General features: G+C 39.4%; 5 protein-coding genes across 6 annotated transcripts; 3 read left to right on the top strand and 2 right to left on the bottom strand.

Moving 5' to 3' along the window:
* Positions 1-40,222: 40,222 nt before the first annotated feature.
* On the bottom strand, positions 40,223-44,431 carry adcyap1b (adenylate cyclase activating polypeptide 1b). 2 transcript variants are annotated; one of them, XM_036597085.1, is made up of 5 exons: positions 44,027-44,431; positions 43,521-43,625; positions 41,999-42,133; positions 41,502-41,618; positions 40,223-40,466 (listed from the first exon to the last, which is right to left on the bottom strand). In XM_036597085.1, exons 2-5 carry the CDS (start codon positions 43,622-43,624, stop codon positions 40,295-40,297), a joined length of 528 nt encoding a protein of 175 aa, XP_036452978.1. In that variant the 5' UTR covers position 43,625; positions 44,027-44,431; the 3' UTR covers positions 40,223-40,294. The 2 variants fall into 2 exon arrangements, with proteins under 2 accessions (XP_036452978.1, XP_036452979.1); XM_036597086.1 differs by lacking the exon at positions 41,502-41,618 and having other exon boundaries at positions 44,027-44,430.
* A 17,624-nt stretch (positions 44,432-62,055) lies between these two features.
* On the top strand, positions 62,056-107,435 carry yes1 (YES proto-oncogene 1, Src family tyrosine kinase). Its single transcript, XM_036596974.1, has 12 exons — positions 62,056-62,591; positions 80,984-81,274; positions 86,604-86,703; positions 88,148-88,246; positions 88,837-88,940; positions 90,324-90,473; positions 91,543-91,698; positions 95,225-95,404; positions 97,497-97,573; positions 99,788-99,941; positions 102,274-102,405; positions 104,858-107,435. The coding sequence occupies exons 2-12, from the start codon at positions 80,992-80,994 to the stop codon at positions 105,064-105,066; spliced, it is 1,644 nt and encodes a 547-aa protein (XP_036452867.1). The 5' UTR covers positions 62,056-62,591; positions 80,984-80,991; the 3' UTR covers positions 105,067-107,435.
* Positions 107,436-109,204: 1,769 nt separating this feature from the next.
* On the bottom strand, positions 109,205-124,904 carry clul1 (clusterin-like 1 (retinal)). Its single transcript, XM_036596975.1, has 9 exons — positions 124,689-124,904; positions 118,104-118,243; positions 117,624-117,772; positions 116,246-116,416; positions 114,574-115,009; positions 112,178-112,300; positions 110,729-110,943; positions 110,229-110,401; positions 109,205-109,567 (listed from the first exon to the last, which is right to left on the bottom strand). Exons 2-9 carry the CDS (start codon positions 118,204-118,206, stop codon positions 109,552-109,554), a joined length of 1,386 nt encoding a protein of 461 aa, XP_036452868.1. The 5' UTR covers positions 118,207-118,243; positions 124,689-124,904; the 3' UTR covers positions 109,205-109,551.
* A 5,199-nt stretch (positions 124,905-130,103) lies between these two features.
* On the top strand, positions 130,104-205,252 carry colec12 (collectin sub-family member 12). The gene is given in 25 exon segments (XM_036596976.1): positions 130,104-130,579; positions 139,080-139,130; positions 168,828-168,950; positions 179,827-179,913; positions 180,014-181,057; positions 181,391-181,903; positions 183,116-183,258; positions 183,415-183,524; positions 184,878-184,943; positions 189,747-189,751; positions 192,207-192,302; positions 194,795-194,879; positions 195,007-195,082; positions 196,154-196,249; positions 196,327-196,473; positions 197,430-197,520; positions 197,613-197,765; positions 197,768-197,807; positions 198,631-198,725; positions 198,942-199,030; positions 199,315-199,402; positions 199,523-199,577; positions 200,149-200,299; positions 200,476-200,606; positions 201,573-205,252. Coding segments are annotated over 25 exon segments (3,747 nt in total). The 5' UTR covers positions 130,104-130,572; the 3' UTR covers positions 201,778-205,252.
* Positions 205,253-207,460: 2,208 nt separating this feature from the next.
* On the top strand, positions 207,461-214,239 carry si:dkey-32m20.1 (transmembrane protein 236). The gene is made up of 4 exons (XM_036596562.1): positions 207,461-207,848; positions 209,958-210,030; positions 210,602-210,725; positions 213,319-214,239. Exons 1-4 carry the CDS (start codon positions 207,595-207,597, stop codon positions 213,927-213,929), a joined length of 1,062 nt encoding a protein of 353 aa, XP_036452455.1. The 5' UTR covers positions 207,461-207,594; the 3' UTR covers positions 213,930-214,239.
* Positions 214,240-241,248: the final 27,009 nt, after the last annotated feature.

Raw genomic sequence — 241,248 nt, forward strand, 5'->3', positions numbered from 1 at the left:
AATCTCACTCCTGATACTATCACAGAATCTTTGTAGAATGTAAGCATGTTTGAAACAGATGTAGTGACGGTTAATTTTTTTCATTTTGGCCAGATTGCCCCTTCGAATACACGTGCGTCTGTGGTTTCTGACAATGAACGATGTACTTTCATCTATAAAAATGGACTAAAGTACATCACATTATTAGAAGCCTGAAATATATCTGTACTGCACGTTTTTATAGATAAGTATGTTGAAAACCAAATAAACAAGTCTATGTAGGATTAGTTTACTCAGCACTGTTTGAGGCAACTGGTTTGGCATCCTAGGGATCCCATGGCGTGGCATAAAGAGGAGAAAAAACTCTGTCATCATAGGAGGGGTAAGGTGCCATCAGCTAATTAACACAGATGTGAACAATGCTAGCCTTTGGATAACTTTTGCTAATGTTAACAGCTGAGGGGTAAACAGTTGAGCCCCTAACGGAGCTGCACACAGCCGGGTATAACTTTACTTCTCTGTTTCTGGAGATTGAAATGATGTTTGAATGGAGAAACATAAATGCTAATTATAAGACTGAATGCTCCGCCCAATGACAGCTGGGATAGGCTCCAGCACCCCACCGCGACCCAGAAGGATAAGCGGTTTAGATGATGTATGTATGTATGTATAAGACTGAATGCCGTTTGGGTCAGAAAACTAAGTCGTGTTTGGATAGGCATGATTTTGTAAGTTTGCTAGTGCAGGTAGTGCAGATTTCCCCAGCTCCAGTCCTGCAACCCCTGCACTGCATAATTGTGGTTTCCCTGGTTAAAATACCTGATATTATTAGCTAATTAATCCCTTCTTGAGCTGAACGAGGGGTGTTCAGCAGAGAAAAACACCAAACTGCAGCGTGCAGGCATGCAACGTCACACGAAACGCCAGAATAAGCTTCCATTGCTTGTTAGTAACATTAGCCTCGTAGCTCCAGTACAAAGCTAAAGAAGCAAATTTTGAACACCAAACGTGTCTTGGGTGACTACATTTGGGGTAAATGTCCAATTTTGATTTGAACCCATATTTTTCTGTAAGAGTTTGGCTTTGAGTGGAGTCATTTGCCTGGACCATTACGTCTTAATGCTTATGAATGTATCACACAACTTACTGTTTAGCATCATGTACATGTTTTTGCCATTAGCACCACTTTGATCATTGCTGCCATTATCACCATGTTGTTACATCCTTGCAGGCCTCAGGAGCTGCCTGTGAGGGTTTTTAACCATTTATTAATTGTGCCTTTATCAGGCCTTTCCTTAATGAGGATTTGGGCCTCTATGTTAAAGAAGTATCTCGGTTGTTCTGCATCCCTGCTATGGAGCGTCAGAGCTTTCCATGGCCTTCAAAGCCGCGGCGCCACGGGTTGCTTCGCATGAAGGGATTTCTTAAGCTGAATTCTTTTACCCTGCAAGCTTAAGCACACACGCCAGGTCTCCACAGGCTTGGCCTGTGTTTGGCATGCTGTCTTCATTTTCAGTCCTCACTCCAGCACATGGAAGTGCCTGCAGCCCAGCTGCCCTCCTGCCTCCTATTCTCTGCATGGGGCTTAGTAACACTGGGCTCTATTATGTGGTACTTGAATTTTTAAAAAAAAAGAAAAGAAAAAAACACTCTGTTATGCTTTTTCAGAAGCCCAGTGTCTTTCAAGATTACTCACCCTCGCTGTTTTTTGCCCCGCGTGCTGCCTTCACATCAGAGGCGAAGTGAATTTACTCTCGACGTATGCCCCCTTTCATGTGTTTATTTGTTTCTTGCCTGACACAACCCCTCCCTCCCCCCTCCACATAAATGTATTATGTGTTTATTAATAGGGTTAGGGATTATTTGTCACTGTCATGGTTGTTTTTCCTGAGGACAGGAGGTGTCGTAGGGCTGCTGGTGTGTTACCTTGTTTGATGTCTCCGAGGGGAACGTCTTGACATACGTGTGTTTGACAGTTCGTGGAGTTTAATGGTGTGTAAAGACGTGCAGAAGAAAGAATGCTCGCTCTTTCTGGTTGTGCAGTCTCAGGGACGACTGAAGACTGAGCCCAATACCCACGGGGTCCCTCTGTTCTCCGTCCTCAGACACCTCACGTCAACTTTAATGACCAAAAGAAGGAATCATTAAACTGTTTAGTCATTCGGGGTGTCAAGCGGGGACATGGCGGGCTTCATTTAAGTACGTCATGCGAGCACAGAACATGTTTGAGTTTTCTCGTCTCAGCACAGCTCATGTCTACCCCCTGCCCCAGGCTGGTCGCCCTGCTAAAATTTTTCTTGTCAATTATTTTACCACCCAGCTGTGTGTAGCATTATCTTGGGATGTTGGTAGTGGTGGTCCTAGGAGACTTCCAATCAAAGCTCTGTTCCCTTTATTGCTAATAAAATCTCCCTTTGTTTATTTGTTTGTTCGTTTTTATTTATTTACTGTATTGTGCAAAACTCAGAAACCACTCTTCATTTATTTTGTCTCCAGTCAAAAAGTGCATGTTATTCATTTTTTAATGTCAGGATAAAAAACTATAAACATTTAACAGAAAATTACACAGAACCCTCAATAACTTAATATATATATATATATATATATTTATATATATATATATATATATATATATATATATATATTTATTTTCAGTATTTCATGTCTCCTGACTTGCTTTCAGTTTTTTAAAAAAAACATCTAGGGATATTTTTCCACATCTCTAAAGTTCAGTCTTAGAAGTTGGTTGCATTTTCTGCTTCTCACGATCCAAATATCATGTTATTGAGGTCTGGACTCTGGGGTGGTCAGTCCATTCTTCTGAGAACACCAGCAGCTTCTTTTTTTCATTCTTTCAGACTCTTGGGCCCAATTCCATTTCTTATTTTTACCGCTTCCCCTTGTTTTTGACTGTCACCATGGCCCTTGGAACTGAGTTACATGGGACAGTGGTTGAAATTGTCCCCTACAAAATTTGACAACCCTCAAATAAAAAAGAACACTACTTCAACAACAGGCTACCAGCAGTGCTTTGTAGGCGAGCCTGCCAGTCTTCAGTGATAACAGAAGAAGGGTGAAATGTGCTTAAATGGTGGAACGGGAAATTTAGCTAGCTAGCTATCAAGACATTTGCATACTACTAGCGATTTTTCATGCTTGTTATGAAGAAAAGGACCATAATCCATTGAAACAACAATGAAGGAAGATAATACAAAGGTTATCGTAATTTTTTAACAGAGAAAATATTTGTGCGTTTTTTGGTCGCTTGTGCAGCCATCTTGCTGGTTTTTCTTTCATTCCTCATAAGACTCAGTTTGGAGTGTGCCTCTTAAAAACCCTACATTTGGAGGGCCGTGAAGTCCTAACATTTCGCCCTACCCCTCCATCTCAACAGGGGACACCCTACCCATTGGCGTGAAAACACAAAACGGAGGGTCATGGGCTAAGTGGTAGGTGTAAGGCATGAACTGGGATTGGGCCATAGTGTTGAGTTGTCTTCTCACAGTGGATGGATGGACAGAAACACTTGCGGATTTTTTCAGATCTGAAGCAAAAGTGGAGCTTGATTTTCTCCTCTGTCTCAAAGACGAAATCTTGACCAGTGAGGTTTTCATTTCAACAAAGCAGGAGCGCATGTGATCAGGTGTTAGAAGACTGAACTGATTTAACTGATTTAATAATTAGAATCAGGTGTGCTCCTGTTTGCTTTGGACATCCTTGCTTTAAGTACTGCTTATCTAAAGGAGAGAGGTTTAGGCCTTGTCTACACAGATATTTTTTAAAATGTAGATTTTTTTTGTTCTTTGTCCACACAAACTGCATTTCAGGTCACTGAAAACTTTTGTAAAACTCCGTCCAGGGTGAACATATTCAGAAACTCTGTTTTCAGTGTTGCCGTGTGCACAGGGAAAACAGGGTTTTTGGCTCGTAACTTCAAGAATGTACACCATTATCTCATTTGTTTAAATGAGGTGATATTGCTGGTTTTAACATTGCTAACAGGACTTGTTACATGTTTACACGTGATGTACAGTAACTCTTACACTATGTTGAAGAACAGAGGCATCACTTTGTGCTGTGGAGGTCACTGCTATATCTAGCACTTCCATGACACAGACCCCAATGCCCACATCACCTGTTTTGGACGAGACATAGTCCGACCTCAAGTTGGTGGGACATCTTTGAAAATGAAGGAGTTGATGCAGAAGATAGGTGAGAGAACTTTATTTTGTTCGTTTACATGCACTCAATAATCTGACAACTGCGGAAGATCAGTTTTTGTCAGTAAATTCGAACAATGAGTTTACATGCACTTGAGTAATCAGATAATGGGGAAACTCCAGGTTACATGGGTCAGACAGTAATCAGATTTCTGCCTTGCAACCAGCCAATAAACTCACAGAAGACATGATGTAAACGTAAAGTTACTCAAACTTCATGCCTCAAATAAACATCATGCCACTTCACCTGAAAATATGAATATACATCATCCAGAAGATGAAGAAAATTGAAATCTGTCATTTTGTCATGCATGTAGTTTGTTTCAGAGTCACTCCAAAAGTGTTTCGCTGCCATCTTATGGCAACGCTGCTTGCTTATTTCTGGTACGCCAGTCTGTTTTGCACATGCGCAGACTGAGAAATATGAAAGAAATCAGAGTAAGAGTTTACATGCACTGAGAAATCTGATTACTGAGCTAAAATCCAGCTCTCTTTATTGGATTTCTCAGTCAGATTTCTAGACCACACTCTAAGAAATGGGAGCATGCTGTTTACATAGCCATTTGAAAAATCACATAATTGCAGATATCCAATTAAGATCACTAGCAAGGATGGAATGAGATTTTTTTTTAAACCCTGCTTGTGAGGATGGAATTTTTTTCAAACAAAGAAGGAAAACCCCCATTTAAGGAAAAAATACCTGTGTATGTGTGGACTAGGCCTTAGTGGTCAACCAGCTCTTCCACAGTTGTTAGAAGTATCTTTTAATCAGTTTTTGAGCTCCAGTTTTGGAAGCTTCTGTTTTTTCACCATTTTTCCTCTTCCTTATGCAAGTGGATTATCTTATATCAGATCTCCTCAGAAATACCTCCTGAAAAAATGAACTTGTACTTAATTGCTTTGACTAGAGCGGAATTAAATGAAGGGCAGTCTCTGACTATTGCACAGCACTGTGTTTATTTCTTGCATGGTCTGTGAAAGCTTGTCACTTTCTTTCCCTCTCATACTCTGAGCTCTGAGCTCTCTGGAAGTTTGTCCATCTGCTTATGTTTGAATAAGTGTCTGCCGGAGGATCATCCGAGAGCATCTCAGTGAAACCATATGCAAATGTGTTTGTGAGTGGATGAGAGGGTTCGTCTTTGTGTTCGCGTGTAAGTGTGCATCTCTCTGAAAGTCTGCCATTAAAAAGTCTAGTAGGTCCACCTCCTCAGAGCGAATCTTCTGTCCGCTGCATTTGCAGGATATGAGAAGTGAGGAGAGAAATCAGAAACGCATTTTTATGTTTATTTTTAGATGAAAGTGCTACTCCCCCCTCCTTCCCCCCTAGCACACACTGATTTGCACATACTTGCCTTTCTTCCCTGCCCATTTTTGAACTCACCGTAGGGAGTGTTTCGCTCAGTTCCTGATAAAGCAAGGACGTGGGACCATTTTAAGCTTCCTCGGCTTTGGTATTTGGAAAAGCTGCTTTGAATCGTGTCTGTTTTCCCCCCCTTCTGATATCTGAGAAGCACTCTTATGTGAAGAAGCAATGCTTTCATTCTCTCAGCTGATGGTGGAAATGGGGTGGGAGTGTCAATTTTCTGTTTCAGCCTGCATTCATCTGATTGAGGAACAGATTCTACTCTGTGCCAGTGATTTCAGGTTAGGCTGGACTGGTCAGCCTTCAAGAAGCCAAGGTTGAAGATACCATTCTTCCCAGGCAAGACATACGAAGAGATTTTAGAATAGCAACTGTTCACACAGGAGCAGGTTTTTAGTGGAGGAATAGTTCATTTAAATGTAATTAGGGTCTAATTGTGTATTGATTGTAGCCTTAACTTGATCAGTAGTGGTAATTATCACTGAGATGGACCAAACTGTTGTAGATCTTTCTTAATGTGTCTCAAATTGACTCCATGTTGATCTCCTGTGAAGATAATAACCATCTTTGTTCTGCTCTGTCTTTTTTGTCATTTTTTTGTTGTCACTGTTCATTTTCTACAAGGTCCCATTGTAGAAGAAAATGATCCTGCTGCACTAGAATGTTTGCCCCTCATGACAGTCCACACCTCAAACCCAGCCCCCCCCCATTGATGGCTCTCAACAAAGACTTTCCTGTCTAACAGTGATTGTTACGTTTGACCTCAATTCTGTCTATAGAGAAAAACCTCGTAAATAATTTTAGGCACTTCATACTGGCTCATTCACCATAAAAGTTTGACTTTTTGTGAAGGTCGGCTGGTATTTTCAAATTATGTGTAAAAGTATAAAACAACCAAAAATGGGCATACAAGGTTTTATTGTGACAGTGACAATATATGTGTTTTATGTACATGATTTTTTCTTCCATATGGGCACGATTCAACAACAATAATAATATAAACTTGAGGGGTCTGAGAACAGATAACATTTCTTAATTTATTTCATATATTTGTACATATTTAATGGTTGTTTATTCATCTAATATTTATCTGCAGCAATGAGGCAGGCAGAAATACCTTTTCAGGGGGGCCTGTAAAAAGTAGGTAGGCCAACTTGGTAGATGCAATTTCCAAACATGCTAATGTCTCACAATGTCATTGCATCAGGCTATAGTCCGTTCCTGACAGCAGTGCGGTCATAACCCTACCTATTCTGACCCTTCTATGGTAACACAAAACAATAATAATCAATCAGAATACTAACACTGCAGCACCTTTACTGTAAAACATGCATCTGCTCACCACAGACACATTGGCCCAGTGAAAATGACATAAAATCAGACAGCTGAAATGTGCAAGAATGAGGACACAGCAAACCAAAAAACCGGAACCTGATCATGGTAGACCTAAAGTGTACCTCCACGCTGGGAATGAAAAATGTTTTTATGTCTTACATTTGGTGACTCAATGCACTAAAGTATCATTTGATGTTTGCTCTGGCCTTTTTTACAAAGGCCGTTTCAGCCACTGCAGTAAAAGCATTGTACATAACAAATTTGCAGCAAACTGATGGTTTGGAGATACTGGTGACATTTTTTTACATTTGTTTTTGGCTTTGGATGGGTAGAAAACAACATCTTTTATTCTCAACTGGAGAACAAACCGAAGACCTGAGGCAATGTCGGGTAGCAACAGTTGCTGTTCAGTGATTGGAGGGCTGAGAAAAAGAAAGCAAAGCTTTGCATAGAGCATAATAATTTGATTGGCAATTATACAATGACAGCAGTCACAGAAAACAAATCACATTTCATTGTCTTAAACATATCACTTTAATAAATATTCTTTCCGCATTTGATTGGGTAGGTCTGTGATCAGTCTGGGCAGGCTCAGGTCCATGCTAATCCACACCTGGCTATGCCACTGATCTGCAGTCTTCTGTCCCAAGTATTTGAGCCCCCTCAAGGCTTGTGGTATGAGGCCCCCTGAGGCCCCTGGCAGTCAGAGGCCTTGGGCCTTCTGGCCCTAGTCAATAATCCATCCCTGCAGACATAACAACAACTGTCCACACAGAAACTGAATCCTGGGGCGTCTTTATAGAAGAAGAACTCCTCAGTGTCACCCTAAACTGATAAGATGGGATTTCAGACTCAGGAACGGCCACCTCGGTTAGCCACGCCAGTATTAATTCACTGTGAGTGCTGCAGTCCGTCTGCTCGGCAGGTTTTCTCTGCTCTAACGGGAAGGAGGTTACGGCAGTAAACAAGTTTGCAAGATCGCAGCAGGATTGGTTGACGGGTGGTTGCCTAGCAACGCTACCTCGCGGCCATCTGTTGAGCGCGCACCCCTCTCGGGAGCGCGCTGGGGGAATTCCTTGGGAGCACGACTCTCTCTCATTCTCTCTCTCTCTCTCTCTCTCTCTAGTAAAATGGGAATGGGACAAAGCTATGAGGCCAGTTTCCAAGTGACCTGGCATACTTCAAACGTTCCCATGGCAATGACGGAGATTGTGCTCAGAGATCAAACGTGTTTGTGTTTGTGTTGTTTTGGCGACCGCGTCCTTTCTTCTTCTTGCATCGCCAGACAAAAACCTTTGTGGGGTCTGAAGGACACCGCAGCGGGCTGGATCTGAGAGAGCGGCTTCCTGAGTGCATCCTGATCAATTATTTACTGTGGAGCAGAAGGACAGAAAAATGTTACATTCATGTAAACAAATGTCCCTTTTTAATGCTGTTCAGCAATCTGAGGGCTGTCGGAAAAAAAAATACAGTTCCGCAAACAATGGCCCACAGTCTTAAATCAACTCACAAGAGCACTGACCAAGACTGTTTCAGGCCCAGCCTCCCAGAATGTGAAGATGATCTTAACTGGTAGAGAGAGTGTTCAGTGAGATGCTCACTCTACCATTTCAGAATCATCTTTGTGCAGATTGGGAAACCCAACCCTGTTAGCATAGGGATGCACAATGATAACGGAATCATATCAGCATCTATGGAATCATATTAGTATCAAAATTAAAATTAATATGCAGTATGTATTTGTATGTTTGCATTTAAATTTCCCACTCGTATATGCAGTGTTGAGCACAAAATGAAACTTAAAATTCAACACTGTGATTTTAATGTGCCATTAGGTATACTGGAGTTGACATTTCATATACACAACGATTAAGATGCTTTATGAGTAGCTTTTCTACTTCATCTATGTAGACTTCCCAGCCTGTCAATCATCCCACCAGGGCAGGGCCAACAGCAGGGCCGGCAAAAAAAGGCTTATGAGGACAGCCAATTCATCAGGAGTCTGGCCTCTTCCTATTTCCACCATTATATCAAAATCAGGACTGCAAAACACCAGAGGGTGCCCATGAGCAAGTCTTCAGTGAACAGGGGTGAATGGAGCTAAACAGCTAAAAATGAAAAGTTAAAATAGTTACTAATCAGCCCTAATTGCCCAGAACTTTCCTTTAAGTTTAGAAAGTAGAAGGATGTATTTCACTAAAACTGCAAGGAAAACTTACCCATATTTTTCCTTTTTTCTACAGTAAATGGGTTTTGGGCAGCAGGATGTAGCATTAGTCCAGCTCATTGGCTGTTCGCGCTCACTGACATCATGGACGTAAATGAGGCACTGTTTTAAACTCCTATACTTGGAGTTCAAAAGTGCTCAAAAATATAACAGCAGGGTTGAAATCTTTTATGCTATTTGGTGTTCAGGAAATGAATGTATTCTTTTACATTAAAAAATGTTTAAGCATTTTTAAACTATGATTTTGCTCAAATGCTCCATATTAACTCATTCATTTTGGACTCGCTCGGGAGCGCCCTCTAGTGTTTGAGAAACCCGGAAGACATTACAGAGTGGTGACTTTCCTCATAACAAGTTCTTTGATTATAGCCACTCTTATGTTAGCAGATGAGGTGAAGAAATATAGCCACTCATGATGCTTAATGTCTTTATATATCGCTGCTGTCGGAACAAAATCTCATATCTCCATTTTTGTCATTTTTCAGTTTTTGAGATAATTTGAAAATACCTGTTGCTCTTTACATTGTTTTCTAAATTTTGTGATGAATGGACTAAAAGAAACGGCCCAAAATTGCTTGGAAAAATGTCTGGCTCCACTGACTTACATTAAAAGTAAAGTAGGCTTTTTGAGTCTCCTGTAAAGTTACCATTTTGGAGATTTGAGGTTTTCCTCTGACAACAGCGATATGAAGGTGGTTGTGTGATTTACACCTATATGTACCAGTACAATTGCAACAAATTCATTTTACGAGCGTTTTGGTAACAGATTAAATGGAAGACAGCAATATTGCTATGTCTGACGTTCACTATGTTAGTTAGAAAATAGACCTCAACGCTGAATTCTATATCTGCTCCATCTGTAGCCTACAGTTCACTCTGCTGTTGGCCCCGCCCTAATGGTATGCTTGACAGGTTGGTATGTCTGTGAAAATGTAAAAAGGCATTTTGACACAGAATGAGTGCAGTAGGCATGATATGTAACTACAAAGAGGAGAGGTGCTGTTTCATCATCACATTTGAATTGTGCCCTCTTTCTAGCTTGGTGTTGTCTTTGATAATGCAATTTCAAAAACATTATTAGAGAGTGAAAGTGCATATAAGATCAGATAAAATTACATTTTAATTATCATTTTGACATCATTTTTTGCATAATCACATTAAGCATAAATGTGCAGTTCTGGAAATGAATTTTAACTTGAATAAAGTTACTCATAAAGCATCTCAATCTTCATGTAGTACTGTAATGCTACAATACTAGTGCACCAAATGGCAAATTAAAATTGCAGTTCTGAATTTGAATTTTTTTATTTTGAGCTCAACACTGCTTCCATAGACATCAGTAGATATATTATCCCTGGATGGATGTTTAGATTCTGTTTCAGGTTTTCATGCCACTACCACCAAAACACAAAGAGTATTGGTCCATAGGCAGAGGCTTCTTTTAGCCACACCCCTGCATTTCAGAGCAGGAAGTGAGACTGCATGCCTGTCCCTCATGACCACATGGTGAGCGGTTAGATCCCATCGTTTTGAAGAAAATCTGTCCCAAAGTCTGAAAATCAGTGTGGAACATGAAGAACTGTCACTACCAAAACACAACTAAGTATATTATGATGCTATGTGTGTACAGATGTTCAAAGCTGTGTTTGCTAGTCATGTACTGGCTAGCATTTTTGAGTTCTGCTCAGAATTAGCTAAAGCTGTCACTACTGACACAGTCAGTACTAATCACAGGTGAAATGTTTGAAAAGCAGATACTGTTTCATTTCAAAAGGAAACGTCTGTCTTTCAGTAGACGAGCCAGTTCCTGTTTCATTAACACATACAGTGGGTAAACACAAAAGTGTCAGTCACAACTGGTGGTATTGGTTATTCATACAGGTCTGTACACAAGGCCATGCAGAGGAAGCCACAGTATATTTGAATGCCTTCTTTATTGTTTGTCTTGTTGGCCCTGTACTGTTCTCTCCTACTGTTTCTCCATTACTATTTAATGATGTCCTTACAGGCATTCCTTTTGTGACCTTACCGAGGTTTCTGGGTCAAGAACATGGTGAATGTCAATACCTAAACAGTCAACATCATCAGTGAGCCAATAAGCATACTTGTTCCAAAATCTAGACTACTGATTGGCTGCCTAAATTACATTTCATATGCATATTATTAGCATCAGCACTTCTTGATTATTTTGCAGTCCATTGTGGTTAATAAACATAACAGAGGGGATCGCTTATAGCCTTCCAATGACTCATGTATGTATGTATGTATTTTCATTTTTATTTATACAATCATGCTTGTATTTGAACAAGTATTTTAGTACTGCTAATATTTCGTGGTTAAGTTTTAAGAAGATTGGAACTATCCAATCAGGATTTGTTCTTCGCTGTGGTGTACAGATACAACCAAGCAAACTCTTCTGTACATCACTGACTGCAAATACAGCAGTATTCTAATCAAGATTCAGTCAGATGTTAGAAACATCTGTGTGTAATCTAGAATGGTGAAAAAGTATTCATGCAAATTGATGTTAGCTTACAGCTAACATACTACTAAAATCCTATAAGAGTGCTAGCAGAAATGAATACTATGATAGTTTGCTTTTTTGTGTTTTTGACATTTATGACCAGAACAAAAGGCCAGAAACATCCAATAAAAGCAGAATTAGGAAGGGCTTCCTTATGCTTGGAGATGGGTCAGCAACACCACTTTGTCTGTCTGTCTGTCTGTCTGTCTATCTACCTATCTATCTATCTATCTATCTACCTGCCTGTCTGATCTATCTATTGTCCTACCTCAGTCCACAGAGCTAACTCAGTCGGATAGGCTGAAGTGTGTTAAAATGTAAGTACTCCACTGTAGACTGGGCCAAAGAACATGCTGGCTAGTCTTCTACTGGATAACTTTTTATGAGAGTTGTTTTTTTTTTTTTGCATAATGTTTGTTCCTGGGTTATTGGAGTGCTTGGGTTAATGGAGTCCTTTTAGCTATGAGAGAGCCTGTAACCCCAAGGCTAACATCTCCTCATGTGGATCTTCTTCTGAATTGAAGTGATATATTTCAGACCCCAGGGCTGTGCGTGTTGGTGGTGCTTTGTGTGTTGATGGTGCAGGTTGAGGCTTTCAGACTGGACTTCGTCTTGTTGTGTATAGCAGCTATTAGAGCACGTTCAACCAAGTTTCAGCAAAAAACCTGAATATAATTTCATACAAAATGGTATGACTGTCTGAAAAGTAATATAAACAACTATCATGAACTTGGAACTTTTCAGGATTTTTGGCACTAAAATGAACTTGAGATATACGGAAAGATCAAAGTAGGTGTGTTTGTTCTATAGAGTGTGATAACACTTAGGGCTTGTGTTGTGTGTGTGTGTGTGTGTGTGTTTGATATGTGGGCTGAGATAGCGTTTAGACTGGAGCTTGTGTGTGGGATATCTAATGATTTTTCCTCTATAATTAGAGCTCCAGTGAACACTCTGTGCAGTGATGATGCTTTTATTCTTCTTAAAACAAACTTGTGGTTAGGCTCAGATGCCCTTAAGTGGCCCTATATGAAAATATGGCTTTCATTTGGCTCTGAGGTGGGAGGTAAATTCATAAGGTGAAAGAGGTGATATTGGATTGCTTTGATTTCCCACAAGTTCAATTCCTTTGACGGATAAATGAAAGGCATTACTTTAAGCGTAATTATACATTTTCAGAGATGCTTTGACATTTCAGAGGCTGCCCACCGTAATCCGAGTTTGTACAGACCGACCTTGATGCATTAATATGAGTTCAGCTCAGAAAGCTTCCTCATTTCTAGCCGTGACTAATATCTTTGTTTACATCCTCTCTCTTTTGTAACTGTGCTGCTGCTGCTGCTGCTGCTGCTGGAAGTTCTTTTGATTCCCTTCCTTGGACACCGCTTGCATCACTGCGTCATCCCAGCCGTTCCCTATGGGATCAGGAAAGAAAAAAAAGCAAAGCAAAGCACGTTTTTGGAATCCTTCATTGGCCGTGATTAGTATGCTGGAAAAAGGTCCCATCTGTCGAAGTGGGGTGACTAGTATAAGGAAGGGGGGGATTCCCCAAGGGGCACCGGGATTAACCACTGACACCAGTGACATGGGAAGGCTGTTAATAAGGGGAGGAGAAAGCGAGAGACAGAGAGCACAATTCTCAAGTGACAATCAGCAGCCACGTGCCCGCCCAGCCCCCCAGCTCTGGCCCACGTCTCTATTAGATTTACACGGGGGTCTCATCTGCTGCCTGACTCGCACAACAAAGGATGGCGTCCCTAATATTGGAGGGTAAAAATCCCTCCCAGACAGGATCCTTGTAGCTGTTGGAGTGTCAGGTGGGGCCACATGCCAGATTCTGTTAGGCTTAAATTGGGGGCCTCAGGTGTGAACATGGAACCCTGATTTAATTAATCTGGGGGGAGGAATTATCCAGTCATTTAAAAGCTGTCCGTTCTGCTCCCTTAACATTTAAGTAGTTGTCAATTTGTGCTACATATTTATTGATTTCTCCCTAATTCTCAACAATTATGGAATTCTATATAAAAATATATTCTGTTTAAAAATGTGTGCAGAATGGCTGACAAGATCAAGACTTGGTTGACTGAATAAGCAAAATAAAAATTGGTAAACGGTTCTATATAGTACCAATAAAAGGCTCTATGACTGTAACTTGTTGGTACTCCTTAGAAACATTTAAAGAGCCACATACAACAGGTTTCCATTAAACTTTCAATAAAACATATATTGGGAAATTTGATTGATTTTACAAAATTTCTGTGTAATTAATTTGTTAAGATGTAAATAAAGTCATCCAGAGTGGTTTGATATAAAATTCTCTGTTCTAGAGAAACTTATCAAGTCAGAATTGTTTGCAGTGGTGGTGAAGTTTAATGCCTCTAAAAGCTACATTACAAAAAAAACTTGAGTACATTGCATAATAGTTTTGAGACAAGCTTTTGGTCCAAAAAGTATTTATTTACTGTTCATGGAGGAGAGATACATGTAGGATGCTGTAAATGGGTATATTTGTGTTGTGACCCCTGGTTCTACTGTAAAGACTTTCACGTCAGAATGTATTATTATTATCATTATTATTATTATTATTGACAATACCAATGTACCAAAGATATGCTCAGGAGACATATCGTCATTTAGTCCACCCTTATAGATGTATTACAATAGCACTGCTCTTTGTTAAATACACACATTTGCACTGTTTGCAAAAAACACTCACATACATACATACATACATCATCTAAACCGCTTATCCTTCTGGGTCGCGGTGCACTCACAGTTATTCTTAAATTATTATTTATTTATTGGTAATTTTTCGAATATATAGTGAAAATGGGACCCCTAATAACAGGCATGAACTGCCAGACCACCAACACTGTCCCCATCAGATAAACAGCACTTAAAGCTTTCATCTTTGAGAGAGAGGAGAAAATCAAGCTTCACTCTTGATTCAGATCTGAACAAATCCACAGGTGCTTCTGTCCATCCTTCCACTGTGAGAAGACAACTCAAGACTATGAGTCTGAAAGGATGTGTAGCTGTCAGAAAAGAAAACAGACAAAAAAGAAAATCTGCCAATCAAAGAAGCTTCTGGTGTTCTCAGTTGTGTTCATGTCATCAGTTCATTCTCAAATGGTTGGTTCAGCACTGAAAGATAATTTGTTTTGACACCAGAGAAAACGTACTCTGCCTATAGTGTTACATCCACTAGATCAGCTTGCATGCTGACATCAGGCGCACTGCTCCTCATTAGCCTTTGGTCTCATTTGCAATCTATAGGTAATCTGTCACACATGAGGCTGAATCAGATCTGGGGGCCATCCCTGAAGACTGGGTAATTAACACTGATACATGACGACCTCCCCCGTATTGACAATTAGCAGCGAGGCTCTTTGCTGAAGATTGGCTTCATTGGGAGCGCATAGATCTGTACTTAAATTACACTTAAAGAGTAAAGTTTTGGTGGGGTGGATCAAGACCTCTCGAGCTGTGAGGGAGACAAAGGCTGAGTGTTTTCTAATAAGGTTTGGGTCCGTTCCAAATCAATCCTGCCGGCCTACCGGTGAATTTGAATAGCGTGCTGAACTCCAGCCCGCCTCTTGAATTGAGACGGAATTAACCCTGGCTCCTGGTTCCTGATGTCTTATTTGCTGCCTGGGACAGCGTGCGTGTAAAAATAGGACTTTGCTGACAAAGGATGTTGTTCATGAACAAGCGATCGATGCATTCACTCCTGCCTCCAACCGAGGGCATTTGTCTTAACCCTGTCTGCCATTGCTTTAACTATGCATTGGTTTAAGCTCCTGCTCCGTGACCCACACAAAGTCATTCACATGATAGCTTTAGCTGAGGGTACAAGTGCTGTGTTCATCTTCTGTGAGCCCTGACAGATTTTGTGGCTGGATTGACCTGGCTGTGAGACGCGGCTGCCAATCACTCAAACTTAATGTTACAGAGTGTAATAATTCCTTTCAGTTGAATGGTAAACTGTAGCATGCACTTCATTTTTTGTAGAAATATATATATATTATAAACACTGGACCTCTGTATGTTTGCACTACTTAGAGTTTAAAATGCAATGCTGCTGAGCATTGTGGTGACTAGGGTTGCTACCTGTCTAGGATTTCCCTGGATTGTCCACATTTTTGGACACAAAATGTCCAGGAACCCAAATATTTTTATACGTTTCAATTTTGTTTTTGTATGTTACAAACTTTCTCATGAAGTTTAAACTGCTTTTATCCATTCAAACCACTTGTATACAAAGATTGGATATGATTGGTTCAGAAAACTGTTTGGGAAAGGTGCACTGCTGGTGACATGCTTGGGCAGTATGCAACACTGCAACACAATGAATGAGAAAAATGGGTTCTGTACACTGTAAAAAAAAAAAGGATTGTCACTGTCAAAGTACTGTAAGATTTAATAGTCAGTACCCATTTTTCTTAAAAGAGATAAATGCATGTAAATAATATAGTAAAATACTGTATATCAGAATAACTAGTTGTACTAGTGAAGCTGGTAAATTACAGTAAAAACTGTAAAAGAATTTCTAAGAATTTAAATGATTGTAATTTTATACATTTTTTATCATCATTAAGAAACATATATTTGCTCTAAATTAATGGGTTTTGTTTAGCACCCCTGCTGTCAGACTGTTTATCATTTTTACAGATTTTTTCTTACAGTAGCTGAACTGACATTTATCTGCCTTAAACTGCATCGTGAGCAAAGCTACCCACCACTGAATTTAATAAAAAATCAAGCCACTGATTTGGTATCCAGGAATTTTACAGGGTTGAAGTTGTAGCTGAATGAAAAGTGGGAGGTTGTAAACAATATGGAATTTGCCACCACACTAATTTTAGCTGAAATGTCTGACATATTTTTATACAGTAATTTTGGAATGAAAAAAAATGTATTTTCTTTTTTTTTGTCGTTTTCAAGGTTTTGTTCCAACAGTGGCAGTACTGAGCACTTTATTAGGTACACCTACCTTGTTTCTAGACTCATTGTCCATTTTATTAACTCCGCTTATATAATCTATTTTAATAATAATAATAATAATAATAATAATAACAATAATATATAGTTTAAGTACACTAATATCATATTAAATTATATGGCTTTTTAACAAGTAGTACCGTGTAGGTGCACTTTGTAGTTCTACGGTTAGTGTGTGTTGTGCTGGTACGAGTGGATCAGACGTAGCAGTGCTGCTGGAGTTTTGAACACTGTATCCACTCACTGTCCACTCTATTAGACACCTTTATCTTGGTGGTCTACCTTGTAGATGTAAAGTCAGAGACAGTAGCTCATCTATTGCTGCACAGTTTGTGTTGGTCATCCTCTAGTCTACCATTCTCAGTCCAGAAGTGACACTGAGGTGTTTAAAAACTTCAGCAGCACTGCTGTGTCTGATCCACTCGTACCAGCACAACACACACTAACACAGCACCACCACTTCAGTGTTACCGCAGTGCTGAGAATGACCCACCACCCAATGGTACCTGCTCTGTGGTGGTACTTATGGAGGTCCTGACCACTGAAGAACAGGGTAAAAGGGACTAACAAAGTATGCAGAGAAACAGATGGACTACAGTCTGTAACTGTAACTACAATGTGCACCTATATGGTGGAGCTGATAAAATGGACAGTGAGTGTAGATACAACATAGATGTACCTTATAAAGTGCTCAGCGAGTGTATATACTAACAATGTGACATTTCACATGCATACAAAATGCTGACAAAAATTCCCATAAACCTAATGAGAATCTGCAGTGCAGAACTGTAAAGATATCATTAGTGTCCTAACAAGCCATCTATCTCCAAAATGCTAACTTTGCAGGAGAAGCCAAAAACTTTCTGTACCTTTAATGGAAGCTAATGTAACAAGACTGTATCCTAAGTAATCCTGGACCATTTCTGTTGGTCCATTTATCATGTTCACAGAAGGTAAAGGGCAGTTGTTGTGCTCAAGTGGTGCAGAAAAATAGAAATGGAAATAAATGAAGACACATAGTCTAGTATGACAGCCGAAATCAGTAAATGATTTATATTAGATCATTACTTTCTCATTGGTTATAGTCACTATATAGGTGAGTTTCCAATATTGTCAAAATAAATACATTAAGTAAGCGTTCATTCATTTCAAATGATAATTCTTTTGAATGCATGTGAAATATCACACTGTTAGAATAGACTGCTTTGTTAAAAATAAAGATCCCTATATGGGTTGTTTGTGCAGTGCCATAGAAGAACCACTTTTGTTTCCCTAAAGCAGTGTTTCTCAAACTGGTCCTCAGGGACCCCAAGATGGCCCATCTTTTTTGCTCGTCCTGTGGGTTGCAAGGTGGAATAAAGCAAAAATGCAGGGCAGAGGACCAGTTTGAGAAGTACTGCCCCACACTTTAAAAAAATATTTATAAGTTTTGTTGCAAAGAATTGTCATCTTCACTGTGATTAATGCTAAGGGAGGTTCTTTAAACCTTTAAAAGGTTCTTCACTCTCAAAAATCTCTTTTTCAGCAGTTTTAAGGAAACTAAAAGTGGTTCTTCTATTGCAGGTGTGCCCAATCCTGGTCCTAGAGATCTACCACCCTGCAGAGTTTAGCTCAAACACTAAGCTAACACACTTGATCCAGGTAATGAAGGCCTTCAAGGGGCATCTGAGCCACATTTTTTCCATGTAGTCAAGGTAATGTTATGTCATGTTGGTAAATTATTTCTAGCTACAACAAGCTAGGTAGCAAAGTATTTTATTTTAGCTCTAAAAGAACTACTAAGATTACATTTGTGTGCATATAGGGAATAAAACACTTCTTGGTCTAAATTTGTGGCTACATATAAGCCACATAATCAACAACCTCTTATAGAAGCCTTCCTCGCAGCATTGACTGTGCGATTACACCTAAGCATGACAAGTGCCGCACATGGGTTGAGTGGAGCGATTGATTTTTACAGTACCTTTATCCAAGCCTCATTCATCTTTTTCCATTAGCACCGGCCCTTGATTAACAAAGATCCGCTACCTGTGATCGACACAACTAAGGCATGGCTCAGAGCGCAGCACCCGGCGGCAGATGTTTTCATGCTCATGTGTCAGATTGCATCAGGTGACAGACAGCTGTTGCTCCACTCTGTATTAGAGCTATTAATTGGTAGTCGGTAAGCATACTTGGGGGAGGAGGGAGAAGAGGAAACTGGCAAGAGACTCTTTTGCAGTGATTGACTCGAATACTTAAAACAGATGTTACGACACCCTGATCCTGCCCTTGTATGCAGTACTGAGCAGAAGTGTTGGGTCACATGAGGAAATTATATTTAAAGCTGATAGATCTGGGCAGGAAGAGTTTATTTGCTTGAAAAAAGTCTGTACACCAATATATTTGCGGTAGCAACAAAAGAGTGCATTTATGGAAAGAGTGTAGAACATTAACCATTTCCAAATCCCTCCAGACCAGCCCAGACAGAATAATGTTTGTAGATAAATAAATGAATGGATAGAAGAACAGAAAGACAGACAAACAGATAGATAAGACTGAAAGATTAATACAACCTCAATTCCAAAAAAGTTGGGACGCTGTGTAAAATGTAAATAAATGTAAATAAAAACAGAAAGCAATGGTTTGTAAATCTCATAGACTGATATTTTATTCACAGTAGAACATAAAACACATCAGATGTTGAAAGTGAGACATTTTACCATTTCATGAAAAACATTAACTCACTTAAAACTTGATGGCAGCAACGCATCTCAAAAGTTGGGACAGGGCCGTGTCTAGCATTCTGTAGCATCCCCTCTTCTTTTAACAAGAGTCTGTTGGAGACCAATTGCTGGAGTTTTGGGAGAGGAATGTTGTCCCATTCTTGTCTGAAGTAGGATTCTAGGTGCTCAACAGTCCTGGGTCCTCTTTGCTGGATTTTTCATTTCATTGATGCGCCAAATATTTTCTATTGTTGAAACAACAGCGAAGACATGCTGTTGTGATGGATGCAGAATGTGGTTTAGTCTGGCTGAAATATACAAGGCCTTCCCTGAAAGAGACGTTGTCTGGATGGGAGCATATGTTGGTCCAAAACCTCTATATACTGTTCAGCATTGATAGTGCCTTTCCAGATGTGTAAGCTGCCCACGCCATAGGCACTAATGCAACCCCATACCATCAGAGATGCAGGCTTTTGAACTGTGCGTTGATAACAATCTGAGAGGTCTTCAGCCTGGAGGGTGCAGTGTCCATTATTTCCAAAAAGAATTTAAAATTTTGATTCACTGGGCCACAGGACACTTTTCCACTTCGCCTCAGTCCATCCTAAATGAGCAGTTCTCAGCAGAGAAGTTGGCTGTGTTTCTGTATACTGTTTATATATGGTTTCTTCTTTGCATGATACAGCTTTAACTTGCATTTCTGGATTGCACAGTGAACTGTGTTCACAGACAGTGATTTCTGGAAATGTTCCTGACCCCATGCAGTGATTTCCAGTACAGAATCATGCCTGTTTTTAATGCAGTGCCGCCTGAGGGTCCGAAGATCACAAGCGTCCAGTATTGACCATCGACCTTGTCCCTTGCATACAGGGATTTCTCCAGATTCTCTGAATCTTTTGATGATATTATGTACTGTATATGGTGGGATATTTGAAGTCTTCACAATTTTACATTTTTCTGAAATGTTTCACAAATTTATAGATGCAGTTTTTCGCAAATTGGTGAATCTCTGCCCATCTTTGCTTCTGAGAGACTCTGCCTCTCTAAAATGCTCTTTTTACACACACACACACACACACACACATATATATATATATATATATATATATATATACATATATATATATATATATATTTGTTGTAATGCTATTTAGTCTTTTTTAATTCACAACACACTTATAGCCCAAATAAAGTTTTACACTCTTTCCTTGCTTAAGTCTAAGACTTTTTGACAGTGCTGTACGTGAGAAGCTCTTGATGTAGAGCTGAGCTAGAACATAGAGAATGCCCTCAGCCCACGTGAGAGAGAGAGAGAATGCAGAAAGTGCTTCAGTAGCGCAGGCAGAGGCACGTCCCGCCATTAAGCCTGCTGGAAAGGGCCTCCTGGGGGAATGCTGTCTGTATTTCACAGGTGCGAATGAGGGACCTTATGGCGCGCTGGCCCTCACTGTGGCTTACACACATTCCACCGTCTGTCTTTTAGCCTTTTTTGTCTCGCTCGTGCTTTTCAGTGCTTACCTGGCCTGCAAAGGTGAACGTAGCCCATTCATCACTTGTTTTTTAGCAGCGTATTGGTGCAGTCTCGCCTCGTTTACTTTACTTTATTCAGCTTACACTTACAGGGACACTGCACATTAATAAACATTTCTGCAAATGTGTCAGTTTAGTTAACCTGAATAATTATCAACTATGGCCCCTGGACATTCAGGTAGACCTCCTGCTTCTGCTGAGGGATAAGTCACGATGACTGTTAGCTTAGCATGCTATTTAAAGACAAACAAGATTCAGAATTATTGACGCTGCTTGACAAATATCACAACAATTCAGATTTTTCCATTTGATCTGCACTTCAGAAATAATGGTTGCATACATGGCTACTGTGGGCGGAAGAAGCTTTGAAAAACGAGTGTGGCATGATTATTTGTGTGATAAGCTCTTAATCAGGACACGAAGAGCTCTCTTCATCTTCTCTCAGTATTTATAGCTCCCTGTATGAATGTGAGTAATTGGTTGAGCTTGACTTTTGCCCTAAACTGTCTACAGCGACGGCAGTGTTTGACGAGCAGAGATGGGTTTTTTTTTAGACCATTGACTATAAATGTTTGCTTCCTTCCGTTAGCCCTCTTCCCTGCGCTCTGCTGCTGCTGCTAGTGACAGTTTTGGGTTTATTTGCAGCCACATGGAAGCTCCTGCATGGCAGGTCTCAGATTTTTGTTCCTTAATCATGAGTGAGCCTGGAAATGTGTTTCCTTCCACTTCCTGTGTTTAGCCAGGGAGTCTCATTCATTATCACAATTTCTCATTCAGGAAATCAATCTGATGCTGCGTAGTGGAAGACGTGGGTGAAAATGGGTGGGTGGCCTGGAGATGGATGTTTTATTTTACTCACAGAAGAAATTGAGTACAGATGCTCTGAGCAGGATAGATAGATAGATAGATAGATAGATAGATAGATAGATAGATAGATAGATAGATAGATAGATAGATAGATGGATGGATGGATGGATGGATGGATGGATGGATGGATGGATGGACAGACAGACAGATGGTCCAAGCAGGATAGATAGATAGATAGATGAATGGATGGATGGATAAATAGACAGACAGACAGACAGACAGACAGACAGACAGACAGATAGATAGATAGATAGATAGATAGATAGATAGATAGATAGATGAATCTAACTATTTATATAGAAGGTTGTACAGTTGCTTTGTACTCCTCATTTCAGAGGACATGTAGCTCTGTGTTTTCCCTTTTGTCAGAATCCAGACAGAAGCAGTGGTGTTGCTGACCCGTCTCCAAGCTCTAGGAAGCCCTTCCTAATCCCGCTTTTATTGGATGTTTCTGCCTTTAAAAGCCCACTGGTTGTGCAGTCTACCTTTGTCACCGTCAACAACAGGGTTTTGTTAAAGAAGATGGGGCTAACATCAGCTTACTTTTGTAAGAAAGTCAGCAAGGGAGTGGAAAAATGCCTGAAGTGTTTCATCTCTGAGAGTGACGGGCAGCAAACGAGGGAGATATGTCACCAGTAGCAGGATCTTGTGCTCTGGAGACAGGGGCGGGATTTAACATTAGCGGAGCTGCATGATGAAATAGATATAGACCCCTTAGACAGATGGCAGAAGCTCTGGGACTGCCTATAGAGGTGTCCATGAGTATGAACCTACTGAACTCAGAGATGCTATTTCTTCTGTTTTGATTCACACCAGCTTGTATTCTTTTGTTTTTTGGCCGATTTGAACCATCATGTATGTTCCCGAGTAAAATCCTGTTCCAGTCGGCCTTCACGTCAGTTTTTCATTCTCTGTAAATGTAATTTTTCATGCTTAAATAACAGAATACAATCCTGATGATAGAACATATACTGGTAGAATTGGGAGAAACTGTTCCGCCTTCTGTACTTGGTCTATTTTTTGACATACCAAGATTGCATGGCCAATTATAGGCCCTCAGCTTAATTCATCCCATATGGATGACAGATCAGCACCATGGACAGCTCCCTGAGCAGCACCTGAGCCATTGGGTTTTTAATGCCTCAGCTGCCAGAAATGTGCAGACACAGGGGCTGCTGAAAACAGCAACGGACTTTCTTTATAGCCAAGAGCTAAATATATATATATATATATAAATATATAAAAAAGCATGTAAAAGCCGGTGAATCATCTAGTGGTCACAGTTACCATTCACTGTTTATGCCCAGCCCGTTGTTGCCTGCTTAAAGCAAAGCCACTCCTGCAGCTCACACTCTTTTCTGGTTCTTCCCTAAAGACTTTCCACAGATGTTCTCTGTCTTAGTTTTGTGTATGGAAATATAGGCGCCTGTGGCTTAGCAACACTGTCTTTTCTGGTGTCGTTCCATATATTCCCCAGCTGCTACATAAATAGTGGCAATAGCATGATACAAATACAACCAGTGCCAGCGCTCACATACTGCTGTTTATCATGATGTGAGCTGGTAATTACACTGATTTCCAGGTGTGTTTGGATAGGAACACTTCCTCCCTGGTTCTGTCTCTATATTCTAGCACTGTCCCAAAATCCAAAGGTTTTGCGCAGACTGTCATATCTCATTTCACTCAAATCTGAGAGAACGTTTAGGTATTTTTGTAGGCTACATGCACAATTCTTCATTCTATCCTGTTCCTTATTAGGCAGGTTTGTTTGTATGTGTTCATTTGCAGTCACAGTGCATGCACAACAGGACTCGTCTTAATTGGAAGCTTTGTTTCTGCTCTTGGTGTCCCTGGTTATTGGTATGTAACAAGACAAACACGAAAAAATGTTAACACAGGCAAAACCGGTCATCATTAAATCAGAGTAAGACTAGATTAGTGACAGCAATAGATTATAAATACATTTACCAGACTGTTTGACTTTGTGAAAATCTGCAGTGTTTTCTTTCCGCTCTGCTGCATAACTGAAGAATCCATTCAACTGTAGAGAAAACCAAACGGAGGTACAACAAATCAGGAACACTAATCGGACTGCAAGCAGAGGTAGGTCAGGATGCACTGAAAGGAAAAAAAAATACACTTGCAGAACCTTAGGCAGCTCTTTGGGAGCAGCTGGTGCAGTTCACTGACTTTAAGAACAGAATGGCCTCGTTGTGGTTTGCTAAGTTTGCTAAAAAGTGCTACTTTGTTCTGAATAAAATCTTATGAACATAATACAAAGAATTACAGGTACCAGGAAGGTGGGGAACAAAAACAGATGTGGAAGAAAAAGAATCAAAAGAGTAACACCTCACCTATGAAAATGGAGTTAGTTTTATGGTTTAATTATGTATAGCTGCCAGTGGAGCTTCACTATAAAGTGAAGCACTTATCTTCACTGGAAATATTACTGCTAAAAATAGCAACTAGCACACACAAGTGCTTCACGTCTTACAAACAGTTCTTTGTCATACAGCAGATAAATGGTATAAAATGCACTGGCAAGCTTTAAAGCTTATATAAATGGTGTGTAACTATATGCTATATAGATCATTATACTGAATTAGTTCAAAGTCAGAGTTGAGAACACATCTCAGACTTTTAACTGACTTGGACTTTAGACTAAAAAAATGGTCTTTTACCTTATTTATGTTTTTTGTATTAAAACAAATGGTTGAACATTCAATTTTGTCACTACTAAAAAAGTCATAACATTACTGAAGCAATACCAAATGTTTCAGTAGTGACTGTTTTGCTAGTGACAATTTTAGCTCATTTTGAGCAGAACTATGAAACACTAGCCTATACATGACTGGCTAACACAGCTTTGAACAGTTGTACGCATACAATGATTATATTTTTCATTAAATACAAAAAAGTTTACCTAATTGCAGAAAATATGTGTTTTGGTAGTGACAGTTCGTAATGTTATACACTGATTTTCAGACTTTGGGACACATTTACTTCAAAACAATGGGATCTAACCGCTCACCATGCGTCCATGAGGACCGGGGATGCAGTCTCATTTCCTGCTCTAAAATGCAGGGGTGTGGCTAAAATAAGGCTCCGTCCACAGATTAAAACTCTATGAAAACACAAAACAGCATTTTTTTAATTAAAAAATAAAATTATGATCAATGTAAATCTTTCAAATTCACTTTAAAAAATTTAAATATTTAAAAAATGTATTATGTAAAGGTATAATTTTCACAAGCTGAAATTGAGGTGCCTCCCAATGGAAAGTACCCAATAAATAATGAACTTGTATACATTACGTATAGTGCTTTATAAATAACTTTTTACTCTTTATAAAATCATTGTAAATATCTAAAGACTGAATACTTTAAATGAGTGTTTTGTTTTCATTTTCTCTTTTTTTAACGCATGAAAATTGGTATACTATATTGGATGAATATATTTTCCTATAATATTTTCCTCAGTGCATTATAGGCCTAACTAAGAAAATAAATGGCTGTCTTCAAGAACACTCAATGGAAAATTTTCCAATCATGATTTTTTGATTTGGTATGTGCATCACTTAGCCCTTCCAGAAACTTTACCGAAAGAGTCACAGTAGAACTGCTATGTATAAGGAAAGACATGTTAATGTCTGTCACAAGTTTCAATTAAAAAGTATAGAGTGTCATTTACAGGCACCAAATGTCTGTGTTTACTTTGAACAGCTCAAAAAGATTTGCACTAACATTGGAAAACTCATAGGGGGGCTAGAGGACATGAGGATTATCATAACATTTTTTGCTGTTTTAACATATAGAGGTGTTTCCATGGCCTGAACTGAAGGCTTACATCTAATAGTCATGGTCACTTTTATCATCCATTCTGTCCATTTTTATTTTTTTCTACACACATCATGTGAACAATTACACTTACAATAATAATAGTAATAATAATGAAACTGGTTAGAATAAAATTTTATTTGATTAATGTAGGTCATAACTTGAAGGTAAGAACGTTTTTTCGGACTCCTGTAATGTTAATATTTTACTTGGGTTTTGTAACGGCAGCAACACTTTACTAAATCATTGTTCTGCTGCTGGTGAAAATACTTTAAGCTGACAGTCTACACACATTGTCTTCTGTCACCTCGAGCTCAAAGTCCTGGAGCAGAAGACGTGTTTCAAAGAAAACGAGATTAGAAATTCAGGTTAAGTGCTTGGCAGCCAGGCAAAACAGCAGGCACAGAACTGATGGCCAGTCAGTGTCCACACGTGTTACGTTTCATCACTCTCTCTCCTTGAGCCAGTCTGTTTGCCTCTCCCTGGAGGGTGGCGGTGTGTGGCAGAGTCAGCGCAGTGCTGGAGGTGGGATGTGAGCGCAGCAGGGGTTCACACAGTGGCCGAGTCCATGGAGCTCATTGCGCTGGTGCTGTAGAACAGTTCGGGCTTGGTCCAAGCAAGTCTGGCCCTAAGGCCCTTTAACACCAGCTACTGAATGATTCATGGCACTAGACTGAGGTTGCATCACCACCAAGCAGGGTTTGCCTTCAACAGCAAGCTGACCTCAAAGTGGAGGGGCAAAATCAGAGCGAAGCCGGCAGCATCACTCCGCTGGTGCCTAGAATAGGACTAGACTCGTATAAAAATAACCATCCTATGCGCCAGACCCCCTTACCCCACCTTTCCCTGTTACCAGGGCCACAGATTTACCTTTGACACACTGCTGTGTGACTGCAAATTACTCCCAATGGGAGAACACACACACACACACACCTACACACACACACACACACACACACACACACGCACATAAGCTTGTCACATTTCACTAGCGAGAGTAAGCACACAGAAGCTGGGGCCAGATGCCCCTTTGAAAATTAAAAATAAAATCTAATTTATTACAACATACAATAATTATATATTGTATATATTGTATATATTAGTATATTCCAATGTATAACTTGAATTTATCGCAGTATATCTTCAGTATATTACTTTTTGTATGCAGATGTGGATTTCCCCTAACAGAGGGCAATATACAGTTCTACGTTGTCAAACATTGCTGAATATATTGTAATATATTTTCAACATATTCCTTTTTTTGCATGGGTGGATGTCAGTGTGTGTAGGTTTTCCTCACCAGAAGTCAATATATTGTTATATGTTATATAAGTATAAGTATAAGTATACAATATAAGTATATACCAGAATTTACATTGGATATGCTATATTTCCAATACATTATTTTTTTTTGTATGAATGTATGTGGGTGTGTTTGAACTTGCCCTGTTGTAATCCAGTATATTGTTAAATGTTGTTAGTATATTCTAAATTACAAATGGAATATATTGTAATTAAGTTGGTGCAGATGTTTGTGAATTTCCTCTCTGAAGCAAATATATTGTTATATGCAGTCAATATATTGCAAAGCATACATTGAATATATTGCCATAAATTTGGAGTGTATCACTTTTTGTGTATTGTTATATGTTGTCAGTATTTTACAAAGTATAAATTAACTATATTGCACTATATTTTTGTTGATTTCCCCTCTATATTGATTTCCCCAGTATATTGTTACATTGTTATAATATAATGTCAGTACATTCCACAATTTAAGTAGAACATATTGTCATACATTTTCAATGTATTACTTTTGTGTGGCTCTGTATTCTTCCTTGGAAGCCAACATATTGTATATTGTTGATGATTGATTGATTTTTTAATGATTGATTGTTTCCAGAATTTATTCATGTCCCAGAATAAATTCAAAAGTATAAATAAAATGCATTGTAATATATTTTCAATATATCCCTTGTGTGGGTTCTTGTGGATCTGTGTGGATATACTCTCTTGGAAGCCAATATGCTTTTATATCATTATATGTTATAATACATAACAGAAAGAGAATATATTGTGATATACTGTATTACTTTTCTGTGTGAGTGGCTGTGGATCTATGTGGGTTTCCTCTCTCGGAATCCAATATATTGTTATAATGTCATGTTTTGTTATTATATTCTAGGATACAAATAGAACATATTGTAATATGTTACTTTTCGCCCTGCGATGGACTGGCGACCTGTCCAGGGTGTATCCTGCCTTCTGCCCAATGTCAGCTCGGATAGGCTCCAGCAGCCCACCGCGACCGAGAAGGATAAGCGGTTTAGATGATGTATGTATGTATGTATGTATGTATGTTACTTTTCTGACTGAGTGGGTGTGGATCTGTGTGGATTTCCCTTCTTGGAAGCCCCCCACTCCTCCACGTCCTCAGCCCCTAGTTCACACCCCTCTACCCAGCTCCGGCACCTCAGGATTGGAGCAGGGAGGGCGTGATGGGTTTGTGCGTGAAGTGTGTGTGTGTGTGTGTGTGCGAGAGGTGGGTGTACAAGGCTAAGATGGAGGCTCCCCGCGTGGTGCCTGACAGGCTGCTGTTTTCACAGCTTTAATTGAAGGAAAGAAGACTCTGCTGCCAGTCGCCTCCTTCCTCCTGGCCCCCACAAAAAACAGCTCAGTCAGTGAGGAGGCTTTTTTTTCTTCTTTTTTTTGTTAACACTGGCTGTCTGTAGAGAAGTGTGAGTGGAGAGCTGGAAAAAAATAAACCCTGAATGCGTGATTTACATAAGTGGGAGTGTATTGATTGAGATACAAGTAAATTCTAAGTAAAGTATAGCACCGGATATGTGCCTTTTAGCTTTTCCTTGGGTTCTCTACCACTTACAGCTGTTAGGTAATATCTCGCTCAAAGTGAAGCAAGTATTTTTAACTTCAGCAGAGCAGCTGGATATCTAAAGCAAGCCTTTTGGGTTGAATTGGCCGAAAGGAGTAAAACGCCACTTCCCACCACAGCTTTCCTCCTGAGTGTCCTTTCATCTAAGAATGGCCACTCCAGGAATTGGCCTTGATTTGGACTAGATGGTAATTTTGGTGGAAAAACCCCTTTTCGAAGTTCTCCAACTGCGATCACATGAACACCAATGTATGGACGCACCCGTGCGCTCCTCTGTGGCCTGTTGCTCAGCAACACTTCCCTGATTAGGTTAGCTGACTATGGCAGTGAGGATCTGGCATCCGCACGGACTGCCGGATCAGATCACGCTAATGGAGCCGCAGCCACACGCTCATCCCTGTCCCACGGGTGGAGTAGCTCACACAGTCTACCACTCATGCTCCCAGCCTCTCCATGACCTGCCAGCAATGTAATGGAAAGAGAGAGTCCTACGTATATTTACCAGTGGGGATCTAGGCTACTGTCATGGAAAGTTAGTACTGTAAGACAAAACATTTAAAGCAACAAGTGAAAAATCACATTCACACAACTTTCTCTTTCCTCCAAAAGTAGTTGATCAGCCAAGACATGTCTGGTGTCTGAAGTTTTCTCTTTTAGGTTAGCTTCGTGCTGCAATTACAAGTCTAATGTAACTGACACATAATGGAATCTTATAGCCACCCATCATACAAACTATATGCTGGTTTATGTTGATATGGTTGGTACGGTTTAGCTGGTCACCCAGCTAAACCGTACTCATATTGTCAGGTTCAATCCAAAAAACCGAAGATTCATCATTTGGGTACAGTAGATGCCTTTAAAGGTGTGTTAAAATTTCATCATGAATGAACCAACAGAAAAGCTCCAAAACTGCTTGGAATAAAATCACGTTGCAATAATTCACATCAAAAGTTAAGAACATTTTTCCTCTCTCCTGTAAAGTTGCCATTTTAAAGATACCTGTTTTTCATTGGACAGTGACAATATGGTGGTTTTGCGGTTTTTCTAGCAGCGTTGATAATTTTGTTTTGATACTTGTTGACTTCATTTTTAAAGACAGCAGTATGTCATACACTGCCTGCAACCACATAAGCAAGTCTATTTGAGATTACTTAACAAGCTGACATGATTTGAGGAAAGGAGTTGACTCATCCATGCAGTTTAAATAATGCTAACTGGTGGCTATAAGCTTGGCTTACTTGTTAGCAACATTAGCCTTGTACCCCCAGAGCAAAATGGCTAGTTGACTTTGTGGGTGAGAGAACAATTTTGTACATTTTTGTCACTGAACTATTCAGATTCAGAAATGTCAGATTCCAACTGCAAGTTAGGTCTCTCCTTATTGCACATAGCTACCAAGCTGGGAGGGTGAAGGCTAGCACATGCTTCCTCTGAAATACATAAGGAGCCACTGCATCTTTCAAACTGTTGGTAACACAACTTCATTGGACAGCTCAACATGCTTGGAGGAGAACACTAACTGTCCAATTCTATTACCTGAGCTAACATACGGCCGCATTGGCTAGCATTGAATTGACTGATGGGAGGGGGTGGGGGTAGGGTCAACTAACCCTGCAGTTATGCTCTCTTGGACTCCCAGCCATGGATGTCTGTGGCACTGGCATCACTGGGGATCAAACTCACAATCGCCTGACAACAGAACAGGGCCAGCACTTTTGCTTTGAACTATTATTTTTCTAGTCTGAATCTCACAAGCTTTCACTTTTGTTCTAGTAGAAAGCATTTATGTATGTTATCATCACCAGCAAGAAGGGAACTGTTAAATCAAGCTCTTACTCTACCCAGTCAGTAGAGTGGCAGAAATGTCTGCACTGAGATGAATCTATGAAACAGCTGCCATTTTTTTTCTTCAGTCCACTGATTCTTCCATTTCTGCTATAATGTGGCAGCCTCAATGCCTCAACACCTTTATAATAATGTCTCATTGGATCTCCTTGCCTCTTATTTAAAATTTCAGACCAGGCTGACCTGCCTTTGTAGCTCATCAGAACATGCTGATTGATCTGGTTTAGAGATGGCCAGAGAAATGGATCACTATTTAGCTAATCCCAGGCTGAGTATGAAATGCAATTCAGGGTGACGTTTTTTAACCAGGCTAAGATATTTTTTCACTGGAATTCAGTGTGAAATTCTCCATACAGCCTTGCTTTTTGTCCAGGCACAATAAGTAAGGCGAGAACCAGCTCGACCATTCCACGGATCCACTGAGAACCATTACTGCTGGCATGTGTAATAAGACTCCAGGAGTCCATTGTGGCTCGCTCACTGGCCATTCATACCCTCAGTTAAAGTGCACCCATTTGCACTTTGTCTCCAGGCCCTCGTCCGCAAGAGCGAGCGTGTGATGGTGCTTTCAAAGCCCAGATCCTCAACAGAAGTGGACAGGGCTTTTGCCACTTCGAGTGATGCCCAGCCCACTGCAACCACGCTTTCAACAGCCTGAGTGATAGACTGATAGACTCATCAGAGAGAGAGGGTTGGAGGGGGGTGTAAGAGAGGAAGACAGAGAGATGCAGAGAGGAAGTGCAAGGCAGAGACTGAGCATTTCTGGGAAGGTCTCAGAGAGTTCTCAATTGGTATAAGTGGCAGGACTACAGTAAGGTCACTTTGGGTTCATTACCGCTAATATGAGCAGATGTGCTTTAAAGAGCTCTATATTTTCTTCCCTGACTGGCAGGATATGTTAGCCTGGCAGGTGCATCAGAAACACTAACACACACAGACTGGAGACTGTATGTTTTTTCTACTGTGTTTTGTTATGTTTTCCTGGGTTTGTATAGGATTAGTACAGTACTTGTATCATATGTATTATGTATCATATTAAGTTCATCAGTATAATCCCTGACATGCTGTCCAGTAGGCCTATGCTCATTTTAGAATCCTCTTGTTTGGGTAATCATTTGTAAAATAACTGCGGAAAATGGTTAAACTGGGACTTCTTTGTTTTACTCACTGGGCCTCATTCATCAATATCTTCCAAAGTTTTTTTCTTAAATTTGTTCTTGAGAAAAGCCTACGTCAGATTCATGATGTGTTCTTAAAGCACAGAATTGTTCACACCTTTGTGCTCTTGAGTGTGTGTAGATTCTGTTCTTACCTAAGAACAAATCCCAAATAAAAAAACATTGGTGAATGTCAGAATCTCCATGAAAACTGTGTAAGGGGGTTTTAAGAAGAAATTTCTTCTTAAGAACAGTTTCACAACGCACTGACACACGTTTTTTCCACTAATTTTGAGATGGTCCCTAACACATAAGCAGATGTGGAAGGAAACAGTGATAATCTTCGTCAAATAAAAGAATAATAATAGCACAGTTGATTAAAAGCTGAAGTTGTGGTCCTCATTAATTTGGTCACGAAATAGTAATTAACCTCTAGCCAGAAAGAACGTATTGCAAAAGCCATACAAACTTTCCCATGGTGTCAGCTTAGCCTGAGGCCCAAATTGTACAAAGGGATGGATTACAGTCTTGCAAGGCCCCTGGGCATAAGCATCTTTGGAGGCCCCCTCAAATGTAGACCCCCAAAAAATATATATATTTTTTTAAAAATAACAAGGTTAGAGTGAGATTAAACATTAGTTCACTTTCTTGTTTATTATTTTTTGTATTAAAAATACACAAAATCAGCCTAATTAATGTGCAGCATTCTGTAGTATCTACTTCATATCCATTTCTGTTTTTTGTGCAAAATTTGTACATGTAAAGACAAACTTCAATCCATTTTTTTCCTTTTTTTAAGCCAAAACTGGTCGTAAAGCAGACACAGAAGTAGTCTTAGACACATCGAAGTGTGAACGCGAACTCTGCTATCACTCACAACATCCCATTGGAATAGCAATATCACAAGATGACAATAATATAAAACTTGAGAGGCCTAAGAATAGACAACCTGGAGATTATAGGCTCCTGTGCATGGGAATCAAATGAGTGAATTAAAATATGGAATTAATGAAGGATATCACATCACTTAACATGTTTAAAGGCTCAGTTATGTTCATGTGTGGGAACGCTAGTGCCTTGCTATAGTTTGCATGAAGGAATGTATAAATTAACTTTCTTAAACCAGAGGTAAATGTGTTTCACCATCACTGGAGGCTATTACCACAGTAACTTGCTTAACCATGACAGGGCACAGGCCTCCTATCCAGACTTGGAGTGTGTAATTGTACATAGGGTTTGTATAGAGCTAGTACAGTGCATTGTCATCATCATAACAACACTGTAACTCTGTTTGTTTAGTTTATATTTTTACACATCTGAAGGACTGTAGAAGGACTATATACGGTTAGTACAATACTGGGCAAAAGTACTGGATCCAGTCTGGATTCTGGAGATCTGCCGCCATCTGAGCCCAGTTGTAACCAAATGCTGCCACACTTGCTCCAGCTAATTAATTTCTTCAGAAGTCTGTGATTGGCTGGATCAGATGCATCCATGTTAGATCAAGGTGGGGCAGCTTGTTGATGCAGGTTGGAACTAAACTGTGCAGAAAAGTAGGTCTTCAGAGTGAGGGCTGGTGACCACTAATTTAAAGCTAAGGATGGTCCTTATATGATATGTTAAATTCCATCTGCAGCACCTGATTTGATTCAATGAAGGATTGATTAGCTGAAGCAGGTATTGGATGGTACCTGTGAATACCGGCCTTCCTCATAGAGAGCTTTGGAAATGGTAAAGCTAGCACATGCACACACATCAAATCGTAGTGTTCATGTCACCATATCCTCTATAACAGTGCTTCCTAACCCAGGTCCTGGAGGGCCACTGCCCTGACCATGTTGGATCAGATGTGTTGGAAGGACACTAAAATGTGCAGGTCAGTGGGCCTCCATGACCAGGGTTGGGGAACACTGCTATGTAACTTAAACTGGTTACCAGTTACTGCTCACGAAAAACTACAAATTACTTTTTTTCATCCTTTAAAGCATTTAATAACTGTATCCCTCAGTGTTTGATTGCTTGCAGTTCCCAAGTTTCAGCTCTTTTCCATGGGTGGCAGGGAGGGTAGTAGTGCCTTATTCCTGGAACAAACTCCCATAGAGCCTCTGTAGCTTCTCCTCCATCTCAGCTTTCAATCTCAGTTAAAGACTTTTCTCTCCGTCCTATCTGTGTCATTCTGCTGTTGTCTGGCCAACTCATGTTTTATTGCTGTTCCCTTCCCCTTACGCGTCATAGTTTCCTGTTTTATTTCCTCATAAATGTGTTCTGTATTATGGCTAATGGTTTCCTGTTTGGTTTCCTCATAGTTGTGTTCTTCTTTGTTACACTGTTGAGTCTTTGTTGCTTTCTCTTAGTACCTGTGTTCTAATGTGCCCCCTCCCCTGATACATGTAATAATACACGTATTATTGATTTTTAAGTAACTTTGAGCTATACAGGTGCAACATAGGCTAAACATTTTTTTTTATTTTTATTTATTTTGATATTAGTCTTTTTAAATACATAAACAGCCCAGATAAATAGCTTTACATATGATTTTCTCTAAAGACCTGTGCACTGTACATTTCATCACCTAAGACATCATGTGTCTTAACATGCTTTCTAGGTGTTTTGACATTGTGTATCAGGTGCGTATGGGGTTTGAAAAGTATATATATGCAAATCATATGCAGTGTTGTGCAAAAGGTTTAAAATTATATTTGAAAAGCTACTTAATTGGGCAATAACTTTAATAATATAAGCAGTAATTTTACATGTCAGTGTGTTCATTTAACCCTTTCCAAACCTCTTCTTCAGAAGGCCCGGTATTACTTGTAGATTTTATCAATTCACAAACTGGTCTTCAGGGCAAAGCCATAGCCAAGGTGTGACCAGACCATTCTGGCCACCCTTCTGGCCACCCATTTATGGAAAGTTAGCCATCATCAGTAAGCACATCATTAATACAGCATAAATTATGCTTTATAGTGAAAATCTGCCATCAGGGCAGTTTGAGAGTCTGATGATGCTGCATTTAATATCCAGCATATCTTGTTGTGATTGGCAAACAGGAGAGTGAGTGTGCACTGTATATATATATATATATATATATATATATATATATATATATATATATATATATATATATATATATATACACACTTGTGCTTTAGGTTCCTTTATACAGAGCTGAGCTTTCTAATCATTAGACTCTGTGTAATCTGCAGTGAATGCAACCTAAATGAATAACTTCTATAGCCTGTGTATATGAATATGTGTATATTAATAAATTATATAGCCTGTGTATTTGCACTGAAGAAAGTGATACATTTAATGTAATTCAAATGCATCATTTTCTCGTGAATGACTAAAATATGTTACATCAACACAGTTTTGTCTTTCAGTTTTCTTTCGGTAATAGTTGTATTAATGTAATATTATATTCATATAAAAATGATGGACAGGATCAGTTATGTACAGACAAAAACCAATGCATCAATTTATGTCATTTCAATACAGCAATTAATTTTTTTACTTTTTGCGTAGCAGTGTCCCACCCCAATAAAATCTCTGGGTCTTACCTGGTCACCCCATTCTAAAAGTTTTAGATAGCCCCTGCTTTCAGGACTCCCAGACAGACAGTCCATATTTTTGTTATCCCTGTATGTTAGGTCAGGTTGGAGCACAAATCTGGACCATCCAGGGTCCAGGTGTGAGAACTGCTGGGCTAATCAGTCCTTCCTGATGTTAAATCAAGTGTGCTGTTGATGCTCTTCATACTAGCTCACAATTTCAAAATAAGGCATTTTTATTCATTTTTACTGCACTTATGTTTATTTGCATCTAGCAATATTTGGTGGTTTTTTCCAGCAGAAACACAATTACTACCAAGATAATTGGTTTTTAACAATGTGCTTAGGTACCTAAAAGTTTGGCACAGTACTGTATGCTCATCAGTATGTTCCTTTAGTGACTTTTCAGGCTTAGTGTTATTGTGGTATTAGGTATTGTGTTTGGGGCTCTGTTCAGGTAAACAGTATAAATGGTATAAGAAGACGAGAGGCTGGATTCTGCCATCCATGCAGTTTCATTTACGTTGTATTGACTTTCACTTCTTGCCTGGTATGAAATAACAGCTGTCAGAGAAAAAAGAAGTTGTTTTGCTTCAGATGAAGCGGCAGGAGGAAAATATATAAATAAATGTATGAAAAAAACACACTGGCGCTCAGGTTACAGTAACAGCCAGAGCCCCCCTAACCACATTAAGGGAATATTGCACTTACCTTTTGTGTTTTAATCACAAATGATAGGATAGCAGACGAAGGCGTGAAACGCAGGCAGAACCCTCCATCGCGCTCCTGAAGACATTCTTCCTCTTGTATTGCATTTGGCTCATTATTTTATCATTTTATCTGATTGCTTTTAGATTAGTTAGCATTACACACATGGTAATGCGAGGATGGGGTCTTTTGGCTGAGAACAAAGCATAAGCTCACTAGTCTAAGTGTGCAGTGGTATTTTCAATAATCTCCCATGAAATAATTTGCATTCATTAATGCATAGATAGAGCTCAAGCTGTGTATGGGAATCTAATACGTCTCATGTGCCGTATGTTTACATGTATATATATGCATATATGTATATATGTATGTGTGTGTGTGTCCGTGGGTGCATGTCTATATATGTGTGTATGTTTGTATACATATTCGTACACATTAACACCAGCTCTATCTGGGATAAATGCCATACTATGTTATGAATGCTGTGAAGAAGCATGTATATGTATGTTGAGTCATCATCAAACACCCTGTTGCTGGTCCGGTTGCCCATTCTCTCCCACAATGTGCCGCATCCCTGTGCAGCTGATTGCAGTCCATTAAGCATCAGTGGCTTGGGACCATTAATATAGTGATAAAAACAGAAGTACAGTAACAGCTTAAAGAAAGTGTTGCTAGCTGAATAGTGTGCATATACAAGCTGAGACTTCTATGGTGTTTTGTATCAAAGATTAGACATGAATTAGAAATTGTGTTGTTTACAAAAAAAATTTATTCATACAAATCTTACAACACTTTGTTTTTGTTGCTTGTTTTTTGTTGAACATTTAAAAATGTTACCCCCCCTAAGGAGTTATATGTGTTAATATGTCGACTTCACTTTTGCTAATATTCACTTAGTCACACAGAATAGTTCAGATATAGAGAAAACTTTCACATTAAGGCTTTTGGCGCTCTCAGAAATGTACACAACAGGCTGGGGCTGTGGGCTGGGCTCCATCAGGCTTTTCCGCTAACTGTCGAATAACCCTCAAGCAAATGCAAGAAGAAACAACACAAAGAAAGCCAAGCTAGGCTCATTGGGCCTCTACATATATATATATGTATATATGTATATATATGGTCGGGATAATAATGAGTCAGTTTACTGAGACAGAAACAACTTTGCTTGCCACAATAACACATTCATTAAAACTTAGAACAGCCTAGAGAACAGTTAATACTTTTTTGCCATTTACACCAGTTCAATAGTAAATTGGAATCACAATATAATGCTGGCCATGCTTTTCAGCTGTAACTGGAATCTTGGTCCACCAAATTTGAAAGAAACAAAACAAAAAAAAAAAAGATAAAAACAAAAAGGAGAGGAAAAGATGGAGAGAGTGAAATGTAAGCTAATAGTCTGCAGCATTGTAGGGCCACTAAAAATTGCCATCCGTATTAAGTGGCGATTTTTGTCGTATAACGTTGTAGCAAGGCACCGAAGCCGAAAGCCGTGCTGTCTGTCACACATCGCTGTCATGCTTGCACGCCCGCACTCGCACACACATCCACACGCCCACACACACACCCATAAAAACATCCACACTCATATAAAGCCTGGGGAATGATGCCAAATTGAAGGAAGATTGATTTCATGCCTGGAACGACGGGCTAGAGATTGAATCAGTGGGCAAATACGGCCTGATTTCCATTTTATGGAATATACTGAACACAAACCACAAACAGCAGTTTATGGACAGTATGAGGGGAAGAAAAACAACAACTTTGGACAGTTTGTATCACCAACCTGGTGGTAATGGATAGAGATAGAGGTTATATTGATGTCTAAATGCTGCATAATACTTATCTCTGACTTAAACCTACAAAGAGTGGAACTGATTTAAGGGATGTCACGACTTTCACCGTAAAAAAAGGTGCTGAAAAGGGTTCTTTGGCATAAAACAGTCTCTCAGGGTTCTCCAGAAGGTCCAGAACCTAACTTGCAATGCATAAGGATTGTTTGAGATTCCTGCTAGAAGAACCAGTTTGAGATCCCTGCTAGAAGAACCAGTTTGAGATCCCTGCTAGAAGAACCATTTTTGGTTTTCTAAAGCAGTGGTTCCCAAGCCAGTCCTTAAGGACCCGAGATTGGTCCACAATTTGTCTCCAACCCAACTCTCAATGCCTAAGGATAGAGCAAAATTGTTGATCATCTGGTGCTCTCTGGGGACCAGATTAAGAACCCCTGCTAGGAGAGCCACGTTTGGTTCCCTAAAGCAGTGGTCCTTAGAGTCCAGATTTTGGCTCCAACCCTTCTAACAATGCATAAGGATTCAAGAACTACTTTTGGCTCAGGGATCCCAGACAGTCCTGATTTTTGCTTTAATCTAACACATAATCATAGAGATAGAGAAAAATGTAGACTGTCTAGGGCAGTGGTCTCCAACCCTGGTCCTGGAGAGCTACCCTGCCCCTTACTCAACTCTCATACATCTGATCCAGCCAATCAAGTACTTGGGAAGAGGCTGAGTAGCTGGAGCAGGTGTGGCAAATTGTGGTTGGTGTTAGGCTCTGCAGGAAGGCAGCTCTCCAGGACCAGGATTGGAGACCACTGGCCTAGGGTCATTGAGCTAGAAGTAGTTCTTCTATGGCAGGAGTCCTCAGGGCCCCCCAGATGGTCCTTTACGTTACCTGAAGCTTCTTGAAATCTGTAAAAGGTTCTTCACAGTCACACATCTTTTCCAGACATGCTTTTTTAGGGAACCAAAAGTTGTTCTTCTTGGAACCCTTTATGGTACCTTTTTTTAAGTGTTAATGGACATCTGGACTTGTGGAACTGGCCACATCTGGCTTCCCTGGACACTCTAGTTCCCCAATCTTCTCTTTCTCTCAGGCCTTCACTCCCTTTCTCATTCTCTCTGCACTTTCTTTAAAGAGATGCACGTCAACACAAATGATTTTTCTCCATAGCCTAATGATGTGGTAAATGAATATGGGAAAAGAAAACAAACTCAAAGACTATTCAATCTAATCAAAAGCAAGCGGGCCTTTGTCTCTGTAGCAATACTGCTTTGGAATCCATTGGTTTGGAGGCAAGCGTGCTGCTCTATTCCAACACTGAACCTTAACAAAGGATATTTGAAGGCCAAACTGGACTTTTTCTTACTCCCAACTAAGAAAGCATTACCGGCTGACTGAAAAGAACACATTCTCTAGTTTTCTTTGTTTTCCTTTGTCAACACATACACAAGGTCTACATTAACACAGTTTTAGGAAACAAAACAGAGCAGTCCAAGAGAGAAATGAAGCGAAACCATGAATACGATCACTCCAAACATGCCTAGAACCCATAAGATGACATGCTAGGTTAACAACACATTAGAAAGCGCCACAACATGCACTTGAGACTGTTTGTTTGTTTGTTTGTTTTCCAAAAGATGGATGGTTCTTTTTCCATTCAGCCTGAAGAGCACATAGGTTGCATGACCATGTCGAATACTCTTTAGAAGATATACAGAGCAAGGCCTAACTAATGGAATGAAGGTATCTCGAAAGAAAAAGAAACAAACAAGAGAAATAAGCCATTCTTAAGCCCACAGAACACAAGAACCTGGATTACATGAGACACAAAGATGTGGACTGCACATGCATGTATACACTACGTATATCATGCATACAGATGAGATGGAGTTTCATCTATTGGGGATTTAGAGGAGCCAATAGACAAGTCCACTCGTTCGCTTCCTGCGAGACGCATCCGCTCTCCATCCTCATTCACAAAGGCGGTCAAGACGTGGACGCTCCAGTGGGTCAGACAGGTGACTCTGCAGGTCTTTGACCTTAAACTCAGTACAAACTCGTGCTGGCTGCACCCCACCTCTCTCTCCCCCCTTCACCTACATCCTGACCACTACAGCCTGTGCTTTACAGAGTAAACCTACATCCCTGGGCCAACTTTGGACAAAATAAAACTCTATCACTTCTTCTTCTTCTTCTTCTTTTGTTTTGTTTTGTTTTTTTTTCCTCTCTTTTGTTTACAAAAATAAGTATAACATTCAGAACTTTGATTGTCTTTTTAAAATCTATTTATTTTTCTGCATATGATGAACTCGAAAAAAGATATCAAGCGCATAACGTTCAAGGTGCACAATTTTCATATAGATATATAGATATATGTATATATTAATATTTTCCTACTTTTTTTTCTCGTTTTCTGTTTTCAACATATAAAGCTATATACATGAAACTAAAACGATTGATCCACAAAAAAAAGAAAAAAAAGATAAAGAGTATAACTGTGCGGTCTCAAGTGCTTTTCTTTCTGTCTTTCTTCGTCGTACAAAAAAGAAAAAAAAAACAATGTTCTTAGTAAAATAATCATTTTAATGGCTTTACTTCATACATAAGTACATGTTGAAAGAAACACAGGCGCGATGCACTGGATTTTGTTTTAGTCGGTTATGTTTGGTGGGGCTTTGGGGCTGAATGTACAGAGGGGTGGGCGGGTGGGCAGGTGAGAAGAGGGGGGTGGGCAGGTTTTTTTGGGGAGAGGGGATTTTCTTTCTCCTCTATCGACGCTACAAATAAGCAAACCGACGTCCTTTGTTTCTAAATCTTTGTCTGTACCTTCTGCCCAGGACTGCGGCCAGATACTTCTTGACGGCCATTTGCTTTCGGTAGCGGCTGTAGCTGTCTGTGAAGATCCCATCAGAGTGGCGCTTGGACAATGGCTCTTCTTCATCCTCTTCACTGCAAAAACACACACAAACACATTTGTCTTACGTTACTTGTGAGGACTTCTATTGATTTCTATTGATTTTTGTATTACTGTAGTCAAGTAATACTACACCTAAACCTAAACCTAAACCTAACCTTAACCTCAGTGTCCAAAAGGAATTATTTCTGCTCGTTTAGCTTTATTTATGTATGTATGTGTGTGTATATATATATATATATATATAAATATATATATATATATATGTATATGTACCAGAATAAAAATTATATATATATATATATATATATTATATATATATATATATATAGTTTGTTTATATTATATATATATATATATTATATATAGATGGATGTAGATATCTATATTCCCATTGCCAGTGTCCTCACTTGTGCCAAAGAACTATTATGTTGTACTATCATTGTGAGGACTTGTGGTCCTCACAAGGATAGCAAGAGAAGCTCTGGCACACACACAAACACAGTCTCGTTAGAGCTGCCTGAGCTCAGATTTCTGCCACGCTAATGGGCTGTAATAAAGCCTTATAAGGCTGCACTGGTAAAACGTTAAATATGCACGTTTTCGTTCGATCCCAACGAATTGGCAACGAAAATGGACCCCGAAGCCTCTGAGGAGCCTCATAAATGATGCATGTTGGAGATGAAATGTGTGCCGGCGCCATTCTCCCCCCCTGCAGTGTGTTAAAGGCGTTTAACCACACACACTTCCAGATCTATTGTCGTCTGTACAAGTTTATCGTTCGTTTATGTACAAATAGTACAAACAGCACGAAGCCCCACAGACAAAGACAGTGAATGCAAAAAAATAATAATAATAAAAGGTGAAGAAAGGAAAGGGAAAGTGAAGACAGGACAACAAGAAGCCCCCCCATACACACCCCACCCCTCTTTTTAACAGAGGAGGAGGAGGAGATAGAGAGGGGGGGGGGACTGAACACACAGACACACAGAAAAAGAAGAGGCGACGCCAAAAAAGAAATAAAAAAGGGTGAATGCAGGGGAAAAAGCGCTGAAAGGAAAAGCCCTTACCCTACACGCACTGCCATCAGAGAATGCAGATATTTTCGTGCTGATAACTGAACCAGGATGTCCCTCAAGGCTCTATCTAATAATCCATCTGCATCTGCATCTGCATGCCTTTCCGCTCTGAGGTACAACACACACACACACACACACACAGCATCAGTGAGCGAGGAGAAAGAGATGAGACACCACAGCAAAGCCTCCGCGTCTCCTCGCAGTGAAACGGCAGAAAAGTAACACTGCTTCGGTCAGCCTACTGACCCGTCTGCCCCTCTCTCTGTCTGTCTGTCCGCCTGTCTCCCCTGGCTAGTGTCTATGTATCTAGCTCTCTGTCTGTTTATACGTGAGGCTGCAACGCCACTACAAAGAACAAATAAATAAAGGATAAATAATAAAATGAAATAACTAAAAGAGAAGTAAAATAAAGGAACATTAACTCTGAGGAACAGAAGAAGCAGACAGGAGCGGGACTGAGGGCGGGATGGAGCGGCTGTCCTGCTCACCTCTTCTCCGGCGGGTAGTACAGCGTGTACATGTCGTCCGACAGAGGCGGAGAGCTGCGGATGGACAGCGGCTCTGAGTCGAAGGCGAGCTCCCCCAGCGAGTTCCCGTCCTCATCGAACACGTCGCTCTCTAGTCTGAAACGAGAAATTCCACGTTGCTGTTCCAGATTCCCGATTTCGAATTCCATATTCCACATTCCCATTCCAAATTCCATATCCCACATTCCCATTCCGCATCATTATTATAACCTTATATATTATACATTGTATAGTTTCCTAGACAGAAATGTAATAATAATAATAATAATAATAATAATAATAATAATAACAATAATTCGTTTTTATTAATTAGCTCCTTGCCTAATTATTACAGTTAAATATTAGGCCTATATCTATTATTATACGTAGCCTTTTATTAAGCAATTTTATTAACTTTATAAAATTCCTTTTCTTTTTTATTTCTTTCTTTTGTTGTGTTATCATTTTTAATGACACATGTTCAAAAACGTAAAAACGTGAACAGAGAACAGGCAAATTTATTCCTCTTTGTTGAGGAATTCTGCCCGTCGCTGTCTGACTGCAGCTTTTCCTCACGTCCTGATCAGTTAAACATATTAACCGTTCTCAGCGCTTCGTTAGAGCTGTGTAAATGTATTGACTCAGTTCCTCTTAAAGCCAGTCAGAATCCGCTGATTCTGATTTTGGTGATCTACAACAAAAAAAAAAAACACTAGAGCTGCGTCCCAGCGGGCTGCTTTTTCCCACCCGCATTCCGAACAGCCCCGCCCACCCCGCGCGCCTGGATTGGCTAATTGTGTCCCGCCTCCTGCTCTTTGATTGGTTCCTACATTCTCAGCTCCTGCGCTGCCATTGGCCGGCAGTTTATCTTCACGAGGAATCTGCCTGAAAGAGGCGGAATGAGAAAAATCTCAACAGCGCTGAGCAGGAGGCGGAAAACGGGCGGAGAAATCAGCTAAAAACATCAAATGTAAACACTTTCAACATCTTTAAGTACTTTCAAACGCCTTTGACATTTATTTTAACACCCTGAACAAAGAAAAAGTGAAGTAGAGTAAATAATGATGATAAGTATTCTAAACAGATCAGCCTGCAGCTCACAGCGAGCGACAGTCTGACCACATCACAACGAACTGCTTCTGTTTAATACATTAGTTTTTTATCATAAGCGAGGAATATTTAGATAAGGCAGAGTCTGCCGGTAGAACGTGAAGGAGTGAGCGTTGAGAACCGTTTGATTATATCGGCTTTTAAAAAATGTAAAAAAAATAAAAATAAAAATAAAAATAATAAAATAAAATAAATAAACAAAATAATGGAACCCCCGTCTGTGAGATTCTGAGCGTTGCAGGAAAAGAGAGGGAGAAAGAGAAAGAGAGGGAAAAGGAGCAAGAGAGGGAGAAAGAGGGTAAAAGAGAGAGTAAGAGAGGGAGAAAGAGAACTAGGGGGAAAAAGAGAAAGAGAGAGAAAGAGAAAGAGGGAAAAAGAGAGTGAAGGTTCGTACCTCATGTTGGGGAAAGTGATCCCGACAGGCGTGCAGTAGGCGCTGGAGTGCATTAAGATCCCGTAGATGAGCAGAGCCAAAGCAGCTTTGCTAGATCTGGCCATGCTGAAAAGAATAAAAAAACAAAAAGGTGTTAAAATCATTCACATCTCTCAGCGGACATTACAGCCTGTGCAGCGAAACGCTTTTCTCTGCCTGTCTTTCTTTTTTTTACGTACGTTTCTATTACTATTTCTTTTTCGCAGGTTTAAGTAATAAACTTCTACTCTGAAACGTCACTGATTTTCCAGCGGAGCGGCGCGCGGCTTCACTATTCCTTTTTTTTTCATTTTCTAAAATCCGCTCATCAGTTTTCAGCGTTGGAAAGTTTAAAAAACAAGAATGCCAGACAGTCTTCCTCTGATGAGACGAAAAAAAATATAAAAAAAAAGAAAAATCCGGGAGCTGGAATTCCTTATTCCGTCTCGGAGCGGCTTAAGGGGGCGCGGGGGGCGGAGAGCACGTACCTACAGCAGGTCTGGGGGAGAGGAGGAAGGCTGGCGTGTCGGTCGGGGTGCGGCTGGCTGTGAGAGTGCGGGAGAGAGAGGACGTTTCTCGCGGCTCCTCTTCCCTCAAGCGCCACCGTGCTGCTCCTCCTCCTGCTGGGCTCTCCGGCGCTCCGAGCCTCTGAGCGTCTGAGTCTCCGAGTCTCTCGCTCTCCTCTCTCTTTATCACTTTTATACAAGGAGCGCTGCGGGCAGCAAAACCGCCAGATCAGCGTCGCAAACAAAAGAAAAGAAAAGAAAAGAAGGTCTTCGAGCTCAGTTGCAGGGCCTACTCGTCCGTCCACATAGCTTTTTCTTTCTCAAACTTTTCGCCCCTCCGATTCCCTCGGATTTTTATCCATGAATAGCGAGTCTTGCCTCCTTTTCTGTTTTTTTCCCACCGAGTCACATTAAGTATGCTGCAGACGTCATCGAGCCTTCCTCCCGGAATATGACGGCGCAGCTCCTTCCTCATCGATGAGCGAGTCACTCTCATGCAGCAGGAATGGAAACTTTTTTTCCTCTTTAAAAACTTCGCCTTTTTTCTGAGAATTTTACAACTTTCTTTCTTTCCTTCTCTTTCTTTTTTTTTTCTTTTTAACTTTTGTGACAGCGCTCTGAGATTACATTACACGGGACGGTTTGGAGCTGCCAGTCATTAGTCATGTCGTACAGACATTTTTAAATATTTTACAGCCAGATGACTAATGACGAATACAGGAAGGATGAACGGATTCTTTTAATGAAATTTCGAAAAGGAAAGAAACGAGGCCACGTCTGAGAGCGAGCGCAGGGAGCTGTCCACTGCTGTGGTGCTGATCTCCACACACAGTCGTCTCATACTGTCTTATACCGGCCTTTACATACAGCTGATACAGAGTAGAAATGACAGCCACTCCATACACACTGCTTCTTCAGTAAAAGGAATGGTTCTATTTAGAACCATGAGTTTTATACACAAACATTTCACACATGGTTCTTTGCATGTTGAAATGGTTCTTCAGACTGATGGAGAATGTGTTGTATGTGGTTCTACACTCTTACAAAAGATGGTTCATCAAGGGTTCTTTAGTAAAGACAAATGTCTATATAAAACCATGAACACTGAGAGAACCATATGTTTAATTAAATTGTTCTTTGCACGGTGAAATGGTTCTTCAGACTGATGGAGAATGTGTTGTATATGGTTATATATATATATATATATATTATATATATATATATATATATATATATATATTGAAATAGCACCAAAGCTTAACATCATAAAAAAGCAGAACGCTTTTGGGTGCTATCTAGAACCATTTTTAACAAGCCTCATACAACACATTCTCCATCAGTCTGAAGAACCATTTCACCAGAACCATTAAATAATGCAAATGGTTCTTCGGGTGTTCATGGTCCTATATAGTTGTTAGTTATGTATTTTTTTGTATTGCACTGTTCTGTGTTTAACTCTGTCCTTTTTTCACTAGGTGTCAATGACCTTCTGATTCTACCAGTATCTGAGCTTAGGACTGACTTTCTCTCTAACCTATTGGTAGCTAGCGAAGATTCTTTCTCTGGATAGACAAAGCACTTTTTGTAAGTCGCTCTGGATAAGAGCGTCTGCTAAATGATGTAAATGTAAATGTATACAACATGTTCTTCATCAGTCTGAAGAACCATTTCACCATTTAAGTGTGAAATGATTGTGCTATATAGAACCATTTTCAAAAAGGTTCTATATATAAATATATACAAAACATTCTCCATCAATCTGTAGAACCATTTCACCAGGCAAAGAAACATTTACTTATGCAAATGGTTCTCTGAGTGTTCGTGGTTCTATATAGACAATTGTCTTTGCTAAATAACTCTTGATGAACCATCTTTTTTAAGAGCGTAGAATCACATACAACACATTCTCCATCAGTCCGAAGAACCATTTCACCATTTAAGTATGAAATGATTCTATACAGAATTAATGTTTCTAACAGAACCATTTCCTTTTAAAGAGTGCAGATCAGACATGGAGCAGAAACGATCGTGCTAAGATGCCAGTCATTCATACAGTCATGTTCATGTGTGGCTAATGCAGCTCTGTCTTTATCTATAGAAAACAAATTAGTAATAAAAAATAAATATACTTATATGTTTATCATCACATTGGCCAGTTAGCATGTCCAAAAGACATCATAAATCATTATGTAGACAAAAATAACTTTACTGCAAAAATGTGACAGTTTTTGGCAGTTTGCCCAAAAAAGTCATCTCACATTTCAGCGCGCTAACCGTTCAGATCTAATCAGCTCATCACAGTAATTAGAAAATAACAGAGCAGCTCGCTGAAGCTGCGTTTGTGCTCAGTTGCTGTGAATGCGAGCGGCTTTTCTGCCTCGCTTTGAAACTCAGGCCGCTCCACACAAATCGATCTCGCGATCGTATAATAATAATCTTATAATAATGATAATAATCCCCCCGTTGACGCTCCGTTCACTCTGACGTGGCGTGACGAACACTCGCAGTCACGGGCTTCACTCAGTCCGCTTCACTCCAGCATGAATCGCGGCGAGCTTCGTCCTCCTCGTTTTCCCCACCTGTTTTCCGACTAGCCCCGCCCACTGCGGTGCGATTGGCCAGGAGTTCACACTCACAAGCGGTTCGCCATTCATAGCGGGCTGGAGACTGTCAGAATATGGGTGGGGGATGGGGTGAGCGTTTCACTGTGGGGGTCTTGTTCAGCACTTCAAGAGCGCCACCATGCGGCTGAAGCTCGCAGCTGCTTTCAAAGCCTCAGAAAGCCATTAGCGGTTTGGACGTCTGCTTTTCTCGCCACTCAGCCCAAACCGCTCACTCTGCTACTTCACTCAAACACGTCTGAAACGGGGAACAAGTGGCTTTGGCTTCTGCTTTGCGTGTTTCAAACGCCGGACAGGATAAGCATGCAGACAAGGGTAATTCCACCGATTTTTAAAATTTCTGAATTATTCAGTCCTTGAGATGTAAACAGAGTCAATACACATTTTATTTACTATCCAAAACCACCAGTGATTCTACATGTGTCTCCTGAGTTTTTATACGGAATGTTGATGATGGATAAAGAATCAGATCTGCAAGTTTTCACTTCGGAATATTTTGCCTCACAACACGCTGCATGTACCCTACTGTGAACCCATGAACAGATTAAAATACACTTTAAATCAAAACCTGATCGCAAACTGTGATAAAACAATGTTTCAGACATCACGCAGTATATATCTAACCATTTCATGAAATAACGGAGCTTTAAGAAGTGGTCTGGGTCCTATTACCACCACTGTGAATGATTCTGACTCGGCAGGTTACTCTTGTATGGAGCCTTTCACACCAAACCACTCTGAATGACTCTGCATCTCAAGCATTTAATTATGTAGAATTTTAAAAATATCAGTGGAGTTCCCCTTTAGTATTGTAGTAAAAATGACACACATTGAAGGCTCCTGGGAAAACCTTAATTGGTGCACCTTTAATCCCTGCCCTTGCCACATCATCTGCAGTTTTCCTCTGCTTTTCTGTGCTAATTAAGGGCAGTCTAGTACAGTTTGCTTCTGGAATGTTGAAGGGGAGGGGAGTGGAGGGGAGGGGAGTGGAGGGGTGGGGTGTTATAATGAGTCAGAATGAGTCACACTTGCTACAGTACATGCTGTCAAAATGCTACACATGGCTGGAGTGACGTCAACCCACATATAGGCCAGCCTCAAGTAGTCTGGACTTTCTATGTGTTGCGCTCCACAGTATTCTTGATAGGAGGGACCACCACCACCACCACCACCACCGCCCACCAATGCACACAGTGCTGACTTGAACTTAATGTAAGTTCAAGGTTATAAAATCGTTTTGCGTCAGTGCAGATTGTCACGGTTGCCTCTTCAACTTGCCTTGAATGGAGGAGATGTTAGGGCGTTGTGTTCCTTTGTTTTAAAGCGCTCACTCACTGTAGTCTCTGCTGCAATAACGATGACATATGGCTTTAATCTGCTCACTGAAAATACTCCGAATGTGAACAGCAGACTGATTCAAACTAATAGAATTAAACTAGTCAATCATTTTAAAAAGCAGAGGTCATGCACAGTTTATTTCTATTACACTGACTGATTTTTTTAATGTTTAAGAGGCATAGCACCTTTACATTAAGGCCTCATATTCTTCATTACCTTGTTTTTTATTCTTTCTTCTGAGGTTCCCTTATGAAATTTGCATAATTTGCACCAAAAACAGTCGTAATTCATTCTTACATGAACATTTCTTCAAATCTACCTTTATCCTTTAGGATGAAACAGATGGTTAGCGTTGCTGTACCTTTTAGACTGATACATGTCTACACTGATCAGCCACAACATTAAACTTCACTCTTTGTCCATTTTATCAGCTCCACTTACCATATAGGTGAACGTTGTAGTTCTACAGTTACAGACTGTAGTCCATCTGTTTCTCTGCATACTTTGTTAGCCCCCTTTTACCCTGTTCTCCAGTGATCAGGACCCCCAGGACCACCACAGAGCACGTATTATTTGGGTGGTGGATCGTTCTCAGCACTGCAGTGATACTGACGTGGTGGTGGTGTGTAAGTGTGTGTTGCGCTGGTATGAGTGGATCAGACACAGCAGTGCTGCTGGAGTTTTTAAACACTGTGTCCACTCACTGTCCACTCTATTAGACACTCCTACCTTGATGGTCCACCTTGCAGATGTAAAGTCAGAGACAGTAGCTTATCTGTTGCTGCACAGTGTGTGTTGGTCATCCTCTAGTCCTTCATCTAGTTAACTTCTTCAGAAGTCCCTGATTGGCTGGATCACATGCTTTAGTTTTAGGTAAGGAGAGGAAGCAGCATTTTAGATGCAAGTTGGAACTAAACTCTGCAGTAAAGCAGCTCTGCAAGAGGAGGGTTGGTGAAGGTGGTGCTGCTGTCATCAACATGACAAACTGGGGTTCGATGCCCCATCTGGGCAATCACACCAGGCTATTTCAAAAAGAGTCTCCAACCATGCATTGGCCTGGGGCTGTTTTCCCTACAATAGTGTTGGTGAGTTTGTGTTTGTCGATGGGATCATGGACTTAGAAGTGTATGAAGGCAATCTGGTTGCAAATCTGTAAGAGTCTGAAAAAACTGTGCAAACAATAACAATCTGAATCACATTATTCACATTTCAAGCCCATTTACACCTGGCCGTTTCATGTGACTTGTATCTGGATTGTAACTTGATAAGATTTTTGACCACAGGCATTTAATCAAATGTGTTTCCCAGTCTGAGCATAATTAGTCACCGCAATATACAGCGATGGACAACCAAACGTTCTCCTCATTCAGCGGTCCATGGTTGCTTGGCAAGGATACCATACTCTAAATGATCAGGGGTGGATTTAGTGATTCTGAAGTTCTAGGCAAAAGTCAGGAACGGGGCCCTTTAGATGCACATTTTAAGTTTGTTGAGGCTCTGGGCTTACGGGCTGTGGTGCAACCAACTACACTGCGGAAAATGATGTGGCGAGTGAAATCATTTTAAATCTACTCAATATGTCTAATATTTCTCATTTCTTATTTTAAGACTAAGTTTTTGTTAAGTAATTTTATTAAAGGTGCAGTGTGTAAGATTTAGTGGCATCTAGTGGTGAGGTTGCAGATGGCAACAAACTGAATACTCCTCCCTTACCCTCCCCCTTTCAAAGTGTGTAGTAGAACCTGTGGTGGCCATCAAGTTTTCGCTCCTTTGATGAGGATTCACTCCATTAATTTTTCTAGTGCTAAAAAAGAAGTCTAAATTTGGGCAAAATTTCACAACACAAAATGGTTATCCAACGCCAGCAGCAACCACTGATCCTTCTTCTTTCTATGTCTTGCAACTGGTGCTACAGCGCCAAAGACGCTCTCTAGAGCCAGTGTTTGGTTTGTCTGTTCTGGGCTACTGCAGAAACATAGCGGCGCAACTTGGCAGCCTCTGTTGGAAGAACACCCGCTCCCTATGTAGATGTGAAAGGCTCATTCTAAGCTAACAAGAGTCGTAATTACAGGTGATTATGCACTAATGAAAACATGAGTTTGTGTTTTATATTCCATTTCTGCTAATGTTTCCCACTAAATATTGCATACTGCACCTTTAAGTGAAATGATCTAATTCTGATGGCAGATAATTCTGCTTGCTTTAAGAAATTAGTTTGAAAGAAACAAAATTATCTTCCAATATAGTGAGGGAATTAGGTACAGACTAATGTAGAAGCAAAGTAATGAGTAGTGAGATTACTTTTCTGGAAGGTATTTTGAGAAAAGTAATTTGTAACTTTTAACTGATTACTTTTTGAGTAATTAGCCCAACACTGGCACTATCTATACTAACATCAACGCTAGCATTATGTTATAACCATGAGTGAGGGGTGGGGCTGCATTGAAATGACTGAAATGAATCACTACCATCACAAATTACAGCTTTTTAAAATGGATATTTATATATTTCACAATAGGCTATTGAACATTAGCATGTACAGTATGTCTAATGTGTACTTTCATGATGCCCTTGGCTTGTGGCTTTAGGTGGCCGCCTACCTTTGCCTACTGCAAAGACCGCCCCGATCCTAAAAGTCATGTGAAATGACCAGGTGTAAACAGGGTTTTATTAGAAAGGTCTTAGAATGGCCACTTTGTGTGATGTTTTGTTTCCGAACACAGTTAATACATTTCAAGCATGGCACAAATGTCCTACTTCTTGTAAGCACAGTGCTAGAGCTTGTTTTGCTCACTCTGCTGTCAGACATTTTTAAAAGGCCTACACTTTTATTTTATTTTTATCCTTGACGTCCACTTATGACATTTGTGTGGTTTTATGTACCAAAAATAGTCGATTTATTTTAACATGACAGTTTTATGACCTGTCGATATCCCTTACAAACAGGCTGTTTTTGTTACTGTACCTTAAAAACTGATATAAGACAAATAAGCTCTGCTCTGATTGGATGTCCTGTACTGTGCCTCATTTACAAAGCACTCAGAGCTGAAACACTTCTTGGAACGTCAGTATAAATGGGCAGGGCTAAACTGCTGCAGGCTGAATAGGTGGATAGGTGTAAATGAGCTGGTTCTCCAGACATCACAGAAACAATAAATTCAGGTTGTGTTTGCAGCTTAGTTTCTTTATGGGGGCTGTATGGACTGGGTAGTGAATGGAACATTGAAATGTTACATATTACTTTAAACTCCTTTATTTCAAAAAAGCAAATGGAAATTTTGTCTTCCATGCACCTTTGAAGTGCCGCAAAATGGACCTGTATTGCAGGACAGATGCATATCTACCTACATTTGAGGACTGTCACTCTCTGCCAGCATAAGAACGTCTCCGATGAGTTACTGAACAGTAATCCGAGTTTACTTTGGTTGTTGGATTTGCTCCAGCCAGTAAGGATGCCAGTAGCTTTGAGTCATTTGCGTTGTCTGTAGAGCTGGTGTAACTAAACTTGTATTTTCTCAGCCCCTCAGTTTTGATTTGATTTTCCATGTTTCCAAGCGTGACAAATGAGTGACACTCATTGCACCATCTGCTATCCCTTCCTGACTCAGGACTCATCATTACACAGGCTATTGCAGGCAGTGTGGTGCAGTGTTGGAGAGGTGAGGGATGCATATGGCAGGGGTGTCAGGTTCCAGTTCTGGACACTATATCTGAATCCAGTTTGTGATCTCCCTGCACAAAGACACCTAATTCAGTTAAAGAGGCTACATAATAGAAAACCAAAGAGCTCAATGTAGTACACTATATGAGATCAATGGTATTATTAAGAGTTTGTCTCCCTTTGCTGCAATAATAGCCTCTACTCTTGTGGGAAGCTTTCCTTAGATGTTGAACACTGCTGTAAGGATGCCACAGGAGCATTAGTGAGGTCAGCTACTGATGTTGGATGATTAGTTCTGGATAACAAATGCCACTCCGACTCATCCAAAAGGTACTGGATGGAGCTCTATCAGTCTAGAGAACCCAGTTCCACTGTTCCACAGCCCAGTACTGGGGGACTTTATACCCCTCTAGCAGACACTTGGCATTAGGCATGGTGATTCTGAATTACATTCTACTGGCAATGCTTTTCTATGAAGATTATACAAGCAAATTAATGCATGTGTCAGCAATGGGAGCTTAAAGCAGCTAAATATACTAATTTGAAGTGCTGTCTGGATACTTTTGGACATATAGTGCATATAAACATTGTGTGAAAACATACTCCCCAGTCCATACAGTCTCTATATGGAAGTCAGAGGTTTAGCCCTGCCCATTCATGATGAATGTATAAGAAGTGCTGTAGCCTGGACTGTTTTTTGAATGAGGCCCAGTACAGGGCAACCAGTCAGAACAGAGGTAATTTACATATCACTGTTGTCCAAAGAAAAACATGTAGATCCAGAACAGTACATTTACAAGAGAAGGCAAAAACGTTCTCAACCTTTAGTGTAAGTTAGCATAAAGAGGTTTTACTACAAGTGATTTTGGAGCATTTCTATTGGTCCATTCATCCTGAAATTTTCACACAACGTAAAAGACAACGACTAATGGTGTAGAAAAGTAAGCATCAACTCCTGTGTTATAGCACCACCTACCATCTCTGACAAAAATGAAGATACATGTGCCAATATATCAGTCTTAAAGGCACAGTAACATAACAAAAGTATAAGTAAAATAAGTAAAATAAGAGTAAAAATTAATTCAGACTGTTTTGGTACATAAACTTACACAAATATTATAAATAGACTTCAGGGAACAGAAAAATAGAAGAAAAATGTAGGATATGGTCCTTTGTGTTTCTTAAATGAGAGGGATCAGAAAATTGTGCTGGACCCTCCGGGACTATAATTGGGCACACCACTATAGAGGATGGTTTGAAAGAGGGTTTTAGAGCTTTCATAAGCCAACATTGCATTTCTTAGCTCCCTCCAGCAACCTGCACAATGAAGACACACCACCCTACAGTTTCCTTCAGAGAAGCAATCCCTGCCAGCGTCAACTCCTGTGTTATAGCACCACCTACCATCTCTGGGCACTGCAGTCCTGATTGCTTCCTAGTCTAGTGTGATATAACTTGTCACTTGAGCAGGAGGCCTGAAAGAACAAATACCTTCACGCTTTGCCAGAAACGCTGCCTCTTCGGAGGTCTTGTATAACTGATTCTTGTAGGATGACCAGCTATTTTGCTGCAGTGTTAAACAGATTCTGATAAGATATATTTGTCTAATTCATATAAATCCTAATTTAATTAATGTATAATACTGATTATAACATGTGCTTTGTATGTTAATGTTTGTCATCAGAACAGTGGGATAGAGTTACTCTGGCCAAAAAAATTGCATCATTGTTACATCAGTTGTAAAAATGTTTACTCACATCTTAGAGTGGTGCCATGGTTTCTAGATAGAGACTTTCTGTGGTAAGGACTAGAAAAACGAAGATGAATCATGAAGGTGAGAGGAACTTTTGAAAACATACAAGCATCTTTGGATGGATACTTTTTTCCCCACTGGCTGGCTAATGTAAAAGGCAATTAGATAGCTAGCGCTACTGCTAGGAAGCCAAATGTAATGTCTTTGTTTATTAGTCTCTACATTAGGGGCTATGCCAGCAGTCATGATTTCTTTAACGCAGTGGTTAATCCCCATGATTGTATCATTGCAATGTCATCAAAACCAGCACATTTGCATGTACCCACTTATTCAACTTGCAGCAGTTTAGCCCAACCCATTCACATGGAAGTTATAAGGAGCATTTCAGCCTGGACGGCTTTTTGAAAAAGGCACAATAAAGGCAGTCAATCAGAACAAAGCTCATTTACATATATCAGTCTTATAGGTGCAATAACGAAAACAGCCTGCTTAATTCTAAGAGATAACCTGAGGTTGGAAAACAGTCATGAAAAAATTAGTTAAATAAAATCAATTGCATCAAACACATCAAGAAATCAAGTACATAAATCTACACAAATGTTTTAGGATGCTGTCAGAGAAGTAAAAGAAAAACAAAATGCAAGAAAAATGAACATCCTTTAACTCCTTAAATGGCCAGAGATTTTAAGGGTAGAATGGTGCATGATGTTTAATTTTTACATAAAATAATAGACAATCATATATCAAGTAGCAGTATCTTGAGTGTTGTTCTGATGTCATCCATGTAATTTGCAAGCACTGGAGATCTGTTCATTTCAGAGGAACCGTTTCAGACATGGAAACAAAGCATCAGTCATTACTGCTCAACTCCTTCATAAACATAAATTACTAACAGCTGCTGAATCACATAAATTATAATTATGGTTGATCTTGATCATATTTATTCCTAAAATTGCTTAATTGAGATTTTGTCCAACAGGTGGTGCTAATAAGCCAATGAAACAAATGAGACACTTTTTAAATGTCTGTTGTGAAGGTAATGTGGTACACAGAGGAAGACTAGATTGTTTTTAGGGTGGTATTTTGCTCAGTATTATCTGAGATTACAGTAATGTATTGTTTTTCACTAATGTATTCTCATTACTTTCTTTTAACGTTCACAGTCAGTTGTGAGCTACAATCCATACATTAATATGGAGCTCCGCCGGTGACATCCCTTCTTAATAAATAATGATGCACTAAGGCATGGGAACAGGACCCTAATGTGTGACCCCGACTTAGTAAGCCTTGAGAACAACATAGTTAAAGGAATGGCTCGGTGATAAATCAAATGAATATCATTTTCCATTTACCCCAAATGGAGTCAACTGGCTGAGATGTTTGGAGCCCAAATTTTGCTTCCTTGGTTGAGGCTAACATTGCTAACAAACACTAGAACTCAGTAGTCACCCAGCTAGTCCAAATCATTTCTATGAAAATACATCACACTCAAACTGCATACAAGCCTTCATTAAGGTTGCACAGACTTGTCGATGTGCTTTAGGATGCAGTATGACTTACTGTGAACTACAAAAATGAACAAAACTGTGGGCAGCCACTTTAGACAACAGCCTCTGTATTCACCTGAGGAGAAAGGAGTGCGGGTCTCAAACCAGTATATGAGACAATGACCATCATAAATATAAAGGAATCTAATCCAAGATCAGCCTTGCATTTGTTCGCAGTAAGTCATACTGAGCTCTAAACCACATTGACAAGTCTGTATAACCTTAATAAAGTACTAGATGTAGTTTGAGCGGGTTGAGAGAAGTTTTGGAGATGTTTTTTTAAAAGAAACAATTTGGGTGACTATTGAGTTCTAGTGTTTGTTAGCTATGTTGGCTTAGTAGCCCCGGTTCTCAACTGAAGAAGCAAAATTTGGACTCCATACACATCTTGGCCAACTGACTACGTCTGGGGCAAGTGAAAAATTGTGTAGATTCGATTTTTTGCCAGACTTTTCCTTTAACCCGTCAAAATCCCAGGCTTATTACATACAAAGTCTTATTTTTTAGTAAATACAGGGACTTCAGTGCAAATGAACTGAGCCATTCGTTGGCTATAGAAGTGTGCAATAAAACTTTGGGCCCACCAATGGGCCCTGGCCATTTGTGTCAATGTCAATGACTTCATTATCACAACTATATTATGTTATTTTCATGGCTTGCTAAATCATGACCATGTATTTTTTTTTTTTATTAAGAAGAGATGTCATCAGCAGAGCATGTGATTGTATATCTAAGCACTGTGAAACAGGGCTGGGGAAGTCGGGTGTTATTTTATTTAATATTGCCCTGAGAACTTGCACTAGCCTATTATGGTATAAAATCTTTAAATCCTATTATCCTACCCATTCTATTGCATAAAAAGACACACTTAACATTACTAACAGACTTACTGGGTTTATCATTCATTCATTCATTCATGCAGGAAACACCCTGGACAGGCCGCCAGTCCATCACAGGGCAGACACATATACTCACACACACACTCACACCTGGGGCAATTAAGTATCTCCAGTTGGCCTGACTGCATGCATGCAGACACAGAGAATATGCAAATTCAACACAGAAGGGACCCTGTTCCCCGGCCGGGGAATGGAACCCAGGCCCTTCTTGCTGTGAGGCAACAGCGCTACCTTCTGGGTCTAAGCTGTATCAAAACAAACACAATAAAAATAAAGTGCACTGCTTTTTTATGGTTCGCGCAGGCCATTCTCTGCAAGCGGTGATAAAAAAGACTCGGAGCAGATTAATGGAGTTGTAGGCTACTGCGAGTGAGGGCTACAAGAATTTAAGTCCCATAAAACGGTAACCGATTTCTTCAAATCTGGCTTTCCAAGCGGACATAAAATGTCATATCAAAGTTCACTGAGTTAAAGTGATTGTTTTTTCCCCTTACCCTAAATAAAGGTGATCAGTTAAGGCATACATGGTGTCTGCAGTTTACTTCTTCAGTTCTATGCTGGAGACACAAGGCTAAGGTACACTCTTACAAAAAGATGGTTCTTCAAGGGTTCTTTACTAAAGACAACGGTTCTATATAGAACGATGAATATTCAAAGAACCATTTGCATGCTTAAATGGTTCTTTACATGATGAGATGGGTCTTCAGATTGTTGGAGAAGGTGTTGTACATGGTTCTATATAGAACCTTTTTGAAAATGTTTCCACTGTTGTTACAGTGTCAAGCTTTTTGGTGCTATATAGAACCACTTTCAAAAAGGTTCAATACACTGAACCTCTATTCCGTTCTATGTCTTAACTGATCTATTTTGTGTTGATTAAACAGAATATAAATGTGATATTTTTGCCAAACTGTGGGCATGGTTTCCTTACTTTGCACAATATTGCCTAAAGTTATAGTGATGTATTCTCATTACTTTCTTTTACTGTTGAATTACATTAAATAAAAAGGCCATTCACAGTCTGGACTGCCTTATTATATACACCTTCTGCACATCTTCACCTCACACACTGCCACAATTTTACAGTCAATTGTAAGTTCTAGTACACATTGTAAGTTTTACTCACATTATTAGTTCTAATATATGCATTATCTTTGACTGTGTTGACACCAATTGGAGCCATTGGAGTTGATCAGATGACACCAATAGTATTGGAGTCCTTTTAAAAGGGAATCCCATACAGTTTTTTACATTTTCACAAGTAAATTGTCCACATGTATACAAAGTAATTAAGAGTGGTTTGATATGAAGTGATCCATTCACGTGGGAACACATGGGAACCAGACATCCAAACCATTGTATTACATTAAAGCTCTGTTAAAAGCTACATGGTTTTCATGGATATTTCTCTCTGTCACTCAGACAAGCTTCTAACAGCAGTCATTGGTTTTCATTGGTTAATCTGAACATCTCTGTCTAATAACAGGCTCATTTTTTTTTTATTCAGTATTCTCTATGGTATATTCACCGCCAATTCTTCATTCTTTATTCATATTGCTCTTGTTGTGTTGCTGTCTGGTGTCAACCAGAGGAGGATGGGTTCCTTTTTAAAGTCTTTGTTCCTCTCAAGGTTTCTTCTTACTGCTCTTAAGGGGTTTTTCTTGCCACTGTCGTGCTTGGCTTGGGGCTCAGAACCAGATTTCTATAAAGCTGTAAAAGGCACTGTGTAAATTTGAACTGAATTGAATTTTTACATCAAATTCTTCCTTTAACAGACAGTCATAAATCAGCCGTCAGCATCCTCAGCATTGTGCTTACAGTTTCTGACATGAAAACAAAGCATCGACACTGCAACTCTTTCATAAAGTGGATTAAATGTAAATAAAATGGCTATTTTTGCATTGTGTGACCCCTGGTTCCTATCACCACCACTGTAAAGAAATTTGTCTGTAAGTTTCTCTACAATTAACCATTTCTCAGAATTATGCAGAATTTTTGAAAAACAGGTAGAATTTCCCTTTAATATTCATTGTCAGCTGCATATTAAAAAAACCTTTTTTTTTCTTTTTCCCAACAGGCTAGTAATTTGCATTTCCCTCTGTAACCCATATAACAACATAATACACTCTAGGATACAAGCACTGCAAGTTTACGGTGCCTTATGGCCCTCAAACTTAACGACTCACAATCTAACTCCTGCTGCGTGCTTTGCTCAGAGCTCCAAGGATGAAACTGACCATTTTCACATCTGCAACACTTTGAGCAATACTCTAATATGCACCCTGATATCCACTGAACTGTTAAAATGCCTTCAAAACTGCATTAGAGCACCATCATGTACTATTATGACAACTTCAGTGCCCTGCTGTACGACCATGCTAATTCCTTCCTTTGTGTTCATTATTAATAAGAAACAAATCAGAGAAATTCTTCACAGATCCTGTATCGAGATGCAGTTCACAGCTCTGTCCATCTCCATGCTCTCTCTTAGGCTTTTCTAATAATCCCAGCTGGCCATGTCTTTCTCTAGGTATCTGCCAACTCGCTGAATGCCTGTCTGAGTTTGTTAGAGGTGGCACAACTGGGTGAGTGCGAGGGTTTTATTTATAAACATGAAAAGGGTTCATTGGTTTTGTTCTCATTAGAAAGGCAGGATGGCATGGTCCCTAGCCTATTCACAGTCTGTGTGGCTGCAACCTCTCTCATCACTGAGTGACACAGCAGCTAAGTGACTGCTTTCGTTGTTACGTCTCGTAAGTCTAGCAAGCAGAGCTGACATGCTTGACAGTGCTGTTGCCAGTAGCTGGAACACTGGAAGGTTTCTGGTTCGGGCAGCCGTCAGCTCTCAGATTGGTGAAACTGACCTGCAAAAGACTGAACTGAACAACAGTGGCCACTTGAAGGAAAACTGGCAAAAATACAAACAGAAGGGACTGAGAGTGATATTACTATTGTGTGATACTAGTGTACGTAATATCACAAAACTCCAACTGGTTCTTGGCTTGAAATATGTGTTTCATTTACACAGTCTCTGAAAGTTTTGATTCCAAAAGTCTTGGCAATCTACTTTATGGCTCAATGTGTGAGTAGAAGTGAGACAGTTTTTGTTTTACATGTTGTGGCGTAACTAGGCTGTTATGGGCAGCAGTACTAGTGCTCTTAAAAAAAGATAGTTCTTCAGAGATTTTTTTAATAAAGACAATGGTTCTATATAGAACCATGAACAGTCAAGGAACCATTTGCATACTTAAATGGTTCTCTGCATGGTTCTTTTTCTCCTTCAGATTGATGGAGAATGTGTTGTATGTGGTTCTGTATAGAACCTTTTTGAAAATGGTTCTATATAGCACCAAAATGGATTCTTCTATTGTTATGATGTCAAGCTTATAACAATAGATGAACTCTTTTAAGCAGGCAAGTGGCTCTTGGAGTGTTCATGGTTTTATATAGAACCATTGTCTTTACTAAAGAACCCATGAAGAACCATATTTTATAAAAGTATACTTTCGTATGCTCATATGAGCCTAGTTACGCCGCAGTTGGTCAGCACTCCTACTTTCTTATGCCCCCCCCCCTCCCAAAAAATGTACCCCCCACACACACAAACATTCCAAATATTACTTTCAAAGAATGGAATAATGTAATTTGCTTGTTTACTCACTATTGTACCACCCCAGACAAGATGGTGGTCACCAACCCTGGTCCTGGAGATCCTTCCTGTGGAGTCTTGTTCCAACTACAATCTACTACAATCTACATCTGCTTCAGCTAAATCACAACATGATTAGGTGCAGGTTGAAACTAAAACTGCAGGAAAGTAGATTTTCAAAACTGCTTTAAAGGCATGTCACTCCAACCATTATCATCTTAACATTAGAGTACTTATTCGGATCGCAATAATTATCTGTCCTATTTAGCTGTTTGATATTACCATGGCCAAATAATAAGGGTACATAGACTCCTGAGAACCCTATGTAACATACATATTTTGATTAAATACATATTTTGATATATTATTTAAATGTGGCCGTTTTGATCTATTTGATCTAGATTTAAGATTTAGAATGATAAATAGTGAACAAATGGTGTTGCAGGTTGAAGGATCTGTTTGAAAGTGGTAATCACAGATGAGAGGCAATATGAATAAGAGAGATGAACAAACATCAGTTCTGTCTAACTAGTGAGGTATGTTGTATAAATCTATAAGAGGGACCCAAAAATGATTTGAGAGGATCTGGAGGTCACTGTAGGCCCCCCACTCCATGGGTCCTGTGAGATTGCCTACTTTCCCTCCAGAGGTTATGCCACCAATTAAAAGACAATAATGCACATTTTAAACTGCTATACATCCTCAGAGTTTTTGCTTCCAGCATGCTGGAAATGATTTCTCTCATAAACTGTTCCTTCTTCTTCCAAGATGAGAAAAGTGTCAGAGAGGGCTTGACATTTTAGAAGAACAGTCCAGAAAGACAGAACGAACAAGAATCTTTCCAAGTAACTCTAACCATACAGCACACACCACTGGAATTCTGCACACACTACGCACTAATCCAGTGCCCCATATTCTCCACCCAGCACTCAATGTGAATGTCTCAGCTGATGCTGGATTCTGCACTTCTCGTTTATGCACTGATGTCTTCTCACTGTGCATGTCTAATTTGTGTATTTGCTCTTTTGCTGCAGTATCCAAATTTCCCCTTGGGGAAGAATAAAGTCCATCCAGCCATCTGTCTAGTAGTGGTGTAACAATGCATCATGACATTGAGATATCTCAGTTGAAAAATGCGACAATGTACATTGTGGAGATGCATAGGTGTCGACAAAGAAACCTTATATTCAAAGCCTCCAATCTGTATAAATTAATTGAAACCTGTCTAGCACATTTCTACCATTAAAAGCATTAGCTCAACAGCGATTTGTCCCGTTTTGATTTTCTTTACTGTGATATATTTTTTAGTAATCATACAAATTACATCATAAAGAATCCATATTTTGTACTGTATTTAGCAGCTAAACAGTCACTCTCACATAGTCAAATGGACATACAAACACAATCAAATGGCAAAAGGTAAGCCTGAGGAGCAAATGTGTCTTTGCTATGGCGCATCAATGGTGCTGTGTGCTCGAATGCATATTTGTCTCCAAATGCAGCTACTTTAACATTCTTTTTTTTGTGTGTGGTGATAAAAGTGATGACAAAATTTCACATACAGCAGTATAGCTATGTTCCCACCCCACCACCCGCAGTCTGATCAGATTATTTTTTTTCAGGCTAACACATCTAATGAAACAGGAATCTTGATGTTAATGGCCGAAATCTATAAGGAACCTGAATTAGACTTACATATCCCAGTCTTGTACAACCACACATACCTCCAAAAAATAAAAAACAAAACATTTTAATCATATGGGTTGACACCTAATAGAATGGACATTCTATGAATTATTTCATCTAATACAACTTAAGTGTCTGAGCACCAATGTTTGCAAACAACCAGCCTCAATCAACATGCCACACCAGTATATACACTAGTAGAGTAAGCTAAGCAACATGGCTACAGTCAGCATTTTTCTTCTTTTTGAGGTTGTCCAAAATATTGTGAGAATGCACAATCTTGAAGCCATTATTGAGAATCGAATCAAGTAGTGGGCCAAGTATATCAGTACACCCCTGCTATCTATTTATGTATATTCCCTACTGAAAAAACAGCACAGACCAGTAAGCATTTCATGCTGGTCTATTGCTGGTCTGGTTCTGGTTTAGCTGGTCACCCCAGCATGGTCATGCTGGTTGACCAGCATACCAGCACAAAACACTACATATGCTAGTTTTGGTGATGATCAGCATATTAACTTCCATTGCTGCTGACCAGCATACCATCATCCAAAACACAACATACACCTCCCCGGAAACAGCCAGTAAAGTGGAAAAGCTCTCTCCTGTGGTCTGGCTGCAGTTTTGGGATTAAGGCCTATCAATCAGTTTCAGCACAACCGAGCTGCACACATGTAACCGAAAGAGGGCGCCAAAGGCCTGTTTAAATCTCAGCCACGTTAAAAAGCCCCTCTTTAGAAATGTGTCGATTTCATTCGAGCTCAAAAACTGCGATATCCATGCTTTCGCAAATCCCACACAAACATCCTGTTTCTTCTCCCTTCGGACTCCTCGTGTTGACATTCCCGCCTCCGAGCAGGAGAGACAGCGCATGGCGGCCATGTTGTGGGATGCAAGTTAAACCAAGTGAGGGAGAGAGAGAGAGAGAAAAGGGGGGAGGAGGCGGGGAAGGAGGAGGAGGAGGAGGAGGAGGAGGCATGAGCTCCAACTGCAGGGACTCCTCTCTTCTCCTCAGGCTGCCTTTTGTCATGTAGCCCAGCCATACCGGTTCCGGTTTAAAAGGGTTTTGTTTTTCAGTGCTCGGTCTCCATTACTCCCTCTCTCCTCTGGCTTTGGACTGTGTAACAAATATCGAGTGACGTGACTGGATTTGATAAACCGCTCTCGGATTTTCTTCTCCTCAAAAACTGAACACAACAATCAGTTCCTCTCTCTCCTCTTTCTGTCCGGGCTGTTCGTGGGAAGCGTGGAAAAAAGGGAATGGGACAGGCTGGGATTTCCACTTTGTAGCTGCCAAACGACTTCTGAGTCTGTCCTGCACTTCTGTTACTGTTAGCTGAAGTTGTGGTGGTCGTATGTAACCGCGGGAAAGGAAGACCTTAAACGCGTGAAGGTAAGAAAGCGGGATCTCCATGTTGGCCGAAGTGTGGCGGCTGTGGAGTGAGTGAGTGAGTGAGTGGAGTGGCCTGCCTGGCCTCGCTACGCGTTGTTGGGAGCTTTATCTAAAATGGTTGGACGCGAAAACGCCGTAACAGAGGTTAATTCGCCATGTTATTTTCGAGGGAGTCGCCGTATTGAGCTGTTTTATTGCGTTAAAACTAACAAACTGGAAAACAGTCCGAGCAGCGCTTTTGCTGTCGGCGTCGGTTGTGTGTAACTCGGCGACGAACTGAAACGTGGCTCTTCCAAGTTTCAAGCCTGAATTCGTGATTTCCATGCAAAGGCAAACGGCCAAGCCCTGGTGAGTTTACTGAGGTCCTCTAATAACCTTTCCTATTCACGTTTCCCTCAGCTTTGTGTGAGAAGTATCGACCTGAGGCCTTGGTCAGTTGTTCCCAGACTTCCTAGGTTACTTAGCCCTTTATTTTGCTGCTGCTACCACAGGACAAGGAAGAAGACTAGTTTTTGCATGTAGGCTCATGGCAGTCCTGTTTGGACTGGGGAATGCTTTGCACTGATTGAGTTTTGTTAAATTCAGGAATTTCAGACATTGTAGCCTTTTTATTCATTCTGTAAACGCTTATGTTCTCTCCCAGCTCCATTTTTGTCTTTGTCATCCAGAAGGCCAAACATTTTTGGACCTCTGAAGTCTCTACAAACTTAGTGACAGCACTGCTTGTACTGTGATGTACATCATTTCATCATTTTTTTTTCTCTCAAAACAATGCTGTTTGTGTGTCCAAGGGTGCACAAGAGCCAGCGTAATCCCCCCTGCCATAATCCTGTGAGCACAACCTCACCCTCATTGAGTGCTGTGTCCGTCCTCCCTCCCTCAGCAGAGTGAACTGTGCCAGTTCCAGTGTGGAGATCAGTTTCCACTCATTGAAATGTTCACCATTCACTGTTTCTGGCCTCTGAATGGTCTTCCTTTCTTGAGGTCTTTTCACAGTTTGACAACAAAGACAACCTGTGATGGCACCCCACCCCCAAATTTTCAGTTTATCCAAATCAGCGTTGGAGGAGTAGCTATTCTTAGTTGTTGAGGATGCCAGTGACATGGTCCTGTAGAGCAGAGGGGTAGTCTGATCTGGGACAAGCAAAGCTCAAGTAGAAGAGCTCTTTGGTAAACAGATCCGACAACCTAACTTTAAATCTAATGAGCCGTGAACAGAAGAATAGTATAAACGAAGGCAGGCAAAGAATAAACACAAAGGTCTTCCAGAGGCTCGGCTTGGAGCCTCCTTGGATCCTGCGTTCAATTCTCTCTAATTTTGCTCATTTTCGAGCCTGCCTGAGAAGAGCTATGGTCCATGAGGTTTACCTGTGAGCTCCACTTCTTGTGGGCTGGGGCCATTAATGGGTTAAAATCGCTTATAATCTGCCTCACCATTGGGGGAACCCAAATGTGCTCCATGGAAAAGTGTTGCTCAGAAATGCCATCGTAGACATTGAGTGAATCTCATGCCTGTAATTGTTCATACTCACTTCCTCTTTACTTGCAACCTTTCCTCACATCTTTGCGCCTCCATCTGAGGACACAGAAAAGAGGTGTGATGACCGAGGACGTCATTCACTCAGTTGTTGCTTTCATTATCTGACCTGCCCGTAATAAACAGTTCTATTAACTGGCTTCACATCATGCTTTATTGAAATTCAAATACATCAATGATTTAATTAACTTTCGCTAACCTTTCTCAGTGTCCCCTTATTAACGAAATTCATCCAATAAAAACAAAGGGGGAGGTGGACAATATTGTGCCACTGACATCACATGCTACAACATAAAATCTGTTTGTGTAGAATGCACATGTGTATCCTCACTGTGGACGTCACCTCTGTTCCGCCGAGTGCATGTAAAGAATTGATACGTCCTTAAAGATGGCGGATTTTGATCAATTTCTGGGTCATGGGCTGAAGGATGGAGGAGAAGGGAATCAAGGGGACTTCAGTTAGGGTTTTGAGATTCAGCCATTCTACCCTTCACTCCCAGTCCTGGAGGGCAACAGCATTTTTGTTTTAGCTTTTCCTTCTTTTGTGTTCCTGATTCTCTGATTCTGTGAATTGGCTCATTGGTTTGTGCTTCAAGAGTTGATTTGGAACGGCAGAATCTCTAGAAGTGAGACTGTTCAGAACAGACTAGACCAGTTCTGGTTATCTAGGACCCGTGCCCTACACAGTTTGGTCTTTTTCCTGCTATGACACAGCTACTACACCTGGTGACTAACCTGCTGACTTCGGGTGTGTTTAAGCAGGAAAATCACTAAACTCTGCTGGACTCTGGCCCTCGAGGTCTAGAACCAAACACCATTGTGCTGGACAGTAATTTAGGCTAGTTGTGGCAGACTCAATTTGTGTTAAGGGAATAGGGAATCAGGATGTTAGTGGGTCTGTGTGAATGATACTCAGAACTTTTAGGAATGATTAAATTGTCTAAGCGCAACAGAATTCCATGTGCTTCTGTAGCGAACCTTTCTACTTTAAAGTCCTGCATTATGCATGGCAATAGAAAGAGGTCACCAATTCTCTTTCCCTCATTTTCTGCTTCATTTTTTCCTTTTTCGCGTTCCGTCTTCTCCCTCACTCCCTCGTTCCAGTCTTTGACAGGCACAGCAGGTGGCTTTTGTGGTATGAATGGACTCGGAAGGAAGTTGGTGCCCCCCCTTTTGCTTGGCTCTGATTGGCAGCAGCGGCAGGATGCCATGGCGATTAGACCATTCTGCAGTGCTGTGAGCATGCCAGCACAATTACAGAGTTACACTTAAAGTGCTGCAGCCAGTCGCAGCCCAGCTCTCTATTTACAAACACAGCATTCTCAGAGCAGAGCAGCTTCTCCACTTCACTTGAGTCTGGCATAGTGCGACTCAAACGTGAAATATAGTGAGAGAGCACTGTGAAATCAGTGATTCAGTTTATGGTTCAGGGTGATTCAGCTTTGCGCTCAGTTCCCAGAAGCTTAGTGCTTCCGTCTTGCTAGATTGACAGGGCAATATATGTGGCAGGCCTTTTTACTGTCCATCTACAGAATGGATTTGAACATCTCTTTTTAAACCAGTAGTCCCCAGTCCTGGTCCTGGAATATCTCCTGCCCCGTGCAGGTTTGTTTTCCTTGCACCCAACACACCCGATCCAACTAATAGTTTAATAAGCAAGCTCTTCCTGAGCTGAAGTAGGAGTTTTAGAGCAGGAAACACTTAATGTTCAGGCCAGGGGTTATCACCTGTGGTTTAAAAAAAAACGATTTTGCAAAATATTAAATTTACACTTAATTTAACATAGCTAATTTTCTCCTTACCCCAAAGCTAAGAGGCTGCTATTACTAACAAGTAGAGATGCACTGTTAAGGGAATTGTGAGCTAAAATTTTTCAGGAAGTTAGTAGGTCATAAAATGTAGAAATTAGGGTTTTGACAAAGTGCAATAAAAACATAATTGATTCAAAATATCAATAAAATCCAAATATCTGTCCGATTCCTGTATTCTGCCAATAACAATATGACTTCATCACTGTGAACATCATCTCTACTAACAAGTTATACTCGGTTATACCTACCCATTAGCAGAACTCATGCCTGTATCACCACATGTGCCACTTATACTTCTACAGACTAAAAAGAAATCTCAAATAGATTTACTCATGCGGTTCCTAACACTATATGACTGCATGCATATAATGTTGCTTATGAAAATGAACAAAAATACCATAGCAGCCATTTTCTGAATTTTGAATCCGTACTTTTGTTCATTTTTATAGATTAGTGCATCATAAAGTGTCAGAAACTAAGCTAAATTATAATATTACCTGGTATGACATGGTTTAAGACAAGCGTGTAATTATTTAGGCAGGTGGTTTGTTTGATGCTTGGTGGCTTTTCAGTTTCCATTACTTGTTACCTCCATTAGCCTCGTAGCGTCAGTGCAAAAGTAAAGAGGCAAGCTTTGGACGCTGAACACATCTTGGCTGCTTGGCTACATTTGGAGTAAGCAGGGAAATTGTGATTTTATGCCGAACCATCACATTTATTGTGAAGCTTCCCAGGTGAAAACTGCACATGGTGCATGTGCGACTGGCAGCAGGGCCGCAGGGATTAGGCCCTTGTCTCTGGTTGTTATGTAACATCGTAGTGTCGCAGAGTCCTGTCTGGTCTGTGAGCGCTGCAAAGTTAAACGTGTTCTAATCAAGCTGTCTTTCCGAACAAGCACTACCTGGCTGCTCATCCAGGATAGGCCTGTCACAATCTCGACAGTGTAGCCAGTGATTACTTGCCATATAAATTATTGTGATTATTAATTTAACTTTTTTTTATTGTATGAAATTCTTGAGGTACAGGCCAAATTGTCTAGCTTTCTAGCCGTCAGTATTTACTAGCTCCCAACTATAGACAAACACAGCTCAAATAAACACTTGTAGCTACCTTCTAAGGTTGATATAACACAGGACAGAAATGAGAACCTTTGTTTTCATAAGAAACATGATGTCTCAAACGTGTTTATATTTTTGTTTATTTATATACATTTGCCTCAACCCAATGGATGAAAACGCACCCACATTCATGTTCTGTTGCGATATGAGCTCATAACTAGGGAAAATAATTGAGATCAGATTAAATAATTGCTTCAGACAATAATTCAATGATTGTGACAGGCCTGTCCAGGAGGAAACATCACAAACCTCATCCTGTTGCTGCTTTGGCGGTTACCTGATGTTGATACAGATAAATAGATGTTCAATACTTGTTTCAGCTTTTAAAGTAAACACAGCTTGTTGGCCCTGTTTGGTGTGTCAAATTTCGAAAACATGCTCTAATACCCAGTCCTTGTCCATACCTGAGTATAAACGGTTATACCCACACCTACACCCTTGCTGGTTGGACTGCATAAAGTCTATGGCTTCAGGACCTTAATCTGGCCTGGCTGGTGCTGTACTCCTGGCACATGGAGCTGTCTCTTATGTCATGTGGTGTCTGGTGCCCTGGATGTTCAACCGTTTGTGTATGTATGTGTTAGATATGTAAGGATGCATGGTTATGCCTCCATCTGAAGGTGGTGACTTAACTGCAATTTCAGCACGTAATAATCAGTTTTATAATGGTTGTAGCGCAGCCTGACTGGTTGACAAACGTTCTACCTCTGTTAAATATTGTAGTTTATATTACAGGCCGCTCACGGTATCAGTATTGGCGGATTCTCTAGGTTTGAACCAGGCCCCAAGACCGCGGTGCTGCCCGAAGCACCTGGTTGAGTGAGGGCCACAATATGCGGTGTGCATGAAAAGCTGCTAAATGGTAATAGCTGACTGCAAGAGACTGGTTTTTGCTTTCTCTCTCCTTTTCCCCCTCTAACTTCCAATCTGGTGGCTTCTTTGGCCACTTGCATCAGACTGCAGCTTACAGTATGGGAGGTGAGAGGCTTAGCGTATAATATTTGATTGGCTTTGTATGGGATTTGTTGCATATTTTCATTATAAAGGTAGTAACAAAACTCACACCTGAAGAATTTCAACAGTTGTCCTAGATAACCTGTTGTATCACCCCCATACTGCTCCATGCATTGTTTTTCTTGGCTGTGCTCCACTCTGCTTCTTCCTTGGTGAAATTTGAGATTCCAGGGGTCACTGAATCATTTCCTAAAGAATTGTAATGAGTGGATCATTGTCAGAGATGTGCGGATGAGCACGCATGCATGTGTCGTGTTGGCTCAGTTGTCTCAGCTGTGTTCTGTAATAGAGCTTCTAAGTGGTCTCTGTACAGTCTTTCAGAGTTGAGCTGCATTAGTCATTCTCCACTCATTAAGGCAAATGGCACTGCCATTTCTAACAAAGCAGGCTCATATTATCTCATCAACACTGAGCAGATAATCTTGCAACTGTCAGAGTTAATTTTTGACTTTTGTACTCTAGAGCCTTCGAGAAGTGCACTTCATTAGAATGTGGGTCAAGTAATCACTGTGTAATGTGATTTACCCAAGGCGGAATGGAAGTGTCATTAGTTCTGTCTCGCTGACATCACCGATAAGGCAGGGCAGGCTTCAGTGGTTTCAATAGGATCTTACCCGAAGCCCTGCCCTTTCTTTTGTAGATGCTATTTAAGTGTTCCTCCTCCCTCACCATGTGTTCTGAATTTAGTTGACCTACCAGCAGGATTAAATACAGTTTACGTCTATAGATTAAAATAAAAAAATTGGGCTGTAAGGCTGTTAATGGGGATGCTCCAAATTTATTTTTTTTCTTATTTTGTTTTTGTCCATTCGTTAACATATACAGTTCAAGTTGGTATTGGCTTTAAAGCTAAAGTTTTAATCTATAGGCCATCTATAATGCATTAGGCATTTCATTTTCATTAGCTTTGTGGGTGTTTTAGCAGCTTATTGATTGCATAGTTTTATGCACAGTTGCATAAAGCAGTGCAACAACTGCACACTGTTGATTGCAAAGGTTTGTGTTTTACATAAATAGCTATTTTCACTTGCACTTGGATCATAATTCAAAGGCATGTCCTCTGTAATTTTTCAAATTGTGCCGTATAATGTGTTCTTTTTATGAAGCACAACATTGTGGGCAGTGATAGATTTTTCTTAACCCTTAGCTACAAAGAAAGCTGAGCTATTGAGAAACTAATAATTGCTGAGGACTGCATTCCAGTTTAACCAAACAGTAGTTATTTATAATAAACTGTGTCTCAGCGTCTTTTCACAGAAGTGATGAAATTGGTTTGCTGCATTAGTTCCAAAAGAAGAGCGTGTGACAGGATATTATGGTTTGTGTTGTAAGGAGTTAGGGTCTCCTCTTTAGAGCAGGTCTTGAAGACCAGAGTGGCAGTGTGTGTGATGCAGGGTTTGGCTCATGCAAAGCTGGAGGATGTTGAGGACCATTCATTGGTGCAAGTGGTCCCTCATCTTCATCCACATGTCTTAAATCATATGACCTGTTATTCATCAATAGGACAATTCCAGGCAGTTATAACTGGTCTTGGAAAGATCTGCAGCCTTTCATGTTGTCTCTCCTTTCCTATACCTTTCCTTATATTTTATTTTCAGGTTGCTAAATTAGAAAAAAAACAGAGCTGAGTCCTTTGGGCAATACAGTTTCAGAAATTGAAAAAAAAAATCAAAACAGTATTGAAATTTAAAATAGTATTGCAAAAAAAATGGCTCTTTCTGTTCTGATGGACTTTCATGTTCTGTCTTTAAATGAAAAAATGCAACTGGAACAATTTATTTAATGTTTCATTTCAGAATCCATAGATTTTGCACTAAATTCAATTGTGCTTTTGTGACACTGATTTCGTTTTCAGGGGGTTTGAAAGTACTATGCTGTATAAGGACTTTTGGCTGTTGTCACTCATAGCTCACAGTGTTTAGTAAGATCATGATTTTGCTCAAGCACACTCTGCTTTCAAATCTTCAGTTCTTCAATCAATGCGTAGTACATGTTCTGTACATTTGAGACATTCTTTAACACATTGAATCTTGACTAAACTCGGGCAGTAATGTAAATGTAGACACCCAATTGTCTGAATTATCGCAATGAGCAATATTGTGATCCTAATTCAGGATCACATGCAAGCACTACAGATCTTTACTCTATAGTGTTTTTTTGATAATATAATTACCAACTGGACTAATATTACTTAATAATTCTTTTACCACTGTTAACATCCAGTGATTCTCCATGTTTGTTTGGTAGGAAACCAAAATATTGCAAAAATGCCAAAAGGGAACAGTTAAATAAACACAAAGCAATTGTGACCGGAAGGTCGCCGGTTCGATCCCCTGAGCTGACAGTATGTGACTGAAGTGCCCTTGAGCAAGGCATCTAACCCCCAACTTCCCCCCCGGGCGCTGTGGATAGGGCTGCCCACCGCTCTGGGCAGGTGTGGGACTAACAAGGGTCACTTAACTAACTTAACTAAAAACAAATGGCACATGACAGACCAAAGTGATGATTTGCATAACATTTGCACTTTTTATTTTTAAATTTTCATGAAGTTCGATAATATCAGTTATTGGCCCAAGGCGAATCACTATATCCCTGTGATTGACCATCTGAAACTGTAAACTAAGGCCTGGAGACATGACACATGGGCAGACACAGGTGTTACAACCCTGTGATTGGTCCATACCTTGTATTTAGTAACCATGTTCTGACCACGCCTCATTTGTACCGCATGTTCTAGGAGTTACCTAGGCTGGTTTGAGTCACATACTATACAGATTCCTTTGCAAATGACACAGGAGTTATAACCAAATTTTCAGACTTGATTATTGTGGAAATAATATTGTGGATTTTTCTCCTTTGCTTTTCATCATCATACTTTCACGCAGGTCTTCTTTTTTTCCCGAGTTTTAATATTCTTGGTGTTCCTCTGAACTGGTCTGGCAGTTGTTTGATGTGTAACTACTGGGTATTTGCCCTCTCTGAACCGGAGTTATTACTCTGGCACCACCCACTCTGAGTCAATACAAAGGTCTTAGTAATGAGTAACTACAACGGATATGATATCATCAAGCGGGCTCTCCTCATAAGCATGAGTTCAGGAGAAATAACCTGACCCTGATTACACTTATATCTTTTTCTTATTGCCCGATGCACTTTTGTATAATTATGTAAATCAGCTCATTAATGTTCCATCCATTATCTGCTTAAAATGGCATAAGAGCTTTGGTCACGGTTTTGCTCTCTGTCTGTGGGAACGTAGTTCTGTGTGGGCAAGATTACTGCAAAACTTCACCCTCATCAGTTTGGCCTCGGGCATTTGTCACAGTACAATTTCATAAGGCAGTGATTCAGTGTTTGGCGTTCGTGCATCCAGCGTGATATGATTCACTCACTAACGTATAATTGACGTGACCTGAACTTTCAAACAATTTTTACAGTTTACAGTAATCTCTTCTCATTCGAGCTCTTGCTTGAACAAAACCCTGTAATTGCTGTCTTTCAGCTTTGACCACAAAACGTTGAAGGGGGAAAAGAGACATTTTCTTTGCAAAGCGCTCTAAAAACAGAATTTTAGTTTCACAATGTGGATCGATAGTATCACATTGTAGCCTTTAGCACTGAACCATAAAGAGCAGATGTATTTTTACATGCCTAGTGATGTGAGATTGTGATAATTGAATTGAATGATTATTTTCTATAACTGTACTTGGGATACATATATGTGTAGCAACATCATGACAGTTATGTAGCAGTTATGGTGGTTCATTTTATGTTTTGGGCAGTGAGAAATTTCACCCACGTACTGTTGGCGTACTCTCGCTGGAGCTTAGTTTGATCTAATCTTAAATTTTCAGTCTAGCAGTGGATCACTTTACCAGGTTATATCACAATGGGAACTTATATTGCCCTCATAACCTTTTTTCCATGATGTTTCTGGCATCGATCACCTGAAAAAATATAGCTTTTCTGTAGAGTAAACGTGTATATAAAGCAATTTTTACTCCAGAAAAGACTAACATGGTGGCAGCAGCGACAGCATAGCCTTTTGCTGTTATAAACGTTTTACCTTCTACATATTTATTTTGTGTGATTTTCTTTGTCCTTTTTTGAAAAGTAAGCCTCTGAACCTGGTTTACAAAAAGTTGTGCCATCCAGTTAATGTTGTTGCATTTGTTAGATTTCGAACATTAACATAAAGTCAGATGTGCTTTGTAGGACAGGCCCTGTGTCTTTTCAGATGAACCAGGGCTATGCTAAGCACTCGCACTGTGGACATTTTGCCCAGTGCTTACAATGGAAAGATCATTAGGAGTTGAAGTTTGGGGGCACCTTGGAACAGGAGTTGCCTGTGAGAAAGCAGTATTGGTGTATGCTTTGCTGTAGGGCAATGTGATAAACAGTAGACATGTGTCACGCCTATTTATGACCGTAACCGTCATGGAAATATAGTGGCGCAAAGCTTTACCTGCAGTAGCAGCAACATCACTCTCAAACATTGCATTAAGGCAGTCAGAGATTTCATCCACAATGTTGGCTTAGTCTATGTTGAGCAAGGGGTCTGTCTCACAAAGCGATATTTCTAGTTTATCCAGTGTGCATTAAACATCTGTAACATCATATCACCACATGCAGGGAAGCAGTATGCCACAAAAATATTCGTTTTTTTAATGGATTATAATTTCTTCATCTAGGGGCTGCTTAAAGTCCTTTTCAGAATGATTTAGAGCTCAAATATCAAAACAGTTATATGGTGGAAATGAATTCAAGCTGCATAAATAATGACCATGCTGTTCTAATAAATCAAAGATGTTGTTAAAACTGCATCTAGAATGCTGTAAAAAGAATCTGTTCCTGAAACTCCGAGGTTTTCAGTGCTGTCAGGAGTCAATAGCAGACTGAGGAGCCATAATAGTATTTTTGGAATTAAATCGCTGTGAAAAATAGTTATTGATTAGGGCCGTCACAGGAAATGATTAGACTTGATTAAAAACACTTGATTAAAATTGACCTTTTTTATGAATTGGCAGTCATTAGTTGGTAATTTTATTAATGATAATAGCTTCTTAGATTATCTTTCTCCAATGCATTTTGAGTTCTTTGAAAGACTATATGTAATTTATTGTTGTCAGGTCCATTTTTATTGCTTGGCCTTTTTAAAAGTTCTGGTTAGTAAAATATTCATCAACACTGGTAGATTACAAGATTACTGTAGTCAATAGTGACATTCTTCCTATTGGTATTAACAAAAACTGTCCCAGTGCTTAATCCCTACAGCAAATGCCCAAAAGCACAGCCACATACTGTGTTCCTGCACTGAAATCTTCCAAAGGGATTATTGTTTGGCAGTCACTTATGCTCAGCCTGTGTTGTCAGAGGGCATATGGAGGGGGTTTTGTGTCCTATCAATACCGTCCTTGTCACATTACCCATTTGTTATACTTTATAAAGTGAGTAACCATAATAAATCTCGGGCATCCCCGCTAGCCTGCTGTGCTGCGTAGAGCATGAAAGATTTGGAGCCCGGGGGATGTGCTAAGAGTGGTCGTCCAGTCATGCTTGATCATGTGCTGTTGAGCAGCCCCCAGGTGCCTTACGAGACACTGAGTTCCTTAAAAAAAGGAGCGTGAAGCTGGGTGTAAACAACAAGATGTTCTCTCCGGACATTTGTCCTTGGCGTGACCCTATCACATTTGCTAGGCTCTAAAAAGCCAACAGCAGTTGTGTTTCTGTTGATGGCCGTGTAATAAAAATGCTGAAAATGTAAAAAAAAAAAATGTTCCACGTATCATAAAACAAGATTAGGGCTGAAAGCTTGTTTTTCTATTGAAATTGTTATTTGAAAGAGTGATATTTTCTCAACTAACTGGCAGTCTGGTTCACTACATTCTGCGTTTGGGGAAAAGTGGATTTGCTGGTGTCCTTGGCCACAAACAGGCCTTGACCTTAATCTGTAGAAAATAACAGTTTAAATCGTATTCACAATATTTGAAATAAAATCGGAGTTATATAGTGTTTCCAGATTGTTAACCCTACGCAAGATAGGTGTATCTGATGTAACTCGTTTTGTATTAATCATCTGTGTACTGTTTCTGTCAGGTGAATGATAATGAAGGACGTTTCCATAAATTTGACATTTGAATTTGTGTGGCATCTTTTGAAAGATTGAAATATATTTGAATGGTGCCCCCTTTAGACCACCACATTGCGCTGGAGGCTGCCGTACACTGGACACATCAGGTAGACAAAATACTGCACTCTGTATTACTGTATCCAGACCACAAAACAGTACCTGATGTGGCTTGAAATTTACACTAAGAAAGATGTCATTCAAAAGTCTTTAAGATAAACTCATCATGCTTCGCTTTGTACCTTCTAGTAGGAAAACACTGAGGTTGTGAAGAGTTAGTTAGCTGATACCAAGTGTGCTACTTGGCAGCAGAGCCCCAGTGGCAAAGCAGCATGGTGCTTCTCGTCCGGCGTGTGGGAGCCTTTAGTCGGCTGCAGTAGTCTTTCTAAGTTTTGTTCTTTGGACTAAACAGGTAAACTCTGAGACACAGGTTCCTTTACTTTCCTCTGGTCAGTATCGAGTTCAAATATCTCCTCTTAAATATAGGAACTCAGAGAGAACCTGATTTGCCTATAAAAATTCTATGTCTTATTCATTTTTTAAAAAACTCACTTGTTTCTAACGAATAGGTTATTCATATCGCAGTACACTGATTCCAGTGTATGATGTGACCTCAAGTGTCATTATTAGGGCTGTAACAATACATTGTGACATTGTAATATCGCGATGAAAAACTGTGACAGTGTATTGTGGAGAACGGTCATTCTGTTAGTCATGCTGTCTAATGCATTTGCACTGTTTGGAAATCAGTTTAATCAGTTTAATGCTTTTCCCAGCACTGACCCTTGTCTGACCCCTGATGTTCATTTAGTTTCAACAGTGGTCACTTGTTGGTTAAAGAGAGACACTTGGACTGTTGGTCTCAGTGGACTGAGTGTCCTGCAATGGGATTAGCCGGCTAAACTAGGAGGATTACATGTGTACTGGACTCAGATTGAGAGATTTTACCCCAGGATCTCAACACAGACTTGTGTTGCTCCACATCCAGTTATTCAGTTCTGAGGGCACTCAGTGGTCAGCCTTAGGATAAGAACAAAGTGGCTCCTAAAGCGTGTAATAGCTCTAGATTATGTCCGGGTTTAGATTGTTAGCTCGATCGATGAGATGGATTGCGAGGTAGCTGTTGAGTTTAGATGTTTAGATACTGTATGAGAAGTGCTAGTGTCAGAGCCCTACAACACTTACTACAGTTTTGGTCTGGTGTGTAAATCTCTGACCTCACTCCAGTTTGAATGAGTCTTTTGCAAACAGTTCATTGTTGGGCTGCACAAATTTTGATTAAATGGGAATCACAGTCCCCTCTGTTTAGGATTGGTCAACATACCAATTTGGTAAAGAAAAATTTGTGTTCAGTAATATGCCAAAGTTTTACGCATCTGAAAAAAAAATAGATTTGAGAAGCTATTTGTCTGGACAGTATTGCTTAAAAAAACACATTGCAATAAATACAAATAATAATAATAATAATAAAACAAGTAGGGATTTATGTCAGTGTGTTTAACCATTCCCAGCTCTCCTTAAGGATGCCCTGTATTAATTGTAGTTATAACTGAGGCTGAAATAATAATTTTATAGTGAGAGGGAATGGTTTTATAAATTTGAGTTTTTCAGACCACATCATACGTGTTTACATGATGATGTCACATGTACAGGTTTAAAATGAAAGTCATTCATCAAGTTTTGACTGAGGGACCCGAAGCACAACCGATGTTACAAAATGTTCTTCTGCCCATTGCATACAATTACACGTTTCTACCAGAGAGGTCCTCAAATTCCCATATCTTGCATAGTGTAGCTTTAAGTTCAGGTGTGCTGGTGATGGGATTTAACAAATCTGTGTGATGTCTGGGGGCATCCAGGAGACATCTTGAACCAAACTGCTTTGATTTTAAATAATGTATGTGGCAAGTGTGTATAATAGCAGCCCAGAGATCAATGCAAACAGCTAATACAAACACAGAAACGTGTAAATAAATTCCTTTATAAAGTCAAACTTAAATGCAGTATAAACCAAATAATGGCAGATATCCTGTACGTGAAACAAAAACCGAATGCTTGAGCTGTGCTGTGACTTACAAATCAGCTGTAGCCTAAAGAGAGCCTTTCATAAGGATGAGCATCTGTGGTGCGGTGGAGAAGCGTTGTGGTTAGTGCTTCTGAGGCAAAATGCTTCACTTAACTGCGCTCTCATGGAAAATGTCCCCATGTATGGCAGTGACATGTTACTGCTGTCGTCATGCCGCAATCGCAGTGCTTCAGTGAACAATAAACACTGTTCTTGAGTCAAATTGCATTGAGTAACAAATAGATCCCAATTTCAGTACGATTTCTCGTGCAGCTTCAATTCAGTGCATCATGAATGTTACATTCCACTACAGTTATTTTGGTGCGATTTAGAAATATTTTGGAACGTGCACTTTAAAGGACGAATTCCACTGATTTTTACAAATTTCTGCATGATTCAAGCCCTGAGATGGAAACAGTCATTCAGAGTAGTTTGATATGACATGCTCAACTCTAGAGGAACTTTGTCTGGTTGATGTCATTTACTGTGGTGGTGTCAGGGACCAGGGGTCACGATGTCTGCAGTGCAAATATAGCATATCTGATTTACTATCCAAAACCACCAGTGAACCTACATATGTCTTCCGAGTTTTTCTATGTGATACAGATGGTAAAGCAGTGAAAAATCTGAAAAAAAGTTCTGCTTTGCCTTACAGTGCCCGGCGTGTACATCTCTGCCATAAATTGATTTGTAAATATATATTTTAGGCTAAAACTTTATCTTAAAACTGTTGTAAAACAATGTCTCTGGCATCAGTCAGCTTATTCATAACCATTTTATGTAATAACTTTCTCTGAAGTAGTTTTTAGAGCCATTAAACATTTTCTTTCACCACCACTCACTAAGTTTCTCTACAATGGAGTATCTCACTACGGACCACTTTGAATGACTGTTTACATCTTAAACATTAAATTATGCAGATGGTAAAATTCCCTTTCAATACACAGATATAAAAAAAAGACATAGAAATTAGTTACATTTTATGACCACTAACGAAACAAAATCCCCAGTGTTGAATTAACTCCATGTTCACTTGTGTCCAGCTGCATCTGATTTAATACTGTAGGTGTCAGTGTTTTTTTGTTTTTTTTGTATTTTGTTATGCAGAAAGGATTGAGGTTTTATTGAGTTTGTGTCTGTATGTGTACGTGCTGTAGACTAGTAAGTCCACATTGAGTTCATTGGGGCAGTGTAAAAGGGGGCCCATGCATGCGTGTGGCTGATGTGGACACACGGCTCACACTTCTCCTCTATAGGGACAGAGCTGCTATTGTGTTCCGGCAGTCCTCACATCTGCAGATGACTCTCTGCTATGCTAGCTCTCTCACCCCTCTCGCATAGCCATTATTCTCTCTCTAACATACTCGCTGTCCTCATCATCTCCATTCATACATGCTTCTCTTTATCCACTTTCACCACTCTCATATTAGAGATACCACTGGTCAAATGTATCACGTAGATACCAACAGAAAAAACTCAGAAAAGTCTCATACTGGATGATCAAAAAAGGGTAAACAAAAAAAGAATAGTTTTAAATGGTTAATAATTGTTATTAATTAGCTCATAACACCTTTAGTTAAATAGGCAAAAGTGACCTGTTGTTTGCCAAATACTGAACCCACATTCATGTATACGGCTAAACCTCAGATCTTGCTGGTTACTTGTCTTACTTTGTGTTCTCCATCAGTCAGCACTATACTTGTCAACTTCATCAGATATTTATTTTCGTCAGAGGTAGCAGGTCACTGGTGTTTTTTTTTTATTATTATTTGTTATAACTGCTTATCAAGGACTTCTGTTCATAAACTCTTCATAAAGATAGACTTACTGTTTACTGTAGGGCTGAACAATTTTGGAAAAATATCTAATTGCAATTTTTCTGACCGATATTGTGATTATTTAATTGCGATTGTTTTCTATATATTGAGGTACAGGACTTTTTTGGGCTAAGAAAACCAGCATATACTTTTTCTGGCTTAAGGCTTGAAGGCTTAACACAATATCTAAGTTAAGTGTTAACACAGTATTTAAGTTAAATGACACAACAGCCTGCCAGCTAATTGTGGTTGTCATGTCACAGCACATGAGTGTTTGGTTGCTTCTGATTAGTCAAATTAATCTAAAAGCAGTTCACCAGCCCCATGTTATTAGGATAAATTTCCCTTATTAAAAACTTGGAACGCATCAACATTGTTGAGAAGACTGAGATTATTATAATAAAAATTTCAGCTCTTGCAATTTTAAAAATTGCATTCTTTCAAATTGTGATTGATTTAAAAATCAATAATCTTTCAGCCCTAGTTTATTAGTTTAGTGACCTTGTGTTTTATGCTCCATTTATAACCACCAAAGTAAATATAGGAGAGCTTTTATCATGTAAAATAGTAAAAATAAAGCTTAACAATATATAGATAAACCTATATTATTATTGCTTTCTATCACTAACCCCAGCAAAATGATACTAAATGTTTCATATCTACAAGGTACTTATTTGTTTGAATTTTCTGTTCTATCTTAAACAGAGCAGCAGTTGTATTCTGGCATATATACAGGTGTCTGGATGTAACTGCAACACCATTTAGGGAGGAACAGGAATTTCAAATAAAAAGCCAACTTCAGCTTTAGTGTTTATCTGTGTATATTTGTGACATACCGATATGACCCACTGGCATCTCTGTTGAATGATAAAATATCATCATGTTGCCCACCCCATGTATGTATCCTTTCCAGTTATTATGTATTTCACAAAAGTGAAGAAATATTGAATCAACTTAATCAAAGTTTCCTTTCACCAGGTCTTTGCGGTAGTCACCTTCGTGCTAAAAAGCTCTCTTCTCAAAGCTGAGATTGTGTTAAGATGTCACATGCTCGTGGCTGTTTTTAGGCTGAAAGCACACTCCCTCGCATTGTTACTGAGTTAGGTTCTGTTAGTCTTCTGGTGGGATGAGGCTCACAGCTACAGATCATCACAAGCCCACTGTATGTGAATTGGACATGAACATATGCAACAAACATTGCTTTTCAGAGGAAACATGTTGCATCCTGTTCTGAAAAGGTCACGAATTATTCTTCTAGCCTGTTCCTCTTTCATTCTTTTTTTTCCCCCTTTCTTCTAAGGTTCTGTGTGGCTTTGTGTGGTTATGAAGCCAGGGCTGAGAGTGATGGTGTCAGAACATGGTCTGAATATAGACATGGTGAGGCTTGTTCCTCATTCTCCTGAACTGAAAGCTATCAGTTACTGTATTGCCAGTCAGCTGTTCTTTCGCAATAACCTCCCTTTGTGGTACATCCATGAAACTCTGTGCTTTTATCTCTCTCTCTCTCTCTCAGTGTTGCGGACACATGGAGAGCTCTTGCTCCGTTTCTGTGTCTGTGTGGATCAGTTGTGGTGTCTCTCTGCAGGGCGCCTGCAGCGCTCTCAGGGCCACCTGTTCCTTCAAGGCCTCACTCACATTTCTCAGTCCCATGCACATGTGCAGCTGGCCCAGCAGAGCCAAGTAGTGCTCTCACACACGCGGGCCTGGCGGCAGGAGCAGGGCGAGATTACACACTCCTTCCTCAAACTATCCTATCAGATCCCCTCGACTCCAGTCTACAAAGACAGCACAGATGCAGCTGCTCCACAGTGTAGGGGGCATTAGAGTTGTTTCCACTGGGTACTTGCTCTTCTCCCCACCACCACTTTTCAAAGTCAAGTTTTGTTTTCACACTGAAAAACCCTTTATCCTTACTTTTACCTATTTAATACATGCTTTTATTTGTGAACAAGACAAATAATGCTATATCCAGATATCCAGTTCACTAATTGTAGCATTTTCTGGAGACAGTATCTAAAGGATCCACAAATCTTTTCATGTTTTTTGTGGTCATTTCTGTCTATTTAGCTTGGTCTTCGTCCACCTGCAGGGTTGTAGCTGCAGCATCTGTGCTAAGACAAGCTGTATCAGAGCATAGTCAGAATTTGACGTTGTGCTTGACATGGGGGCGTTCTTAACAACGTAATCGAATTTTAAGAGTTGTGATGTTTCTGATTCCTGTCTGTCTGTCAAACCCCATTTATTTAGAGTAATGCAATGTTATGTTGCCCCCGTTGTTCTTCTCCCACCTCTAGTAAACAGGGTGACTTATTAAGGTAACGTTAGCTGCCATGTCTGTCAACTGAGGTTGGCAGGACTGTCACCCATCGTAGTTGCATACCTATTGAAACCTAAAGGCTATAAAAAGTTACATGTCTACTCTTTTATGCACTGTTTGTGAAACCGTTTTTTCCTTGTGTTTCCTTCCATTGCTATGATGGATCAGGTCTCTGTTCTCAAAAGTTCATTAAAATCAGCTGTCGTCCCTGCTGACTCCAAAACTAGTTTTGCGGTACAACAGAGTAACAAAGTCTCTGAGCCGCAGTATCATTAGGCTTGATTTGCAGGTGATAGGCACTAGTATAGGCAGGACTGTTCATTTTGACTAGTCGTTTAAAGTCGTTGACTAGTGGTCAGTTACTATATTTTACTATAGTGTTGGAGCAGGGAAGGCACAGTGCCACTTCCATGACCAACACTGCACAGTGTACAGTGCCACTCCATGACCAACACTGCACAGTGTACAGTGCCACTCCATGACCAACACTGCACAGTGTACAGTGCCACTCCATGACCAACACTGCTCTATAGACTTTAGTTTGGATGTGATTTTAAGTACTATAAACTTTCTCTTCTCTCCACAGGCTTGACTATGGGTTGTGTCAAGAGTAAAGAGGACAAGGGCCCGACGCTGAAGTATCGGCCAGAGGCCTCCAATCCCACCACCGTCCCCTCCCACATGGGCCACTATGGACCAGATCCCACCCAGATGGGCCAGTCACCTGCCCTCAAGGGCCCAAATAACAGCTACAACAGCCACACCTCTGCTCTCACCCCGTTTGGTGGCTCCTCGTCCACCATCACCCCATTCGGTGGAGCATCTTCCTCCTTCTCCACAGTTGCTGTGAGCAACCCCTTCCCTGGTGCTGTCACAGGTGAGTGGTCATGTATAGGAAGCAGGGACTCTGCCTGCATGAAGAGTGTTTATAGGGCTGTCACTCATTTATGTTTTAATAACTGAGTAATTAGTTAATTAAGTACTAATTGTTTTGACAATTAACAAAAGTAAAAGTATCAGTTTTTAAAAGTTGTAATTAAAAAAGTAAAAAGGACTTTACTGAGCAATAACGAATATGCATAGCTTAGCAGAGGTTTTAAATATGGACAAAAGTATGTGAACACTCCTTTTATTTATTTGTTTCAAGCCACTCTCATTACTAACTGGTGTGTAAAATCAAGAACATGTCCATAGACAAACATTGGCAGTAGAATGTGTCGTACTGAAGAGCTCTGAATTAATCCTCATGGTTTTGGAATATTAGGTGAAGTGTCCATATACTTTTGGCCTTATAGTGTACTTTATTGGGAAAAGAAAAATGTGTCCACCAGGTTTGTTTTGTACTGTAAGAGAACAAAATGTGTATCATGCAAATTGCCAACTAATTATTACCAATTCAAGAAGATTTTTTTTTTTTTTGTAATCGATGCAGTCTTTTCTTTTTTCCTTTTTTTTTCTTAGAACTTAATTTGAGTAATCAAGTACAATTTCAGTAATCATGGAAGCCTTTAAATGGTGCAGTACAGGTTTTGTGAAACCTTATAACACCACTGTCAGTGGAGACTAGGGTTTAGAAACTCAGAAAAATATTAACAGTAATGGGGTTTAGTGTTTACTTGTCTTGTACTAACTTGCATTAGCTTGTTCATCGTCTCAGAAATGTGTGTTCTCCCGAAAGGAGCAGTTTGCTTGTGTCTCTGCTGCATGGGGTTTCTAAATGTGCGTTTTATGGAGGCCAGATGTTATGCAAATGACGCTGCAAACATAAAATGCTACACTAATATGTCACGCTCAAAGAGAATTCCAAATTACAGTTGTGTGGTTGGGGGGGAGGAGAGAAGTACAGCTAATGCGATTCGTTTCTGTTCTGTTTTCTCGCTGATAATCTCTCTATTTCTTCAGGCAGGACAGTGAATGGCTCTATTGATGCTGCTCGTCTCTTTTCAGTGACTTTTCAGTGGGTTATTTGTTGTCATGTCAGTCTGCACCTAAAAAGAGACTGCTGATAACTAAATCTTTGTCTGCATTCTATAAACTATTCATAGATACATTTAAGGCATTTATCCAATGGTGGATTCGAGCCATTTTGTGATGCAGTAAAAGGGCAGTTTGGAGATTAGTGCTGCCATTTTGTCTGATTGACTGTGACGGAGAGTTTTCTGAGCTGAAAACCAGTGAGGTCAGAACTGAATGGTCTCAAGGGAGGGATCGGAAGCCTCTCTGTTTCTGTGAAATCCCCTAAGAGGGAGAAGAGATAAGGTTGTTTGTATGTAGCTTGTATTATGTAAGGTGTGTCTGGTATTGTTAAGAAATGTAATGATTGGGAAGTGACAATCACATTTAACAGTGAAACAAATCAATCAAACATTAGTCAGTAAAGCACTGTTTAACACTGTTTTTATGGCTGCTTTCCCAGATGTGGATTAAGCCTAATCTTGGACTGAAGCACAGTGGCAGTGCTAAATCGCCATTGGAAAAGAAATTAGTCTGGCTTAAGCTTAATTTGGGTCTGGAAAACTGGCCCTTGGAGTCATTTTTGTTTTTTGTAGTATATTGACATCTTTAGTTGACCGTATACACGACTGTGTGTGTTTTTTTTTTTTTTGTTTTTTTCTTCCCAAAAAACTGAAGCTGTTTTGTCTGATGTTTGAAACAACACACTGCTCTGAGGATGTCCTAAACCAAACACCAACAGCAGGCTTTGTATACAAGCAGCAAGACAAGCACAGCTCAACATCTTTGTTTCTAGACCAAAATCGGCTGGTAGGTGCAATAAATGTTTTTTTATGTAGAATATCACCTAAATTATTCAAGTTCTATGGTTATTATCAGCAAATTCACAGTATGATGCATATCATGTCACAGGTGTCTAGGGTTTCACAGCATTATTCAAATAATATTAAACTTGTACCACCACCAAGCCAGGATAAAGTGTAGAATGAAGCAGGTTGAGGATGAGCCCTGCCATGATGAACACTGTATGAAGACAAGGACGTAGCTGGCACACACAAGTAGGCTGCTAGCTGTTAGTATTTGCTCTCATTCGCCTTCCACCAATTCAGAGGACCATGTCAAGTGTTATGCACGTGTCCTTGCAGTAGTGGTGAAGTTCTGCTTGAGTCATTTCTGCTGTTTTTGTGTTGTAATTTGTGCTGAACAGGACCACTATGGCAGATGTGGTGGCCATTAAACCCTGAAATCACAACGCATCAGTTGTTTTGCTCAGTTCAGCTGCAGGGCTCTTGTGCACATTAGCTGCTGCTGAAAGTTGAAAGAAACTCTTGCACTTTTCTTTCTCCAGCTCATTGAATGACATCTGTAGTGAACCTCAGGAGTGTGTGGCTTTGGGTCGAGAAACAATACACTTCTTCTTCTTCTTCTTGTTCTTCTTCTTGTTCTTCTTCTTCTTGTTCTTCTTCTTCTTGTTCTTCTTCTTGTTGTTCTTCTTGCCTCTGACCAAAATGTCAGTTGTACAGTGCCCATTTTAAACATTTTTTCATGAATATTCAAACATTCTCATCTCACTCTCATGCCTAAAGGTGCCACAATACGATCTGTTAACACACCAGACAGCGGACATTTTTGGACAATGTTTACCTTAATTGTTTTAAAAACTACTACCTAAATAGTGAATAAATAAGGTTATAGAGAAATATAGTGACATTTTTAATGTTTCTTAATTTTGAAAAGAAATGCAAGAATAACAGTAAATTAAACAATGCTTGGGGAGCTTCCAAGAGTAGGTTTAGTTCACTCTGAGGTGCTTGAGCACAAGGAGACAGAGGAAGGAACTTTCTGCACTTTTAATCAAATAAACATCAGCCCAGGAGGCAGTAGTCAGTATTTGGGCAGCGTGGGAGAGTCTGTGGCTGTAAAATTAGCAGCGAGGAACCAAATGTTTAGTAACACGTCCCACACGTTACATACAGCACAGTAACATCATCCGTTTAGTTTTTAACTCTGCTAACATGAAGCAGCTCTATAAACATGTACCCAGAATGATAATGGCTAAGCGCTAATCACAGCAAGCTGAAAAACTAATAACTCACTACAACCTCAAACTAAACCACAACTGTAAAAGTGAAATCAACTTGACCACGCAACTAACAAGGATCATAGATGCAACAGGTAACAAGATGCACAAGATAAACTAATGAATGAACTTCACTCTGCTTTGGTTCTTTCTGAACGTGCAATGCATAGAAAAAAACAAAGTACAGCAAATTCTTCAAATTAAAAAGCAAAAAGCTCATGTTTTACATCACTGATCAGCTCTCAGGATTGGCTAAGAAATACCGGCCACTCGCCGGGCGCATATTTGGGCTGAAAATGGGCCAATATCGATACGTAGCCATTTGGTCGTTCCATCAATAATCAAAACAGTGATGGCATATCGCCACAAGCTTAACCATGATATATTGCTGTACCAATATTTTGAACACAGCCCAAATACCGCCTGACATGTTTAAAATGTGTTTGTGTGTGAGGATGCTAGTGTCTTGCCAGGGTTTGCATGAAATAAATTGATGAATGAACGTGTTTTTTTTTGTTTTGTTTTTTTGTTTTTTTTTAATCCAGCAGTAGAGTATGGTCATTGAAGGTTAAAATGACATTTTATAAAAATCTTTGTAAAAAGGACATGCATTTTTATAACTGCATATATAATTGCATTTATATCTGTGCATTTTATTTTATATTTCAAATACAGTTCATGCAGTCAAAGCTTTTATTTTCAGTTATTGAAACTGTGCTGGTCTGGTTGCAATATTTGACCTTCTAGTTGTGCCACCTGACTTTTCAGACTAAATTTCAAATTAAACAGGCATTCACTTAGACACCCGTAAGAACACCTTTGTTTTTTAGTTTATACTTACATTTTTTAATTTATAAACATTATTATAATAATTACACATTTTCATGGTTTTCCTGAGGTCTCACCACCTGACATGGTAAACTGAACCATTCTAACCACGACTGAGAAATTACATTTTTTCCAAAAATTGTAAAGTGACCTTGTCGTTTCACCATTGTCACTTGCTGTCTTATTTATGATGCAAAACCCTGGCTGCTCTTTTGTAAAAGCATGTCAAAATAAAAGTCCTTTGTTTTAGGTTGTCCTGCTTGACATTTAGGGAAGTATAAACTTGCAGGATTTATTTTTTTTTTACCCCCCTAACGTGGATTTTATTTTAATGTTCAAGTATAAAATCATGCCAGCCTGTTTTATTTAGAATTTCATATAACTAAATTGCCTTTTTATAGGTTACTTCATACAACATGTATAGTTGGACAGTTGCACCACCTGATATGGATGCACTGAAAATTTTCATATAAAAGAGGTATTCTTGAATAATTTGTTGTATGTTATTTATTTGTTAAATAATTTTTTGGAAAAGTAATGGACTTGAAAATTCTGTTAACTTTCGCCAAGCACAAGCCTAGTTTGGCCCTAGACTCAGTATTCCTGTTCTAATGCATGTTTGTAGGCTTCTGCAAAGCTTTTTCCAAGAGAGTCCAACTCAGTGACATAACGATGCATGTTACAGCTGGGCATAATGAGCCACTAATGTACTTAAGATGACAAAACATAACAGTCCAGTCAAACAATGATGACACATGCGCCATTATGCTAGATAATATTTGATCCGAGTGTTGTATTTGCTTGATGGTATGAGGGTTGTAATCACTGAGCCAGTGCTATGGTCTTGAGTGACTCAGTCAGTGAGGGATAATCTAGTGTTCATGGTTGGGGTGGGTTGTTCTGCTTTAATCTAATTCAGCCCACTGGGTTTCTCCCACTGATGAAGTCTTCTCAGCTTAGCTGTCAGTCCAGGCCCATCTCCACCACACGTAAACATCACCTCTGGAGACAGCCATTGTTTATGTAATTAGAGACGAGGGAAAGTCGATTAGTAACTGACTGTTCTGAGTAATTAGATAGTAGCACATCGATAAGTATTGCTTATAGTGTTCTATAAATACTGCACTAAATTGTATTATGTGAAAGAACTGGAACCTGATGCCTTAATTGTACACAACAGCAGGATTTTATTACTTGATATAGCTTCTATTATTCTACTTTCTACTTTATGTTGAGTCAATTCTTATTAGATCGCACATTGATTTCTCAGGTTGTTTGCTTGAGTCTGATATGATTGCTTCTGGCCCTGATATGTGAGTTCATTCCTTTTTTGTTCTCCTTGTAGGAGGTGTGACATTCTTTGTGGCCTTATATGATTATGAAGCCAGGACATCAGATGACCTCTCATTCAAGAAAGGTGACCGGTTTCAGATCATCAACAACACGTGAGTGATCACCTCTGATTGTATCCACCACTGATTGGACCCTGGTGCTCTGGATAGAAAGGTGGTCCAGCAGCCTGAACTGAATAGAGCAGGATTTTGTTTTGAAAATATATATATTTTTTTCTTTCCTCCTTCTTTAATCTGTCATTGTATTGAAGCCTTGTACAGGGTGGAATCTGGGTTAATACTTTCTCTTAATGGACCATCTGTTCAGTCAGCGGTCCAGTTAGGCTTTTAATAAACATGCCACAGTCCCGGCTATGAACGGGCACTCCTCGCAGCATAGTGGACGTTTCCACTCCACTGATTGTGGCGTTTTTATCTAGATGCCTCGAATTCCTCTAGTCCACAACATTCTTTCTGAGTGTTGATATTTTGGCCAGTCGGGGCTTGTTAGCTCTGCTGGGGTGCGGTGATAATGGGTGTGTTGGGAAAGGCCCTGTTTGTCAATGTGTCATGTCGTTTGGCTGATTCAGACAATATTAAGGTTCACTGCAATTTATAATTTATCAGTGATATAAACTACTATCTTTAAATGAGATGTGTACAATTTTCATTAAGGAATTTCATGCTGTTTTAAACAAACACCACCAAACACAAGGTTTGGCACTGTGGTCTGTCTTTCACCTGGCTAAATGATCACAGGGAACACACTGTACATTATTGGTACTTTCTTTTAGCCAAAGTTGCAACATTAACATTTCATGTGCTCTTTTTTCAATTCTTAAATGTAGAAAAAAATGGTTAATCAAAAGTAAGAGTCAACTGACTGTTAATCACAATGAATTATGCATAATTATGGTACAATGTTTTTATCCAGGGGTAGCAGCAGCATTCAAATACAGCATGAGTGCACTAACGTAACTCATATATTGTATCACTGTTGTGATTGGCTTGTTAGCTTGTGGCTAGTGGGTTAGCTTGGGGCTAATGTTGTTATTATTAGCTTATGGCTAGAGCATTAGGTCTGGACACTATAAAGCACAGTTTATTTTTATGATATTGACTGTGCAAATAAACTGAAAATAGAAATTATATTTCAATGTAAGGCTCATTTTCAGCCACGCCTTAATCATAAAAAATCAAATCGAGACTCCGCTGTTTCTTATTGAGCTCGTGTTATTTACATTATAAAACTGCAACCTAGATCAGCCATAATAATAAAATGGCTGATTTGCTGATTGTGTGTATGTAGACGAACTCACCTGATTCCAGTTCCAATTGTGCAGTTGTCCCTTTTTCTAAAAAGAAAGAAATTTGAGAGTCGTACTGAATCATATTTGATAACTGACAGTCACATATGTAAGTAAAACGCTGTTTTAGGCTGAACTTCTTGGAGCTTGTTCAGTTTTTAACCATCTAAAATTATATTTTCTGCTACTTCAATAACGGTCAAGGTTCTGTTTTATGCATTAATGGAGTTTGTGCTGTTTCTACTCTGCAGAGAGGGAGACTGGTGGGAGGCCCGTTCCATCAACACGGGGAAGAAGGGCTACATTCCCAGCAATTATGTGGCCCCTGCCGACTCCATCCAGGCTGAAGAGTAAGAGCCCCCTCTCTTCCTGCTCTGATCCAATCAGCAGCCCCGCCCAGCTCTAATTAAGAGTGCATGACAGCCAGTCACACAGACCAGAGCACCCAAGCGCTTATAAACACGCCACAGCACACATGACTGAGCGACAAAAGAGCTTCTCTCTCACACATACCCGTGGACTGTCTCCCTGTCTCACTCTCCCACTCTTTATCTCACTCTAACACTTATTCTCTCTCTCTCTCTCTCGTGTTCTTTTCCTTTCTTTGGTCTCTCTCCCCCATCTCTCCACTCCCACAGTAGACCCTTCCGCTGGATGCGTTAATGTACTGTCACTGTGTTGTCCTCCCACTGCAGAGGCAGAAGAGAAAGCCTGCTGGCGCAATTCACGAATGCATTAAAGTGGCTCTCTCATGGCCCGCATGCACTGGGGAAATGCAGCAATAGACCAGGCCATGGCCCATCCAGCTTCTGTTTTCTGCCAAGACCCAATAACATCACCACCACTTACCATTTAAGTAGAGCCAGGCTGTACAGATGCAGCACACTTCACCGATCCGTGAGCTCCCAAGAGTAGATTAATTCCCGTCTTCTTCCTGCAGATGGTACTTTGGGAAAATGGGGCGCAAAGATGCAGAGCGACTGCTGCTGGTGCCCGGAAACCAGCGAGGCACTTTCTTGGTCAGAGAGAGCGAGACAACGAAAGGTGAGAAACCAGACTGAAAAAATATTAACAGCTTAAACCATTCATATTTCCTGCCTTAAAACTCAAAATGTAGGAAACCTTCCATCCATAAAAATCCATACTGCCAGTTAAGTTACCTTTTCTCTGAGCAGGCAAGACACAGTACAATTACTAATCCAAAAAAAAAAGGACCAATCATTTTCTGGTCAAATACCTGTGTACGTTTCTCATCACACAGCTGTACCTGTGAAAGTAGGTGAGCTTCTCTGGAAGTTGTGTGGTGTGTACATTTCTCGTGCAATACTGGTGTTAACAGTAATAACAAAGAGTAGCAACTGTTGAGGAACTTATTTGGTTTACCTTTAATCTACCTTTTGTTTTTGTGAAGAGTCACAAAAGTCACTTCAGCAAAAAGGGTAGCCAAATTTAGCACGAGTACTCAAATAAGATATTGTTCTTTTGGCAATAGAAGTGACTACAAAATGATTCCAAATTTGTAGTTGTACCATTCTGTAATGTTCTGTATCGCAGTCTGTTGAAAAAGTGCTTTTAGGGGTGCTACAATCTGATATGAAAGATTGCTATTTGACCTCATAAAAGAACATTTCTGTGTTTTGCTATTGGCCACATTTAGCCAGATTACATTCCAATGCTTTCTTGAGGGAGTAGAAGAAAAAAACATTGTTTTCAGTTTTTCACTTACCGCAGATTTAATCAGTCAGGACATGTTTGATGTCCAAATTTATAGTTTAGCACTGGAGCTACAAGGCTAACACTGCTAACAAACACTACATATAAATAATAATCACCCAGATCTTTTCCATACGTACATCAGAAAAAAATTCTCAGCATGCATCCAGGTTTTCCTTAAGGTCATGCAGACTTGTCTGTGTGGTTGAGGTCGCAGTACAACAGTACAACTTACTGTAAAAATGAACAAGTCTTCACAGTGTAGCCAAATACTGCGATCAGATTTATTGTTTCTATTTATAAGCATTTGGCTTCATTTTTAAAACTCCAGGTCAACAGTTACTGATGAAAGGAAACAAAAATCACAGATGTAATCTGTAGGGTCTATATGCTGTATATGTGATGTGCATGCAGTCTAACTTTGACACAACTCTTGTCTAAACTGGCTCGCCGCAGCACTATCTGCATGGTACAACTATGTTCATATTTCTTGGAAAGTCATACTGTGCCCTAAACTACATCAACAAACTTGAGTGACCTGGATGTGGTTTGAGCGGAGTGAGAGAAAGTATGGGGATGTATTTACAGAAAATATTTGGGTGACTATTGACGGTAACAAGTTGGTTTAAGCGACATCGGGATCCCTCTATTGCTTGTTGATTAGTGCCTACAGCGTTGTTTGTGTGTATAAATGTAAATTCCCTCATTCCACAGGAGCCTACTCTCTCTCCATACGGGACTGGGATGACATGAAGGGAGACAATGTGAAACATTACAAAATCCGCAAGCTTGACAACGGAGGCTACTACATCACCACCAGGGCCCAGTTTGAGACGCTGCAGAAACTGGTCAAACACTACACAGGTAAATCTTTAGTGAATACTTGACACTTTAGCCATTAACTTGCTCTTAATTCATTTTCAAAGTATTGACCAGTTTGACCAGTTCTTGTTTAGAACTGATCCAGCTTCTTCTAGTTATAGATAGATACATGGATAGATTAAACAGTTTAGTTTGTAGGTCATGTTTAGCCACTCATTTTCAGTAGTAACTCTTCAAAGAAACTAATGATGAGGCCTTGAACACAGTCAGAGTCAATGCATCAGGGATTTGCATTGGAAGTAAGGGAGTTAAGTAAGTAGGGGGTTGATTTTGCTTTGGATTGTAATCAGACCAAACTCTGTCTGAAGTACACCTGAGTAGTGCACATGGTAGAGGGCTGATGGATATGGAGCGCCAGCTCTGCGACTGGCAGCAGCAGGTGTGACATGTGGAATGCTTTCCATTAACTGGGATTGGCTGATAGTCTTGGTTTAGTGGCCAAAGGAGCGTTTTTAGCAGGCTTTTTGTCACTATGGCCACTTTGATCTTACAAGCTGGTTATTTTACCAGTGTGCTGTGCTAGGGAAAACAAATCAAGAAGCAATTTAGTCCAGGCCATCACAGTTCAAATCTCAATAAAGCCAAAATTTGCTTAAACAGGAAAAGTCTTGTTTGGCATCTCCAAAGAATCACCACAGTCTCTCATTCGTTTACTCCCATCAGCTAGCTCATCAAGTGAGCTCTCTTTCCAGCAGCTAAAGCAGTGTTAGGTCAGTTATTACAGACAGCCTTCCTCAGCTCAGGTTTTTGGTTTCTGTCTCGTGTCCATGGAAGGATTTCTATCACGATTTGATAAGTTTAAATGTTCATAATTTAAATCTTATCGAAACTTGCTGACCTTAAGTGTTTTGAACATGAGTATTTCTCAGTTTGACAGCATGACTGATCCACTTTAATGACAAAGTTTTCAGTTAGTTTCCTAGCATATTATGCATTTGGAAGATTTGTGTTAAATTCATCAGTAATTGCTGCTTAGTACAGAGAGAGAGAGAGAGAAAACATACTCCCTCTCGTCTAAGCTGACATTTGATGTGTGTGTGTGTCTCTGTAGAGCATGCAGATGGACTGTGTTACAGGCTCACTACAGTGTGCCCAACGGTGAAGCCCCAGACTCAGGGCCTTGCTAAAGATGCCTGGGAAATACCCCGCGAATCACTGCGCCTAGAGCTCAAACTGGGGCAGGGCTGCTTCGGGGAAGTCTGGATGGGTAAGAGACAGACATGCATGTATGCCCATGCGCGCACACGCACCTTGTTTAGGCTGTTTTTATACTTAGCTTGTTTGCTAAGCCAAAATCATTTTTCTTTTAACAGTGTATCTTTTCATTTGGCTCAGTTTGTTGCACACTGCAGTGAAAAATGTGCACCAACTCATACACGTGGGTGTTCTTTTATTGGCAAAGGATCTGGTGGAGGTAAAAGTGCTCTGTTGCTTTGCTGTGTTAGTGCCATGAGCAAAATATTTTTACTCTAACTTTCACTGGCCTATCATTGTATAAAATCCAGGGGCCCCATTTATAACACATACTTTCATTCTAAATTTGTCCTTAAGATTCTCAGCATTTGCATATGCATATATACATATTCATAAAACACAGTGTAGTTACACTGCAGTGTACCATTTCACACCAGAACAAATCATTGTTTACGTTTCAGCCAGCTAATTATGCAGAAATTGTGATTTTAGCATCCACTCCTTTAGTTTTGCATCAGTTTGAATCAGTTCAGCGATGTCTAGCCCAACCAAAGCAAAAATATGTTTGGAGCTCCAAGTGCCAGTATGGTCGTTATTAGCAGAACAATATATTACTGCTGTCGGAACAAAAACTTGTGTCTCCATTTTTGTCGTTTTTAAGTTTTTGAGGACTTGAAAATGTGTGTTGTCCTTTGTATAAATGTGTTGTCCTGTGTATAAATTTCATGATGAATGGACCTAAAGAAACATCCCAAAATGACGGGAGAAAAATGAATGGAGAAATGTCTAGTTCCATTGACTTACATTAAAAGTAAAGTATGTTTTTTTCCTTTTCCTGTAAAGTTGTCATTTGGAGATATGAGGTTTTGTTCCGACAGCAGCGATATGTAACAATATATAGCAGAATAATAAATGTTTAAACAGGCATATTTTGCAGACAGTACAGCACTGATGTGCTGTTAAAAGAAAAAAGGCATGCTGAATTCCTCAGTTCCTCACTAGCAGTGAACTGAACCAGCAGAACGAGTTTGGTGTGAACATGGATACAGGTGCAGTGTTTACACCTGTCAAAACAAACTGAACCTAACAAAATGTTGTATGTCTGTATAAGATTGTACCAGTTACATATACTGTGCTTCAGAAAGCAGCAAATTTGACAGAAATTCACCTCTAACAGCCTCTTAAACATTAGAACTCCACATCCTGAGCTGCTGATCAGCCAGCTTGAGGCCGTGTATAATGAGCCGTTTGGTGAAGTTCAGTGTGGTGGGCTGCTGTGGAAGAGTGGGGTTTGGTAAACACTGCTTACCTCTTTCATCACTGCTCTCAAAGCCTGGCCTGCAGCGTGTCCCAGCATGCCACAGAACATTATGCAATCTGAGGAATTCCTCTCCTCTGCTCTGTGGAGGGAGTGCTGTTTGCAGGCTCAATGGTTTTTCACTAGCAGTAAAACCTCATAGAAGTGGTGACAAAGCTTCCCCACTGAAAAATACTCAGGAGTATCAACAGGATCCGGTGTAATAAAACTTTTTTTTTTACAACAGAACCAGAACCTAACAGCACTACAGCTTTTAAACTGTGGAAAGGTGTGTTATAGTGTAGTGGTTCGGTTCAGTCCTTGAGGTGTCCCAGTCATTGTGCTCCCAATGTACCTGCAGGTTTATTTTTGGTGCATTCTCTGTGATTTCTGTTGGTTTCCCCAATAGTTGCACCTGCTTAGGGGGAGGTGTACATGTACTTAATAAGCTCATCATTAAAACTAGTTTGTATGGTGCCTACAGTTGATTAGTAATGCATAAACCTGAACTTAGTGAGCAAGTATGTTATATCTAGGTTATGTTTAAGGTTATGTACAGCTGGTGCAACTGGCCCCTGGTGTTTTAGGAGTTGGAACAGAGCAAAAACATGGAGTGGCTGGTTTAGAGCTGTAATGTCTAATAGAATTGATCTGTTTCTCCTCTCCGAATGCTTTGTATTTAAAATGAAACCTGACAAGTGTGCTTAAAGAGGAATTCCACAGATTTTTCAAAATTATTGCATAATTCAGTGTAAACAGTCATTCAGAGGGGTTTAATATGAAATAGTGTAAATGCACCGTAAAGAAACTTGGCAACTTTGGTTTAATTAAAGTGGTGGTGGTAGGAACCAGGGGTAGCGACGTCTGTGACAAAAATATATTAGTTTTATTTACTATCCAAAACCACCAGTGAACCTATAAGTGTATTCTGAGCTTTCATATGTAGTGATGATAACAGTGAAATAGTTGTAGATTTGGGGAAAAAAATGGTTTCCTTTGCGTACAGTTTTGCCTCACAATACCCTGCACATAACCCTCCACCACAAATGGATGTGGCATTTAAGGCCAAAACCTTTTCTTAGAACTGTCATAAAACGATGTCAGTAATCAGGAAATGTATTCATTACCATTTCGTATAATAACTTTCTGTCAGGAAGCTTTTAGAGACATTAAACTCTTTGGATATCTGGTTCCACCACTCTGAAAGACTGTTTACATCTTAACATTGTAATTATGCAGGACATTTTGTCTTTTCTTTTGGTAAGACAATATCAATGTCCATTGTGAACTAGGCTTTGATATGTCTCTCTTATGGCCACTTGGTGGATCTCTGATCTCACTTCAGTTTGATTAGGAACCTTAGGGAAATAATGCAATGCAACATTGATTCTCAGATGTTACCAGCTGATTTAATTAGGTTTTTTTGGTATAATTTCTGAGTTATTTCAAATAACCTGAATACGTAACTATGACTGAAGGAACTATTTACACAGTAAGATTTTGTTTTTACTTCTTTATGATACTTACAGTGGTATGCGAAAGTTTGAACATCCCTGGTCAAGTTACATGTTTTGTTGACTTTCTAGGTGAAAATAAGTTGACACATTCTCTACAGCAGCAGTCACCAACCCTGGTCCTGGAGATCTACCGGTTTGGAGACTGCAGTTCAAACCACAGCCTGCCACACCTGCCCTAGATAGTTAACTTCTTCAGAAATCCCTTATTGGCTGGATCAGATGCTTTAGTTTAGCTACAGGGAGGGGGAAACATGTTAGATGCAGGTTGGAACTCAACACTGCAGGAAAGTAATTCTCTAGGAGGAGGGTTGGTGACTTCTGCTCTACAGGGAACCAACTTAAATATGGCATTTTCTACGGTTTTTGCTGCTTAACATATTTGGGGGAGGGGAAGTGAAACATAAAATGTGCTAACTTTTGCACAGGCCACATTTGATGTTTGTGGTTTTTTTTTGTTCTTGTGGGGTTTTTTTGTTTTTGTTTTTTTTTTTTTTTTTTTTTTATTAAATTCAGCAAATAAACCGTGACTGTGCATTAAAATGTTTGGAAGTGTGCTGTGAAATTGTGTAGTTTTACTTTGAAAATCAGCAAAACATGTAATTCAACCAGCAGCACCCAAACTTTTGCATACAACTGTATTTTTAACCTTCTTGTTGCATATGTATTTAGTTAAAACTTGCATTTATGTATACTTTGTCTAATCTCTTGCTCTCTCTTTTGGCTAGGCACTTGGAATGGTACTACTAAGGTGGCAATTAAGACGCTGAAGCCTGGCACCATGTCTCCTGAGGCTTTCCTACAGGAGGCTCAGATCATGAAGAAGCTCAGACACGACAAACTGGTGCCTCTCTATGCTGTGGTATCTGAGGAACCCATCTACATTGTCACAGAGTACATGGGCAAAGGTAACACACATATATGCTGTCTGCTGGGCATTAAAGAGAAGAGAATTTTTGAGAGTCATGTATGTTTAGCTGTTGGCTTTAGCAGTGATTTGTGAAAAAGAAGTCTTGTTATACATCATCAGTGTTATATTATGTGTGCTCTTTGACCTATGGGTAGGTGTATGTGTGTGTCGCTAGCCGTGGGGACGCTGAATTTAAGTCAGTGATGCAGCACAAGCTCACATGACCTGGTAACAGTGTTTTACCTCACAATTTTTTTTTTTTTTTTCTCCTAAATTGCTCAGCCATTAAAGCACAGTTAGCCTCAGACACTACACCCACAGTGGTACAGACCTGATATAGGCCTGACATCTGGTAATTACTAATCTGGCTACAACGATCAGGTAGGGCTGGGCGATAAAACGTTAACGATAAGTATCGCGATACAACTTTTCCTCGATAGAGCGATAAGACAGATTCGATAAATTTTTGATATAATACACCACTCTCACACTTCCACGTTTTAGCGAAAGCCCTGGTGGCGTTTTCTACTGCAAGGAAAGCGACACTACTCAGCTGTCGCCAGGAGAGGGCGCACTTCCGAGTTTTTCGACTTGATTAGAGAGGGAGGGGGCCACGAGTGAGGGTCGCCAAATATACTTTAGCAACATCTGAAACGTGGAGTTAGATATTTCCTGTCTGAGTGGAGTGACCGGCGATCTGTTCTCCTGTGACCGAGTCTGAGTGACGAGATAAGTGACGTAGCTTAACTGTATTGCCCTACGGTGAACTCACCTCTTTCCGTGCATCCTAACAACTTTAGCGGTGTTAAATCACGTCTGCAGCGCCGTGTTACAGCGCCAAACCGTCATATTTTAGTATTAGTGCATTCTCGAGCGACGAAAGTGAAAGAAAGAAGTGGGTTAATGTTCTAAAGTAAACTGAGGAAGCTGTGCGGCATTGGAGAGCAGGAGAGCGCTGTCTTTCCAGGCTAGCTGTTTTTATCAGCTGGCTAATTGAAGCAGCGCTCCGGCACAACACGGTGAATTGATGATACGGTAGATCAAACAAGACACAAAATCATCGCTTTCAGTTTAAACATGCCTAAAAGGAGGACTCTGTGACTGGTGTGAGAGATTCACACTGCAGATAATGCTTTTACACAGCGAACGTCAGATATACAGATATACCCCTTAAACTACTACGATAGCATAGAGAAACCCAGTCGTCGCTAGCTGGTGTCTGAATACTGTGATCTGCTCTGACATGGATGTGGTAGGAGTGACAGCAGTGACCTACCGAACCGAGTTGATGTTGTTGAGAAACTAGTTTAGCACTGTTTAGCATTTGTAACGGGGTAGCCAAGTGCTCGTCACCAGACAGCTAAAAATAATGTTTTCTTTCTTAAATTATGACTATTACAAAAATTGCAGCTGTGCTTTTCCAGCTGATAAAAACAGCTCAGAAACTTTCTCCCACTGTCCCAAGACAGATTTGTGAAATGTTCCACTGTTTGCCGGGTGTTTGTCATGATCGGACCATAAGTGATAGTTTAAAACCACAATTAACCACCCAGGAGCAAAATCAGCCTTCAAACGTGAAAGAAATAATGTTTTGACATTCTGATCGGCATTCTGATCGGCTATTCACATGTCTGAGTGATCACATTTTCTTGCCCCACTTTTAATCTGTCCAATGGGATCAAAATGTTTGTAAATAGTTGCCTGTTCTCTGAGACTTTTGAAGCAAAATGTAGTAGTTGGATTTGAAAAAAATTTCAATTCCATTGCAGCACATCTTTAAAAGTTATTCTGCAGTATCCTTTGAAGCATTTGTAGGCTAATAAGTGAGATATCCTCAGGTGTTTGACCTCACATACCACTTTCTTCGCTGGTGTGTTCTTCTATAACCCTGTTTTAAAAATAGCCTGCACGTTACATAAAACCAGTAGTCTGTGGCTATTCTGCATGTCAGTCAAACAGCCTTTTCCTGTCAAAGTAGGTGGTTATTGGCTGCATTCACTAACACAACACACTGGCAGAAGTCTGGCTTGTAAGACTACAGCACAGTCAACTGAACTTCTTTCTCATTGCCTTATCTTTTTGTCTTCCAGGGAGTTTGCTGGACTTCCTGAAGGAAGGTGATGGCAAATACCTGAAGCTTCCTCAGCTGGTGGACATGGCAGCACAGGTAAGAGTGGAACTCTGTCTGTACATGGTTTCCTCAGTCTGTTCTCAGTTAGTCAGCCTGTTACGGTATACATGAAGCCAGCTGTTTTCTGCTCCTCCTGTCAACAGTCTGCAGACCAATTTAGAGCAGAGGAATGTGTGGCAGAAGCTGGGAGAGCAGTATGTCTCTGAGCGCCTGGCTCTCACTTTCTTCCCCCATCTGGCTGTCATAGCTCTTTTAATATCTGATCTGACACCTCGCTACTCGCAAGTTTCTCACAGGAACTCTCATCCTCGTTTTCCACCTAATGCTTAGAACACTTAACCTCTGCTCCTCAGAGACCACTTCACTGTAATGTGTCTGCTCACTTTTTCTCTCTGCGCTTAAGCCAGCTTCCTCCATCCAATCTCTCTTGCACTCCAGCTCTTGCTCATGCTGTCACCACCTTAGTGTCTTTACTTAGCCTTTCAGTTCTCTCTAGTCTCAGCCACAGAGAGGTCGCTTCATGTAAATGTGATACTTCCACGAGTTTAAGCCACTGGTGGATACGCTATAAAGTGGTGATTTGATTTTCACCCTTCAAAAGCTTTGAAAAACCACACTACTTTAAAACAACTGGATATCTCACATTTTCCATAGAGGCTTTTGTAGTTTAGCTGACAAATTGGGAATCACAAAATTCCCCAACTTATTAAATTAAGTAAGTAATTATATATATTTACATACTGTAAATATATATAAATAAGTTAATATATTAAAAAATATATAGAGAGATAAAAGTTAATTGTAGAACTTTTTCTTAGGGTCTACAGGAATTGGGGGAAAAAAAAATCTTGGTCCGCACCGAAAATCTTTGCCCACACAACACAGAAATGACTTGAACACAAACAACTAAAATTGCTTACCTAAGCCTTCCAGCCCAATAGAGAGTGATAATACCTCATAAAATTTGATGTAAAATGCCTCACCATGAACATTATGAGCATTTGTATTGCACAAAATATAGATCACAAACCTGAAGCAGAGTTTTTCTAACATGACGGCTGTGTTTTACAGTAGGCTTGGTTGACTTAACACAGGCTGTCAGACCTCCATAATTCAATATCTTATGTAGATTCAAAGTCTGATTTCTACCAGTAAATAGAAGCTTAAAGTGGGGACAAAAACTCTGCTGATTGCTGTCATGCTGGGTTATTCATGTTGCCTCTTTGAAATGCTATGTTTAGAGTCATTAAGACATTAATATTTTCAATTGAGTTGACATCTCATTTGAAGAACTGAGCGCAGTAGATTCTGACATCAGCATAACCGCAGTGTAACGAAAAAGTAAAGCCAAGTTCAGTTATAAACTTCCAGCTTCCAAACTGACTAGCACCAGAAACTGCTGTATTCCAGGTAGGGCTCTACATGCATAATAAATTAACAGCTACAACCCTGTAAAAATGAACTATGTGATCATTGAAAATTGAAGTAAAAAAAGACAGTGAAATGCAATTTTTGTATGGACAGGAGGCCAAAACGCAGTGAAAACCGTTTTCAGAAATGTCCTGATACGTGTAATCGACCAAGAGTTACTGATGAATGAATGAGTCATAGGGACAGCCTTACATGTTGGATATCCTGCGACTGGCCTGAAACTAGAACATTGACTGTAATCGGGGTGGAACTCATATAATGTAACCCCAGCTTAAGATTTCACTTGTTCACCCTAATATAGTCAGTAGCAGAGATGTTGAAGGTGCTCCCCAGAATGGCTTGGCTGCTTTGGGATCTGATAATTGTCCTAACGAAGGCTATTTGTGCACTCTCCTTAGTTAAACTGGTAATACATGAGTAATGCCCTCGGCTGAAACTTCTCATTTGCTTTTCTTAATTGAACTCATGGATGCTGCATTGCCATGCTTTACTGGTCTATAAAGTTATTGTTGTCATGTTGCTGTACATCCAGTTTACATTATATAATTAATCTCCTATTTAAGAGCTGAAGTGTGGATTCACTGCAGAATCTGTACTTTCAACAGAATTTCTCCATATGCTCCGTATTAAAAATAATTAATATAAAGTTATAACATTCTTTTGTTATTGCCTCTATTTTCTGAATCTTTTTTTATTTTAAAAGTTGTGCACTGTAGGCTCAGCTTAGGGCGTTGAGCAAGACCACGGACCTCCAGTCCCTAGTTCTAGTGAACCTTGCTGGAGCATTGTTTTAAGCCTGGTTTGATTTTTCTCCTGCAGATTGCTGATGGTATGGCCTTCATCGAGAGAATGAACTACATCCATAGAGACCTGCGGGCGGCTAACATCCTGGTTGCGGATAATCTAGTCTGCAAGATCGCTGACTTTGGCCTGGCCAGGCTAATCGAAGATAACGAGTACACTGCAAGACAAGGTTTGTGCATTGTTGTGTCTACTCTTTATGTATATTTGTATGCGTGTCTTTTTTTTAGCACTCGCTCTTCTGTTTTGCTGTGTCTTAAGGCCATTACACACATAATGTGATGCAAATAAATGACACAAAGTGTGAACTATTCAGAAACGATAATTATAGTAGTAATAATAATAATAATAATAATAATAATGCCTCTTGTTTATAATGCACATTTCATTTAGGAGAAAATCTCAAAGTGCTACAAAGGTTAATAATAATAATAATAATAATAATAATAATAAAAACAGTAGACCACCAAACAATTAAGAATAGGCCTTTCTAAATACAGTTTTAAAAGAAGTCACGTGTCTGCGGAACCTACAGACAGTTGGGAAGGGCACTCCAAAGGCGAGGGGCATGATTACTCATCGTTTGCAGGTTTGATCTGTGAGGTTGGAGAAGGTGATTAGTGTTGGACCTGAGGTTGCGCCTTGAATTTCATGGTATAAGAAAGATAATCTGGTGTGTTTACATGGACACATTAAAATGTTAGGAGGAGAATTGTATAGTCAATTCTGAATGAGACAGGAAACCAGTGCAGAGGATGTAACATTGGTGTGTTCCTATTTCCAAGTAATAGATGCAACATAATTTTTAATTAAACTTCACTTTTAATTATAAATCACTGTGTTTGCACTGCGAAATATGAACAAACAGGCAGAACGTGTGCAAGTGACATTCTGATCCCTTGCTCCTGACTAAGAAAAACACTAACAGTGCTGTTGGGTAAGTCTATTTTCCATTTTGGAAAAGCAAGAGCACCATGAAGAACAACATCTTCATTCAGGAGCTGAATCTTTGAGGGCTTCGGCATATAGCTTGGATGCCCAGTTTGAGCTGCTTTTGGAGCTGCGGCTTCACATGGTGAAGCAGAGGACAAACTTATCCTTTTGACTTTGGTCAAAAAGTTCTAGTTCCTGGGTTGTTGGCATGTCCATGCTGCAGACATCAGATCGATGATTTGAGTTCATGTTGCCTGTGAAAGTTTGCAGAAATCGATCAAACGGGTAATGTCAGAAAACTGTGCTTGGAGTGCAAGATATTATTTCAGCATGATTGTTTTGTTCTCAATAAATTATTCAAAGTGCAGCTATATTGCGGCATTTTGTGATCTACAATATATCAAAAGCCACTTGAAGTTTAAGATTGGCCATTTTCTATTGTTGGATCACATCAATGCCTTGATTTATCAAACCACCCATTGAAGTGCCTGGAGCATGTAATATTCAGGATTCTCACAACATACAATGAAATCATTAATATTATTATCATATCATAATTGTGATAATTATTGTTGTTTTTGTTGTTTTTATTAGAAGGCTTAATTGCATTTTATAGCCTTTTGCTTTATCAGTATTTCAGAAGCCAGTAGGCTGTTGCAGGAGTGATTAACACAGATTATAATGTGCAGCACTGGTATACTTAGATTCTGGCCTTTTTACACCGGCATACAATTGTCTAAGAAGACAACACTTTTCTAAGTCGCTCTGGATGAGAGTGTCTGCCAAATAGTGTAAATGTAGAACAGCTTCCTAATTTAAGAAGATTCTGGTTTACTGGAGGTCAGATTTGTGTGTGCAAATCCTTATATAGTCATTGATTTTCTGAGAAATTGGGGCCAAACGCCCCCTGCTGGAAGCACAAGCAGACCGATTACAGTTTTGACTGGCTGACGTCAGTTTGTTTGCCCTCTGGCTCTAGCCCTGGACTAAGCCTGTTCAATGACTGCTATCTTAAGGACAGCCATTGGCCCATGTGCGTGTCAGACATTACAATAAGAACACTGTTCTCACACCAGCTTTTTCCCCATCATACCCAAAATGAATATGATTATGTGGACTGCGAAATGGAGCCAGACGGATCTGAGACCTATGATCCACCTGGGTCTAGAACTACCTGTTGCAGGCGGGATCAGGTGAGCTGCCTGATTACAGTGCAGCTGATTGCTGAATTCCAGACTGACGGTAAACAGTAATTACAGAGGGGTTTCTTTTGGAGCGCTGAAGTCGGAAAGACTGTAGATTGAGAATGTGGTTGGAAGTGTCTTAAGGTTGTTTTCTGTTTATTTAATCGAATCAGATATTAAACATTCAGAAACTAAAAACATATACTTTATATTCGCCTTTGACACTGGAGAATGGATGAGTGAAGTTTTATTACGTTCTGAAACAGAATCAGGCTTGGATGTTTTTATAGCCCGCAGCATGGTGCCTCACGCTGCTTGTTGACAGACACAGCCTCCAGCACAATCCCTTCTGACAGCTAAAGAACTCTGTCTCACTGTTTTCTCCAGGAGCCAAGTTCCCCATCAAGTGGACGGCGCCTGAGGCTGCCCTGTACGGCCGCTTCACCATCAAATCTGACGTCTGGTCCTTCGGTATCCTGCTGACCGAGCTGGTCACCAAGGGCAGAGTACCGTACCCAGGTGAGCCTCACACAAACTATCTACCTCACTGGGCTCATCTTTTCATTTACTGCACCAAACTGGGTTCCTGACTCAGAGCTCAAGGGTAGATTACTGTTGAAAAGTATGTAATGTAAAATATGCCATAACTTCTGCATAGACAACGTTTTGTTTTATTTTTTTCCCAATATGTTAAATTTAGCAAAAAACAATTGTAACTGTACAATAAAATGTGCAGAAGTGTGCCATTTGTGGAGAATGTGTACTTAATTTCACTTTTAAAAAATTATGAATTATGAATTTTTTTTATTGCCAATTCATTAGCTTTTTTTTTTTCTTTAAATACCTGTCCTGAAGCTCACACTCTGTATGCTAAGCGAACACACAAATCACTCTAGCACCAGTACTGTGTTAGCCAAAATTACAATATGAGCATTATCATTTGCTCTTTAATGGGCCTTAAATTGAATTAAATCGTAGAAGTTATTATTTATTTGGCACGTGGTTCCAAACTTCTGAACAGTAGTGAATATGATATCATGCAGGCTGGTCAGGAGCTTTTAGAGCGCATGCTGTACAGAGCAGCTGCTACTGTAATGTGGCTCAATGCATTTAATTAACACCTTTACTACCGGTCAGCTTATCACAGTCTATCTGCTGACCCTTTGTGAAGGGCATAGTTTATGTACATAGTACAGTGAGCTATGCTGTCCTGTGCGCCCCCTGCTGGAACCGCCAGCCACTGCTGCGTGTGTAATGACTGATCAGAGGCAGCCATCTGGCTGAGGCCTGTACACTGACTGAGCACCAGTTCTTGTTTACTGCCATCTGTGCTGACCAGCCTGCAGCCCGCACACTGCCCAGCAGCTTCCACAGCCACAGCAGACCACTAGCTGGGTTGCTGAGGTTACCCCATCTCTCTCTCTCTCTCTCTCTCTCTCTCTCTCTCTCCTCTCTCCTCTTTCCTCTCTCTCCCTCTCCCCCTCTCCCTTTCCCTTTCCCTCTCTTTTTCTGCCTCTCTCTCGCTCTTTCTCTATTCTCTCAGTAGTGCATCATTAGAGTTGCTGTATAATTGATGAGCTGAATTGTTGGTGTAGTAGTGTAATAGCTGCTCATCTACGTTTGAACAGTTTAACCATTCGTGTTCGGTTGGCACTCAGTGCTTTTGAACGTTCAGACTGTTCAGGAGCGCTGAAGGACAGCTGAGTGGAGTCTTGAGGCTGTTGAGGGGAGTAATGGAAAAGGTTCATCATTCACTCTCAACCAGAAGCACTCATTAGGTGGTGTTGAACAAGCATTTAAACAGAGTGTATGAAACAGGCCATTCTTTCCTCATAAGCAGCTCTGTTTTATCCGGAGCAGTTTATCGAGCATTCGCTTATTGCGAGTTATGTAAGAGTTATTGATTTAAATGAAAGTGGAGCTGATATGAGCCTCTTAAGTGCCGGTGGTTGTGTCAGGGCTGTGATTAGAGGCTCATATGTAGGGAACTGACAGATGAAAGGTGGCTCAGGATTTTTTTGCTTGGTCCTTTACAATCCAGTCTCTCTTTGACCTCCACAATGACTGTGCTGTGAATGCACTACAGTGTTGTCCCTTTTGTCTGAATTTGTAAACATGGTTTGCCTGAAAGGTTCTAGATTTCCTAATGTTGCTTTGCTTTGCTACACTAAAGTGTCAAAATATGGAAGCAAAAAAGTGTCATTTTAATGTTTTATTGTTCGCTCCTAGAAGTTTCATTTTGCTGGATCACTACTTGTGTTGGTGTCTTTTAGTCTCAGTCCTCGTCCTATAGCTTGAGCAGCGTTTCACTATTTTCACTTTACTTTCACTACTATTACGTTATGGTACAAATAAAAAATGTAGTTAATATTTTAATTTAAATAACGTATGGAACCCAGACCTTTATTGGATTTACTGTAATCAGGTAACACTCCTTTTGGTGCTGTGTAGTGCTCTCGGGGCTGAATCTTTAGCACTGGCTGTAAAACAGTCACTACGTGAGCTTAGTTACATTGTCCTTAGCCAGTAGCTTAAATTAGGTGATAGTGCTAAAGGCTAAGGCGGGAATACTGGTGACAGACCACTACAATCATTCAGAAGGCTACATTAGATTATTAAAGACAAAATGAATTAATGCTAAAAAGCTGGACGCACAAGGATGAGGTTGGGCATGTCACAATTATTATCTGTCACCTGATGGCATTATTTGAGCTGAGCTTTTCCACAGTTTTGAGGTTTTCCATTCACATGTTTATGTTGCAACAAACAATGTGAAAATTGGCCATTTTATTTCACTGAGTTGAGATGAAATATTTGTCAGCCATAAACTCCTGTTTTCTATATTTCATTTGAAATGTGCAATTTCATGATGTAGTGAATGTTTTCATAAATATCTTTATCTATGTAAATTTGTATGCAAATTTTTGTAATACCAGAGATTTACACTCTTGGTTTCTGCGCGTTTTTACAGGAATGGTGAACAGAGAGGTCCTGGAGCAGGTGGAGAGGGGCTACAGGATGCCGTGTCCTCAGGGCTGTCCCGAATCCCTGCATGACATGATGATCAACTGCTGGAAGAAAGAGCCGGACGAGCGGCCCACCTTCGAGTACATCCAGTCCTTCCTGGAGGACTACTTCACCGCCACTGAGCCGCAGTACCAGCCTGGAGACAACCTGTAGAGACCCGCACCCTCTACAGACCACGCTGGGTCACAACCACCACGGCCACGTCCCAAACCAGCGTGCCACCACCTCCCCTACACCCTCCCTACACACTTCTTCTCGAAGGGACTGTTGTTTTTTTTTTTGTTTTGTTTTAGTTAATATGCTTTTGCTGTTCACCAGTGTGTGGAAAGCACCATCAGAACCTCTGACTTCAGTACCCTTGAGGACAAGTGTGTAGTGAAACTCATCAGGGAAGTGTTGTGTGTCTGATTGGAAGGGGACCGGGCCATGCCCTCTCTCGCTCTCTTTCTTTCTCTCCACACTTTGAGAAGTGTGAGCTCTACAGAGAGAGGGAGCTGCAGAGAAAAGCAATGAGCTTAGTGCTGATGGCTGGTTCACAGTTGCACAAGTCTGTTTTTTTTTTTGTTGTTTTTTTCTTTTCCTTTCACGCTCCTTTTTCTTTTTTTTCCATTTGATCCTCCATCCTCTTTCTTATAAACCTTCCCCCCTTCTTTTCTTCCTTTCTTCCCAGACACCAAGTCCTTTGACTGTTTTGAAATCAAGAACTGAGTGTCTTTTGTTTTACAATGTTATTGTTGATTTTCACATTTCAGTTTCTCCTTTTTTCAGTAGTTTCAGTAGTTTGTTTAAAAAGTGACCAATAACTGTGGTTGAAAATTGACAGCATTGCCTAAAACTGTCAGTTGTGCTGTCACTGAGAGACGAAGAGAGGAAGAGAGAGAGTGGATATTTGCTGTTGTGAATGTATGAGTGAAGTGTGCGCAGTGAGAGAATGAGATGGAGGAGAAAAGAGTTTTGTAAGTTAAACATGTGGGGAAAGAGACATGGATAAGATTTATGTCAATGTCAGTAATCAAAGTCATGATGTAATGATTTCTTTGGTTTTCTTTTAATCTGTTAAAGAAATTATGACTTGACACATCATGGGTGATTATTCATTCGTGTGAGCTCCATCTAGTGCTAGCCCGAGTGTTTGTATAGTGCTCTGAAGATGCACTAAGACAACGATGCCATTGTTGTTTCAGCCCATTCTGCCAATTCGGGGGAAGCCTATTTATAATCTCTGCACATGATTTGCTTTCCAAAATTGTTCAACAAAGAGCCTGCATTCTTCAGAGCCTCAACCTCAAGGGATTTGAGATGCTACAGCTTTTTAAAGCTTAAACCATTATATCACTTATGTCCACATTTCAAATAATGGAGATTAAGCCTAGGGCAGCCAGTCTGGATTATCCAGTGGAAATCAGTCTTCAACTAGGCTTAGTTTGTGTTGGGTCCAACACTAAATGTACTAGCTTTATCATGCGTACATATCAGCTCTGATCTGTTGTGTTGCTCACCCAAACATATGAAATGTTAGCTGTTCAAGGAGAAATACTGTCCCTACATTTCACATTAGAAAGGAACCACTGAGATGTTTGTAAACAACCAAAATACTCTGCTTTGTCACTTTCCCAACATCTTGAAGCTACAGCATGTCTCTGGAACTCTGTCGCCCTCTGTGGTTTGCAGTTGGCATAACCAGAGTTTCTGTTGGACCCCCTTTAGTCTTGCGCACTGCAGATGGGCTTACTTACCGAAGCTTTGGCCGAACAGCTGATCCCAAGCCTACAGTTCCAAAATATGCCTCACAGGAGCAAAAGAGCTTTAAAATGTTTATTGTTCATCATTCACATCATCCTTTGATGTCCTCCGTTCACACTGTAAATTAAATGGATTTGAATGGATATAAATTTACAAACAGTGATTTTAGTAGATGTTTAAAACAGACAAGATAATAGTAGTATATTAACAGTCCATAACAGTCCTTACCTCAATAACAGGTTTTATACAGTGCGCTACAAGTGCTGTGTGTGGTCGTAAGATGTCAGCAGTTGTATAGTTGGTCCAAGTCGAGTCCGAATGCACTTGATGTGAGTGGAACACTAACGTCGTGTGAAAGTAAAGCCGCAGTTGAGCTCATTCTAGTTTGTTCAAATCCTCCTTTGGTGTGTAGAGAAGCCTCGGCTTTTGTCCTCATCTATTGTGATTCTTTTGTCCTGGGGTCGAGTTTTCCTCTTTGTTATGAGAATGAACACCAAGCAATCCCTTTTTCACACCACCGCCTTCCCCCCTCTTTGTTTTTTGCAGAAAGCCGTGGGGTATTTAAAAGGGCTATGGACAAGTTTGTGATAAATCTTTTTTTTTTTTTTCGTGGGGATTTTTAAAGAAGAGAAGCGGGACGGGGTGCAGGGCAGGGTCTCAGCTGCAGGGCTGGAACGCAGTGAGTGTGGAGGAGGTGTGTGTACCGACGTGTTGGCAACAAATTACTAATCTGAAGAATTTGTACAGTAAAAAAATAAAGTTTTACGTAATGCTTTTCACCTGCTTGTAGCTTTGTTTGTGTGATTGATGAAATGCAGGCCGTTTTTCACACTACCCCCCAACACCCCCCCACCCCAAAAAGTGCTGTGTTCAAGATGCTAATCTATTAATCAATCATTTGTTCTTCACATCATTATTATTATTATTATTATTATTATTATTATTATTATAGGACAGTAATAGATTAACTCCTTTTACTCGAATGAAGGCCAGACTGGCTGTTAAATTCTATGAACTCACTGAATCTGCACATAAACTCATCGTCCTCTTTATTAGAAACCTCTTTTTCCACTCACCACATTTTGAGCTCCACCTACCTTATAGCTTCGCTAAGTAGGTGTGCAGTTACAGACCGTAACCTGTAATCTGTTGATCAGCCTCTACCCTATTCACCATTGGTCAGTTTCTGACGCCTGTTGATCAGATATTATTTGGGTGGTTGTAGTGGTTGTAGACAGGGTTGTGTGTGGAGCCTGAGACCAATAACTAAGATAAAATATTGCATAAATGAATCTTTTTTCCATGTATGTGATTACCATGTGGTTAAACAAAGGCAGTCTAGTATGTGTTTAGTCCAAAAATATATACAACAGAAAATACTGAACTCAATTATAGGCTATATGAACAGAACATCACCAATTACGCTAATAAATACTCTGAACGGCACTTGGAAAGAATAAAAATATGCAATAAATAATGGACAAGCTTGTCCAGAAGAAGAGTGCCAATGTGCCAGTTTCCAACCAGAGAACCAGTTGGACATTGTTACATGTTGTCCGTGCATTATAAATGAATGTTATAAGATCGGCCAGATGGTAATTCTGTGGTAATTATATTACAGTCAGGAAAAATACAGGTTATAGGGTAAGGCTCTGTACTGCTGGTGTATGATCGTTCCTAATTGAATCTGGATAACTAATACTGTTACCGTTGGTGCTGGTATGAGTGTATCAACAGCACTGCTCAAGTTTTTACACCTCAGTGTCACTGCTGGGTTGAAAGTGGTCCACTATCCAAAATAACCTAATAAAAGTGGCTCTGTGGTCAGAAACTGACCACTGATGAGGGGTACTAGGGAAAAACTGCATCGACAGATGGGCTACAGTCACTACAGCAGTTTCCATTGGTGTTGAAATCTCAAAAACCTGGCTTTAGCTGACTATCGCTTTGCTGAATGTAGTCTTTGTATAATGTGCTGCTGTTCATGCTGTGAGAGAGGTATGTTTCATTTTAAGGCTGATGGGGATGGTGGGGGGAGGTGCACTGATAAAGCAGAGTCTTAAAAACCTATTCAGTATTTCTCAGATATTGAGCAGGTTTGGGTTTGGTTTGGAAAGTGCAGAATGTGTGGATGAGATTCAAAGTAAACATTACATTTGATTATAGAAGGATAAATTTCGTGTTTCCCCCCAAGAGGAACATACCGGCATAGATAACCTACTGATAAAAGGAGACTATAGAGTTTGAAATCAGACTTTATTTTGGCGTGCTAGAATGGTCTAAAGCTGCATAATAGTGTGCTTGTCCTACCTTTAAAATTAGAGGAGAAGAAAAGGAGTTTGAGGACAGTTATTGAAGTGTATATATAAACTGGCATGACCTGGAACCAGCCTATGCCTACTGTAGCAGCTCTAACATGCAAGTCCTTCATTAAACCTGAGAATGTTACTGTAAAATCAGGGGATTAAGAGAGAAATTATAAGCAGCAACTGTGTGAAAATGTGTAGAAAAAAACACTTTAGAAAAGATTCGAAAACAAAGTGTGGATGCAAAAATGTGGGAATATATAAGTACAAGCAGCATAATCAGCTGAGCAGTTCTCAGTTAAAAATCTCTTTATTTGAGAAGATTATCATGTCAACATCACAGCAGGACACTGTATAGGCAGGTGATTAGAAGGTGAGCAGAATTAATTTATTTGAGCGCTAATATATTTAACTATGTTAAGTTCTAAAATAAACAGAATGATTTACATAAGACTGCATTCATCTTTTAAGTGTAAATGTTTTTACTATGAGTATTGTATCTAGTCAAATATGTTCTTTTAACATGTACACCACAGGTGAACCGTTGCTCACTCACAGACAAAACTACATATTTCTCCTCCGGGCAGCCTTAAGCGTCTTCCTGCCTGAAATCAGAAACAGGACATGTGACTGTGTCAAAACCTATTACGAGGAAGATCTGCCTAGAGTATCCAACCTGCACTATGTAAGTTTTTGAACTTCTATTGGCCACAGGCTGATCTCTAAAGCACTGTAGCACCGTGATTAATACCAAGATTACAAAACAGGAAATCTGGACATCACTTCAATCACTTAGAATAACAGTGAACATGAGTATGCCTCTCATGGAGATTTTCTACAAGCCAAAAGCATGGAAGCACCACTAACTGTGGAAAAGTGAACAATCATTATATTTTTCAAGAGATAATATCTTATCAAAGCTACTTTTGTTAAAGCTACACTATGTAGGTGTTGGGGAATTGGAGACCTCTATTGTGGAAATGAATGATCTACTATTCTCATCATATCTTCATCAGGATCATGTTAAATTTGCATTTCTCCTGAAAAAAATATTATTTCTGGCTTGACAGAGTGACTCACAGCAGCACATGGACACTGTATTTTAGCATTGTTTTTCTCCTGACTAGCAGTAATGCTAATCTTCCATAGTGCAGCTTTAAGCAAAAGGTCAGTAAACATATCGGGTTCATAGTTGGCAAATTGACTTAACTGTGAAATATATTTAAAACTGTTGCATTACAGACTTAATGCTGGCCTCAGTCTTACCTGGCCCTCTGCTTATATAGGCCCAGAGCCTCGTGGGCCACATACTGGATGAAGGCGGGGTCCTGCAGCTGCAGGCCGGCAGGCACGGTGAGTGTGAGAGTGGGAGCGTTCAGGATGTTCACCTCCACCTTAGTGTCTGCTGCTGGGGCGTTAGCTTCCTCTTCGGCCACCACCTGGAAAATAAGCATGGTTAAAACGATAGTTTCTCAAAAAAACTGCATACCTTAATCACACACTTGTCTCACATTGTACATTTATTAGATTAGTGATGTACTAGTGTGGATTTTTATAGATAACAGTACGTCATACAAAGTAAGGAAGCACAAAGTTTATCTGAGATTACTTCAGGCAGTCTGAGACAAGTGAGTGATCATTTAGGCATGTAGTTTGCTCAGTGCTAATACATCTCAGTAAGGGGAAAATGGCTACCACTTCACCGTTTCCGTATTTGATTTAATCATAGGTTTACATTACTTTCAGCTTCCTCCTCTCCTCCTCACCATGGCGATGCTGAAGATGTTTTCAGGTGTGGTGTTACCGTGGACCAGCTCTGTCACCCAGCCGAACTCAGAGGCCATGTTGTTCAGCCAGTTCACCGTGTCCTCGGTGTGGCGCTGCACGATGCCTAACACCTCCTCATACTGCTGCTTAGATAACTCCAGCAGCTCCGACACCTCGTCCAGCTCAACGTGCAGCTCCCGCACACTCGGGCACTCTGACAAACACATACAGAATAATCAGCAATTTCTTAGCATGACACTAAGACTTTGCCCAAAATATATAGCGAATATATATAGTGAATACTTTCTATTTACTGTACATCACACTGTTTTTGGCGTCTGCACTCATATTTGGAATAATGCACTGCAATACACTGTATGTCCAAACGTTTCTTCTGAAATCAAAGACATTAACAGCGAGTTTGTCCCCTTTAGCTGCAGTAACAGCCTCTACTCTTCTGGGAAGCTTTACAGTAGCTGTTGGAATATTGCTGTAAGGATTTGATTGCATTGTGCTACTAGAGCATTAGTGAGGTCAGCTACTGATGTTGGATGATTTAGTTCTGATTTGCAACCTCCACTCCAGCTTTTCCCTGAAGTACTGGATGGAGCGCCATCACTCTAGAGAACGCAGTTCTACTGCTCCACAGCCTAATACTGCGGGTCTTTATAACCCTCTAGCCGACACTTGGCATTGGGCCTGGTGACCTTAGATGAGGATCCTCGCTTTCGTCTTCTGATGCATGTCACTGGAATTGAGCTGCACTCTCCATTTTCTTTCTTCATTTCATGGTTTCTTTAATCCAAAAATGAGGGCACCTCTGAGCTCTTTTAGATAACCATATGGCAAAGTCCTCTTCTAGAGAGAATGGATGTTCCTATTTGGAGATATGAAGAAAGCTGCAGCTGTGCCCTCCATTTATCTCTGCACAGCTGTCTTTGTGAAGAGGTGTGGATTGTTTTCACAGCAGGAGGTTCTCATCCCTCCCCTTTCATCCTAGTTAACCTGAGAACAGCTATGGGGAAAATTATTGAATATTTAATTTGTTTATATTCATTCAAAATATCAATCAAAAAATGTTAATTTCTATTTTGCTGACAGGATGGACACTAGTGGCCTGCATACAGAGGCTACACAGCTGAACTCACTAATTAGGAGGCGTGTCTGGATACTTTGACGTATTGTGTAGGTAATGACACTGAATATATAGTTTTTTCCTATGTCTCAAATAATTTTCATATTATACTGAAATATTTTGCAAGTTGAAATATCATTATAGAAAGTCTGATGCTATTTCATGCTGTAAAAAAAGTGATACGCATTGAGTACTTTGTGGGTGTTCTCTCTTTTCACGAAATCACTTTGATTTGAGTGTAGTTGTATTTTTTCCTTAAGAGGTCAAATATTTTAAAATATACACAGATGTGTACTTGTGTGCCTTCGATTACCAGCGAGCAGGGTTCCCTGGCAGGCTTCACATTTGCTCTGGAGCTGCCAACACTCTGCCGACTGTCTGCGGAGATCTCTGCACAGCTTCCTCTTGTGGAAGAATCCAGAAAACAGCTGCTTCTCTGAAACACAGAGACAGACCACTTAGCAAGAATGTATCTTCAACATAGCTTCAGCATGTCCTCACAGTATTTTACACTAGTCAGCTACTACCACAGTGCACTGAAAGGTATTTGGACTGATTTGTAGGAGATTCTCTTTCTACACCAGGGGTGTCCAGTTTCATCTGCAAAGGGCCGAGGTGGCTGCAGGTTTTCATTCAAACAAAGGAGCACACGTGGACAGTTGTTTGAGGACTGAGAACAATTTGTTAAAGTGGAATCAGGTGTGCTTGTGCTTGACTGGAATGAAAGCCTGGAGTCAAACGAGCCCTTTGCGGAAAAGTTGGACACTTCTGATCTACACCTTTCAAAGGTTTACCATACTAGGCTAAGACTTTTCTCTGTCCTGGCACGAACTCCCACTGGCTGTCCGTACAGCAGACACTCTCGCGGTCTTCAAACGCCGACTGAAGACACATCTCTTTTTACAGCACTTAAGTGAGCACTAAGTACTTATTGAAATGTATTGTATTGCGCTATGTTTAACTCTGTTTCTTTTTCTCTAGGTATCAACATGGGCTTTTGTTTCTAGCAGTATCTGAGCTCAGGACCAGCTTTCTCTCTAACCTATCTGTAACTAGCAAAGATCCGTTTTCTGAGTAGACAACAAAGCACGTTTGTAAGTCACTCTCAATAAGAGCGTCTGCTAAATGCTGTAAATGTAAATGTAAGTTTTGTTATTGATACATCATATTATAAAACAAACAGAATAGGAGGAATTCTGTATTACAGAATGAACAGAATTGTTAATGGAATAATCTTTGACGGTAATCCTGCTCATATGGCCTAAGAATATTTACGAAGTAAGAAGCCAGTTTTGTTTAAGCAATAAATAATGGACAAGGCACGGACAACTTTTCTCAACTTAAACTAGACTGATCAGCTAGATAACAGGCTAAAAGATAGCTAACACACCCAAACCTCCTCCGTTAACATCACAGGCTTTGAATGAAAGTACTTACTAAATGATTCACTGTAAAACTGCAATATAAAAAAGTGTCACTTCAATGTCTTGCAGGTTTTAAATGTCTAGATGTGTTTTAAACAGATCTGCCTTAAGGAGCCTCAAACCCAGGATGAATCTGAAATGGTTCCATCCTTCCTATTTATTGCACTGGCTTCTATACCCAAACGATGCAGTATTTGTCCAGTATAAAACTGTACACATGGTTAAATCCTATATGACCATTTGTTAGTGTGTTTGGCTTATGCACTGTTCGGGTGCAGGAGCTAGTATTCTAATTCCTATGTGGTGCACTACATAGGGAGCAGGAAGCCATTAGAGATTCAGCCCCAGTGTGGGAAAAGGAATTTACAACACAGCTAGTTTGGTGCTAAATAATGCTGAAAATTGCACAGAGGTGCTAACAGAAAATAGCATTGTTGTGGCAGTGTTTTTGGTGAGCAAAAGTACTTTTTGAATAAAACCATGCTATATTATGATATGTTCATTATTATAAGACAAGAAGTTAACAAGGTAATGAAGTGACTGCTGTATACAATGATGGGCGACTGAACGTTCTTGTCGAGTTGTTCTTGTGTGAGTTTCAGTTCACAAGACTCTTTCCACAGTCGATTAGCAGCAATAACATACTGTAAATGAACTACATTTTGGCAAAATAATTGTTTATTTTGATTAATATTATTAATAACAAATGATTTATTTCTCCGCTTTGCACTGTGCCAAATAACACCATTACCCATGCTAAAATCACTGTAATGCACAGACTCTCATGGCTTATTGCTTTAATAACTTATACACAGCAGATTTAAATATTATATGCTACACACCAAAAGAACTTTTTAGATAAATTATTCAATATTTAAATATTTTAATTTGAGAACAAGAAGAAGCTATTAAGTGCTTAAAAACTTTACTGTCATTGTCTATAATGACTTCTTGTCAAGGTGTCTGCCATCAGATTTGATCACAACTTTGAAAATATGTGCATATCTGTATATTAACTTTATAATAACTTAATTTTATTTATTCTTTTTTACTGCTTTTTCAATTATGATGTCATCTATCAAATCATCTATAGTTGATAGCTGTTCATCATGTTGGGCACATGTAACACTTCTTTTTTTAAGCTTTAGATTAATTATTTTAGAGTGTTAGAAACATATTGGATTCATTTTATACATGCATCTACAACCCATTATGGTTTTATATCCTTGCAAACTATGATTCTGAACTTTTGAATGGTAATTTGGAACTTTAAACAGTGAGTTACCTCTTTCCTTCTCTGCTTCTTCAATGGTGCTGTGCAAGTTGTCGAACACCTGAGTGACGACAGCACCAAACTCCTCAGCCAGGCTTCTGCCAAAGTCAAAGAAGGACTCTAGTACTTCATCAAGTCCCACGCCCTGAAGGAAGGCTGAGTCCAGCTCCTCACCGGCCGAAGGAAGGAGCGCCTCTCTGTCCTCATCCTCTTGGAGCTCTGGAGCGAAGGCCTTTCGCAGTGCCTGGTCCAGCTGATTTTGGAAGTGGGACACCAGCACCATGCTGCGGTTCACAAGGTTGCCTACCTTGGTCAGCAGGTTGCTGAAGGAGTCCTCGATCCTTACCACATCCAGGTCAGGACTCTCTCCGCTTTGGTTCATTTCGAGCTCCTCCCGAAAGCCTTGCGAGCCAAAGCGGGTGCTGACCCTGCGGAAGAAGCCCTCCAGCTAAGAGAGGGAAGAAAAGTCAACTAAGGGAACCAATGAAATTATCTTTTCAATATTCCTTTTTAGAAGAACAGTCAGCAAAAATGTACACATTTTCCCCTCATTCCAAATGTACTTGAATATATAAAGACATGTTTGCTCCTCAGGTTTCCCAAAAACTCTGGCCAATAATTCGGCCATGCTCAGATTTGTTTTTTTACTTTTACATTTGTATGCAAAATGTTGGCCATCCCTGGTCGAATTTAGTTCATTTTCAATGGTAAAACTAAGTAGAAATGCTCTTCAGGAAACACACTCCAGCACATTTTCATCCACAATTACTGTTTATTTGCTAAATTTAAAATACTGGGAAAAAATAAGACATATAATGTGGCATATGCAAAAGCTGTGACACGTTTTATACATTTTACTTTTTCCAATACAGTGGAACTTGTGCACTACAATCTGCAGAAAAATGTGTTCTCTGTAGAGGATGCTGAAACTTATTTTCACTTAGAAAGTCAACCAAACATGTAATTTTGACCAGAGGTGTTCGAACTTCGACTGCAGTAGCCAGTCCAAGTTTGAAGTAGTCACTTCATCAGACTGTCAGTGGTGGGTTAAGAGTGTAGATACTTATTTATGTAAAATTATTTTGTCGTATGAACGATGTACATGGCCAGAACATATTATCTCACATAACAAATGAGCCAGTGTGTGGCGTCACTTGCCAAAATTGAAAAACATGTGCTTTAATAATAAGATCATTATTCAATCTGACTGTTGAAAAATTAAAACATGACAGTTGCCACGTTTAGAGGTTAATTTACTAAAAATGCATTTGCAAAGTTACGTTTACTCCTCGGTCTGACCTTGCACATGACACTACATCATCGGATACTTTTTGTTCTGTCAGTTCATCAGAAAAACATGCTGAGCTCTGCTTTCTTTCTCAGTCTCTCTCTTTGACTGCCAATGTGTAGCTGTTTAACTACCAAATAAAGTAAAACTAAATTTCTGATTTTGTATGAAGTGATCAGTATGATTACCAGAGGAATATATCACAGTAAATACAATCAAAATTTGATCTTGCATATACGGTTTCTAACACTGTTATGACATACTGTCATACTATCACCACTATATCAAAATGGATAAAAGCAAACTGCATAGCTAAAAATAGTAGTAGCATTAAGCAAGTAATAGACGCACTTGGCATGTCAACACACGGCTCTGAGAGCTCAGTCCTCATCATACCTTACTAGAGAAGGTGGCGAAGCCACGGCGGCAGGTGTTTGTGTAGAAGCTCTTGCAGGTGTCCTCCAGGCAGGGCCTACACTCCTCCCATGAAGACCTCAGAGACTCTTTGCATTGCTGCTCCGCCTCATCCAACTTCTTCACCACATCCTGAGCCATCTCTGCTGCCCCCTGGTGGCAATTACAAAGACACAACAATACATTTCTGATTCACTGTGCTCCATACATATATATTTGGGGTGTGAAACTCCAGTCCTGGATGGGCAGCGCCACCAGATTTAACATTCACGATTTAAGTCATCAGTTCATTAGCAAAGCCTTGAATTCGTGACTGGCAATCAAAGTGTTAGAAGAGGGATACACATGAGTGATCTTTGGTATCTTTGAACCAATCCCATAGAGAACCCATATTGTTGAAATATTTGCTATATCACAGCTCCAAACACACCTAAACCAAGTAATCATGAACAGTGAATACCTGGTACAGGTGTTTTTGGAGCTGAAACAGAGCAAACGTGGCCTATTAGGGATCCTCAGGAACTAAACTGGGAAACACTGGTAGCATTCCACAAAAAAAGCAGATGGCCCATCTTAGTATCAGTAGAAATAGGCTTATTTCTCTTGAATGCATTCCACCTATAAACCCTCTAGATCTCTTATCTGATTTTTTTTCTCTGTCTCTGCATCATCCACTCTGGTTCTTTCAGCTTCCAGTTAATGACCACTAAGCTTGGATGATAACATAAATTTAGCCTGCAGAATTATTGTGCTAAGAGTGTTACACAGTCTTACCTTACAGCTTGCATTTTCCCTGATAGTAATATCATTACCAATTGGGCTAGCTTCTAATATTACTTCATAATCTATAATGCACCAGTTAGGCATATATTTTGGTTTCCAATCAAACGAATGTGGAGAATCACTGGATCTTAACACTAATATTCGCCATCAGTGCAGTAAACAGAGTAAACTTAACAAGAGTGGTAATACTACCAATCTGTAAGCAGATCTCAGGATACATCATCCAGCTCAGCATGCTAAACTGGGTCTGTCCAGTTTACAGACTGGCGAAATCAACAAACTTCTAACCCCCCCTTCTGGACAAATTCATGCATTTTACTTTCTACTGGAGAGCACATCTCATGTACCTTTGTTTCATTTGCATGTTCCCCAGCATTCTTTTCCAGAAAATCTGTTATAATCTTTTCAACCGATGTGCAAAGTATGTATGTATGTAGTTAATTAGTTGATGGTGATCTGTTGGCATAGACTATAATTAAGTGCAGTCTTTTCTATTTTATAAATTTTTGATCTAACCATAGAACAGAATTATTGTACAAAGGGAACGACTATTGGCCCGAGGCTAGTGCCCACTGACCTTCTTTTTTTCTCCACTGTTACGAAGCGACTTCATCAGGTGCTCATGCTTCTCCTCGTTCATGGCCATCACCTCCTTCATCTGCTTAACGCCATAGAGGGCTCTCTTCACCTCCTCATCCACCAGCTTCTCCCCCTCCAGAGACAGTCCTGAAAAAAACACATAGAGCTTTTCTGCAGCATACTACCACTTGGGTCATGTAAGCGTGCTTACTTGCTTAATATGTTGCATACTTTTTTTATTTAAGAACGTGTGTCTGTATGAACGATTACATGTATGGTTGGCTGTGTCTCTGTGACAGTGTTACAGTCTATTTGATTGCTCAAAGTGAACAGCAAGCTAAGACAAAGTCCTTGTATGTGCAAAGCCTGATTCTAATTCTGATTCAAAAGAGGCTTTGCTAATAAAGAATACAATTTCCCATTGTGAATAAGATTACTGTTTTACCCCCATGGAGAGATGTTATTATGAGAGACTCACGTTTGAGAGTATCCACTGATATGACTTTTGGATCGGGACCAGGGGCAGAGTGGAGAGCCTCCAGAGAGGCCAGAAAAGCCAGGGAGAGCAGCAGCGCCCTCATCTTCTCCTCCCTCACAGTCTGTCCACACAAGTACAGTCTGTTTGAAGAAGCAACATTTGCTTAATTGTTTAATTCCACTGAGGTGGCATAGTCTAATCAATACCTTTCTAATCCACTGTGCTGAGTTGTGTGCTTTACCTGCTGTACTCCACCATATTTGTATATGCTGTATCAACCCCTTTTTGTGCTGAATCATTCATGTTTCATTTATGCTTAAAATGAGCCCAAATGTGAGTATTGTCTAGGAATTCAAAATGGACTGCTGTAAATTTAAGCTTACAGTGTTCTCCACTGATACTGGCACCTCTGGTAAACATCTTTGCTAAACATCAGCTATACTGACAGAGTTTCGTCCTCTAATAAGGCTGAAGTTGGTTTCTTAAATGTATTTTCTGTTCCACCTTAAATGTGTACAGGTGACAGAATGTAAGTGCCGAACCATTTAAGGTGGAGTGGATAATTCAAAGAAGGAGCTGGTGAAAAAGAAACTAACATCAGCTTTATCATCCTTTGAGAATAAGGGCTAGTAAAAAAAAAAAACAACACCACCATACTACTGGCCACTGAGGGGCGCTGCATCTTTAGGGTCCGGAACTGACCTATTTCCTAAACAGCTTTGCTGTGCTGGTCACAATACAGTTTATTGACTAGTTACACTTATCCAGTTCACCTACCTCATATCCAGATAAGGCCAACATAAGATTTATGTATCCATACATACACGAGGCTTATAAAGCAACCTCAAGTAGCTGTTCAGAAACATGCAAGACATCTAAATGGTCAACATATGAAAAATGACCTGAAGATCATATTCATGGTGAAAGAATGTGAGTAAACATTCTCAGCTGAGGACCTGGAAAGCTCATGAGATCTTGTGACTGTGAATTCCACTTTAACCTGAATCTGCTGATTTGGCCTGGTGTCAATACCACACCACCCATGAGGACCAAGACTTACATCAGAACTGAGGATATTCTTAGCAAAAACATTCTATATTGTGCAAAGAAAGGTTAAACAACATTAGTGGAATCTTAAAGAACTACATACAACAGGTTCTCCATCCTGGAGGTTCTTTGAGTTGTATAACCGCTCCAAAAGAACCTCTGAAGAACCTATATTTTAAAGCCAGTACGACTTATGACAACACAGAATAAAAACAAGTCTTCTAGGCTCAGCTGAAATGACCCTGAGAAGACTAATAAAGCTCATCTAAGCAGCCATATGTTTGAGTGAAAGCGTGTCAGAAATAACACCATATGAGTGCAGCTTTAAACGGCCTCCTTCAGCAGAGCTGAGAACATAAACGGATTTGCTACGTAGCCATCTGTTGTCTGAACAGGTCCATCAAAAGCCCTGTGACGTGCGGCAAGTCAAATCAGACATATTGTGAAGCCGTGCCCCGATGTCACCATAAGGCAAGATAGTTAACTGTGGACTTCTCATCTGTTATCTGTTATGTGTTACTTACTCTATTATCTGACAAAGGTGCAAGTTAGGTGTTAGATATCTTCCACCATTGCTGGCTTACATAATACAGCCTCTGATTCTATCCACAGTGTCAGTACTTAAGCGATTACTAAGCCAATTTTAAACTGTACACACAATTAGCAATGGCATATCATTAATGATGAACAGCCACATTCATTGACAGACTTTAGGAGGCTTGAAGCTCTGCCCTTTTGCCATCAGACTGTATAAGTGGCCTTTTGGTTGGCCTGAATAATAGTGTTAAATATGGTCGTTCTTCAAGATCCATTTCAGAGAGGCGAGGCTCAGACTCGACCCAGGAATAAAGCTTGTGGATCAGGTTCCATGAGTAGAAACGTACAAAGAAACATACAAACTGATATCTTTAAATGCACTCTGTTCCCTCTACTGTGCTTCATTCAAAAAGCAGTCAGGACTGAAACACTCCTTATAACTTAAGTGTGAATGGGCGGGGCTAAACTTCAGTGAGCTGCATAGGTGAATATTTGAAAATGTATTGGTTTTCATGATAACACAAAAACTAGGATGACAGCTTAGTTTCTATATATAGACTGTAGGGACTGGAAAGTGGATGGTACATTTTAAAACTATCACTGTTCATATATATTGGCACTGTAATAACTCATGCTTAAGTGTTTCAAGGACTCCAGGATTTGCCATTTAATCTAAGCATTTGTGTATATTTGTGATCAATGGGTGCCAAAAGCTTCTACAGAGACAGATTCCCGTGATTACTTATGCTAAAAAGTCCCTAAAAATTCCAATTTACACATAATTTAGTCAATTAACCCCCAAGACATGTTTAGCGTCTGAAGTTTGCTTCTTTAAGTTTGCACTGAGGTTACAAGGCTAACGTAGCTAACAGGTAATGGATGCTTATGCACATCCAATTAGAATCGTGCGAACCATCCATTTATTGTCGCAGTCCAAAAAAAAAACATGTATCTTTATTTTTGTCAACTTCTTTGTTGATCAGATCAATCATACAGTGTCAGAAACAAGTGTCAGGTGGTCTGTTTGAGATTATATTAGCTTCATTGATCCAGTGCAAAACAAAAGAAGCAAACTTTAGACACCAAACGTTTTGGCTGATTGAGGAAATATGACATAACTGAACTATCACTTTTTAAGTCTGAGCTTCAAACATTACAAACATGTACAGTGACAGTGTTATCACAATGTCAGAAGTCTCAGTCTTAGTATTCAAATCAGGCCTACAAAACAAGAATCCGAAGAGGCCTAATTTGATTTAATCATTTATCAGTTTAACACTGTCCATTTCAGATGTTCTATCTGTAAAACAAGACATCAGACAACATCAGAACAGCAGTGATCACTTTCGTATAATGTAGTGTTATGATCACTACTTACCAGAAAGTTCTGGTTTCTACCTGTCTGCGCAGTGTGTGATGGCCTGAAGCTCTTTCCTTCAGCAAGGTGAGGGTGATGTTTATCTGTACCTGGACTCTTCTATTTATACAGTGCTGAGCAAAAGGCAATCCAATTAAAGCATTTAGGACCTGCTGGTGAACACTAATCCTGCAGTCAACATACTGACTCAAGCCTTTCTTCCTCATCTCTGTGTACAACACAAATCACCAGTTAGGTGTGACACAGCAACTGTTCAGACACACTGTTTCCCAGATAGCACTATAGAACTGTTTTTGAAATATTACACTACTTTCTAAAAGTTTTTGAGAACAGTTTACATAAAATAAACTTACTAAGATGATTATAGGATGTGCCACAAAACACCCTCAACAACAGAGAACAGCTGGTCATTCAAGGAAATTAATTCCATTATGTGTTAGTTATATTTTGCACTTTGGCAAGATCGTTTGTGAAGTTTTAGTCATTTCATAAACTGTGTGAACAGATGGTGTTGATGTGCTTGCAAGGATTTTCTTTCTGCTTCTGTTATTCTGTTGTATACTGCATATTAAGTGTGTTGCTGTGTTTTCAAGTGGTGTTAAACCTACAGTGGAGAAGTTCTTTGGTATCTTGATACGACATGAACAGTGATTACAACTTGTTTAACGTCCCTCATAGAAACCATGAAACAGATTCACATAGGCAATATTTTTACTGTTTACCTGCTGCCACTTCATTTTTTGAATGAGTATCAGGTGAACAGTGCAGGACAGCAGGAAACAAAAAAGTCACTATATTTAATCACTATTTCTCATTTTCATTACTATTAAAATTATCTGTACTCTTAAATTTTGACTTTTCATTGCAGGCCTCAATTTTTGTTTTTTTTTTTATTGGTGGGATTTCCAGTGGAGGTATGATGCACACATCCATGACAAGTCAGAGTTACTGAGAGGAAATGTGTTGTAAAATCAAAAGGACCTCAAACCGACCCACAAGCTCTGTCACCAAGTCGAGGCTGATCCTCGCTGAAACAGATTTTGAAGAACTACCATATAAAATTACACTTATTACATGCTGACCAGTCTGAGGGCAAAAGGGCATGAGCCCAAGCCCCTCATGGGTGTCTATTGGTGCACATCCCAGGCAATGAGCCACAAGGGGCCATGCTTTACCAGTGGTATAATTTTTGTAAAGCACAGGGTTGAGTGGGTGATTGCATTTATATGGTGACAACATAAAATATGATAAAATACATAGACATTCAATAAATAATGTAATTAATTATTAATAATAATCACAATAAACAATTCTTCTACTAAGAAACATCTTATTTAGAGTATGCTATACTTGTTAAGCAAATGCTGTAGAAGTCATTGCAATCATTGTATATTGCACTTATAACCTGAACGTTTTACATTTTTGACATATAATAATGAAACAATCATAATATAGCAGTATTTCTTTCAAAAACCTTCACCTTTTAAGTAATTTCTTTATACTACAGTATTTTCTTGTCAACTGATCTGTCTTGAGATTTGTTTATCACTGTTCAAATACACAACATCCTGCATATGAATTTTATCATAAATTCATCCTTGATGCTATACGGCTTCACCAATCATTATGGATTCATCTACAGTGCTGCTTGAAAGTAGAATTATCTTCATTTACATCACAACAATAGATAGTGGAAACCCAATAAAACAAATAACACAAAAAATATATTTTTTATCCATTTATTAAGCAACATAATCTGGCATAAAATGTCTTTGTTGGCAAAAGTATGTGGACCTCTAGAATTATCGGTTTGGTATAGGTGATAATTAGTGTCAGGAGTTTCAATCAATTGGATGACACTGAGGTGTAAGTGTGGCTGACTCTACCCTATTTTTTAAAAAAATATCAAGCTTTCACTGTTAAAGTCTGGTCTTTGCCACACACATTTGTTAGTGCCTGCCATGTCTTTATCAAATGAGATTTCTGAGGACATCAGAAAATTATTTTCCACGGATCATTAGGCCTGAAAAGACGAGTGTGTACTTCACTAATCCACTTTCAGGCAGTGTCCAAATGCAGGGAATTCAGTACCATTCACACCCTGCTCTGGATTGGATTCTGAGAGATGACAAAAAACGTAGGGTAACATCTAAGGACCTGCTATTGTCAGTGCTCATGATTCTACCATCAGGCAAACACTGAACAAGCATAATATGTATGGAATGATAGCATGGAGAAAGCAACTTCTCTCTAAGAAGAACATTGCTGCATGATTAAAGCTTTCTAAAGACCTGAACTGGCCACTATTGAATAATATTATGCAGACAGAAAAGGCAAAATTTGATCTTTATGGCTTAAATGAGAGATGTTATGTTTGGCAAAAAAACGAATATTGCATTCCAGCATAAGAATCTCATCCCAACTGTGAAACATGGTGGTGGTAGTATCATAGTTTGGGGCTGATTTGATGCTATTGGAGCAGGACAGCTTGTCATCATTTGATGGAGCTATGAATTCTGGATTGTATCAAGAAATTCTACAGGAGAACATTAGGGCATCCATTTCTAACTGAACCTCAATAGAAGGTAGGTCCCGCAGAAAACAACGACCCTAAAAACACAGTTAGTCTACAAAAAATGGTTTTAGCAAAATACATTTTACATTTTGGAATAGTGTAGACAAAGTCCAGACCTTAATCCAGTAGAAATGTTGAGGCAGAACCTAAGGTGTGGTGTGTATGCAGGAAAGCCTATCAACATAACAGAGTTGAAGCAGTTCTGTTACCAGGTGGGCATAGATTCCTCCAAGTCAATGTGCAGTGCTGATCAACAGCTTACAGGAACTATTTTGTTGAAGTCTTTGCTGTACAAGGGGCTCAATCCAGTTCCTATTAGCAGAGGTTCACATACTTTTGCCAACAAAGATATTTAATGTTAGATAGCTTTATTCAAAAAATGACTTTTTTGTGTTATTTTTTGTGTTATTTATTTTATTGGGTTTTCCTCATCTACAGTTATGAGTTACATAAGAACATCTGATCACATTTAAGGTCACATAAACATAGAAATTCACAAGATGATACAGGGTTCACAAACTTTTAAGCAGCACTGTACATCTATCCTTTTATCATACCTGGACACTCATAAACTGATTTTATTTGTTTGAAAACACTGATTCCAAGCTTTTAAAAGGTGGTGTATGTACTGTCGTGCTCGCATGACAATGCTGGCCACATCAGAGTCACTCACCCTCACTCATGCAGACAGCAGCAGTTGATCATTGAACATTTCAAAGCAGCCTGGTGACTGGGCAGCTAGCTGGCTTGCAGTGCAGCAATCCCACAACGCATATGTGCCACATAGGAATGGTGAAGTTTCTTTGAAATGACAAATTACAGGGTACTTTTAGGTTGGAATGAAACCTATTAATAAATAAAATGTAGTTATATGTCATGTCCAAATGTCATAAGAATAATTTGACCCTTGTGTTTGAATTCACCCAATATCAGAGTCAGATGGGTGCGTGCATGCGTGCATTCCTCTTACGGTTCTGATTAGTGAAGCATGTCTTTTTAAAAATGCCCTCTTCGTTTAGCTCTGACCCTGAAAATAGTCCTCTCTCACCCATAATCAGAAACAGCAAAGGCCACTGGAAGTGCCCAGTTCCTCCCAGTCCTAAGCACCTGTTTCCCATAACCCCATCAGGATGTAGTGCCATGCTGAAGAGAGTGGAGAGCTGTTTAAGACAGTAAACATACACATGAGAAATAAGTCATATATTACTAAGGGTCTGATAATTGGAACAGACAAAAATGAACAGTGGTGCCACGCTAAAAACTATGAATGCACTACAACCAATTAAATAGGTCTAATGACGCTCTCTTTGTAATGACACACGCAGTGGGTCAGTGTTCTTTGAGTACGATAACCACAATATGTTAAGGAATGTATAGTTTCACGTCATTCATCAATGATCATGATGAATATTGTCATATTGCTAGCTGGTGTCATGCCCACATTAAGAAACTCTAAGCAGATTCCTCTATGAGAAAAATCAATGCACTTTTGAAAATCACTGCTATCGCACGCTGCAGTAAGCACAATTATCCAAACCCCAGTATCACCTGATCCTAAGAATTATGAGGTCATTTAGCAGTCAACATACAAATACTGCAACGGACGTGCTTCAAACAAGCTATCACAGCTCACACTGAAATTACACCCCATGAAAGTAAGTCTCCCATTAAACTTTACCAATATTATACAACAACACCAGCAACTCATTTTGTAGTCTGCTACTGCCAAAGATACTGACCTACCAGACCTGACAAAGCTTGCTGGTTTGAGGTATTTGGGTGAGGATGCCGATTGTATGATGAGTAGTATGAAGTTCAGTGTGCAGCAGTGTTAGCTTGTATATAGCAACAGTCATATTTCAGCTCCTTAACAACCTCTTAATTCAGAAGACCCAGTGAGTTTTTTGGAGAAAAACTGTATGTACAGCAAAACTTCTAGGGTTTGGAACATTTTTGCATATCACAGAGCACAAGAGCAGCGATTTTAGAAAACGTCATTCATATGTCTTTTAGGGAAATCTGCTTCAACCCAGAGTTCATAATATGGGCATGATGCTGATTACAACATTAAAACACAACTTCTAAAGTATATTACGTTGCTGGATATGCTCTTGGCATATCTAGAAACCACACTCCAGCATAACTGTTTTTTACTTTAATGAAATAATAACTCAAGCAGAAGGAAAAGTAGATACGTTTCTCCTTTTTTGGGATTAATTTGGTCTAAAATAAAATGAAAGAGAGGTGTGAGCAACAGAAGTCCATGTGCAGTCACCAAAGTAAACACAAAACAGCATTTAGAAGCTAAATATAAAATTAAAATGGAACTGAGGAACAATAGATCCCATAAATATAGGCCTACCTGATACACTACACTGTAATCACTGTTTTCAATAATATAAAACCAATGTTGTTGCTGATACACATATAAAAATATTCTATTATGATACTAGTACTCTACAACTTCACAAGTTTCAACTTATTTCTTTCACGCAGTAAAAGAAATGAAGAAGCTGTAGTTGTGTCCAGAATGACGAACAGAACTGTAGAAGATTCTATAATGAGTGAGGAGGCTATGCAACATTGAGAATGAAGTTCTTATAAGAATAATTTTGATTTTTTTATTGCCACACGACTTGTCGGTGATAACTGTATGCGACATGTGTGCAACAAGATGTGATTCAACTCTGCTGTAGCACAATACACATAAACATTCAATATAATACATACAGTAAACAATATACAGTACAATACACAATATACAACATTTGAAATAGGAGTATAGTAATGTAATCTGTGCATTCTTACAAAAGCTGGAAATCTTACAGACTATAATTATACTACTCAGAGTTTAGTAACCTTATCACAGTAGGAAAAAGCTATTCTTGAAGCGGGTTGTCTTAGTTTTTATGGATTTGTAGTGCCTCGCAGAAAGAAGTGGTTGGAAAAGATGGTTGGCTGGATGAGAGGAATCTGTATTTGTTCTCTTCGCTCGATTCAGGATGTGCTGAATGTAAACAGAATCAACTGAAGGAAGTGATATTCCAATTATCCTTCAAGCTTTACTGACAATACCTTGCATTTTATTACGAGTCTCTGTGTTTCCATACTACACTGTAATAGATGACATGAGAACACTCTTGATAATGGATGAATAAAATTTCACCAATAGATCTCTTCTTACTTTGTATTTTTTTTTGGATACAAGGTTGTGTCTCAAAAAGAACAACCTTTGTTGAGATTTTTTGATGATATGATCAGAATTAATGCTCCACTTCAAACAAATCGCTAATGAAAAAGTTCCCAAAAATTTGAAAGACTTTACAACTGATATCAATTGTCCCAAAACCTGCACTGCAGTTTTTACATTCTGTTTCTTCCTATAATTCACAATGATCTCCACTGTTTTTAACATACTAAGCTGGAGGTCATTGTCAGTACACCACATTACTGATCTGTTCACTTCCTGCCAATAACTAATCTCATTATTATCTGTGATAAGGCCTATTACTGTATTATCGTCTATATATTTCACAATTTTAACAGATTCATTGTGAGATACCAGATTATTAGTATAGAGAGAACGGAGACAGTACACAGCCCTGTGGCACCACATTCTAAGTGACAAGCACTGTGATGTTAAATTATTGTTTTAACAGACTGTTCTCTTCTACTTAAAAAGACCGGAAACCAATGACATAAAGCTGGGTTAATGTTTAATCCATTAACTTTTGGTAAGAGCTTGGTGATATTCACAATATGAAAAGCTGAGCTGAAATCTATGAAAAGAACACATTACATAGTTCACACATTACACTCAAAATATGATAAAGCTAAGCAAACTGATATGAATCCAATACTGTAGCTGTATGTGACTTAGGATGAGTAAGGATAATAGGCTTAAATGCCTTTATAGCAACTGAAGTAAGTGCAATGGGTCCAAAAACATTCAGTGAAGTAGTTTTAGCAACTTTAGGCCCAGGGACAAATATTGATTCTTTAAAACATTGTGGCACAACACACCAGCTCTGAGAGATGTTCAATACGTCTGTAAACACTGAGGCCAGCTGAGAAGCACAATGTTTTAACACAGCAGGGCAAAGCTTATCTGGTCCAGGTGATTTCTTTGGGTTTTGAGTATTAAAAACAGATCTAACCTCAACCTCAGTAATGATAAATGGTGGTGAAAGGGGAATCACAGCTGGGCACAGTCAAAGGTGGATTCTTTTCAATCGTGCATAAAACAGATTTGTTTGATAAATCCACATTATGTCTGATATTGTGGTTTATAAATGGTCATCAGCCTCGGATAACTTAACAAAGAATGGCTCAAAATAGATAATTATAGTGTATTATTTATCATGTAAGAACTTCTTAATGTTTCCCAACATTTTAAATATTGAATAAAACACATATCTATACCTTCTGCTCCCTGGCTTAATGCTACTCTGTTTATTATTGAGTAAAATAACAAAAATTATTAACATGACAAGTGATTACAAACTTTTGAATGATAGCGTATCGGGTCATGTTTTACTAATCAAACACGTTCAATAAGTCGACCATTTCACTACAAACTATCGTCCGTGGCTTCAGCAAATTCGTTTAAATGATAAGGGTACGTTGAAATAGCGCAGTTAAGCGCTCGTTCCTTCCCTAGATTTGCAAAAAAAACTTGTACATTTTTATAAGGAAACTAAAGTTGACTTCAATTTCAACTGGCGAGTTTTATCACGCCTGCGCCGCTGTGGAGTCACGCGATGGTGGATTTGGCGCGAACGAGTGGGAGGGGCGACGGGCACGAGCCAGAACAAACCAGAACAAAGTTAATGGTGGAGAAGAGACAGCGGAGAGAAAGAGGGAAGAAACACAGAAAGAACAAAACGAAGCGCGGCCTTATTGAAGGCAACACATTGCAGAAAAGCCATTGTGCAACTTATCCTGGGCCTCAATCAGCACACGCGGCACGGCAGGATGGAGACTTCACACTCTGGCAGAGTTCAGTGTTCAGAGTGAGAGAGAGAGAGAGAGAGAGAGAGAGAGAGAGAGAGAGAGATCCAGAACTCTGCTGTAAATAAGACACTTCAGTGAACAGCACACAGCGTAGGCTGACTGGAAAAAACACAGCTGCACACGCCTTCATTTCCATTACTCTTAAAAAAGAAAATGAAAAATGTGAGGGCTGAGGAATGGTGGGTCTGGAATGAGTGAGCTAGTTATAGCACAACTGTAGTACAGTTAGAAGTTGGCCTATAGTAAATTAGTTATAGCGAATAATTGTACTTACAGTTCTGAGTTCATCAAGTGAATGTATAGCATTTACACTGTAGTCATAGTACACACTTAAAAAGATGCTTCTTGGAAAGAAGCGTTCTTTAGTAAAGGCAATTGTTCTATGTAGAACCATGAATTCTGTTTAGTAACCATTCCACGCCAAAATGGTTCTTTACATGGTGAAATGGTTCTTCAGACTGATGGGGAATGTGTTGCTTGATGATTCTATATAGAAGCTTTTTGAAAATGGCTGTGTATAGCACCAAAAAGGGTTCTGCTTTTGTTGTGATGTCATGGTTGCAACAACAGAAGAACCTTTTTTGGTGATATATAGAAGTATTTTCAAAAAGACTCTACACAGCACCATGAACAGCACATTTCCATCAATCTGAAGAGCCATTTCACCATGCAAAGAACCATTTAAGAATGAAATGTTTCTGAACTCATGGTTCTAAATAGAACACTTTCATGCAGACAGTACCATTAAAAAATTTGGAGTCACTTGTTAACTGTTTTAGTTATTTTATAAGCAATGATAACAGTGTGGATTACAAACTGTCCGTCATACATTCTTTTTTTTTTATTAAGTTATCTTGGGCCTTGAGGTTTGGTCTTCACTTCAGATATGATGAATTCTGGATATTAATTTTATTAAAACAGAATTCTCAATGTTATTCAGCTTCCTCAGTCATTTCAGAGTCTTCTCCAGCTTTTCATCACTCTGAACACACTTATATTCTTCATGTCCTAGTAATTATTGTGAAGCTGTGCATCTAAACTGCAGTGTGTCTCAACAGCATTGATGAAAACTATCCATTGTTCACAACAAAATCCCCAGCGTTTACCTCCTACAGCGTTCAGAGGACTCCAGCTGAGAGAGTGAGTGCACAACACTTCACTGTGAGAGTAAATTCAGCACTGGTTGAGTTAATACAGCACTGTTAAAGTGAGCTGAAGACTGTAGGTGTTAAAATGGGGAGGTTTTGTTGAGGGTGGTATTTGAGTTTGCCTGTAGTCTTCAGCCCCCCAGAGCTCAGCGCTGCGTTTGTCTCCTCCCCTAATTTAACTCCAGATGCTCAGCCTCCTCTCAGACACACTGAGCTCACAACGCCCCTCGCTTTTCACCTGGTTCTCCTTTAAGAACCAACAAGCAGAGAGCTTCACTCAGAGGTAAAAAAAAAAACAAGTGGTCCAACAGACACCCTGCGGACTCTAAACTTCCTACTGCCTTTTTTTCCTCACTCTGGTGCTTTGGGCTGCAGCCAGGAGAGAAGGTATCCATCCTCACTCAGCTCAGCCTACCTCAGCTCTTTACTCACCGCGGATACATTTCTATGGAGGAGAGGAAGATCTTCATACTTTAAACCTGTTTATTCACGTTGGCTGCCGGCTTTTTACGAATTCCTGCAAACGTTTGAACACGGGGACCAAGAAAAGCTCCACACGGCTCAGGTGGACTACTTGACACACTCGTGACGTTGAAACCGAAGAGAAGCGAAGAAGTTGCGAGAACTTTCTCTGCCGCTGCTTCTTGTTTGTTGTTTTTTGTTTGCGCTCGAGCGCCGTTCTTCAGCCAATAGGCTGCTGTTGCCATGAAGTTGATGTGAGCAGTGGCGCCAACCTCGATTAGCAACGGTGCAGCTTCACCATTTACCACGATGAAGGGTGAGTTTATCCACTAGTTCGCACAAAAAAAGTCTCCAGTTTTAAACGCGTGCCTATCCTGTGTTGTACTGGGTGAATATAGTGAGGTGGAGAACTCTGGGTCTCCTTTTTTTTCTCGTTGTGAGAGGAATGTCTGTCACTCCTGTGTGGACCAGCATCTGGTTCCCATTAAACCCGTGCGTGTCAGGGTCGGTTGGCCGTGTGTGCGTGTGTTTGGTCGCACTGCCAGATTTCAGACAGTTCAATACAAAAAATATCTGCACTCACACACAACTTCTCTCTGACTGACCCGGTCACGTTGTGAGCTGTTTACACGTGCTATGACTATTTTTTATAGTCCACACAGAGAAAAATAAAGCCAGGGATGTGCTGGAAGAGCAACATCTGGCCCCTTCTGGAAGAGGCCTTTATGAGTTCGTATATAGCTCTGAGCCTTTATGTTACTTTTTTACGCTGATTTATTCATAGTGGCTTCCAAAAGTAGCCATCAGTAAACTTCAAAGGGCATAAGATCATTATTATTTTTTAACTCACTTTTTTGATATTAAAACCTGTTTTGAATTTATTGTTTTTTGTATTGTCTCACACACACACACACACACACACACACACACATACACATAAATGTTTATTCGGCCTACAGCAGTAGCCCTGCCCACTCATGTTGAAGGCAGAATGCAAAGCAATCAATCAGAACAGCGGTTATTTACATATATCAGTCTTTAAGGCACAGTAACAAAAACAGCCTGTTTAATTCTGTTCCGAAAGCAATATGTTTTTGACAGAAGCCCTAAACAGGTTGACCATGTGCCAATCAACCTCAAAATCAATGTGCCAACCCCTCCCACGCACACCAGGACACAAATCTACACTTCACATTACACTCTCAGAAAAAAGGTATGAAACTGTCACTGGGGTGGCACCCTCAAGGGTACATCTCAGTACCCTTAGTCAGAGCACATAATTGTACCATAATCCAATGAAATGATATTTTCTAAGTTGTATTAACTCCACACACCCCACCTTGTCTCCAGGCTGTTTTATTGTTTTATTTCTAAAAATTAGGTTATGAATAGGTACATATATGTACTTTTCAGCTGGGAAAAACTTATTTAAGGTTCACAGTTGGACCTTAAAACCTCTGTTGTACCGTTGAGGGTACATTTACATTGTTTGTGCCTTGATGAATGAAAAATGTACCTGCAGAATACCTTCATTTCTAACAGTGTACTTCTTATCCTTGGCTTTTAAATTATATACCAAAAAATAGGTGAATGCCATTTCTACTGAATAGATATATTTTCAGTATCTCTCTGTAAAAGGTGTATAGTGACACACACACACACATATGTCTATTCAGCCTACAGCAGTACGACGCTCACTCATGTTGAAGTTCTAAGGAGTGTTTCAACCTGGGCTGCTCTTTGAATGAGACACAAAGCGAGGCAATCAATCAGAACAGAGGTCATTTACACATATCAGTCGTAAAGGCACAGTAACAAAAACAGCCTGTTTAATTCTACAGGATAAAGAGAGGCTAGAAAATGGTCATGTAAAATGAATTATTTTTAGATGTAATGTAAAATGAACTGTTTTTCCATATATAAACTCACCCAAACATCATAAGAGTCTTTAAGGTAGGAAAAAGCACTGTTGGATGGCACAGCTTTAACGCTCTGTTGTGTATACCATACATTAGGATAAACCAACTAGCAGCAAACAAAAGCTGAACATTTTTGTTAAAAACAGGTACTTTCAATGTCAGGAAGTATTTCCCTGGAATTATTCATGACCAAATTCATGTGCAAACCAGCCCCAATATGTGAATGGTTAACACATTTTATGGGGATGGTCGGCCTAATGTTAAGAAGCTAGAATTTCAAAGAATGAAGCCATGACTAGAAATAATTAGAGCTTTTAATTTAAACCAAACCGGAAATATAAAGGTTAAATAGCAACCAAGTAACGTTTTTGAATTAATAAAACATTTTTGCATTGAACAGTGGTGGACAAATTACACAGCTGTACAAGAGTGAAAGCAGAGATACCCTTCAAAAATATTACTTGTGTGAAAGTAGATGTCCTCAATTTATACTTTATGTTCAGTATATTCACATGTAGTTCAGAGGTATGTTTTTTCATGTTGAGGTCGACTCACTTATTGTCAAATGGCCTACAACTTAGAGAAGAACAATTTGTTACACATTTAATGTAGATTTAATGTAAAGACTGCATTCTAGTACCTTCCATTACAAGTTAAGAATATTTTTTTCCCTTTTTCTGGAAAGTGTTGAAGAGATATGAGGTTTTGTTCTGACAGTGACAATATGTTTTTGACAACAGCCCTAAACTTGGGCAGGCTGACCATGTGCCAACCAAAATCAATGTGCCCACCACCCCACCCACATCATGACACAAATTTGTATTTACTTCATGTTTGCTTGCTAGCATTACTTATCTTAGGCTTTCAATTCACGTATCAAAATATAGGTAATTGCCATTTCTCCTGACTAAAATGGATATATTTTCAGCATCTCTCTATAAAACATGTATAATGTATTTACTCAGGGATACGTTTTTTTCTTTAACACAGAAAAATAAAGTTATCCCCCACCTTTGCAGACTGTAATGTTCAGAACAGATGACCTGTGGAGGAAGCCTGAACCTTTACAGTATTAAAAGTACTGCAAAGCACAAAGTGGGAAAGGTCCAAATCTGAGGTCGTTTTCCTTACAGTGTTGTTGGTAGGGCTGGGCAGGATCGCAGTAAATATTGTTATCGTGATAAATTATGTCACATAAAACACTTGGTGAGTGTTGTAGAGCACTGACCAAGTGCATGTTTCACTATAAAGAGAGCAAAATTAGTCCCATTTAACTGGATTTAATGCAACACAAAAAATCATTGTGTTGACAGTTTTTGATATTCTTTTTTTCTCTGTCCCAGCTGATCAGATGTGACACTTCATGAATCATGAAAGTTTCTTGAAGTATCATAGTATCATATTTATGCCATTTTGCCCACCTCTAGGTGCTGGTGAGCTTGTGTCCACGATGAGATCATGACTCAGAGGTGTACAAAGCCATTTTGGTTGCAAACCTGCAAAAGTTTGCAAAGAAACGGTAACAGTATGCAACATGCCAGCTGCCCCTCATATAAGAATACCTTTCCTAAATGAAAATGATACTGTTAAAAATAAATGTATTTGGTTTGACATTTTGTTTTTAAGTTTGGCACAAATATCCAAGTACTTTTTGGGGTCTCTGTATATATTAGTCCAAACATACACTGTTCAGAGCCACAAGCGAGTAGCATCTGCCTTTCTCTTCCCCCCAGTGAGACACAGTGTGCTCTAAACTGTGAGGCTAGGTAAACGTTGTGTGGAGAGTGGAAAATAGTGAGTCAGGATTATATAATTAAAAGAAAACCTTCAGTGTGTTCTCAACCCTGATGTAATTTACCATGAAGGAGGGCTGGGAAGCTTCTATTTTGTTAGACTGATTAAATGCGACTTGGTCTTTGCTAAAACTGACACATGGGGCGGTGAAATGATAGCTTCAGCATATTTCCTCTGGACGGAAATGGCTAATTATAATGTATGTGTTAAGTAAAATAACACAAAATCATAATGCTTGTGTCTCCTCTCATTTTACATGAATGAGAAGGCTCTCAAGCTCTTTGGCAAAATAGTAAAAAAATGACTATTCATGTCTGACCGAAATTCCACATTGTATGTTTACATTCTTTACTGTAGCATCATTTTAGGTTTTATGAGTTGCACTATTGCATTGCCAATGATCTCTGTACTGCCGTCTAGTGGAAAATACACACAAAGCCTTAAAACTACACTTACTGCATCTCTGGGGTGTGATATCCAGATACACTATGCACTAAGTTTTTGCACCAGTTTTAGGCGCAGATGCATAGTAAAGTGCAAAATGCACTTCTCCTTCTCACACATATGCATTTTAAAGAGGGCAGCAAAAACAAGGAAAGATTGTGCCGAAAGTGGATAGAGATGTCGTAGTCCTGGACAGTATGATAATATTTATCACATCATGATAAATGCTGTCACAATATGTAACTAAGTTTTTATTATCCTGGATATCGTCAGTATTTACGTTGACCAGCTTTGTTTGTACTTGGAAGTTTTTGATATACATTTTTTAAATGTGGCACTACTGATTCCTTTTTTACCTGTTGCAACATATCAGATGTCAGAAAAAACATATGCACATATCGTGTATTGTGAAAATTGCTTGAAGTATCATCATATTATATGTTTTGCAATATCACTCACCACTAAGATTTTAGTGCAGCTGATTATATGTTGCACTTGATTTAGTAAAGTTTGAGCAACTTGTGGTGGCTGGGTTTGTGTGGATTTTCCTCCACTTTTTAAAAACCAGTTAGGGTCTTAAAAGACTTGCTGTTGAGAGACTTCCTTTAACAGATGCAGCAGAGGGAGGCCGGAGCATGTGGATCTGAGAACATGTGGTGAAAGAATGTTCGCCATCAGAATAACACTATTTGTAGTGTATGTATTTATGTGAGAAGATGCAGCGCAAAATATCCCATGTAATATTCTATTTTTTTAGCCGCAGTGAAATAACATCTGGTAAGGCACTTTGCTGGGAAATAGCTTAATTTATTAACACATTTATCTCTTCATCACTGAACTTTCATTTTCTTTTCTGGAGTATGCTGATTATCTATTATTTCACTCCATGCCTTTTAAACCCTGCACACACAAGTGAGCAGTTAGCGTCTGGGGCTACGCGCAGTTTGCATGATAAGCTGATTGGTAAATCAAACATTAAATTCAGGTACATTGTAGGTGCGCTCATATATAGCCTACATCTGGATCTACATGTCCAGAAGTATTCAGACACCCCTTCTAAGACACCTACTTCTTATTTTTACCCCACCCCTTGTTTTAGAGTGTCACCTTGGCCCTTGTAACGCAGTTGAAATTTTCCTCTACGAAATTGGACAACCCTCAAATAAAAAAGAACATTACTTCATTAACAGCCTAGTGTTGCTCTGTAGGCAACCCTGCCAGGCTGCAGTGGTAGCAGAGGAGCGGCAACCTCACTGCTGGTCTTTAGTTTAATTTAGGCCTTCAACGAGGGAAAGATGCAACAATTATTTATTATCACCCACCCCTAATCCTTTGGTGATATGAAGCTGAAGGCAGCTATTCGCCAGCTTCTTGTGCACATTTTCCCATTCCACCTTAAATGGTGATGCAGTTACATTCTGGCATTCTGTTGCACCATTTAAGGTGGAACGGGAAATTCAGGTAGCTAGCTACCAAGACATCAGGGTACTCCTAGCAATATTTTATGCTTGTCATTGAGAAAATACTTACATTGGGTACAGGGGGTTTCTTTAGTCACTTGTGCAGCCATCTTGCCGGTTTTTCTTTTTTTCTCATAACACATCCCATTTGGAGGGCCATGTAGCCCTAACACTTTGCCCTACCCCTCTATCTCAGCAAAAACAGAGGTGTAGGGCTAGATGGTAGGGGCAAGGGGTAAAATGGGATTGGGCCTTTAAAGTACAACAATTGCTGACACAGATGTTCAGTTGCGTGCACAGCTTGTGTAATCTCCAAGGGACACGCTTGAGCAGCCGCACAGGAGCCTAAGATCACCATGCCCAATGCCAAGTGTCTCCTAGAAGGGTATAAAGCCTCCCAGCATTGGGCCGTGGAACTACCTCTATGGAGCTTCTCTGGAGTGATGGGCCTCCATGCAGTACCTTGGAGATGACTTGAAGTGGAGTTTGTGATCTAGAACTCATCATTTAACATCAGTAGCTGACCTAACTAATACTCTTGTAGCTAAATGCAGTCAAATCCTCACAGCAATGTTCAAACATCTAGTTTAAAGGCTTCACAACAAAGTAGAGGCTGTTATTGCAGCAAAGGGAGCAGGGGGTGATAGCAAACTCCCTATTAATACCCTAAAATATTGTATGTGGAGGTGTCTACAAACATTTGAACATATAGTGTATCTGTACTCAACCCAGTGTACAGTTTTGTCCTTCTGATGTTCTGTGCTCATACTTGATAGTGAAATGAATTAGTTTCTTATTCTTGTACTTTCCACCAGCATTCACTGTGTTTGCTGGTAAACAGTGAAGCTGAGGAAGGAAAATACTAAGCTATGCAGTTTTATCCAAAGCATTTGTTACTGGCAGATAGGCCTACGTGGAGTAGAGGTTTCAAGCTGTGGTTGTTGGGTAAATGTTTGTTTCTGGTGAGTATACAGTTTACCTATGAGAGATGGTTTTATTTGGTCTAACACAAATTAAAGGTCAGGTAGTTCATTTTCTTTAAAACCAAGAAAAGCATCCAGCCAGACGTGCATTTACATATACTTAGCAGAAGAAAATGAAAAGGACGTTCTATGCATTGCCCGTAATTTAGTATGTGATCTCCTTCTCTAAAGAAATCGTGTCCTGAAAAGTTATAAAAGTTTGCAAATATTTCTGAGATACTCTGTTGCAGGACCCAGGGAGCTAACAGTGAGTAAGTACCCATGTGATGTGGTGATGCGGTGACAACAGAAGCGAATGCCAGACATTCACATCGCCTTGGCAAGAACTGAAGGTTAAAACCCAGGAAACTGATAAACGAATTGTATATTCTTGAAGTACTCATCTGTTCTGAGTTAGCATTCATCTGTTTCAGAGTTCTAAACTTGGAGAAAACCAACCTTTTCTTCCACACTTCACCTGGCTTAATTCACCGCTGCCTTCTTTTTGTGGTCCATTCACATAGTGCACTGGCCATGTTGACTGAATTCCTTTAAAGTGACTTCATTGTAAATAAATTATGGTTTTCGTGGGGAATGCTGCTTTAACACTATCAAACTCAAGTGGTCTTCGCTTGCACTCTACATGTTCATGTAACACCTGCAGATGTGTGGGGTACTCAAAAACAAAGTGTCAGTAACAGTCCACTTATGACATCTGTGTAATTTTATGTACCAAAAACATATATAAACAACTCTCTAATAATTAAACAGACTTTTTATCTTACTGATATTCCGTCATATGCAAAACTTTTTTTGAGTTTTAAATTACATTTAGTTGTTATGTTAACCCATCCTGCTACATAGACATTTTGTGCACATTTTAGTGCACAATTTCAGTTTATTTGCTGAGTTTAAAATATTGGAAACAAAATAAAACATAAAATTGTGCCATAACTTTTGTATAGGCCTCAATTTATGTTGTATTTTTCCAATATGTAAACAGTCATTGTGTATTAAATGTGCAGAAGTGTAGGAGACTTTATTTAATGTAGAAAATCATCATAACTTCTGATAAGAGGCACCCAAACTTTTGTGTCCAACTATATGTAAATGACCTCTGGCTGCTCTGTATTGTGCCTCAATTAAAAAGCAGTCCAAGCTGAAACACTCCTTGTAACTTCCTTAAAACACTCCTTACATTTGCACTGTATCATTGTGAACTGTATTGATTGGGGAGTGAACGTACACCATAATACCAGCATTTACATGCTACATACAAAAAACTCTTTTATTTCAGAAACGTGAGGGAAAAATTGTTTTTCATCACATGGGCCCTTGAAGAAACAAAAAAAAGCAGAATCATTGTCCTGCTGAGGATCGTGGTCAGTTCATGTGGGATCTCTCAGCACGTGGGCAGCACTACTACACGTTTTTAAGCAATCTTTTATTTTTAAGGCCAAAGTTTGTATTTTATGGTTTAACTAAATGAAAAAGCTTGACCCCCTACTCACGCCCACTTTGTTTGTTTTGTTCATCTCATAAGATTAAAAGCACTGTCTGTACTGGGCTCTGTGTGTACGTTTGTGTAGTGAATGTGTGAGTTTGTTTGAACGTGGAAAGGGGCTGCATTAGGCTTGGGGTCACTCTCTGCAAGTCTTTTCACCAGACTCTTCCACCACCCACCTGCAGGTCTGATCCAGCAGTGACACATAAAACCACCTGGAGTCAACCCTATGTATGTGGCACTGGATTGGCTGTTTTGAAGGACTCTATACTCAACTTTAAAGTCAGAGCAGGAAATGAGGATGGTGTCATTTTGTTAACCTGAGAATTGATTTTCTAGCTGGTGTTGTTTCAATAGTCAGGTTCACAACAGGAGACCACAGGCTTAAGCAAAGTATTTGAGACCATGGAATAATAACACTGTTATTAGTCAGCCAACACTGGCAGTTTTCACTTGAGAACAAGCCAGACAAGTCCTGTTTATTTTATTATTGGTTTGCTGAAATGAGACTTCAGTTTGACGATTTGGGCTTTGGACATTTCCAAGCCCATTTTGTTTGCATTGGATACACATTCTCTTTCACATTATTTCAGGTACCTTTTATTGTTGACAAGATTTTTGTTTCATACTAGTGTTGAATTCACTCGATCATGGTGCTTTTAGTTCCATATGAACGCCTTGCAGTGGAGTTGGAACAGCTGTCTAACATTATTGTCATTCTATCTTTCGGCAGACGACTTCAATGATGAAGAGGAAGTGCAATCCTTTGGCTACAAGAGGTTCGGTGAGTAGCTCACAATTCCTGACCACCCAGTAGCAGCATACACTGTTTGGCTGTGAGCATTTGGCACCATGAGGTGTCTCTTCCGTTTGGATTCCCTCACAAATGGACAAACCGTGTACAAGCCCTGATTATGTTTTGTTTTCTCTTTGGTGTTGTGGAGGTATTTGAAAGGTAGGTTAGGCTGTATGGCTAAAGCAGATGATTGTAATGAACGTGGGGTCATGTCCCAGCTTCTAGCATTGCTTTCTCTGTAACCATATGCTAACATCATTAGCCCATTTGAGGGGCATTGGCGTGAACAGACCTCTCTAGTTTCACCTTTTTCAGAAAGTGCTTTTTCCCACATTTTGTGGGGGTGAAGTAGAGTCATGCTTTTTTTTACGCAGGCCAAACTGTGAAAGACTTTTAGGCAGTCTTTTAAAGTTTATCTTTAGATTTGTCAAGTTCCATCTCTTACCGTTAACTTTCACTAGTGCAGATGGTCTCTTTGTGGTTCTGACAACAGCTCAGGCTCCATCAAGTTTCAATGGCTCCTATAATGAAGTGCTGGAGAGACTTCTTTGCTTACACATCTTGTGAATTATTGCTTATGTTTCAAGTAACCAATGACAAAGTGGCTACTTATTAGAACATTGCAAGACTGAGGTGGGATGACTCCAGTTTTCCAGAAGTGTTACAAAACTAAAACACTGGAGATGTTTCATGTTTTAGCAAAATATGCACATCCGCTTGTTCCTTTTTCTGCCAGGTTCTCTAGTACTCAGTTACCAGAATGATGTTTGAGGCATTCAGTGTGGCAGCAAATCATGTTAAGTATGTCAGGAACAAGCTTAGGTGGTCTGAGGAGCATCAAGTTTCTGTCTGCACTTTAAAACAACATGAGGTACTGGAGACTCACCAACAGACTTATTTCAGTCATGTCTGAAGGTAAATTAATGGTCCATAGTAATTCTAGCCCTAACCAGTAGTGATTTTGGATATTATCTAAAAGCAGCTCGCACTGCTGAAGTCCAAACAGGTTGAGGAAACTTATTCGACAGGAGGAGTTTAGATGGCAGATGTGTTGTCCCCCCCCACTGCGCATACCTTTATCCACAGGACAGCCTGAAGGTTGGAGGCTCCAGACCTCAGCGTATAGTAGTTTGTATTGTGAGGAGGCCTCAGAAACACTCTAAACAAGTTAGACAGTGTAAAGTCCTTTTGTGGAGTCTGAGAGGATTTTATGGAATTCACATATGAAAATAGAATTTCCATATAAACACGGAATGACATTTTTTCCATATTATTAACTGCAATAGTTTGATGTAAACACATCTGCTTTAAACATTTTACTTACTGAAAGTCACAGTAGTGATGTACTAGGCTAGGTTAGCAAACAGTATGTCAAAACACCAGCCAACCTAAATATCAAACCGTCAGAAAAGCTGAAAAATGAATCGCTGTCAGCAAAGTTTAGGACTGAGCATACCCCAATGGGTATCATGAATCAGATGGTCAGTTGCTTACACAAGGCTCATATGTGAAATGTCAATAAAAACAGAAAGCAATGATTAGTAAATTCTGTTTGACCTGTATTGTATGATATATTTTTTGGTAAATATGTGCTAATTCCACATATGGTGCCTGTAACATACCAAAAAAGTTGGGACAGAAGCATGTTTACCAGTGTGTTACATCGGCTTTCCTTTTAACAGCACAAAACAAATATTTGGGGACTGAAGACACAAACTGGTCAAGTTTTGAACATGGTAGATTAAAATTTTAGACCTTAGCTATAACAGAAAAGACGGCATTTAAGTATAGACCATGCAAACATAACTAATTAACTACAAATATACGTTTCTAAAACGCCACTGGAAAAGATTAGAATGTAGTGTTTAAGTCTGGCAAAGAATGCTGGGTATAAGCAAATGAAACACTCTACATGTGACCTTCTCCCTAGACAGTGAAAAATGGATGAGCAATTACAGAAGAAGGGTGTTACCGCGCCCGTTTGGTAATATTTTGGTTTCCAACCAGACAAACACAGAGAACCGAAAGGCCAAAGGCAGCAATACAGACCTTGAATCCACAGTACGAGCTGCCAAGCTGTGAGTACTTCAGCAAGACAGCGGTGCCTGAGATGTATAATAATGTTAATTGTGAATGAAACAATCTAGGTTGTTAAAGACTATAATCATAATAATAATAATAATAATTATTATTATTATTATTTCTTTGAACATTGTTTTTTCCAGAATTAAGATTCACTGCTATAATTCTCCTTTGCTGTTCCACTGAGATGCAGCAGTTCACTTACATAGGCTGCAGTAAAATGATCATGTGACTGAAAGGCCCACTCACTTAGGTTTTCTTCGTAAATTAATTTTTAACACGATAATATTGTTTATCGCGATAATTTTGGAGACGATAATTGTTTGTCTAAATTTCACTCTACTCAACAATCTAATGGAAAATCTTCGTTTACATGCGCACTACAAGTAATCCGATCCAAAATGACGTGCATGCGTGGAGTACCATTTAGAGTAAACGTTACCATGACAGCGAACATCACGTAAGATCCAGTCAGAGTGAAATGAGTTTTCAGTTGGCACGCTTGTGTTTTTAAGTGCTTTAAAATTATGACTGACTCAGACAAATGAACCTCACATGTACTTATTAAGAAACGTCATGTTCTGAGACACATAAGCTGGACGCCTGTCACACCGCCATCTTTTAAAGATCAGACATAAACTCCGTCTCCTCTGCAGACCAGTTTCTGCTCCCGCCATGTTGAACATTATAAACCTTTGCTATGATGCAAACACACATGCGCAGAACGTACTTACACGTTCCGATCGGAAACGTAATTGGATACAGGCGTTTACATGGCTATTATTCTTCTGTTTAACTGATTATTTACAGGATTACCCACCTTGTTCAATCGGATAGACACTGTATTCCAAATGGCCTCAATCGGACTAGTCTATTCCAATTGAGCTATTATTTGGATTATTAGCAGATTATTAGGCAGCATGTAAATGTGGCTATTGTGATTTTTGAATAAGCATAGATGTCCCTAAAAAAGACGGCATCTAAAAGCATATGTTGCTACAAAATGTGTATATATTATTCAGTGTTAATGGTGCTTTCACTGATGTGCAAGTTACCCATTCCATGGGCACTAATCCCCCCCATACCATACACTGGTAACAATCTAGATGTGCCTTTACTTTGGCCCAAAGAGAATGTCCATTATTTCCATGAGCAGTCTGAAAGGTTGACTCAACAGACCACAGTACACATTTCCACAGTGCATTGGTTCATTTCAGATGAGCTCAAGCCCAGAGAAGTCAGCAATGTTTTTGGACATTGTTGACAAATTGCTTTTGCTGTCCCTAGTATTGGCATTTTGCACAGTTTGTCAAAGTATTCCAGAGCCCATATGGTGATATCTATCACAGAAACAAGCCATTTTTAATGCAGTGCCATCTGAGGGATCAAAGATCACAGGCATTTTTATGTATTATATATGCAAAATGCACCATAGAGGAACATTTGCTATTTGCTGATGCATTTTTTGGCAAAGTGCGAGCCTCGACTCATCCTTTCTCATAAAGGACTAGGCTTTTCAAGGATACTCCTTTTATACCCGAGCATATTTTCTGTACGTTACAAAATGTTCCTGTCTTAATGTCTTAAATTGCCACATGCCAACTTTTTGGAACATGATGCTGGTGTCAATTTCAAAACGTTATTTACAAAAAAAAAGTAATTGGTAAGATAAAACATTAAATATTTTGTCCTTATACCTTATCCTTATAAATACAGGTCAAAGTGGGTTTACAAACCCCTTGCTACCTATCCATTTTTTTTCTCTTAATTACAAAGCACTTTTTTATTTAGTTTACTTTATACAGTATGTTCACTAATGTCGAGGGTTTCAATTTTTAGTATACAGGCACTGTCCAAAAGAAAAACAAATTGCATTATTTAAGCACAGCAGGTGTCCTGTAAATTGTGCCAAAATTGCATGGTGAATTGACCAGTAGAACTGGTCCAAAATACTGGTCCAAAAAATTCTCACTTGTCACAACCCAATCAAGGGTCAGACCATAACAGAAAATGAGAGTAGGCTCTCTCCCCAGACCTGCTGCCAGACCAATCACCAGACACTGTTTTCACAAGAAACCAGTTGAAGTTATTTAAGTTGTTAACTGCTATGGGGAAAAGTAGCTTTGGGGATGAGCATATGCCTAAAATAATAAACAAAACAACTAATGATTATAAAACTAACTGACCATTAACCTACTTTTTGTAGATTTTTTATTTTTTGATTGACAATATTTACTGCACTAATAAGTTACTGTGGCATTTTAATTTATTTAATATATTTTATAATTTTAGTAATACACAATGTAATACACAATGTAACAGAAGGCAAAAATGTAAAAATCCAAATTACAGAATGAATAAAATAAAATAAAAACAGAGAGAACATAAAACATCATTTGTAGGCCCCTAAGAGCCTTGAATTGTCCCTCCTTTTTTGGTTGGCAGTGTGGAACCGATAAAACTAATAAGATCTGACAGATTTGTGAGAATATAAGCACAGTGTTCGAACTCAACTGTAGCCTCCAACTGGTTTCATTTTAGAGGCTAGGTCAGCCTTTCTGCAGGGATGATATATATGAATATACTTTCATTTTTTCAGAACCACCATGCTCAGTGATGACAGTATTACAAGCTGATGTATTACAAGCTCTTGTTCTGAAAAACATGTCTTTTGAGCCAGTGTAGATGTAAAATGGTGTCATAGGAGTCAGTTTCTTTTCACAGAGTAGACAGAGGGACTATATGACCATCTATAGTGATATTTGTCATATGATATTCCTAGTAAGACCTGATTGATATGAACATTTTGTGGCTGATAATGATATTGATGAAAAGGGGGATAGAAATCCAATAACAAATAATATTTGCAGATGTAATTTATAATTTATATTTTAGATCTTAATTTTATACTCCAGTAGTTTACCTAAACAGTGCTTTACTGATAGATATAATTGTCAGTTCTTGAAGATCACACTTCATAAACTCAATTTAATAACAGAAACTCACTGTCTTATACCTGTGTATTGTAGCATATATTGTAATGTACTGTATGGTTGCATTTTGTTTTCTTATTATTCTTATTTTTCATTAGTTCTCTTCAAAAAAGTATTTGCATGTATTATAACGTTAGGTTAGCATGCATTTTATATGTTTTTGTTATATGTACCATGATGTTGTTTTCTGCTCACTAGTTCAGTCTGTATCATTAAACAGAGAGTAGCTCATATTTTATCTGTCCAGTGGCATAACTGTTTACAGTTTTCAACTATTATCAGGAGATTGTAAAGTAGTGCCATGTCTAAAGACAAGTCACCAATCATTAGTTGTTTATTGCCGATATTATCAACTGATATTGTGGGCTATTATCAGCCAACCAATATGGACCATTCAACTGAATTAGTTCAAACTGTGACAGTTAAGAGGGTATTTCAATTCTGACTTTGAACCAGTTTAGTAGAATGATCCATATATGTTCGTCAGGCCCTAGTTCCTACATATTTGTGGCTTATGCATTCAGCAATGCCTTGCATTGTACTGAGCAGTACAAGGTGAATGGTTTTGGAGATCTTTACTGGATAGTATGTGTATCATCTTTAGAATTGTTTCTCATTCAACAATACAAGCTGTTCTGAAGTAGGATTTGCTCTGAAGAAACACATCTTTTAACACAGGTGTAACAAGATGCATATTTTCTGGTTTGACGTGATTTTCAATTCTAAGGTCAAGATTCAGTTTGATTTGTGATAAATGTATTGATTCTACAAAGAATAGAATGTATAAGTGAGATAAGAATTTTGATCATTGGCATTGTTGTCCAGGAAAGACGGGGGTGTTGACCCCTGAAGGCCAGTTAAGTGGACAGTGTTGAGTTGTGGGTTTCCCTACAATAATGGTATTTTGAGTCAGTGGTGGAGTAAAGCTATCACCTTTTCAAACTGAAACGTGTTATTCTGTGTAAGAGGCACTTCAGCACTTAAAAAGTCATATTTTTAACACGTTCTATTCTTACTGGGGTATCATAAGACAGACCTCAACCAGCACTTCATTAACCCAGCCTTTCACTTAGTGGTATTAGCACCTTGTGTAATTAGCACAACCTCACTGTGGCGAGAGTAACCCAAGCCACTACTTATCTCCAGATCCACATTGTTTGAAGTGCTGGTGTCCCTCAGAGAGATTATCTCCCAACCTGAAGAGTTGCTGACCTGTTTCCTGCACGCATTTCAGGGGTTTATTTAACTGGAGCTCATGCAGCTGGCTGAATGGCCATGAGTTGAGGGGAGGGGGTGGTTGGGGCTGGAGGGTGTCAGGGGTCTGGCGGGCTGGATCATGCTGTGTCAGCGCTGGAGCGAGGAGCTGTGTGGGTGAGGGGTCCGCCCAGGGGTTTGCGCCATGTTAACGGATACTAACCCTTCTTCTGGAGCCAGTAGAGACACAGGCAAAGAAACTACACTGTTGCTCTCCTTCTCCACCAAAACTAAACAAGCAAAGATGTCTCTTTGAATCTGACAGACCTGTTGGCTGCTATGCTTTTCCATTTTCACTGTTCAGTCAAAATCTCCATCCACCCACATCCTGTCAAATCCTCCATCAGTCCCCTCCAGTCAGAATATCCATCCGCCCCCTTCAGTCAGGATCTTCAGCTCTGCCAGTTTTATGGGAAAAGCTGCACTTCATGACACTGTCAAAGAGAAATCCAGACACTATGTTCTCTCCACACTTGTTCTTTGTTTCTTTTTTAAAGTGCATGCAAATGTGGTTCCTATGTGGTTTCAGAAGAAATGTCTGGGGCAACAAGTAACAAACCAAATGTTATGTAGTTAGCCTGGGGAATGGGGCGATGCAGTTGGATATCTGCAATGACAGGGAACCTGATGACGATGCAACAAGGGCGAAAATTACCGTTTTTGGAAAAGGAGAACTGACAGAGGACTTGAGAAGACTAATTTAAGTGTAAACAACTATCAACAAATATGTACATGTAATGTTTTATTTCCTTTTTCAGTTTAAGGCTTCAGTAAAATTCATGTTCCACCATCTCTGCTGTGTGTTTCCCAAGTGTGACATACCATCTGTGGAAAAGTCTGAACATTTTCCATTCAGCTTAAGTATCCCAAAGGTGTGGATGAGTTGTAAAATTATGAAAATATGATACAATGTGATATCCTACAGGCATTTCTAGCTGAATTCCAGATTGGATGTGGATCTGGAACTCACTTATTTACTTGAGCAGAGCATGTGTGGCAATCTGAAGTTTCTCCAGTAGCATGCAAGTCACTTTTGTGCGAGTCATGTAAAGCGAAGAAACAGCCATGAATGCACGTTTGCAGTCACAACTTGTTAAAAAGATATCAGAGAAAGTAGGTCTTAGCTGACTGTGTGTGTATGTATGTTTTCCAGGCAGTAAGTGGAGGTGGTATAATCAATAATCCTAAATTTGTAACAAATATATATTGTGCTAACTGCTTAGCAAGATCTGCTAAGATTCAAGCTACAGAATTAATAATCATGCATAGAATAAGTATCATTACATTGAATTGAAATGTGTGATGGAATTCCAAAATATTTAATTTCAGAGGGATTTTAAGTTGTTAAGTTTGTGGTATTACCTCTGAAATGTGGCTATAACCTGGCCTAGATCAAATTCTCACTGCTGGCAAGTAAACTCTTCTGTCCTGTCAGTGACTGGATTTAATGCTGAAAGCTGATGTCTGTATTTGTAGCTCTTCTACTCTTCTGCTCATTTGCTTTGGCTTGACTGGTTGTGGAGTTTCATTTCCCATGGCATGTGTCAGACCATGTGCAACTGGCTTTAACTAGACATTATCAAATGGAATGTTTGCAGTGAACCTGCTTATTGCATCTCTCTTAGGGCCTTAGAACTAATGTCAGGCTAAAATAGGGGATATTTATGCTTTCAGTATGAGTTCAGATGATGGGAGCAGATAGGCAGAGAGAGCATTATTGTTGTCTCGTAAGTCGCAGAGTCTTTAGGTTAAGCTCTCAGAGGTTCTGCAGGACTTTATCCTTATCTAAGACTGCATTCCCCTGGATCAGGAGAATGGTACACAGAGCTCTCAGCAGAAGACAAGATTTTAATGTCTGCGGTTTGCGTTGAACCCAGCAGAAGGTTCATGGCATGCGCCATAAGGGTTCTGGAGAGGGCATTAGTGTAGAATGGCCCGGGTCACTGCTGGGTCAGCCCAATGGAATCTGGCTCTTCAGAGGCACTCCTGCTGAACCCTCTCAGGCTTTTGAGAAAGGACAAATACACGACCAAACAAATACATGTTTGGTATCTTGCAGAGCAGTTGTGTAAGAAGAGCTGTGGTGGTTTGAAGAAGAACAAAACAAGGACCATGATGACGGAGGGCTAAATATTTTGTGTTTTTCCCTAACCAGCTTGTTCTCAGCACATCTGGACCCAAGGCCAGTGAAGCCTCCAGAGGTCAGGAAATGGAGCGGTCACAGAAGTTGGTGGTCTCCTTGAATAAACCAGAGTCACCAGTGAATCTCTCATCCTCCTCTCTGGACAAACGGACATAAATCCACGTCGTTAAACACCCCGTCTGTTGTGCCCTCCCCCTTGTCTCTCCTGTGCAAGGAACACATTCAGACCAAGAGCAGAATAGGTTAGGACAGCTCTCCTGCAAGCCAACCCATCACAACAGCAGGCCTCCAGGGATGCTCTTGCCCACAAACAGCACCCCTGTAACAAGCTGTCATATGATAGGGTGTCACACTTGTATGATGGATGAAGCCGGTGCCTCTCCTCCTCAGCGGGGTCTGGCACCCAGTCAAAAACAACACATATGTTAGCGATGGAGCTCGGCGCTTTTCCTTTCTTTGCAGGCCCAAAGTGCTGCACTGCGTCTGATATATTAATGAAAGTCTTTTGGCTCACATGCTGGCCAAAATCAACTCCATGCTTCCTGGCCTCAAAAAAAAGGAGTGCGAGTGAACGAAAGATGTGTATTTTCCTTTGCTCTGTTCAGAGTCAAAAGCACTACTTACTGGAGATCCCATTTTCGGACCTGGCCAAGACAGAGGCACTGGGCCTTTGTTGCTTAAAATTTGATTACTTTGGCTGTCAAGGGAACCTGCCTCATAGCATTACTCTTGCTCATGTTTCATTCATTTTGATTTTTTTCTGCAATGTTTTCGCACAAAAAGAATGTATAAATCTTACTGATTGAAGCAGCAATCTATACTCATTTTGCTTTGGTTCTTTTTTTTTGTAAATAGGTAATACAGGACCTATAGTCTGGCTGATACAGGGACTATAGATTGAAATGGATTTACACAAGTGAACCCCACTGTGCTGTCTAATAGGGATGAGCACAGGTACTTGAATACTCTGTTAAATGTTGGAGGTGCCAGTATTTGAATACTGTAATCACTCCTCAGGTATTCGTTGCGTTTCATCATGGAAAGATGGAGAAAATATACAGACCAAAAATTCAATGAAACACTGATTTTATGTTTTAACAAAACTGTATGAACTTGAAAGTTTTGCTGTTACTTGCAGGTGAATATATTATGTTGTACTTTGCTACTCCAGAATGAGAGTGGCTTAATGTGAGCATGTGGCCAAGAATGCTCTGTTAAGGACAAGACTGAGAAGGTTTTTTAATCACAAAATAGGCTAGGTTAAAATATATTTCTCTCGTCTGAAACGGAAAAAACCTGTGGAAGACAACGAGTCACCATCAGCATCCAGTGTTGTACTAGTTAGCCACACTTTTAGCTCATAAGCTCATCTGAGACTGTTATGTTATGTAAAATATGTTCTCCTGAATGATGCTAAATTTGCAAGCTACGCCATTGCTGTACCTTAATCTGAAATGTTTTTTTTTTTCTTTTTTGTGGTTTTTTTTTTTCATTTCTTTGTGGTTAACCGGATATCCGTTTGTGAACTCTTACGGATACTCAAATATCAACATTAGTCAGAGTGTTTGAACAATGGTTTTAGCATCAGCACAAAGCATTTCTCTTAGGTTTTGTGTCTGGCCAGGTCTATTCCTATTCCAAGGGAACGTCTGGTTACCACAACAAAACAACCCATCTTTTTCTTTTATGGTTTTCCCAGTATAATGACTTGCTTAGCGCAGAAAATAGGTGGAGTTCCACTGTTTTCAGTGCTGGCTGTGCTGTGCTGGAAAGCAAGGCATTAAATGCTTGGCATGTAGGTTCATTTGAAAGCTCTCTGGTTTCATTTGCTAAGTGAGGCATTTGGAACTTGTAAGCTTTCTTGGATACCTCTGGCTTGTATCAGCCTGGGCTCAGCTGCGGCTGTAACAGACAGCCATCCAGTGCGATGGAGGCCAGTGCTGAGTCAGGACATAAGGCCTTGTGCTGGGCCACCCACCAGCACAAGCCTCTTTTACTCCAAACCTCCAAACCTCTACGCTACAGCGCAGTCCCAGCACACAGGCCTTGGCTGCTGCTAGAAAATCCTACACAACCAAAGGAATATTCAGAAAAACACCCGCGGTTTTAGCTTTGTTTGTCTTTGCTGAGCATGAAAGTATTTGGCAAATTCATAAATTGCTTTATTAATAGTTCTTGTTCTGTTCTGGATTTTGATGGAACAAGTGTTGAAATGCTTTGAGTTGCTCTACATGTGATTTCCTAAGAGGATTGTTTCGTTCTCTGATTTATGGTATTTTGCTCAAAGTTTGTTTGTTTGCCATTTTCATTGCCAGACTTGCTTTTGGGAAACCAGCTGAGATCATGCTGCCCAGAAAACGAGGGAATTTACAGGAATATTGCCACTGGTGTCACAGTGCATGTAGCTGCGTGACTGAATGTGTCCTTTCACCCACCACTTTGTATCACATGCGTTGTGACAGCGAAAGCAACCATTTCTTCGACTACCCCAACCCTGGCCTGACCTTAAAGGTAGACTTTGAGTGAGCTTTCTGCATAATCACTCTTTCATACACTTTTCAAAGAGACATGTAGCATTTGTGTGATTTTAACATTGGCTCTTAACATAATCCTAATTGCTCACTGACAGCCTCCATTTTTCTTCATCTTTGCCATCAGTGTTCAGGGCTAGATGCCAGAACATTACAAACGATGTGAAAAAGTAAGCCGTTTGGAAAGATCCAGAAGTGCAGTGGAGCTACAGTATGACATCACATGGCTGTCAAAGGCATAGCGATATGCTGGAGTAAAAATCCATCTCGGCATTTGTGCCGAGTGTTCTTTTCACCGGCCCCTGTGGTGCACATACTCCTTGGGCGCTTCTAAAACCGTATCCATGAATGATTGAAACCAGGAACTTTTTTATTTCTTAATATGCTCTCTATCACTGAGGTCATTAGTATGAGTCCCACCGGACTCACTTTAAAGTAAACGTTCCTCCCACGAGCCTGACACTTATATCAATCATGCCTCCTTTAACTGTAGGCACAGGCGTAACCTCCTAGACTATAAAGCAACTGAGGCTGTTGGAAGCAGACCAGGCTGAACCTGGCGGATATTTTGGACCCGGGAACTAATGAGTGCACTGCTGGAATGGGTGTTTAGCTGTCCCACCGGACACTGGGTGATTATGATGGCATGTACCCCTCTGGCCTGCACTGTAACATGGCCCCTTGTAGCAAGGCATGTGGTCCCGCTTTACTGGAAATTACCTCATGCTAACATGCTAGCTCAGAAACACAGAGGAGAAGAGAGATGGGGAGAAGGAAGGGCGGCTAGAAACACCACTACAAAACGTTATGGTCTAAATGATGCTGCAGTATTTGTATGTAAATGGTACTGCACAGATAAAGGCCTGTTCACACCAATCCAGATGCATTGCCAGATTTTAACGCATCCATACTAGGATTGTGCATTCTGACTAATTCTTATATTTCAATAAGAATTCATGAACGGATATCTAGCTAACCATAGGGATGGATAAATGACAACAAAAAGAGAGAAAAAACTACTAAATAATGTAGGACTGTAGGCTTACCTTTTTAGGTGACAGCACTGGTGTTGCCCAAAAATACAGCAAAACACAGATAAATGATCCACTCAGACCAGCGCAACACACACTAGCACACCACCACCACATCAGTGTTACTGCAGTGCTGAGAATGATCCACCACCCAAATAGTACCTGCTCTGTGAGGGTCCATGTGGGTCCTGACCACTGAAGAACAGGGTAAAAGGAGGCTTACAAAGTACGCAGAGAAACAGATGGACTACAGTCTGTAATTGTAGAACTACAAAGTGCACCTATATCCACGCTACATCTGCCTTCTCAGCCACATCTTTGGAACAGCAACACACCAACATTCAGGCACTGGTTTTGGTGCAGCAAAGTATAACACAACATGCATTTCACTGAATTATTAGCCTAGTCTTCCTGTGATGAAGCATAACAAATATCTGCGTAGTGATTTCAGTATTTGAATACCGACACGTTAAATGGTGAACTGAGTACTTGACAACCCGCCTACGCTCCTTTCTGTATATATATATATAAATTCTCTTCTCTATACTAGGGATGCGGCAACATCATTTTAAGTACGAGTGCATATTTTTAAGTATTCACCAATAACGAGTCCGGTACCACGATGAATTAGTTGTAGTTGTTAGTGCAAATGAGTGCAATGTACCTTAACAATGAAATCATTAAAATCTAGTTGATTCTACATGGTGCATTAGATAGCTATGCTACATTAGCTACTTTGAATCGAGTAGCTTTGCAGCAGTGAAAAAGTGTGTGTTTTGTTCCACATAAGTAAAAAGCTTCTGTACAGCTGTATGTAAAGTATGTTTCATAGTTTTGTTCTCATGCTCCTCATCTGTCTCTTTCAACAACAGTATCTGTGGTGCAGGAATCAGATCTGAGGCAAATGCATCAGAGGAGCTCACTTGTGGAGTTTTACATCTTGTTGGAGTCTTTTGATTGGCTGGTTGAGCTGTAGCTGAAAGTCCTCTAAAGCCAGACACACACTGTGATTTCAGAAATCTTGTTCTTCGGTGTCTCACACTGTATGTTTGAACATTGTTAGACCATTGTAAATGGACAAAGCCTGATTTATATGCTCATACTGTACAAAAACGGATTAACATGCTACATGAAACACAGCCCTTACAGACAGCTTTGTCAATTTCCAATAAACCTGTTGCATTCAAAATAACACGCTGCACGTTCAAGTACTGAGCAAACACGCTGAGAAGCTGAACTACAGCAGCATGGCTAACCACACTGTGCACTGAAATATATACAGTAGGAGCATACAGTCTCTCTACAGCCTTTACAAAGACAGTTAAAAAAAAGACTTAACAATTCCATGAAGTCAGAAAGAGTAAAGCCAACATATATGGACTTTGGTAGCAAATGTTGACTTTTTTGCCCCCGTGTTGTTAGCCTGTGTGTCTCCTGGTGGGAATATGCTGAGGTGGAATGCTCAGAGTGACCAATGACTTGAGTCGAGTATACTATGTAAATGAGCATGGTATCAGGCCGTGCATCACTACTCTATACTCTGTACCAGGGGTCGGCAACCCAGATGTTAAGAAGAGCCATTTTGTCCTTTTAGGAAAAATCAAACCACCTTGGGAGCCACAACATTTTATGTCTATTTTGGTAATTTAATATAAATGAAAACACAGACTTATTTTGCTCTGCTTTAAGCTTTAGCTCAGCTACAGCTGCTTTTCTCACATCTCGGGCAGGAAACCTTTTCCAAAAGTGGAATAGTTTCTTGTAAAATGTCTCTCAACATTTGATTTTTTATGAGGCTGCAGTCATCTTCTCATTTGCCAGCTTCTCATTCAAATTTTCCTGGTCCACCTTAAATGGTGCAGCAGACATCATTTAAGGTGGAACTGTAAAATTTGACAGAGATGCTGGCGAAGCTTTAGCTTCATGACTTTTTAGTGTTTGACAGCTTCTTGTTACAGATTTAATGTATAAGGAAACTAGCTGGAGTGATTATAAATGCAAACAAGTCCATTTGTCTCCAAATTATAGATGTTCGTCTGAAATCTTTCTCTTTGCCCTTTCGTTAGCTACCAGCTAGGCGAGACTGTTATCTGCGTTGCTATGTGACCAGCAGTCTGTGCACCAATCTTCAGGGTTATAGGGTGAAATAGCAGTTATACATTAACTGTTAACTCCAGTGTTTAAAACCATTTATTGTTAAAACTCTTAGAACAACCAGCAGAGCGTTATTTTACTGCAAAAGAGGATTATTTTTTGTATACCTGAAAATCTAATTCTGCTGTGGAGCCGCGACGGGGCAGTAAAAAAGACGTTGTTGCCGACCCCTGCTCTATACTTTATACCCTGCCGAAAATGCTTCTCCTAGAATGGATAAGAGCAAATACTCTTTTACACCTGAATAAAATATACCAACACAATTTTGTCTTCCAGTTTATTTACTTTTGGCCGTAATTGTGTTGAAGTAATTCATTTTATTCATGTGTAAATGATGTACACATTTGTCAGTTCCAGGCATTACTTTTTTTAGTGCTGTTTCCAGATGTAGTGCTGTAATAAAGAATCCAAAGGGAGTAGAATAGTCAAATAATGTAGCGAAATGTTCTTGGCACATAATGGTTCAAATGAATGAGGGACTATGTAGAAAAATTATAGTGTGTAGAAGATTTAGAAGTATTTTTTTTTTCTTTGGTGGTGTTCTTGGCTAATTTAAAAGAATAGTATGTGGTTTTGAGCTAGTTTGGCCAGAGGCAATTCACTTTGCAGTTTGACTTCCTGTCTCAGATCATAATTGGAATCTGTCTGTCTGGCTCATCTTGAATCATTTTGGTTTTAGTGTCAGATTTTCCCCTCATCTCCTTTTCTGCCTGTCTCTTCGGACTAGTTTATATCACTCATTTGACGATGTGTGTCTTATAACGTGAGGCAAATGGTTCTAACACTGCCAGACATAATCACCTCCAAACCTGCTACTATTAACACAGAATGAATTTTAACACAATAGTCTGATCCTTTTCTGTCCCCTCATCACTCAGCAGTTATGTCACCAGGCAGACAGTGGTGATGATGGTAACATTAAGTGCTTTACAGCAGAACTTCACATGACACTGGCAGCAGGTCTCTCTGGATTACACTCTGGTATTAAAACTCTCTGGGTTTGTCATCTCATGCAGTCCGATCCTTGCCAAATTTTGAAGAGCTTACTTTTTTCTTGCACGTGGCCTTGATCACATATGGAAGTGATCGGAGCCAAAAACAGTCCGCACATGGACCAGTAAGCGTGCCAGTGTGTTAGGCAAGAGCTTATTGCCTCTGCCTGAACTCACGAGAGGGCTCATTCCTACTCCTTCCCCTGTCTCTCTCTCTCTCTCTCTCTCTCTCTCTCTCTCTCTCTCTTCTCTCTCTTTCTCTCTTTCTTCCTGCCTTTCTTTTGTTCTCTGATGTTCTAAAGGACTGTTGTAGTCAGTGAGGATACTTTTTCTCTTCCAGGCTGCTCTGAAGTGATCGGTTTCTCCTGAAATTATGTGTTTCATTATCAGAAACAGTAACTCAAAAACCAAATAAGACAAACAGAGTTTATTTAGTCTGGGCCTGTTCATGAGTCACTGTCAACAATCGGAGGCTTAAGCAGCAATTCAGAAAGTCCAGCAATACAGTTCCCATATTACCACTTGAATTATTATGCAGCTTATTAAAATCTGTGATTTTGGCCAAATCACACAGCACACCTTTTAATACAGACTTAATGAGCTTTCCCAAAATAGGGCCAATCACTTGATCGCACATTTCTCCTTGTTTTGCTGCATATGTGAGCTTATATCTGGCATAGATGGCTTTTCCAAAGGTTATATGAGGTAGAGTTGAGTATCAAAATTGCTGAAGTCCTTAAGTGCTACAGAGTATCGGTCAATTTAATACCAATTTTCAATACCTAAGTAGTCAGTCTTAGCATCCATAAGCCAATAGGCAGATGTGGTAAGTTACAAAGTACAAGAAGAAAAATTAACAGATGAGACAACAGAATCCACAGAAAGGCCTTGCTCAGTCCTGGAGTGGGTGGTTGGGAGAGTCGTGAGAATTCCCGGTATGCCGGTAATGCTTTGCACTGGTTACTTTGAGCTAATGAATAAACTCACAGCACACAAAAGCTCAAACTATGAATGTTACTTCCAAGTGTATATCTGTAGTAATTTAGGGGTTAAACCAGTGGCCCAGTCTCAGGTGATACAGCCCCGGTTTACTGACTGTAACTGAGATTCATACGATGGATAGAGATTAACAGTAGATGAAGCTGACGTTAGTGTAATTTCCCATTCTACCTTAAATGATGTAGCAGTTACGTTCAGACGCCTGTACAGACGCTACTTCAGTGCATCGAGTCATGACAAGCAAGACAAATAGACCATAAACATCTTTCATGCCTGCTGTGGCAGTATACTTTAGCCTAGGATGATTAGGTTTAGGTGTTTAAGACTGCTGTGTTGTTTCTCCTCATCTTCGCACATCAGCTATTTGATTTAACTTTTATGTCATCTTCATTTGGGTCTGCCTGCTGTGGCAGTAACCTGTGTTTTTGGTTTCAGTAATGATCAGGTTTTAAGTTTGTACATCTTTAACGTAAGCTTTCTGATTGGTTGCTATTGTTTTGTATCAGGGCGGAAATGTTGGAATATGCAGGGTGATGACTGCACTGATGTTAGGAATAGCCTATAGCCTTGCAGGACATCAGTGGATTTTGTGCTATAAAATGTGTGATAACATTACTTACAGGTTACTTGCAATAACAAACGCTTCCACCACTGATGCTATGGTCATCATGTCCAGAGGAAGCCAGACCCACAAAGGCACTTTTAACAAAGCCCCCCCTGCATCCCAATTTTAATTTAAATTGACATTTTAGATGTTTATTCTTCAGTCCTCGGCATGGTGGGGATCGAATGTTCTCATGCATCCTTTGATTTGTGCTGTGGCTAATGAGCTCCAGATGGTGTAATAAGCTGTGCCTATTTAAGGAGTCATAAACCTGTTTGGAGTCAAAAAAGCAAGATTTTAGAAAACAAAAGTTAATGCTGCAAGCTGGTGCCGAGGAGTACAGTGCAGGGGTTTACTGACATAATGGTGTGGTAATTTGTATCTGTGGTTATTTCTCCCTTTTGTGTGTGTTTGCTTGTTAACATTCCAGAGAGTGATTTTTGGTGTTGAGGGGGTTATTGGTCCCAGACGTGCACAGTGAGATGAGTTGTAGAGTTCTAGAGCGGAATTGGAATGATCTGATGCAGCGTCACTTTGGGAGTTGTGTAACAACCAGAAGAAAAGATTCCTTTCTTGTTTCTTTACAAAACAGGCTTTCAAAGTTGAGCAAAGAATAACAACAAATGAAATAAAGAACCAGAGAATAAAAATCCATGTATCGTTTCCAGTCAACCAGACTAACTCTACGTATTATTACAGGTTGCTTTTCTAGCACTTTATGCAAAAGCTTACGAAAGTTTTACCGTTGGCATTGGCAGACTGCTGTGTTAAATTTAATCAAATTTTAAGGTGATTAACTGGAAGGGTGAATGATGCAGAACAGCATAAGAAAGCCAGCGGGTCTGTCGTTACTAGGAGACTCTGTGTATAAACCTGCCTGCTTTCATTAGTTCTGTTACGAAAAACTGAAGAGCTGCCAGGTCAGCCTTCTCACACTTTTGGTGCCCAACATGACGCTTATGGTTCACTTCCAGCTCCATGTCTCGCTGAGCCTGTTCCTGGTCCTGCTCCACACAAAGCACTGAATGGGCCAGAAAACTGCTTCAGAGAGGCCTACACTATCACAACCAGGGTGTAGCAGGGGATTCTTTTGATAAGCGAAACTAGAAGATAGTGACTCTGAAACCCCAGATCAGACATGTCAAGGTTGCCTCAGTGTATGAAGCAAAGCTGCTTCTAAAATCACATCTTTCTACTATAAATAGGGTGGCCAAAAAAATTGATTGGGCCTGTTTATTTGGATGTAGTGATACACAGTATATGAAGTGGTGAATTAAATAAATCATTTAACCCCTCAATCATTGATGAGCACTGTGGCTTTAGCTAGGGCTGAACGATTAATGTTCTTCATATTGAAATCACAATTTGCAAGAGTTCAATCTTCTAATCGCAAGAGCTGCACTTTAAATTTTAGTCTGCATTACTGACAGTGTTGTCTTAGCATGCTTCAAAATGGAAAATTTAATCCAGTAACAACAAAACATATGTGCTGTGGGACAACGTCAACATGTAGGACCAAGACAAGTTTCTAATTATGTTTGGTAAATGTTTCATTCTGTCTACACCACTAACACAGACCTGGACTGGGTTGCACCCGTTTTGCATATGTTTGTACATAAGTTTGTGCTTAAAATCTATACTGATTTGTTAGTTGACACTCGTTTCAGAGTATCCTTTTACTTAATTTGGTTGCACCACAAATCTTAAAGTCATGTCTAACTGAGACGCGTCATGTTATAACAACTAATGCGTACGTCACTTTAACATAATAACATGGAAAGGCGACAGCAGCAAATTTGTGTGCTGCAACCTGTTTTAATTTAGTAATGTACAAACCTGAACATAGTAAACATTTACATTATAACTAGCCTAAATGTTTAAACTTATGTACTGCTGGTGCAACCGTCTACTGGAGCTTCATTTATAGAAAATAATTACATCTAAAATCTTAAATCACGCATTATGATCAGAAAAATTGCAAGTGGATATTTTTCCCCAAATCGTTCAAGTACTGGTATTAGGTGCAGTTGTTTCTGGAGCATGGTGCATCATTTATAGCACAGGTATGTGATTTCCTACATGTTGCTACACTGCAACAGTATCTTCTACCATTTCAAATAACTGTGTAGTATGTGCTACTTCAGACACTTCAAACAATCTGTGTCTCAATTCAGGCACAAGGCATTTTATTCTTACACTATATACTATGTACTTCTCTCTCTAGAGCAGAGGTGTCAAACTTAAGCACTAAAAGGGCCATATTAAAAAATCCCAACAAATCCGTGGGTCAGCTGTGTTATTATTTCATTTTTACTTTAACATTTTGCCATGACCCAAGCAGGCCATTGTTTATTCAAAATATGCCAAAACTGCAGCACCAAAATAGGCATTAAATACTTATTCAAAACTAATTTTAAGTAGTTTTCTTTTTTTAAACTGCCTATTTGCTTGAACTAGACACCAGGCATATTTTCTTTTTGTGTAACCGTTGGCCCATAGACTGTTGTTGGGGGAAGGTGGTCAGAATGCAGACTATGTTGCAGTGCATGCTAGGGACTGCAGAGCATCTCAGGGTGAAATGGGCTAATAAGAACAGAAAATTAAAATAATTTTGCAGCCCGAATAGGACTGTGTCACGGGCCTGACGTGGCCCACGGGCCTTGTGTTTGACACATGGGCTCTAGAGCCTGGATTTTGTGGAGCATCAGATCAAACAGTGACATTTTACACTAAACAGAAATACCATATTACCATTATTATGCCCAAGTTAGCAGTTAGCGTACACTAGCAAACTAACATTAGCTATAACATGTTGCTATACCTGAGATGCATAATGCAAGAAGTCTAATGAAAATAATACAAATGCAAAAACATCTAATTCTCATTTGAAATTTCAAACTGCAGTGGCATCTGCTGGCTCCTCCCCTTTCTCTCTGCAACAAGCAGCATTATGAACATGCTGCTTGGAGCTCGTACACTGCAGAGGCCGAGTTTCTGCTTGGAAAACCTATAATGATGCATTTTGCCTGACATATAGGTAAAATTCTGGTCATATATCATTTTTAACATTTAAAACAATGACATTTGTTCCATCGGCAAATTTCCACATTTGTGGAAAAAGATGTGCATTTTTGATAGAAGGAGTCTTGGAATTGTGGAAATTAGTTGTAAATTGACTGATGAGAGATTAAAATAATGTAAACGAGAGCTTTATTTGCGTTAAATGTTTCAGTGTGCAGGCTATGATTGAACCTGTGCACACTGAAATCACTATTCGAGTACTCATTCTGCTTCATCACGGGAAGACAGAGAAAATATACTGGCTAATAATTCAGTGAAACGCAACAGTTTTGGTCATATTTGCTCATAAATGTGTTATACTTTGCAACTCCGAAATACAAGTGCCTGAATGTGAGCATGTTCTTAAGAATGCACTGGTACGGACGTGGCTGTCAGGTCAACGATAGCGCAGCTGTGTTACCAAGATAGCTGATGTTAGCTCGGCCCAGAAACAGTGAAAAGGCAAATATGTTAGCACACCATCGACTGAGGAGAAAATGCAGTAGGTCCTCTTCAGCATCCAACATGATGCTAGTTAGCTCTGTAAGCTCATTATCTTTTCTGAAGAGGCAGCCTTCATTGCTCATTTAACACAAAAATGTACCAGTGTCCCTTGGCTGTTTTTGAATAATAAACATGTTTCTCTATGTGATGCTATATTTTTGTGCAACATGAGTGCATACCAAATATCAAAATTGCCAGAATGCACATCCCTACTGCTGACCACTGTACAGAGGTTCATTCAGTCAGTTATTGGAGAAACGCGACCTGATGGCGGCCTGGAAGTCATGTTAAGCTAACACCCTTTGTTTAGTCTGCACAATTTGAATGGTTCACTTCACTGCAAAGCCAGGCTACTCAAACTAGGCTCGCCAACTTTGACAGTTTAGCTTAGCAACATGGAAAAAAAAGCTTAGTACAGTACTGCGTAAAAGAGAGGGTTACTTAAGGTCATTATATTATTAAAAATAAAAGCACTCACAAAGTACTTACACATAGTTTTAGAAGCATTTGAGCCACAATTTGTATCACCCACACTTCCACTGTTTATGAAAAGCTCTTGAAAGTAGCTTAGACGGAAATGAGGAAATGTTCCGGCTGCATGCTGTAGGTACATAATCATGTAATCTGTAATAATCTGGACCTACATCAGGCACAGTAATTAGACCTGTAAATTACAGGACAATAAGACAGTGTGCTGAAATGTAGACCAGATCGACATAAAAATGACAAAAAAGAGAAAATGCAGCCTTTGGCAGTTTGTATCAGTCTTGACATGCTTTTTTCCCCCTCAGTTCTTTGAGGACTTTTGTCATTTGCACATTTTGTTCAGCACCTAAGAGCGGTTTCCCCCAGAGCTTGCTCGCAGGCTTTATGTAATGTGGTAGAGCAGTCTTTCTGTTACCATGGAAATTTCCACCACCACTGTTCTGTGTGAATGGACTCTTCCTCCAGGTACAGGAAAAAAAAAAAACCAGTACAGGAATTCTCTCTGACCGACTTCCTGAGCCCAAATGAAACACAGCTGTTTTACATGCATTGATGTGAACCTCAGCATTCTCTCTCTCTCTCTCCTCGTACCTCCCCCCTCTCTCTCTCTCTTACACTGTTCTTTTTCTCCATCTCTGTTTTCTGCCTCCTTACCCCCTCCTTTCTCCTGTCTTAGCTAACACTACCACCTCCACATATGACTCTTTCTGAGTGCTCCATCAAGAACACAGAGTTCAGTATGTTTATGACTTCAGCCCACACTCTGTTGCCTTTATTGTTTTAACCACAAACCCAAACCTTATCAGTCACAAGTCACTAAGGCAACAGCAAGTACTCTGCACAGTCCTCTTCTTCTCTTTCATTTGTGGTTCTGCCACTGAGAGAACATCAAAGTCACAAATTTGTACGGTGGAACCATGACTCTTAGAACTAAGCCTTCAATTTAAAACTCCAACAAAAACTCCATGATAATGCTGATTTCTGCTAGAATCCCTTCTGTACTGCATCACCTCTTCCTTTAACAACACAACAAGTGTTTGGGAACTTAGGAGAGCGACTGCTGTAGTTTTGAAAGTGAAATGTTTTCCCATTCTTGCTTGATATAAGATTTCAGCTCAGCTACTGAACAGTTTGGGATCTCCTTTGTCGTATTTTTTGTTTCATAATGCACCAAATGTTTTCAATGGGTAACAAGTCTGGACTGCAGGCAGGCCTGTTTAGCACCCATATTCTTTTAATACAGAGCCATGCTGTTGTAATACATGCAGAACGTGGTTTGACATTGTCTTGCTGAAATAAGCAAGGCCTTCCCTGAAAAAGACATCACCTGGATGGCAGCATATGTTGCTCCAAAACCTGCCTATATCATTCAGCATTAACAGTACCTTCACAGATGTGCAAGTCACCAAAATGAGCTTCGGCCCAGAGAAGGAAGTGGTGGTTCTGGATGCTGTTTATGTATGGTTTCTTCTTGGCATAGTAGAGTTTTAACTTAAATTTGTGGATGCAGCAGTGAACTGTGTTTACAGACAATGGTTTTTGGAAGTGTTCCTGAGCCCATGCAGCATACGCTGTCTGTTTTTAATGCAGTGCTGCCGAGGGCCTGAATACTGGCCAGGCAGTATTGGTTTTTGGCCTTGTCCCCTGCATATGGAGATTTCTCCAGATTCTCTGAATCTTTTAAGGATATTATGTACCGTAAGTGATGAAATCCCCAACTTTGCTATTGACATTGAGAAATGTTATTCTTGAATTGTTGCACTATTTGCCTGTGCAGTCACAGAGAACCCCTCCCCATCTTGTGAAAGACTCAGCCTTTCTGGTTTGCTCTTTTTCTACCCAGTCATGTTACTGACCAGTTGCTAAATAACCTAATTAGTTGTGAGATGTTCTACAAGTGTTTTTTAAAGCATTGCAAAACTTTACCAGCTTTTTGTTGTCCCTGTCCTTTTTTGAACTTTTTTGAAACATGTTGTTGCCATCAAATTCAAAATGGGCATATATTTTTCAAAAAACAATAACATTTCTCAGTTTCAACAACTGATATGCTCTCTTTGTACTATTTTTAATTAAATATCAGGTTTAAATTATTTGCACATCATTGGATTCTGTTTATATAAACATTTTGCATAGAGTCCCCACTTTTTTGGAAACAGGGTTGTAGACTAAACATGTACATTTGAATCTTTTAAAATACATTTCATTTGAAGTTTTATTTGAAGCTGGTAACATGCTTAACTTGAATTGTACCTTGTAGCACTTTTACAGTGACTATTTCAGTGAAGAGTCCTGGCTTAGAGCTGCCACTGTTTTCCATTTCTAACATCTGACAGAAATGCATCAGTCAAGCTGTCCTGTTCACAATCAGTGACGTATCCAGGACTTCCAGATGGCCTAAAGTCTTGGTCTGGTTTGGAGCAGCCACAAAACTGGATAGCAACAGACTGCAACAAAGAATATAGTCAGCTGAGAAAATCATTGGTGCTCCCCTGCCCACCTTCTAGGACTTGTACTCTTCAAAAACCAGGAAACAGGCAGGGAAAATCATTAGAGATTCCTTGCACCCTGGACTAGAGCTGGGCAATATGGCCAAAAATGTCATCACGATAAACAAAATTCATATCGTTCGATATCGATACATACCGCGATAAATGTCAAATCATTATTTCTTTCAAGTTTGAAGGCTGATTTTTGGTCCTGGGTGGTTAATTGCTGTTTTAAACTATTCTTTATGGTCGGAACACGACAAACACTCGGCAAACAGTGGAACATTTCACAAATCTGTCATGGGAGAGTGGGAGAAAGTTTCTGGTGAGCTGGTTTTACCAGCTGGAAAAGCATGGCTATTTTGTAATAGTCATAATTTAAGAAAGAAAACAGATTATTTTTAGCTGGTGAGGAGCGCTCGGCTACCCCGCTACAAATGATATCACAGTGTTCAGACACCAGCTAGCGGATTTCTCTATACTATCGTAGTAGTTTAAGTGGTGAACCGCAAAATATCAACACCAGACAAACAGAGTCCTCTTTTTAGGTATGTTTAAACTGAAAGCGGTGTTTTTGTGTCGTGTTTGATCTACAGTATCATCAATTCCCTGTGTTGTGGAGGGACAGAGCGCTGCTTCAAGTTAGCCAGCTGCTAAAAACAGCTAGTCTGGAAAGCTAGCGCTCTCCCGCTCTCCAATGCCTCACAGCTTCCTCAGTTTACTTTCGTTTAAATCAGGGCTGTAATTTAGATGAACCCACTTCTTTCTTTCACTTTCGTTGCTTGGGAATGCACTAATACTTAAATATGACTATCCAGCGCTGTAGTTGTGAGAATTGTGATTTAACGCCGCCAAAGCTGGTTAGGATGTACAGAAAGAGGTGAGTTTGCTGTAGGACAGTATAGTTACACCACTGACCTCGTCACTCACACTCGGTCACAGGAAAGCAGATCGCCGGTCGCTCCACTCAAACAGGGAAAGTATAACTCCGCATTTCAGCCGTTGCTAAAGACTCATCTTACTCGTGGCCCCCTCCCTCTCTAATCATGTAGAAAAACTCGGAAGTGCGCCCTCTTCTGGCGAGTAGTGTCACTTTCCTTGCAGTAGAAACACTTTCGCTGAACGTGGAGGTGTGAGAATGGTGTATTATATCGAGCATTTATCGAACATGTCGTATCGCTCTATCAAGGAAGAAATTATATCGCGATAATTATCGTTATCATTTTATTGCCCAGCCCTACCCTGGACACAACCCTTTTCAACTCCTCCAGCAGGCACTACAGAACCCTCTAACACTAAGACTGCCAGACACAGGAGCAGCTTCTTTCTTGCCTCATGCCATCACCCTCATAAATAGCTGACTGGTAATATCATCTGCTGGTCCATAGCTACCCTGCTTTAGATTCATACCACTGTGCACCACAATTTCATTCCCATACATGATGTAGATTGCTGTTGTTTGCACTGCCATACAGACTTCTGTATATTGCTTGCCCCTATATAATTTGTATGTTGCTTGTATATTGTGTAGGAAATAATACATAAATTGTCTGTATATTACTTGTCCATAGTCTGCATATTGCCTGCATACTGTGTATACAGTCCAAAGACATGCAGTCAGGCCAATTGGAGATGCTAAATTGCCACTAGGTGCGAAGGAGTGTGTGAGTGTCTGTATGTGTGCCCTCAGATGGACTGGAGACCTGTCCAGGGTGTTTCCTGCCTTCCGCCCAATGACCACTGGGATAGGCTTCAGCAACCCCCCCTCCCAACCGCACCCCCCATAACCCAGGAGGATAAGTGACTGATGAATGAATGAATGTTTGTATATTGCATTTAATACTAGTGAGACACAAACGACTGCAACCAAATTCCTGGTGTGTGTCAACATACTTGGCCAATGAATCTGATTCTGAAGATTGGGCTGAAAGATGAATCATTTTTATAGCGAAATCTGAATTTGAAAGAGTAAAATATTCAATTCACAAGAGCTACAGTTTTTATTTTAGCCTACACTGTCAATAACAAGTTTTAAGTGGGGAAGTTAACCTAATCACACAGAATTGTGTTAGATGAGTCAGACAAATCAGAAGCAACCAAATGCCCACATGATGTGTACATGACAGCACAACCACAACTGGCCGTGTGGCGCACTATGTTAAGCGTTGAAGCCCCAAGCCTGAAAAATGCAATATATGCTGGCCTTCTTGGCCATACAAAATAATACTGGTCAGAAAAATCACAATTATACATTATCTACATGCAGTAAACAGTTGTTAAACCTTGTATGTTTCACTCCCTGGGATATTCAAATACTGTTCATTCAAAACAACTAACATGTTTGAAATGACTGTCTCTAGTTCTGTCATACCTTAACTGCTTACAGGCAGCTCCAGTATTTATTTACTCTCAGGGAATTTCCTGGCCTAGCCAGGTCTGCTGACCGGCACATCTGGCCTCATAGTAGCCTCTGCGGGCAAAGCCCAAAGCCTTGTAGTAAAAGTTCACATATGGAGAATGGCTGTCCTCTACAGGATGTTCACCTAAAGCGAGCTGTGAGTGAGTGTGTGTGGACGTGCATGTGTTTCTCTGTTAGCGAGTGTGTGGATTTGTCTCTGTGTTTATATACAACGTTTGGACAGCAAGCTGTAATTCTCAAATCAGATTAGCTTTTTTCCCTGACCTCTAACTCAAATTTCTGTGTTTAGACAAACAATCAGCTTGTAAGCATTTCCTGAAATGGCTGTGTAAGTAAATGAGTGAAATCTGGATCAGAATTGACAAGATCAGGTTTCAGGATTTTTGCATGTATCACTTAGGAACAGAGCGGATGTACATCCTACAGACAGCCTTGGAAAACTCTTTTTTCATGATTTTGACTGATAATGTCGAAATAATGAGTAGATGTCAAGAAAGTTTCTGATTGCTTTTTACATAATAAGTAATCATTTTGAGAAAATTTAGGCCAGTTTGATGAATGCTGTAAAGTCTACCCATAGTGTAACCCACAGCTTAAAACATTATTTTTTCCTAGCAGTTTGGTTTTAGGTTTTTTAAGAAGTGACATGGCAAGCATTCACTCTCTTTTTTCTCCGTCTCTGAGCACAAACAACAGCTGCTACATTAGTGCTAAAAAGAAAAAGCTTTTCACAGCCATTAAATAGCACACAGTCAGTATTTCCTATCAGTCTCCTAAATCGAAGTAGGTGATTCATAATAATATAATAATCTTCTTCCAGTATTTGGGTTAGAGAGGGAAACTCTTATAAATGCACACACAATGAGGCATAAGCACAAAGAGCATCGCCTGTCCTTTTGCTCTTGTTATGGGTGACCATAGTCACTTCATAACAACAAAAGAGTTTGCGTTGGCGCAAAATGTTAGGAAACCTGCCCTTAAATGTTCTGCATGTCATGCATTGATGCTCTGTTGGATTGCATCGACTATATTAACAAACAGTGTTAATGTGGGAGTGTGCAGTTCAATAGACTGATTCACACACTAGATCAAAGTGTGCTGGAAGAATGGAAAGCATCCCTGGGAAAATAGTTTGCTTTCAATGGACCAAAAACGGAAGTAAACATGTTTTCTTTAAATAAAAATGATATTTTCCATACGGTCTTCAGGAAAAACCTTGCACCTCCATTTTTATATCATTCGAAAATGCCAGCTGAACATTTCATGATGATCGGACCAAGAGAAATGTTCCAAATTTATTTGAAATAAAATCTTTCCATTGAAAGTTAACAATGTTTTTCCTTCTCTTGTAAAATGACCATTTTGGAGATAGAAGGTTTTCAACAGCAACGATATACAATATGTAAAAATAGTGCGTTTTAAGTATTGCAAAGGATATCACAATTGTAGTATGTACATAATCAAACTACTGTTCGTTGACCACCCGGACCACCTCACAGAGCTCTCAGGGCCGCTGGGGGCCGCAGTTCCCACATCCGGGGCTGTGGCCAGGCCCTTTGAGGCGCTCGACCACATTGTTTACACAGATGTGTGGGTCTGCGGACGTGTCTCCGCCCCCCCGCCCCCCATGACCTGCTCCCTTCATCCCCTTCATCTCCCTCCCGGGGCTTTCATTACAGCACAAACCTGGATGCCAGGGCTGCCACTGTGACCATCTGCTGATGAGGGGCCACATTCTGATCAAATTTGAGGGGGGAGGATTTAAGGCCAGCTGTGGAATGTCTAAATGTGTTGTGGAGGAGACTGTGCTCCTGGGGATGTTTATTTGCTGAAGGCTGACTGCATCAGTCTTAGCTCCACAGGACTCCTCCCCTGCCCGCTCAGTCAGCCCACACTGCGTCTGCATGAGATACCCTGTAGAAACAATGTTATGTATACATTTTGAAGTTTACTGCAGTGGCAATCCAGAAGAAAGAATGTTGAGAATAGAATTAAAGAATTCTATTCTCAACATTCTTTCAACATCACGTTAGTTTCTTATGATTGTTTCTTCAGAGAAGAATAAAAAAAAAACAGTTTCTTCTAAAATGTGAAATCAGATTAGATTGTTTTATTACTTTGAGCAGAACCTAATGCTGTCCGTCTGAAATCTGAAGAGTTTGTTTTAGTATTTTGAGCAGGCATAAAGCTGTATGTCTCACAGGAACTCTAAACATCTTGAAGTTCTGAAATGATTAATCGCTGTAAAATGCACAAGGATTTGCTCTGTCCTGATGAATTATTTTAGAGACACAAACTTTTCCTGTGGCAATGTCTTCAGAAATATGAACAGTTTATTATTAGAGATGCTCCAATGCTGAGTTTTACTGCTGATTCCATTTACAGTTTCTTTACAGTGAAAGTGTCTGTATTTATCTCAATGGAGACAGAAAACACACTAGCACATTTCTACCACTTTCTGTTAGCCAAAGTTACAATAAAATAACTTTGTTTGCTCTTTAATGGGTCAAACTAATTTTTTCATTTTATCAGTTGTCTGTTTAAATAACGTGAATCAAATAAAACGCTATGTTGAAAGTAAAAGGCTTTTGGTGTGGATGTTAGGGCCTGACCGATACGAATATTTTGTGACCGATAATGATATCAATTTTACCAGGCTAAAAATTCTGATAACCAAAAATATCGCCAGATATAATTTAATATTAAGATTTTACACTTTAATTTTACTTTAAACAGTGCTTTACTGACTGATATGATAGTCATTTCTCAATTATTACACTACATAAACTCAAACAGCAGAAACGTACAGGTTTCTGTTTATCACCGTTTATTTGCCTAATTTTTTTATCAGCTCTCTGCAGAAAAAAAGTTTCTTTTGTATTATAACATGTTATTCTCATGCTAAAGGTTATGTCTGGGTATATTTTATATATTTTTGCAGTACTTTTCTTTCTGATGTTTTATGTTCAGCTTCACATATTCAGCGTGAATTACTGTCATACTTCGAATTGTGCTGCCAAGTGGCACAGCAATCAAAAAAATTGTCCTATCATTTTGAGATCTGAAATTCGCATCTGGGTGGCACTGTGGCAGAATAAAGCGCTAATTATTGGTGCCTTATCAGCAATATTAGCAACCTGCAGTATTGTCAAAATTGGATATTATCAGCACTAGTAGGTGTAGCAGCAGCATTCAAATACAGCACGAGTGCACTTATCTGACTCATCATTTATGCCATAAAATCTTACCAAATATTGGTCAAAATCAAAATACTAAATTGGCTGATTGCTGGTTGTGTGTTTGGAGCAAAAACTTGCTGATTCCATTCTTGACTCATTCTATCATCAATTTATTATTTTGAGCAGAACATATGCGATATATCTAAAATCCGAATATTCATTTTCACGAGGACTTTGTCATAAGTAAGATTTGACAGTGAACTCAGTTAATCTCTTTAGTAAAGCCTGCTTAATAATCTCTCCATACTAGAAGCACAACTGTAAAGCCTTTCTGGCTTGGTAGTCTTGGTGTGGCTGATTAAAACAAGAAAAGACACCATTTATTCACAAGCAAATCAGTTTAGATCAGTATGGTAAAAAGCTGATTTCTGTTTTGTTCCTCACAAAAATATAAATGCTGGGAATGTGACCTGCCAGTGTATTGCTTTTGCAAGCTTTCTACATCTTCGAACAGGCGACACAGTGCTGTAGCCAAGGAAAGTTCATATCAGGTCCTAGGTGTCCTCTGTGCTACTCTTGGCCTCTGAAACTTGGCATTTAAATGAAGCAGTTAAGTAATGCACCATGCATGTGTACAGCTTCGCAGAACAACCAAAAGCCGTACAGGCTCCAGTTCCAGGCATCGAGTGATTTAGTAAAAGCTACATTTTCATCAGTCCTGCTGTCCAGCATCATCTGAGATGTTGTGCTGTCTTCTTTCTCTTGCAGGTATCCAGGAGGGGAGTGAATGCACTAAATGTAAGAATGACTGGGCGCTGAGAGCAGCCATTGCACTCCTGTATGTCCTGTGTGCCTTGCTTACTATAGCCGTGGCTGTCTTAGGATACAAAGGTATGAACACCCTCTTCCCCATTCTAGTCTTCCTTATATGGCCTGTAAGCCGTATTTGGCAACATGCATGCAATCCAGTGAAGTTTGATGTGAAAATATATGCTGTTTCTGTTTATACATCTTTTAGTAAACGGGAACAGTAAACAGACATGGATATATGATGTATTCTACTGATTACTGTTGTCTGATGTTTAGGCGAAAGGAAAACTGAACACTCTGCGTGTTTATTCTCCAAGCAGCTGATTTATGTCAGAAATTTTCCACCGTTTGTCAGAATATTTGTGTTTTAATGCCGGATGTCTCGTCCGCACTTTTTTTTTCCTTGTGATTTGACATAAGGCAGCCATATTGTTCCTTAGAAACAGGACGTTTCTCCAAATATTATCGTCATGACCATTATAATGGCATATGTTTTCTGTATTCTTTTGGAGAGCTTGAAACCTTGCGAAACACAGCCTTGTAAATTATGTTTCATTCATACATTTTTTGTATCATAAAAGACGGCTTTCAGACATTGACCATGAGGTGCAGGATATCTCAGTAGATGTCTTGCAATAATCTGAAAGCCTTTTTTGGCCTCTTGGCACGAAAACAACTCACAAATCTAAACATCTTGAGATGTAGTGATGTATTCATCAGTAGGATGTAATCTGTCTTGAAGAATTGTTTTAGAGAAAGAAGCTTTTTCTGTGGTAGATTTTTTTTTCCAAATTTTGAAACCTGCACTTAGCAGATCATAGTCCCATCAGTCTTAGTTTATTTGATGCCTTTTTTGGCTAAAGACATGTCCAGATGGTCAGATTTCACCACTCAAACAAAAAAAAGTTATCTAATGATGTACGACGTATATACTTAGATTCAAGCCTTCTCTTGGGTATGTATATCCCGTGGGGTATGTGAACGTCTTAGTTGAAGGATCTGAATTGAGTTTTACTTTACAGATCATGTTCGCTGATATACACTGAGGCCATATGTTGTCTGTAGTGCCTTAAGAAGGCTAATTTCTACCAGATGAGAGAATGATGTAGGGCAGCGAGCTCCATTCCAAACCCACTGTACAGGAGATTTTATGCCTTAGCAGCAATTTGTTGTCCCAGCAACCGCAAGTTGACTGACAATTGCAGCGGCTGTCTAGACCACTTTGCCTTCTTGAAGAGTTTTGGATCCAGTTTCTGTGCATGGAAGTGTGCTACTGTGTTAAAATGGCTACTTTCAAAAACCACTTTTAATGCGCAAATCTGATCTGAACTTTTCAGTACCCTGAAATTCGAAAACCATTAAAAACAAATTTATTGCCGAATTTTCCTCAAAAGCACTCGGGTAATATTAACTAGGCAAAGTATGCTTGAAATGATTTGGACTTAGGGATGGGCGACGTGGCTCAAATGTACACATTAAACATTTTCATGGTTAGTATGTATACAACCCCATTTCCAAAAAAGTTGGGACGCTGTGCAGAATGTAAATAAAAACAAAATGCAATGATATGCAAATCATGTGAGCCATAATTTTAAAGGAAAATAGTACAAAGACAACATATCAAATGTTGAAACTGAGAAATTTGATTGTTTTTTGAAAACTATATGCCCATTTTGAATTTGATGCCAACAACATGTTCCAAAAAAGTTGGGACAGGAGCATGTTTACCACTGTTTTTCATCACTTCTTCTTTTAACAAACTCTCTGAGCATTTGGGAACTAAGGAGACCAACTGCTGTAGTTTAGAAAGTGAAATGTTTCCCGTTCTTGTTTGACATAGGATTTCAGCTGCTCATCAGTTCAGGGTCTCCTTTGTTGTATTTTTCATTTCATAATGCGCCAAATGTTCTTGGTGGTGACAGGTCTGGACTGCAGGCAGGTCAGTTTAGCACCCGGGCTCTTTTAATATGGAGCCATGCTGCTGTAATACATGCAGAATGTGGTTTGGCATTGTCTTGCTGAAATAATCAAGGCTTTCCCTGAAAAAGACGTCGTCTGGATGGCACCATGTGTTGCCAAAACGTATATATTGTTCAGCATTAATGCTGCTTTCACAGATGTGCACGTCACCCATGCCATGTGCAGTAATGCACCGCTATACGATCAGCAATACTGGCTTTTGAACTGTGCACTGATAACAAGCTGAGTGGTCTTTAGCCCGGAGGATGCAGTGTCCATGATTTCCAAAAAGAATTTCAGTTGTTGATTTGTTGGACCACAGGGCATTTTTCCACTTCGCCTCAGTCCATTTTAAATGAGCTCAGGCCCAGAGAAGGTGGCAGCGTTTCTGGATCCTGTTTATATGTGGTTTCTTTTTTGCGTTTTAGAGTCTTAACTTGCACTTGTGGATGCAGTGACAAACTGTTTTCATAGACAGTGTTTTTCAGAAGTGTTTCTGACCCCATGCAGTGATTTCCTCTATAGAATCAGGTCTTTTTTTAATGCAGTGCTGCCTGAGGGCCCAAAGATCACAGCCAGCCAGTATTGGTTTTTGGCCTTGTTCTTTGTATACAGAGATTTCTCCAGATTTTCTGAATCTTTTAATGATATTATGTACTGTAGATGATGAAAAGCAAAAGTTCTTTGCTATTTTTTGTTGAGAAATGTTATTCTTGAATTGTTGCATTATTTGATCATGCAGTCTTTCATAGAGTGGTGAACCCCTCATCTTTACTTCTGAAAGACTGGGATGCTCTTTTTATACCCAATCATAATACTGACCTGTTGCCAATCAACCACCAGGTGTTTCTTACAGCATTACACAACTTTACCAGCCTTTTGTTGCCCCCGTCCCAACTTTTTTGGAACGTGTTGTTGGCATCAAATTCAAAATATTTTTCAAAAAACAATCAAATTTCTCAGTTTCAACATTTGTTATGTTGTCTTTGTACTATTTTCAGTTAAATATAGGGTTTTTGCACATCATTGCATTTTGTTTTTATTTACATTTTGCACAGCATTCCAACTTTTTTGAAAATGGGATTGTAATATTTAACAAGTTCTAACAGAAACAGTGCCCTAGCAAAATAGACTATTTTCAACTTTTTGGATTTGATGCGGTGGATGTTGCCATTGTAGGGAAAACATTACAGCAACGTTGGTGTTTACAAAAGAGAACGTGAATCTTGTACATTCTCATTAAGGTATCTAATTTTTCCACAAAAGACGTTCTTTTGGTCAAGCAGTTTTTCTGATATATTAAGAGCAACAAGCTTAACAAGGGCTACAAGCTATTCTTTAAGAATTACCTGCATGACTACAAAGGATCTCAAGACAAGTCACCCAACAAGGTCATCTAACATTAACTTTGCTGATCTGAGTTGCCCTGTAAAGCCTGAAATAATAGTTTAAAAGTCAGTGGTGTCGTTCTGAATTTCACAGAGGTTTTCACAGAAGACCACGTCATATGTCTTTACGTATTAACATCAGATACACAGGCTCATTGTTTAAGTTTAAAATGCGAAATCAGCATTATACTGATGAAGAAATGATGACAATGTAGTAAGAACTAGCATATACAGATCCAAGAGGCAGAGAGAGGATCTCTGCAAGCGCAAATGTATAAGAGTTCATAAGATGCAGACTTCCTTTGGATTTCATGTTCCTTTACTAACGCATTTGCTGCATTTGCAGCTGCTCTATGTTGTGTTTCATTGGCAGTCTGGACAAACAGTGGTAGTCTAACATTTGTAATTCTCATAGAAAAGCTTGTGGCACTTGTCGACCTTGTTCCTCTCTGAAAACTGCACCACCAAACAAATGTCTTTAGTGGAAAAATTAGATACAGTGCCCTCCACAAATATTGGCACCTCTGCTAAACATGAGCAAAACGGGCTGTAAAACCTTTCTTTATTGCTGACCCATGTGGAAAAAAAAAAAAATATATGGCATGCATTTTTATGTATTTGAAATACATTTTAAAATGCATTGCAGTCCATGCCGAAATACATTCTCAGCACTAAAATGTATTTCAGAAAGTACTGCCATATAAACCAAATATATTTTAAAATGCATTTATTTTAAAATGTATGGGGAAATATTACACTTGGAAATACATATGTAAATATATTTAAAATACATTTGAAAATTAATTGTCAAATCTAATTGTTGGCACCCCCCCAATCTTATCTTTTTTTTGCAAAGACAAGAGCTCTTAATCTTCTACTGTAATGCTTAAGGAGAGTAGAACACATGGCAAGGGATCTGAGACCATTCCACTCTTCAGCTTATCCGACAGGTTTTCTATGGGGTTTTGGTCAGGGGACTGTGACGGCCATGGCAAAACCTTGATTCTGTGGTCAGTGATCCATTTCAGTTCTGTATTGATTGAGGTGTGCTTTGTATCATTGTCTTACTGGAAGATTCAACCACAGACCAGTTTAAGCTTCCTGACTGAGGCAGTCAGGTTTTGATTTAATATCTGTTGGTACTTGATGGAGTGCATGATACGATGTATCTGAACAAGTTGTCCAGGACCTTTGGAAGAAGGACAGCCCAACAGTATCACAGACCCACCACCATACTTCACAGTGAGGATGAAGTAGTTTTTGTGCACGGCTGTCTTTGTGTTTACACCATACCCACCTCTGGTATTTGTTGCCCAAAAGCTCTATTTTGATCTCGCCTGACCATAAAACATGATCCCACTGAAAACTGCAGTAACGTCTGGCAAACTGGGTTTGTTGGTCCTTGACAGCCAAGGCTTTTTTGTGTTTTGGCAACCACCCCGCAAAGAACATAGGGTTATGTAGGTGGTGTTTGATTGTAGTTTGGGAGACGTTCTGACCCCAAAACCTAACTAATGCCGGCAATTCTCCATCTGTGATCCTTGGAGATTCTTTGGCCACTCAAACCATCATCCTCACTGTGCACGGGGTCAATACATACGTCCTCTTCCCAGCAGATTCTTAACATCTCCAGATGCTTTACACTTGTTAATTATTCCTCTGATTTGTGCAGCTCAACAACCTTTTTTCTCACACAATTGCTGTGTTCTCTAGTCTTTATCATAGTGATAGATGAGTGAGGAATTTGGCCTGGTTCATCTCATATTTATACCCCAGTGAAACAGGAAGTCATGGCTGATCATTTATTTTCAGCATTTACATATATTGAATGAAAGATCAAAAGGATACGCAATAAAGGATGTTTTACACAGCTCGTTTTGCATGTTTACATGTTTACCAGGTGAGCAAATACTTGTTGAGGGCACTGTAAAAATGTCCACTACATTCTTATTCGTAAACAGCGCTGTTGTGGTAATGTTTTTCCTACTATGATGACTTTAGATATACTGAATTCAGAAGTGTGGAAAGTGAAGAACTATACTATAAATATAAAAAAAAATAAAATATAATGTTTTATAATGTTATTCCTAAATAATAACTAGAGCAAAAATCAAACAACTGGTCAAAATTTAAATAATGGCATAATGGGGTGTCAGATCATTAATCTATACTATATAAAGACTCTCTATAATTGAGCTAAATCTCTACTTCATGAAGCTTGCAGTTGCCAGTGTTCTAGAAATAGTGATGATGCCTGATGTGATGTGCTTAAGCATACTGTGGGATACGTTTTTCCCCCGTCATCCACACCAGCAGTGTTTTCAAAAATCTGTATGTCTACACGAGAACACAAAAACACCAGACCTTTGTACTTCAATAATTTAAACAGATTTAAAGTCAGATTTTTCCTTAAAAATACAGAGAAAGAAAACCTACTGCTTGCCGTGGGGTTGTTAACATTGCCATAGTTACACCACCATCTCTGAAATGTCAAAACAGCACTGATCTGGCAGAGGAGCTGAGTAGCTCTTATTCCTTTTGATTTATGGATATATTTAGAAACTAGACCTTAGACTTTGGTTAATCATTAAGTCATATATCTTTCTAAACATTGAGGTATTATTAATATTTGCAGTCCAGACCCCTTTTACAAGAACCGAGAGCAGTACATTCTGACGCCTCCACGTGGTTTAATGAAAAAGTTAAATTCAGTTATATGTGTTATGATAACTCCACACATCACCCCTAAATTGCTGAGCACACAGAAACAGCCCAGTCCTCAGTCATATTTCAGAGTTCTGCATACTTAATACTTGAAAGCAACTATGGCCATGCGTAAGTCAACGGCATGACGTCAGTGTTTTCAACCTCATTGGTCACCTTATTGGTCATGTGCATGTCCTGAGGTCAGCAGGCTGAATGTGAGGAGCTCTCAAACTTGAGTCAAAATCCTGTTCAGAGAGCCTAATCACTAATCTTCGCTCAAAAATAGCATTCTTATACAAGAGCTAATGCCCATGCTGCTGGGGGGCAGTCTGGAGAGACAGAGGGCGAGACAGCTTGGGCCTCCCACTGACGGACCCCCAGCGTGAAGCCAACCAACAAGCCTTTGAAATGGACCTCCATGTTATGTTTTTCCGCAAAGCATGTTATTGTTTTGTGTTTGGTTACACAAGTGCTGTCTGGAATGATAACACTCGAGGTCTTGGACAGATTTCAGATTGTTTTGCGATGCTGAAGTGGTCTCAAAGCCCTGCTGAATAACACATCAGCGGAAGGAAAAAAAAAGAGGAAGAGCAAATAATCGGAGGAGTCAATAAAGGAGCTCTGCTCTCTTTTTCATTCAGATTTTTACTTACAGCGAGAATGTCACCGATGGAGCTACTGGGAAATGAGCGTTGTAATCATACCTAAGAGCCTTTGTAGATGGAACTGTGGATAGAAAGGAAAACAGAACCATTTTTGTCCTTTGAAACAGACATGCCATTATGGAAAACAGTGAAAGAACCAAGCTAAATGCACAAATGTTGCACCCTCTAGTGTTGGAAGCTATATATGGACAGAAAACAAACCAGTGATAGAAATATGCATGTAAAACTTAAACATGTGAATCAAGACAATGGCAAAAAAATACAAACACAAGTTTACTGTTAACTTTTATCTTTGTTCGCTCTTACTAAGTTACTGTGGCTTCTCAGACTGTACAATCTAATAGGGATGGATGATATGACAATATTTATTGTTATTGTGATAAATTACTTCACATTCCATTACAGTATGCTTTTCTGATATTGCAGATACCTCCATGAAGAACACTAAATAACTGCATGTTTCATCCCAAAGATAGCAAAATTAGTCACGTTTGAGTGGATTTTAGTGCAATGCAGTGCAATGCAGAAGTGAAGTGCTAAAAAAATCATTCATAGTTTCATGCATATTGTGTATCTATAAATTAAAGTATCATAATGTTACAGTTGTATCCAAAAGTTTTAACATCCCCAGTCAAATAACATTTTGTTGATTTTCCACAAGAAAATACGTTAACACATCTTATACAGGTAACAAATTTAAATATGGCATTTTTCTGCAAATTTCAGTGCAAAATTTCTATTTGCTGGAAAAAACATTTTATATAAGCATGTGCCATCACTTTTGCACAGGCCACATGATACATTTATTTTTTTCCAATATGTTAAATTCAGCAAATAAACAGCACATTAAAATGCAGAAGTGTGTTTTCTCTAGAGGATTAACAGATTTTTACTAAGAAAATCAACAAAACATGTAATTTGACCAGGGGTTACAGATACTAGCCATGCCTGGCATTCCAAGATTTCTTTTGATGTTTTGTAGCATCCATTTTCTGGCCTATACCACAAAAAATTGGTCAGCAAAACTCAGGAATGTCATGAAGCATCTGCCCTAAATATGCCAAGAAATTGCACTGAATTTACCTGCTTCAAGTTTGTACATCATTCCCATGTGTAAAGTATATTACATCAACACAATTCCTGTCCAAACTAAACTGAAGGACTAACCTGTGTTGATGTAATATGTCTTATTCATATTCTTATTCATAATGATGTACACATCAATCAAGTAAATTCAAAATTCACATTTTCAGTGTCACTGTTTCCAGTGTACTTCACTGTAAGCGTATGTAGATGTAACAAGTATCAACAATCTTGTCTCAGATTTTGATGTCGGAGAAAAGCTGGACCTTGTACTCTTTAGACTGCTGCAGATGAGAGCAGTTTATTTTGCTTCTTGACAGGACAATAACTTACAGTGACCTATGATGCTGCTGACAGGAGAAATTCATGTTTTATCCCTCCTCTGCACTAAATACTGTAAATACTGACAGGGTATATTTATCTAATAGGGAGCATCGATGTGAGTCAGAAAAAAAAGAAAAAATATGGTTCATAAACAGCAGGAGTGGTGCCAGAGAGACTGGTGGGAATCACCAGCGCGGCACAGGAGACACCCAGACGGTCTGAGCACGACCCTTGAGCGACCACTCCACATTCCAGAGGAAATTAAGTGTCATGCATTTCCTGTGTGACTGTGCGAGTGGAATGCGTTCTCGCTGTCGGTGTGTCTATGCATGCTATCGCCAGTGGCCTGCGACAAATGCATCCACCACAGTGTCTGCACAGCCATGGAGAAGTTTGTGTTTGTCTGCTTCTTTTCCTCCAGCTTTCTTGTACACATACACCATCCATCCGTAGTTTTGAGGGCACTCAGCTTTTCAAAATGCATGATAATGTTCTTTTTGGCTGTTTGCAATAACCTACTAACACTTTTCATGGCAGCCATTACATGCACTTTTTTGGGGGGGTTACTTAGTTGAACTGATTTTTTTCTTCTTTATTAACATTGATACAATGTATTTTGATGGAAATGTGTATCGATTTCCGTTCCAGTGGCTGATTGGCCACTAGGGGGCCAGACTCTTTTTGAGGAAAACAATAAGACGGGTATAAATATTTGTGACAGTGATATATAGGGCTGTGTTTGAAATATCCATATGGCAATACATCATGGATAAGCTTGTACACAGTATTTATGAAGTTTACTTTTCCTTGCATGAGTGAAAGGAATTCTGCATTCAGGCTTTTGAGAGTGACATTTACAACATTCAGCATATGGCATACATGTGCTCTAACCAGGGCTGTACAATGTGACAATATTGTAACAAATACATAAACATCACAGTCGCATTCAGTAGATCTTCATGTGCGTGTGCTCAATATCCATTTAATTGCCAGTCCAAGTGCTCATGGAGTTTGTACTCAATTATTCCTGAGCTGTTCTAACTTCGTGGTGTGTGCAGTCTCTAATATTTCCCCACTGCCCACTTCAAAAGCAGTCCTGCGAGCTGCAAAAACAGGGTAAGGTTCTAGTATTTATGGTAGTTGTAGTCCATCAGGTAATACGAAAACTAGAGAACAAATCCAAATGATGTACAAAATGCCCAAAAGAAGTTTAGTTGCCCCAAAAGACTTCTCTGGATTTAGGGAGCTGAAGCACCACCTTCTGTGACGACTGCCTTTACCTTTCGCCTACATATTATCTTCAGCCCGTTTTGCAATAATAATAAGCTGATTAACTTAAATTACCTTTACGTAATAAATGATTTACCTCCCCGTTTTGAAATGTATGATTCCAACCATACGTGCGGTACTGCTGGTGAACTTGCATTCAAAGATCCAGAAATATTGTTATATTAGTAGTAATATCTGTACATTTCAAAAAATGAGCATTAAAACAAACATTTGACCTGGTGCTTCAGTTTTTTACACAGCTAAAATGACAATTTCCACGTGTTATATAGTTTTAATCTCAGTGATAAAAAATAAGAAGTAATTTGCACTACAACAACTTTTACTGCAACTTTTACAGCATCAGTGCTACATGCTCAATATTTTTTACATACAGTCCTGACTCTAAAAGTCAAGGTTTTGCTCACTATTTATTATTAATTGTATAAAATAAATGTAAGCAAAGTTATTCAGCAAATTTTGATGTGAAATGCTTCATTGTGGAGAAACTTACCGTCTCAGACTTCTTTACAGTGGTGGTGATGGGAACCAGGGGTCACAATGTCTACAACACAAATATAGCCATTTCATGTACTGCCCAAAACTACCAATGAACCTACACATCTTCTGAGCTTTTATAAGGCATGTTGATAATGGTAAAATACGGGTTAATTCTGGAAAAAAAAGTCTTCTTCAGGGACAGTTTTGCCTTACAGCATCCTGCATAAACTTCTCAGCTACAAATGTGTTTTAAAAATATATTTATTATATTTTAGGCTAAAAGCTTATCTCAAAACTATCATAAATCATGTATATCAGGTAGTATATTGTTAACCATTTCATAATAGCTTAGCTTTTAGAGGCATTATACTTTTCAGATGTCTGTTTCCTGTAAACAGTTCTGACTCTCTAGAATGGAGCATTTCACATCAAACCACTCTGAATGACTTTATTTACATTTTAACAAAGTATCTATGCAGACATTTAAAAAACTATTCTCCTTTAAGGCATGTAAGGTCCTTGTTAGGTGTGTATTTGAGTTAGTTTCACTTCTACATTCATGGCTTAGTTCGCTTAATGTTGCTTTGTTTAAAACAAAACAGATGTTGTTGGGCTGTATATCATTTGTGGGCTGTGTTAGTGAACATTTTGTTGTTAACTGTTTTACAGTCACAGACTCCCTTTCATACACATACGTGCCCAAATACTGACTACTGCCTGTCTGTGCTGCTGCCCTTGTGATGAAATGTGCAGAAAGTTCACACCTCTGCCCCGCTGTGTCCTGACCAGCACCTCAGCGTGAACTAAACATATAATATAGTTCTTAAAAGCTCCCCCAGCATTACTTATGATTCATATATTTTAAAAACATATTTATTTGTAATTATATTGTGTTGTGTTGTATTGTGAAGTTTGTATCATGATGTATATTGTATCATGATGTTGCTAACGATACCCAGACCTAGTGCTGCCTGAAAAAAGAAGGCAAAGTGTCTCGACCGTAAATGTGTTTTATTTTGTTCTCACTCCAGAACTCAGTGGTTTTCTGTTGTTTGTGTTCCTCAGTGGTCCAGAAGATGGACAGTGTGACTGAAGGGATGGAGAACTATGGAGGTAAAATCATGGCTGTGGAAACAGACCTGAAGAAGCTTGGTGAGTTCCATCTACTGACAAACTACAACCATATTACCACAGCACTTGCATTTAGCGCTATTTATGTTTGGTTAAATGCTGTCTAAACATTCACATGCAGATGATCAGACAGAAGAGAAGTCAGAGAACGCCACGACTGAAATCCTGTCTTTCAAGGCAGAAATCCAGACGTTGCAGACCCAGCTTAACAACATAGCCCTAACCGCATCCACCAACAGAGCAGCTCTGGACGAACTGCGGCTGGCGGGAGAGGATGTGCAGAGTGGCCACATTTCCTTGAGGGACCTTCTGGAGAGCAATAGCAACACCATCCGCAATGTCAACCGTACTTTGAACGCGTACAGTAACCTGATCGGTGGGCTGAAGACGGACACGGAGCGGCTCCAGTCAGAGCTGCAAGAGCAGATAAGAGAGCAGAGCCGCTCCATTCACAGCCTCAACACCCTCAACTTCACCCAGAGTCAGCAGAGGAACCTCATCGGCTCCCTCCAGAGGTCGGTGGAGGATGCCAGCCAGGCAGTCCAGAAGCTGAAGAACGACTACCAGAGCCTGCAGCAGACAGCCAGGCAGACCAAGGCGGATGCCGACTGGCTCAGGGAGAAGGTGCAGAACCTCCAGGCTCTGGCAGCCAACAACTCTGCCTTGGCCCGCTCCAATAGCGATGCCATTGAAGACGTAGCTTCTCAGCTCAGCTCACTATCCGAACAGGTCCAGAACACCTCAACTGTTACTGATGGACATGACCAGAGCCTGCGCGAGCTCATGGACCAGCAAAGAGACCATGACAATGCCACCTCTAGCAAGTTTGATGCTCTGGAGGCCCGTCTGGACCAGAACGAGGACCATATGGACCGCATCACCGGCAATGTGAGCTTTGCCACGCAGCTCCTGGGAGCCATCAGCGCTGACCTGAACGGCCTCCGCGGTTGTGCCGAGACAGTCACTAGGCACACGGATCTGCTGCTGGCCCTCAACAGCAGTGTCCTGGAGGCCCGGACTGACAGCACTGAGCTCAAAACACAGCAGGAGGAGCTCGCCACCAGGCTCGATAAGGAAGTGAGCAGCCTCTCCATCGTGATGGAGGAGATGAAACTGGTGGACAGCAAACACTCGCAACTCATCACCAACTTTACGATCCTACAAGGTAAGGAGTTAAATTTTTCTTGAATGTTTGAATTAGTAACCCTTATGCAGTCTCAACCACTCTGAAATGTATATTGCCACTGTTGGAACTAAACATCGCCATTTTTTTTTTGGCTTTTTACATAATTTGAAAGTTATATCTTTACATGGTGTCAAAACATAATGATTAATGGACAAATATAGATGGTCCAAATTACTTGGAAAAAATCTTGCTCCATTAACAGCCATTTAAAGTTAAGAAGTTTTTGTCCTTCTTCTGTAAAGTTACCATTTTGGAGATATAAGGTTTAGTTCAGACAGCGACCACACTCAATTCATGATATTCTTTTCACAGGTCCACCAGGTCCTAGAGGCCCTCGGGGGGATAGGGGACCCCAGGGGCCTGCAGGAAAAACAGGTGAGAAAGGCGAAACTGGGGAAAGAGGTCCACCAGGACCGCCAGGACCTAAAGGAGACAAAGGGCTGCATGGAATTCCAGGTGTCCCTGGCTCCAAAGGTCCACCTGGACCAAGAGGAAATCCTGGATCAAAGGGCTCCAGAGGATCTGGTGGTAGGGCTGGGCCTCCCGGGGAGAGGGGTGACCCTGGTTTACCTGGGCTTGCTGGTAGAGATGGTCAGCCAGGTCCTCAGGGCCCACAAGGCCCACCCGGACTCAGAGGGTTAGCGGGACCTCCAGGACCACCAGGACCCCCAGGGCCTGTTGGCCCCATTGGTCCACCAGGGCCACCTGGACTACCTGGACCACCAACTGGACCTCCAATCCCAGTGGCTAAACCTCTGCCTCCTGTAGGACCCCAAAGCTCAGTGTCCCGCCAAGTCCAAGAGCCTGTTCCCACCAGCACACCAGGTAACACTTGAAGACTCATGTATGTTGATGTCCAACTCATGAATGAATGAATAAATGAATGAAAGACAAACTGATTCGAACCTTTTTGTGGCATGCAATATTTACATTTTTTTATACACTGAAGACGTCTCAAACAATTCGAAAAATAATCTTTCACAATTTAAAGTTTTGAGAAAAAAACCATCTTCCACTGTAGCTGGCTTCCTCTCTCTGTTATGGATTTGTGGTTTGTAGTGGAGATAAAGTCAAGCTTGGCTTGAGAATCAGTCACTGAATTTGATGATTGAAATTGGAAGTCTGTGAAAGAAACTGATTTGCAAAAAGTGAATCACACTTCAATCACTAATTAAAAGAACCTTAGAAGCACGTGTTTTCTTATTGTATTATATGGAGTTCTAGCTTTCAAGCTATCAGTGTAACAAAGTGTTGCATGTAAGCAAGTTCCTGACTTAAACCAAAAATTCAGGACACGTTTAGCTGAAAACCAAAACCGAAAACCAAAAGGGTTCTTCTATATGTATTTACGCTCTTGAATTAACATACAAAAACTTGCTGAATACTGAAATTACAATATAATATTTCAAAGGCATTTCCAAAGGCATCTATAGCTGAATTCTAGAGTCCTTACAAACTCACATTAGCAGTAAAAACTTTCAGAAAGAAAAACAAGAGTTAAAAAGTGTATTACGAACAGATATTGCATTAATCAGTTTTATTCATGGGATATCTAGTAAAGAATTGCATTACATAAGTTAATGCTAAAAAAGCTGTTAGTTGAAGGTTGAATAAAAACGCCGCTGCATTGTCTGCCCTGCGATGGACTGGCGACCTGTCCAGGGTGTATCCTGCCTTCCGCCCAATGACAGCTGGGATAGGCTCCAGCACCCCACCGCGACCCAGAAGGATAAGCGGTTTAGATGATGTATGTATGTATGCATTGGACCTTGTTTGTGTTTCATTGGTGATCTGCCGCTGCTTTAACTGTTTGAACACATCTGTGCTGACCAGCCTAGGAGAGTGAAGTACGCAAACAGCGTTTTAAGCTTATTTCTCATAATTACCACTCAAGTCATTTGTTAAGTGTTAGATTTTGACACTTCATTTTGGACCTACTTAATCTCTTTTTTCGGCCAAAAATTTTCAGTGGCTGAAATGTATTATATTTGTCATTTAAATGAAGCAATTTTTTTTTCTTGTTCATTAACTCCCTAGGATGTCCACCTCAATGGAAGAGCTATAAAGACAGTTGCTATTACTTCTCTCGTCCATCAGAAAGACTAAATTTTGATGAAACAAAAGAAACATGCAAAAACAAGACCTCTTCTATGCTCATTATCAATGACGAGGAGGAGCAGGTAAATCCAGTACAATATTTTATATATATTTTTTACTGATAATATTTTGTACTTTACCAGTTACTGACTTTGCTTGCATACTGCTGATAACTTTGTATGTATTGGAATATGCTCAAGTCTCTATGAATTTGTGTTTGTGCGTTCATTTTGTTTCAGCTTTGGATACAGAAGCAAATTGCAGGAAAGGGTTATTTCTGGCTGGGTCTTACAGACATTGTTGAGGAAAACGTCTGGAGTTGGGTGGATGGGAGCCTTCCCACTTTTACGTGAGTACGGGAGAGTGGGGCACAATCTAAAACATTTTGGCTTTTGCTAAATAATTTTTATAATCTTTGAACAAGATTTCTTTGAGCAATAATTTCATGTAAAAGCAACTTGTACATTCTACCTACAAATAAAAACACCTACTGTTGGTGGACAGTTCAGTTGAAAGCAGCATGAGTGCATATGTTACAACTAATTCAGTACAATTCTACATTGTATGAACCTGAGTTTTCAAACCTAAACACATAAAATGTATGCATCAAAATAAGTATGATTAGTGAAAAGAGGCTGTCAAACTCAAGTTTATTTTTGATCACAGAGTAAGACAGCAAATGTTTTTAAATATAGGTAATTTTAAATGTAACTGCATACATTTATAACTGTTTTGATAAAATTTAAACATAACTGTTTTAGGCAAAAGTAGGTAGCCACCTACAGCCTCCATAAGCCAAGGGCCCCATTACAAACATACCAGTTAGTTATACTGTACATGTTGATGTTTAATAACCTATTCCTAAATATATACATTTTAAATATAGCTGTTATTTGTGATTGAAGTGATTCTTTTCAGTCATTTCAATGCAGCCCACACGATCAGGTTTTTAAATAACTATTCTTTGTGTTTTACGCAATGACACGACTGCAAAAAGACAGTTTTATAACTGTCTTGTATAAAGAAGACAAGTGATAATCTACATTATGGAGAACAGATTCTTTTGTGTGACTTTCTGGATGTTGGGAAGGAAATTCAAATAAAGTAATCCAACTACAGCAGAGAAACGCAAAAAGAGGGAGGAAAGGAAAATGTTTGTTACTACACTACCAAAGAACTTGCTGCACAGGCTGTACATAATGCTAGAGTTAACGTTAGTATAAATAGCTCCCATGTTGGCGTTATTAAATGAAAATAACCCATTACAAATAACTTATTACTTCTATCAGAATGTAATATTATATTACTTATTACTTCCTGAAAAAAGTACTGTCACTACTCATTACTACTTATTACTTTACTGTACCAAATTATCTCACTACATTGTGGTGTTGTTTGTTTCAAACACTGTTTCTTAGAAAAAGCTAAATTATCTGCCATGAAATTCTAGAAATAAGTTAAATAATATCTTGTATATGTATATATCAGATATATCAACTAAATCTAATCTGATTTCACTTGCCAAGACATATTTTTTTGCAGTGTAGATGGCTGAACCACGCAGGAGCCCAGAACCTCAACTAATTTAAAATAACTTAAAAATATGCATCCAGGGGGCCTCATTCCTGACTTTTGCCTACAAACCCAGAACCACTAAATCCACCCCTGAATCTAATACATCTACTTTCATATGTTACACTAGGAAGTGGAAACCAGGCCAGCCTGATAACTGGAGCCATGGCCATGAAGAAGGTGAGGACTGTGCAGGGTTGATCCATGAGGCCAACTGGAACGACTTCTTCTGTACAGATCGCATTGGATTCATTTGTGAACGTGCAAATGAGAGTAAGTAGTAATTTAACTGATGACCAATGATACTACAGGAAACTTTACTCTAGAGTATGTTTACTCTATAAACAAACTCATTATGTTCATTGCCTATAGACAAGCTCACTAACTTCATCTGTTCCTTACAGGAATAGTTCCAGTTTTATAGCATCCATTGCTGAGCTAAGAGAAGAGTGGACATGACAATCAGGGAGACTACTCAAGTGGCCTCTGTCACGTGACTTCTTTACAAAGCAAGGAGTGCATGGCTTTGCCAAAAAACTTTTAAGGATACCTGATGGACAGGAACGAAGACGACTACAAAATCAGCAATAATCGGCAATTTGTCAAGGCCACAAACTGTTTTAAAATCACACACAGAGATTTACAGTCAAGGTCATGTCTCAATATGTTTTTAAAAGTGGAATGGCTGTAATGTATTATAAGCACACAGTTGTAAATACCCTTTATAAAATCTTTTTACTTTATATGTCATAAACAAAATCGATGCCACAGTAATCCAGTGCAATACAATGAGCTTTGCAACTACTTTAATTGTAATTGTAATGACCTACATTCACCTAATACCATAAGCTACAAAGAGTATGAAGCTGTTATTTTAATGATTGTATACAGATTATTGTTCACACCAAAGTCAGTAGGTTACTTTTTTGTGAAATTTTTCTATTCTGGAATATCAGTGGTTTGATTTATGATGAATGAATCTCTAAACTTCAATTATATGCAGTAGCTATGTATAAAATAGATGTGCCTTCGAACATACAGTATACATGTAGTCCTAAATGCTAGCCTGACATAAAACATAGTTGGTATTTTCAGTAATTTTTTATGTTAAAAAACAAGTTATTTTGTTGAAAGTCAAAATATGTAATAGCCTATATAGGCCCAATGGAATCACATTGTGCCTTGTGCTCAGAAAAACCTGCAGCCTATTTTCTGTTCTTTATTATGTTGATCAAGAATGGTGAATTTATTACAGACATCGCTGTCACTTCAGATGTGAATGTAGAGATTTTGCCCCACGATCTTTTTTTGATCAGTACCATCAAACCTCCAGTAATACAAGTGTTAATCTCCACAGTGTAGAATGCATTTAAAAATGTAGGTAATCAAACTGACATTCAACAATAGCCTGACTTGAACATACACTGAGAAACATGATTACATGCCACGTTGCTCTATTTCTGTTGTCATTGTTTGTAAACAATGCAATCCAAAACCTTCAGGGGGAAGAATACTTCTCTGAGTTCTTGAGACATGCAATAAAGCTGGATGAAAACCAAACCAAATCACAGTGTGCTTTTCTAACTAGGAAGCGTTGCATAGCCTGTTCAAGTCGGTTCGGTTCATACATACATACATCATCTAAACCGCTTATCCTTCTGGGTCGCGGTGGGGTGCTGGAGCCTATCCCAGCTGTCATTGGGCGGAAGGCAGGATACACCCTGGACAGGTCGCCAGTCCATCGCAGGGCAGACAGACAGACATACACATTCATACACACACTCACACCTAGGGGCAATTTTAGCATGTCCAATCGGCCTGACTGCATGTTTTTGGACTGTGGGAGGAAACCCACGCAGACACGGGGAGAACATGCAAACTCCACACAGAAATGACCCTGGTCGCCCGGCCGGGAATCGAACCCAGGCCATTCTTGCTGTGAGGCGACAGCGCTACCCACTGCGCCACCGTGCCGCCTCGGTTCGGTTCAGTTCAGTGTAATTTTATTTGTATAGTGCTTTGTATAGCTATGCAACATACGTTATCACATATAGGTTTTACAACTAATATGCAGGTGTGGTAAACATACAGAAAAGATACATTAAAATGAATATATGGGTATTGAGTCAAAATCTTACTGAAATAAAAGGAAATATGGCTCCAAAATATATGAAAGTAAAAAAGTAGTCATATTTGAAAATACTTAACTGTATAAAAGTAAAAATTAAATATTTTACCAAATAAGATTAAAAGTTTGCCCTGTTTGATGGTGTATGGTGTGGTGACCAGTGATGAATCTTGACAATTAAAGTCAAACTGTAAATATCAAAACATGACAGGAAAAAATATACCAATGATAATGCTAATTTCTACTAGCATCCATATGGGATTCTAGTAGCTTGTTGGCACTAAGTTAAAGGTTATTCGATTTTTTTTTTAATTTTTGGGGATTTTCTGAACATGTTTTGGGGTAATTGGATCACATTCTGGCATGAAATTCACTTGAGTGCATGAAAAGCCAGGTGTAAACACATTCAACACGCACTGTGATCAGATTACACTCACAACCACATTTGGTGGTAGTCAGAGGCAGATCTTGATCACATTTAACACAAGTGTAAACGGAATGAGTATACAGTTAAATAAGCGGAAATGCACCTGCAGAGTGCTGACTAGCAGGGTGAGCTAGGGATATGGAATAAAACGAAAGATGGAGGATACATCAGGATGGAGGATGGAGAACAACAGTCTTCGTTCACTCTGGGCCAATAAAGCGGCCAAGCCAAGCTCATATCGTAGCAGGGAAAACAACGGGGTAAATAAAATAGAAACTGTGTGTGTTGACATGTTTAATACAGGAAGAGTGAAATGGGATCCCACCTGGTCACAGTGGGGATGCATTTCAGTAAAAAGTGTAAATGGAATCCAAATTTATCCACATGATCCAGACATGAAACACACGTTAATGGTGTAAACAGGCTCTAAAAGACATTACTTAAAGCCTGTGGCAGACATATTAGAATCGATTTACCTTGTAGCAGTTTCACCTTGACTCTTTAGAGGCCAGGTAGTCGTCTGTCTCCGACACGTGTCTTTTTCGCGGAGCGGTCTTAATTTCTATATTGTTCCCATTGCTGACTGAGTTAGTGCCTTTAATATCACAGTCTGTGGACACCCTGCCCAACACAGCAGACCGGAGCTTGTTCTGTTGAGACACGAACACTAACGGTACACTAATGAAACGCTTTTGTACGACTCCTCACGTTACACTCACCTACCGTTTTAAACACCTGTAGTTAAAACCGTCTCCTAAGAGTAATGCAAATGTAATGTTTACGGACTCATATGCAGTTTTATGGAGTGCAAAATCCATCTTTGTCTTCTGTGAAAGCCTGAACATTGTTTAAAAGTAGCTAACACTACTAGCTGCTGCTGTTGTAGCTCTGGTTGTCCGGTACAGAAGAGAGTATGTGACATTACCTACGAACACAATGAAAGCCGGTGTGGTTACTTTAGTTTCCTGACGGTAGATGATAGTGAACTGTGTAACTTAGACCAGCCGCAGAGTTGTGCACAGCGATGGCGTTGATTAGTTTGATTAGATTTGACTTAATTTGCACAGTAGTGACGTTAGTGATCAGGGGCGCCATAATGGGGGGAAAGTTAGGACGATTCTAAAGGACTGTGACTAACAGTGACCCTTAAAATTTAGGTATTTTTGATTTAATTATTTACCTATTATTATTAATAGAACAATTGGTTTAAAATGTATTCAGAAAACTAACGGTTTCTTTTTGTTTTCTTGATTTTGGCAAAAAGTAAACATCCAGGAAGCCTCTGTAGTGCTCCCCCTTTTATTTACCTGAAGTGGTTCAGTCCATCCCCAAACCAGGCGCGAACGGTACCGGCTAGCAGGGAACTGCGAGTGAGGAGTAGCGGTGGAGCATCAGGTCTCAGCTTCCTAAAGAAAGATCTGGCTTCCAAAAATGAAAAAAAAAGAAGAAAGACAGGAGAGAGAAAAAAGTGCGACAGTGTGCCACCCAATTTTTCACAACTACAGTTGGGTTTTGTCTGTGAGTGGTGGAAATGAACCTCTTAGCTTAGTCCATAGTGAAACAGGCTACTTCTGCTCCGCTAACATTGGTTACTTAACGCTAATATCTTCACAGAAAATTCTGTGTTTACATTTCGCTCCTCTTTTAACTGACATTCAAACGATGCAGGTAAACATTTGCCAAGCTGCTCATAATAAAGCAGTTGTCCATAACTTCAATATAGAACCATTTCATGCTTAAATGTTTCTTTGCATGGTGAAATGCTTCTTCAGATGTTTTGATAAAGATACACACATGGCATCGCATTTGCAATTTTAGGTTAGTGAGTGCCCATTTTACAGCTTTTGATACATCGAGGGATTAGCATGCTAACATTAACTCATTTTGAAGCCTCAGGTTATTGTTTGTGGTGGAGGGGTGGTGGTGATATCTATTTATGGGGCCCAAAATCCTTGGTAGTGCTGCTGTTAGTGATATTACTAGAGCCTTTTAATGGGTGCCTGGCCACTTCCTATTTATCCCATTATATCAAAAACATGACTGAATGACAGTTCATTTGTTTGAATGAAGCAGTTGGCGCTTGCTGATGTCATGAAGTCCTATAACTGGAGTTTACAAACGCTCAAAAATACAACAGCAGTGTTAAAATGTTTTGTGCTGTTTTGTGTTCAGGAAATGAATGTATTCTTCTAAATTAAATGTTTAAGCATTTATAACCTATGATTTCAAATGCTCCATATTAATCCATTCATTTTGAACTCACTCGGGAGCGCCCTCTAGCATTTGACAAACCCAGAAGACATTACTGAGTGGTGATTTTCCACACTGGACAGACAAGTATTTCCATAACAGCCCACTGTTCAGGCTGCCACTCCTACTCACAGTCAGTGATGTTTCTAGGACTTCCAGAATCTCTAGAGCAAGGTTGCAATGATGTCCTGAAGGGCTGGTGTCCAGCATTTACCTGCTTAAAAGTGCAGTGTGTAAGATTTATGGTGATTTGTTAGCAGTCTTCCAACAGAGGCCGCCATGTTGCGCTGCCATGTTTCTGCAGTAGCCCAGAACAGACAAACCTAACTCCCGTTCTATAGAGTGCCTTTCACGTTTTTATGTTGAAGCAGCAGCTTGAATTTGGTGGTGCTATAGCACCAGTTGGAAGACAGAGAAAGAAGAAGAATTAGTGGTTGCTGCCGGTGCTGGCTAACCATTTTGTGTTGTGAGAAGTTTGAAGACCCAAATTTTGAAAACTGGAGGATCATACTTATGTTTTAGCACAAGATAAGCAAGAGAGGGTGAATCCTTGTCATCAAAGAAGCAAAAACATGAAGAAGCAAAATCTGGACAGGCGATGGTAGAAAACCTGACAGCCACCATAGGTTCTACTACACGCTTGGAGAGGAAGGGGGGAGGGGTATTCAGTTGGTTGCAGTCTGTAACTTCACCAGTAGATGCCACTAAATCTTACACACTGCACCTTCAAACCTTTAAATGAAAACATGGTGTCGCATTTTATATTCTGCTTCTGCCAATAGATCCCCCTAAATCCTACACACTGCACCTTTACACTTAGGTAAATCACCAAACTGTGCTGGACACCAGCCCTCCAGAACCGCAACCCTGTTCTAGGCCTTCTGGAAGTCCTAGATACATCACTGATTACACTCATCTGTTAACTAAACACTAAATTTAAATGCATGGGAAATAAAAACCTACTGGCCTTTGCTATTTGTTAAATGTAAGGAATGTGTTTTTTTCTTGCTTGGAAATTAAATTGAAGTGCAAGTATTCGGTTTCAATAATATTTGAGTAAAGTACATGTCTTCCAACATAAGACTTAAGTACAGTAGTAAAACTTAAGTATTTTCCATCCACTGCTAATGAGCAAACCGAGGGTGACAATGTCAGGAAAAACTCCCTAAGAACAGGAGGAAGAAGCACTGACAGAAACAATGACTCAAAGAGGAATCCATCTTCTGATCAACACTGGAGAGAGGAATTATTATTACAGGTGGTACAAGTTTATAAGAGAGATTAAACAGAGAAAACAGATCATACAGAAGAAAGAGCCAAGAATAGTGTTCTAATAGTGTTCCACATCTGATATAATGGCTACTGACTGTGTCAGACTTACAGGATGTTAGATAAGAGAAAATGGTAGGTTCATATAAGGGTTTGGCAATGGAAAGCCACTTTTGTCTATGAGTTCAGTTTTGATATTAGAAATCGAATTTGAACATGTAAAATGTTACTAGTACTGGAGAGATCTTGTACGCAAACATTTAATTCCCACTGACACTGATTTCTGATATCAAGAAACTTCATGAGAGAAGCTGCAATGAGCTGTAACTTACATCTATGGCTGTGACGGTAGACAACAAGTTTACATGTGGCAGGCAGTCTAGAAGCGGAGACCTGTGATTGGCTGAAATCGAGCGGAGTGGAATCTGATTGGCTCCATCGCATTACTGCGGCGGCCCGTCTCAGAAGTGATTCATCCCTGCTTCGGATCGTGATGCACGACTCTGAGTTTTCTGGAGTCGACTCCGACTCTCGACTTCTGCTGCTGGAATCGGTAGAGCCAGCTCATCGACTCCACTTAACTTTAATCAAGACAGCGCCAGAGCCGCTACAGATGTTCTGTAAAAAAAATAGACATGAAAAAAATGAAAAGCTTTCTTTAAAGCTGGTAATTAAGCAAACTCTCGCTGCTCAAACTCTGCCTTATGTCCCTCGAGCCAATTACGATGAAAAAACACCGAGTCGAAGAGTCGACTCCAAGAATTTCTACTCTAGAGTCATTGGCCAGGAGTCGACCCCGACTCCCAGACGTGTTGGAGTCGAAGAATCGATTCTTTTAGAATCGACTCCCCATCACTACCTTCAGAAAATTTAGCTGGCACAGACGACAAGACGGACTGGATATGTGACTCTCTTTATCTGCGATGAGTCAACGTCGTTCGGCTGTAGGAGTAAAGTGACTGGGCAAGACTGCTCCCCCCACCGCCCTTAAAAGGGAGGGACGACACCGTTTTGAGGGAGCCGTGAACCTGTACGCGAGTCATGTGATTAAATCATGTGATAGCTGGGAGAGCGCGTTCCCTTGTCCTCGTTACTGTCTTTTCTCTCTTGGTTGTAGGAAAAAAAAACAATAGGTAGCTACCAGATATACTACAGATTTAGGGACACATCGTTTCAACGTCTTGTCGTGTCCTATGTTGCAAATAACGTAGCTAGCTAGGTTAGCTAACTTAGTGTGTTTCTGGTGACAGCCCTGCTCCGTTACCCTGATGCTGATGCACCGTCTTTTGCTGCTAAGGAGGGACTCCACTGTTTAGATTTGGCTGCACTTTTCTTTATTATGTATATTAATTTATTAACTAAGTGCTGACAGAAAGAGGGAAAAGACAAGAGGACAGAGCTCATACATATCTTCTTGCTGTTCTTGTTCACATCCCCGGCAATGCCTCTTTTCACGTCCAATCCTTTTGATCAAGATGTTGGTAAGTTGGATGAAAATAACGGAGCTAGCAAACATTGCTTTAGCATGCTAACCTACCTAGCTGGCTAACGAGTGATGTTGGCGGCCGTCCATTATATCGCTGCTGAGTTGATTTGTCTGACATATTGTGTTTTGGCGGTTTGTAAAAATAAAATAAAAACAACGATATGAACCCTTTATCTGGGACTCCACGGCCTCGACGTAGTGAAAGTAGAAGGCAAGGCTAGGCTAGGCTAAGCAGCGGTTGTTATTGTCACGGTAAACGTTGGCTAATCGTTCACGGTGTTGTAAATGGGGTGCTGTAGGTTAATTGGCAAAAGAGCATTTTAAGTCAGGACAGAATTGTTGTCCCTCTAGTGAATAGTTGGTGAATATTCTCCTTATCATGCACACAATTTAGTGCTTGGACTTGGCTGAGAAGCCACAGTGACACTGCAAATGTTGACCTGGACTAGACAGAAACTGAGCTAGCCAGTTAGCGTTAGCTCTGTTCCCAACAAAAGTGACCGGCTCCTTAAAGCTGTAACTATCACAGCAGTCGCTATAACGAACTGTTTGAGACCTTCAGCGCAAGACTGTCACGAAATTTGCAATATGCATATAATTTATGTGTTATCAGCTTATCTCAGATGACCAGGTAGCCAGATAACGGTATACAAGCTGTTTGTTAGCAGTCTTTAGTGTGTTTCAACAGTTAGCCATTTAGCCAGACAACTGTATGGAATAGAGCATGTACTGACATGATTGTAACTCTTTTGTGTTGGTGCGCTTCTTATTTCCCTACAGTTCCTAGTTTTGTACTCCGTGTAACACGTAAAGGTGAACTCCACCGAATTGTCAAAATTCCTGTATAATTAAATGGTTAAGATGTAAACAAAGTCATTCAGAATGGTTTGGTGTGAAATGGTCCTTTTTCGAGAAACTTGCGGAGTCAGATTTGTTCATAGTGGTGTTGATAGGAACCAGACGTCCACCTCTGTAGGCTCCTCACAGAAAGATATTGCATGAAATTTTTGTGAATATGCATCCTGATGTCTGAGACATTGTTCAACGGTAGTGTTATGACAAAGTTTTGCCATAAAACATACTGTAATCAAATTATTTGAATCTATTCATGGTGGAGGGATACATGAAGCGTGTTTTAAGGTAAAATAAGAAATAAGAAAGAAAGAAAACATTTATTTTCACATTTACCACTGTTTTACCAGAATCTACATTACATATAAAGCTCAGAAGGTTCACTGGTGGTTTTGGATAATAAATAAAATGTCTATATTTGTGTTGCAGACTTCATGACCCCTGGTTCCTGTCACAACCACTGTAGAGAAATCAGTGTTAGTTGCTCTACAAATGAATCATTTCACATCAAACCACTCTGAATGACTCTGTTTATATTTCAGTCACTGAATTATGCAGACATTTTAAAAAACTCTGGAAAAAAAATCTACCACATTTGTGTATTTTTTCTTAACAGTGGTGGTGATAGGAAAGCAGGGATCATAATGTTTACAACACGAACATAGTCATTTTGTTTACTATCCAAAACAGTCAGTGAACCCACTTCTTCTGAGTTTTATATGTAACATTGACAATAAAATGGTGGTAAATCTGAAAAAGTAGACCTTAGAATGCTTTGTGTGTCCCTCTCCACCGCAAATGGATTTAGGCCAAAATCCTATCTCAAAACCATCATAAAACAATGTGTCAGACATCAGGCAACACATTTGTAACAAGCTTTCTGGTTTTTTTTTTTTTGTTTTTTATAATGCTTTTAGCTGCATTAATGGAGATCTGGTTCCTGTCACTGCCACTGTTAACGAATCTGATTCAGTTAGTTTCTTTAGAATGGTTTATTTTACATCAAACCACTTGAATAAATTTACTTACACATCAGTGATTGAATTGTGCAGAAATAAAAAAAAGTCTATGGAATTGCTTGTTAAAGTGTCTGCTATCACTACACCTTTTCAACATGAGAACAAAGTCGTTAGTTCCTACAAAGCTGTTTACACCGAAGTTCTTTAGTATATCAGTAATGGTGAAGGTCCAATAGACATGTCATCTGTTATCATGTTGGACCAATTGAGTCATGACAGGCCAGTTCCTGGAATCTCTCCATGTGATTGAGCTGATAATAGTTGATGGTGTTTGCATTTTTAGCGCAAATGTAAGTGCATTAGAGGTTAGTTCATATTGGTCATTAGTGGATCATAATGTGGTTCATATGATAATAATGTTTAGTGTTTGCAAAATAAATAATTGGCACAATGTCAGTGGAAGCAAATCCTAAACACCTTTGCAGAAATAAGACTGCTAAAGCCAATTGTGTGCAAAGAAAACTGCACTACTGACAGAAGTGTTTATTAGACTGAATGTGTTTTAATATGTGCCTCCTTAAATCAGTCGTAATGTACCATATAATATTTTATCAGAATAACATTTTTTACATTTCCTGACATTAGTCCTTTGTTTTGGTTTAATGTTGCTCTGCAGAGAAAGCGACCAGTGAGATGAACACAGCTGAAGACTGGGGCCTTATCCTGGACATATGTGATAAGATTGGACAGTCACGGACTGGGTTAGTTGAATCAACCACTTTGTTGGTGATTTTTATCAGTTTGTGAAAGTTGTCTGGTGAGTAAAGACTGTAGGTGGATCCATCAGACAAGGTGATGGTTTGTCTGGTTTCTTCTTGTATTTTGTAGGCCTAAAGAATGCCTCCGCTCTATAATGAGGAGAGTCAACCATAAGGATCCCCATGTAGCCATGCAGGCACTGACAGTAAGTCTATTGATCCTTAAGTCTCTTAAGCTTAATGAGTGGGTTTGGGTCTTGCTAATGTCCACTGATTTCAGACGCATCTCTTTACTGACTGAATGGTTTAGTCTTATCGCCTTGCCTTCATAGCAAATAACAGTAAAATGATGAAACTTCCATTATAATCAATGAGACTCTCTACACAAGGTGTGTGAGTCAGAGAGTAATGCGATGTAATGTCAAGCACCCTTTTTTTTGTTTTTTGTTTTGTTTTGTTTTTTTTTAATGGACAGCTTGTTTTCATTTTTGATGCATCATGCTGATGTCACATCAATAAGAAATAATTACTTGCTTGGAATGATGTGATGGTATGATGGTACTAATATTAGAAATGATATATTGTTTCTGTTAAAAAGTAGCTTTTTTTAATTTATTTTATTCTTTTTATTTTTTTTATTTTCCTATATCTGTTAAGCACAGCAGCTGTCTGTCATGTTGTGTCAAAAATTCATGATGAATGGAATAGAAATGCTCAAATTTCTTGGAATAGAATCTCTTTACATTAACTTGCATTAAAAGTAGTTTTTGGTCGCTCCTGTAAAGTTACTGTTTTGGAGATGCATGTTTTTCTTTGGGCCTCAACGAAACTAGCTGTGTTATCTAGTCAAGTTAGCCATGTCCTTAATTGATGTTAGCCCACTGAGGGAAATTGCTTAGTCAACCATTTGCTGATGTGATCTGTTTTATAGTGCAATTTATACAATAGATTTAAGTGAAATTTCAGTTAAAATTGTTACACAACCATAAAATATGTAGGTAAAAATATCCCAAAAATATATATTAAAAAAAAATCTCCAAATGTATTAACTGTGCAAAGAAGTAACATAGCCGTGATACTCGCTCATTGTGTAGCCAGAGAGCTTTTAGGTGATAGGTTTGTAATTAATATTTTGGCTTGATACACAGACATAATGTTTCCAGTGTCCTTTTTACAGCGTGATTTGAACGCTCATTTGCTGTTCGGACAAGGTGTTGAGTGGTAATGGTAATATTAGTCTGAATGTTGATCCACTGAAAATATGTTCTGTCCTCCAGTTATTAGGTGCTTGTGTGTCAAACTGTGGGAAAATATTCCATTTGGAAGTGTGCTCCAGAGAGTTTGCCAGTGAAGTCAGCAATGTCTTAAACAAGGTATGTGGGCGTACTAATTAATTTATATCTGCCTCTTAGCCAAGACTGAGACTAATGTCCAGCGATTGTTTGTCCAGGGACACCCGAAGGTCTGCGAGAAGCTGAAGGCCCTCATGGTGGAATGGGCTGAGGACTTCCGGAACGACCCCCAGCTCAGCCTCATCTCTGCTATGATCAAGAACCTGAGAGAGCAAGGCGTAACCTTCCCTGCTGTTGGTTCACAGGTCAGCAACATGTTGTACTGATCTAGACTAAGTTCCCTAAAACATCTTAGCACAAAGGTGACTTTCTATCTGATAGATGATCCTTAAAATAAAGGTGCTTTCACACCTACCTTGTTTGATACAGACTAATAAAACTTTTTCTTTAGTTTGGTCTGTTTAGACAGGTGTGTACTCGGCTCTGCTCCTCTATTCAAGAACTAGTATCATATATTCTTTCCCAAAAGAATCCAGAATTACTAGGAGACATTTGAGAATATATAGGTTGCTGTTATTGATGGCACTTGCTTTTACTGTACTGTGCTTGTAATATGTGTATTCCGCAACTTAATTTTAGCACTGTGTTCAGGATGGATTGCTGACTGGGCCAGTGGGGCCAATGCCCATGGGCCTCTGTGTGCTAGGGGCCTCAAGGGGGTATGAGGGGACTTGAATACAAACAGCAGATGAACAAATAACCCCTGAATATGTACAAATGACTAAATACTTGAAATAAACAAAGAAATAGCATCTGTTCTGATTCCTTCAGGTTTTATATTATTGTTGATGGAATTTTACTGTTGCTTTATAAGTGAGATGTTTTAGTTTTGCTCATAGTGCTAGTGGTGTTAGCATTTACCCTTCCATGCATGTAGGGCTACTTCTGTTTTTGCACTCCGACGGTTTGGCTTAAAAGAAAATGAAGAAATCCAGGGTTGCTGCATAGTTGTAAAAATCAATTTAATCGATTTTAATGCCTTTTTAAGCACTCAGCGTAACAAAATTAATATCATTTCCATCAACAGCAGCCCACATTCTTAAATATCTATGGTATTCAAACCTATTGGCTCGACCCTTACATGGTCTTTTCAATAATCATTAGGTGTTATAATAATTATATTATTCAGGGGATGTTTGTGCCCAGTGTTAATGCACTGAATGTTGCATAGCTGATTTCTGACCTTTGTGCTGTTTTGCAGGCAGCAGAACAAGCTAAAGCAAGCCCTGCATTAGTGGCCAAAGACCCAGCAACATCAACGAACAAGAAGGAGGAAGAAGACCTAGCCAAAGGTGTGTCTCTTAGTCATTTCAGTTTTAGAAGCCACTACAAAGTGTATATAAGTGTGTAGGTTTTTTCTTCATCTTCTCCCTTTTGTGTGCAGCGATCGAGCTGTCGCTGAAGGAGCAGCGGCTGCAGCCACAAACCTCTCTCTCCGGGCTCTACCCCAGCGCTAACAGCCTCCTCACTTCCCACAAACCTGAGGGCCGAAAAGTCCGGGCCATCTATGATTTCGAGGCAGCAGAGGACAATGAACTCACTTCAAATCTGGAGAAATCATCACCATTCTGGATGACAGGTTGCTCCTCATATACATTACTAGAGTAGAAAGTTTACCTGACTTTAGGATAGTGTAGTGCTTAGAAAACCATATTGTGACAATATAACATGATTAAAATAATATATTGTCTTGTTGCCCATCCATAGATAAAGGGTGGTGTTGGGCAGGATAGGCAAAGCAGGCAAGATGAAATACATCAGTGTTGAATAAATATTAAGCTTTTAAGGCAGATGCGAAAAAGTAGCCAGTTCATCTACTCTTCCATTAATAAGATGCTGTCCAAATGCTGTTGTTGGTGTTTATTTGAAATTAAGGAAGGTGAAGATTTTTATAAAAATGTGACAAAATGAACAAGAAAACAATGGAATAGGAATAAAAGTTACACATCAGTAACATTTTCATCATAATCATCATCATCAACATCATCATCTTTAACCACTTTGTCCAGATAGGGTCGCAGTTCTGTTGCATTTTATCAGATTTATTTGAGAGGCTTTTGCAAGGGAGCAGTACTGAGCTTGTTAGGTCCCTGTGGAGGATGATAATAATAGTAGTAGTAATAATAATAATAATAATACACAGTATATAGTTTGTTAACAGTAAGCTATGATTACCAAGTAACTAAAGATTATTCTATGAACAGCACAATGGTTTTTGATAATTTGGCATGTTAACACAGAACTCTGTTGGTGTGTCTGTATATATGTGTGCATGTGTGCGTGTGTATGTATGTGTGTGCATGAGAACATTCAGTTGTATACTTGTTAACTTATTATACATACTTGAAGATGGTCTAAGTAGTCTGGCTCATTATTTGATGATGATTGCTTTTTTTCTGCAGTGACCCTAACTGGTGGAAGGGTGAGACATATCAAGGTGTGGGGCTCTTTCCATCAAACTTTGTGACGGCAGACCTGACAGCAGAGCCAGAGATGAGTGAGTAATGTGACTTCTCTTGTCTACTTTTGCTTTTGCATTTGTTTTCTTGCACATTTACCTCATAAAGCACTTTTTTTAGACTTCTATGCAGTTTGATAGTTGTGAGAGGACCTCAACAGTATCCACAACAGCATCTTTCAATTATAGCCCACCTCATCCTTATTATACACTCATAGAGCTCACTCAAATGTATTTGTGTTATTCTCCGCTCAGTGAAAACAGAGAAGAAGACGGTGCAGTTCAGTGAGGACATCAAGGTGGAGACTATTGAACCGGAGCCTGAACCGGTCTACATAGATGAGGTGAGGGCTGTGGTCTCTTGTTATCGGAAAGCCTCTTGTGTACGTCTCCTATTCACATAGAAAAAATGAAAAAGCGTAATGTTACATCTAGATTTTCTACATCAACAGTTTTATCTGTTATCAGTAGTTAATGTGGCTATATGGTGGCATTGTGATGTCCTGTAGATGGGATGATATGTCAGCAGCTGCATTATACTCACTGCAGTGAAATGGCCCTGCAGCCATTAATAGCACTAATGGGCTGATTGTACGGGAGAGTAATTTTGCTACGCTGTAATGTACAGGAAAAAATGGACCAGTTGTTACAGATGATCCAGAGTGCAGATCCAACAGACAACCAATCAGATAGCTGTGAGCTGCTCCAGCTGGAAGGTGAGACACAACATGGCTAGTGATCTGTTCTTTGGGCTTTGAACGTAAATATACTTTCCTTTTCATGCTATGTGTATTTTTTTTTCCCCTTTTTCCCTCTATTCTCAATGTTCCCTTCAGGTGCCTGTAACCAAATGGGCCCACTCATCGATCAAAAGCTGGAAGACATCGACAGGTATAGAGGAGAAAAGGAGCTGTTTATTTCTTATATATATATATATATATATATATATATATATATATATATATATATATATATCTCAACATTGATACATCAACACTCTTACAGTCGTTTGCAAAAGTTTGAACTTTTGAAGTAAAAATAAGTCTACAGAGAACACGCTTAAATAGGGTGTTTTTCTACAGATTAATCACACAATTGCTGTTTATTTGTTAACATATTGGGAGAAAATTAAACATAAATTGTTCCATATTTTTGCACACATCATACTTTGTTTTATAGTTTTTCCAGTAGTTATATTCAGCAAATAAACAGTAATGTAGAGGATGTGTACTTATAAAATCAACCAGGGGTCCTGGAACTTCTGCACACGACTGTAAGAATCGTGATGGTTAAGATACTCACAAAACATAGTTTAAAAAAAGCAAAAAAACAATGATTGTAATAACCATTATAACGTATGAGAACAATGTAGTGTAACTTTTTAAAAATGTTTACAAATGTGTGTCTGTGTCAGTGTCTGTTCTCCTGCCTCTTTTACTGATTGATGTGTTTACGCTTTCAGAAAGCACTCGGAGCTGTCTGAGCTCAACGTGAAGGTTATGGAGGCACTCTCGTTGTATGCCAAGCTGATGAATGAAGACCCCGTGTACGCCATGTATGCCAAGCTGCAGAGCCAGCAGTACTACATGCAGCAGCCTAACGCCTCCCAGCAGGTGAGAAATGTGCAGTGGTTGAAGCATCACCTGAGACCAACATGAGCTTATAAGTCCAGAACTTTCTGAAAGGGTCAAATGAATGCGACGTTATTACACTCGTTACAGTCGTCTCTCAGTCCTTGGTGTGTTCGTTTCATGTTATAGATGTGTTATTTGTATGTTTGTGTAACCAGGTGTATCCTGGCCAGGTGGCTGCAGGGCAGTATGCAATGCCTGGTGCAGGTGTGCAGGGCTACAGCGTACCTGTGGAGCAGCTTCCTGCCATGAACCAGGCGGCTGCCATGTCGGGCCAGCCAGCCCCCAGGTACTGAACACTCATCAGGAATGAGATGCTATAACGGTTATTAAATAAATAACTGTATCTGTCAGGGCTGGGTGAATAGTTTGTATTTATTAAGGCTGGGTAAAAATCTTATAACAAGCAGATAATCTAAATGAGGAATTGAAACTTTAACATTTTTGCATAATTAATTTAAGATGTAGAAGTCATGGAGTGGTTTGATATGAAATGGTACATTGTAGAGAAACTTGCCTATACGTGTCTTGTGAGTTTTTGTATGTGATAATGGTAAAATAGTGATAAATCTGGGGAATTGTTATGTCTGTTATTATGACGTTAAACTGTTTGATTCTTGGCATGTTTCTCTAAAACAGCACATTTCACATCCAACAATTCGAATTAGATTTTTTTTACATTGTACCAATTGAATTATGGTCTTATTTTTGCTGAGTCACTTCTTATTTAGAGTTTCCCCTCAAACTTATGGAACTTTTTAGCTCATCTTTTCCTCACCAACTGTTTTGTGCTGTAGTAAGTGAATGGCTAAATGTGGGCCTCGTGCTGCCTCTCGTGGCTCTTGTTAGCATATTTTAATATATTGGATTGTGATAGGTGTAAGCTCATTGGTGATGTACAAAAGCCCCTACGTACTGTGTTTTGTTTTTTTGTTATTTTTTTGGCTCTACATACAAAGCATTTCAATAGAACAATGTGAACTGTGTTATAGTAGCACATTTGATACAAATATCAGTCTATACAGCCATAATAAGCCAGACAAGAGGAGTTGACTCTTTAAAAACATATTTTTGAGTGTAGAGGGTCTTTAAAAGTTCAAGCTTGTTTTTAATACTGTATTGAGGAACATAATGTGAATTATTCACTTTAAAAAACTAGGTTTGGTCATTATCATCCAAGCAATTTTAATGTAATTAGAATGTAATTGTTGTCTGTGTAATTTAAACATTTAATGTGTATGTTTGTCTCTTCCAGTGATGTTCATATGTACATGGGCCAACCTCCAGTGTACAGCGCTGCTCCAGGCATGCCACCTGCAGATGTGCAGGCTTACCAGAGTGCAGCCAGCGGGCCGGCAGGCATGGCCCAAACACCCAGCTACAGTGCCCCCATCACTCAGAGCCTAACCAACCCCACAGACACCCAACAGACCCCTTACCCGGAAAAAGCCCTGTTATAGGACCCATAGAGACTGCTCTCCTATCTCCTCTCTCATTCACACACTATGAGGCCGTTCATGCAAGCTGACACTAAAACAATATGACTAAAGGTCACAGGTACAGACTGACCAACGTTCAGTTATTCTATACGTTTCTTTAAAAAAAATCTCTTTTCTTTCTCAATAACGCATCCAGACACAAACACTAAATCTGACCATTTGTGAAAAGATGCCAAGTTTTGACTACTGACTTATGTTGTGCAATTTGAAAAAAAAAAAAAAATCTTTCTCTCGCTCAGAATAATATTCTGTCGAATGAAGCAGAAAAGTCTTAAAGGTTTCTCAACCTAATCTTTATCTGTCACATCTGTATCACATGGTTGATCATGGCAGACAATAATTTCAGCACATTTCCATATACATAGGAAACACAAAACTTTTCACTCAAAACGGATGAAGTAGAGATGTCTGAGTACCACTGTTTTGTTTCTGATATTGATATTTAAACCTCAAGATTTTTTAATTGAAGTACTTTGTGATGAGCATCTAAAAGTAGTCTGTCATCCTCAAACTAATCAAACACTACTCGGCTACAGGAAGAAATACTAAGCTAACAATGTAACGTTTCAGGGTAGGTTTGTTGCCAGATTGGATCAGATTCAGCCATTTTTTTTCTCTCTGATATCTCCTCTCATTTTCTGCTCTTATCGATACCCATTACCAGTATTCCATGTCTAAAGAGGAGCCAATAGGCAATTGCTTCAGACAGCGGGCGTCCTGTATTTTAGTAAGCCTGGTCACATGTGTTAGTTATTGTCCATGAAAATCAACCTTATGTTGCAGCTGATAGAGATTGTGTTGAAAAATGCTGTTCCTTTAAGCCAGTGGTCACCGGTCCTGCTTCTAAACATCTACCAACCTGTACTGTCTTGTTCCATCCATAATGAGACACGTGTTCCAGCTAGTGATCTTTACAGATTCTTGTTTTGTGTGAAATCACAGGCTTGTCTCGCAAACCAGATATCTGGCTGTCATTGCTTAATGTTACTGACCACTGCTCGCTATGACAGACGCCATTTGACTGACATGCAAAATAACTAACCGAAAAAACGACTGTTGCTTGCCTGTACATGTCACATAAAATCGAGTTTCAGAACGGGGCTGCATTCAAAACAAACCAGCTGCAAAAAAATGGCAAAATCTTGAGTATATCTTGCTTAAAAGCTGTTAAATGCTTCAAAGAAAACGCTTGAATAACTTGCTCCAAAGGGCTCAGTTATTTCGTATCAGCTGCTTTCGTTCATGTGTTTTCTTTTGGACACCTGAATCCTGAAGCACAGAAGTCCCAATCAGAATTGACAAAATCCTGACAGTTATATTCAGCTTACTATACACATCTGATGCTCAGATTACGTGTGGGTGGAGTATCTGAGGCTGAGACTAGCACTTGCTTAATAAGGGGCATATATGGTATATATGGGTTGGAACTAAACTGTAGAAAGTAGATGTACAGGAGAAAGGCCAGTGACCGCTACTCTAAGCTATTTGACCCGTCTGGTGACGTCTTAATTCTCACTAAAGACTAGAACCTTGTTTGAAGAAAGCTGGAAAGCACTCATGAAGAGAGCATGCACATGTTGTACATACTTTTTCCCTTACTGGTAAGGAAGTCTCAGTAGTCGCAGGCGTTTGTTGCTGCGGGGGTCTGTAGGGGGAGCGTTTCATTTCCCTGTTCTCATCATTGCCGAGCTTAACCATGTATGTATGAGAGTCTGCATGTATGGGTGCGTATGGCCTTCATGTGAGTTCTTTTTCTCAGACAGCATGGTAACCATTCTGCCTCTCCCCCTGGACCGTGTAGCACAGAACCCCCATGGTCCCTGACAGAATGGTGCAGTCCATACAATGGATCCTCTCCCCGCAGTTCTGGCAGGGTGGTACAGCCCATCTTCCCAGTGTCTTGAAGCATTTCTTTATGACAGTGTTAAATCGATACCATCTTATTTAGTAGTGTTTTTATTTATTTTGATTGTCGTTTTAAATGCACTGTACTTTAAAACGAGAAAAAAGGAAGATATTCTGCCTAAACGTAGATGTGTATTTATGAGAACTCACCTATGTTGTTAGCGCAGCTGCTGCTTCTGTTAAAAGGGCACATGGAAAAGGCAGGTAGTAAATATTACTCGATGATGTTATGCACTTTTGATTTACCCTTTTGACTCACTCTCTTAAATTTCAGCTCACCTTAACTCTCAAAACGTTTCAACTGTAGAAGAACTAAAGTGGCTAAACTGCACTTAACTGTAAACATTTAGGCACTAACGGCCAGTTTCTTGGATATGGGTTAAGCCTAGTCTTGGGACTAAATGGTGAATCACCATTGGAAATTATTTTTAGTCTAGTATTAGCCGTGATCTGGGTCTGGGAAACCAGCCTCAACAGTTTTAAGATGCATTCCAAGCGCACCTGAAAACTGGCCACATGGCATTTGGTTTTTCTTTGAATTTATTTTAATTGCGATGCCTTCAGAGTTGTGAGAAAGACTGTACATGCTAAATTTCACTGAATTTTGTCATCTTGGGTGAAGGCTGAGACCGAAGTTAACGTCTTATGAGCTCATCTGGAACTGTTGTTGTGAACAAAGCTAGCTTCTGCTCTAAAGATCACAGCGTCCCAGTCTTGGTCTTGGCCACTGTAATGTTTTCCCTGCTCCCAACAAACTTGATCCAGCTACACAGAGCCCAGTTTCCCCAAAGCATCTTAGAGCATTTTATAGCCGCACTTTGATTTGTTGTTAAAAGTGAAAGAAATGGCATTCTTGAGTCGAGGGGAAACAAAACATGCTAAAATATGGTGTCTGTCAACATCATAATGAGGAATATATGATGACAGTAGTAGCTAAATCACTTATGTTGTTGGAAGACATTCACCAGTTTTGACTGAGTTCTCTTTGAATACTCTTTGAACACCCTCACAGTCATCACATCCATCTGAAGCACATCCAACGGTCCAGAATGTTCTGCACGTTTCTCTGAATCTTCAAATTTAACAATGTTGGAGCTTTAACTGGTAGAGAGAGTGTTCAGTATGATGCTCGCTCTGTCATTTAAGATTTATCTTTGTGCTAAGATGCTTTTTGGAAAACCAGCCCAGCTCAAAGAGAAAAGCAGAGAAAGTGCTACAGTGTGCAAGGCAGGAGGTACTGTAGGACCAGGCCTGGGAAGCTGTGGTGTAGATAGAGCGTGTCATTTGGGAATCGATTGAGAAGCCGTTGATCCTGGGACCATGAGCCAGTTCTAAAGTGATCCTCCGTATTTTTTTTACACACAGAGGCGTGATCCTGATGTAAACTTTACTTACAGGGAGAAATGACTGTTTTTATGTTTAAAGGTTCTCAGTGTATCAGTTCCGTTAAATGTACCCAGTTGTTTATGTACTATTTTAATCATCTGAATTATTAGTATTCACAATAAAACTAGGCCAAATGTACAGTGTACATTGTGTTGTGTTTTGGGGTTATTAATAGTAAATGAAAATGAGCAAAATAAAGTAAAAATAAATAGTAACAAAATGAATATATTTATTTATTATTAATACTAATTCAGTTCTACAAGTCTACTATTGCGGTGGCAAATGGGGTACGGATGCTGATATGTAATACAAATGTGAAAAAGTATTTTATATTGAAAATCAGTAAATTTGAACACCACTGACAAAATGACCAAAATCTAAGCTTTTCTAAAATTTAGTCTGCTTCCACTGTATGTTACCTTTTTCACTTCTGCTGTAAGTTACATTTTTACAGTGATTTTCATACTTCATATTATTTTTAGGAGCAGCACTAAATTTTTCTGTTTACCATCTTGCCAAACACATAACCTCAGTGACAGTGACCGGTATAGCGATGACCTCATAGATAGAAGATAATGCATGTTAATTACAATACTAATTATTTGAAATGAATATAAAATGCAATATTTTGACAAACTTCATATACATTAAAGCTGCGTCTGCTACATGTAGTCACAGTCACATTGTGTGTAGAAATACACAGATACTGCATTAATTTAATCCATTTGTTATTGACTGATTTTTGATGATTTATCAGTAACACCAACTGACACCATGTTTTTGCAATATGTGAAGCTGTCAGTATTTTAGACAAATTCTTTAGAAATATAGGAAATTTCACTAACTTTGGACTTCAGTTAGACTTTATTCCTAGAAGATATGAAGTGATTTAAAAAAGAACTTTTTTTAATGACATTTTAATGTTTCTGTAACACCACTGACCAAATTACTCAAATCTGAGCTTTTCTAAAATACACTCCTCAGCCACATCACTTTATTTCAGTTTTCAGGTCACTAAATGACTCATGAGTAACACCACTGACACAATGCTTTTGCGATATATATAGCAGTCAGTATACACCTTTATCAGGTATTTAAGAAATATAACGAGGTTTCACTAACTGTATCTCAGACTTTCTTTCTTTGAGATATACGTGTAAATAATAATTTAAAAAGCTGTTTGTTTTTTATGATATTATATATTTCTGTAACACCACTGTTTACTCAAATTACTCAAATCTCAGCTTTTTGAAAATATACTCTACAGCAACTTTCAAAAGCACATTGCATGTAGATTAATGTTTCATCAGCGACACCACTGACAATCCTTTTGTGACACATGAAGCTGTTAGTATTTTAGATATACAAACAAGTAGTTAAAAAAACTTGCTTTTTTGTGACATTTCATGTTTCTGTAACAACATTTCTTTGAAAAAATGTATGTTCACATACTTACTATAATTTGAACACGGGACAGACCATTCTGATTCATTTTTATGATTTAAATGAAAATCAAAATTATTGTTTCACATATACAATAGATAATACAATCTGTGCAGTAGTGTGGAATGCTGATTTTCATGCTGAACATGACTTAAAATAACTTTAAAAAGACGAATTATCAGGCGTTTTGTTAGTTTGTTTAAGAACAGAACAAAAAATACATGGATTTTAACTTTCTGTGGTTTGTGTTTATTTTGAGCTAGTTTTCAATGTTGCGGGACACCGACTGCCACCGCAATGACAGTATGACCCAGTTTTATAGTAAAGTGGTGCGTGAGGTCTTAGGCTCATTCACTGGTCCATTAAATGGTTGGTACAGGACGCATCCTGGAGTGCACTTTCCTCAGGCTTGGACTGCTGAAACTAAACTGTAACTAAAATGTCTAAAAATATCATTTTTTTTTCCAATACAATCCAAAAAAATCTAGAAAGTAACTAAAACTGAAAGCAAAGCAGAAAAAAAAACAAAAAATAGTAGTAGTAGTAGTAGTAGTAGTAGTAGTAGTTTGTTTCTGATTTGGCTTTTGTGCTTTTGCCTTTTTTTGTCATAATGTCCACAAGATGGCAGCAGATGCAAGTATTTTGCTTTTAATTTCACAGCATTTCTGTTTATTTTTAATGCACTTATTTTTTCATTGCAGTATATTTTTCATATTTGCTTGTTACCAAATTTTCACTTTGCTATTTCCCTTGCCCACTGGTTTCAACTTTGTCTTAGAAACAGCTGTTTGGCCTTGTGTCCAGTGTTTCAAGACATTTCAGTTTAGAGCGGACTCTTGGTGACCCCCATAAAAAGAAGCGTGACTGCTTCATCACTTTGGCAGTAAAAAAAGAGTAAGACTCTGAGTGCAGTGTAAGCAGCGCTGGTGTCCAGAGTCCAGAGCGGCAGTCAAGTGTGTGAGCGGGAGATGGGAGCGGTTGCACCTGACCTGAGGATCACACGGACAGTTAACTTGTAGGGGATTCGACACAAACGCAGTCAAGATGCCCTCTATGAAGACAGTAAAGCTGGTTGTGTACGAGGTGCTGCAGTTCGCCTGTCTGTGTGTGCCCGTCTTTGTGGTTCTGGAGCGTTTTGCCTCCCTCATGCGGTTCGTGAGATCCAATGACACCACAGCCTACTGGCTGGTGGTGGCAGTGTCCATAGCGTATGTGACCACTGTGACCCTGTTTGTGTGGGTGCCAGTCAAGTTCTTCATCCTGAAGTCTAGAGGCTTCTTCACGGAAATTACGAACTGGTGAGTTCACATGACCCTCTTTGACCACTAATGGTAACAATCTATGCAATAGAAAGCAAACTGATTGACTGATTCATGATTTACCCTGGTCTTCAATGGTCAGGGCCACCACAGAGCAGGTATTGTTTGGTTGGTGGATCATTCTCAGCACTGCAGTGACCCTGACGTGGTGGTGGCGTGTTAGTGTGTGTTGCGCTGGTACAAGTGGATCAGACACAGCAGTGCTGCTGGAGTTTTTAAATACTGTGTCCACAAATTAACAATTAGTTGCCCATCTAAATCACACATACTGCAGTATAATCCAGATTGATAACACAGGAAAGGCTAATTTAAGTTACCTGGCTAATGTTTATGTCAGGGGTGAGGCACTCTGGTCCTGAAGGGCCAGATTCCTGCACAGTTTGGTGACTTTCCTGCTCTAGAGCACCTGATTCAACTCATTAGCTAATTAACAGGTTTGGTTTGTGTGCTGGACTCCAGCCCTGGTTTAGACCAAGACAGGGCTAAGGTAAAGCTAATGGGTATGCGGTTGAACCAACATAATACACACAGAGCCCCGGCCGCTACAATCCTTAAGTATTTTCCACCCCTAATCTACTGATCAGTAGAAAAGTCACTGGTGATGTCTTCCATGGCTTCTACAGAATGAAACAGCACTGCATTTAATACACAGTATTGTGTGAAAATCTTGGAAGAGCCCAGAAAATTTGACAGCACGTGTGTTTTTGCTTGTAAAAACACTACATAACTTTGGAATGAATAAAGTGTTAAAAAGTAACTACAATTTCTTGTTTACTGTAAACATATTGATGTCTTGTGAGCTTTTTAGAAGAGCACAGGTTCAGTTCCTCTTCTTCTCAGTGCAGCTCCAGCCATCGCATGAATTAGGTCAGTTCCCCCAGCAGCCCACCTGATTTAACTTAATGAATTATAGCTTAATGAAGTATTGATTAGCTGAACGAGGTATTGGATTGCAAATGAAATGCTTGTTGTTTATAATGGTGGTGATAGGAACTCGACATTCAAAGCATTTAATGCCTCTAACAGAGAAAGTGTGATACATTAAAGCCTGAATATATATATATATATATATATATATATATATATATATATATATATATATATTTTGTCGGAAGAAAACCTTGTATCTCCAATCTCCAAAAAAAACACTTTTAATGTAAGTCAATGGAACAAGACATTTTACCAAGTCGTTTTGGGCCATTTCTTATGGTCCATTCATCATGAAATTTCCACACAATATAAAGGGCAATAGGCATCTACAAATTATGTCAAAAACTGAAAAATGACAAAAATGGAGAGGTTTTCTTATGACAGCAGTGATATATATATATATGTATATGTATGTGTGTGAGTGTGTGTGTATTAGGACACACCTTCTTAATCACTGAATTCAGGTGTTTTATTCAGTCCAATTGCCACAGTTGAATAAAATCAAGGACCTAGCCATGCAGTCTGCCTTTACACACATTTGTGAGAGAATGGGTCGTTCTAAAGAGCTCAATGAATTCAAGTGTGGTACTGTAATAGGATGCCATCGTTGCAACAAGTGGTATTATTGAGAAGTGAAAGCGTTTAGGAACCACAACAACTGAGCCACGAAGGCCCTTTTCTGTTCCAGCATGCCTGTGCCCAAAGCAAGGTCCATAAAGGGATGGCTGGTTGAGTCTGGTGTGGAAGAGCTCTGACCTCAACCCCATCAAACACCTTTGGGATGAATTACATCAGAGATTGTGAGCCAGACCCTCTTGTCCAACATCAGTGTCTGACCTCAAATGCTCTTCTGGATGAATGGGCAAAAATTCCCACAGACACTTTTCAAAATCTTGTAGAAACCTTTCCAGAAGAGAGGAAGCTGTTATAGTGGCAAAGGGGGGAGCAACTCCATAAAAATGCCTGTGGATTTAAAATGAGTTGTCTCCTGTAGGTGTAATGTGTAGGTATATATGTGTGTGTGTGTGTATATAAACCACTTAATTGAAATTGCCCTATTATTGGCACATCAGTGTTCCTGATGAGTTTACACTGTATCACAGATTATGAAATAAGCCTTTATTTGATATATTAACATTAAACTCTGTGCTCTCTCAGGAGACCTGTGACACTCACCTATGTGCTTCTCACTACGCTACCGTGTTTTGCTATTCTTCTGGCCAGCTCGAAGGTAAAGAAATATTCAGACAGTGTTTTTAACTGACCATCTCACTAATCAACACTTCATGATTGTTAGCTTCCAAATGACTCAGACAAGAATGTACATATTGTTAAAGGTGTGCAATGTATGTTTAAAAGCCTTTCTTACTTCATACTGACATAGGTAGATGAGCACATGTGACTCTGAGCTTGTGCTGAAGACACTTAGTAACCCATACAAAAACAACAGATTTACCATTAACTCAGTTAGCTGTGGAATGCCAATGGTTTTCTGTTACAGCCAGCGAAAGACTTTGATTATGGCTGTTTAAGATCACATGATTATGTGAATCACACACAGAACTTGGCACAATCCCTTCTTTGATGTAACTTCATACATTTTTTTAATGAATTTTCAACATTTGTGCTCCTGAGCTCTCAGTATAAAAGATCTCATATCAGTGGAACGTCTTTTCTCAGTGCTTTGTGGTTCTGGCCTAAATCTTGCACACTCTGGCGCTGGTTGCACTAAAAGGTTTTTAGTGTTCATCCTCACTCTGCATTCTCTCCTGAGTCCTCCAGTCCTGTTTGTGTCTGGGCAGGTTCAGGTGGACACAAGGATTTTCTATGACGTCTTCACTGAGCTGCCTGTCTCACTGGTACTGTTCGCTCTCATCTGTGTGGACATCGTGGAGAGGATTCGCCCATATCACCTCAAAGGACAAGGTAATCACAGGCACTACATTTCTGACCAGGTATTGATCAAACTCAAATGAATTAAGTAGTTTTTTTTTTCCATTGGTGATACTGGTAGGGGTGTAACGATTCGCCAAATCCATGGTTTGGTCCAGACCTCAATTTTTGAGCCATGGTTCGGTTCATATCGTTTTTTGGGGGGGTGGGTGAGGGATGAATAAGAAAACATGGTGCAAAAATTTCTGGGTTTTTATTAAATTTTCAAGACGGGCCCTCGAAGTGCGCAACTGTCTAAGTGCTGGAGCTCATCAAGAGCCCGCGAGTTGAACCTCTGGTGATGTCACAGCCTTCTGTGTCTGGGAGTCCATGACAGCACAGTTGGTCTCGCTCTCTCTGGGTGGGTACAATGGCCCCCCTTCTCCCCCATCACTTAGCCCCATGCTAGTCGATGTTAGCTGATGTAACAGAACTCCTCCAAGTGTGTTCAGTTGTCCAATGACATTGCGTTAGCGGCAGCTCAAAAGATGTGGTGGCACTTGACAGGTCTTGGAGGAAGCCTGTGCTAGCCTTCGCCCTCCTAGCACTGGTGGTATCGTGTGATTGGGGGAGTCCTAACTAATGAGTGGAAAAAAAAAAAAACTATTTGGAACACTAAAGAGAAGAAAACTGATGTGCTTGTATATGTGAAGCATTGCCTGCTGCCTGCAGTTTTGTAAAACATTTATGACAAAGTGTGTGTTTTGTCTATGACATGATTACCATCCCTAAATTCCACTGGATAACCAAAATGTTCCCACACTGACTTGAATGTGCCCGGAGGGTCTGAGATCTCAGGCTTATTATCTATTGTGAGCTGATCAAACTAGCTAAACCTTTACCACAGGCGTGATCATGCAATCACGATTGGACCAAGATGATAACATGACACGTGCAGTTGGAAGATGATAAAATAGGTGCAATGTATAATATTTTAAAAATTTACAGCTCACCCTGACTTTAAATAGAATAATAATTTCAGGCTGCCCCAGCAGCAGTGGCAGTGAATTGGGTTTGGGGGGGTATCACGGTGATGTCTTCTGTAACAGCAACATGAGACTCTGGACATTTCAGTCACGGTTTCAGTCTCAGTTTCAGAATCATTACACCCCTATTAAGTAAATCGTCTGAAAATATGCATTATATTTTAGAGGGGATTAGATGCACAATATTCTGCTTTTTTACTTTTTTCTTGTATTTTATTTTTCCCTGAAATCCACTGATGTGTGCGTTTATCTCCAAAAACATTCATAATTATTTTTTGCATAACCATTTTCAACCTCTTCTTTAGTCTCTTAGCTTTTTCTGTTATTGCGCAAAACTAATATGCAGTCCATGCTGACTGACGGACCCCTTCTCAGTCCAGGCTGAAATGTGTAGAACCAACAGTTAAATTCTGACATCCCTTCTTTAAATTCTGACAGCCCTTCTTTCAGACATCTCAATAATTTAGAACAATGATTCTCAAACAAGTTCTCAGGGACCCCTAGATTGGCCAGAATTTTGCTCCAAACTAGCCTGCAACACATCAAAATACAGCAAGAATGTGGACCTTCTGGGGGTCCTTGAGGACCATTTTGAGAACCACTGCTTTAGAAGGCTCCAATGATGCATTAAAGGGCACAGCGTTTAATCATTTCCTTCACATCTTCCACTCCAGTGATGCCTGGCCCACGCTACAGGGCTTTCTAAATGTTGAAAATGTTACTTCACACATAATGACAGATTCCACTGGTTTGTTTTTTGCCTTTAGATGTTATTCAATCATCAAAGCCCTTCACACTACAAAATGTGCCCAGACCAAACACCACACACTTTCAGATTATGCTCACAAAACAGCAGCCTTTGTAGTTCTGTCTCTCAGAATGTGAGATCTTGCAGAATATCTCATGCAAATGTGACTTTCGACCAAAACCAACACTGCAGACAACAGCAAGGAACAGATTACTGTGGTAGCTATGTGTGAATTTAGCTGTGTGATGTTGAGTCATAAATATTGAACAAATCGAGCCAGTCATGACTGGACTGTTAGTAATCTGGAAAGATAATCATTCAAGACTTGAATTGTCACAAGGCATTAATCGCCCTCAGAATTGGGCCGATGATCCTGTAGTGTGGGCCAGACATAACTCTACTATAGACTACTGTCTGCAGTAACACTGCAGTGACAGTATCACTTCTGTGAGAATTGGTAGTCAGGCTATTATAGGATGACTGGATGGTTATATGTAAAGATATTCATAGTTGTGGGATCGCAACCATTACAAGCTATTTTTAAAGCTAATGTCTATATATGGACAAATGTAGACTGTAAGCACTAGGAAGTCAGCTGTATTTTTTAGAACTTTAGTATTGTTTTAATTACATACATACATATTACAAACCTTTATTTGAAAAAGGCTAAGAAATTGTGGTTGTCGCTGATATGAGTCCTTTCAGGTAAAAGTAAATTAGACCAAGAGATTTCTTATATAAATATCACGCTCTTAAAATTTGTCTAAATTTATACATGCATAGTGTTATGACACTATAATCCAGTTTTGAATGAGGGTTTATAAATTCCTGTTGTATGTTCTCTCATGGGCAGCTGATGGTTTGGAGTCGGACTTTGACTTGCCCGTGCCTGTGCTGACTCATCTGGAGCAGGTGTCCTCTGTGTCCGCGCAACTTCAGCAGGCTAACGGAGGCGAGAATGGCTCTGCACTAGGTCCGGAGGTCAGGAGCGGGTCAGTGTCAGGACGCTGGGGGGGTGTGGATGGATACAGCGCGTCCCGCTCTTCAAGCACGGCCTATCTGTACTCCCGCTCTCACTCGGGCTCTCATCGGATCTTCTGGGCCAGAGACCCTCGGCATGAGCTCTTTCTGGACACCTGCATGTTCTGGTTGGACACGGTGGAGATGGTCAGGGTGACTGGGATCAGGGAAGTCTTCTACTCAGGCTGGATCTTCCCTATTTATATCCTGGCCTTTATCTCCACACTGCGTGTGGTGGTAACTCCTAACAGTCCACTGCTGGCTTCTGTGGGAGTCCTGTCTCAGGACCTGCCCTTCCTGGTTGTACGGATCTGCCTGATAGGGGTCTTTGGTTTCGTGACCCCGCTGCTGTATGTGATGAAGAATCTGCTCGTCTGCCTGACGTTTGTGTACTTCTTGCTCTTGACCAAGCTGAAGGTGTTCAGCAGAAGGAGCATGTTCTGAGGCCCTGGAGAGGCTTGATTGACCATTTACCAACATCTCTCTATGTCTTAGCATTAAACAGACTGTTTTGGTATCGTACCTAAATGATATACAGTTGTGTGCAAAAGTTTGGGCACCCCTGGTACATGATTTTGTTGATTGCAAAGTGAAAATAAGTTAAACATCCTCTACAGATAACATATTGTGCACATTTAAACGCACAATTACTGTTTATTGGCTGAATTTAACATACTAGAATAAAATACCACAAAATGTGACCTGTGCGAAAGTTATAGCACATTTTTATTTGTTTTCTATTTTTCCCATATAATAAAAAATGGAAATTGTGCTCTAAAATGTACAGAAAAATGCTGCATCATCAAAAAACCCACAAGCATCTCCATTTTTGTCCATTTTTATTTTTTTTTTACGTCATTTGAACTTGACAGCTGTGTTTTACATTGTATGAAAATTTTAATGGTGATTGGAGTGCTCACATCACTTGAAATAAAACCTCTTTACATTAACTTACACTTTAACTTACATTTAAAAGTTAAAGGTTGAAAATGTTGCCTTCTATCAAGTTACTATATATATATATATATATATATATATATATATATATATATATACACTGAACAGGCATAACATTATGACCACCACCTTGTTTCTACTCTCACTTTATCAGCTCCACTTACTATATAGGTACAAATTACAGACTGTAGTCCATCTGTTTCTCTGCATACTTTGTTAGCCCCCTTTTACCCTGTTCTTCAGTGGTCAGGACCCCCATGGACCCTCACAGAGCAGGTATTATTTGGGTGGTGGATCATTCTCAGCACTGCAGTGACACTGACGTGGTGGTGGTGTGTTAGTGTGTGTTGTTCTGGTACAAGTGGATCAGACACTGTGTCCACTCACTGTCCACTCTGTTAGACACTCCTACCTTGTCAGTCCACCTCGTAAAGTCAGAGACGATAGCTCATCTGCTGCCGCACAGTTTGTGTTGGTCATCCTCTAGTCCTTCATCAGTGGTCACAGGATGCTGCCCACAGGACACTGTTGGCTGGATAAAAGAACAGGGTAAAAGGGGGGCTAACAAAGTATGCAGAGAAACAGATGGACTACAGTCTGTAATTGTAGAACTACAAAGTGCACCTATATAGTAAGTGGAGCTGATAAAATGGACAATGAGTGTAGAAACAAGGAGGTGGTCATAATGTCATGCCTGATCGATGTATATATAGTATAGTATATATATATATTATATATATATATATATATATATATATATATATATATATAGTATTTTGGAGAAATATGGTTTTCTTTAGACAGTGACAATATTTATGTTTTTCCCTCTAGAGGAAGTGTTAACTTTTTTCAGAACATCAACAAAACAAATAATTTCATGAGAGATGTTCAAAGTGTTGTGTATGACTCTGCATTGTGTGTGTTTCGAATATCTGGATGCTTTAGATAACATGTGTCCAATCTTGTCTGCAAAGAGCCAGTGTGGCTGCATGTTTTCGTTGTGAACTAGCAGTTGTACGCCTGATTTCACACAAATGTCAGGTGGTACTTCTTGTTCTTGCCCAAGCTGAAGGTATGCATGTTTTGGCATACAGAAGGAGCATGTTCTGAGGCCCTGGAGAGACTTGATTAAAGGTTACTTTTTATCAAGGATAGCCTGATATGGACTATAGCAATGGAATGGACTATACCAAATGCAAGCATTGAACTTCTTTTATTTCATGTAAGAAGAAGGCAAGCAAGTCCACAGATATTACATGTTTTATGCCTCTCTGTGTAAATGAATGATCCTAGTGTTGGCAGATAATGTCAGAATTAAAATCAACCATTGTTTGCAACAAGTATTCACGAGTGAAAGTTTGGGTGCCCTTGGTCAAGGGGATCACAGAATTACAGCAAATGAATACACATCCACTACACAGCACACTTCGGCACATTTGAATGTATAATTACTGTAAGTTTAACATATTAACATGAGCAAAAGTTATGGCACAGCTCAGGGGATTTAACTCCAATCCTAATCTTACACACCTGATCCAGGGAATGAAGGCCTTCAGGGGGATCTGAATATTGGAGCCAGGTGTGGATCTGAACCTTCCATGGTGGTAGATCTCCAGGACCAGGCTTGGGCACCCCTGCTGTAGAGGATGTAACTTGGCAAAACATGCCATTTGACCAAGGGTGTTCAAACTTTTTCATACAAATAAAACACACACCCCCAAAAAATATAATGAACAGTAGAAGTGAGAAGTTGGAATTAGCTGTTCAGTTACTATATGGATTTTTAGGAACATTGTTCATCAGTTGTGTCTAGCTGCTTTTCAGTAATATAATAATGTTTTTCTTTGTAAATACAGGATCCTGAAAACACATTATGCAGTTCTGAATATGTATAAAATCACAAGCTTCTATGTTGTAAATACAGTACACTTTCTTTACGGACGGTCCCGAGGTTTGTTTTTCTGGTGGTGGTGTTGCTAGCGCCAAGAAAGGCCACACAGTTTAAGTGTATAAGCAGTTATAAGTAATATATAAGGAATTATAATGAATATTCCTATAAAACTGTGTAGAAGGTACTACACGCTGAGCTCATGAATTATGAGGACATTATCAGTTTTCTGTATAAAGTGTTGATCTAATGAGGATAAATGTAAAGGTGGCTGTTAAGAATGGACTTTAAGTTTTAACTGGTGCAAGCAGAACATGCCTTTAGTCATCTCATATTCCCATAGCAGCTTTTCAGCAATGGCACAGACCTTTCACAAGATTTACCATGAAGACTGCCTACCTGGGGTGCAGGTGGGTAATTGAACAGGGTCCCGGGGTGCAGGGGGTCCAGCAGTGATCAGGTCCCCAGAATCTTTATTCAGCCCCTTCTGCAGTCATCTGAGAAAATGATCCGCAAAGCTGTTTATCTGGGTATCAAGTCTCAATTTTTCCAAAAACACTAACCTGAGAATAAAAACAAATAAACAATCCATGTGCATGTGCTTGTTTAACCATTTTCAAAGCTCTCCTTGAGGAACTCCAGTATTTATTCACCATCCAGGACCTAGTTTTTCAAATCAGTTCCTAAATCTATTCAAAACAGATGCTGCTGATGGTCAAATCCATGTGATGGCTGGAGTGCAGAGAAAAATCATCTTACTGTGCTTCACTGTATTCATTTTCATTTGTATTCGTTCTAATATTATATAGCAATCCCAAATGGCAGTCTCAGATTGATTTTTAACATTAGATGCTAGCAGGTAGAGTGGCAAGCCTTGACAGCATCAACTCTTTGAGATATTGAAGCATTGCCATTTTTTAGTAATTGAAAGTAATTGTTATATAGGAGGCATTTAGTGCTTTGCACTCAGGATCTGAGTTATGACACTGCTGCTTTTGTATCATAAAAATAATGTTTTAATCTGTTTTGTGTATTTTTGACTATTGAGTTCTGCAAGTCACAGAATTTCAATCATTGTTTTACTCATCTTCTTGGTGTCTGTAATAAAGCATCGATTTAAAGCATATAAACTATTCAGCCAGGTTAAACAGCACACAGATGATGGGGTTAGCTGTACAGTGTCACTAAACTAAGCTTCCCCAAATACACAATGGGAGTCTACATCCTCCCATAAAAATTCAAAAGTTACTTTTTGGAGCTTTTTTTCACAGATTTGTTATAAATGTATTATAGATGTCAGAAAATAGACTCTGTTCTTGCAGTCTACCATATTGTATTGCAGATTCGATACTGTAGTATTATGTGTTCCTATAGCAGAGGGAGCTACAGAGGTTGAACTGACCACAATAAAGATGTTATCTCGACAGTTGAAAGAAGTGTTAAAACTCAACAAGATTAAAGATATTTTATATTACAAAGCAAAACATTGGATTTTTTGATGAAAAATACAGCTTTAGGGTGTAATTACTCTATAATGGAACAGGAGAACCATTCCAAATTGTGCTAGTATGTCTAACGCAATTTTCTTTATAGCATACATTGTAACTCAGCACTTTGAATATTACACCCATCATATTTTACATCTATATGTGGTTTGGAACATTTGTAGTATTGTGTTTAAAAACCCAGCTACCCTGCTGAGCTCGAGGCACTTGTAATCTTGGCGACTGGCTGTAAGATGTACAGACGGATGTTTGTTCCTGATCCTCAGTGTTCTGCCAGACACACACACTCTGTCTTCCTCTCAGTGATTGATTTATCAGGGCATGTGAGACAGAGAAATTAAAAGAGCTGCTGATAATGTATTACTACACACACACACACACACACACACACACACATATATATATGTATATATGTATATATATATATATATATATATATATATATATATATATATATATATATGTGTGTGTGTGTCTATCTATATAAGAGATCTTGCTGGCTCATCTGTTGATGCACATTGTGTGTCAGTCATTCTCTAGTCCCTCATCAGTGGTCACAGAGCCCCTATTCCTGGACATTTTTTCTGACCCACTCTCAACCTAGCTGTAACACTGACTACAGCAACACCACTGTTACACTCACACAACCATAAAACTACCATATCAATGTCACTGCTGGGTTGAGAATGATCTACCTTCTAGATAATATCAAAGAAACAGTCCAGAAACTGACCAATGATGAATGGAGTACAGGGTGATGCACTGTGCACAGGTATATTATCTATTGTTATGAGATCAATATTGAAAAAGCATTAAAAAGGTCATTCGTAAGGCCATTAGCACATAAAGGAGATTGCAAGGTCTTTTTCCCTCTATTCCACTGGCGTTGGATGTTATTTTATTTATTTTTTTTTTTTTCAGTAGCTTACTTGCTTCATCTGATTTACCTCACAAAATATCTGGAAAGAATTAGTACAGCTGACAATAGAGTAGCAATACAGTGGAATAGATCAGACATTATTGCCATACAAACCCATCTAATTCGCTTTCAAAAACATCAAAAATTCGTGATAGTCATCAGCATCAGTGGCTGTGTCTAGTTTAAAGAACAGGGACAGTGACGTCTTTCAAATGATGTTTACTGTGATCGGCTGTTTCTTTCTGAATAAGTTACTGAAAAAGACTACTGGCTTTGGTAACACTTTCCATTAGGGATTGCAAATTAATTGATAATTACATACTACTGGACCTACCAGAAAGCATAGTGCCAACAGTAAAGATTGGTGGAGGAGGGATAATGGTCTGGGGCTGTTTTTCAGGGTTTGGGCTCAGCCAATTGTTCCAATTCTGTAGTTTGACGAGTTTGGTGTGGAGGAACTCCAGTGGCCTGCACAGAATCGTGACCTCAACCCCACTAAATACCTTTGGGATGAACTGGAATGTCAATTGCTAGCCTGGTCTTCTCATATTACATCAGTGCCTGACCTCACAATTTTTGACTGAATAGGCACAATATTCACATAGAAAGCCCTCCCAGAAGAGAGGGGGCTGTTATAGCTGCAAAATAGAGGGGTGTGCAATCCATATTAATGCCCATGGTTTTGGAATAGGATGTCCAACAAGCTCAAGTGTGAGATTTAAGTGCCCATATACTTTATAATAGTGTACATTTCCCAAGAAGTAATAAGTAAATTAATTCCATTACATTTTGAGAGAAGCAATTAGCGACTTACTTTGAGATTGCTTTTTTGGAGTAACTGCCTCAGCACTTCACATCTAAGTAGATCACAATACATTCCATTATGAGAACTGGAGCATGTCTGTATGTAACTGGTTCAGCAGACATGATGGAACACTGGGAGAGTTTGTCTGACCAGTCAAATCCCCAGACCTCAGTCAAGGCTAGAAGACATTATTCAGTATATACAGTAATAATAACATATATAAGTATTATAAACTAGATACTAAAAGGTATTTTTAGGTGTTTTATTCACTATTTAAAAATTAAAGGTCAGCTCAAGTCAAAATGATATAGTAACTGATTACATGGCTTTTCTTGAGTTAACTCAACTTGAGGACACCAGAGTTCACCCAACTCAAACTTCTTAGATGAGTCAAAAGTTCTCTTAATTTTTTAATTCTGCATCTCAGTTAGGTAAATAAAATGAACTTGTTTTTATACTGCACTTCCCCACTAGCCAGGAATCTTTCCATTACACAATCCTGCTAGACATTTTTCATCTTGGGTACTCACTTATGGATGGCTCAAACTTAGAACCTCCTGTTGGGGTGATGGTTAAGTCCACTGTACCATTCTGGAACACATGAAGATTTTGTGTCTACAAATGTTTAATACACTGGAGGAAATATTTGTTGTTTTAACTTTAAAGCATGGCATAGTCTCAGGTGGTGCAACTGTTTAATAATTCATCTTTACATCAGGAGATTGCGAATTTGAATCCCAGCAATACCATAGCTGTCCATATCTGGAAGGCCAAGAGAAAAATATGCCAGATGGGACTGTGTGATAGAAGGAGTGCCAGCTAGTGGAGAACAATTGAGTAAAAAAAGCAAGTTCAGTTTTGTTTACCTAACTAAGATGCAGACCCACAGTAACTGGGAGAATTTTTGATTCAACTAAGAAGTTTAAGTTGTGTGAACTCTGGTGTCCTTAAGTTGAGTCAACCCAAGAAAAGCCATGTAATCAGTTACTAGATCATTTTAAGTTGAGCAGACTTCTCATTTACAGTGTTAAATAATTCAAGTTTTTTGTGTACATCAGTAAATTTAAAGGAATTTCGTGTTAAGCATCATGGTGAAGGACTGCAGGTGAGGCTGGAGAAATCAGAAGGTGAAATCCAGTACAAATACAGTTTCTCCTGTTTGCTGGTTGGTAGCCATGACCTCTGAGCCGCTGACCATCCCGTATCATCCCTTTCTCTTCTGTGTCATTTTCGTCTACTCATTGGCCAATGAAGCATGATCTGTGCCATGAGATGAAGTGTTAAAAGCCGCCTCTGAGTGGGGGCACAACCGCTCAAGTGTCTGGTGGGAAAGAGGCTTAATTCGAATTCATTCAGTTTAAACCTCCCAGTCAGCATATTGAACAGATGCAGCAAATGAAATTATACATGCTCTCGCCCTCCTCCTCAGTGAGAGACAACAGAGAGAGAGAGAGAGAGAGAGAGAGAGAGAGAGAGGACGGGGAGAAAGGACAGACATCCTGATACAGTACACAGATAAAGCGAATGAGCTGATAAACAGGAATGACAGAGGAAAGACAGAGTGAGAGAGAGACAGAGAGAGAGACTATAAAGCATTGGTGCTGGAGCCACATTTAAATTCAAGCAGTGTGAGTCCTGCGCTACCTGCTCTGCCACGTCGTATAGCAACAGACTGAGAACTACAGAGAAAAGTAGCTGCGGACACATAGTTACTCTCACCATGTGGAGTTAAGCTGATCAGAAAGAGAGAGAGAGAGAGAAAGAAAGAAAGAAAGGCATTGAAACAGAAGGAGGAGGGAGAAACTGAGAAAGTAGCAGAGAGCGAGAAGCAAACAAAGCAAGAGAAGAGAGAATGAAAGTGAGATAGAGATATATAGAGAGTGAGAGAGGGAGAGAGGAAAAGAATAAGAGAAAGGGACAGAGGCAGAGAGGAACACAGCAAGAGAGGGAGATAGTGGAGAGAGAAGAAACATGCAGAGAGAGAAGCATAGAGAGAGAGGCATATAGAGAAAAAAAAGAAAGAAAGGAAGAAAGAAAGGGAGAGGGAGAGAAATACAGGTAGATAGTAAAGAGAGAAAGAAAGGCATAGAGAGAGAGAAAGAATGGGAAAGAACCACAGAGAGAGATAGGGAAGGGGAGAGAGAGACAAAGAGGCATAGAAAGAGACATAGAGAGAGAAGCACAGAGAAAGAAAAAGAGGGAGGCATAGAGGGAGACAGGGATAGTAGAAACAGAAAGAAAGGGGGAAAGAGCAAGAGAGGGAGAGAGAGAGAGAGAGAGAGGGAGACAGTAGAGAGCGAGAGAAAAAGAGAGAGAGAGGGAGAGAGAGAGGGAGATAGTAGAGAGAGAGAGAGAGAGAGAGAGAGAGAGAGAGAGCGCAGTGTGTGGACCGAAGCTTCTGCCTGAGCGGACTGGAGACAGGGCTGAGACGTGGCTGTGCTCTGGGCTGTGATTGGCCGGGATGGGAGGGGAGCGGCTGACGCAGGGAAAAGTCCGACGGGAAAAATGACACTTACACCATCACGTATTAATCCTAAACTCTGAGCCAGGGTGTGCACGTGAGTGTATGTGAGGGGGGGGTGGTGGTAGGGGGTCGGGGAGGGGTGTATGTGTTTGAGTGTATAAATAAGTAAAGCAGCAGGCTCTGATCAGGAGATACACGCGACACACTCACACACACCTGAAGCTAGTGCCTGTGGAGTCCCCCAAGCTTTGAGGAGGAAAAAAAGCAGACTGAAGAGGACGTGAATGGTCAGTTTCTGAATGGAACTGTCTGCCTGTCGACATCCACTCACCTGCCAGCACAAAGCTGAAGATGCTGGAGGAGTCTCCACTCTCGTGGGTGAGATACAGGCATGAGTGCAGCACGTATGGACAGGGCAGACACCTGCTTTCCCTCGATGCTTGATGGACCTCCCTGCTGGACCCTCTGAGCTGAAGTGACCTGCGGCTTTCCTCGGCTGTCCCCTTCATCACGACCCTCTGGATGTGCTCTTGATGTATTGCTGTGGTCTGGGACACTGGCGGAGAGTACAGTCCACCTACGTAAGTAACCTGTCACTGGATCGCGTGAGCAGGAGGACGAAGGTGACCAGTAGAGTGGCGTCACTTTAGATCGAAATATTTGGGTCCAGCTTCGGTCATGGAGGATTGTCCAGCACAGTTTGGTGATTTACCTGCTTAACTAACAGCTATTGAAAAGTGATGCATTGAATTGGCTTGATTCAGATCAGTACATCATTGCCAGAAGTAAGTAAACCAAAAGACAAAACTGCACTGGTGTCATATTTTATTCATGTGGAATAAAATTACTTTTCAGTTTTTCAACACAGCAGTTGACAGGTTTTGTTGATCTGTTAGGGAAATCACCAAACTGTGCTGGACTGCAGGTCTCCACACCCCTAGACTTAAAACACCCTTGGTTCATAAATGGTTCATGGCTTGGTAATTGCGTACAATCTGATAAACTTTATCTGCAGGTTCTTTAAACTTTCAAACGGTTCTTCAGATTCACACATCTCATGAACAAAAATGCTCCTTTAACGAATCATCCATTGAAAGGCTGGGTAGGGTAGAACACTCTTTGGCATCCACAGGGCATTAACTGGACACACTTGATTTGGAGTGTCAACAAAAATGCACCCCTGATGCAGCAGAAGCACATCGACACTCCAAGAAAAAAGGTACAAAACCGTCACTGGGCCAGTACCCCGTCTTGTCACTGGGGGTGGTACCCTCAAGGGTACATCTCAGTACCTTTAGTCAGGGAACATAATTGTACCATAATCCACTGAAATTTTATTTTCTTAGTTGTATTAACTCCACACACCCGTCTCGTCTCCAGGCTTTTTATGTTATTGTTCTGTTTTAAAACATTAGTTTATGAAAAGCTACAAATATGTACTTTTCACCTGGAAAAACTTATATAAGGTACACAGTTAGACCTTAAAACCACTGTTGTACCTTTGAGGGTACCTTGATGAATGAAAAATGTACCTGCATGTGCCTTTATTTCTAACACTGAATAGCTGAAGATCTAGTGGTGAGATCTAAACATGCACTTTCTCAAAGTTGTGCTAAAGGGCTGTGGCTGGAATTAGATGTTTAATTAACTTTACTGCTTGCTGAGTGCAACGTGGAATATCATTGTGATATAAATGTTACCACACAGCAGGACTGTTTCTGATTACCTCAGTGCTGGGCTCATGGTTAATGCAGGACTCCAAACGGCAACCTGTTATAACAGAAGCAGGTGGTTGTCAGGATGTGCTCACCTCTGTGTTTAGCTTCCCTAAACCTCCCTTACTGCTGTGAATACGACTGTAGTTAGAAGCACAAGTGGTAGGGCTGCTATAAATAAACTCGTAATCCATATAAATAAATAATATAAATACCCTTGGTTCTTTTTGAGGCGCCTTGCTGTGAGCAGGCACCTGAGCCGCAGTGTGTGCAGGCAGAGGCGCGAGGATAAGCTTGAGCTCCCTCACTGCACACGGTACAGCATGTGTAGGATTGGTGCAGGCAATTTAAGCTATGATCTTAAGTCTATCGTATGTCTCAAACCAACCCCTTTATCAATTTTAGGGTGTCCCGATGTAGAGATAATCCTAGGGGACTGAAGTGCTCGTCTCTTAACAATATCCCACAATCGCTCATCAAGGCAGGAATGCAGGCCCTAGCCAATTCCCATTATCCCAGGTCAATTGCAAATTAGAGCAATTGACAATGAAGGCTGTGCCTCAAGTCAATATTTTGTATGTGGGAAGCTAACTGGAGTTTCAGACAGTTTCTAGGGTGTCTCAGTGTAGAAATGATCAAGGTCCATGGCCATTTTAGCAGATCCCAGAATGCACTTAGCTGGAAATAAGACAGCTGCACGGGGATAATTCTGTCTTTATCCCAACTGTCCCTGACATCTCTGTCCCCATCCCCACATGATTCAACACCATGCCCTCCCCATCCACACATTACCCAACACTGTACCTTCCCCATATGCTTTCAGAAAAAAAGGCACAAAACTGTCACTGGAGTGGTACCCCTCTTGTGACTGGGGTGGTACACTCAAGGGTACCATTATATTGCTCTGAATTTAATTTTTTTAAGTTGTATTGACTCCACACACTGTTAAAATTTCTGTTTTACTGTTCATTATAACATAACATTATTGAAGTACAAATAAGTACCTTTGTTCTGGGAAAAACTTATGTAAGGTACTCAGTTGGACTTAAAACCATTGTTGTACCTTTGAGGGAACATTTACATTGTTTGTACCTTGACAAATGAAAAATGTACCTACATAGTACCTTTATTTCCAACAGTGTACCTGCATGCCCCATCACCGAACCCACACCATACTGTCGTATCCCAGCACATCCCCTTACTGTCCCTACACATTCATACATATAATTTTCCATTTTTAAAATGATTTTAATGCAGGTTGTTTTTTATCTCTTACAGGTGCACCAGGTCGCACAGCGGCATATAACAGTACACTTTTAATGAAATTTTTCACCATTACAATCATGCTAAAAATGTAGCAATGCAGGTCTTACATCAAGTAATCACCACTAGTTTAAAACTGATCTTGTTTGTATACATTGATTTTGATAGCACTTTAAAGATTGGTAATAAATAGGTAATAATATGGTGGTATTATTACAATAAGTACTTACTTAAAGATTGCTTACTTACAAATTGTTTTCTAGTTGTTACTAATAATAAGTTAGTAATTGTAGCAGGTCTCGTATGAATAAAATGATAAAATAATAGTAACATGTTGTACTAACCTAAAAATTACATGCTAACTTTCTAGTTATTAATAAATGATGAAATCAAGACAGATAACCAGTATGTATGAAAACAAAAAGGACAAAACTAATTTCAAAGCCTTGTGCCAGATCTGTGCTTTATAATAAAGTAATAGTATTTTGTGAACAGGTAACACAAATTGAACATATGATGTTGCATTTTTTTCAGCCCTGATTCTCTGTAATTTCAGTATATTTACATTTTTGCTTTCTTTTTTGTTAAGACCTGATGTGAGATATAGCAACTTTCAAATAGAATGGAAAGAAGTTTCAGTACCATTTAGTTTCACTGTAATTACAGCATTAACTTTGTCTGCACATCATACTGCCCCTGGAAACTTGAATTAGTATTTTACAGCACTAATAGCACATGATTTCAGCTGAACTACTGTAGTGTTTTGGGGGTAATAACCTCAATGTTATAAAACCTTATGAGGATTTAAAAGGATTGGAGTGATATGTTGATGAAGCAGATATTATACTGTAAATGTTACATAATATAATGTAAAATATAAAAAAACAAAAATTCCTGATTGTCTAGTATTACTCACTTTTTTCTATCAACTGGAAAATTACAATTTTATTTATATGTAATTAAAGCTTGTTAACATTATTATTTCATTTTATTATTGACTTGTTACCATTACAACACTAACTTGAAAATTCTATAATATTACCATATTATTACCTGCTTATTACCAATCTGCAAAGTAAAGTACTCCCAATCTGACATTTTTAAAATTGTTTTGGGAGTTTTAAAATGGGTAGAAACAACTGGTTATTTCATTACCATTCCCGCATCCCCATATCTGTGGATTACCATGGAAATCCACAGTGTTATCATGCAGTTCTATACTGCAAATGATGACAAATCAAAAACAAAAATTCAACCTGGCTGCTGAATCTCCAATTACTCCAATGTTTGAACATGTGTGTATATGTTTAAACACTAAAACATTTTAAATTTTTCTAAATTTTAGTATTTTAAATGTTGGTGTGTTATATGCTATTGGCATTATCTTAGCCATTTAAATTACTGCTGCTATAAATGTCAAGTGCTGTTTGCTTAGGTGTGATGTGACTGTTTTGGTTGAATATCCTGAAGCTCAAATCACATATTACTCACTTTGTCCTCTAGGTAGTAACTTTACTCAGTTTAATTTGAGTATTCATGTTCCCATGATTTCATAGACCTAAAACATATTACTCTATATTGGACTTATAGAGCAGTATTTGACATGCAGAATTATCCAAGAGGTTCCTGAAAAGCCAATGGACGCTGCCATCACTGCCAATATATTCTTCTTACAAACCAAAAAAGTTAGGACAACCCAAAAAAGTTGGGACGCTATGCAAAATGTAAATAAAAACAAAATGCAATGATATGCAAATCATTTTAACCCTCTATTTATTCGAAAATAGTACAATGACAACATATCAATTTTAAATATATGCCCATTGTGAATTTGATGCCAGCAACACATCAGAAAAGTTGGGATGGGAGAAATGAAATGAAGTTGTGTAATGCTAAAAAAAAAAACCCTGTGCCATGTCCTCCAGGCTAAAGAGGAGAGGGACCATCCGGCTTGTTGTTAGGACCCAGTTCAAAAACCAGCATCCATGATGGTATTGGGGGTGCATTAGTGCACATCTGTGAAGGCACCATTAATGCTGAATGATATATACATTTTGGAGTGACATATGCTGCCATTCAGATGACGACTTTATCAGAGAAGGTCTTGCATACTTCAACAACACAATGCCAAACCACATTCTGCATGTATAATAGCAGCATGACTTCATAATAAAAGAATCCAGGTTCTAAACTGGTCACCACTGAAAACATTTGGCACATTATGAAACAAAAAACTATGAAAAAGGAGATCCCAATCTGTTGAGCAGCTAAAATCGTGTATCAAGCAAGAATGGGAAAACATTTCACTTCAAAACTACTTCAGTTGGTCTCCTCAGTTCCCAAATGCTTACAGAGTGTTGTTAAAAGAAGGGGTGATGTAACACAGTGGTAAACGTGTATGTGTTTATGTATGTGTTGCTGGCTTTAAGTTAAAAATTAATGTGTTTTTCAAAAAAACAATGTTTCAAAATTTGATATGCTGTCTTTGTACTATTTTCAATGAAATATAGGGTTTAATGATTTGGCCAGGCGACCAGTGTGAGTGAATATATATGTCTGTGTGTCTGCAATGGACTGGTGACCTGTCCAGGGTGTATCCTGCCTTCCACACAATGACTGCTGGGATAGGCTCCAGCTCCCCCTGCGACCCAGAAGGAGAAGTGACTTAGAAGATGTGTGTGTGTGTGTTTAATGATTTGCACATCATTGCATTCTGTTTCTATTCACATTTTGTACAGCATCCTTACTTTTTTGGAAATGGGAGTGGAGATCAATACGTTAAGTCAGCAGATTCATAAACGATGTCCATGACTTGCACCTGTCTGAAACATTCAGGTCCTAATTTGTTGGTTTTGTTTACTCACAGCACTGTTAAGTTAAATAGGTGCTAGTTAGATAGTGCTAAATGTACGCATTAAATAAACATTATAAACCTGATTTGCCTACCTGGTAGAAGTAGGAAGCTATTAGAAATTCAGTCATTCTATACTGCACTGCAGCACCTGATGAGCTTTGATGAAGTCTTTGGTTCAGCATCATTGACTCCTACAAAGTAGTGCCTAGTCTCCTGCTCCCTACCACACAAACTGTTTATGTCTATTCACTTCTTCTGTATGTACTTGGCCCTGGTTAAGCCCAGCCTTGCACACTTTAGTGTCATACCTTTCTGAGTTAAAGTAGGTGTGACAAAGCAGGGAAAATAAAACTAAAATGTGCACTGCAGGTCTACTTCAGGAGCAGCACTGAGACTTACTGCTTTAAATAACACATTCTAGGCTGATCGTCATATTAACCCCTTTAAATCCCAGGCTTGTTACATACTAAGGCTTATTATTAAGTAACTACAGGAATGTCAATGAAACTGGCTGAACTATTCTTAGGTTATAGTGTGTAATAAATAAAGTGTGTAATAAAACTTTGGGCCCACTGATGGTATGTAGGACATTAATTGGTACAGAACCTCAACATTATGTGGAAGCTCTGTAGGCTCCATAGTAGCCATTCCTCCAGTGCAATGGAAGTCAATTGGTTTATACTATTTTAATTAATAAAAACAAATAAATAACTTTTAACTCTATAACACAGTAACTCATCACATTAACCACACTGTATAAAAAAAGTACTTTTACTGTGAGATTTAATGTGTCCATTTTTTGTATGTAATGCGTGTAAATAAACCATACTGTATTTTAACACTTCTGTTAATTTACAGAGACAGAACGTAAAGTCACAAAAACAAATGATCACATTTATTTCATAGACATTTGCATTATTTTAGTGGTTGTTACTGTTATTATTACAGTAAAACACTGTATGTCAGAATAACTAGTAGTGAAAAGTGCAATAATAATAGTAATAGTGAAACTGTTGAATTATGGTAAAAGGCAGTATTTCTAAGAAATGCGGATGCTATTTTACAGACTTTTACCATCATTGAGAAAACATATTTTAACTGTTAATAAACAGGTTTTTTCTAGCAACCTTGCTGAACATTTTACTGTTTATTATTATACATTTTTTTAACAGTGTATTTTTTTTTTCATTGTTGGCTCTCTGTGTGAAATATGACTCTGTTGAGCTGCTAGTGAACAATGAGGAGTGAAATGGGAGGACTGAGAACCTCCTGCTGTAAAAACAAGAAGACAAAACAAAAATACAAAGCAGCATTTAAACACAATAGACATTCACTTGCTTGCTCACCTATGAAGACTTTCAGTTTTGTTAATCTTACACCATTGAAATATATACCATCCATAAATTGTATTTTATGGCCACTGTGAAAAAAGGTTTGACTTTAAAAAGCTTCATCACTCTCACAAATATCATATAAAAGTGGTTCTTTAAAGACCAGTCCACTGAATGGCTGTTTAGGGAACCAAATGTGTTTTTTCTATAGCAGCGCTCCAAGAAACTCTTTTCAGAACCTTTATTTTAAAGTTTAAACCTGGCTGTTGTTAAGCAAGTTCAAGTAAATACTGTTTTCTCCACTTCAACATGATTGATCTAGCAATTAGCAGCAATTTGCAGAATGTTGTGACCTTATGTGACCTCTGATTATGGCATGATATGAGACGTCGAGCAAAAAAAAGAACCCAAGTTGCTCTCTTACAAAGACACCACTCGCACTGCTGGACTTATAAAACACCTCTGAACTGTGAATTGAAAATCTGCAGCCGTGCGGCTCTGAGACGATTAGGGAGGTGGTTATCTGCCTTGTTTGTTGCATGTAGGGTTAAGCTAAAAGGGAAGCAGGTGCAAGTGATAGCAAGTGAAATCGATTGCTTTCCTACATGGAACTGTTCTGTGTCTTTCTGCTTAGCAAACAAGGTGACACATTAGAGCCGTAACGAAGGACGGAGGATAGGAAATACAGACTTCTTTAATGTCCACTTTAATGTTCCCCTATGACCCCCCTATACCACGCTCTGCTCCCTCCTTTCTTTTATTTTGGCACCAAGGAAGATTGAATTACATTAAGTGCTTGTCTGGCTGTATGTGGTCTAGCGCAGGATGATTGTCTCTGTTGTGATGTGCTTACTCTCTCTATCTCCCTCTCTCTCTCTCTCTCTCTCTCTCTCTCTCTCTCTATCTCTCTCTCTGTGTGCCAGCCTGTTGGGTACAGGCAGTGCGGGGCAGCAGGTGAAGGACATGCCTACGTTAAGGCCTGTTTTTGGCACTCCTACATGCAATATTATGTAAATGAAAAGCTACAGCAGGCCTGCCATGATGCTCTGTGGGGCATAGCGCCATTATTATTGGATTATCGAGAATCTACAGAGGACTACACTCATTTACTGTAGAGCAAAACTATATATATGCACACGTTTAGCATGAAGTATAAACCTACACACAGTTAGGGCAAATGAACAGGAACAGCAGTCCATTTTTTCTTCATAAGTAAACCTTTAAAATCAAGTCAAGATGCCCCCTTACTTGGGGTAAGGAAACCTCTGATGAATCTTGCATGAAGTTTTACACAATGTGTAATTTATTTGTACAATAGATTTATTTCCCAATAATTCCATTTCATTGTAAAGGCAAAAGACAAATTACAGTAAAATAGAAATATTCAGAATTAGCAAAAATAAAACAAAAAAAAACACTTGCTGCTATGCTATTTTTGTCTATTAAATAAAACATTATTGTGACATTAACTGCAAAATGATGTGTATGCTCATTTAATGGTATTATTATTATTATTATTATTATTATTATTATTCATTATTATTATTAGTAGTAGTAGTATTTCATTAAGTATTAAATTCTCAGTTGCTTGCTCGCATACAGAATGTGTGATTTATATTTTAAATAACATTTTAAAAATTAATTTATGTCCTAATGACTCACTTTATTGTAAGGACAAAAGTCATATGACAATAAAACAGAACTGTTTGAAATGTTTTGTCTATTAATTAAATATTATGATTATAAAAACTGCAAAATGATTTGAATATTCATTTCATGGTATTCTTATTATTTTATTTTTATTATTATTGTTATTATTGTTAGGGGTGGTGGTGGTAGCATGGCAATAATAATAGCATTAACAACTTAACAACTACAAAGCAACAGCTTTCAAAGCAACTATAACGCTAATGCTAAAGCTGGATAGGCAGCCCGCAGTCAGTAACTTTGTGACTTTCTGATGAAAATATCAATAATATTTTTGGAACAGTATAGTAAAGGTGTCTTTTTGCCCCTTGTGTGAGTGAACTTCTTGCCCTATGAGGTCTGAATTTATGTTTTCACCTCAAAAGAAAAAAAAAATCTTAGTTTTTCTCTTGAAACAAATTGTCCCTTATAATTGTATTGTAACTGTTCTTGTACAACTTCATGCACAAAGTTTGCAAAATTTTCCAGGGCAATGCATTTCAAGAAAGATCCAGATGAAATTTTTAATTTAATTAGACATTAGCCATTCAGTAAAAATGTCGAGATTACATTTGGCCTCATCATTTTATCAGAAGTAAAAATAAACACTGGGGGTCTTCTTTCTCCAAGTTACACTACAGTGTAGAGGAATGGATGATGGCTTAAATTAAATGCCACGTCTGTTTGACTCTGAGGAAAGCATAAGAATATATTTGAAAAGAACAACAGCTAATTTCATTCAATATAAGTAAATAAGTACATATTCTTTCATAATGTGTGATACATATGGAGGCCTTTTGATGCCCAAATCTGTCTCCAGTAGTGGCCTATTATAACTAAAATTCTACTATTTCTTCATCTGTTGCTTTCAAAACATCTGGGAGTTGCTTGTATTGATATTTCAAACATTTAAGTGTCTGAGACCATTTTGTGAGGTGTTCTTTCTTTGGACAGAAGTTTAAATTTCATTCACTTTTCCAGTTTGACCATATGACCATCACATTTTGCACGTTTTGGAGTTTAAAAGGTTAACAATGTTTTATAAAAGTCTGTTGCAGCACTGTTTTGAGAACTGCCTGTTCCTACAGTGGGTTGTAATTGATCGATTTACATGTCAGTGAAACGACCCTTTCCTGTCAAAGTAGGTGGTTCTTGGCCACACTGAGTGACGAAACCCACCAGACACCAGACCAGTTAGAAGGCTTGTGAGACTAGGTGTGATATGACACTCTCTATTCATAATAACACCAGCTCACTATCAATGCTCTGTTCACACTCCTTTATTTTACTGCTCTGTCTGGGAATGGCCCATCACACATGATTCGTTTATAGCCCCCCCCCCAGCAGTGGACTCAGTGACCTTGTAAAACGTTTGGGACTTTTATGCTTTCTATGACAGGGCTGCGGTTTATAAAGGAGGCAGTTGAGAAAGTTTCGCTCAGCCAAGGGCAAAATGTCTCACATTAAAAGGAATGAACTCAGCACACAGATTCTACACTGGCAGTCAGGAGGAACTGCGCTAGTCCACATACAGCATGGTGAGAAAGTCTCAGGCTGCCCAGAGAATAGTTTAAAACTGTATATCCTGTTATAGATTTTTGTGTTTTTTTTAATAAAAACACAATGTAACATTAGAATAAATACAAATAAACATAAGCCAAGGCCTGGATCATTAATATTTCAGAGACCCCTACCTTTTTTATTGGGTGGTCAAAGAAATTTATGACTTTAAAGCAAGTTACAGTAGTTCTCATTTACATCCTACCTCTTTCCATTTGAGACAAAACAACAGCAAGATTAAACACACATTAATGAGAACATAGGTTAACATCAACCCAAGAACCAATGCAAACAATACAAACATTTCCTTAGCATGCGTCTGCTCTAGGCAAACACATTTACCTCAATGATGACAATAGATTAAAACGGAACAGCTGAAATGTACGTAAAGATGTAAAAAAAACCCAAACTAGCATTCTAGTTAAAGCAAACTCCCACAACGTGCATGGAAAATGATTTTTTTTTTCATTTATATCTTGCCCATCCTACATGTTTGCAGATCACTGCCAACAAGCAACCTTATTTTTTTTAACTCCTGTGACATTTTATTTTTGGCTTTGGAAATGAGCCAAAGTCAAATATGTAGAAGTATCAGGTCTCACTTTCACAGATCGCCCATGCAAATCTTTTGATGTCTGGAGCTTTAAATTCAAAATACATTCAGAGAAGCACTAGCTCACTGCTAGAAGCCTGAAAGCTTGACCGCAGTAATGGCAGTTAGTGTAACTGTTGCTAAGCAGTGATTGGAGGAGAAATGAAGCAGATGTTTAGGACAGACATGGAGAATATCAGGATTGTGATCGACTGTAACACAATTACAAATTAGTTTTGTTTTCCTCTGTGCTGCTAGCAAAGTTCCCACTGCTACTGGCATTGTGAGTCAAAACACGTTTAGATTTTCTCACAATTGCTCACGGGGGCCCCCTAGTGTCTAGGGCCCCTGGGCATGCTTCCATGAAACCCATTGGATGATCCAGGCCTGCATAAATACAGTCATAAAGTAACAAGAATGCTACATATAACAAAAACCTTGGTTAGAAGAATTAAATTAGATGAGCACCGATTTGGTTCCTGTTTTCAGTGAACTTCAGTCATTGCATAGATTGATTAACATAAGTTAAATTCTGTCATTACCACACCTGATTTAATTAATGAAGGATTGAGTATTGGATAGTAACTGTAAATGCTGGACATTAGAAGAAGAGCTTTGGTGATTTTTAAGCTAACTTATACAGAAAAAAATATATATATATATTGTACTGTTAGTGTTTTTTTTTTTACAAATAAACTTATTGCCCAGATAAACCCTTGTGAAAAAAAGAAGCATACTTTAGTACATCAATAGTGTACTTAAAGCATAGAGAGAACACTTAAAGTATATTATTTTATGTTTTATTGAAATACACCTACAATATACTTTTTTATAATTTGATAAAATGTATTTTAACAGTAAAAGTTTTATATAATTAGAAATTATACTTCTGTGTGCTATAAGGAAGTACACTTGAATACATGTTTTTCTTAACATACTGAAGCATAGTATATTTAATTGTCACAAACAAGTGTATTATTTGGAAGTATATTTAAAGCAATGACTTTCAAAGGATGCTGTAGTGCAATTTAGTTGTAACATAACTCAAACGAAATAGCAATGAAATATGGACATCTGTGCACCCAAAAGTATGCATTGAAGATACATTTCATGTGTAGCGAAATGTGTCTTAACAATGGGTTAAGTTAACTTCATTGCAACACAAGTTGTTCCAATTTAGAACAGAAAAGCACTCTTAATAATACATTTAAGAGTATGCTTAAATGTACTATAGTACAGTATACTATGTTTTATAAAAGTACACTCAAAGGAATCTTGTACAGTACTGTACACCCTACAAATTATGTTCACCTGCTGGTTTTTGATGTATTTGAAGGGATCCATTCCTTCTGTTTACAAAGAAAACATTTACTGAACATACTTTTAGAAGTAATTTGGTGTTTTAACTTTGAAAATAACCAGATGACCTTCAATTTTTTTCATTTTTTGAAATTCAAATAATAGGTTAATACATATTATTGATCTGTTTACAAATTTTTACAACAAATTACAACAAGAGTTAAAGCAACAAATGTTTCAGCTCTTAAAATGACTTGAGAAAGAGGGCAGGTGATTTTTGTTTTATTACAACAAATAATTGCACATTCCATTTTTTTCTCTACCAAAACAACCATAGCACTCCTGAAACTTTACCAAATGTTTCAGTAGTGACTGTTGCAGTAGTGACAATTTGAGCTCACTTTCAAACAGAACTTAAAAAACACTAGCCAGTTCATGACTAGCACATCTTTGAACAGTTGTGCACACATAACATCACAATATTTTTCATTAAAACAGAAATAAGTTTTCTTAAGTTTGTAGAAAACATGTTTCAGTAGTGATGTTTTTCAAATTTTGGGACTCCAACACAATGGGAGCTAACTGCTCTCTGTGTAGCCATGAGGGACAGGGATGCAGTCTCACTTCCTGCTTTAAAATGCAGGGGTACGGCTAAATAAGACTCCAGTGGACTAAAACTCTTCTGTAGTGTTTCAGTAGTGACATGAATAGGGTTTGGGACAGCCACCTCCCAGCAGAAAGTACCCTATAAATTATGAATTTATATATTTAGCTTACTACTGTCTCTAAGAATGCATTGGGTTTAAATAGATCATAACACAATCTTAGCAAATATCTTTTACTCTAGGATCACAGTTCAAAGTAATTCAGTAAAACAGTCAATACCGGCTCACAAATGCAGCAAAGAAAACATAAACATTTTAGCTTAGTTGTCCAAAATTGCCTAAACATTCTGCTCTTCCAGACAACATAAATACATCCTCAAATATCAGTTTGGTTTAGACTAGTCAAATCTAAACATCTGTCCGATGCTGATCACCTCCTTTAAGCAATTATGTGCCAATACCGATATGATGCTGATATCGTCCCTATTAAATTTATATGACTCATTTCTCACTCTTACCTCATAGAAATTCAGCCAAAAGTGCAGATTGTATGCTTTCAACTGATACCACAATTGTGCTTGCATGTTGAAGAGTATTTTATTATGATTGGAGTTTGAAGTTATTGCTGTGCATTGTGCAACTGAAAAAAAATGTTTACATTTTTGCCATGTTGTTGTCATTTTTGTCAAAGTGAATGCAAATGATCATATAATAACTATGTAATAATTAAATAATAACATATAATAACTATGTAATTAACTAAGCAATTGTGTAATTACAATAAATAGCAAAAAGGCAAAACAATGATAGCTTTTAGTTTAATAACGTGCACTGAGAGTGAAAAATGTAGCCCACACATCAGCCAGGCTCAGTATGTACAGATTGCATCTATGATTTGTGCACTCGAGAGTGCGCGCTGGCTTGTTCCTTGCTTTTGATGGGCGCTGATCGTATTTGATCAGTGTTAGAGGATTATGTTGAGCAATGCTCATCCTGGTGTACAGAGAGATGCTTGATCTGTCTGACAACACTGAGAGAGGACTTGCCCTGTGCTCCTTCCTCTCTCTATCCATCTCTCTCTCTGTAAATCTCCTCTCCCAGCTGTTGGCTGGGCTGGATTGGCCATTCCCCGGTGCCAGCCTCCGGCACTCCAGGGGAGGGGCATTGGTGGGCCAGATGTTACAGCGCAGGCTCATGCAGCGTTTGGACACATTAAGCTTTCAGAGCAACTTCAGTTGGAGAAAGATAAAGAGAAAAGAATGAAATGTCTTGCTCCTTTGTGGCTTGGGCTTGATGTTGATGTTGAAGACCACATAGGGGATGGTTCCTCTTTCCCTCTGTGGATGGTGCTGGATGCGTAGAGTCTGGAGTGACCAGACGTGAGAGGACTGGACTTACGGCTGGGAGTGATGCATGGCTGCTCTTGGTTGTGGACTCCAGAAGAACTGGAGGGCCTGATGGTAGCAGAGGTCAGTCAGCACAGTGGAGCTAAAGGAACGTGAACCACTGTGGATAGTGAAAGTTGAGGAGAGCTGAACCATCTCCTCCACACAAACAATGCCCAAAACTCCCAAGAACAAGAACGTCTCCTGGGTGAGTAACGCACTCTTAAAAAGGTAATGCGTTGAATTTATTTGATTCAAATGTCTACATGAATAAAATACATCGGCTCAATTGTCTATTTAGTTACTTACTTTTGTCAGTAATTGTGTTGATGTAGTTTATATGTTATGATGTAGATATTTGAACCAAGCAAATTCAATGTTAATTTAATGCATCGCTTCATTGCAGACAAGCTCAGGACCTCAGCTAGACAGCCTTCTACTCCTAATTGCACTAAAACTAACAGTGTCAAATGAACTCCGCCAGCGTTACATTCCTGCACCCTTTAGGTGGTCCTATTCTGGGATGAGTGGGCTCATATGCACTCTGCAGATGATTTTCGTATGTAGGAGTAAGTTGGGGGTGGTTGGAGGTGTCATGCAGGACATCTTTGAAATACTTAGTTTAGCTTCTAGCTGTAGTTGAACAGCTTCTGACTGCTTATTGATTTAGTTTGTAGTGAACAGCCAACATTCTCAAAAGTGATGCAACTATTTTCTTAACACATTTTCAGGCAGCAGGACATCTCTCAACGCGTAACAAGAGCACAAGCACAAGACTTTATGTAAAACATCTGAATATGCTGCTTATAATACCTAGGATAACATAGGCTACTGGTGCTGGTCACAAAATATGCTGTTCTTAACTGAAGACTGAAGATTTTGTTTGGTTTTTAGAGTGAACGGTCAGGTCGGTCAGAGTGCCACAAAGAACTGTTTCACAGCCATCTCAATAAGATTCACAAAGTGATTCAGAGATTTTCAGAGTCAACAGAAATATGGTCACGTCTCCAGAGAGTCATTAGAAAGGTAATAACGTTCATGATCTACAGCATCATGGAGGTTTTCTCTTTAGTCTCATCATCAGTAGCCTGCTTCCTTTGTTAAACAACAAGCTTATCAGAACTTCAGCCCTTAAAGGTCCAGAGCTATCTCTGTCACTTTGATTTAAAGTAATTAAATAACTAATTACATGGTTAGTACATAGTAATTACATAGCTATTGACGTAATTTGGTTTATATTGTGTATCTTCAGCTTAGAGTCCATGCTTCTAACTTTTTCTGTTGTTTTAATAAAAAGAAAAGATAAAAGGCAGAAACTGATACCATTCTAAAATTCAAAAAATTGAAATTAGTTTTTTCAGTAATATTAAACCAGTTTTGTTGCAGCTACAGATGATGATTTTAATATGATGCTAATATTCAAACAATAAGTAGGATGATGGACAGAACTGTAGATGATTGTACTATAATTAAGAAAGCAGTATAGCGTCCATTATAAGCTTTTTAATGAGATTAAAATCCAGAGTCTCACATATTTAAAAATCTCACTGATCAAAAAGCTATTCAAATTCCATGACAACATAATTAGTACAAATTGATCAATGAGGGTTATTATTTAATTCCATTTGCTATTTTTACCATGTATTTTTGTTGTTAAACTGTGAATAAACCATTGTTTTTATGTCTTGATGTGTGCTTTATAGCATTTCAGTCTTCACTATGTAAGACACTGACAAGTGATTCCAAACTTTTGAATGGTATCATAAATGAATGGCTTTTATTTCTCCAAAACAAGCACCATAAGTTAAATTAGTTGATTTTACTTTTGAATAAATCATGCAAACTTATTTCCTAGAAAAATGTGTAAAGTTTTAAGGTTCAAGCTTTAATAACTGTAGATTTGAGTTATAGTTACTTTCTAATTTTCAGTGATCCACAATTCTGCAGCAAGTAAGCTTAACTCAGACAGCCCAACCATTTCAAATAGCTTCAACAGAGCCAGCAGTACTCTACTCTTTGAGATCTATTTATTCTCAATGTAGTTAAGTTACCTTGAATCAGCCTAGTCAGGTTAACCTCTCATTTAATTGCGCTTTGCTGCAAATATTCATCCGTGTGCAATGCCTTGATATCAACTGTGAAATGACTCCAGTATTTTAAATGGATTGTTTCATACAGCAATAAACAAATGGCAGCATATCCAGTGAGTACACCTAAAAAAGATTGGTCTTCCAAGGTCCTTTAGTGAAGGCAATGGTTCTATATAGAACCATTTCATGCTTAAATGGTCCTTTACATAGTGAAATGGCTCTTCGTCTGATGGAAAATATGTTGAATATGGTTCTTTATAGAACCTTTTTTAAAAATGTTTCTATATAGCACCAAAAAGGATTCTTGTACTGTTACAAACTTGACATCATAACAATAGAAGAACCCTTTTTGGTGCTACATAGAACCATATACAACACATTCTCCATCAATCTGAAGAATCATTTCATTATGCAAAGAACCATTTAAGCTTATTTAAATGGTTCTATATAGAACTCATGGTTCTGAAAATAACCATTTCCATTGCTAAAGACCCCTTGAAGAACCATCTTTTGTTAAATGTGTACATTATTATCTATTTCTCATTAATTCATGACAAGAGTCACCCATTTCTGAAAACTCAACTAGCTTCAAGGATCTTTGCCATTCTATTTAGAAACTGCTTGGGGGCTGAAATTCACCAACGGAAAGTGTTCCTGGTTGTAGGCTGAACTAGTGAACATGAAATCAAAAGCCTATTATGGTGAGAATAACAGGAACATGTCAAATGCATCCAAATGTAACATTTTAGCATAAGAACATGGTATGACACAAAAATAACATTCTGTGAAGAGAACCAATGGAAAATCAAGAGCTGATTGACAGAAGCCAACCAAACTGGAAGCTTTTTGGGCAAAACACTCTTCAGTCTGTAGAACTTAGCAAAATCAATTGATTTCAACTAGATTTAGCTCAGTAATAAAGCATTATTAAAAAAATAATCCATTACTTTTTTGTAATGTATAGTATGTCTACTGGACCACAGGAAGAATAGTGGCTATAGTGATAGCGGCTAATGGGGATCCTAAAAATAAACAAAATAGACAACAACAACAAAAAAACGTTACTAGATTTTCCTGATTAATTGTAACAGAATAATAATTTAGTGCAATTGTTATGTTTTATAGTGTAGGCACAACATTAACTTCTAGTCAATTTCAAATCATAATAATACGTCACATTCAATATACTTGCAAGCTCAAATCTGCTCTTTTGGCAAACTTTCTCTGCGTGTTTGCTTTTGTTATTGCCAGTAATAACTGCAAACCTCTATGGGTTAAGTAATGATGACTAGCCACTGAAACCCCTCACTGTTGTCCTTGCAGACCCTTTAAGTCCCACTTATAATTCCATCTTTAAACAGATGTGCAGTCAAAAATTCTGTAAGCCCGTTTGTGCTTCCGTGACAGAGCGCATTTGAAACAGGCATATAATGAGTGACCTGAATGCTGTTAAGAGCAAGGATTACTGAGGGGAGGGAAATAAAAAAAATAAAATAAAGCCACATGGAGAGAGAAATTAAGCTCTCCTGGAGGATTCTAGCCAGACAATCACAGACATTATCTAACATGAGCGCAACAAAGTAGACTGCAGAAAGCCGGAGAAATAGTCTGTCTGGGCCAGGACCCAAAACAATTGTCACCATTCCAGTGAGGCTCAGTCTATATATCTCACAGAATCAACTGGAGTGTCTCAGGCAGGACCAACAGCATAACAGAGTTAGCAGGCTGATATTATTTCAGGTGTGCTTTTAAGGTCATCCAGCTGTTTGTGTGTGTGTGTGAGTGTGTGTGTGTGTGTGCAGTGCTATGTAAAGCAGTACAGAGTGAGAAAGTGGCTGGGAGTCCAGCGATTGGCACGTGGTCAGCCCAGCCCCTCTCCACTGTGTATTACTGAGCGCAGCTTTACACCAAACACGCCCTGCTGTAAGAGGCTTACAAACAGATATGTGAGTGTGTGTTGAGGGGGGTTATGTGTGCACACTCATACAAAAAAGTGTATTTGTAATTTAATTGCACATGTTAGGACATGAACTGTGTTAATACACCGTTTGTGTATTATAGGGCCCACATCCTACATATTCTCATCTTGTATTTTGCTCCCACTTTTAACATTTGTGTCATTTTATGTTTTAAAAGTGAGAGTCAGAGTAAATTTTTACGTGACCACTTCTCAGCCTTTCTGTATCTCTCACAATTAAACATGCTGTTTTTGTTGTCATCATGCCTTTGAGACTGATACACAGTGCTGTGTAACAGTCAGAGACCACCCTTCATTTTTATTTAGTAAAGATAGTACAAGATACTCTTTTTTTAGGACTTATTTCTGAGGAGATAAGATTTAAGATAATCCACTTGCATAAGAAAAAGGAAAATAAGTGAAAAAACATCTTTGAGAGAGAAGAGAAAATCAAGCTCCACTCTTGCTTCAGACCCGAAAAAATCCACAGGTGTTTCTGTCCATCCTTCCACTGTGAGAAGATAACTCAATACTATGAGTCTGAAAGAATGTGTAGCTGTCAGAAAACCATTACTGAGAAAAGGAAATAGACAAATTAGAAGAACATTTGCTTATCAAACAAAGAAGCTGCTGGTGTTCTCAGAACGATGGACTGACCACCCCAGACCCCAGGCTGCAGCATCTTTGAATGTGTTATTGTTTGCTATCTGGCGTCGACCAGAGGAGGATAGGTTCTTCTTTTGAGTCTTGGTTTGTCTCAAGGTTTCTTCCTCTTGCTCTTAGGGAGTTTTTCATTGCCACTGTCACCAGTGGCTTAGTCATGGAGGCTTGGATGTGGATTTTTCTGTAAAGCTGCTTTGCAACAACACCTGTTGTAAAATGTGCTAT

This window comes from Colossoma macropomum, unplaced genomic scaffold (assembly GCF_904425465.1).
Source record: "Colossoma macropomum unplaced genomic scaffold, Colossoma_macropomum, whole genome shotgun sequence".
Lineage (NCBI taxonomy): Eukaryota > Metazoa > Chordata > Actinopteri > Characiformes > Serrasalmidae > Colossoma > Colossoma macropomum.

Coding starts and splice junctions, on each gene's coding strand:
- si:dkey-32m20.1 (XM_036596562.1), top strand. CDS start 207,595: ATGCCCTCTATGAAGACAGTAAAGCTGGTTGTGTACGAGGTGCTGCAG. Junction 210,031..210,601: donor TTCTTCTGGCCAGCTCGAAG/GTAAAGAAATAT, acceptor GTGTCTGGGCAG/GTTCAGGTGGACACAAGGAT. Junction 210,726..213,318: donor ATATCACCTCAAAGGACAAG/GTAATCACAGGC, acceptor TCTCATGGGCAG/CTGATGGTTTGGAGTCGGAC.
- clul1 (XM_036596975.1), bottom strand. CDS start 118,206: ATGAGGGCGCTGCTGCTCTCCCTGGCTTTTCTGGCCTCTCTGGAGGCT. Junction 116,417..117,623: donor ACAGTGGAGAAAAAAAGAAG/GTCAGTGGGCAC, acceptor AATTGCCACCAG/GGGGCAGCAGAGATGGCTCA. Junction 112,301..114,573: donor AGAAGCAGAGAAGGAAAGAG/GTAACTCACTGT, acceptor TCTGTGTTTCAG/AGAAGCAGCTGTTTTCTGGA.
- adcyap1b (XM_036597085.1), bottom strand. CDS start 43,624: ATGGCCAGATCTAGCAAAGCTGCTTTGGCTCTGCTCATCTACGGGATC. Junction 42,134..43,520: donor ATCACTTTCCCCAACATGAG/GTACGAACCTTC, acceptor TTCTCGTTTCAG/ACTAGAGAGCGACGTGTTCG. Junction 41,619..41,998: donor TACTACCCGCCGGAGAAGAG/GTGAGCAGGACA, acceptor GTTGTACCTCAG/AGCGGAAAGGCATGCAGATG.
- yes1 (XM_036596974.1), top strand. CDS start 80,992: ATGGGTTGTGTCAAGAGTAAAGAGGACAAGGGCCCGACGCTGAAGTAT. Junction 88,941..90,323: donor AGAGAGCGAGACAACGAAAG/GTGAGAAACCAG, acceptor CTCATTCCACAG/GAGCCTACTCTCTCTCCATA. Junction 102,406..104,857: donor GGGCAGAGTACCGTACCCAG/GTGAGCCTCACA, acceptor GCGTTTTTACAG/GAATGGTGAACAGAGAGGTC.